Source organism: Phoca vitulina, unplaced genomic scaffold, assembly GCF_004348235.1.
Source record: "Phoca vitulina isolate PV1807 unplaced genomic scaffold, GSC_HSeal_1.0 scaffold17, whole genome shotgun sequence".
NCBI classification, from domain to species: Eukaryota; Metazoa; Chordata; class Mammalia; order Carnivora; family Phocidae; genus Phoca; species Phoca vitulina.
In genome coordinates, this window is record NW_022589720.1 from 26722348 (window position 1) to 26954545 (window position 232198).

At 43.1% G+C, this 232198-nt stretch overlaps 2 protein-coding genes, 1 non-coding gene and 2 pseudogenes across 10 annotated transcripts in view; 3 read left to right on the forward strand and 2 right to left on the reverse strand.

Annotated features, from left to right (window-relative positions):
• Positions 1-5672: 5672 nt before the first annotated feature.
• LOC116639068 lies at positions 5673-20811 on the reverse strand (annotated as a pseudogene).
• A 32050-nt stretch (positions 20812-52861) lies between these two features.
• RAI14 (retinoic acid induced 14) lies at positions 52862-191594 on the forward strand. Of its 8 annotated transcripts, none has more exons than XM_032415134.1 (18): positions 52862-53035; positions 75641-75721; positions 136747-136877; positions 156997-157085; positions 166727-166791; positions 170364-170421; positions 171155-171225; positions 172878-172984; positions 173713-173891; positions 174167-174195; positions 175262-175348; positions 176473-176559; positions 179149-179206; positions 182184-182302; positions 182971-184506; positions 185698-185847; positions 188994-189059; positions 189660-191594. In XM_032415134.1, the coding sequence occupies exons 2-18, from the start codon at positions 75686-75688 to the stop codon at positions 189735-189737; spliced, it is 2946 nt and encodes a 981-aa protein (XP_032271025.1). In that variant the 5' UTR covers positions 52862-53035; positions 75641-75685; the 3' UTR covers positions 189738-191594. The 8 variants fall into 8 exon arrangements, with proteins under 8 accessions (XP_032271025.1, XP_032271028.1, XP_032271030.1 ...); XM_032415137.1 differs by having other exon boundaries at positions 179152-179206; XM_032415135.1 differs by lacking the exon at positions 52862-53035 and adding an exon at positions 53433-53536.
• Positions 54249-55045, reverse strand: LOC116639017 (annotated as a pseudogene).
• Positions 191595-197744: 6150 nt separating the features above from the next.
• TTC23L (tetratricopeptide repeat domain 23 like) overlaps positions 197745-232198 on the forward strand; it is a 52012-nt gene continuing 17558 nt past the window's right edge. Inside the window, exons 1-8 of the mRNA XM_032415185.1 lie at positions 197745-197920; positions 198961-199061; positions 202812-202995; positions 204706-204829; positions 215556-215712; positions 217393-217518; positions 220276-220453; positions 222433-222541. Of these exons, the coding sequence (XP_032271076.1) occupies positions 198994-199061; positions 202812-202995; positions 204706-204829; positions 215556-215712; positions 217393-217518; positions 220276-220453; positions 222433-222541 (946 nt within the window). The 5' untranslated portion in view covers positions 197745-197920; positions 198961-198993. The remainder of the gene's footprint in view (positions 197921-198960; positions 199062-202811; positions 202996-204705; positions 204830-215555; positions 215713-217392; positions 217519-220275; positions 220454-222432; positions 222542-232198) is intronic.
• LOC116639285 lies at positions 216664-216766 on the forward strand. The gene has a single exon (XR_004300796.1). It is a non-coding gene; the product is annotated as a U6 spliceosomal RNA (small nuclear RNA).

Genomic DNA, 232198 nt, shown 5'->3' on the forward strand with positions numbered 1-232198 from the left:
AAAGAAAGAAAGAAAGAAAGAAAGAAAGAAAGAAAGAAAGAAAGAAAGAAAGAAAGAAAGAAAGAAAGAAAAAGAAAGAAAGAAAGAAAGATGCCCTAAATCTCCATCAGAACCCAGAAATGGGCAAGGGGAGCTTAAAGCTCTCCCCACCAGTATTTAATGAGTGCCACCCATACTAGCAATCCCCTGTTGTTGGACAATCGTGCTGCTTCTAATGCTTCACCATTATAATAATGTAACAACAAACACCTCCAAATATATAGTTATTCATCTTTGGAATTCTTTCTTAAGGTTAATCATTCTATCTGTTGGTTTTAGCCAGCATACACCTAGCTTCTGGCAGGAAAACACATTCATGTTATGGGATTTGGTTGGATACTTGGGAACCCTATGACTTGGGTGTATCACACCCTTGATTCCAAAAAGAAGAACTGTCTAGTTCCCATAGGAAATGTTAGTAATACAAGTGGTGTTTGTGAACAGATATTTAGTTAATAAGACAAGGAGAATCAATGTTGGGGGTGGGGGGCAGGATCCAGAGAACAAGACATAGTCACAAGTTGTAGAAGGTTCTGAGGTTTTATGTAAATTGGACGCTGTAATGAGGCAGATGGGCAAGGAGTTAAAATATCAGATTTGAAGATTAAAACAAGAACTTATCCTATAGATAAGGAGTCTAGTATAGTGGTTAACAAATATGGGTTTAGAGCCACATGTGTCTAGATTCAACTTCCCGCTTTACAAATTGGAAAAGTCACCTAAACTGTCTGATTTTCTTGTCTCCAAAATGGAAATTGTAAATGTTACTACACTGACAGGGTTCCTCTGCCCTTGGACTTTCTCTTGGGTTTGGCCAATGGGACACCAGCTGATGAGAAGGGAAGAGAAGAGGAGAAGTTCTCTTCTCTCCTCAACAAAACACCATTACTCTTCTCCAGGTGGCCTGCTCTACAATACTCCCTTCCCCTCCAGGTTCCAGTAACTTCTCCTTCCCCTGTCCCTTTGGCCTTATGGATGGGTACAATTCTGCTGCTGCTAGCCCCAGGATCCTTGGAAAGAGAGACAGGTAGGCAAGTAGTAGTAGGAAGCACACTGTCCCAGAGATCCTGCCAAAATGGTGGATCAGAAATCCAAACCAGTAAGCCAGGGGTGAAGGCATACACAATAGCTGCTCATTGATAGGAAGCAGTGGATTCAGAACTTGCATGGAAAACAGTGCAATGCCATACAAATGAAGGAGCCGTAAAGTGAGCATGAGACTGAGATAAGTTTGTAGTCTGGTTAGGAGCTCTTTATTCCCTTCCTGTTGAAATAAGAAGCTGCTCCACCATCCATCATGCATGCAAAATAAGAAAAGCAAATAGTAAGTCACAGGGGTGAAAGGTACAGCATAGGAATATAGTCAATGGTATTGTAATAGCGTTGTAGCGTGATAGATGGTAGCTGTTCTCGTGGTGAGTGCAGCATAACATATAGACTTGTCAATCACTATGCTGTGCTCCTGAAACTCATGTAACATAGTGTGTCAACTATACTTCAGTTAAAAAAAAGTAAGAAAGGAAAATGGCAGCATCTGGTTGGAAAAGGAGCAAAGGGGAGTACAGATGGCTAATTCTGACAGAAGAGTTAGAGCACTGGTCATGTTCCTTGAGTCCAATGACTCAGGTGCTTTCAAAAGTCCTAGTACATGGGGAAAATCCACAGCCCTCTCTTCACCATGGAGCTGAGTTTCTTTACTGCGCTATCCATGCCATCGAACCAACTAGATTCCAATCTCCTCTGGTCTTGGTGCCAGGCTCTGTCTCAGCCCAGATGAGCATGGCGTTCAGGTCAACATCCCACAGGCGGGAGGCTAGTTACCTCCCCCTTCTCCCTGGAGCTGGTAAGGACTGGGCGGGTGCTTCTCATGTTCCTGTTGTGAAATGGAATGTACAAACAGGGGATGTGATTCATGTCTGTAGACACATAGTATTCCTGACAGCTAATCAGGAAATGCCTCTTTATGTCTGGTCTTGTAAAGCCTCTTTAAAAGTTTGATAGAGACTACATGGGAGCAATCATTTTAAAGTGAGCACTTGTTATCTCTTCAAGAACTGATGTCCTGTACTCACCACATCAGGTTCTGAGAAAACTTTACGTTGCCCTCCCCTTCCTCTGCCCAATCCTGCTACCCCACCCCCACTCACCACCAACACATACACACACACACACACACACACACACACACACACACCAAAATTCTTTGGAAGAAATGTCACACAACATGAGGCATACTTCAAACTAAAATATGTTGTTTGCTTTCAAGGCAGATTAACAGTTTCCCTTAATTTGTATAAAATAGAGAGAAATATTTAAAAGGCTTGTAAGAACAAATAAATCCAGCTCTCATCTGGTGCTCAATAAATAAGGAAGGGGGGATAGGTAGGGAGAAGAGTTATTTATAAATCATGTGCATTTAACAACTTGAATTGAGGCTTCCCCCAAAGGAAATGAAAACTGCCTCCTTGTTCAGAGAAGTGAAGTTTATTATTTTATTTTATTAATTTACTTAATTATTTATTTTGCAAAGAGGCACCTACGTTAACAAAAGGACTAGACGTCAAGGAAATATAAGATCTTCATGGGAAGATCATGGCGTTTACAATTTACTGGTGGCAACAGTTTACTGGAAACGATTCTTTAGACATCTTAACAAAAACGAAAGTGTATATTTTAATGAACCTAGGCCAAGGGAAGCTATGAGTACAAATCCTTTCCAGGGTCAAAGGGGATCAAGACATTTGCTCAATGAGTAAATAGTTTTTGACTGGTTGATTAATAAGGATGAATTTTGAATTCCTCAAGATTTAACAAGACAACAAACTAGGCTTGTTTAGATTTCTCCTTTGGACCAGCAAGAACACATTGACACAACTCCCCCATGGAAAGGGGGGACCCTCCTCCTACCCATTCCCAGGCTCCTGAACCCCCAACCCAAAGGCACACACAGCTCAGGACATACAGAGGGAACCTTTAAGTTGAGAGACATTTACTCAAAGACTTTTCTAAACTCTCAGAAGGGGAGATCTAGGAGCTTTTCATAAAACTTAATATCCCCCTTCCGCAGCAAAACAAAAGGTAAATTTTGCTTCTGTGATCAGAGGGGCAGTATTTATTCCTTTTAGGGAACCTCTGTTCAGGTCGTTTAAATGCACGGGATGTACCGATGACTGTCCCCATCTGTGCCCCATCTCCTTTATTGACCATGATGGAAACAAACGAAGTCGTCCTCCTCCACTCTATTTACTCACCAAGTCCAGCTAGTCCTTCTTTGGAAGAGTGGTTCCAACTCTCTCTCTCTCTCTCTTTGTCTCAGTCCTTGGTGTTTTGCTCAAGCATGTTTTAATAGCTCTCTTCCCTTCAGTCCCTTCCTTTACTCCTGAAGTCTCCACCTTCCCAACACTCTTCCTTCATTTGCCAGTACCCTCCACAACTACCATGAGGTCCTTTGCTTCCACATTGAGTCTAAATTCCTCTTCATAGCTCTCAAGACTTCCTCTTTCTTTCTCAACCTCCTTGTTATCCACTATCCCTATTATTGACTACTTCCTAGACCTCTCTCCTCTGGTTAGATCAGTTTTCTCTTCCACTGGCTGGCCTTCTCTCTGCCTACCTTCTCTTTCTCCCTTGACCCCCTCTCCATGGACATTCCTCATCTCTCTCTGCAGAGTGCGCCTCCCCATCAAAGTCCCACTTCTCCATTACTTCTTCCTCATATTCTTCCCTTTCTCAGAGCTCCCCCAGCATGTAGAGTTTGTGATCCTCCATTTAGCACCTGGTTGGACACACCTATGGAACATTTTCAAACTGCTCCATTTGTGTGAATCTCTTCTTCCACTAATATAATAAGCTTTTCAAGGACAGAAAGTCCATTTCCTCTGCTTACATGTATTTTGTGGCTAGAAAAATCTTAGAAGAAAATGCGTGATTCAAGTGGATCCATTGACATCATTGTGTGGTGGAAAGGCCTTTGGAGTGAGACTAACCTGGATGCTGCCACCTCCTCACTGTGTAAGTGAAACCTCTGAGTCTCCGTTTCCTTACCTGCAAAATGGGGACACTAATACTTGACAGAGTTACTGTTAAGTACTAAATGTCATAAAATATGTAAGACTTCTTACATACTGTTTGGCCCATAATTAAGATATCCAATAGATGGTAGCCATGTAAATTACTATTGAGCTCTGGAGCAGGTAGGTGGCAAGATTCAATTCGGCAAGTGAGTAGGACTCACAGTGGGAGACTTTTGACCCTCAATAGCTAACTGATAAGGAGAGAGGAAGTAAGTGTAGGCTTACCATCTGGTCAGCCTCAACTGGATGGACTTGTGCTTACCTATCTGGAAGAGATTTACTTTATAAGGTGAGAAGGAAAGACTATCCAGATGGGACCAACATACCAGAGGCTCATGCCCAGTGCTCCTTGCCTCAGAGATAATGCAGGGCCCATGTGCAGAGGTACATTGTCATGTAAGAGCAATGTCCCAGAGATGAGGAGCAGGCATCTGGCCTTGGCAGAGAGATTCTCCAGGAAGCAGGAGCTAGGCTGGTGCTAGACACATAAGGAATGGCTCCATCGATTCTGCAACAAGCTGGATGCTAAGGGGAACAGAGAAATATTAGGGCTATAATAATAGTAATGGACTATTCCACAGTGTTTACTATGTGCCTGCATTGCTCTAAGAATTTCTATACCGTAACTTCTTTAATCCTCACAACAATCCTATCAGAATTGAGCTGGATAGTCTCTGTCTGCCCATCTGCCATTCTCTGCCTTTCTGTACTCTGCTTTGTACCCCAGAAGCTAGCTGTTAAGGATAGCTTCAGTCTGGCTCCCTTGCACTCTGGATCCCAGGTGGGTTCAGCCCCTGGGGACTCCAGCAGGAGGCACACACATCCAGGAAGGGCATAACAACATCAGGTCTACACAATGACAGCGACAGTGTTCCTCCACTGAAAATTCCCTGCAGACAAATCTGTACTTACTCTCCATTCTGGTGACACCCCATGGCCTAGGGGCAGCATTGGCTCCCTGGTGTTGCCAGCTCTGGGGTGCTTCACTGTCCCTTGTTGGTTTCCCCTAGTCCTGCCCACTTTGGCAAGAAGTCTCTATTAAACTTCTCAAGTTGAGAATGTATCTGTTTCTTGCTAGGAGGCTGACTGAGAGAATTATTGTCCCCCTTTTACAGATGATGGCACTGAGTCCCAGAGAAGATAAGTCATACCAAGTAGTGGTGTGGCTGGGACTCAAAGCAGGCCCCCAGTCTCCGAGTTGGGCCATACATTTTCCTGCCAACTCAGTCTATGAGATAACCAAGAGGTGATCCAGTGACGGACTCATGAGTGCAGCTTTGTACTTTCACACCCCACCAGGCCACCTCCACCCATCAGGCTGGCCCGGTCTCAGTGATCCAGGCCACAAAGCTCAGATTCTGGATGTAGTGACTCACGGACAGCTGCCTCCCACTCTAAGAAAAGTGCAAACCTCTTCCCAAGCCATTGTCAATTCAGTGTTTTGTTCTTGTTCCTCTTTGCTGACCAAAACTCTTTAATTTAAAATTTTAATGTATAATAGTAAGTCCCTAATTGCTTGAAATTCTCCCAAGACTCTTGTGAAGAGCTAAGTCAATGCCTTCAGCCTTGGTCATCTGGAAGGATACCCAGTCCTTCATCTGTTCATTGGGAAGGATCTGGATATGGAAAGTGACCCCCTACAGCATCTGAGTCATGCCCAAATGCCAGGGAATCCAGAACCACATGGTCTACTGAAGAGCTCAGCCTAGGTCACGTGGGATCTGGTCAGCTGGGGAGGCTATCTATACTGGGGCTCGATATGCACACCACTAGCAGCATGATGGACCCCACTGCCTCCAGCCACCTGTGAGCAGCTGCTTCTGAAGAAGTGGCCTTTGATACCAACAAAAAGTGCCAACCGCGTCAGAGCCGACAGACACGCCAGCCCACATCCCCACCACAGTCCCCAGGCCGAACCGCCTCCTCTTCTTCAGAGTGGTTTTTGTTTAGCCCAGTTCAGACTCCAAACTGGACTGCAAGACTTCGAAAGAGGTGGACAGAGGACAGAGGGAGGACAGAGAAGAAGAATGCCGCAGCCTCCCCGGGTCTATTTCGAGGAGGTAGGACAAGGGAGCCTTTCCTGCTTCTTCATCATCTCTTCTCCTCTCTCTGAGGCTGAAGATAATTCACAGAGATCCTAATGACACTTTGGGTGTGGAGGAAGTCAAGACTTTTGCTCTGTGTCAGAGACAACATTTCATTTGGTTGGGAGAAAAAATTAAAGAAGAAAAACAATTTTGTTTTACACATCTACCCTTTTTTTTTTTTTTTTGGAGGGGTAGGGAGTTCTACTTGGAGTGTCCTGCAATCACATTTTTTCAAATGTGAAAAAAAATAAAATGTTAAATGGATAGATTCACATCTCACTAGAAAAGAAAAGAAAGAGAAGAAAGAAAAGAGACATCCAGATGAGTGTCCACCAACTCTCCCACAGAGATGTATACCAAATGAAGTCCTATTCCATAAAAAAATCACACTTGGCCATAAGATTTTGTGAAGATAGAATTATTTGATTTGGGGACTGCTTTTAAAGATACCTGGATTCTTTTCCTCCTCTTTGGCATCTTTATATTTATGGGATAATTCTTTAATTCACATGTAATTGTTAAAGGCAAGGACTCTTGAGGCCAAACTACCAGGACTCGTATTCTGACTCAGCCACTCTGAGCTTGAGTTTGTCTGGAAGCTGACCTGAAATAAGGATTTGGGTATAAGTGGCTTATTTGAGAGCTAACATCGGGAAGCATCAGTGAGGGGTGCCTGGGTGGCTCAGTTGCTTAAGCATCTGCCTTCAGTTCAGGTCATGATCTCAGGGTCCTGGGATTGAGCCCCATGTTGGGCTTCCTGCTCAGCAGAGAATCTGCTTCTTCCCCCGCTCTTATGCTCTCTCTCTAACTCAAATAAATAAATAAAATCTTAAAAAAAAAAGGAAGTATCAGTGAGGGAGTGGGGAGGTGATGCAGGAAAGGGAAGACAGACCATGTAATGTGCTTAGGAAGCAGGCTCCCTAGGTGTGTCTGGGGTTCTCTTCTGAGACAACATGCTTCAAGGCATCCCATCTAAGAGGCAAGGAAGCTGGGTATTTATCTACCGACTCCCATCCTTCATTAGTTGAGGGCTGCCCTCTAGCCTGTGAGCTCCCTGGAATTTCTAGGCAGAGAAGCCCTTGGGCAAAAGTGGGGACGTGCTTGCCTGCCCAGGACCAGTGGGCACTGAGAGGATGTGAGTGCAGGACCAGCAGCATCTGCTATAGTCCACCCCTGTCAACACACAGATCCATTCATGCATCTGTCTTGTCACTGAGTTTTCAAGGTGGCTGGTTACAGTTTTCAGGAAAAAAAATTTCTAACAAGCATATGAGTAAGACAAGCTACAGTCCCTTCTATTGCAGTGAAGACCTAAGGCTCAAACTCTGCTATCATTATCTGGCTCCTCTACTCCTACCTTGGGTTCTGACGCTCAGCCAGTCCTTCTGCTGGTGTACGTTGTGTGCCCAGTGGGATAAGCTAGACCTTAACCCCTGAGGGGTCTAACCCACAGGTTTGCATGTCCTAATCAGGCTGTGGTTGCTGCAATTGCCAATTCATAGTACAGAAGCATCAAGGGGGGGACTCAGAATGCTCTCTGAGTCCCAGACATATTTCTTCCTGTTCCTACTGTGCAGAAGGAAGCCTGCTCCCTTGGGATCATCAGGGTCCATTATCCCTGCCAGTATAAAAACTTTGAAAATTTTTTGGCTTGCTGGACCACTGAGCCAAGAAATTTAAAATGACCAGGTGACAGACGTAACTTTGGATTTAGTGACACCCTGATTATGTTCCTCTGTTTGGACATTCCTCCCACCTCCCACTCACTTCAGGAACCAGCATCTTTAGTAGAAACTGAAGTTGCAAAATCAGGAAGCACCATCTCCCCAAGTAGGTCACTAGGAATGATGGTGAGAGGGCCACTTACTGCTTTTATTCCCTGGATCTGAGTATCCTGCCTCCCGGGGCCAAGCGCTGGATAACATCTGAAAGACCAGTGTCCCAAGTCCATGGCATGTGATTCCCAGCTAGCAACTCAGCTAAGTGTTTATGAGGCCATTCCAAAATTCTACTAAGCCAGCAGCCTCCAGATGATGCGCTGGGTGGTAGAATCAGTAGATCCGGTGGCTGCGTAACCATCATCTTGACTTCACTGTAAAGTGGCTTCTTTGGTCTGAGGTGATATTAAGTGGATTCCCATGTTGGTAAACTAGATATTCTGAGAGTCCTTGGATCAAGGTACTGGCAGAGGCTCTGTAGACAAGGAAGGTAAATCTGTCCCCAGTAAGCGTAAGTCTCTGTCTCCTTCTGAGGGAGACGGGCCAGGATAATCAACTTTCCACCACACTAAGTTGACTCCTCGAGGGACGGTACAAAACTGAGAGCTCAGCCCCAGCCTCCATCATTAGGTCAGGCACTGAGGTGCAGCAGGAGCTGGAGCGGCCTTGAAGAGAGGAAACCCGTGCTGTTGCTTCCATCCCTGTCATTCGTACAACCAAATCAGGGGTCTAGTTTTCAGCAGCCTGCCCTCCAGCTGCAGCAGATGGGAGTCTCTCTACCTGTGCCAGCATGGAGGACCCTTGACCTTCTCATTCTTCACTGACATGAACCTGTTATCTTCTTTCTTCAGAGTTACCACCGCAGTCAACGACAGACAACCAACTCCCCAATCTTTGTAGTTACTGTTGCCCCCAACTCTCTCAAGTGCTAGAACTCTCCCATGAGCCGGGGCATCCCTTTCCACCGTACCCCATCTCAGTCCTTCACAGGTGAGAGTCTATATTCTCCAGCACCAAGGGTTTTCACCATCTCACTTACTGCCAACAAAGGATTCTCGTTACCTTCTGCCCAGTGAACTCTCAGGTTCCAGATCCATTTGTGGGTCTGTTTTCTAAGACCATTTCCAGTTCAACCAACTGTCTTGGTTTGAGTCTCCAGAAATAGATCCCACGACAAAGATTCGAGTGGAAATATTTTCTGTAGGAGATGACATCAGAAAGCATCAGTTAGAGAGTGATAGATGGGTGGGAAGCAGCAAACACCTGTGAAGTGAGCATTTTAACATTATGGGCAGATGCAGTGCCATCCCAGTGGGGACCTTGGAGACCATATAAAGGGAGCATGCTACAGAATGTCCCACTCAAGGGGAAAGCTTGCTGGGGTCTTTATCCACCAGTTTCATTGGTTGAAATCTATCCGAGGGCCATTCATTCCCTGGAACTTCCAACCTGTCCTGGTGCCTGGGCCACACCTGCTCCTGTGGCCAGAGAAAGGCATCAGGTGGAGAGTCCCAAGAGCTTCCAGTAGAAAGCTGCTGTTGTAAATGGGAGCCATGAGTGCTGGGAATCTAAGGGTGGGGCAGCAATGACCTGTCTGATTTGGGTCAAATTACTTATCATCCCAATGCCTCAGTTCCCTTATCTGAGGATAATAATAGTATCTCCTATGTAGGGTCATATTGAAGCCTATATGGGAGGTTCTAAAGTGTGTAGAATAGCTTTGGCCAAAGTGAGCAGTAAGTGGTGAGTCCTCTCCTTTGGGATCTACATTCGGACCATATAAACTAATGTGGGGCTTCACATGATAGAGCCCAGGGAAAGATGATCCTTGGCTGTTTTCAAGTTCAACTAGGTTGAATGCTTCAAGTTAAGGACCAAAGCCACAACGTTATCTTCCTTTGCAACTAAAGTGACTGGCTCCCAGAGAAGAAGGGGGGAAAATTACATAGGCAAATTACTGTTTCTTTTTTAAAATATTTTATTTATTTATTTGACAGAGAGAGAGCACAAGAAGGGGGGAGCAGCAGAAGGAGAGGGAGCAGGGAGGGAACAGGGAGCCTGACACGGGGCTCAATCCCAGGACCCTGGGATCATGACCTGAGCCAAAGGCAGATGCTTGACTGACTGAGCCCCCCAGGTGCCCCCAAATTACTGTTTCTTAAGAAACGTGAATTCCCAGGGCGCCTGGGTGGCTCAGTCATTAAGTGTCTGCCTTTGGCTCAGGTCATGATCCCAGGGTCCTGGGATCAAGCCCCACATCAGGTTCCCTGCTCAGCGGAAAGCCTGCTTCTTCCTCTCGCACTCCCCCTGCTTGTGTTCCTTCTCTCGCTGTGTCTCTCTCTGTCAAATAAATTTAAAAAAAAAAAAGAAGAAGAAGAAACATGAATTCCCACTGTAGGACAAGTCCCACATCTTTGGTCTAAAGTTCCTAGACTTGTCACTGATGTTAGCTCCTTTCCATCTTCCCATGACACAGCCGTGTAGTCTGAGTCAAAACTATATAAGAGATGGAGGCTGGAAGACCTGAGTTCTGGTCCCTGTGCTGTCATGAACTCATTATCACACATTGGGTCCATTTCTCAACCTGTCTGGACCTTAATTTTCCCATCCATAAAATATGGATAAAATAATACCTCCATTCATTATCTTACTGATTAAATAAGAGAGTGTGTTTGTGTGAAGGATTTTTAAAGTTTAAGATGCTATTTAAAATGAGTTTATATTAAACATAATTGCCAACCCGGCAAGAGGTAGAACCTGGGCCTTGCATGTAGCTTTTGGAGATATGCATCTATGAGAATCACCTCTGGGCATGAGACGCTAGCTTTTGCTCTGGTCCCTGCCACCTGGCCTGGCTGAACCTCTTGTCTCCCTTCTCCCCTGTAGCTACCTCCCCCAGGCTCTGTCCGCATCTCTGTCCCCTCACTCTGGCTACTGACCCCCTTCCTACATTTGTACCTTGCATTTGGTGTATTGCCCCGGGGATGGCTTGTGTCGCATCCCCACACTGCTTCTCCCTTGAGGCTCCAACTTCATCCCCTGATTTGAGCTTGAACGTCCTGGCTCTCTTCCTGCCGGAATTCTCCTCCCTTTGTCCCACCTCCCACACTAGGACAACAACTCCGCGGTGAAGCACTTTTTTAGAACTACAGTTAAAAAATCTGAAGGAGAGAGTATGATTTTTAACCAGCTCACTTGAGCCCCAGAGTCTAATTTTCAAATTACAAAAAAGAAAATAAATCAGTTGAAAGAAGGGGGAAAGGGCGGTTTATAAGTCACATTCTGCCAGCCACAGCTACTGGGACTTCTATTTCTCTTTCAGGGCATCTGGACACATCACACGAAGGGAACCCATACTTCGAGGGAGCCAAGCCTTCAGTTACCATAAAAGCTCATGAATTAAAAATTGATTCTGAACCAGCAAACAAGAGGATCCAGTGCAAAAAGCATGAGACTGGGTGCCTGGTACATAAGGGGGCCCAATGATATTTGTTAAGTGAGAAAATGAGAATCCCAATATGTGATTTTTAGCACAACCTTCATTCATAATTATTTATAATGTGGCTCTGAATAAAGGACTTGACCTCTGGGCATCAATTTCTTTATAGAATGTGAGCATCCCTGTGGTTCATTCCAGATCTAACATTTTCTTCAGTGTAACTGGTCGACGGTACACAACCGCACAGCTAAGGACACAGAGGTTTCCTCCAGTTCTCTGCTCAAATGTCTCCTTGTTGGAGAGGGTGTTTGCGATAATTCGATATTCGATATTAGTGTCTGCCTCCCTCTCCCATCACCCTCTGTCCTTACTCTGTCCTTCGTAGCATTAGCACGTATCTATTCATTGTTTATTATCTGTCTCCTGCCACTAGAGTTGAAGTGTCTTGAGAGTAGAGATTTTAACTGTTGTGTCCATGGCTGTATCCCAGCACCTAGAACAACACCGGACACACGGGAGGCTCTTGACACATCCTCGTTGAACTAATGCATGATCTCAACAAGCTACAAAGAATATCATTTGGGGAAGAATATGCGCCCTATTTAAGAAATCGAACTTTTCAAGTGCTTTTGACTCTGTTTCAGAATTGCTTATTTGCTTTGAAGTTAATGCCATTAACAGCAAACCACTATTCTCCTTTCTTAAGACTAAATCCCCCAAAACCATTTCCCTGGCGATGCTTTGCCGCCCTCATCCTGATTATTCTTCACCTTGAAGGTAATCCAATCGCACACATTTATAATAATTAAAATTCCGTTTTATTTGTTCAGGCTGGTTTCCCCTGATTATGATGTTCCAAATTCACGAGTCTGGTAGCAGATCACTTATTGCCACGTGCGGGGGCTTCTGGACCATTCGTGGACCTGTCCTAGAACAATAGTGTCGAGTGCTTCAGTTCTGCACTGAGACTTACTGTATTTGAATCCTGGCTTTGCTACTTAGTACCTGTGTGATTTGGAGCAAGTTCCTCAGCCTCTCTGTCTCCTTTCATCATCTGTAAAATGGGGATAATTGTATCTGTATCTGCTCTATGTCTTAGGAGGCCGACCTCTAGAGACTTGAGCCCCTCGGCTCCCTTGGGTTAGGCCACAGGGAGGCCCTGGGCAGAAGATGTGAGGACACCAAGAAAGGGGGTTGGAATATCTGTCCTCCAGCCATCCCTCCTTACTGGGATTTGGACAGAGGCTGTCTGCCTTGACCATGGCCATAGCACTTAATAAGTAGTCTATCTGCCATAGCTAAAGATGTGACTCTGTCCTTTTTCCTTGCTCCTTCCAGCCTGGGACATAAACAGTTTCCTGTTCCTGCTGGTTCCAGATGTATCCCTATTCCTCGAAGGTCTCTCTAATCCTTTCTACACCTCTGACAGCAGTCCCTTCATTAAAAATCTCTTCAGTTCATCTTTGGAGTTGTGCTTTCCACTTTCTGCCAAATCCCAACCAAAGCTGCATGAATGCACTGCTGGGCATTACATGTGTAAATACATGTAAAACAACTAGAACATTGCCTGACGCATTGTGAGTTCTCAGTCCGGGTGAATGATTATTATCCACATAATTCTATGAGGGAAAATCGTACAAGACTGTATATGTGACGATATTGTTCAGAAGTGACCCTACATTCTGTCTAGTGGGAAAAAACTGGCATTGTATACGGTCTTTTGCATATGATCTTAAGCAAGTTAAGAAACCTCCCAGAAGTTCATGGTTGCTGCGAGCAGATGTATATGACAAAAAGGGATCCAGGGTCTGGTAACTATAGGCCCTCGTGCATGGTAAGCAGATGAGGATCTAGTACCTGCTTCACAGGGTCCCATCTATACAGGGAAGGGGCCCCACATTTGGTTTAATGCTCTGTACTTCCCATCTTGAAATTCTTTCTTAAAAAGATTTTATTTATTTATTTGACAGAGAGAGAGAGTGAGAGAGCACAACTGAGGGTGGGCAGAGGGAGAGGGAGAAGCGGGCTCCCCACTGAGCAGGGAGCCCCATGCGGGACTCAATCCCAGGACCTGGGATCATGACCTGAACTGTAGGCAGACGTTTAACCACCTGGGCCACCCAGGCACTCCCCATCTTGAAATTCTTAATAATTTTTGCACAAGGATTCCTGCATCTTCATTTTGTACTGGGCTCCACAAATTACGTAGCCAGTCCGTGAGGGAGGGTTCACTTTATTTTTCAAATAATTGATGGCACTCTGTAATTGACAATTTTTTTTGTATGAAACATGGATTCACCAACATCTATGGGAAGGAAAATGAGACTCTTAAAAGATGACATCTGGTGTTGAGACTGTATTAGTCAATTAACAAATACCGGCCAAAGAGCTAGCATGGGTTAGATGCCGTGCCATACCTCTTTGAACCCCAAATTCCCTGCTCTGTAGCTCCAGGCTGAGTCGGTCGACACGTGACAGGATGGAACTGCCCTAGCCATGAACCTTTCAGTCATATCTGTGGTATCTGAGTCTTGGGGGAAAAAAATAGTCTCTTATTTCATCACGGAACTGTGACTTGGATTTGGACTGTGAATCATAGAAACTCGGTTAGATGAACTGGCAGCTAAAATCCTCCAGTTAAAGAAGCTTAAAATCATACCAAATCTGGTACGACTTGAGGGATGATGCTCAGCTTCTTCAGCATCCCAATTCTACAAAACTGAAAATTCAAAGAAGCACCCAGAACTCTTATTTCCTCAAGGTAACAGTTTGCACCCACTGGGGGTGCTGTGACCTCGATGGAGGGTGGAGTAAAAACAGAACATAAATGTGTCCACTTAAGGAAAAAAATGGCTCTGCTGGGCATTAGGCAAGGCAGGACTGCTTCCAACACACCCTGATGGCACATAACATGTGCGACCCTTGGATATGCTCTTTGTTCATCCCACACGTAGAGATAGAGCCTGAATGAAAGATACCTCCCAAACAACAGCACATGCAAACATCTCCGGTGAGAGAAGAAAGGCTAAGAAATGGGTTTTATATGTTTGGCTGGAATCTGAAGGGATTAAATGGAGCAGAATCTAGGAGCATAGGTTTGTGGTAAGAGAGAGGTTTTACTTTTTTAAAAATGAACCATTAGGGGCGCCTGGGTGGCTCAGGCGTTGAGCGTCTGCCTTCAGCTCAGGTCATGATCCCAGGGTCCTGGGATTGAGCCCCGCATCGGGCTCCCTGCTCGGCGGGAGGCCTGCTTCTCCCTCTCCCACTTCCCCTGCTTGTGTTCCCTCTCTCGCTGTGTCTCTCTCTGTCCTATAAATAAATAAAGAAAATCTTTAAAAAATATAAAAATAAAAATAAAAATGAACCATTAAATCAGAACACTTCTCTCTTACATTCATATACACACGTGCGTGCGCGCGCGCACACACACGCACAGAGCCAATGTGCCTTCCTTTACAACACTAGTTAATGCCTCCTCTAAGATACAATGAAGTAAAAAATTGAGGAAAATATGGGGAGTGGGAAACAGGGAGCCGATAGAGAAGGTAGCTTTCTATTTGTATAAGTCGTTCCACAGACAAAGAAGTTAGTCTTTATCTATATGATTTATAAATTCTCCAGGTGGTTTTCCCATTAGGCTGTGGGTTACTCAAGGTCAGTGCTTGGTTCAAGAGTTGGTCTCCATATGGGTTTAGACTGGAAGAAAGACATGCAATGCAGTGATCTTTTCACCTTTCTGTGAACAGGACTGACACCGGTGTGTAACATCTTTTCCCCTTCAGATTGCCTTGGATATTCTGATAACTGAATAAAGACGTCAGAGGAGAGCTCCTAGACACAAAGCGTGATATGTCCTGGGCTTCAAACGCTGCAGTGCTGTCTCTAGATGGCAACCAGGAGATATATCTAAGCAAGCTCATGTGGTTGGTTATCTTAAACAACTCTTGGGAACAGGTACAGAGGAAAAGGACCCAAGCCCAGCTACTAATCATGGAGCATCAGCCTTGGAAAACCCCGGAGGCAGACGGGGTGGGGAAGGCTCTCATGGACAAAAGGTCAATGGTGACTCAAAAAGGCAGCCTCATGAACATGGCCATGGCTAACTGATGTTTATTGCCAGAGTTATCAGATGGTGGTTGTGGGTTTCTATAATATGCAATGAGAGACGAGTGTGACTACTTCATATGTTAGCAAACCATCTGATAATAAAGAGTGCGATAAATATTTTTTGAGTGAATGTTGTTGAGTAGGCAGGGCTATAAGAATTCACATGTTCATTATTAAAGATACTAATCTGTCACTAGAGGTTAAATCTTGTCATAAAGACTGTAATATGCCACCCTGGGTTGGAGGCTAGGGATTCTAAGTCTGCCTTCCCCTGGGGGAGGCCGTGGTTCTTGTCCTCCTTATCATCCTACTGTTCTTTATTTACTTCCCCCTCTTAACTTCTCTTCCCCTTCCCTTTCTGAGAGAGGAGCTAGTGACAGAGTCAGGGTTAAAGTTTATTTTAGCTGAAAGGCAAGGAGGAGGAAGAAAGACTCTCCACATCTCCTCATCTCTTTTCCATCCTCCCTGTCCTATCAGCGCCTATCCCTACAATCTCCATCTTCTCCAATACCTCAGTGTCCATCTTCTCTTTCACATCCTCTTGTTTTTCCATCTCTACCTCCTCTCATCTAATTGTTTTATCACACTCAATGTAGGTATCGCCGATTAAGCTAAATAAGATCATAGGAACATGCACATTTCAGGTTTTCCAACAGATTGGATGTTATTTTATTAATGGTAATACTTAAACATATGTTTGCCACTACTCTCTTGTTCTGACATATCTGACAGGGATGCAGTCCTTGGTTTCCCATATTATTTCCAAATTTGAATATTAGAGTTTCTGTCATCAAGGTGTTTCATCATATTTTTATTCATTACCATAACCTATTGTTCCATGAAAACAGAAATAACAAGCACTATGGAAGTTTAAAAGAAGGAGACATTGTTGTGAGCGGGGAAGCTTGTATAAGACTTTCCACAGAAGGGCAAACTTGAATTGACCTTTAAAAATGTGCAAGGTCCAAGTAGTCCAAGAAGAAGAAGGAGAGCATTTTAAGTAGAAGAAATGATGTGAAACAAGCAAAAATGTATAAGGTGTGAGAGGAGGAAAGAAAGGAGACTGGTGTGAATGAAGTACCATGTAGGGCGGCAGAGAAATATAGAGATGAAAACCATATAGGATGGCTAAATTGTGGATAATGTTGAATATCAAGCCAAAAGTTTAGGACTTTACCGTTACCTTGGCCCAAATGGTTTTGGATGCAAATAACAGAAAGCTTCTCAAAGTAGTGTAAGCCAAAAGGAGTGAGTTCACCTAAAAACAAAGGGACCTGGAGGAGCCCAGTGGCAGAGTGGGCAACTGGGTTTCCCCAAGGCTTGGAGCCAGGAATGAAAAGTTCTCAGGAGCTAGAGCACAGGCTTGCTAGCTTGGAGCCTACAACTCCACCCCACTCATGTCCTTGCTTCACCTTGGCTTATCTCTGCATATCCTTCTCATCCTTTCCCCTCTGCAAAAGAGATTTTTGTTTGTTTGTTTCCCCATGAATATATAAGACAGTTCAGCCCACAACTCACACATTTACATCTCCTCAGTCCAACTGGCCAGCAGAAGCTACCAGCATCTTTGACTTCCAATTCCAAATTTCTGTGAGAGAGAATCTGCATGTCCATTCCTAGTACAATGAGAGAATTGATGTCATATTGAATTAACATGACTCCCGGGGCTCACCTCTGGGATAAAGGAACTCTCAGAGAAGGACTATAGGACTGCAGCCTGGGCAGTTACACTAAAGGTTGTTTTCAATAGTTTTAGAGCCACGTGAATGTTTTGGAGGTGAGGGAAGAAATAACCAAAGTGATCCTAGGAAGCTTCACTGGGGAGCAGAATGGGTTAGAAGGGAATATTCTGGAAGCAGGAAGAACAAAGAGGAGCTATTTGAATCAAAGCACTGAAAGCTTGAAATAATGTGGCTATGGTCAACCTGACAACTACTATCTAGAAAAATAAAGTTGGTTCAACAAACACAACTCTGCATTAGTCATGAGAGAAACGTATTTCATAGCTCAGAGCTAAGCCTCAGTATATGTAAGCTGTATAATACTTACATGCTGGCAGTGGATCTGTCTTTAACCCAGTGGTTGCCCAACTTCCTGCTTTGAAGTTAGAACTTGGGTAACCTAAATTAGTAGGGGGAGACCCATAAAATGGAGTAGGTTTTATGCTCTCCTATTCTAACTACTACCTAGGACTTTATAAATTCTCATTCCCTGAAGCTGGTCAAAATTCGTTTTTCATCTGTTGCTAGTTGATTTGATAGGTTAGCTGAGGTCATAGTGATCAGTCAGTCTAAACCTCTGCATGGACAGTCAGCTTCATTCTGTCCTTTGACAACTAACCATATCCTCATGAGGCTCCATCATCAGGTCCAGTTATGAGAAGGTTGAGAGAGCAGAGACCAAAGCCCTACCCTGGCATTTGGAAAAATATTAAAATACCACCACGCCCCTGACATCTTTAGCTTCCTCCTGATTACTAATGACCTACTACTCCCTGTGTTTACGACAGTATACAAGATGATCCTCTACAGTGCTCTAGCCCTCAGTGTTTTAGCTACACCTCCCATATTCAGACTGGCTTCCACTGGCAATGGAAAAATATTGCTGCAGGGTCTTCCGCATGTGTTTTCAACAACTCTGTTAGAACAGAAAACCCCACTCAAACAAACAGAAAAATTGTACAGCCAAAGGCCAAAGGCAGGCCAAAGGAAGGGCAGTGTATTCGTTTACAAGGACTGCCATAACAAAATAGCACAGACTGGGTGGCTTAAACAACAGATGTTTTCTTTCTCCTAGTCCTGGAGGCTGCAAGTCTGAGATCAAGGTGTTGATGGTGTGGTTTCTTCTGAGGCCTCTCTCTTTGGCTTGCACTTGCATCCCTGGTGTTTCTTCTGTGTGTCCTAATCTCCTCTTCTCACATAGACACTAGTCAGATTGGATTAGGGGCCCACTCATATGACCTAATTTGACCTTAATTACCTCTTTTAAGCCCCTGTCTCCCAATGTAGTCATATTTTAAGGTACTGGTGATTAAGACTTCAACATACAAATTTTGGAGACCATTCACTCCCTCACAGGTAGCTCTGAGGTTGATTCAGTGTTTCAGGTCTAGCCTCAGACCGCAGGTCTTGTCATCTGTCTGCTCAGTCGTGCTCAACATGTGGGTTTTATCCTCAAGCTAGCTCCCCTCATGTTGTAAAATGACTGCCGCAGTTCCAGCCATCACATCCAAAGGTGATAATGCCAAGTACAATGACAAATTCTCTTTCCCTGTGTGTGTATGTCTGGACAATCCTTTTCAAAAGGACCCAGGGCAGACTTCTCTCTCTCTCTTTTCTTTTCTTTTCACTGGCCAGAATCTCTTCATGTGTGCGTGCTCACCTGCAAGAGGAAGAGACTGCCAGGACTGACCTGAGCCAATCAGAATTCATGCCCTGGGGCTGGGGCCAGCCTCCCTGGGAGTGCAGGGTTGCTTTTTTTTTTTTTTTAAGATTTTATTTATTTATTTGACAGAGAGAGACACAGCGAGAGAGGGAACACAAGCAGGGGGAGTGGAGAGGGAAAAGCAGGCTTCCGGCGGAGCAGGGAGCCCGATGTGGGGCTCCATCCCAGGACCCTGGGATCATGACCTGAGCTGAAGGCAGACGCTTAATGACTGAGCCACCCAGGCGCCCCGAGGGTTGCTTTTTAAAAAGAGAGATACCCACACAAAATCAGGGTCCTCTGAGGAAAAAGGAAAGGGATAAATGGAAACCAACAATGTCTGCTGCAACAGTTTGCCTACTTGCTTCCCATGGACTATGTTCCTGAATTTTGAGCATGACTCTAGACCCTGGTGATTGCTCGTCTAGGAGCACCAGGTAAAACTGATCTTTGTACTGCAATAAAGAGCCCTATTAATAAATATCAGTTTCCCTGGGCTGACTCACTTGCAGTGAGCAGTCTTTTCCAGCTTACGCCTTCTCCTCCCCATGCCCATGACCCCAACCCAAGTTTAGCTTTTGACACAGCCAGCATCTTCTACTCAACTAGCAATTCAGATCTCAGTTGCCCTGTACGAGTTGTAACAAATCTGGCTCTAGCCAGCCATTTGGCAAATATATATCATTGAGACGGAGAGGAACCGGCCAAGAGAATAGGGATCACTTAGCACAAACTCATCACCAATATTAAGAAAATAACTTGCAAACTACATCATGCAATGGTAGGTTACTAGTTGGGACATCGTTTACTTGTGTTGCTTAACAAAGGGCAGGTATCAATACCATTCAGAAACTACTCCTTTACTGCTGATAATTTAATTAAGCTTAGAAGGGCTTTCTACTTTCTTGTTAGTTTCATTCTTGTATTGCCTGCATCGAGAAAGAAGAATCTGGTTCTGCTCTGTTTTTCCCACAGACCGTCCAAGAACAACTTAAAAATCTAATACTTGCAATGAAAAACACACTATATTTTTTAATCTTCCATGAGTCTCCTATTCTTTTACAATTCAGCTTATTTGATCTAGAAATGGCTTTGCTTCCAAAAATGAAGATTAATTTGTTTTGGTTTTTGATGAAAAAACAGCAATGTGTAAATAAATAATACAAAAAGAAATCTTGCTATCTTCCATAATTTCTATTTAATATTAACAAATTCTTTCTACATATGAGCTTGCTGTGTCCCTGATACTAGTTTAAAATCACTTTCCCTACCCCAGCTCTCCTTCAGCATGTAAATGCTCCAGGGGACCTAGTTCTTCATGTACCTACATATATTTTTCACCCATGTCAACCAATAACAACCTTAGTCTTCTGTTTTAGGCATTTGTCTCTGATAAGCACAAGCAGAGAGATGAAAGGGGCCTTTCTTTGGAATGAATTGAGCCAGGAAATGTCAAAGAGAGTTGATCACAAGAAGCACTGGTCACTGCTGGTGAACCACGTGGCAAGAGAGAGAGAGAGAGAGAGAGAGGAGCCAGGACAGTAAAGGATCTGGGAGCCAAGTCATGAGTTTAAGCAATCAAAGAAATTAGTCTTGAGAAGAAGTGAAAGCCTTGATAACCTTGAGGTGTTTTTCATGAAGAAAAAAAAAAAGCCAATGACAATAACCACAGTAAGAGCTAAATTTTACCGAGGGCTTATTCAGATGAAGGCTCCAAAGAAGCAAATTATGCCTGATCATGAAAAACAAACATAGTCGTCGGAGACTAGAATGAATGGGCTCCCCAGTAAGCTAGTGCCCCTGGGTATTCAAATGCAAACCAGCTGCTCACAGCTCAATAATGCACTAGAAAGGACTTACCTCTTGCCGTGGGATGTTGGACTAAAGGGTTTCTGATTTTCCTTCGTGCTGAATCTATGGACCATTAACAGTTAGGAGAGCTATTTGATTCATGGCATTTTCTTAGAAAACATTTAAACCAAGCTAAGCTCCCCACCCCCCCACCCTGCACCCCTGACACCACTTTTCCCATCTTCTTGTCCTGCCCTGCGCAGCACTGACGGCGAGAAGAGAGAAGGCGGCTCAGTGGGCAGTCCTTTCCTTCATCCACACAGAGCTTTCTCCACTGCCCCAGGCACAATGCCTGGACAAATTCTGACCCGTGTAAACCTTGCTACCCCACCCCTGACAGCAACAAGATCAGACTTTGTAAACAACCACCTTAAACCTTCCTATGGGTTTTCCTGACTTTCACAGACAGGCCTCCAATCTGTTATTTCTTTGAAAAATAGACACTACTTCATCTCAGGATATCTGCTGTGCCTCTTAGGGATCTGCTCTATAGTTTTAACTATAGCCAGTTGGAACAGAAATTTGCCAAATTAATGCTCAGAGTTGTTACATGCCTAGTGATTATAAAACTAAACTGAAAGGGTGATAGAAAAAGGGCTTAGAAAAGACTCTCTTAATCTAGCTCAGAATGGCTGGGTCAGGATGATTTCATGGGTTATTTCACTCCTAATTTCTAGATTGCTGGATAATTTCAATAAAGATGATGCTGGGCAATTACTGAGTCAGCGACACACTTGAGTTACTGCCTTTACGACTTTTACAATGGAGCGGAGAAGTGAGTCACATTTTATTGCAGAGCACTTGTGTCTGATAGAGCTTCAATCCATCCCACCATGAAAAAGTCAAGTACGAAGAAAAAATATCCCCGGGAAGATACAATAGAAGGAAAATGATAGAAGGAAAATGATAGAATATCATCTCTATCTCCAAGCTCTGTTTCATCCCCAAATTATTCTTAACCTATCTATGAATGTTGTAGACAGTGAAGATGATCTCAAAATGTGAAACATGTTGTTGACCTCATTTAATGGAATACAGTAAAGCATCTCTTTCTCTTTTTTAAACTGCCAAATTGTGTTGTCTAAACCTTATGTTAGATCTCTCAGTTGTGAGCAAATACATAAAAATAGCGTTCCACTCTGTAGTTGGGCCTAAGCCAATTAATGAGAACAAGGAAATGACTCAGTGGAGAGTCTGAGATACTCTATATTTTAGAATTCACATTATCCCCCCCCAACACACACATGCTCATTTAAGAATGAACTTGAGCAAGACCTCAAAAAAGGATATGATGCTCCCTTCACATGAATACCTATGATCCAAAGAGTCTCCAAAAGACAGAAACATGTCCAGTGACAAGGACACACAAGCAGAGTGAACGCTTCCCCATGCAAACTACATCCTAACGATTCACTGTTCCAGAATTCTTTTTCAATGCCTTTTCAAGTTTATTTTATTCCACAAATGAGAGAGCCTCTTGGGGTGATAATTTGAGTTTAATACCTCTCTTTAAACATTTTTTTGGGTTCCAATTAGTGAGCTTAGGGCTACTAATTTCCCCTTTGACAAAAAGGGTGAACTCTAGCTCAAAACATCCATCAATAGCAGGAGCAGTGAGAGAAGAAAGGGGGGAAGCTGGTGATAAGGATGCTCCATCATGGGTGCCTGGGTGGCTCAGATGGTTAAGCGTCTGCCTTCGGCTCAGGTCGTGATCCCAGGGTCCTGGGATTGAGCCCCACATCAGGCTCCTGGCTCAGTGGGGAGCCTGCTTCTCCCTCTCCCTCTGCTTCTCTCCCTGCTCATGCTCTCTCTCTCTCTATCTCTGTGTCTCAAATGAATAAATAAAATCTTAAAAAAAAAAAGGATGCTCCATCATGTTTAAGAAAGCAACATTGGGAATTCAGAACAACAAATCTTGAAACTGCCTGTCCTTGGTGTGTTCTACACAGAGCACAAAGCTGTTCTTTGGTTGGGTTTATAAAGGACGGTATTGGGGATCTTATTCAAGACAGGTAGTAATCTAGGATAAGCTGAAACTATATAGCAGCACTTTCCTTTTTGAGCATGAGAAGAAAAGACTTTCTTCATCTTAATCGTGCAGCAAACCTCAATTAAATGTGACAGGCGTGGAGAGAAATCAGACCATTGGGAAGAAAATGAAAATAAACAGGGCTTGGTGGAAAAAACAAGGAAGGAAAGCTAAGCAAAAATCACAAATGTACAAAGAAATGTGTTGGAGTTGTTACAAAGAAAACTAAAAGGAGATGTGTGAGTAAGCTCTAAAAGTAAAGTAAATTAATGTAGGCGGGCAGCTGGAAACAAAACAGGGATATCAAAAGAAAGAGACAGAAGAGGTAGGATCAGGAAAATAACGTATGCTCTTATTAATGATAAATGGTCACTTCATACTAAATGCATTTTAAAAAGAATGAGCCATTGTACCATGGGAATTCAAAGACTGCCCACTCCAGAGGTTATATAATCCATTGCATTTTTGTGTAGGAAAGTAAACAAACCACACACCCAAACCACTAGTCACTGGAAAAGACTGCCTCGCATATTGGTGGGTCTTGGTTCTTCCTGACATTAAAGTATATTCTTGGAGTATCTTCCATAACCCACAGGGGAGCTTTATCTTTAAATGATGCTGCACTTTACACATCTACTTGCTAGAAAGACCCTGTGTGATCTATAATTTTTTAAGAATTTAGATTCTCTTCTGTATCTATCACCACTATAGTACAAGAATAAAATCTTTGTTGATTAAAAATAAATAAATAAATAATAAATAATAAATAAATAAGAGGGTTCCTATGAATGACTGAGCCTCTAAATTCCAGCTTCACTTCTGGTAGATTTACTTGTGTTTCCCTCATATTGATTTTTTCCAGAAGCCCAGATGCAGGCCTGCTTTGTGGAGAGGGATTATATATGGATTCCCCAAAGAGAAATCTGATACAAAAAGAGACTTGGGGATTAGGAGGCTCAGTGTTTATAAACATGAAAGAGATTTGAGCTGGACTTTTTATTTACAAAGGAGGCTGAAGTATATGGAACTCATTGTTGAACGGTCAGAACTACCACAGGACCTCTGCTTCCCCAGTGAACAAAAAAGAAAAGTCTTAAGGGTAGCTGGAAGGAGAGAGGGGCAGGGAATCCAAACTAACCAATAATTACTAATGATTGAATAAGGAACAACAACAACAAAAAACGACACAAAGGTTTGTTTTTTTGTGTTTTGTTTTTCAAATTACAGGACATGGGTTTAGTGCAATTTTTACAAACCTTTGATTCAGCACATGTGATCACGCTGTTACATATAACAAGAAGGTGCAATTATAGGCAAATAAAATATCTGGGCAACCTCTCAGCAGTAATCTCTTTACGATAATTTTCACCCCACACTAGTTGCCTAGACTACAAATCATAAAAACTACTGCCATTTACACCCCCATCTTATTGACCCTTTGCAATTCTAGAAATTCCACGAGAGTCCAGAAGGAGCCTTTGCTGGGTGTGAATCACCACCTCCCACCCAGTTACAAAACTGGGTCTCTATATGACTAAAAACACTTCCCAAACTCCTAGATACTGCTGATGGGAATGGAGATCCGTACAACAGTTCTGCAACGCAATTGGACAAGCATCTCTCAATATGTTCATGTCTTCCACGCAGATAACTCGTTTCCAGAAAATTATTCTAAAACAGTAGGCATGGATGATTACAAAAATTTAGCTACACACCTGTTCATCATAGCACTGTTTAAAATAGCAAGAAATGAGAACCAATCTAAATATCAAGCCATAGAGGTTAGTTCAATAAACTATAAAATGTGATTAAAAATAATGGTAGATTTAATGTGATATAGTAGTAAAATATTTAATGGCATGGGATCATGTTCTCAAAATATTAAATGAAAAGAAAAACAACTGTATGATTCCATATACAGTGTAATCCCTTATGTTCTTTTAAGCATATATACATACACATGTGTAGTAAAACGTTAATAATGATCACTTCTTACGAGTGGGACTATGGGTGGTTTTTAAATTTTTTTCTTCTCATCAGTAATGAAATGTGTTTCTCAATGAATATTGCTTTATAATAAGTAAAAATGTTAGAATTTTAAAAATAAAAATGGTTTCTAAAATAAAAGAGTTTTTAAAAAATCCAAAAGCTTGTAGCCTGTTGGATACTGAACCTGTTTCCCATCTGACCATGCCTGACACTCTGTTAAATAGGTTAAGGAGGTATGTGGGAAAAGGGCCCCAAACAAGAGACTAGTATTATATTCCTGGAGGAACTCCATATTTTCCTGACATTTGGGGTAGGAGCACCAGCCACCTCGCTGGCTTCAACTAAGCTGGGCCTTTCTGCGGGGGGTGGGCAGGGCCCTCTGCCCTTGCTGAGGACTAGAGGCTCTGTGGCTTCTGTGTAGTCCTGACCCCACACTTTTTTGAATCTATAAGCAGTATTTTGGCCTATCCCCAAGTTTTTTTGGGAAACCTACATTCTTGGCAGCTCTCTGACCTGTCAGGTTCACTATCTCTGAGGCTAATGTCCTGTGGCACCGAGCAGGACCAGCTGCATAATTTGAGGGGCTAAGTGCAAAATGAAAATGAAGAGCCCCTTGCTCAAAACGTAAGGATTTCAACATGGCGACTACAAAGCATTAAGCAAGAGCAGGCCTTGCTGAGCACGGGGACCCTGGGCCACTGCTCTGGTCACACACCCAAGAAGCTGTCCTGGCACCAGCCTCCTTTCTATTTCTTATCAAGTCTGTTCATCTGTAAAGTGTGGACAAGTTAGTTTGTTCTCGACTCCAAAAATGGGACCCAGGAACGAAGGCGTTTAAACAAGGCCAAGATGACTGTCAAGCTAGCATAATAAATCATTATAAGTTATTGTCTAATATCTGAGGACCAAATCCTGTATCGTCATGTTGTAATAATAGCCACACCGTTCCAGAGTGTGTCTGTTCAAATGGGGCATGGGGAGAGGGCAAAGAAAACCTCATAACTATGAAATCAGCTTCCTTTCCCCCCCATAGAATGGCCAGGCGCAGGTTTCACACATCTTTGAAATAAAAGCAGCTAACTTCCAATTATTTAGCAGCTTTTATCTAATAGGAGGATTATCTTGGCCAATTCATTAACAAGTCAATTAGAAATTTGTTACCAGGAATTTAGTGGTGATTAGGGCTCAAAAGTGATATGTAATTAGCATTTTCTCTTCCTCCAACTTGAATGTTCCAGAAAACTCTACTAAAAGGCTCTCACAATGCATGGCAGTGGTGGAAAGCACACATTGCAGAGTCTGAAATCACGGTTTGAGTTCTTCTGTTATTGAGGCACTGGGTGGTCTGGAAGAAGCTACTTAATTGCTCTGGGTCTTGGTCTCCTCAATTGTCAGCAAAGATAATGATGCTCACAGAGCTGATGGGAGAATAAAATAAAGTAATATAAAGAAGTTTGTAAACTGTTTTTTTAAAAAAGATGATACATATATCACAATTATTAGTGAGTTCTTACCCTAAATAGGGTAAGAACTCAATTATTAGTGAGTTCTTACCCTAAATACCCTAAAGGTATGTGACAGTCCTTTGAATTGGACAAGCCTAAAACCCCTCCACTTGAATGATCATTATAATAAATCATGGGTTAGAGGAAAGATTGCCTGCCCGTAGTTGTTGTAGTTCATTTATTTAAGTAATGTTTTATACTTCCAACTTCAGAAGAAGTTGGCTGAAGAAGAAGGCTTCGAAGATGGCCTTGAGATATGACTTAACTTATCCTTGGCGTTATTTTCACAGATTCATTTCCCCAGTATAGACCTACATATCACATACTCAGACCCTATGCACAAATCACCCCTGGGTCACTGAAGTGGTACTAAAGGAGGGAGTTTGTCGACATTTTGAAACCTGTGAGAGAAAACAAATGTGTGCAAGATGAGCCGACACGGATGAACTGAAGCATAAAGCTCCATTGCTTTTGGCTAGAATCTAATAAACCCCACATAAAAATGCTAGTTATCTAAAGAGCATCAAAAACTCATTGGCCTTTGGACCCTCCCTGTCTGGGGCATCCACATTGGAAAAAAGAAGAACGGAGATCTTTATGAGGAAAACCTCAGAAACCCGTTCTTGATGAAAAGAACTTGGTTCTTCAGCAGGTTGTGATCTGTACTCATACATCCGTAACTCACCATAATCAAGCCTTTTGATGGTCATGTTTTACAGAGTTACTCAGTTATACTATGAAAACTCTATTGTGATGGTGATGAGGTAAGCGCTTCACCCCAAATATCGCAACTGGGGACATAGGTTGGGGTTCCCAACCACTCTGAGCTGGTTTCCTCCTCTGTAAGAAGGGGGTCAGTTTTTCACTGACAGCTCCACAGTTTGTGAGGGTTAAATGAGATCAATAATTCAAACGTGTTTTGCAAACTGTAAAAATAGGTACACAGAGGAGGGCAGAGTCTTGTATTTGATGAATGCAATAGCCCCATGTGTGTAAAAGCAATTTAAATTCCTCTTAAGGTGAACTGTATTTCTAGAATTTAGTGTTCTAATAATAAATATCAAAAGAACATATTTTGGAATCCTAGGTTTATGTAATATCCTGTCTTAAGAACCACAAGAGAAGCCAGAAAAAGAATAGTGAGCTTGAGGCACACTTGGAGTCAATTATCTGAAACACACACACACACACACTGTGAAGAGAGATCCTGATTACGTGTTGCTCCAGTGACTTGGCTGAGCAATAACATATGGATGCTGCAACTGGACTTACAAAAGGGCAACCCTCCACAGCAATAAAATTTTCCATTGTTTCACGTTTATCGTTCGGCACTTGGAAGTTCTCATAATGTATTAGACCCTGTTAAGAACACACCCCTCTCAAAAAAAAAAAAAAAAAAAAAAGAACTGGTACAAATTATAGAAAGGAGTTATGAAGAATGGGTCTGGGAGTGGGAGGACTTCCCAGGAGGCATGGATTTCAAGTCAGCTCCTGAAGGAGAGGGAGCGAGCTTGGCTAAGGCCTGAAACACAAAGGGCCAAATAATTTAAGGGACTCAGTTGCTCAACAAGTATTTATTGACTACCTACTGCGTGCAGGCTTCATGCTAAGGCTGCTATGCTGATCAAAATAGAGTCCCTATCCTCCTCATGTCCTTACGTTCTGTTAGGGAAAATAGAGCAAAAAGCCCTGAAAACTAAATAAATGAAAGACTTGCAAACAGTCTTGGACAGAGAGGGACTGGGGAAGGGTTGCTGCATATGCCTGGGAGGTCTGGGAGGGGCCGTGCACCTCGGGCTGAGACCCGAGGGATGACACGGTGGTGACGTGGGTGGTGCTAGTCCAGGCAGAGGGGACAGCAAGTGCCCAGGACCTGAGGAGGGAAGGTGTGGCATGTTCAGGGAAGAGAGAGAGAGACAGAGAGGTCACTGGCTGGAGCCCGGTGAACTAGAAAGAGACTGGTGTGACATGTGGTGGAGGGGAAGTGAGTGGCCAGATGTTCCTGGGCCTTGCAGGCAGAGATAAGGAGTCTGAGTGTGATTCTGAGCGTGATGCGAACTATTGAAATGTCTGAAGCAGGAAATTGTTTTATGGCGCAAAGATTACTTTGGCTTTGCTGGTTGGGCAGGAGAGGTGAGTGCAGGGCAGAGAAGAGGGAGAGGCACGGTGAGTGCGCCTGCGGAGGCCCGAGTGAGCCTGGACGCGGAGGGCAAGGACTCCTCGGGAGCCAGCCGCGTGGCTGTCGCTGTCTGCAGGGCGCTGAAACCCTTAGCCTGTTGGCATCTACGATGCTCTCTCCACCGGCTGCCCAGTCTGCGACCCAAACCCTCCACCCCAGGAATACCCCCTTCCTGACGACGCCCTGAAAACTGTATCATCTGGCCACATGCATCTGGAAGAGGCCACTGGTGATCACCAAGAAAACCCGTTAACAAAAGGGGTTGTCGCGAGAGCCAGGGAGCGGCCGCCAGCTTCTCCCTGTGTCCCCGTCCATGTCACTGGCACCGTTCCGCACTGACAGAGACTCGCCTGCGACACCCACATCATGTCCAGTCGTTACTTTTACCTTCCTTTTTGAGGTTACGGATGGAAACTATTAAAGTTAGGGAATGACTGAAATAGTTTTCCCCAGTCATGAAATTAAGTCCCTACAAAAGCTCCAAGAGTGTTCAGCAGCCCTAAAGCTCCCGGGGTGGTGAGCCTGTACCTATTTGCTTTTGAAATCTAAGTGAGGAGGGTTCTTTAAATTAGTTTCTCACTGCACCCAGTAATAATAATAATAAAAAAATTCGCTCTTGTGGCCGATCTCTTACGAAATTTAGAAGGAGCTGCCTTCTTTTGTAGACAGGATTCACATAAAACAAGCCCTCATTCCTTTGTTCGTTCCATGTTTGGTTGTAATTAAGTGTTTCATTCTTGAGGTTTCTTCTACACGGAGTCTCCGTACAGAAGAAGAGTTACTAGAAACTGATTTTTCTGCCTTTTTGAAGCAGGGGAGAGGTCCCCCACCCATCTCTGTCTGAACATTAAATCACAGGCACTTCAAGTTGGATTGGGTCCCATTTTCCCATCCTTTGACATTCTTCCAATATCCCAGTGTGCAAGACACCAAAACCAGGAAAACCGTATTGTAATTTTTTGAATTGCCACTGTTTATTTGATTGGTATCTATACCTGGTATTTCTTTCTTTGACTTTCCTAATTTAGGATAGCGCTTGGAAGATAGAACAGTGTCTGGAGAAGAGTATTGTGAGAAAACCAAGTTAAGTCTCACTGACTTTTATTTCTGGAAGTTTTGGAAATAGAGAAGAGAAAGGAGAGGTACTCATGAAGGAGAGCAGGAATTAAGATCTGGAAGAGGTTGAGGATTTTTCTCATTTAAGAAAACAAGGTATCACAATGACTTGAGTTGGATTTTATGACTCTTGGCTGTGAGATCATAAGACGTGGTTGACTTAGTTCAGAGCAAGTTGGTCATGCCTCTCCTACAGGTTGGGGTGGATTACCTATGCTGGTCCCAACCTAATCCCATAAATATAGCAAGAAGACTCTCAAAGTGGGTGATTAGAGCCCAGAGATGATACAGACAATTTAAATTAGCACATCATGACCCCAAAGTAGGATAGAAAATGAACTCAGGCAATCTTTTAAGTGGTATGACTTTAAGGACTCTGAAAAGCAGCCCAGCTCAAAAATGTCCTCACATCAGCCCGAAGTTCTTTTCAAGATCCTCTTTTGTGGGTTAGCTCCTTCCTACTTCCTTATAAAAAGTCATAAACTATCTGAGATGAGTAAACATGGTGCCATTATTACTCAGTAGAATTTTAATATGACTTGGTTTTCCATATCAAGGGCATGGGGGGGGGGATGTAAACAAGAGGGACAGTGAGTTCTGACGCTTTGATATGACTAGGAGGGATGGTCAGAGAGTGGTTTTGCTGCAGGAGAGGACCTGGAACAGACAGGGATTGTCCTACTCAGAACCTTGCACACTGCTGACCTGAAAGATAAATCCTCTCCTAGGATTCACAAATCAATGATGAAGCACTTACTGAGGACCGACTATGCGCCAGACACCGTACTATGTTCTGTGGACCCAAAGAGTTATCACAGCTAACATTCCTTGCGTAAACACATAATTAGGGCCCCACACATCTTCCCAATTCTGCATTCAGGGACATCATGATGATATGCGCAGGGTGCTATCGGAACAACAGGAGGGTGCTTAGTCCAGCTCCAAAGGGGGAGTGAAAGATGGCTAGGAAAGGCTTCCCAGAGGAGGTGGTGGCTAAGCCAACTCACCGTCTGTAATAGAGTTTACCACCTTTCACTGATTCTGAAGTGTACTCTTTTCTACATCACAACATCTCTGAAACTAGGATTTCGTCTTAGAATCCGTGAAGCCATAGTAGCTATGGGCCAGGCAAGCTACTATGACATTCCTTGTCATTACCTGCACGGGAACAAACTTGCTCATTTTGACATCAGTTCATTTGAGCTATTTTCAACATTTAATGTGAAGTTTAATTGCTGTTTAAAATGTCTTCGAGAAATTACCTATGATTTAGTGTGAAAGCAAAAAGTTATTGCCTACACAGAAAAGTATGGCATACATTGGCATTAAGAAAGCAGATATCTATCACTAGAAGAATGTCTCCAGGGATGCCTGGGTGGCTCAGTCGGTTAAGTGTCTGCCTTTGGCCCAGGTCATGGTCCCAGGATCCTGGGATCGAGTCCCACATCCGGCTCCCTGCTCAGCGGGGAGTCTGCTTCTCCCTCTGCCTGCTGTTCCCCCTGCTTGTGTGCATGCTCTCTCTTTCTCTCTCTCTGGCAAATAAATAAATAAAATCTTAAAAAAAAAAAGAAGAATGTCCCCAGTTCTGTATTTTCTCACAAAGTGGCAAGTATTTTCCTCCACTCAAGAAGATACCCACAAGCAAATGAAGCTGTTACATTTTGTTGCTAAGATACCAAAGAAAGAATTGCCTCACGCACACTTAGCAACGAAGCTAAAGGCAGGATAAATTGCTAAGCCCAAAGGAATAGATACAAGGAAGTGTTAAAGGAGAGAGGCTAGTGGTACTGATCCACCATGGCAGAGGACTATCCTTAAAGCATTATGGTATAGTTTAAAAAGTAGGGTGTTTTCCTTTATTGCGATAAATAAAGTAGTCAATCAATACTGTCTTAATTTAATATAATACACTATTTGGTTGCAAGGAACAGGAACCCATTCACTTAGCTTAAGCCCAACACAGTAGTGAGCTAGAGCCAGCTCATACAGGTTCACGAAGGGCAAATGTATGTGCCTGTCTTCCCTACTCTGCATTCAGTAACATCATGATAGTTTGAAATAGGCCATGGTGGGAGTATTTATACCCTAGATACTGGCAAACACTAAAAATCTGGGCTTTGTTGTTTGTTTGAAGAGCTGGTTTACCAGAACACTACCGCCAAAGGGAGAATCTGTGAATTATACAGGATTATCTCATGGAAGCTAAGGGTTTGGAGCCACACAATGTTAAGTTATCAAGAATAAAGATAACTTCTTTTTATATTTTCCTCAGTCTCTCCAGTGCCACATGGCCTCTTATCTCTTCTTAGATCTACATATCTCTTCATTCTTCTCTGTCCAGATTTCATGGCCACCTCTGCTAAAATCAGGTCGGGTAAAGTCATATTGTGTGTAAACCCCCTCCCTTTTCTAGAACTATGACCAGGGTAGGTTTTCAATAGGGGGCATAGGGGCAGGAGGAAAACGATGAACATCTCAGGCTCATTCTTAAAAAAAAAAAAAAAGGGTAAAAAAAAAAGTAAGTTGGAAAGATGTTCCAAACAGTGGTAACTGCCTTAGAGTGGCCAAAGAGCAAAGAGTAGAAACCAGGCACAGCAAGAGGTGAGACTAAAGAGTTGGGCAAAGGACAGGCCTGAGGGCCTCATGCATCACATTGACGGGCTTAGAGTTTGTTCTGCACACCACAGTTTCAAAGTCCCAAAGTATCAAGCCTGGGAGAACTGAAGTCTAGATGGTCCTAAGAGGCATCAAGCTTCAGTGGGAAGCACACGGACAAGACAATCAAAAGCTTGGGTCATAGATGTGTCCATTGACAGACTCCTTCCATCGCTTAGGCAAAGTTCCCAAAGCCTCAATTTCTTCATCTACAAAGTGGAGATAAGTCATACCTACCTTCTGACTACCTCTAAGAAGTCGTTGGGAAGGCAAATGACATAATCTGTGTGAAAACCCTTTTAGGACTGTAAAATATGGTCCAAGCATAAGGTACTTACTCATCTGTAAAATGAGGGGGTTGGTCTCGATGGGATCTAATGTTCTTCTAGTTCTAAAGCCCTACACTTCTATTATTATCCTTATTATCTGACGATCATGCTAAAATTACGGGTTTTATGGATCTGAAACACCCTTCTCTCATCTTGCCAAGAAAACTTAATGCGAGGCTCTTAGCCTGGGAAATACTACTTCCTAGGTGGTTGTTTCCACAGAAACACCAAGAACCATAAAGTTGTGCAGGAATGTGGGCTGTCTGGGTTTGAACAGGAAGAGGAAATTGATGTATAAACCAGAAACAGAACCAAACCCCTAAAAAAGAATAGAGCTTCTTTCCGTACGTTACATGTGAATATGTAACCTAATCCCCCATCTGAAAACTCTCTGCTTTTCAAAATACTGCACGTGATACCACCACTGAAACGCGGAATGCTTTAAAAGGGGTTTCCGAATCCTGTGATATGACATAGAGGTTTAGAACGATGCGGTCTCGAGAGTGTTTCATTCCAAAATTGCCTTTCAGCCATAGTGGTCAGCTTTCAGTGACTCTGTGGTGTTTTAGAAAGAGGAGAAATAATCCTCTTCTTAGAAATATGTCATCAGCGGTGGAGCAATCACGATGGAACCGCTGCCGACAGTCACACGGGGCTGCCTACCGGCCAGACGCTAGAATGAACACTTTACTTGCATCTTATTTAATCCTCAAGAAATCACTAATGAGGCGGGTGCTCTTATTGGCCCCATTATATAGATGAGAAACCGAGGCTCAGGGAGGCGGAGACTTGCTCTAAGTCCTGCAGCCAGCAGGCGGTAGCTCTGGGGTTCAGAGCCACGGAGCCTGGCTCCACACTTCATCCTTTTCAACCCCTATGCTACTTTGGCTCCGACTACTTACTATGAGTCCCGAAAAACAGTTTTTCCAAAGCAAAAGATAACATGATATGTATTGAGGGGAGGTTGGGAAAGGATCTCCTTAGTAAGAGAGGCTCTGTGATACTTCATTTACAACAGTTAAAAATGAATAGTATGTTGAATGTTCTCCTCAGCACATAAAAATGGGCCATGTTTCCCAGAATGGCCAGCCTAAAACATCAGAGGCATCCTGTCTCAGGAAAGGCTCAGACTTTCAAAATGCCTTTTGTCCCATAAATAAATAGTAGGCCTCCTTATCCCAGCTAGCAAGTTTTTGGAGAGGAGGCAGGAATTCTCCATCACAATCTTAGTCTCTACTTAGCGGATGACGGAAGCATCAATTACTGCTCTTTCTTCCCATGGTTCAGAGTGGTCAGACCATGGAAAGTGAGTGAGACCCCGAGGAAAGGATTCTCTCCCCATTTTCCAAGCAAAATCCTTCAATCAATTTTTTTTTCTCATACATTTAAACAGACTCTAAAAATGCACTTAGAGAAAACCCAGAAATGACATTAGATTCTCCTTTCCTTTGGTTAGCCATAAATGTTTGTGAGGCGTGGAAGCCTGTGGTAGGGAGCGAAATGATAATGCAGCTCGGTAATATTCTACTTCTATTTCTAGAACATAATTACCAAGGAAAGCGATCAAATGGCATGCACTTATTGAGCATTTACTAAGTGCCTTGCTGTGTGGGATAGAGAAAAAGGGCAGTAAGGTCTTCATTAACAGACCCCTGGGAACTCAACATGGTAAAAACAAAGAAGCAAACAAAATTTCTATAAAAACTGGAAGCAAGGCTGCCTAAGGATAGGAAAAAAACATTAAGGGATGGAGAACTGTGAGGCTGTTCCTCTCTTGCCAAGTCTTTTGCAGTCTTTTCCTGCTCAGGGTGGAAATACCCTCCCTCAAATTCTCTTCACTTTCTCTCTCACTTGGCGGACGGTGTGTGGCTCGCTGCAGCCTGGGCAAGGAGCTGGAAATGCAAAGAGGGTCTGGACGCCACTGACAGGCTCCAATTCCAGCCAGGAGTCACACAGGTTCTGCCACTCTGCTCCTACCCCCACCTGGCCAGGCAGACTAGGGTACGATGACCAGTCATTCACACCCATGAATGGATTGGCCAATGACAGCTCACACAAAGCCCAGTCACACGAAAATGGAACTCTACCACGCGTTTGCACTTGAAGGCTGTTTCTTCAAGTTGAGGAAACGGAGTTTCAGATACCACTAAGCATGTTTTGGGAGGAAGGAGGGGAGCCAAGAATCACCTCAATTCCGCTTATCTAGCTGGGCCTGGAGGTCCCAGCTCAAATGTTACCTCTTCAGGGAGCTCTTCTGTGACACGGGATCTAATGTTGGTCGGCTGTTAGGTTATGCCACTTTGTTCTATTCATTGCACTTACCGTTATTGTAAATTACCTTTTTTATTTCTCTATTGTAGGTTACCCTGCACTTTTCTCTAAGTCATAGGAGAGATCCTCTCAGTTTTCTTTTCTACTCTGTCCCCAACGCCTGACACATTGGCTAGGACATAAATGGTTATCAGAATACCACGATTGAGGGATGAATGAATCAACGACTACGCAAATGAATGTATTTGGCCACCCGGTTTAGCTCCTCAGGAGTGGTTGAGAGGACATATACGGGCAGCTAGTATTTGACAAGGGAACCAAGAATACTCAATGAGGCAAGGACAGTCTCTTCAATTAAATAAATGTAGGGAAAACTTGGTAACCACATACAGAAGACCGAAATTGGACCCATATTGTATACCACTCACAAAAATTCCTTCAAAATAAATTAAAGACTTAATTCATTGTAAGACTTAATTCATTAAAGACTTAATTCATTGTAAGACTTAAAAATAAATTAAAGACTCAATTCTACCATTCTACCCAAATGGTAGAACTAGAAAAAAAAAAAACCCACAGGAAAAAAGCCTCTTGACATTGGTCTTGGTGATTCTTTTTTTGGATATGACACCAAAAGAAGAGGCAAAAGTCAAAAAGCAAAAATCGACAAGTGGGACTACCTCAGACTAAAAAGCTTCTGTGCAGCAAAATAAACAGTGAACAAAATTAGAAGACAACCTACTGAATGAAAGGAAGTATTTGCAAATTACACATCTGTAAGGGATTAATTTCCAAAATATATGAAGAACTCATACAAACTCAACACCAAAAAACCCCAAACAACCTGATTTTTAAAAAGTGGACAGAGGAACTGAATATACACGTATTGAATCATTACGTTGTACATCTGAAATTAATATAAGGTCATATGTCAATTATACCTTAATTAAAGGAAGACATAAATGGCCAACAGGTGTGTGAACAGGTGCTCAGTAGTATCATTAATCATCAGGGGAAATGCAAATCAAAGCAACAATGAGATACTGCCGAACACCTGCTAGAATGGCTATTCTCAAAAAGACAAGAAATAATAAGTGCTGGCAAAGATGTGGAGAAAACAAGAACACTTGTGCACTGCTGGTGAGACTGTAAACTGGTGCAGCCACTACCGAACACAGTATAGAGGTACTGAGGTTCCTCAAAAAATTAAAGACAGAACTACCATGTGACACAGCAATCCCAGTCCTTGGCATGTATTCAAAGGAAATGAAAACAGAATCTTGAAAAGATATCTGGATTCCCAGGTTCATTGCAGCATTTTTCACAATAGCCAAGACATATAAACAGCCTAAGTGTCCATCAAGAGATAAATGGATAAAGAAGATATGGCATATATATGCAGTGGAATATTATTCAGCCATGAGAAAGAAGGAAATCCTGCCATTTGCAACAATATGGATGAAACTCAAGGGCATTGTGCTAGGTGAAATGAGTCAGACAGAGTGAGACAAATACTGTATGTTATCACTTACTTGTGGAATCTAAAAAAGCTAAACTCACAGAAAGAGTAGTGGGGTGGGAACCAGGGGTGGGAAGGTAGGGGAATGGGGACATGTTGGTCAAAATGTATAAGTTATAAGATGAGTAAGTTCTGGAGATCTAATATACAGCATGGTGATTATAGTTAATAATACTGTATTATCTACTTGAGAGTTTATATGAGTAGATCTTGTATGTTCTCACCAGAAAAAAAAATGGTTATTATATGACATGATGGAGGTGTTAGCTAATGCTATGGTGATAATCATTTTGCAATATGTAAGTACATCAAATCACCGTGTTGTACCCCTTAAACTTACATAAAGTTACGTGTCAATTATATTCCAATAAAGCTTGGGAAAAGAGTGCTTGGCAGGGGTTTGGAGCTCTGAAGGGTCACAGGCTGGTCTCTATGCCCCAAGCCAGGGTAGACAAACTATAGGCCAGCTGTTTGTTTCAATAAATAAACTTATATTGCAACACAGCCACACCCACTAGCTTATTCATTGTCTAAGGCCACATTTGAGCTCCAACGGCAGAGCTGAGTAGTTGCAACAGAGACCATATGGATTGCAATCTAAAAATATTTACAATCTGGCCCTTTACAAAGTTTGCTGACCCCCACCTAGATCTGCCCTAGGAGAGTTGAACTGAGACGGTTGGATGCCCAATTTGTGAGCTTTTAGGGATGAAGGAGGTAGTGCCTCTTTGTTATTGATAAATCGTTGTCCCCTTTTATTAATACGCACTATCTTTCAGAATACAATTTTAAATAAAAAATGTTATTTACCTAAATTGTTTAATGTGTAATGCCTATAGACTATCTACTTCCCGCACTAATCAAGATAGGCCCTATGGTGCTACAGTTAACAAACAAGCTGAAAGCCTCAACAATTTAAAACAACCAAGTTCATCTCCCGCTCACATTACATTTCCCATGGGGGTTGGCAGGGGCTCTTCACATTGTAGACACTCAAGAACCCAAAGCTAATGGAGGCTCATCTCCACTCTACTTCCATGATTTCCAAGATGGAGGTGGGGGATGTGGGGGAGAAGAATATAGTGAATCATAAACAGGATTTTAAGGTTTCTATGTGGAAATAACACAGGCCACTTGCATTCACGTTCCACTGCCCAAAACGAGGCTTATGGCCGCATCTCAATTCATCAGGGTGAGGTTATATAATCTTCCCACAGGACCGGGCATCGAAGATTTGTGGGAACTTTAGAATTACCTCTAATTGTTCTTTAAGTACTCGAGTTAAGAGGAAAAGTAGTGGGTTAGGATTAGGACCATGGATTTTAATCCCAGGTAGAATTGGAACCACAGGAATTAACGCAAGAATGAGGGGCCCCTTTCCAGAGTCCCAGCCCCTGAGGTACCTTGAGAAACCACAGGCTCCGAGTACCATTGTTTAAAAAAAGAAACCCTGGAATTTGACCTAGGCTGCAATATTCTATTAGATACGTGATTAACTTTAACATTTAAAACTCTATTGAGACCAAAATAGTGCAGCAAATAATATCAAAACAATACGCAGGAATTTAGAACTTTTTGAGTTGCTTTACATTTGTCTATAACTCTCAAGGCTCAAAAAGCCCTATGTCTAGCTGCAGTGGGAGTGCTCTGCATTCCTTCACACACTACAGCATGCCTCTGGTGCACGGCGTAAGAAATGTTCGTCTCCCAAAGTTTCCATGTCTGGGGTGGGGAACTGTCTGGCCTGGGCTTTCAACATCTTATTCATCTCACTCCTAGGAATCATTGTAAGCCCCAAGAACCAAAAAAAGTGAGCATCTGCGGTATGGATGGTGCAGGAGGCAGAGATCATGACACAGCTGGGGAAAATCAATCTTCTGCCCCACGGGATTCCTGGGTTAGAAAAAGACTACAAGGAGGGATTCTATAGAAAGAGAGTAGGAGGAGATCTGTAGTGGTCTCACTCAGGCCCAGGACTGAACGTGGTTATAGTCAGCCAGCCAATGTGACTGACCAGTTGCTGGTGCAAAGTAGCATGTGGGCAATCTGGAGGAGTCAGAACGGGAGAACATCAGTCAATTTGGACCACGTTATATCACTTATCTGGGAGATTAATTTCAACCCAGAAAAGCGAAAGCTTTGTATTCAGTGACAAAAAGCAGAGCCTTTTGATGAGCATTGCCAATGGAGGGAAGGGGTATACCGAAAGGAGAAAAGTGGGCTGTCTTAGTTTACTAGGGCCGTCGTAACAAAATACCGTAGACCGGGTGGCTTAAACAACAGACATTTCTTTTCTCACAGTTTTGGAAGCTGGAAGTCCAAGATCCAGGGGTTGGTAGGATTGGTTTCTGCTGAGGCCCCTCTCCTTAGCATGCAGATAGTCTGTCTGCCGTTGCGCATGGTTGTCTGTCTGTGCATGCACACCCCTGGTGTTTCTCTGTGCATCCCCATCTCGTCTTATTATAAGGATAGTAGTCAGACTGGATTCGGGCCCACCCCAGTGGCCTCATTTTAACTTACTTATTTCTTTAAAGTCCTATCTCCAAAAACAGTCATATTTTGAGGTACTGGGGATTAGGGTGTCAATGTATGAATATAGGAGAGACAAAGGACAGCGCATAACATGGATTTTTAGCACATATTAGAAAACTAGAAACTTCTCGCTCTGTTCACAACAATGGATATCGAGTATGACTGCTTGAACTTCCTGCTCTTCACATATTTCTCCTCTGGCAGCTCCTCCCAACATGTGTGTGTGGGTGTGAGTGAGTGTGTGTGCGTGTGAGTGTGTGAGTGAGTGTGTGAGTGTGTGTGAGTGTGTGGGTGTGAGAGACAGACTTTCATGTACTGTTCAAAAAATGTGCCAAAAAGTGGGTGCAAAAGGAATAGCTTGATTCTAGAGATAAGCACACAGTGTCATCTACTCTGGGTTTTCCTTTTTAGGAATCCATGCACCCGAATAATTTTTAAAATGCTGCCAATGTGATAAAATGTAGGCACAGCCCTTTCTATAATTTTTATGACCATGGAGATCTGTTCACTGTAGAGATCCCCTGAAGAGGCTTACGAGTTCCCGGACTATGAGGATATCTTCCCACATTCTATTGAAAATGCCTTTGTTTTACCCCTTGTCTTGGATGATAGTTTAGCAGGGTATACAATTCCAAGGTGATTTATTTTCTCTCAGCGCTTTGAATTGTTTCTCGGGATTCTGGATTCTCTCTCTTTTTTTTTTTAAGATTTTGTTTATTTATTTGACAGAGAGAGACACAGTAAGAGCAGGAACACAAGCAGGGGGCATGGGAGAGGGAGAAACAGGCTTCCCGTGGAGCAGGGAGCCCGATGTGGGGCTCGATCCCAGGACCCTGAGATCATGACCTGATAAAGGCAGACATTTAATGACTGAGCCACCCAGGCGCCCCAGGATTCTGGATTCTCTTGTTGCTGTTGAGAAGACTGGTATCTAATTATTGTTCCCTTTTAGGTTAGGGTCTCTCCTTTCGCTCTGGTTCTTTTTTTTTTTTTTAAGATTTTATTTATTTGACAGAGAGAGACACAGCGAGAGAGGGAACACAAGCAGGGGGAGTGGGAGAGGGAGAAGCAGGCTTCCCACTGAGCAGGGAACCTGATGCAGGGCTCGATCCCAGGACCCTGGGATCATGACCTGAGCCAAAGGCAGATGCGTAATGACTGAGCCACCCAGGTGCCCCCTCTCTCTGGTTCTTCTTATGATCTCCCATCTTTAGCTTTCTAAAGTTTCATTATAATTTTTGTAGTAATTAATTTATTTTTATTTATCTTGCTTGGGATTTGGTGTATTTCTCCAATCTGAGAAATCATATCTTTCACCAATTCATGTTTTTCATTTTTGCTTCATAGATTGCCTTTACTTCCCCTCTGTCTGTTCTCTCCTTCTGGAACTCTAATTAAATATATTTTGAATATCTACATCTTCCTCCATATCTCTTAGCCTCAATTCATAGCTTCCATACTTTTATCTCTCTGTACAGCATTATAAAGTGATTCTTCAGTCTTTTTTCCCATTTATTAATTCACTCTTTAGCTGTGGTTCATCTGTCATTGAATCCATTCTTTGTATTTTAAATCTCAATTACTGTAGTTTACTGTTTGGTTGCTTTTAAAACTGCCTATTTATTCTTGATGGTCTTTTGTTAATTTCTTATGTCTAAGTTTTCTCTGTTTCGTCATAAATATTTTAAGCATACTTATTTCATACTTCTTTCCGTATTAGATGATACTATGCCCAAGGTTACTGCAGTATAATGCTATCTTTTACTATTTCTGCTGAGCCCAATTTATGGTAGCTTAATTTCTCTTGTGTTTCTAATTTTTAAAATTTTAAAAAAGATTTTGTTTATTTATTTGGGGGGGGAGGGTGGAGGGAGAGAGGGGGAGGGTTGGGGAGAAAGAATCTGAAGCAGAATCCATGAAGAGAGTAGAGCCCCATGAGAGGCTCAATCCCATGACTGAGAGATCATGACCTGAGCTGAAACTAAGTTGGACACTTAACTGACTGAGCCACCCAGGCACCCCTAATTTTTAATTTTTGGTTCATATAAGTCTCCTCTTCAATGTAGGACCCTTGAAGAGTCTGGGTTAAAGGTGCATCCCTCTATACCTGGTGCCTTGGGGTGTTATGAACTAGAAGTACTTTTAAGATCATTTTTCTACCTGGGGTTTCCCAGACCATGTAAGTAGAATAAACACTTAACCTCCATGAGGATAGACTTGGAATTATAAATTCTCAGGAAAGACTTGTTTGTTTGTTTCTGTTTTTCATACCTTTGACCCAGGCCTGAGATAAACACATTACCTTGTTGGTTTTCTTTTGCCAAAAAGACGAATTCTTTTCCTAACCCAACTTTTTCTTGAGAGTATAGATGTTTGAGACCCCTAGCTTTTTCCAGGATCCTGGTTCTCATTCCCACAGGACTTGAGCTCCCCCACGGAGAACCAAGCTCCCCGGATCAACCGATGCCTCCGAAGCAGCCTACGCTTCAGACTTGCTGACCACTCTGGTTTCAACTTTTTTCTTGCCTCCTCTGAATCGCATTTACTTTCTTACAAATTTAACTGTGCTTTTAACCAAATGTTTGGTATTATTATCCCGTGTTCTTATGTGTTTGTAGGGGAACATTCGTCAGAATTTCCAGTTGGCTCTGTTGCTGGAGGGAGAAACACATTCCCAGGCTTTGCAGGCTAGGGCTTCTTCAACCCCTGAGGCCTTCTGTTGCATGGGAGGCAGTCGGGCTCTTGCGTCAGTTTAGTGGAACAGAGAGCCTCTTCTCCTTTGTGTATCTGAGTGAGACTCCAATAATCCATAGAAATATTGTATTGTTTGCTATAAGCAATTGCATTGCAGCAAACAGATGGTGGGGCTGGGACTCAGAACACTAGGGTCCTCGTTTGGGCCCTGCCACTTAGACAAATCCCTAAAACTCTCTGTAACTTGATTTTTCAAAAATCTGCAGATAGGATAGTGATTAATGCCTTCCTTTTTTTTTTGTAACTGGGAGGTAAAACGGGATAAGTGGATATAAAAGTCCTTTGTTAACTCTAAAGAGCAGTATCAATGCAAGTCACACTGCAATGCAAGTACAGTAGTGAGCTCACCTTCTGAAGGAGAATGCACTATGTTCTCATGTGCAGCTCCTGGGGTGGCATCTGCCTAATGAGGAATCCAGACGCGTTTGCAAGGACTAAAAATACACTTTTTAAAAAGTAAACTAGTACATAATGTATAACACCGGTCTCTTCCTTCCACTTATCGACAATGCAATACCAAGTAAAAAGCAAGGGTTGAAAGAAAACAAACTCTTGAATACAAATTGTATATTCTTGCACCTCAGGAGTTGAGCTCCTCTAAACATCTGTGTTCATTTAGTCCAATTTATCTCACTCTTTGAGATTCTTCGAGCTCTTTTCATAGCACCTAAGATGCTCAAGGCCAGATTCATTAGAAAATTACATTCCCTGTTGCACCTGCTCATCTATCTCACCTTGACCTGGGAAGCCCCTCTGAACATCGCTAAGCTCCCTCTACTGCCGTCACATCGTCTTCTATTAGTGACCTTGTCTTTAGGAAAGAGTGGTGACATTCTGTGGATGGCAGTGGGTCCTCCCACCTTCACTCCCACTGTTTATATCTGCCTCCATACTTCCCAACCCCAAACAGTTTGTTCTTTCCTCCAATGTTTTAAAGCTTTGCTACTTGGTCGGCATGGTTCCTCAAACCAGCAGCATCACTGGGAACTTGCTAGAAATGCAGAATCTCAAGCCTTTCTTCACACCTACTGAATCAGAATCTGCTTTTTCTAAGAGATCCCAGGGATTCATATGCACATTAAAGCTTGAAAAGCACCATTTTAAATGTCATCATCCTGAAAGAACATTTTAAATCAGTAATTCGGTAGCTTATTGTATAGAAGAGGCACTTGGGATGTTCCTTAAACATGCAGATTTTATGACCCACCCACTGGTGATACCGAGTCATTATTTCTTTTCTTTTTTTTTTTAAGATTTTATTTATTTATTTGACAGAGAGAGACACACAGAGAGGGACCACAAGCAGGGGAAGTGGGAGCAGGAGAAGCAGGCTTCCCACTGAGCAGGGAGCCCGATGTGGGGCTCGATCCCAGGACCCTGAGACCATGACCTGAGCCAAAGGCAGACGCTTAATGACTGAGCCACCCAGGCACCCCTGAGTCATTATTTCTGTGCATGAATTCATAAACCACACTTTGAGAAACACACTTTTAAACAAAATATAGTGTCTGTACTATTCTTTACATAAAGTGGAGGCGTTTTTAGCATGTTAGGGAGATTCACCTTTGACACACTTGTCCAGGTGTTTAAGTCCAGTAAACTATTTTTTTTTTTACTTTTCAGAAACCCCCTTGAAGGATTCCTTAAACTAGTCTCCTCCATGTCAAACTTCTTCCTCAGGTTTTCCCAAGGGCAAATGTAACCGTCCAACTCTTAACCTCTGCCTCCGGTTACGTACACTTTGTGGACATTAGATCACCTGACAAAGAAGCAAGTGGGCACCCTCTTGACATAGTCCTTCTGCCTTGACTCTGACGGGCAGGGATATCACACTTTTCTCTCTTCCTCTCTAAAGAAGAGGAAGAAAGAGAATGGTATTTAAAAACATGAAGAAACCCTTTTTAAAATAGCTGTTTCATGAGATCCCTGTCACTTGATTTTCTCCCATCTCCTTGCAACCAGAATGTACTCCCAAACTGTCCAAGCCGAGCATTAGGTTGGGTTCAAGACCCTGGTGTTTTCTTACTTTGTGACCTTGGGCAAGTTCCTTAACCTTTCCTAATCTATTTCCTCACCTCTAAATAGATATAAGAGTATGTACCCCATGAGGTTGTTGTGAGAATCTTCAGAGTTAATGCTTATTTGGCTCTACATTTGTTGTAAAATAAGCACTGATTAATTTTAACATATTATCTAAAGATGCTTTGGCAGAGATGGCTAGACGCCTACCCTATGGCGGTCTGGTATTTGGTGGTTCCAATGAACTGCGATTCCTGGCATTTATGTTTTTGCATAGTTGCTTCCCACTCTGACTCTGGACTTGGCCAAGTGATCAGCTTTGGCTAATGGGACAACAGCAAGCATGGTGTAAGTGGAGACCTGATAGGCACTTGTACACTGAGGCACTTGGACACTTCTTAGGACACTCCTTCTTGGAACCAAGCCACCAGTCCATGAGGAAGCCCAAGGAACCCTGAGAAGAATTCAGGTGTCAGCCACTCCCTACCTGAACTCTAGCCAGGGACCAACACTAACTACCTGCTGTAGGAATGAGGCCATGTTATGCTTTTTGGTCATCCCGGTACCCCAGCCTATACCATATTCCTCTACCACTTGGTCAACCCACAGAATCATGAGAAACAATAAATTAAATTATATTGTTGTTGTTTTAAGACACTAGTTTTGAGGTTGTTTGTTTTACATCAATAGATAGATGCTATATCCATTTTTCCCATTTTCCTATTAGTAAAACCCCAATTTTATTTGGTATACAAAGCACCCAGCTAAAAATCTGTATTTCCTTCCCTTCCTTTCAGATGCTGGTGACCATGTGACATAGTTTGGCCAATAAAATTGAGATGTTGGGTGGGGCTTTCAGAAAAATCTCCCTATAGAGCAGAGTCTACCAGCTGTATACTCTTCCCCTTCTTTCTGCCGGAACATGGAATGGATGGTGTAAATGGGCAAGCTGTCTTCTTTTTTTTTTAATTAAAAAAATCTTTTTAAAGATTTTATTTATTTATTTGATAGAGAGAGAGAGAGACAGCGAGAGAGGGAACACAGGCAGGGGGAGTGGGAGGGGGAGAAGCAGGCTTCCTGCCAAGCAGGGAGCCCGATGTGGGGCTCGATCCCAGCACCCTGGGATCACGACCTGAGCTGAAGGCAGATGCTTAACGACTGAGCCACCCAGGCACCCTGGCAAGCTGTCTTCTAATGAGGGAAAACCTAGAGAATCACAAAGACCTCAGACCTGACCACCTTGAGCCACTGATCTAAAAGCAAGCGACTTTTCAAAATATGAGGGAAACAAGCCCCCGTTGTGTTAAAGCCACCGTTATCTGGTAATAGGCACTCTTATCACTGGAACGGGCAGCTGATTCTGATGCCGGTGGTGTTTTAATCACAACATTATTTACTAGCACGGAAGCTGCATAGCAGTCAATGTCAACTCAGGCTGCACCTTATAATAGGAATCTCTGTGGGTAGGGATGAGTTACTTATATTTTGGTTCCCATAACACACTGCGCCCTAATATTTCCACAGAATAGAAAGGCTCACATTTTCAAGGGTACTGCTTACGAGACACTGTGCCTTGGCAGAGCCACAGAATAGCATCAAAGAACTAGAAAGCAACATGAACTCATCTTGTTTTCTTTTGGTGACTCTTTGTCCTTGTATGTCTATAGACCATCTCTCCACATAGGTTGGAAGCTCCTTGAAGGTAGAAAACACCTCATATCCTCATATTTTCCTTTCTATGTGTGTTCGATCCTATACCTTATAGATTAGTTGACAAAGTTTTCATATAAGACTTAGCAAATAGAAACCTAGAAATGTTTAAATTATAGGCGATGACATTTTTAATAACGGTTGAATTGATTTTCATATACACCACTATTTTATTTTCCTCTGGGTTCTATGAATCACATATGCTTCTCTACCTTAGTAATAATTATCGATATTATTTATTTAGCTCTTGCTCTGTGCCAGGTACTGTTGTATATGCTTCATATGTATTACTTATTTCATCTCCAAAATAACCCAAGAGGCCGGTACTAACATTACCCCAAGTTAGCAAATGAAGAAACTGAGGCCAACAGAGATTAAGTGACCTGCTCCAAATCGCACTGCTTGGAAGTGGAGAAGTCAGGGTTCCAACCACTACCTGACAGAGTATTTCTTCTTTGTTTCTGTTTTTAAAATTTTTTTTAGTTCAGTCATGATTGCTGCCCAGGAACTTCCAGTTGCTTCTGGCTGGAGAAGCCTATTCTTCAGGCCATGCTGGGAGGACTCCTGCCCCCTTACAGCTCCTCTGTTCTCACTGGTTCTTCTACAGAACTGGCCTCACACACACTCTCCTAAAATTTCTCCAAGGTGCCCCTCTAACCTTGAATCATTCCTACCCCTCTGAATCAAACATGCATGTTAGAATGCCCAGACTTGGAGCAGAACGCAATGCAGTCAGGGAGGCAGAATCAGGATGAGAAGAAACACACTGAATGTCCTCATAATTTATATTTCTTAATATGAGCAAGTTATGTTGGATTGTGAATGGAGAGTCCTCTTAAGGCCACAGTTTAAATAAAAATGTTTTAAAATACTTCCCAGAAGCCCACAAAGCAAATATGAGACCCACTCAGACCTCCACCTCCCTCTCTTTGTCCCTGAGCCCTGGATCTTTTGGTGGCAAATTTCCCAGACTAATCCAGTGCCAACTCAGTCTTCTGGTTCTCTGAAATGGCCTCCAAAATTTCCTTCCTTTTTACATAATTTTAAAGAACAAACTCCCCTCTGGTTGGTCAACAGTGACCTCGATATCCTTAACACCGGGACTCTGCTGTCCTCCCTTCTATTGGTCTATTATTGTTGAGCCAATTTGTCTTCTTGGCATTTGTGCTCTAAGGGTTCTAGGAATCCAAGGGAGGAAGTCACCATGGCCTTTTTCCTGCTTTTGCCGGCTTCTGTGGATTCTGTGGACCTTCCTTGTCCTACTTCATCTCTGTTGAGAGAGTATTTACACAGTGATCTTTCTGGCTCCCCCAATTCTGTCCCTCTCCTCTCTTCTGGCCTATTACAGGACAGTCCAAAACATTTTCATGGTCTGAATCTTCTTGTTCTGAAACTCAAACAGGAAGTCTAGAACAATAAATTATAGGGCTGTCTTTGAAAAAAGAAGGCAAATGAAGAATGATAACTTTACCTGAGAAGAACCTCCATCCTGAATGTGAGAAACCTGCTTAAGGTGCATATTTGGATAGTGGAGGAATTTGTATCGAGGCAAAACAAACAAAGGACTTGTGGAATTTTGTTAAATATCTTCACAGTACTGTAGTCATATATCTTAAGCATTAACAGTCTGTTGTGGAAAATGAATCTTAAAAATGTGTTCACTTGCATAGTTGGAAGACCAATTTTGAGAACAACAAGCAATCTACTTCATGTCGCCTACTAAGGATTTTAAAGAGAACAAACAAATGGAAAAGTGAAAATGAGTAACAGAAGCTAAATGGCCACAATGCCTTTGAAGAACACAAGCAAGAAGCCATAACAGATAAAAAATAACTCATCAGCAAAAGTAGTATCCAGATTTATTATGGGTGCACCATTCAGATAAGGAAGGAACATGAATTAAAATGTCTTGTAGGCAGACGTTGAACTCAATGAACATGACAAAAATCTGGAGCTCAGGTTTAATGCCATAGCAGAAAACAAGTGTCCCAGGCCAAGAAAAACAGTGGCTTGGTTTAGAATCACTCTGTCAAGAAATCCTTCTGGAGCATTGACTTTTGCAAGGCCCATTGCAAGGGCCACCCCACCCTCTTCACCTATTCTCATTTTTGTTGGCAATGCTAAACCAAGAACTGGGTGCTCCAGAAATGGCTGCGACAGCCAATAAAGCCTGGCCCCACTTTATGATAATCTAGGGAGAGAGTAGAAAATACCAATGCCTGGGGGTGCCTGGGCGGCGCAGTCGGTTAAGCATCCGACTCTTGGTTTTGGCTCAGGTTGTGATCTCAGGGTTTGAGATGGAGCCCCGTGTCGGGCTCTGTGCTCCGTGCTCAGCGGAGTCTGCTTGAGATTCTCTCTCCTCCCTCTGCCCCTCCGTTTGTGCTCTCTCTCTAAATAAATAAATAAATAAATAAATCTTAAAAAAAAAAATACCAGTGCCTGGGCACCACACCAGACCACTTTAATCAGTATCCTAGGGTATGGGGCCCAGGCAAGTAGTGATTTTTTTAAAGGCAAATTCTAATAGGCTGCCAAGAAAGGAAGAAAATACGCACCTGGCAAACCCATGGATTTACATCCCATATTATTGCTTATGCCTGTGGAACTTCACGAACACTTTTTCTCTTAGTCTTCTGCTAATCAAGTAACTGTCTTTTCAATGTTCTTGAATTCCTCAGGATGCCCTCCTCCACTGCTTTAATGGGAGAGCATTTTCTGGAATTTCTGACATGCGTGGCAGAACAACCAACTTGGCGGCATGGATGGCTATTTGGATTATCTTAAAATGTTTCTTCTCAGAAAGGAGAGGACACCAAGATTGAGCTTTTGGTGTCTCTTGCCTGTTCTAAAGTTGATCTCACCTGGGTTCCAGTCCTCTTAAATGCAGGCCTCTGCCAGAATTGGGAGAAGTCATGAGATCAATGCATAAATGGTTTATAAATCGATGTGGCCTGAAGGCAATATGGAGTAGTGGTTAGGGGGACCACTCTGGAGTTGGGCATCCCAAACTATGATTCTTGGTGGCACTTTTTCTGGCTCTATGATTTGGGCAAGTTGCTGGATCTGTTTGAAACTCAGTTTCTGCATCTGTAAAAATAAGATAATATTCCATCCAAGTTGCTGTATTAAGAAAAACTTTGCATCTATTAAATTCTTGATCTATAGTAGGTCTTTAGCAGGCAGTATTGTACAGCAGTCAAGAATGAAGTTTCTAGAGCCGGACTGCCCTAATTTGAAACTCAACATTGTCGCTAGCTGTATGACTTTAGGCAAGTTACTTAATCCCTCTGTGCTCCAGTTCCCTTAAGTGCCCAAAAAGGATAATAATGGCACTTATAGGGTTGATATAACTATAGGGGCCAAGGACAGGCAGCCACTATGGTGTGAAGATTATTTTGAATTAAAAGCAATAAAAACCCAGCAGATTCAGGAAAATCTCTTTACCGCCCCCTCAACTGCCTGCCTGTACCAGGAAAAGAGCTATTAACAGAGATTCCTCTTTACCTAAGAAACTTATCTGCATAAGAGGGCAACCTTGTTTTCAAAACATCTCCTCTCACCTTCCTGCTAGTGGTCTTCCTCTCTTTTGTGTCCTCAGACCCCTACCCCTCTCCTTAGCTCATAGAAGCCTTGTGTTGCTTGGCTGTCTTGGAATTTTATGTCTGTGTGGATTCTCTATACGTCCAAAATTAAATGTGGTTTTTCTCCTGTTAATCTGTCTCATGTCAATTTGATTCTTAGTCTGGATAGAAGGACCTTGAAGGGCAGAGGAAATTCTTTCTCCCCAACATAAAGATTAAATGACCTAATATTAGTGTGGCCTACCATCTCAGTTTGCTCAGGACAGTTCCAGTTTATGCTTTTTATCCTAATATCCTGGCTGGTTTAGAATTTGCCTGCCCCTTTCATTCTCAAAAGTGTCAAAAGTGTCCCAGATTGAACAATTAAATATATGGCCACCGTAGTTCTGTAAATATCACTTAGAAAAATGCCTTGTATGGAGTAGAGGCTAAATGTGTCTTGGATGCTAACATTAAACTCTTTAGTAGTTTTATCCAATAGAAATATAATACAAGAGTAATTTTTAACTTTCTAGTTAACCACATTTTAAAAAGTAAAAGGAGAGGTGCCTGAGTGGCTCAGTTGGTGGAGCGGTGTGACTTGATCTCAGGGCTGTGAGTTCAAGCCCCACTTTGGGTGTGGAGATTGCTTAAAAATAAAATCTTTTAAAAAAAGTAAGAAATGAATGAAATTAGTGTTAATATATTTATCCTAATACATCCAAATTATTAGGATTTCAATATGTAATTAATATAAAAATTATTAGTGAGATACTTTTCTTTCCCCATCCTACATCTTTGAAATCTTGTATCTATTTTGCATGTATAGCACATCTCAATTTGGACTAGTGACATTTCAAGGGCTCAGTGTTTCTAGTCTACTTTATTACTGTGGTCTTATTAAATTATTAAGATGCTGTGTTAAGGTTGTTTTATTAATTTCTCCCATGTCACAATTTCCTATTTGGAAACATCCCAAAGAAAATACAAAAAGTGGTTTTTCTACGAATATTTGAGTTTTTTTTTCTCTGTAGATCATCTCCCTCCAATTCTGATTGTGTTTTTGTTCCATTCTCTGGACTGAGGCCAATATCGTCACATTCCTGTAAATCACACTGCTTCTAACAAGACCCAGAAGTGCAGTCAGATCCTGACCAAAGGCCAAATAAAGCAAAGGGTTTCTTTTTGGCTCTGGTGTGATACCTACCTCTATTTCCTCTATTAGGGACAGTTTCTTATTACTCCAACTAGTCTTAGCCTTGGTTCCCCACACTTAAGAAGTTCCTAATGTGGGGAGAAACAGAATTGATAAGAGATGGAGGAAGAAAGAAGGGATGTGATATTTTTTAATTTCAAAAATGAAAATTTGGCTCTACCAATCAATCAATTCCTTTCAATTGATCTTGCTAAATCCTGGATGACAACACTCTTAGGAATTTACAATCTTGTAGGTATGAGAAGATTGAGAATGATGCTAGAACAATTAGAGAATTATGGGTAGATGCTAAATGTGTCTTAGATGCTAGAACAATTAGAGAATGATGCTTTGTCATAGAATGTAAAGACAATACTCTTGGTGATGGCTCCTCAGATTAAGAGAATGGGCTTAGGACGTTAAAGCTGAAAAAATTCTCAGAGGCCATGTAGTTCAATGTTCTTTTTTACTGATTAGGAAAAGTGGGACCAGGAGAGGTTCAAACGCTTGGTGAAGTTCAAATGGCAAGTTAGTAAAAGAGGGAATGGGAACCATGGTCGCTTTGTTCTTATCACAGTTACCTTGATTTGACGGTAATTCACCTATTAAAATATAACATGCTGTTCCTCCCAAAAAAGGTTTTAACAACTCTCTATGCAGTTTAGATTATCATTTTATTCTTGCTGCCTTCTCTCAAACCTTTTTACATGGGCCTGGTCTCCATTAATGGGTGTGTTCAATGTATCCTGAATGAGTTAGCATTTCTAAAAGGCCTGGGGAAAAACAAACCAAACCAAACCAATGAGAAGACTGTTTCAATCTTGTACTTGACCATCAATTCCTCTGGCAGGTGGCACAACTTCAGCTGTGGTGTGAAGGAGGTGTTTGAGTTTCAGGGGAGGAGGGATCTGGAATAGAATCTTGGCACATCAGCCTAACTAACTGTAAGAGTCCTTCCCTCCACAGCAACCCCACACCCAGAGTTGGACTGAGGGTGGAATTATAAATTAAGGAGAATAAAGCACACAAGCCACCAAAAAGAGCCACAGAGCTAACTCAGGCAGGTAGGCTCAGAGGTAAGTGGCTGGGACAGGGCACAGCGGTGTAAAAGAAAAAAAAAATTATTGTTTAATGTTGCTTGATATTAAACTCCTTCAACTTGTCAACTGTTCCTACAGAATACGCACATGTTCACTTTCAAAGGTGGCATGGTGTACCCTGTGCCATGCTCCCAATCCCACCTTTTCAGCTGCCCCTGCTTGGGGACTGAGCTGCTAAAAGCCTAACAGAAAACACACAAGTGGCCAAATTTGTTCGCCCTCAACGTTACACCATTAATATGAACCATGATGAAAAACTGTGTTGTAGAAATGGCCAGCATCAAACAAACAAGAAGTTTGCCAGCTCACATTTCTTTTAGAGTGTCATTTTATTCGAGAGGGATAAAGGATAGGAAGAGGAGTGTATGGCTTGCTTGAAACGGGCTATTCATCACTTTTCAAAAGAATCTCTGACGTATGATTTAGGAAGACCATAGCGCAGTTACCTCACAGTTCATAGTAACAGAGCTTTTGCTCCCTGTTTGATAAGTTACCTGTTAAAGCTAAGACAGGCTCTTTCCTTGGGCGGGGTGGGGGGGGGGGGGGAGACAAATAAATTCTAACGTGTAGACCATCAAGATGCAGCCAAGACCTTATACATTCAATTGTTAGGGTGAATTTCACTTCCGTTGGAATTGATTTTTTTTTTTAAGTTCAAATGACTTACAGTGGATCCCACCAAAAAGGACTCATGTCATTTATTCTAGAAAGCTTCCTGCCCTGCGTGAGGATGCAGAGCTAACCCGGAGAAGGGAGGGGCTTTCTTTGGTGAATAAAGACTTTCTAAGCCAGAGCTGGTTAGCCTGACTAGAATGAATAGAAAAGCAATCCCAGATTAAATGAGTAGGTGGAGAGTTTGAAATCCTTGGAATTACAGGAGGGGTCCATTAAAATTCAAACGCCGGTTTCAGCGGGCTGGAGAAGAGTGAGAAGCCCCGGGGGTCCTGGGGGGCGGGTAATGGCCGTCCCTCCTTGCATCCCAGACGCGACTTTGGGGGGCGTCCCCCATCCGCGCTTCTCGGTTCGGGCGGTAGATTTCTCCTAACTGCTGAGCCCAGCCACGCTTCACGCCGCTAGTTTTCTCTTGCCACCTGATGAGTGTTAGCAGTCACTCGAACCAATTGGTTCAGTCCGTCCAGAGAATGAGCGGATTCTGGTTTACTTTCTGTTCAATAATTCGGGGAAAATATAACATATTTGACTGTGGTTAAGAAGTCGCTCGGATCAGTGACTTTTAAAACACCCCCACGACCACAAACGACTTTGGAAGTTGACCAGAAATGAATACTATTCGGGATCTCACCGGTTCTAAACCCTGGGGTTAGAGCACCGCTGTGTTTCCCACTAACTTCAGGTGATGATGATGATGATGAAACACAGCCGCGGGGAAGGGTCCACGAGCCCTGGAAACTAAGAGCCAGCCACGAACGCCCGAGGCGTGCGGGCCCAGGGGCGGCGGTGGCGGCGGCGGCGGGGCCGCGAGCACCTCCCGCAGGTCCCGGCCCGGACGCGGGGCCGGGTCACCTGACTCGCGGAATTTGGGGCCGCGCGGGGTGGAAGGGGAGGGGAGAAGCGAGCACCTCCCTTCTCGCTCCCGCGGGATCCAGGTCGGCGGGGGCCGGCGCCGGGCGGCCACGTGGTGGTGCTGCCGCTGCCCCCGCCCCGCCGGCCCAGCCCCGGAGCCGCGGCGCCCACTGACCCCCGCAGCGGGGGGAGGAGGAGGGACCGAGGCGCAGGAAGCCGAGCAGGAAGCGAGCCCGGCGGCCGCGTTTTCCTGGGGAAGCGGCGGGCGGAGTGGCGCAGCCGGCGGGGCCCGGGAGCCTCCGACTCGATGGGGTAAGTACGCGGCGCCGAGAGTCGGGAGGCTCCCCGGAGCGGGGTCCCGGCTCGCCGCCCCGCCTTTGTGTCTGGGGCTCGGGCGAGGGACGGCGCGCCGGGCGGAGCGGCTTAGCGGGGTGGCAGCGAGGGTCCCGCCACCACTCCCTTGTCTGCCGCCGGCCGCCAACTGTCTGCGGAGGGAGAGGAGGATGTGGGGATCCGAGTAAGAGGGAAGACCGGGCCAAGTTGGGAGCGGGCTTGTCTCCTGCCGGCCCCCCCGGCACTCGCAGGCCGGCAGCGGCAGGGCGCAGGGCAGGGGCGGCGGAGCGAGCGCGGGCGGGAATGAATGGCCAGCCCGGCGGGGCGTCCTGGGGGGCGCGGAGTCAGCACCCTGTCCTACCTGCCCGGCCCGCCCCACCCGGCTCCTGGCTTCTGGGCTCGAGCCGCCTCCGCGCACAACTTGGAGGAGCCGCGGAGGGAGGCGCAAGCGGGAGACTCCGAATGGCTCCGGCGACGAGGGTCTGCTATTGTTCCTTTTCTGACTCTAGGGAGGCCTTCGGCGGGCCCAGGGGTGCAGGCCTGCTAGTGCCCCTCGCTCTACGTGTCCTTTTCCCCGCCGCAGCTTCGAGGAGGGCGGGGAGGCGGGATGCTGGAGTTCGGGCAGACTCGGGGCAGCTGGGACTTCGGGAGAGGGGCGCCCGCCCGCCATCTACCCCAACTCTGCCCAGGTGGGTGGGTACCCTCTCCAACCCACCTTCCCTTCGCTGCCTGCTTGGGCAGGTTTGTGGCCGTGCTTTAGTTTCTGCAGTTTTTAGGGTTCATCTGCTGCCCCCTGGTACACGCTCTCCTTTGCGTTTGGACCTCACACTCCCCTTTTGTGGAGGGGGCGCTCAGAGCCCAGGGAGGCAGCAGACTGGACAGATGGAGACCAGTGTGAAATGGAGGAGTTACAAGTGACCTTCCAGCGGCTGGGGCCTGGGCTATAGGTCCAGGCTTGCGCTGCTCCAAGGAACCCAGGTCAGCGCAACTATTTCCAGCGGTCAGGGCATATCTGGGGCTCAAGGCTGCGCACCACGCCCAGCAGCTTCCCGTGGCCTCAGGCGCACAGGTGATTGGGACGGGTCTCCGTTTTCCTTCTGGGAGAGGAGAATACCAAGCTGGCTGGGGTGGGGAAACGTTGCCAGTTCCCTGGAGAATGTGATCTCAAAACTGTAAGGGCCTGACAGGGGGAGGAGCTGGTTTGTCCATCAGTCAGACGCAGCAGAAGCTCATCTTAGGAGAGCCTCACCTTGTGGTTTGAACGAAGTTGGAGAAGAGCTAGTGTATCACAGGGAGGCTGGATTTTGATTGCTCTGGCCCCCACCTGTTCACAGGTGTGGCTGGGAGTTTTATTACTGATGGGTGTAATCTGATCATCTTTTCTTAATGATGCCTAACTGGTGTCATTTTTTCGCCTTGGGCTTTTGTAAGAGCGTAGACTTTAATGTGAGGAAGTTTATCCAGTTCTTATGATTTTTAACCTAGTGCTTGCATAACATGGATTGGGAGAGGTGGTCCTGTGCTGGGGTATCCGGGTTTTTCCATCTCCATTCATTGAGATGCTTCATTAATTTTTTTTTTATTGCGATTTTATACCTTTATTTGACAACCAGAGATTAGTTCTCATCCACCTTAACTGTCTGTAGATTTTTGAAAGTGGTGACAGGTACATAGATAACCAACGTGTAGGGCTTGTTTGGTGAATCTTCATCCTCATATCGTTTTTCTGGACAACCACACATGGATGCGGTATGGAACATTCCTTCTTCCTTTGGCCTAGACAGTTTTGTGGAGCCTGGTGTCAATGCGCATATCTGGAGTTCCCATGTCCTCCATGGCAAATTTCCAGATCTCTTTGAGTGCCCAAGGGGCACACCTCTTGAAACCCACTCCGTGGATGCACTCGTGAATGTTGATGCTGTATTCTTTGGTCACCACCTCGCTGATGGCAGAATGGTCCTTCTTGCCACTCTTCTTTGAGGGAGCCATTCTGCCAGGCCCTGGTTGGAAAGGCTTCATTAATTTATTGTAGCATTTACATGCCTTAGACTTGTTTTATGGCTTTTTTTTGGTGGGGGGGGGATGGTGGTGGTGGTTGTAACCCTATTGTGAAAAATCATATTACTGTTTGTGAAATTGAATAGAATGAATGGATGCTGGGCCATGGAGACTCAGTGGGGAATGATAGGAGTGTCCCTGACATTGAAGTGCCCTCTCCAGGCCGCCACTTCCCAAAGCCTCTCTGAGGCAGGTGTTCCTAGCATTAGCCACATTTTAAAAGTGAAGAAACTGAGATGCGGAGGTCAAGGAAACTTGGCTTGCAGTTAATGGAATGTGATGGAGGCAATTTGTCTCTCTTCCTTTTTCCTTTCAGAATAAAAATAAGTATGAAATATTTCACATATACATAATAGATACTACTTGTGTTTAAAAGTTGCTAATTTAAAAAAAGTTGCTAATATCTCCATAGTTACTTCATATGTCCCCCAATAAAAGTAAACTGCAACTGAAGTGTTTTATCCATCGCTCCTCCTCTTCCTCCATCCCCAGGTGACCACTAAAGGGATGTTAGTGTACATAGTTTCCGAACGTCTTTCGGTACTTCGGTATGTTATCTATCCATAAGCACTATCGGTGAGCTTGTGTATTTAGTATTCTACATAAAAGGCAGAATTCTATATATATACTGCTTGCATTTTTAAATTTGTCACTATGTTTTGAGGCACATGTAGCTCTTATTTACTTCAGCGGCTACAGAGAATCCCAGTGTATGAATAAATCATAGTATGCTAATTCCTTTGCCAAGAGAAAATTAGAATGTTTCCAATTTTTCACTGTTACACTTTTTCTGCTAAGGGCAGTTGAGACAGTTGATCTGTGTTCCCTTTTTTAAACTTTTATTTATTTATTTAATTTTTATTTTTTTAGGATAACAATGCTTATTACAAGCATCGGAGACCTGTTTGTTATACAGCGGTCCCATTCATTGCTGGGAGATGGGGTCTAGGTCATGCTGCATTTATTGTTTCATTCCTCAACAAAAATTTAGGGTGTACATAGGGTCTCTCTTGCTTACCTGTTGCATGAAAAAAGTGGGTTTGATCCTTTTTTTTTTTTTTTTTTTAGCTCTAAGATTGTTAGTTGGATTATTTTGTTTTGTTTTTACGATTTATATTTTCATAAGAAAAGTGCCCTTTAACGATAAAGGTGAAGCATGAGGCAAACTGTGGTGCTGAGTTTGGGATACTTGTTCCAAAGTTTTTTTTTCCTCCGGCGTCACTAACAGCGTAACCTCGGCTCACCCACTCAACCTTCTCTTCCTCATTTCCTCAAGCTTGGTGAGATTAAGTAGTTAGAGCAGGAACATGCCTTTGTAAAGTCTTACTCAAAGAGTTTATGAAAATGTGTTGACATTTTGCCCGGAATTGTAACCCCTTAATCTGGAAGCAATTTAAGGCATTTAAACACTTCCGCTTCCTCGTTATACCTTCAAGTTGCCAGGCACATTCCTGCCTCAGCCCTTGGATTTGCTGTCCTACTGTCTGGACCACTCGTCCCCTAGATCATCTCTGTGGCTCTGTCCCTCAGTCCCCCCCCCCCCCCCCAGCTTTACTCAGGTGTCTGTCCCATCAGCTACCCCTTCCAGCACGCCCTGCCCCTCTTCTGTTTTTTTCCTCCATGGCACTTAACACCATCTAGCTCGGCATACATTTTGATATTAGTCTCCTTAGTAGAATAGAAGCTCAGCGAAGACAGGAATTTTGTCTCTTGTTCGCTGCTGTATTCCTAGTGCCTAGAACAATGTTGACAAACAGGAGGTACTCAAATGTATGAATGAACGAATATAATGCTCTTTGTGTGTCTTTCTACTTAGAATTTCTTTTAGTACATTTTGGATATCCTCGATGGGGCAGGTGGTTCCACAGCTGTAACTGAGTCCCCCAAGAGGTCGTATTTACAGGTTCCATCAGGATAAGAAACATAACATCTTATAAAGAAATCACTCTTTATCCTGCAAAGTACTTGTCTATTTTTTTCTGCCAACACTTGCCTCAACCTGAATTCAGAAGATACCATATATCGCACGATGCCTAGAAGCACACCCATCTTTCCTTTTCTCGATAACTTAGCTTTCCAACATTTTAAGTGTGGAAGACTGTGTCTCCATTCCACACAGCATCTGCACAGACAGCCCTGCAGTGGTCCCAAGTAACGCCAGCCACACTGAATTTCTAAGATTAGAAAGTGTATTTCTCTGAATTGTTTGCAGAGGGTATGCTCATCATGGTGAGGCTTTTTTAGGGGGGTGGGGTGGGAAGATGACCTTAATCTGAAGATCCAGAAGCAACCAGTATATAGTAGGGTCCCTAGAAATACTTTAAAAATGGTCACATCATAAAATCCTTAACTAATCTTACTAAAAACATTCGCTGTTCTAGTGTCATGTGTTATTTTGCTAGAAGCCAACTGAATTTTCTCTACTTTGCATGATGAATATAGGAGTTGACAAAACAAACCTAAATATATCAAAGGCCTCTTGAGTATATTTTAAGTGGGTGATAGGGAAAAGGAGTCTAGGTTTCTTTTCCCTAGTAACTATATGGGTATGTGATACTGATGGTATCCCTTAAAAAAAATCACTAGTGTATAAAAGTACAACCATTGCATCCTTTGTAATAAAATTATATTGAAAGAAATCAGCTTATTATGGACCCAGAGGGTTAAACTTCAAGTTGAAAACGGTAAGCATACAATTATTTATCATCAAGATGCTACATGATTTAGAAATTTCTTCTTTTTGGTTTATCACTACCCTTGAGCTGAAAAGTACAGGTGGTTTAATGAAAGAGAAGGATTGTTAATCAACGGTCAATTTCTCAACTCCAGCCATCTACAGTGAACAAAAAACTAGTCTTCGACATCAGACTCGTTGATGGGTATGAGTAAATTTAGTATTTTTTTTTTTTTTAAGATTTATATGAGAGAGAGCACGCCCGTGTGAGTGCACAGCGGCAGAGGGAGAGAGAAACCCAAGCAGGCTCCACACCAAAGGCAGGGCCCAGGTGGGGCTGGATCTCAAGCCCTTGAGATCAGAATCTGAGCGGAAACCGAGTCCACCCTTTAGTCAGTATTTTATTTTATTTTTAAGATTTTATTCATTTGACAGAGACACAGCAAGAGAGGGAACACAAGCAAGGGGGGTGGGGGAGGGAAAAGCAGGCTTCCCGCTAAGCAGGACCCTGGGATCATGACCTGAGCCGAAGGCAGACGCTTAACCGACTGAGCCACCCAGGCGCCCCTTTAGTCAGTATTTTAATAAGTAACTTTACAGACTTAACTATGTGTTTCGAAACAAATTCTTCTATTTGAATGAAGGAAGTCTGCCTCATTCTTCAATTTTGTATTCCATGTGTCCAGTAGAGTATCTGTCCCACAGGAGGTGATTAATGTTTATTGAATTACACACACGGGTCATAAAGCCTCCCATGGAGGTCTTCAGATATTTAGCTGTCCCAGTTTAGAATTTAATGATCCAAAGGCAGAGGAGTGGAGGTAGCTAGCAGCAAAATGCAGGTTGAAGTTCAGAAGATGCAGGTCTCCTCTTTCCCCAGGTAAAGACATTTCACATCTCTAAGCCTTGGTTCTTTCCCCTGTATTTGAGAAACATGTCCACCCTTCGGATAAGTCTGCACATTGTGTTTTGACTGCTTCTCCAGCAGGTTATGTGTGCTGGGTCACCTGGTCTAACCGGACCTGCTGTCTAGTTCAGTTTCTTCTGTAGTAAATGCTGTTCATTGGGTATGCAGTGTCTTGCTATGTAAATACCATGACCATTGGTCACCCCTGGAGAAGGGGAAACCTTTGGAGTTCCTCATGATTTGCTCATCTCTCCTTCTAATGGTCAGAATCTGATGGTGAGAAAAGTTGCTTGTAGTCCAAGAAGTTTACTTGTACAGTGGGAGAAAACATACTTTTTCTTTTTTTCCTTAAATTGTCATTTAGTGGACACCAAAGTTCATTACCAAGTAACCTAACATAAGCAGTTCATCCTCTACTGTATCAGTTTCCCTCACAATCATTTACTTTTTTATATTGCGACTCAACTTTTCTTATCCCTATTAGGTATTGTGATTGGCAAGGAGCAAAATCAGGCTTCTCTTTGCTTTTTTCTTTTATGGTTTCTAGATGAATTCAGTTTAATCCAGAATGTTTTATTTTTTGTAAAGTGCCAAATGACAAAAAACCAGCCACAGCAACAATCTACTAGACTCTGTTCACTACATCTGTCCAGTTCTTTTTGCTGGCTGCAGCAGTAGAAACTCAGCCAGGAAAAGAAACTCTGGCAGAGCTCACTGGTGAGGAATACAAGGCTGAGCAGCTTCCTTTCGCTCTAGGGCAGCACAGACTAAAGTGTTTTCCTCCAAGAGGAGTCCATTTTGCAAACCAGGGAAGGCCGTTTAGCAGTGATTTCTAAATGTTTTTGAATCAAAGGTGGACACTTGGAAATCTGATACAGGTTTTGGACTGTTTTTCCTGGGGAGAAATTTGCTCATATATAGGGATGCTATACATTCATAATCTTTGTCAGTTTCACGAGCATAGAACTCCCTGCGTTAAGCCCATTTATGAACCTCTTTGGACTCCCCAGGTTAAAAGCCCAAGATCTATTGAAAGGACCTAGAAAATTGTATCGGATTTATGCTGTTTACCTTTAATAGCCACCTCGTAAGGATCAGCAGTACAATTACAAGGGGCCTGTTTTCTATCATGTGCCACTATCCCCAGATCTGATAACCTGTCCTACATGGGTGAAAAGAATTTTACCCTCAATTGGAAAACCAGTCACTGGTTGCTGTGCCAACCAGTTGACATACCAATGACCATTTTTAGGAACTGTTTCTACTGGATGCAATAGAATGCTGTTGAGAAGTCATGAGTGGTTGGGTAGTATGACTATTTCACAGAGACCTGATGAATTCTAAGGATGGGTCTTGAGTTTCTCACCCCCAGGGACAAGCTATTTCTTGGTCCAGGGTTGGGCCTCCACTGTCTTCTGCTTTCCTTTTGCTTTCCTTGGCTGTTGTAGGGGGGAATGGAGATGTCCCTGGGCCCCACGTAACAATACTCTTAAGCTCACGGAATAAATCTTTAGTCCGTCCAGTAGAGGAAATATTCCCAACACGCTCTGTTCTGCTCACCTTGGCCTCCCAGCTTGATGGGGCTGCCTCCGGGAAACCTGAGGAAGACAGGGCCACGTTTCCTCGTTGGGGAGCTGACCCTCAGCTGGAAGCCTGCTCTTCCAGAGAAAATTCTCCTGTGGGAGGTAGCAGACGCTGGAAGGAGGTACTGCCATTGTTAGCCATGCACAGGGAGCTCCTTCTGTCACTGTTCACCTAAGGTGACCTCCTCAATCTCTTCAGTCAAAAATTGGGCCCGAAGGGATACGTACCTGCCTGTAACAGGGCAAGTGATGCAAGCACTCCAAGTCCGTTTAACTGAATCGAGCGCCTCCTCTGCACTGCACTGTGCTCCTGGGTCGTCTGCTTCCGGAGGTCCAGGCCAGTCTTACTCGTCGTCACATTTCCTGTGAGCAATCCCTGTTGATGGAAACAGCATTAGAAGATCCAAAAGTGAATGGTGATCCTTGCCTTCATGGAGCTTACAGTTTTAACCAGGTTAACACATTCGCATTCCACTACAGTATAAGGCAGACTGTTAGTGGTGGGGGAGCTCCTTTTACAGCTGGATTGAGGCCTAGGGAAGTGAAATGACCCCTTAGAAAGTAACCCAGTAGGAGGCAGAGCTAGATAAACCTACATTCTGGCTGCTCATAGCACAGGGCTTCTAAATGTCCTTTTCTGTCTTTCTCCGATGTAGACTGTGACCTTGGAAGTCCTATACGTAGCTAATTCCGCTTGATGTCCACGAAGAAGACTGGTATAGACTTGGACAAGCTGGGTTGGAGACCAGTGGGGAGTCCCAGATCAGGCAGATGGCATTGAGCAGGGACATGAAGGTCAGAAGGGACCAGAACCCTGTCCCTTAGCATATTGCTGAGCAAGAATCACATGAACAAATATTTGTCGAGCTTTGTCAGTGAGTTAATGTCTGTCTGAGCTGAGTCTCTTAATTGGATGAGACTGCTCATGTAATTTGACCATCTCCTATGAAAGTTGACATGTTGGTGATTGATCATTTTTCAAAAATGAAAGAGCACTAACTTGCCATGGATGATCATGACCTGTAGTCATTTGACTGCTTAGAGAGGTCTCTTCCCAGCCACCCAGAGGATGTGGGAACTTGTGAGCCAAAGACTCATGGACAATGGCTTGCCCCCCCCCCCCCGCCTTTTTTTTTTTTTTTCCTAAAAAGGCAGCCAAATTTAAAATACAAGCTGGGGCCCCGCTGCATACACATGCTGGGGCCCTGAGGTCCTCACACAGGGCTGGGTGGTGGCGAGTAGCCTCCCATTCTCTCCAATCGAATCTTATTTCAGGCCTACCCAGTCCCCATTCATCATGGGAGCAAGTTGCTTCGAATGCTCTCAGAACCTTCTTGGATATATGTTTTTGTAAACTTAGATTCTGGGCAGGGGCGAGAAGCTATATCCTTTCTCTCTCCTGATTAAAAAGTTTCACGTTTCTTTCCTGTGAGCTTTTTTTAAATTTGGAAAGTATTTAAAATATAGGCAGAGAAACTATAACCAATCTCTGTATACCATTCAGGATTTCCTAGGAGACCTTTTAAAGGAAAAACTCATTTCTGCGACTAACATCATATGTAGCTCCATTCAGCACTCTTGACCACATCCTCCCTAATTAGATTCTTTCTGTGCTGTGCCACTTTATCCCATGTTTGGTGTGCCATTTGTTTACCTTTTCTGTCCTTTTCCTCCAGAGCCTCCGGAAGCCAGAGAGAGAGATCTCCTTAAAATGCCTCCTATCCCCCGCCTGACTCCTGGCCAATCTGTTGATGGCTGTGTTACTGTTTGTGTCTTGTTTGGCGACAAGCTTGCTTTCTTCCTCTTCTTTAAACAACCCCTGATTATTTTAAGTGCATACCCCTTGGAACAAAGCGCATTTGATTCTCATTACATGGCAAGTGGGTGTTTATATCCAAGGTGGCATAGGCAAAGAGAGTGAGCGGCTCAGCCTCTCCTGGCCATATCTGCTTCAGGCTTAGGTGGCAGCCTGCTGGCCGCCTGTGTGCTCCTGGCTCGTGGCTCTCAGGACAAAGAGCACCTGCGCTGCCTGCCTCCTTCCTGTCTGGCTGGCTGATGGGTTTTAGGATTCCACTTTTATTATAATATTGGTGCAATATTTCATTTTTTATAGCTTGGCAAGAGCTGTCCTACAGGATACTAGAATAATTTCTTAAGGAGCAGAAATGACCTAATCCCAGGGAAGCATCTACGTATCTAGAAGCTCTGCTTTTCCAGATCATTGCCAAAACAGGGAAACCTCCACCCAAATCTGTAGTTCACCAGCTCAGCAGAGTATAATAATAGCTACTTCGCTGGTCTGTAATCATTTTTACATTTTGCCTGTTACTGACTTGGTAACTTTATGAGTTGTATGGAAACTGTATGGAAAAGGATTTTTTTTTTTGACTGGTGAGTTCCTTAAAGGTACTTGGCACGCATAGGCTCTGCAAATGAAAAGGACAAAGAAGTAAAAATGCTACCCTCCCCTGGAATGAGGCAGGGGTGTGTGAGTGAGGGCGAACAGCTGGAGAATGCCTTTTTCAAGGCGGTCCATTCAGACTTCTTAGAAGGAGCTTTGTGTGCCAGCAGCACATCGGAGAACTGTCCCATCTTTAAAGGCAACTACATTTTTTTTAAATAGTAAAAAGGTTGTCTGTTGGCCAGACTTTTTTTTTTAATTTGTTATTATTACAAGTATTGCATTTAATATGCAGCCCAGTGTCCCGTTTTGGGCTCAGAAGCGGAATTGAAATCCAGCCTCCATTTATAAATTGTGCCCACTTTAGCCAAATAAACTTTCTGGGCTGCAGTTTCCGGATCTGGAAACTGGCAATAATGACCACAGCATCTAATTCCAAAAGCGGTAGAAGCATTAAATGAGAAAAGACCCATTTATAGTGAAATGGTAAAAAAAAAAAAAAAAAAAAATTGCAAAGTAAAAGAAAATTTTGTAAAGTCCTCATTTAAGTAAATGGGAGTTCTTGTGGCTGTTGCTATGCTCGCTAATGTTACCACGTTCCTTATCAGCCTGCCTTTAAAGAAGTGCTGAGAGACCGGCCAGTGTGATTATAACTGCCCTTGTAACCCATAGCAAGAAAGAGGGATTTGCCTGGTCCATCACGGCAACACATCTGCCTGGCATCTTCTGTTTCATTTACAGTGTTTCCCTGTATCCTCACTCCTTCATCTCGTTCTTCTATTATTACATCACCAGGTAATGTGGACAAGGTGAAGATATGTCTCCTTTTGTAGTGGCCAGTCTTATTCCCAATTGCATTAACAAGTTCCTCAGTCTCTCCAGACAACTTGTCTGGTGTCAGTCCTAATCCAGGCACAGAGCAATAAAATTGTGGTTCCAATGAACACGGTGGCCCTCAGAATGAAGTGATGAGTGAGCTAAATCCCCTTGGTGAATGCTCTGGAAAGTCATCCAGCTGTCACTAGAGAAAAACCTAGACCTCTTTTCTGAACCGTATGGAGCAGGGTACTAGTCGAGTTTGCCTAGAAGTCCGTTAGTCTTGAGTGACCTGAAATTGTTGGCTCATCTTTCCTTCTTCTGCATGTGGCAGAGTGACTCTTTTTAAATCACAACTTTATTATGAACTTGGAGTATTTACTAGATCTGAGTTGTAGGGTTTTATGATATTAAGTGAACATTAAGTGTGACATGGTAACATACTCATTTTCTGCTTCATTTTCTGCCTGCCTTGTTTGTAGTAACACCAACGTGCTGTTATTGCTAAATGCATGCTGTCCTCACAGTCTCAATTTGAAGGGAAAACCTAAGTCCTCACTGCCTAATAGAAATATGAGCAAGCCACAGAGGTTATCTTCGGTTTTCTCATAGCAAAAGAAACAAATGAAATTAGTTGTAATGAAATATTTAATTTTACCTAGTGTATCCAGAATATTAGCAACATGTATTCAGTGTAAAACTTCTTAATGATATAGTTGACATTCTTTTTTCAGAGTCAGTCTTTGAAATCTGTTGTGTGTTCCCCACTGCATGAGTGCACACCAGTTTGCACTAGTCACATTTCAGATGCTCAGTAGCCACATGTATTGGAGGGCACTGGTCTAAACAATATGTCATTTTGTGGATCCTGTGACCCTCGCACCACCTGACACTGGGAATGCCCTCAGGAAACACGTTGAAGCTTCCCTGTGTCTTTACCCAGTTAGCTTTTAACATTTCTTTAGAGAAATAGAATAGCTTTATCAAAAACTGATTACACGTGATATTAATGGACATTTGTGTTTTGGGTTGACAAAGCTGTATCTCTGCTTTTGTGCAAGTGCATTGATCTACATAGACCTTTTTTTCCCCCCCTCTCGTAGGCGGGATTATGTATGAGCCACATTTCCACATCCCCTGTGTACTTGGCCCATAGTTGTTATTCAAAGCATATGAGCAAATAAGACAGTATAGGTTTCTTATTTTTCTCCTTAAATTGCAAGTTCTTGCATAGTCATGATATTTTCACTCTGTAAACCTTCCTAGCATCATGTACGAGGTATGTGGGTTTGTGGATGCGAGGGGCATGGGGGGAACATGTTTAATCTTTGATACTGTTAATGGAAGCAGTCCCATCTTTCATGCTAATGCTGTTTGCTTCTTATCCCTAAACACAGAAAGTGGTTGGAAATTGAAAGATAAAAGGTCCAGGGTATCGCATTCAGTTAATAGGAGTTTGTCTTCACTAGGCAGGTGGTGCTCGGGGCCCCCTATGGCACAGGCATGGAGCAGGCTGGGGCTGCTGATGGAAAAGATTGGAAAGGCTTTTCCATGTGCCCTGTCAGAGGCCCTAGTGTGGCAGCTCCAGGCTGGCACAGCCCCTGGGGGAGGGTGCCTTGGTCAAGCTACTGTGTTCGACTTCGCTTGCAGGTGTCTTGTTTAGAATAAATTAGGGTGAGTGACAGCATGTTTGCATGTCATATCTTCAGTATTCAAGGATTAACTGCCTGGAGGATTATCCTTGGGCCTTGAGGCCTCCTGGTCCAGCTGAGCCCTAGCCCTGCACCCCTTACCCCAGGGCAGCTTCCCCATTGTCTGCTCCTCTCCCCTTGTTCCCCCCTATCCTGAAGGTTTTCTTCATCCTTAGCCTCAGCTTGGTGAGCAGCTTCCTTGTCTCCCTCCCAGTTCCCCCTCAGTTCTGTGGAGCTGAGTCCCCTGGGGAGCAGAGGAGGTAAGGAAGGTCCACCTGGTTGACAGGGTGGGGTCCCTCTTGGACTTTGCTGTTACAGTGGCTTTTTATTTCATGAGGGGTTTAAAATAGTTTAATGCTATGCATTCGCAGGTCATGGTGATTCTTTGTTGGCTGGTTCCTGTAGGAGAGTCAAGGAGCAGTGCATGCTCTCAGAATGGAAATAGCCCAGAAGACCCACACTGGGCTGGCTGCAGAGGTCTTCTGGGGGTGACTGCAATGGTAGAGGTGAAGAGTGGAGGGAGTGTGTGGGGTGGGGGTGGGCCAGGGCCTGCTGCCTGAGGCAGAACAGACCAGAGAGCAGCTGAGTACCAAATGAATGATAAAAGTGCCCTTCCTCTACCTGAAGAAAAGTGCTCTTCCTTACAGAAGGGTTCCGGGGGGACATTGTAGGTCATCTGTTGTGTTCAGCCCAATTAGACTCCAAAGAGTGTATTTCACTTCTGTAGGTCCCTGAAGAGAATTTAGCTCCTGACTTCAGAAATGAGCTGATCAGACAGAAATGCAGGTCCCCACAGGGCTGTTGAAGTTCTAGGCCTAAAAGGGCATCTGGGATGACAGCCTGAGCAAGATCCAGGAGGTGAGAAGGATTTGTCAGTAGTCTTGGACGGCAAGTGACAGACACCCAGCTTGGGCTAGAAGGGGAGGGTCTTGTTCATGGGACACCAGATCCTGTGCCAGAAGGGGGTGGCCCCTGTAAGACCTCACGGATCCCTGGAATCAGGGGCCTCCTTGGTTCCTTTTCTCCAGCCAGTTCTCTGCACAGGGTTGAGGTGGCTGCCAGGCTCACGTTTCCCAGTTTCTCCACCAGGGAGGAGGGTCTTTCTCTCTCTCTCTCCTCCTTCTCTCCCTCCCCTTTCCCCTTCATCTTCCCTCCTCCTGAAAATCCCAGGGGGAGTCTCCCACTAGCCTTGCTGAAGACACATTCCCATCCCTCAGGGAACAGCTATGGCCAGAATATAGCCTGGTTGGAGGGTCGGTGTTTCTAAAGGAAGTGGGGCGCAGTTACCAGAAGAAGGCTGGGCACTGAGGATTGTAGGTCCACTGCAGCGTGCAAGGTAACACCATTATGTTGAAGGAAATGAAGAGCCCTGCCTTCAAGTGAGCAGGCATCCCTCTCTGTTGGACCGGAGATGAGAAACATGTTAATTTGTACAAAAGGTGTTTTTTTATGAAAGCACGGGAATGGGACCCATGGGCAGAAAAAGCTGACAAACCATGGGTATAGAAATTCATCAGGCCAGACAGAGCCATTGTGATCACTACAATGACATTTTCAACATTCCAGAATGTGGAGAGTCCGAGTCATCCCCATTTTGAAACCAAGTCAACGAACCAATGAAACAGGCGGTAAGCCAATGTTTGACAAGCAAGTCTTTCTAGAGTAAAAACACTAAGTATAACCATAAGTGGAACCTACCCTCTCAATTCCTCTAAGGACATTTTTCACTATTTATGTTTATAGATGGCCTTCCTTTTCTCTTTTTGTATTTGACGTCTTAAAAGACCGCTTCGTTGAGGCGTGCGTATATTTCATAAAATTGACCAATTTTGGTCCACAGTTTAATACTTTTTGGAAATGTATAGTTGTACAGTCATTACCACAATCCAGTTTAAAACCACTTTCCTCCCCCCAAAGAGATCCCTCATGTCCATCTGCAGTCTCTGTTACCACTTCCAGACCTAGACAATCACTAATCCCCTTTGTCTCTATAAAGTTGCCTTTTTTAGACACATCCTACAAATGGAATCTTACAACATGTGATCTTTTATGTCTGACCTTCACTTAGCACAACGGTTTTGAGTTTCATCCGTGTTGCAACGTGTACTGAAACGTTCCTTTTTAGTACTGGATAGTATTCCATCATGTTGGAAGGCCACATTTTGTTTACCTAGTTGATGGCTATTTCAGGAATTCCCACTTTTTTGCAAGTATGAATACTGCTGTTATCAACATTTGTGTACAACTCTTTGGACATAGGATTTCATTTCTCTTGGCGAGATCAAGTGGGAGTGGAATTGCGGGGTTGTGTGGTGAGTTTATATTTAACTTCGTAAGAAACTGCCAAACTGCTTTCCACAGTGACTTTTTGCTTTCCGTGTTTTATATTTTCGCCAGTCCTGTTTGAGGACTGGACCTGTATTTTTAAACTTGATCGGTTCTTTTGGGTTTCAAGATGGGTGAAGCCCAAGGAATGGACTGGGAGGAGGAAGCCAAGGTACATATGTGCATATGTGCCTTACCAGTTGGGGTTGATTATTAGCTAAGTGCAGGGCAGCTTTTTCTCTGGAAAGATGAACACAGTGATATGTTTAGATGGTGCTGTTGACATTAACATCAAAGATTTAGGAACGTAGAAAAGGAAGGCCATGTTAGAGATCTAAAAATAATCTCAGCATGAGGGATAATCCCATGGAGTTTCTTTGTCCTCGAATGATTTTTGTATTCCAGAAGTAGTTTGTCTTGATTAATCTGGTGCTTTTTAAATTGGATGGATTTAGGGCGTATGAGGTAACTTTGGGACTTTTCTTGGGTAGGCTTACTGGAGCATGTGAGTAGGAGATTTGACAAACCAGATAGTCATGTTGCCAGAGCCCTGGCCAATTGTGCATCAGTGCTGCTGGCCCTGACTGATCGATGCACCTAGATCGGTTCTGGTTGATGGCAGGTTTTATTTTTAATAAGAGTGATGTATTTGTGTCTCAAGAGAAATGTCATCCTCTGGATAAAGGCAAGTTGTGACTATATTGAGGGAGATTAATGCTCTCAAGAGAGTTTTACCACATGGTTATTATGATACAATATCTGAATGACATTTACAGTTCAGAAAGAATGTGGTCATTTATTTTCATGGGGAAAAAGTGAGATATTAGAGTATTTTAGAAAGGATTCAGTGCCAAAATGAAACTGTTGCTTATGCCTTTTTTCCCCCTAAACTTTTCCTTTTCTTATCTTCTGGGTAATCTTTTAACAAGCCTGCACCTTAGTTCATAAAAGAGATGACCTATATAAAAGCACCCAGCCCATAATTAATGCCCGGTAGAATTTGCTTGTTTACGCATTCATTTATTTATTGATATGTATCTGGTTTGCTGAATAAATATAAATAAGATGTAATCTTATTAATGAATAAATAAGATGTAATCATAAAGCAGCTTTCTTTAATATCCCACTCTAAATTTTATTCATTAAAGTTAATATTGTCCCTTGCCTCTGGATGAAATCTAGGACTTCAATTAAAAAAAATTCTGCAATTTCAACTGTTAAATACCCCCTTTTTTTATTGAGGTATAATTGACCTACATCATGATACTGGTTTCAGGTGTGTGGTGTAATATTTGTATACATTGCAAAATGGTCCCCACTCTAAGTCTAGTTTGCATGTGTCACCACGCATGGTTATAAGATGTTTTTTCTTGTGATGAGAACTTTTAAGATCTACTTTCTTAGCGACTTTCAAATACACAGTATGGTGTTATTAACTAGAGCCACCATGCTGTACCTTCCATCCCCACCACTTCTTTTATAACTGGAAGTTTGAGCCCAGTTTGACCTCTTGATCCCCTTTGTCCACATCACCCACCCTTCACCCCTGCTCAGTACTCTTAATTTGGAACTTAGAATGCCCAGTTTATCAAATAAGAAAAAGTTCAAATATGTTTTCAAAGAGAAGATCCCTCTCTCCTCACTTTATCCTGGCATCTTGCTGTCAGGCCTTGTGTAAAACCGGGGGTGGAGTGGGCGTGGTGGGGGGGAGATCCTCCCCAAGCTCCACACACTCTGACCGTTTCTGTTACCAGTTTTGAGCTAAATCCTTTGAAAATCTGCATCTGGTACTGGCTGCTTACTACTTTGGAATGAAATATCTTTTAAATCTTTGTGTTTCCAATTTAGCACTTAGTGCCCATTCATTCATTCATTCACCATTTGCTTCTTCAGCCACAGTGAACTTTGAGTGTTGGCTATGGAGAGGCTTGCTGAGGTTCGAGTTGAAGGGTTGGACAGATTTAGGATGGACTTTTTCCTTATTGAGCGGCTCTTTGGAAGTGGTAGAATCTCCTGCTAAGTAACACAACAGGCATGTTGATTTGGGAGAATCCTTGGCCTGCCCCTTAGTGCTCTCTTATCAGGCTGGTGAAATCTCTATCCTGAGAACTTGCCCCCGGGGTTCTATCTGATGGTCCTTGTTCTCTGCTGACTGTCACATTCCATTATTCAAAATGGGTGGTTCTTTGGGCTAAGCTCAGCGAGTGGCTGGGGAGGGGCTGCGTGAGGAGTATAGCCCAGAGAAGAAGGCAGGTAGGATGGTTTAAAAAGGGGCAACCTGATAAGATTTTACTGACCAAATGAGGTTGTTTTTTCTTTTCTTTTCTTTTCTTTTTTTTTTAAACTTAGTATTTTCGTGTGTACGTGGTGAAATCTAATCATATTGCCTTCACTCAGATCCCAGTGCAGCTAACTCAGTGCATTTGGGACCAGTGAGGGCTTTGCTGAGGTTAAAGGTGAGGTCTAATGGCTATTCCGACGCCTAACCCATATCTTTGTTCTACACATTCATTCATGAATCATTTATTGATTGTATGCTGACGGTGTATAAGCAAAATGAAAATCCTACCCTGAAAATCCTCCATCCCAAAGTAAGTAAGCAGCCTGAGATGCATATTTTCAAATTTGCTGAAAACTGATAATGGGACTCTTGAACCCTCACTCACGTCCAGGTTGTAAAACGGTCAGTGTGTGTGGAGATTGGGGGAAGATCTTTCTTTGGAAGGAACCATACAATGATTTCCACCATATCTACTCAACCCCCTGAGAGAAGCTTATAGGACTGCTTAAAGAGATTGGACCGGTATCTGGCCTTTGCAAATCTAAGATAGACATGCCCCATCTGTGGGAAAGCTTAGATAAGATGCCCTTTCCTCATCAGCTTGCCCAAATCCTGAGTTTCCTTTAAGGCCATGTTATGAAGACTTCCCTGTTTGAAGACTTCTCTGATTTTTTCCCAGCCCTCAAACACTTCCGCTTTTTGAATTCCTGCAGTGTTTGACACCTAATTATTAGATGTCATACCCTTGGTCAGTTATGAATCCTCCTCAGTGTCTGCTGAGAGTTCTCCTAACCTAAATGTGTGTCTAAAATTCTGTTTTACCGAGATAAGCACATATCTGCTGTGGATGAAATCAGGTGAGGGGGGAACAGTACTTATTGGCATCTGGTTCCCATCTGATGTTCTTTATTCCAGAAGCCATGACATAGTCACAGGCATAGGCAGGGACTTCAAGCAGCTTCTGACCCGGGGAGCAGTTTGGGTGGCATGAGGTGCTGTGTTGTCAGGGGCAACTTATTGGGAAAGTTGACCTGGAGAGAGCTGTTACAGAATGTATTTGTTTTGCCAGATGGAGACAATTGAGTGTTTATACAGCTTTTGGTTAAAATTCCATCTTTGTTGCAGAGAGATTATTGTCTGAGGAAACGAATACTTGAGGGAGAACAGGTAGGTGCTGGCGAGGAGAGAAGTATTTTAATTTTAGTTCCTTACATTTGTTCAAGGTCTTATTCAGTGCTTTGGATTTTAAGTCTGATTTTTCTCAAAAAGCCAAACCAAGCCAAACCCTGAAGCCTGTCTTGGAGGCTTAGTGTTGCAGTACTGGTGTGGAAGCGTTCCACATTCCGTGATGGAAGGATTCATTAGGCAGAGGACACTGTTTTTTATTCTCCTCTCATTGCTGCGGTGATTCGGAGGGACTGATTGTAAACCACTGCTCTTGCATCCTGTGGTCTGGTGTCCTAGATGCGAATGTGTTCTTGTGATGCAGGAAAATGGACATGTGTGTGCAGCTGCCATTTGCCTTAGTGAGTTAATATTGCTCCTAGTGGCCACGGGGAGCCAGCTAGTTGCTCTCCTAGAATTTCCAGTGTGGAGGGCTCCCTTCCCCCCTCCCCCCACCCCCCACTGCTGCATACCCCAGTGTTGTGAAAGATGCAAGCTCATCCGATGCTTGAAGATAATGATCTATCCTACCTACTTGTACAGTGTCTCTAGTGAAAGTGTCAATTATAGGTCTAATATCACTGAGTCTAGAACAGTTTTTCCCCAATCGAGCTGAGCATCCAAATCACCCGAAGAGGTTTTTTTTTTTTTTTTTTTTTTAAATTACAGATTTCCGAGCCCCACTTCTGATTACGGAATCAGAATACCTGTCTGCTCCAAGAGGACTCTCCTAGGCTGACAGAATTGGCAACATCGCCTCATGAAGTCATCCTTGGGTCCTACGTGGGGGTGGGAGTGGATGGGAGTACGCGTAACTTGAAGATAGAGGAACTTTTTTCTAACCACTTCAATTGGGTGGGTTGTGGTAGGGAAATAGCTAAAGAAAATCTAGGAGCAACCACATTTTAGTGTTAAGGGCATTGCTTGCTAACCTTTGTTCCTTTGAAGTTTTTTTTCAGTTTGGTCCAGAGATTTCTAACCTGGAATTTTCCTAACTGGAAGGATTAGAGAAGGTAGTGGAGATCGTGTATATATGCATATGTGTGTGTGTGTGTGTGTTGAAATATAGCGCTTTGTTGAAATGTAACTCATTCTTTTCAGTTTACCCACTTGAAGTGTACATTTGAATAGTTTTGATATGTTCAGGTTGTGGAGCCATCGTGACGATAGATTTAGATTTCCTCTCCCCAGAGGAAACCCCGTATTTGTTATAAGTTATTTTTAATACGCAGAGAAGTCTAACGTTCCTCATAAAGCTATACAGGCTAATATCAAGGTCTTTTGATTCAGGCTAGAATTATAGCAGATAGAGGTTAGCTCCTTCTTAGCTTTGATTGAGAGTTACATTATTTTTAAAGGGAAAATGGATTAATAAGCTTGTTTTTTGGACATGGCCTTTCAGTGAGATGGCAACAAGGACATGCATCTCTGCACTGACTGTTGTGTCCTCACTGTTTGACTTGATGTCACATGATGACTGGTGACCAGCAATGGAAGCCCTGTTTCAGTGACTTATGTCTTTTTTTTTTTTTTTTTTTAAGATTTCATTTATTTTAGAGAGAGCACACGAGCAGGGGAAGGGGCAGAGGGAGAGAATCTTCAAGCAGACTCCCTGCTGAGCATGGAGCCCAATATGGGGCTTGGTCTCACGACCCTGAGATCATGAGCTGACCTGAAATCAAGAGTTGGATGCGTAACTGAGCCACCTAGGCGCCCCCAGTGACTTCTTCTGGATCCAGCAGGCAAATATCAGTAAACTGATATTCCTGCTCAGTGGGTAGATGTGCTTTACTCTTGAAATGGGAGTCCTTACAACTTTTCCCATATATGTGTAACCCTTCCCCCTCTTTCTGTACGATCCAGTTTAGGCTGGTGCACAGCTAATTCACCTTCACTGCAGCTCTTTTGAACTAAGTCGTCTTAAGTGGCTTGTCCAAGGACTGCTGTTAGTGTAGCCTAGATTTACTGATAGATGTCACTTGTCCTCAAGATAGGCTGTAGCCCAATCTGGGCTTTGGAAGTTTAGATTTGGGAATTGGAGCTGTGAGATTCCAGCAGACCCAAAGACGGCAAGTCCCTGATTTACCTGTGGGTCATCTTGGGGAAGAGAAGATGCTGGAGCACACAGAACCCAGCATCATGTCGGGGGCAGCTTGCTCCCCATTCGGCGTGACTTCCAGGTATTAGATCCTGCTGTGAATATCAGGAAAACAGTGGCCTAGTACTAATTTTAATTACCTCCCAGTTGTAGTTCTTGTTTCTAAAATTACTACTCTGTAGGTTTCCAGAACCTCTTTACCCTTGACCCCTGTCTCTGTCATCTGGGAGTTGTACCCATGGACCACCCAGCTATCACACACCCAGACCCGTGACTCCAGGAAGACCTTCATTTCACAGCTAATATCTGCCCCTGGGAATTTTTGGAATCAAGTGCTTTATCTACTTAATCTTCTTCAAATAAGAGGTTGCATGTTCTCACTGCCATAATTAAAAAAAAAAAAAAAAAAAGACAAAACCAAAGACAAGCACACAAGAAGAAGCACAACACCCACAAAAACCCCCATGATCGCGAATAAACTTCTTACCCACCATTGCCTAAGCCGTTGTGTTCTACAATGGAAGGGATGCTTGGGTGGTTCCCTCTTGGTGGGCTACACGGTTGGTGGACTATGAAAGCCTTGGCTTCTCTTTTCTCCCTTTCCCGTTACATGGATTGGGCTGCTTTCCTTGGTTGTTGGCACTTCACCCGAAGGTGGAAGGAATTGAATTCAAAGGCTGACTGTCATTTTCATGGAGAACCGGGAACCAGTGGCAGTGTGGGATTATCTGATTATCATTATTTCTACTTGGATTCATCAAAAGGTGGTTTGCTTTGACGTGAAAAAGGGCTCTTGTATAGTCCAGCATGACTTTGACAGTTGGATTCCCCGCCTCATCTACCTCACTTCAAGATTCTCAAGCCTCAATGTGCGAAAGATCCAGCCACGGAGATGCTCCTGTTTCCTGTGGAAACAACGGATATGGGCTAGGATTTTGCATTTAGCAAACTGTCCCCAGGTCCTTCTGATTCAGATTAATAACTAGCAGCCAATGGTGAGAAGGTGTCCGGGAGTTTGCACTTCACTGTTCAGGTACCAGCCCAGCCTGTGGTTAAATACTTGGCAATTAACAAGGTCTAATTATAGCATGTGTGGTTTCCAAGGTAACACAGTCACTCCTGCCCAGGCTGGGAAGATTGAAAAGGACCCTAGTGAGGCTGCAGTAATGGTGTGGCCTCTAGATTAATGTCATCGAAGTGCTGGGTTTTTGCGCTATTTATCCCAAGCCCTGTTCAATGACAACAGCAAAAATGAAAGTAAACGTTAGAATAGAAGCCAGAAAGTCGCTGGATGACTTCTGGAGCCAGGGATGAGGACATGAGGAGGGATGAGGACAGCCATTCAGTTGCTTATATTTTTCCCCCTTTATCGTTTAGTCCAGAATAAGGTGGTGGAGGAACAGGAGATGACCTTGAAAGGCTTTTGAAAACTAATGGCCAGCTATGGTAAACATTGGAGTGCTATTCCTTAGTGTTCAAATGGATCGTACTGTTAAAGTTCATCTGTTCTCACTTTGTCAGGTGAGGATCGAAGTGACATTTATTGAGTGCTTACTGTGTGCTGGGAACTTGCACCTAGATTTTCTTGCCCTTTTGACCCAAATGCAAAGGTTCCACGCTCTGTGATTTTCCAGTTTTTAAGGGTGGAAAAGTTAGTGTGTGTATCATATTTTAGCACAGGATTCTGCTTTTTGGTTTTAGTTTTGAACCTGTAGGGCAATGGGAAAAGCAGTCAACTGAGGGCAGGTTTTCTAACCTCTTTGAGTGAGGTTCCACTGCACCTCTGGAACATGAGGGACTTAGCCTGGATCAACAGTCTTAAACTTTGAAGGGTGACAACCCTTTGCAGAATGGTGAGAACTAGGAACTATCTTACCTGAAAAAAAGTACATATGTATTTTTTTTTAAAAATTACACTCACTCTCCAGGGGACCGGAGACCTCCTCAGGGAGGTGATTTCTTAAGACTTTGCCAGCTTCAGCTCGGAATTGCTGGGTCCCACGAGGACCTTGGAGGTGGGGGAAGGGACCTTTTTTCATTGTTTAGAATGGCTTCCTGCAGATGAGGTATTTGAAGAGGGAGGTTTTTGTTGTTCCTGGCATTTTTTACTAACTGCCCTGTGCGTGCATTTAGGAGGAAAAAAAAAAGAAACCATGCTGAGAAAAATAAATAGGGAATGAATGGCATCTGGAATATGAACTGTTTTCCTTATCATTCTTTACTATTGTGGCCCTTCAAAAGGAGGCGGATGGTATAATTATAACATGAATAGCATGTATAGGAATCCATGCCCCATACAGATACTCTCTTTTGCACCGTGAAACTTGTTCTACTTTTAACATTTGGGAAGTTGGGATAAAATGTAAAGTTTTGGTTAACATGAGAGTGTCAGAAGGTTCTACGGACTATATCATAAGTGGAAATAACATGTTCTTTACCACTTCTTAGCTTCTAATTCCGAACACCTTCCTAACTCAACCCCAATGGCCCATGGCCAAAGAGTTGTAATCTCATCAGGAGGAAATATCTGTAGCGTTTATTTGGAAACCTAAATATTTAATTTTTTGTTTTCCATTCTCTGCTTAGGTGTTGAAAAATCTCTAGAGCTTTGGAAAGCTGAATGGACTAAACATGAAGAGCTTGAAAGCCAAGTTCAGGAAGAGTGACGTAAGTACGCCGTGACTCACCGTCTGTCCCCTCCACTTTCCCTCTCCTGGGGCAGCAGGACAGCTCTCCCCTCCCACCGTGATAAGGCACTGGGTTAATCAACTACAGGAACCAGAAGCACTCTGAACCTCAGCTCTGGGTGGCTTTTGTGAATGGCATGCTCTAGGTTCTTTGCTGTTCGTGTGAATAGCTTTTGAAAATGACTTCTTTAGTCCTGGGTCTGTGCCTTGTAGAGAAAGAAAGCGTCAAATCAAACATCTTAAAGAAAAGAATCGGTAAAAACCTAAGCATTTCTTAAGTCCCCCGAATCTGATTCAGAATGTCATTTTTGGAGGAAGCTAGTCTCATGAGAGTAGTTAAGGAATTACGTATTAGCTTGGTTCATCTTTGGCTTTAGGAAACTTTTTGTTTTTTAACTCTCTGTTAAGGCTTTTGTGGTAAAACAGTATCTCTTGCTGCCTGCACCTTGACTCCCCCTGAATTCCTGGGGTTCTTACTCATTTGTTATCCATCATACAAGATTTTGGATTGGAGGAACCAGTTATGATGTCGGGATTATGAAACAAAGTCTGCCAGAGGAGAAACTGGAGAAAAATAGCATAGCAGGATTATCCACGTGGTATCTTAACGCAGGGTCACCTCCTAAACCCTGCTGGGACTCTAGTCTTGTACTAGCTGCACTCCAGATGTTTTGGGCAGAATTGTTGAATGGGAGAAATTCATGGCAGGATATCAGATGGAAGCCCAGATATGTCAGCCCTCATCCAGGGCTTGCTTGGCTCTCCTTTAACATGAGGTAATTAAAGGTGAACCTGGATTTTATTGTTTTGCCATGAATTAAATGACAGGTTGACACACCCCGTTTTTAAAATAAGTGGAGGCTGCGTCTTTGCCGTATGGCGCACACCTCTTTTGGCTGAAGCTTATCTTTTGAGGCTGCATCATGACATGTAATGTACTGCCCTGATAAGGCCCAGACTAGTCGAGATGCTTGTGGGGTGGTTGCAAATTTTTGTCTCGCTTAGAGGTTAGAGCTAGAAAGGGATATTAGGAAAAAGCTGGGTTTTCACCTTCTCATTCTTGAGGTAAGTTAAGTGGAACTCAGAAAATGTGAAGTGACTTGGCCAGCCACATCCAGTTTGCCTTTGGCCACTGAGAGCCCTGGTCATCTGACTTCCTTAGCCCCTTGTCCCAGCTGCTCCCCTGAGAAACCCCCTTCAGCCTCCCCGTCTGCTGGCCCTATGAGACCCAAGCCGGCAGATCGCCTGTGCCTTTCAGTGAAGAACGAAAAGTCAAGTGGATGGAGAGCGGATATGGGTTTGTATGCCACGTGACCAGGTTAACAATGTCTTTTCCATTCAAAGGGAATTTGGGCAGCTTCCATTTATACAAGCTGAGATTATTTTAGCAAAATTTAATCAGTCTAGAGTTCCGGGATATATGAACAGGGGCAGGGGGGAAATGACAGACACATAAACTTTTGGTTTAAAAAATTAAAAACTGGCAGCAGGAGGGAGGGTGTGGCTGGAATCTAGGTTTTTAAATAAAAATGGAACTATTTCCATGATTTAAAACAACCCAATAACACTATTAAAAGCTGCTGGGATTTGGCAGCAGGAAGACTGTGCTTTCGGAAGTTGGTGCTAAGAGTAGAAATGTTAGAGGAGCAGCTTGGGCACCTGGAGCAAAGGATATTGTTATCACAGGGCCAGACAGTGTCAAATGTCTTTTGATATTTGATCAAAATATCAAATTTTGGGTCTGTTTGTCAGTTTGTTCATCAGCCATGTGATAATAACTAACCATGAGGAAGGATTTACTCTACATCAGGTACTATGTAAAACTCATCATGTGAAATTCATTGAATGTTACCAGAAAACTTACGTGGTAGGTATTACCATTAGACCCATTTTACAGATGGAGAAACGGAGACCTAGGGAGGTATGGTAACTTGTCTGGGTTCTCAGAGCTCTACTTTGTACCATCCGTTTTTCTGCCGTGACAGCCCAATTCCAGAGCACAGGTCTCCTAAAAATTTGGTTGGAGATTTGACTCTGGAAACTGTTGAATCCAGGCAGGAGCTTGGAAGAGGGACTTTGGATCTAGGTTGGTGACCTTGGACAAGTCTCTGACCTTCCTGACCCTCAGGTTCCTCACCTGAGAAGTGAAGAAAATCATGTGAACCTTACGAAGTTGTCATGGAGGTTAAACGTGCTGATGTATGTAAAACACAGCTTACTGGGCGCCTGGGTGGCTCAGTCGTTAAGCGTCTGCCTTCGGCTTGGGTCATTATCCCAGGGTTCTTGGATCGAGCCCCATATCATCGGGCTCCCTGCTAGGCAGGAAGCCTGCTTCTCCCTTTCCCATTCCCCCTGCTTGTGTTCCCTCTCTCGCTCTCTCTCTCTGTCAAATAAATAAAATCTTATAAAAATAAAACACACAGCTTAGGGCCTGGCATTCAGGAGATGCTTGGTAAATATTGATTCCTTTCTCTTAATCCAAAACCCCTGATAAAAAATAGGGTTTGAAAAGTGTCTATGGTCTGGAAGGCAAAATAATCTGGTAACGGTTGCTGCTTCTGAGGGAATCTGGGGTGGGTGGAGGAGGTAGGCTTGCTTTTCAATGTGTGTCTTTTGGTTTGAATTTTTTGGTAATGTAAGTTTAGATACATATCACTTATTATGTGAAAAACAAGTTTTAAAAGGTTTATATTTAGTTAAATGAGCTGAACTGACATTTTCTTTACCTGCAGTGAGTGGTCTCTCTCAAATAACGATCCTAAACCATCAGCCATCAAGTTTTCCTGCTTGTCTTTGTGTGAGGCTGAAGGGAGCAGAGGGAAGAAAGGATTCTTTGTATTTCTGGGAGGTAGGAAAGAAGGGAGACAGCAGATCATGTTCATGCTTTCATAAAGAGAAGGCAGGTGACCCACTGGTATGATCGCATTTCAGCCGGCCTGTTCCTGGGAGGTCTGCAGCCAGATCAGTTTGAGGCCATTGAGAGCAAAACCCAGGAGTGAGAAGGGACAAGAGTGACCCAACGGAGGCCCACGGGGACAGCCTTCAGGTCACTATGCTACTCCAGGATCATCATGTGGATAGAGATTTAATCCAAGTGTCCTTCCTGGACCACTTGACTCAGATGGCTACCAAGTCAAGAGCAGGTTTATGTGAGTATAACAGGGGGATGAGCCCAGTTCTCTGGGCTATGGTTAGATACTGTCATTGTCCAGTTGCTTTAATCCCCATGCATACTTGGGAGCCTGTAATAACCCACAGAGGCCAGAGAGAATTATGGAGCTAAACACTTGCTCTTCAGTGAATGATGTTTTTCATTTGACATGTATAACTTTATTTTGGGCATCCTTAAAGTTGGGTTAGATACTAGAGAGCATAGAGAAGAAGTGTGAGGTATGATTCTTGTCTTGAAAAAGCTCACAAACCAAGATGGGAGGAGAAAAATTACATGCAGGAAATAACCAAGGCAAAATACAAACCATATATAATATAGAGAGTAAAGGGGGCCTTCCATAATGATGATACAACCAGTTGTTAAATTGTAGGGTCTGGATGATTAAAGCTATCAGTTTTCAGAGGGGTTGAGTCAATGGAAATGGGGGAAATTGGGGGAGCTTTACAGAGGTGGAGCTTCTTCCTGGGCCTGGAGGATTTGGAACACTGGTTGGGAGCGCAGGGGAGGGTAATGCTAGGGAGCCAGCCACAGAGAACAGTGGGGAAGCTCCATTTCAAAAACTTGCCCTTGACATGCAAAACAGTCATACTTCAAGAGCCCAGGAGAGAGCCCATGGCATGGCTGAGTCTTTTAATAAAAACACTATAAATTTTCACTCTCGTTTTTAAAAATGGATATGCTTGACTTTTATGCTTATAAAATGAGCACAGTTTTAAATCCTCATTATTTATATCTTTTATGACTAGAGTTTGAAAGTGGCTTCTTTACCTCTTTAAATTTTGCAGCAACCAGTACGTGGTTCCACATGGAAAAACGAGCTGTCATCATGAGAAATGAGGCCAAGAAGGTTGGGATTTCCCTTTGTTAATAAAATGCTCAGGCTTCTGGAATTTCTTTGTAAATGCCAATTTTTAGTGCCTTGAGTGAAATGGGTGGAGGCTGAGGGATGGGAAATGGGGTTGAAAGATCTTTGTAACAAATCTTGAGAAATGCCTCTCCAACATGATTGAGGCCTTCAAAGTTTACATTGTGGGTGTGTGTTTAATTTTATGAAAGATTTGTTCCCAATTATGTTTTTCACTGTAATAGGGAAGCAGCGGACATTCCATTTAAAAAAAAAAAATCAAGGCAGCCAGTTCAAAATGGCTGGCTCCATGAGATATTAAATTGGTAGTATTTTTTTTTAGGTAGCAGCTACTAAGGATTGCAGCTTTCAGCCAAAGAAATGCACACACACCGTGAATCTTGAGGAACCAGACACATCCTGCTCAGACAGGAGTTTGAATTTGTTGCCCGTTGAGAGAACTGTTCCTATGAAGGTCGATAATCCACATCTCTGCCAAGGTTCCCCCCCCCACCCCCAGGAGTTTTTGGTCATTTATAAGGTGTTACGGATGCCCGAATCTCCTTCCCCCACCACACACACACAAAATGGGAATATTTAAAATCCAAGTCTCTCTGTTGACAGAAGAACCTTGGCCAAATCTGTTGTAAAGCTAACCCTCTTTTTTTTAGTAGACATAATGTCAAAATACATCGGAGATGACCTTTTTGGGTGGAGGTATGAGACTCTGGTAAACTTCTGGAAGAGAAATTCGGTCAAGTTTGTGTCCTACTACGTATTTTCCAGGTCTTGTCAGTCCTGAGTGGGGAATCTGCCTGCTGCCCCATTTCACCTTGTTGCCTAGGGTTGCCATAAACACACACCCAGTGGCTTGAACAACTGAAACGTATCACCTCCCAGTTCTGGAGGCTACAAGTTTGAGCTCAGGGTGTCAGCGGGGCTGGTTCCTGGGAGGGCTGTGAAGGCAAATCTGTTCCAAGCCTCTCCGGGCTTCTTGTGGTTTTCTGGCAATCACTGGCTTATAGATGCATCACCTGACCTCCACCTTCCTCTTCACATGGCGCTCGCTCTGTATGCGTGTCTCAGTGTCCAGATTTCCCCTTTTTATAAGGACGTGGTTCTGTTGGATTAGGGCCCATCCAAATGACCTCGGTTTAACTTGATTCCCTACCTCTGTAAAGACCCCATCTCCAGATCGGGTCCTATTCTGAGGTGCCTCAGATTTCAGCTTACCAGTTCTGGTGGGGAGTTAGGGAAGTGGGGGGCAATGGAACACAATTCAACCCAGAGCATACCTCCTTGCTTTTCCATCTAAGAGAAGTTTCTCCGAAGTTTTGCTGCCCCACCCCGCCTCTCCCAGCATGCATGCTCATGACTTTAGTGCCACCGTTTCTTGTGGACTATTTTCAGTGTCTGATAGAGGGAGGCCAGACTATCCCATTTTTTTGAATCTGCCTAACACAGAACATGAATTACAAGAGTAAACATGTATGGATCGCTGACCTACTACAGCAGAAATGAGAAGAGCTCTCCTTTATTGAATGCTTGCTACATGCCAGTCGCTGTGCCAAGCCCTTCACCTGCTCTTTATCGGGTGATGCTTACCAAACTTTTTCCAGTAAAGACCATTGTTGTTATAACATTTTACAGAGGAAGAAATTAAGGCGAAGGGAAGTTAAGTAGCTTGCCCAAAGTCACACATTAGATGAATGGCAAAGAGCTCTGAACCCCGGTTTTTCTTGCCGCCCACGCTAGGGCTGTCGGCCGCTGCACACACTTGCGGACCTGGGGCATTCTCCTTCCTAAATTCCAAAGCTTGAACCTGCATGAGATAAATTCTGCTCTGTTGCGCTAAGCACAAAGACCCAGGCAGTGACTTTGCATCCTACGAACGCTGTCTACAGTGGCCCAGCTCACCAACATTAGCGGCATTCCCGTGGCGGGGGAGGATCTGGGAAAATCTTGGGTTGCTTGTTTCCTGGGAGGCAAATACACTTCGGCCTTGACTTTTAAAGCAAGAGAGAACAGATGCTACTTCTGCTCTTCTACTGGAGCTGATAAAAATGTCTATATCTCAAAACAAAACAGGTCGATTTCTAAATAGAGCCTCATTGCTGGCTACCTGGCTCACAGCTTCCTTCTAGCTCCCCCAGACTATTAACTCCAGGAAATCTTGGTTAAACCTGATCCATCCCAGATGCAGCTGGAGACGATTATGAAACTCAGAACCTGGCTCCTAAACTTGGGGAAATCTGAGAGTCTACATAAGTAGGGAATCATGTAGGTTATTACTTCTTATCACTGTATTCTGAGTTAATTACCTGATCATTTGGAACTCTTGCTGACCTCGATGTTGTTTGTGTGCCGAATTCTCGTATGGAACCTCTCCTTGGGAGTGAACTAGGAATTACTTCTGGATTCATCCTGTGGTGCTTTTCAGTTGAGTTTCCACCCAAAGATCTTTGCTGTATAGAGGTGGCTATCTTCACTTATACGGCACTCGGTGTCCGCATTAGCTACAGGCCCAACATATCTGTAAAGATGAGGCCACTACCCTTGACTCTCCTTTTGTTTGAGTCCCTGCCTCCTTTTAAACAAGGAAAGTCCGCATATTGTGATCCACTTGATTGCCCAATTCTTAGGGTGGTTTTTATTGTGTTAATGAAAAATGTTTTTAACTTTTTGGGAAGTAATGTCCGAAAGGAATTGATTTTTATTTTCTTGGGAGGCCAAATGATCTGATGGTCTCCACCTCCTGCTTTTTCCCCTGGGCTGTCCCATAGGCTGGGGAACGAAGAGATTTAGAATGTGGGACAAGAACAAGAAAAAATCTGAGGAACTACATGTTCTCCTTGGATGGATTTATTCTGAGATGTATTTTCCAATGCCGACAGTGTTGCTATGGCAGCTTTTCAAACTGGGGCTACTCTTCTGGTGGGTTTTTCATAGGAGTCAGTGTGAATTCGTGGAGCTCTCCATTCTTTGAAGGGTTGTTTCATAACTGAAGCTCCAGAGTCCTTCTGTGAGATCCAGTGGACATTTACGAGGATATGGGATAAGCTGTTTTAACAAAATGCCCTGAAATCAAATGGGTTAGAAGTTGTTTTCTTAGTTTCAAGGACTGCAGGGTCAGCAGGATAACTGTGCTCCATAGATTCATCCAGGGACCCAGATCTTCCTATGATGTCCTTTTCCTACTCTCCAGAGCGACACTGTACGTTGCAGTAGTCAATGTGTGGCTCGTGACCATTTGAGAGGTGGCTAGTCCAAATTGAGATATGCTGTGACTATAAAATACACACCAGACTTCAAAGGCTTAGCACCAGAAGAAGAATGTAAAATATATCCTTAATTTTTTTCTTAATTCTACAACCAAAGTGCTAATATTCTGGACATATTGGATTAACTAAACATATTAACATTCATTTCACTTCCTTTTTATTTTTTAAATATGGCTCCCAGAAACTTGAAAAGTCTTGCATTAATAATTCTTCTGGACAGCGCTGGTCTAGGGTGTGCTGTTCATGTTGCGTATTTTTCTGGCTCCTTAAGACTTGAATAGCGTGAGAGTAGAGCGCAAGCATTTTCCTTTTTAAAGGCTGTGACCCTGAAGGGGCACAAATCCTTGCCCTCACATGGAGCCGACTGGAGCTTAGTCACATGTCCCTGCCTAGCTGCAAGGGAGACAGGGAACCTTTCCTCTAGCCGGCAGCCACAAAACCAGCTAAGTCCAGAGAGGTGAGTGGAAGGGACACTGGAGAAGATGAACTCAGTGATATGGTTGAGTTGCCTCCCCCCAACCAAAAAAAAAAAAAAAAAGATATATCAAAGTCCTACCCTCCAGTACTTCAGAATGTGACCTTTTTGGAAATAGGATCTTTACAGAGGTAATCAAATTATTTTTTAAAAAATGAGATCATTAGGGTAGGCTGTAATCCAGTATGACTGGCGTCCTTATAAAAAGCAGAAATTTGGACACAGAGACAGACATGTACAGAGGGAAAACTGGGAAGGACACCGGGAGTACACCATGTGAATATGGAGGCAGGGAGGCGGATGATGCATCTAAAAGCCAAGGAATGCTGGAGATTGGCAGCAAACCACCTGAAGTGAGGAGAGAGCATGAACAGCCCTCAGAAGGAACCAGTCCTGCTGACACCTTGATGTCTGGCCTCCAGAACACAAGACAATACATTGCTGCTGTCTCAGCCATCCAGTTTGGGGTACTCTTGTGGCAGCCCTAGAAAACAAATCTCGGCCACAGGCAGTTTCCACGGTGAACCTCGTTTGGGAGTTGGATGAGAAAGGTGTGCCAAATGTTCTTCATTTTGATTCTTTTTACCCCAGAAGGGAATAGTGGTTGCTACTTGCCAATTCCCCATTGTCCTGTCAGTGCAAGACTATTGCAACATGCGGTTTCAGTGAAATTAAATGCCTTTTCCGTGTTAGAAATGAAAACTGCCCTGAGCGTTACCAGCTGGTGACGTTAGGTTATCAATCAGACTTTTTCTTTTGAGTCAAATAGTATGTCCAGTGATCTGCCTTGGTAAGATATGGGATTAACGGGGGCCTGGTTAAGTATACTGTTTTGCAGCCTGCATTTTGGGATTGCTTACGCAGATAGGAACTGTCAAGACCTGATCCACACCTTCATAGGACAGTTTGGGAATGATGTCAGCCTACAATTACCCATCATAAGCTCAGTTTTAGGTTACACTGAGTGCATACATTCAGTCAGCATGCGGTTTATGAAACGGAAAGCTGAAGATTCTTGTATCGATCAATTTCCTCTACCCGTATATGCCACTTTGAGTCTCAAACTGTGGGGCTTAGAGTTCTGAGCAGAACCTGAGATTTGTTCCCAAAGAACTTAAAATAGTGACATTTCTATTTCCCAGGTATATAGCTTTCTTGATATAACCTAAGATAAGTTTTTTTCCTGCAGCTGCCTTCCCCTCTTGATTCCTATCTGGTTTATTTTTTTATTCTTTCCTACTACTTTTGCTTGCAAAGCCCTATCTTTCTCTTCATGGGCTTGTTCTGTTGGATATTTGAACCCAAATTCAGGGCACTATATTTATCCCATTAAATTTTATTTTGTTTGATAAATCCGTTTCTCTAGTTTTTGCATCATTTTAAACTCTGATTCTTATAATCACACTGAGTCATTTACAAACTTGGTGGGCATGCCTCTTTAAGTCATTAAAGTATTGAATGGCTCTGCCTTCAGAGATACGGATCTGTGTAGATTTATTGTTATATCGTATGTATCTGTAGGACCAGATCCCAAATAATGTGGATTAAGGCATTGTCTATTTGGAAGGATGTCAGTTTGTGTGTGTGTGTGTGTGTTTGTGTGTGTGTGAACACATACACGGTGCTGTATATCTATGTGATAACTATTGACCTCCTTCCGAATGGACAATGCCTTAATCCACATTATTTGGGTCTGGTTATAGCCGACCATTGTACTATTTCTCAGTCCTGTTTTCTATTTTGTCCCAGTTTTGTTTCTTCCTGCCTATGTGACGTTGGGCAAATTCTATAATCTCTCTGATCTTTGGTTTTCTTATCTGTAAACCAGCGTGATGCCAACTCCTCGCTGAGCATCAGCATGAGGATTAGGATAAAATCTGGCACATGGTAAATTCTCACTAAATGGTTGCTAATGTTATCAGTTACCCCAGTGCCTGGTATCAGTAAGGTCTTCAGTAGTATGTGATGAATGGTTTCAAAAGTTGACTCTCCACACAACCCTGGGACTCACGTGCATGAAACAGATACAGGGTACAGACAGGGCTTCTGTCCTTCACAGCGACATCAGGAGTGCAGGTGATAAATACCGTAGGAGTTTCACAGAGGAGGTGAATTTGGGGTTGGGCTTCTTGCTTGCCTAGGTTAGGATTACCAGAGGAAACCGGTACTGGTGGGGAGGGGGGTGCTAACTGGAGAGGGAGATGAACGTGGGCAAAGAACAGGAAATAAAGTCAGATGACAGGAGGGATAGACTGCACCGCATTGAAAGCTGGGGGTGGGTGGGTGAAACTGAAGAATGAGGCTCAATGAAGATCGCATTTTGGGCGGAAGGACAATGGGGGTTTTGAGAGACCGACCAGAGAAAAGGGCCATGACTAGGGCGAGGCTCCGGTGGGGGCTGCTGCAGGGGTGGGGAGGGATGTGGTGCTTTGTGTGGGTGTAGATGAAGAGCAGGGAGGAAATCTGGATTCCTGTTACTATACCATGGGCCACACCCTGTTCTGGGCATGCCAGCCAAGTGTAAGTGACCCTCATCTCCTGAGAAATCTGGTGTGGGCCTATTATTGTACTTGCATTTCACTGTGCAATTTGGTGGGAAGAGATGGTAGGAAACTTAAAAAAAAAACAAAACAAAACTACTTGGTTAAAAAAAAAAAGAGGAGACTATTTACTTAGCATTAAAATGCACTTCTGAGTCAGGCATTATCTAAGCAACTTAGCAAATTGTAATTTATTCCTCCGGCCATTCTTATCCCCATTGTACAGATGAGAAAACTGACCCAGTAACTTGCTGTGTTAGTTTGCAAGCACAGCCGCACCAAAGTAGTACCAGTGGAGTGTCTTAAGCAATAAAGATGCATTGTTTTCACAGGTCTGGGGGATGGACAGCTGAAATGGAGGTGTGAGGAGGTATGAGGCTTGAGGGAGAATCCATTCCATGCCCCTGCCCATGCGTCTGGTGGCTTGCTGGCAGGCTTTGGTGCTCCTCTGCCTTCATCTTCCCATGGAGTGCTCCCTGTGTGGGTCTCTCTGTCCAAATGTCCCCTTTTTAGAAGGACCGCAGTTGTATTGGGTTAGGAGCCCACCTTCCTCCAGAATGACTTCACCTTAACTAATTACATCCGCCACAACCCTGTTTCTAAACAGTTGTGAGGTGTACTGGCTGAGGGTTAAGACTTCAGCGCAAATGATGGGATTCAACCCGTAATTCCATTCCTGACACTTGTCTAAATCCCAGAGGGAAAGTAGGAGCCAGGACTTGTGCCCGGGGACTCTGGCTGCAGAAGCCACGCTCTGCCCCCCGGGGTGTGTGGCGGCTGCTGGGCATGGGGTTTGCCGGCAGAGATTTACAAAACAAAACAAAAACAAAAACCAAACCATGATCCCAGCCAGCCAGGTAAAGCCTGTGATTGGATTTCAGAGTCTCCTCTGCAATTTTCCAGTGGCAACTGACAGGTGATAATCATGGGTAAACTCTGACCAAAACCTGTTCCAGGGAAGCCAGCGAGCCAGATGCACAGGATAAGTGTGGAAGCCTTTGGTGCCAGAGATAAGAGCTGGGTGGGTTAACATGGAAAGCAAAGTGGTTAGACCTGTTTTGGGGAGGAACCCCAGGGCCATCGGAGGGGGAGGACCTCATGCAAATTGGACCCTGAGACTTAAGGAATGTTTGTATTGTTTTCTGGTGGGAAAATAACAAAGGGCACGACTTAGACTAGGGTAGTTGTGGTTGTGGAGGTCTGGGGCACCGTTGTCCCCAGTGGTGGCCCCCAGTGGTGGCTCCGTGGTTGGTCCGGGGCTGTGCTATGCCCATAGGGGGAAGGTGGGTGGTTTTGTGAGCTCTGGTGTGAGTGTTCAGCGAGTTAAGTCCCACCGTTGGGGGAGTCTGGTGCTGTAGATTCCTGCCTTTTCCAGTGTAAAGCCATCTCTCCCTTTCCCCCACAGGGAATGTGTGGCTTTTAGTGGCAGGTGGCAGTCTGGGTCATGGTAGGATGAGATCATGGTCCCTGCTTTAGTCTGCAGCATCTCGCCCAGTTCTGGACAACCAGGCACTGTGCTGAATGAGTAAGAGCAACATGAAAATACCCAGAGTTCATCGTCACCCCTCATTCCTCTGGCCCCTCTTTGCTCAGTATTTACTGCTCTCCCCATGGCATGGACCCGAAACCAAAAGGCAGGAGGGTTTTCCAGATGGGTTCCCTTTAGTATGGTCCGAATGTCCTTTCTGCTACTTTTGATTGTATTATGTGACATTAGCGAGTATTATTGGAGCGCCTGGCTTGTTACGTACAACGCATTTGTGGTTTTGTTTTGTACCCAAACTGTGAAATGATTTTGTATCCATAGCTCCTTAGCTCAAGTGCTAAGGAGACTAGTCGTGAACTTTGGTGTAGACTAATTAACTAGCCTGTGTTCCCTAGGCAAAAGTTACCCAAATTTAAACCCAATTTCCTGACTGGCATCTGTGTCTCTGGTTACAAGAGAGCCTGAGTATTATTAAGAACAGGGCTGCTTGTTACTGGAAACAGAATAGTGCTTGGGCCCTGGCTAAGATGGGGCAGCATTTCAACCTCATTTAAAGGATGCTGGGATTCTTATTCAATTTTTATGGGTCAGTGACTCAATTTATGAGTCATTTTACTAAAGTTTGTCAAAAAGATTCTGGACAGCTTACTCCTAGTTTTTAAAGAATTCTTCAGAAGGGTCAAGTAAGCCCTCAAGACAGACACAGGTCTCCTGTTTAGGCCCCCGGCAGAATGTAGTAACTGATCCTTATCTTTGAGATTCTGATACTTTCCAGCCCATTGTGAGCCCTGCTTACACATTTCACTTTACCACAAACCCGTGTTTTGTAAACAATACTATTGGGTTAGCCCTCGTGGCAGTTTTGGCCCGTTAAAGGGAAATTATGTGAAGGAAATCATCTGAAACGTGGGGTGTTTTTGTAGTATTATTTATATTAAGGAAAAAATGGAGAGTAACCCATATTTTGCAGGAGTAGGCAAATACATTATTTTACATCCATGGAGAAGAATGTTCTAGAGTCCTTAAAAGTGTTAAGCTTAAATTATGTAGCAACTGGGAAAGTGCATATGATACATTAAGTGGAGAGAGATTCAAGTTACAAAATTATATGACATTATAATTACAACAAATGAGAAACAAATGCATATGGTACATATCAACACTTCTACTTAGAGGAATACTGAGGAAATAAGAAAGCCACTGGCTGAGTGTATTTTTGGAGTACATATTACAAAACTATTAAAAAGTTGCAGAAATCTACTAATTTACATCTATAAAAACTGGAAATCTTACAAAAATTCGGGTGCAAACCGAAGATTGGGTCTACTCTGGCTCTGTTGTCAACCTCACCTATAGGACAGTCACTTTTGCAACTGTTGATCACTAGGATCCACCCTCAGGTTCTTGTCTTGTCTTACGAGAGAGAACGTTGTATCAGCACTTCAAGTGAAGGGTTTATAGATCATGGCACTTCCAATAAGAATGGAGAGGTGTGCAGATCACACTCCCATCAGTGTGCTTTGTCTGTCTTCTGACCTCTCCTAGGGAGGCAGGATCCAGAATTACTTGACTTGCTGGGCTGGGTTTTGTGAACAAAATCCAGTATCTCGTAAGAGTTAGTTTGATTCATTAGTTAAGCTCAAATTCTGTGTGCCTCACTTAACTATCCCTAACTTCCCTGAGCCTGTTTCCTATTTAGTAAAAATGGGAATTTTAGAAAAATACCTCCCTCGTAGGGTATTGTGAAGAATAAATAAGACAAAAATGTACAAGATACTCACTTCCCTTTCCCAGATAATTTCTATCCCTGGTTATAGATCTCATCTATCAAATCTGTTTTTGTTTTTGTTTTTTTTTTTAAAGATTTTATTTGTTTTTTTGACAGAGACACAGCGAGAGAGGGAACACAAGCAGGGGGAGTGGGAGAGGGAGAGAGAGAAGCAGGCTTCCTGCGGAGCAGGGAGCCCGATGCGGGGCTCGATCCCAGGACACCGGGGTCATGACCTGAGCCGAAGGCAGACGCTTAACAACTGAGCCACCCAGACGCCCCTCAAATCTGGTTTTTTAAGAGATAATATTTGTTCCTTTTCTGTATTCCATAAGCTGGAGTTCATAAAGGTATGGATAATGAGGAAATTATTTCTATCTTCCTATGGACTGACTCTGAGTTTGTTTTATTGCCTGACCTCTATTCCGTGGGAAGTTGGAAACAGAGATGACTCCTGTGAGGGTGGGACACATGAGTGTTGTCCACGCCTGTGGCCGCCTACACATACATCTGTTAAGCAATTGAAATGTAGCTTGCCTGACTAACAAAGCAAATTTTTAATTTTATTTATTTAAATAAATTTAAATTTTAGAGTACTCTCTTCAGATATTGGAACATTTGTGTTTTTTGATATTGGGAAACTTAATTATGTTTGGAACAACTTGAGTATGTGAATTTGGTTGTGTTTTTGTTTTTTTAGGATAAATCTCATGAACTGTAAATGCCATCAAGTATTTCTGATAAAAATGTAGCATCGGAATTGAGATGTACTTCCTGGAAACGTGCAAGATTTTGATGGCATGGCATGAAAAACGAATGTAAACTATCTCATTAATAGCTTTCATGTTGATTTCATGCTGATTTCATGCTGAAAGGATAACACTTTGGTTTTATTGGGTTCTATCAAATGTAATTAATTTCATCTGTTTTAATTTTTAAAAATGCGGCTATCAAAAAAATATAAAATGTGGCTTCCATTTTATTTCTCTTGGATAGTGCAGTATTCGACCCTGACAGGAGAACAAAAAATTGAAAAAGCAGCCCTCACATCTGTAGGAATGGACGTGAATGGACACTGGTCACCTGAGCTCTCTTTCCCTCAGCACTGCCAGCTCCTTGTCTTCATGCTCGGGAGCTGACCAGTCCACTTAGGTTCTGCCTTGTGGGACCAGTTTATGGCCACTTTCCTTTTTTCTTTTGATGTGTGCAAACAATCTCTGTATTTAAATAAGTGATATCCTGTCATTTGCCATCTGAACTCAAGGGACATTTGAACTGTAGCTGCTGGTTGAACCACACTCATTTCAATATGGAGCTTCTCAATGAAACGCATTTTTTTAATGTGATTTTGGCCTTTGTGTGTTTTTCTTTCTGTTCAAGTGTTCTCGTAGCATAGGAATGTAATTGTTCTGTCCCACTGTTTTTCTCTGTCCATACAAGGGAGTTACCATTCTTGGAACTCAGATTTATAACCACTTCCTTATTTTTATTATGCTTCCTAATATACTTTTTAAAAGGGACTTGACCTTCACATAATTCATACTTTTCCTTAAAATGTTGAATCGCCCACTTCAGCAGCCGTGGTTTTATATGACCCATGGAATGTGTATATCTTCCCATATTAAAAGTTACTCATTAAACTGGACACAATGAGATTTCTGATAACGTAAACATAAATAGAATGTCACTTAAGGATTTTTTTCTGCCTTTATAGGACTTTTCCCATATTTGGCGGGCCCTTACTCAAAATATCTCTGGCTCAGTAATGGATTTGAGGCTGATATTTAGACACTGTGTTGACATTTGAAAGATGATACTTGAGGCATTGAGTCCTGGATTTGTGGAAGGAATTTTTCATTTCAGAACATGGTTGCGTTGGTGTTGGGCCTATTGTCCACAATGCTATACCACAAAGTCCTGTGAAGCTCTCTACCCCTGATCTGTGTCGTACTCTTCTCCTGGCTCCTGTTACAGCGAGAGCATTTTTCTCCGCTTGAAAGGCCAGGTTACCTGTGCCATCTTACGGGCACAGAGGTTAATCCTTGTGCCCTTCTGGATGTGCCACATGTGGCTCTTTGACCTTGAACTTTGTGCTGTGGTTTGCATTGCATGAGAAGTATCCTCTTTCCACTCCAGAAAAAACTTTTCCTCTTTTTAACAAGAGGCCGTAACTCAATCTTAAGATCTCCAGCTTTCACCACCCCCCATCAATTACAGCATATTAAGACGCGATAAATATGTAAAACATGAGGCCAGAGAGGCAAAGAGGCTGGCTCCGCGTCTTACTGTTTCTCCTGGATGGCCTCAAGACTTAGCAGGTGGCGGGGCGCCTGGGTGGCTCAGTCGTTAAGCATCTGCCTTCAGCTCAGGTCATGATCCCAGGGTCCTGGAATTGAGCCCCGCATCGGGCTCTCTGCTCAGCAGGAAGCCTGTTTCTCCCTCTCCCACTCCCCCTGCTTGTGTTCCCTCTCTCACTGTGTCTCTGTCAAATAAATAAATAAAATCTTTAAAAAAAAAAAAAAAAGACTTAGCAGGTGGCTTTGTGGCCAGAACAGCGGGCTACGTTTACTGATCTCAGCTCTGCCCATACAGGTGTGAGGCTCCTGCAAGTCCGTGCCCCTCCCTTGGTTTCCATGTGGGTAAAATAAGATGCTCTCCAAAGTCTCATTAAGCTTTAAAGTTCTGTATTTCCTGTTCAGGTCTCTTTGTAACTCCCTCTGCTCCCATCCATCTCTGTGTCCACTGGTAATTGCGTCTGTAATGGAGTCCGAAAGCAGTACATTTATTTTGACTGGAGTTGTGCGAAGTCCCACGGGCATCTGGAAAAAAAGAATCTACTTCTTAATTGGAGTGTGTTCAAGGCTCCCTTGGTACCTAGTCAAAGTGTATCCTCCTCTTCCTCTTGCCCATGACATTTCTTGTAATCTCTACTCATGAAGGACAAACAGGGAGGAAAGAACATGGTCCTACTGTATATAGTGGTTCTAATGACCGTCTTTGAAATATGCAGGTCTTTTTTTCACGTTTCCTTAAGCACAAAGCGGAGCTGTAGACAGGAAATCTCTGTCTCTGACCTTCTGTCCAAGGGGAAAATCAAAGCTTTGAACAAATGTCAAGAGGAGAGAGATTGAGATAGAGGCAGGAAGAGAGGAAGAGGAAGGAAGGAAGAAAAAGGCTCTTGATGTCTTTTTTGTCTACTGTATTTGTGAATTTGTTTGGTTTCTGAAGTAGAGGAAGGAAAAGTTAGCTTGTCAAGAAATTAGGAGGTATAAAAAAGCTGCCTTCTGAGTTTTACCTACATATAATTGAATATATAATTTAATATATTCTTTAGAACCATATTTAAAGTAATAACACAGCTAAGAAATTCCAGTGTTTTTAAGAAGTCTACAGAGTTCTGACCGTATAATCATGTCAGCTGTTGAAGAACTATCAAGTAATTACCTTGCCCTTTTTACCAAAACAGAAAAACTTTTCTGAAATTTACTTAGTACCTACTTTATTGGTGGTGGGTATTTTTAGATGTCGATATTTGGATGTTTTGCCAAGTTGCAATAGTGAAAATATCAGTAGCTTTTTTTTTTAAAACAGTAAAATTTTACATTCTATTAAAACTATGGAGGGATGCCACAGATAAACTTAGATGCCTGAAAGCCTGTGTGGAGTCATTTAGTTAAAACATTGCCCATCAGGTAGTGATGGAACAATTATTCATATAGAAATTTGATTTCTACAGTCAACTTTCAAAGTCAATGGCTACTTAATGTCAATTTCACAGAGGTTGGGTTTTCCTAGTATTTCTGAGTTAGAGGGTTAGCTCTCCCCTCTATTGTTTATATAAAAAAAAAAAACCACCCCAAAAACCTTTACCCGTATAATCTTGGGCAGTTGTTCTTAACTCCCTCTGCATGTTAAAATTACCTGGGGAGTTACAAAAACGAAACCAGAAACAAAAACCTGTTACTACTCTTCATCCCACCCAGCCCCAAACCAATTAAATCCGAATTTCTGGAGAGGAGCCTGACCTGGGTATTTTTAAGACTCCTTTGACGATTGTCCTGAGCAGAAAGTGTTTAGAACTACTAATCCAGGATGCCAAGCAGTCCTGTAGTAAGGAAGCAGTGTTGTAGATCTTCCTGATCTGAGAGGCATCAGAATAATCCCCCCCCCCCAACCAAGGATGTCGAATTTGACCTTGGTGAGAAAATGCGTCCCCACTAACCAACTGTATTCATTTACTAGGGCTGAAATAACAAAGTGCCATAAGCTGGGTGACTTCCATGCAATAGAGATTTCTTGTCTCACAGATCTGGAGGCTAGAAGTCTGAAATCAAGATGTGGGCAGGGCCACGTTCCCTCTGAAGCCCGTCTTCCTCGCGTCCTCCTAGCGTCTGGTAGGAAGCAGCGATCTTCAGCAGTCTGTTCTGTAGACACCTCACTCCAGTCCTCTGTCTTCATATGGCTGTCTTCCCTCCACCCATGTCTGTCTCTGTCCAGATTTCCCCTTTAAGGACACCAGTCATTGGAATAATGCCTACCCTATTGACCTCATTTTAACTTCCTCTGCAAAGATCCTATTTACATGTAAGGTCACTTTCTCAGGTCTTGGAGGTTAGGACTTCCTATCTTTTTTTGGAGAACATAATTCAAAACATAACACCAGTAGGTGAAAAAGAATCTTTAATATCTATCATTCTTTTATTCATTACATTCTGAGGGTTTAATTCTTCATTCATAAAGAAACCTCAAACCATAAGTTTGGAATCTTTTTCTTCCATGGAAAGGTCATGCCAGATATAAGTGGTTTCTGATATAATTAACCCCTGCCCCCCACCAGATTTTCTCAGTATTAGCCTGGGTGAGAGAGCAAATGAAATCAAAATCCCCTACAGTCCTAGAGTTCATCCATCACATTTGTTCTCAGGTCCCCCTTGGTTTCAGAACTGCTAGGATGGTTGAATTACAAGTAACTAACATGTCCTCAGTATCTTTGTTTGGAGGAAAGATGTCACAAGGGACAGGGGACACAGTACAGAACGGTTGACTTCTAAATGTTACCGAGGGCACTGCACCTTTTCCATCTAGCTTTAAACTTGAATCCCCAGAGAGAAACCCTTCTACCCATAGGCTAAAGGCCTTCAGTCAACTTCAGGTGACCCTACTGGGTGCTCCCTAATGCACTGTGGGTGCTAAGGAGCCTGAGAGACATTTAACATTTGACATTTGTCAAACTCGTGTCCTAGTTGATAAAGTAAGATTGAAAAATTAGAAAACAGTCATGCCAAAAGCTTTCTGTAAGGAAATGGACTGATTTTATATGATCCAATTTGTTCATGTGACAGATCTGGCTGGTTAAAGCCCTTGGTTGCTTGATTCATAATTGCTTTTGTGATTCCTTTTTGGTGAGGCACCCTTGGTCTCTTCCCATGGAGTAGGCCCTCTGATAGAACTTGCCGCAGTATGAGAAAGAACTTCCATTATCTCTTGCTGCTCAAGGGTGGGCTGGCTGCCTCCGAGGCCCCAAGGCTCAGGAATTTGCTGAGACAGCCAAGTTGGTTGGAGATTAGATTTCATTGTTTCCCATACTTGCTTGATGATAAGGATCATTTAGGGTGCTTGCTAAAAACAGGGATCCCCAGGTCTTCTCCCTAGAGATTCTGGTTTAGTAGGTCTGGGTGGAGCCTGGGAATCTATATTTCAATGAGGATCTCTTCTCCCACCCCTTCACCACCCATCCCTTGCGGGTGATTCTTATTAATGAATGGGCTTGAGAAACACAGGGCTAAAGGACTTCTGACCAGTATTTGAAGGTAGTAGGATTCTAACACCTTTTTCCTCATGGCAGAGATTGCTAGTAGACTACCCAATTTCCTTTCTCCTGTTCTTTCTTAGTAATAGGACTCCATTAAAAACAATTGGGGATGCAGCATACTCAGCTAAAAGACCATATTTCGCAGCCTTCTCTGAACTGGTTTTGGCTGTGTGACCAGGTCCTGGTCAATGAGAAGTGACATGGAGGATTGGAGAAAGGCTCCATAAAGGGATCTTACCACTCCACTGAAAGCTATTCCATAATCTTTTTTTTTTTTTTTTTTTCCTTCTTGGGATGAGTACTTGATGGTTAGCATTCCAGCTGCCATTTTGGACCCTGAGGTGATCTTAAAGATGGAAGCCTTCCATTAGGTTGATAGATAGAGGGAACCCCAATCTCGGGTGTCCTTGGAGCTGTCATGTCAGCTCTGGGCTCCTCTCAGACTCTGTATATTTATACTCAGTTTATACTTCTATCTTGTTTAAGCCACTATTATTTTGGATTTTCTTTCATATGCAGTCAAACCTAATCCTTATTGATATAGCTCTAAGTTTGGAACTTTGAGTTTCCTTTAAGCTAAAGTCTCATTAATCAAGTGACCTCTGTGTCTGCAAGGTAGATTTCTTGACCCTAAAACCTACCTTCCTTACTCCAAGAGTACGATTTGGAGTTTATACTTAAGGACCGTCTCAGTTCCAAGAGGCTGGAACAAGTCCCTTGAAGGGGAGGATACATTGAGTCACCTTGTATCCTTAGTGTCTCACAGTAACTAAAGAAAAGGAGTTTTCAGTTGATTTCATGCATGAACAAAGGAATGTTGAGTGAGAAGTAGAGGGGATTGGAGGAAAGCAAGACAGATTTTCCCTTCTTTATATTTTCCTACTTATGAGTCTGTGTATTGAGGGAGTTCAGTTGTAATAATGTGTTGAAAGTATGCTATAAAATATAAACTATAAAATGTCTTACATATGTTATTTACTGGGCACTTAGTTATATATAGGATGTTGCTTCAAACTCTTTAGTTTGATTTCTCCAAGTGACAGTGCTGGATGTTAACAGATATATAAGCAAGAGAAGTTTCCTTGTGTGAAGTAAGTTTCGAAAATGTCCTGTTTAGGTTTCTTTAGTATAGGACTGCTCAGTCTCTTTGAGGTGTTAATGTACATTGTAAATATCTAAGAAGAGAAGATTGTATGTGGGGGGAGAGGCTGTGTGTGTGTGTGTGGGGGGGTGGTATGGAAATATTTTTTACTATAAAACCCTGGGGTGCGTACCTTGAGGAACAGAACAGCCTTGGAGAAATGCAGCTTCATTGGGGGAGATCACACAAATATTGTAAGAATACATATTTAGTACCTTTGACGCAAGGTCCTGGATCCATACATGAAAAGGGAGACGTGGTCTTTGCCTTCAGAGAACTTGTACTTTTCACTGGGGATGCGGGACATTTGCGTGTGGAAGAATTAATATTCAGGGCACAATCTTAGTGCTGCATAAATGATATAAGATACATGCTTTAAAGTTTCAGAGGAAAGCATAATCTCTGCAAAGTGGATTTTCAGATAAATCAAAGAAGCATTTTTGAGCACTTTCAGTGAGTACTCTGGAAGATGCCAAGGTGAGCAAGACCCAGTGTCTTTCTTCTGAGAGCCTATAGTGTAAGTGATGATGGGGGGGTAGGTCAGGATGAGGGAAATGATAACAGGGAATGAAATCAGAGAACAAAGGCAGTGGCGAAGAGGTTCCAAGAAGAAAACTCCTACCCAAGGGAAGGGTTAGGAAGGGGAAGGACAGACTCACTAAAGGAAGGATCTTGCCAGATGGGCAGAATTCCCAGAGAGGTGGGACTGAGGTCATTCTTTTTTTTAGATTTTTTTTTTTTTTTTTTATTTGACAGAAACAGCGAGAGAGGGAACACAAGCACGGGGAGTGGGAGAGGGAGAAGCAGGCTTTCCGCTGAGCAGGGAGCCTGACGTGGGGCTCGATCCCAGGACCCTGGGATCATGACCTGAGCCGAAGGCAGACTCTTAACGACTGAGCCACCCAGGCATCCTGGGACTGAGGTCATTCTTGATAGAGTCAACTCTAGCCTTCCCAAAGGTGTGGAGGTGGGCTGCATGAGATGTGTCACCTGTGGTCCACTCTGTCTGTAGTGAGGTGGCCTTGTGGGAAAATAGTGGGGGAGAAAATGGATTTGGGGGCATCTAGCTCCATGAGTCCTGGGGTGAAGTGATTGTGTTTCATTTCTTTAGCTAGGGAGTCATTAATGGCTTTTAAGTAATGTCCTGGGTGCTTGCCTTTAGGAAATTTAACGTGGGAGGGTAGTGTAGGTAACTTGGAGGGTATTAGGTCTGGCCATAGGGAGAATGGGTTAGCATGTGGTTACTTAGGGGAGAAAGGATAAAAGACTAAAGGAAAAGAAAGCCAAACCTGGACAGAAAGGACCAGGTAGATTCAAGAGGCTTCAAAGTAGACTTGGAAACCCTTTGGACATCCAGATGAGAAACAGATCAAAGATGATGGATAGTTCCATTCTATTAAGTGGAGGCAAATGGTAAGAAGAGGCAAGAGGAGGAAAAGTTGATTCTTTTGATAAGTTAGGGATGGCAGAATAGGGTTTGACTGTGGTTCATGCCTTAAGGAAGGGGCAGTGAGTGTAGCAATTGGAACTGATGGGTTTTGGCCGCAAGTCCTGCAGTAAACTTGGCTTTGCGACTTAACATCTCTGTGCCTGCCTTTTGGGTTATCATGCGGTTAAAGGACCTGATATGTGTATTTTGGTGCATGTGAACTCTGGCTGCTACTGCTATTTCTATACAGAAGAGAGGGGGGCTTATGTGAATGCATTGTATTCTGAAAATAACCTATGCAAAGACCCTGCAAAGAAGTACTTTCTAATACTGGTGTTAAATAAAACTTATTTTTTATTTTTTTAAAGGTTTTATTAGAGAGCATGCATGAACGGGGGGAGGAGCAGAGGGAGAGGGTCAAGCAGACTTTGTGCTGAGTGCAGAGCCTGACGTGGGGCTCGATCTCACGACCCTGAGATCATGACCTGAGCTGAAACCTGACTGAGCCACCCAGGTGCCCCCCCAAAATAAAACTTTTAAAAAGGAAGACCCTCAGGCTTGACTTCTTTTTTCATCCATGATCTGTTTAATAGGAAAGTTTAGATGTTTTCCCTGGGTATAATTTCCTGAAATGAGCCTACTCTACCAATCTATAGTGCTCTACTTGAGTTTTCTTTTTGAGTAATGAGGTATAGTTCTATTAAAACTGTGTTTGAATTCTTCAAATAGATTTCTAAGTTTCAACTATAAAGGCTCTATTATCATATTTCTCTATCATTTTTAAGCATCTATTAATGTCATTTTAAACCTCTATTTAATGGTTTCTGTTCCTCAACCCATTGTTCTTTAGAAGAGCTGTTAAGTCACATTAAACACAAATGAGATTTGCAAAATAATTTCAAATTTTTAGGGAGGAAACCATGTGCATGTGGTGTTGGGTTAATTGGGATGGGGAAAGGGAGGGAACACAATTAAGTGTATGTACCTTTTACTGGGCATTCCAGCCAAGAAGAGAAAATGATTTACTATTTGATTTTCAGGGCTGAGTGGTTTCACTTCTTGTTAGACTCAAGGTCATGTGATCTTGATCATATGTTGACATAAGCTAGAAGTATTGGCCTAACTGTAATTATTGGACAGGAAAGGAGGCAAGAACTCCCAGCTTTAAAACCCAGTAGTATATAATAATAATTACCCCTCTTTCCTTGACGACAAGAGCAGAAGTCTTGAATATGCAATTAGAAATACTATTCCAAATACCTTCCTGGCATTGTCAGAAATTCTTAGCCCCAGGATTCTGTTTTTCACTTACTGCTTCTGTCCAACTCTCTGATAAGGGGCATGGATGGTGGTTGCTGATTCTATTAAGATTAGAAGTGCAATAACCCAACCTTGAAAACAACAGCTGGGCTGAAAGGATAAACGTGTAATAATGAAAGTCAGCTCTGGTCATCAAAGAAAGGGTAGATCAAGAGAAGGGGATCTTGGGACCATGGAAACTCTCCTGACCTCTCCCTGCAAGAATTGTTTTATTGGGGTCAGAGGTTGTTTGGGTTAGAGATACAAGAGGATTTTTTTTTTTTTTTTAAGTAGTACCCAGGTATTGCAATGGGTGCTTCTCTATAGCATTTCTATACCTTTGTGGTGAAAGTGGGATTATCCCCATTTTACAGAAGAAACTGAGACTCAGAGAAGTTAACGCTTTCCCACAAGGTCACACAGCTCCGGTAGGTGGCAGAGTTGGGATTTGACTCCAGGCTTGTCTGTTTCAGATACCTACCATCTGTCACATGAGCAAAGCCTAGTAGTGTTTTCTTCGGAATAGGTCCACAAACTGTCTCTCATTGTCCTGTAAGCACCTGGTCCAGGCAACACCCATGTCTTACTGGGGATGGGGCCTCCCTGCTTCTCCTCTTGCTCCCAGTAGCTAGAGAGATCCTTTTTGTCAGTACTGTGTCCAGAGACCTTCACTGGCTTCCCATCCCAGATCCACAAGCACCCCCTCCCTGCTCAGCCCCCCACTGACCCTACAGTCCTCATGTGGTGCCTTTGCCCTCATTTGCATTTCCTTGAGCCCTTCTTAGCCGCAGGGCCTGTCCTTGCTGTTCCCAGCCTGGGCATCTTCAAGGCTCCCTTCCCCCGGACCTTTGCTCAGACCTTAGGGAGGTCTTCCTTGATGCCCCCGCTTCCCCATATAATATTGTACATTCCTGTCACTTCTTATCCCCACTTTTAAACGTGTGTCACCGTTGACATAATACTTGTTTATTTGTGATACACGTATTTGTTTAGGACCTGTTTCTTCCCCTAGAAGAGCAGCCCTGTGGGAACATAGGCTTTGGCTAGTTCACAGCCAAATCCCCGGCCTGGCACATAAGAGGTGCTCAAGAAATCTTTGTTGAATGAATGAATAAATAGATGAATGAATCAGTTACCTCAGTTAATAAATTAGGGTGTTTTCATGAGTCTTCCCAGAATGCTTACAAGGCCAGATACTTTAAAGGAAGTGAGGATTTTTTTTTAAGGGACTTCCTGGTAGAAATTTATGTATTTGTATGCAGTATTTGGGTAGTTGCAGTACCGTACAAGAAAAACAACTGTATTTCCTGTCCTCTAGGAATTTGAAGTCCATAAAGAACTCTGACCTTGGGAAGGCCTGATAACATACATCTGGACTTACTTGTGGCAGAAGATGAGACAAATAGGCAGCTCTTACAGGATGCAACCTCTGTATTACAGGAAAAGCATGGGTTTGTTGTTGTTGTTGTTTTGAGAAAGTGCATTTGTGCCTGCAAGAGGGGTTGGGTGAGGGGAGAGGGAGAATCCCTTGCAGACTCCATGCTCAGTGCCACCCGACAGGGGGCTCCATCTCAGGACCCTGAGATCATGACCTGAGCTGAAATCACAAGTCAGACGCTTAATCAACCGAGCTACCCAAGCGCGTCAGAAAGGCATAGGTTTTCAGGGATAAGTATGTGTGGATTCCCATGCCCTCCTTTGAGATAAGTGGGAATTTGGATATGATAACCCAGGTGAGGCAGAGACTCTTTGGCCCTAACCAGTTCCACTGGGGCTCTCCCCTTGTACCTCCTGGGTCAGCATTTTTTTTTTTTTTTATTTTTTTTTTTAAAGATTTTATTTATTTATTTGAGACAGAGAATGAGAGAGAGAGCACATGAGAGGGGGGAGGGTCAGAGGGAGAAGCAGGCTCCCTGCCGAGCAGGGAGCCCGATGCGGGACTCGATCCAGGGACTCCAGGATCATGACCTGAGCCGAAGGCAGTCGCTTAACCAACTGAGCCACCCAGGCGCCCTCTGCCTCCATTTGGAAAAGACTCTGAGGAAGGTCAGCAGCTTTTCTCCTGTGGATAGCTAATTTGGGGCTGATTTCTTATAATATCTGCTCTCTCACTTTTTGTGCCCTTCTACTTCCTCCTCCTGCTTTCTAGGTCCTTTTTCTTTAAAAGGAAAGAGAGAAAGCCTGGTTAGACCAGATATCCATGAGAGTTGTTCTCTTCAGCCTTCCTCCATGGTTGGCAGGTTGGGGAGGTTCTGGGGAAGGCTGGGGGACCCTCAGGCTAAAGCTTCCTCCTTCTCTTATGCCCAACCAGGTATTTCTTGTGATTGGTGCAATGCTTCCTCTCTAGGGTTGGGAAAAATGTTCTCTGACTGCCTGTGACCAATATGTGACTCCTGAAGTTGTACATTTATTGTGTGGGTGTATAATGGAGTCTACTCGTGCATTTTATAAGGTGAAAGACATTTGCTTCACTTATGAATTAAACACTTCGTTGTTGGGTCATCTTTAGACTGTATATTTTAGAGGTACCAAAAGGGGTATCTTTAGATTGTTCACATGCCTAAAATTAATAATAATAAGACTTAAGAGTTTTAAAAGCACATTTGTTTTCTTCTTTCCCCGCTTAACTGGAGCCAAAGAGCTTACAAGTAGAAATCATGGGTTTTGGAATGTAGGCACCATAGACTTAAAAAATCTAGGTACAATTCTAATGTAGTTTTAGGAGTTGGAATTTCTTCATTGTTTTAGGAGTTGGAATTTCTTCGTTGTTTTGACACAAACCAACTTCAGTAGATATTTTAATTCCCTTCTTTTTTCTCCCCCATTTGGGGAAGAAGAAAAAAAAGTCCTTGTGGAATGCAGTGATTTAAGAGCTTGGTGGTAGCAGGAGAGGAGCCTGGAGGTTGGTTACATGGGCATTCCCCAAGCAAGGCTTTCTTAAGACTGTGAGCTCTGATGAGCAGCCCTGGGAAGGGAGTTTATCCCACCTGCCCCATGCATGCCCCTTTGTTCAGGCCGGGGGAGTGGCCCTCTGTGTTTTACTAGGCTTCCCGTGTGAATGTGAGAGCAAAGGACTCTGGGTGGAGTTGTCCGCCTTTTGTTGAAGGAGGCTTTTCTAAGGAGCATTAAGTACCAGCACTCTTGCCTCGAGCACAGATCTGAACTGAGCTGGCTCCCCTGTCTCAGGGAGGGCGGTGAACTTGCTCTACATTCCTGAAGTTGTTCCCAAATCTCTCACCACCTCCTTCCAACCCTGCAAGAAGTGAATGCTTGCTTAGTAGGATATCCTGAAGGACAGAGGCAGGGCAGGGAGAGGACAGAGAGAGGCTCGTTCTTCTCTGCCCACCATCCCTGCCATGTGTGCAAAGTGGAAGGGCGGATACATCACCATCAGCTGCAGATGAACACTGGCCAGTGCCCACTGGGAAGAGCAATTAGCAAATTAATGAGTTATGGCTGAGGGGACCTCTCCACTCAAAGCCCACTATTTAAGAGCGAGCCCTTAGTAACCACCTTTATTAAATAAACACAGATGGAATGTTGGTCATTTACAACTGTTTTCCTGCGGTAACACATTATCCAATTTACCAGGCATGAATGTTAATCACACACAAGGAGGTGTATAGTAGTTGGTGGTTCCCAACATTTTTAAGCATGAAAACCCTGTTCTAATATACATCTAGAAAGTTCATGGACATTTAACTTCTAGCAACCATTTTATTATTATCTGTTGGTTGAGAAGGTGTATATATATATATATATGTATATATATATAATCAATACCAAGATCATAAAACCAAGATCAATAAGATGAATTTGAATTGTAATTATGAAATTTATTTGAAAATTGTGTGTGGCTGGGGGCATATTACACATGATGACTAGTGCTCATGGATTAATGGGATTTTCTCATTCCCCACCCGGTTGAGCACCGCCCCCCCCCCCCCCCCCCCCCCGCCCATACTAGGGTTAGAGCCCGCAGGTGGAGCTCCACTGGGAGAGTAGAAAGATTTGTCAGGCAGATCATGGGTTCAGACTTCCAACTCTACCACTTCCTGTATGATTCCCAGATCAGTTACGAAAACATTCTATGTCTCTGATTCCTCCTCTTTAAATGGACGTCACACTTAAATGTCGTAGGCTTTTGGAGGAACTGAAGTTTTCTTGTACCTCACAGCGTGTCTGGCACAGGGAAGGTGGCACTTAAATGTCAGTGTCCCCCCCCCCTCCTGCCTGCTGTTCCTTCTGTCCAGGACAGACCCAAGGCCACAAATGGATACAGTCACATGATTTTTTCTGCCTCTGGGTATTAACTTGAGCTGTACTGTACATTCCAGTCACTAGTCTGTTTAACAAGCGACAACTAATTTTAGTGGCATGAAACAAACCTTCGTTACCCTCGCGGATTCCCTGGACGGGGTCCACGGGGCGGGAGTCACCTGGCGGCTCATTCGCTCGTTGTCTGGCAGTGGATGCTCGCTCTCATCTGAGACTTTAAGCTGAGGCTTTTGGCCCAAACACTGACATCCCCTCCATGTGGCCCGGGCTTCCTCACAGTGTGGTAGCTGGGTTCCAAGAGAAGCATCCTGAGCGAGAACAGACAGAAACCAGGTCAGCTCTGCCACCTTCTATCAGTTGAAACTGTCACGAAGTCCTGCCCAGATTCAAGGGGAGGAGAAAGAGACCCTGCCTCTTGACGCAGGTGGCCAAGTTCTGGAAGAGCTGATGGGACCAGAAGTCTGGCTAAATGCCATATAATGTGCCGCAGTGTGTGAGCAATCTGTAAGTTTATAGGCAGAGGAGCTTCCAGAAGTTTCTAGCACTAGTGTTCCTTGGGTTACTGCAGTAGCCTGCCAGCAGGTGCACTTAAACCAAAAGCCAAGACCTTAACATGAAGGCCTGGAATACAGGGCTTTGAACTCTGTCCCAGGACGGGTATCACTTTCCAACTTTGAACCTGAGCCTGGGTTTTCAGCTAAAAGCCACTGAAATGTGTCCTGTTGGTAATGGAGCTCAGAGGTGCAGGTTACACACAGGAAGCCAAGGAGAGACTCCTTCCTCCTTTCAGTCTCTAACTGTAGTTCATGAGAGGAGTGATCACCTACACCTCACATACCTTGCCCCCATGAGTAAACATTCAGTTACATTTTTTCCTGAGATTTATTTTTTTTACCTCCGATCGTTCTGGAAACGTTGTAGTGTGTGGAAGGTCACCTCTGGAGAAGAAGAGCTGACTTCTGTGGGATCTGAATTCTAACGGTATTATCACTCTCATTTTTCCCAGTAAATAATCATTTCTCCACTCCTTCTGCCTGAGCTTGTTTGAAGTGAGATATTCTTAAAGCTAAACTAAACTCATAGGAGGATAAGCCAAAAAAATTTTGTAGAGAAAGAGTGAACACGGAATTTTAAAAATGCACATATATCCCATAGTTCAATTATGTGCGAACCAGAAAGTTGGAGGGATGGTGGGGTGAAAAGAAGCTGTAGTTGTTTATCATTTCTGTGCAGGAGTAGGGTTAGCCTATAAAACGTTTCATTGCTTCCAGACTCTGTAAGTCACTTTTTAATGACTGTCTCAGAGTTTTAATCTGTCAAATAAAAAGAATACTTCCATGAGGTCTCACCAAGCTGTTTGGGGTGCATGAGGGTAACAGCGTTGGAGAGTCTTTGCCCGTGTGCACATGTCATTCACATGTAAGTTCTGGCATTTTTTGTTATCGGTCAGTGGCGGGTCTCTGATGTGGTGCCGTGTCACTGAGAAAAGAGAGACCCGCTTTCCCAGCCTTTTCTTTTCTTTTTTAAGATTTTATTTATTTATTTGAGATAGAGAGACATCGCATGAATGGGTGCAGGGGGGCGGCAGAGAAGCAGACTCCCTGCTGAGTGGGGAGCCCGATGTGGGTCTCCATCCCAGGACCCTGAGATCATGACCTGAGCTGAAGGCAGGTGCTCAACCGACTGAGCCACCCAGGCGCCTCCCCTCCAACCAGCCTTTCCTTTTCTATTTCTTATCATCTTCCTCTTTTGGTCCTCTCTCTCACCTCTTTTCTATTTTCTTGTCTTCTTACTGCCTTGCCTTTTCTTCTTTCTCTGTCTTTTCTAAGGCCCGCAGTGTCCCTTGGATGCCCGCAGATAATTGCCTGTCAGATCTGGAGCCTGAACAGCTTGTGGTCAAAACTACATCTTTAATCTATATTTACAGGGATTTTACATCATGCCCCGCTCTGGACTTAGAGGTTTGGCAGCCGATTTCATTATTACCAGCAGCCTGTGCGGAGGATCATTAAGCAGGCTCAAAGACATCCCTGCTGTTTGCTACACGTGAGCAGGACACAGAATATTGTCCATGTGACAAATCAGTGTCTCAAATGAAAAATGTCTGTCTTTATGCCTTGGGTTTAGTGCTGTTATTTAAATCATCTCCTTATTTTCTCTGCCAGTCAGTGTTTAAGTATATTTGTGTGTTTTTCTTGACCGGATACTTCTGACTGCTATAGAGGAAAGCTATCCTTCCCCAAAGTGAGTTTCATGTATGCCATGGAGCATATATATTAAATCAGATTTTTCCAAATAGGCACAATGTTATGGGCTAAGTTTTAGACCCCCCTGCCAATTCATATGTTGAAGCCTTAACCCCCAGTAGTTCTGAATGTGACTGTATTAGATTGGGCCTTTGAAAAGGTGACTAGGTTAAAATGAAACCTTTAGTGCGGGCCCTAACCCAATCTGACTGGTTTCAGAAAAATGGGACGCACACAGAGACACCAGGGGTACGCAGGCATATAGAAAAGACCATGGAGAACACTGCGAAAAAGTGGCCGTTGCCAGCCGAGGTGAGAGGCCTCAGAAGCAACCAGCCCTGCTGGCTCCTTGATCTGGGACTTCCCAGCTTCCAGAACTGTGAGAAAATTTCTGTTGTGTAAGCCACCCAGTCTATGGTATTTGTGGCAGCTTTAGTAAACATGCCCTCGAATTTTACTGAACATTTGTAAAGCCAAGTTTATATAACGTGGAAATAGCCAGATAAATACAAACTTAATTTTACTATTATAGGACAGCTGTTCAGTGGTGGTGATGGTCAGTAGGAGTCAGGGCTCTCTAGAGAACCAGCATGGATAACACCTCTTCCTGTCTGTCTGCCTATCTGGATTCTGAGGGCTTGGCTAGCATAGTCATGGGGCTGGCGAGTCCAAAATCTGCAGGGCAGGCAGGCAGGCTGAAGACCCAGGGAGGAGTTGATATTACATTTTCAAGTCTGATGTTAGAATTCCTTTTTGGGGGCATCTCAGACTTTTTAATGGTCTTCAACTGATTGGACGAGGCCCACCCATATTATGGAGAATAATCTGCTTCATTCAGAGTCTACTGATTTAAATGTTGATCACATCCAAAAAATACCTTCACAGACTGGTGTTTCACCAAATATCTGCCTAGCTAAGTTGACACATAAAGTTAGCCAACACGTGGTGTTAATGCAAATGTGATAGCCTGGGCTTACTTTGTAAGAAAAGTGGGATTTCAGAAGGTGATTTAATAAAAGCTCACTTTCCCAAGGTATTACTAATAGTGATGTGCTTTTACATGGATAGCCTCACTTGATCTTTTCAACCAGCCTTTTGTTTTAATATAGTAGGAGTGAGTTGACCACGCATTCAATCCTAGTGTGCTCATTACCTCTATGTTTCTGTTGATGATACAAGAAGTAAGTGTGATGTCCAGTGTGGACTACATTGTCTTTACACCATGCTTCAAAATTTCAACACTTGCTGTATGTGTTTCATAAGTCACTTGGTCTATGCTTTTTTTGCCTTGGTATCTTAAGCAGAATATAGAAAACCGATGAGACCTGTAGCTTAGTCTTTTGGGGGGCGGGGGGGATTTTGCATCATTATCCTACTTTGCTACCGTGGGAATTCCTGCTTAAAAATCTAGGCCTGTAGTTGAGGTAATGTTTGAATTTTACTTCTGTTACATCTACTGTCCATTCGATTGAAGCTTAGAAAAGTAGCCGTCTGTTAAATTGAAGCTGCCTTTCTGAGGCAACAGGCTCTGGTAGAATGGAGAAGTGGGGGTCTCCTAGGTAACCATACTTGGGCAGCATAAATGCCCTCCTTTTAAAAGAGCCTGGGTTTATTTAACATGTGTTGGTAACTGTTAAAGAAGAAACCATTAAACCACCCCTCCCCCCACCATCTTCATTGTGATTTAAATCTATCCCTACTTTTCATTCTTGCATAAACCTAATTAACAGCCTAATTATTTAGAGTGCTTTAAAACCAGGTGACAGGGTTCCCCTTTTTCTAGAAGGGATTGACATTTTTCTTTAGGAGCAAGTGAAAATATATTTATGGGTAGTTTGCAAAAGGATTCAAATCATTTAGGAATACACCACTTTTTTAACCCCCCCCCTTTTTTTCCTAGTGTCTGCAATTTAAGGATCATGGAAGTAAATTTTGGGTTTATAAAAACCAAATAGCTTTCTAAGGATATAAGACGTGAATGTACTTAACGCAGATTACTTAGAGAAACTAGAAAAAAAATGGAATTGAATATTCATTATATCTTTGAAAGGAGGAAGGCATTCTGAGTGCAGAAGCAATAGAATCGCAAAGTACACTTAAATTAGCTTTAATTTGCCCAGTATTAGATGGATGGGAGGGCACACTGCCCTTCCCCATATCCTATTAGTAGGCAAATAACAGACCCAGAAAATATTTGTGGGGGGGTGGAAAAAACCATCAGTCTTCATTATTGTCAACCCATCAACTCAATTCAGAACAAGCAGAGGACATCAGAAGACAATTCACAGCCAGTAACTGACCACATTGAATAGTGTTCTCACTTGCCGATAATCAAACCCTGCAAATTAAAATCAGATGCCAAAAATGTGTTAATCAATGGTGAGAGAAATGTAAGACCTGATCAGATATTTGATGATATTAAGAAATTATTCTCGGGGTGCCTGGGTGGCTCAGTCGGTTAAGCGGCTGCCTTCAGCTCAGGTCATGATCCCAGGGTACTGGGATCGAGCCGCGCATCGGGCTCCCTGCTCGGCGGAGAGCCTGCTTCTCCCTCTCCCTCTGTCTGCCGCTCTGCCTACTTGTGCTCTCTATCTCTGTTAAATAAATAAAAATCTTAAAAAAAAAAAAAAGAAATTATTCTCAAAAGTCTTAGGTATCGGGTACCTGGGTGGCTGAGTTGGTTAAGCATCTGCTGTTAGCTCAGGTCATGATCTCAGGGTCCTGGGATAGAGCCCCATGTTGGGCTTCCTGCTCAGGGGGGAGCCTGCTTCTCCCTCTCCCTCTGCCCCTCCCCTCTGCTTGTGTGCAGTCTCTCTCTTTCTCAAATAATAACATCTTAAAAAAAAAAGTCTTAATGTATCATATGATCTCACTGATATGAGGAATTCTTAATCTCAGGAAACAAACTGAGGGTTGCTGGAGTGGGGGGTGGGGTGGGAGGGATGGGGTGACTGGGTGATAGACACTGGGGAGGGTATGTGCTCTGGTAAGCGCTGTGAATTGTGCAAGACTGTTGAATCTCAGATCTGTACCCCTGAAACAAATAATACGTTATATGTTAAGAAAAAAAAAAAGATAGCAGGAGGGGAAGAATGAAGGGGGGGAAATCGGAGGGGGAGATGAACCATGAGAGACGATGGACTCTGAAAAACAAACTGAGGGTTCTAGAGGGGAGGGGGGTGGGAGGATGGGTTAGCCTGGTCGTGGGTATTAAAGACGGCATGTTCTGCATGGAGCACTGGGTGTTATGCACAAACAATGAATCATGGAACACTACATCTAAAACTAATGATGTAATGTATGGTGATTAACATAACAATAAAAAAGTCTTAGGTGTAATAATGGTATTTTTTTAAAAATCCCTGTCTTTTTGTTTAAAGACTTTATTTGAGAGAAAGAGAGAAAGAGAGCGAGAACTTGTGTGCACCTGAGCAGGGAGAGGGACAGAGAGAAAGGGGGAGAGAGTCCTAAGCAGACTCTGTGCAGGGCTCGATCCCTGGACCCTGAGATCAGGACCTGAGCCAAAATCAAGATAAGGGCACACTGCTTAACCGACTTAGTCGCTTAAGCGACCGTGCCACCCAGGTGCCCCAAGAAATCACTGTCTTTTAGAGATATATGCTGAAATATTGAGAGATGAAATTATATGATGTCTGGAATTTGCTTCAGAATTGTCTAGGTTGGGAAGGAAAGGAAATGAGCGAAAGCGTGGATAAAATAAAACAAGGGGGAGGGAAGCGAGTTGATATTTGGTGAAGCTGACATGTTTACATGGGGATTCATTACATCCTTTTCTCTTTTTGGGTTCGAATTTTAAAAAAATGTTTGCAATTTTTTATAATAAAAATGTAAAAATACAAAAAAAACCCACAAAACCCAAAGACCCCTTTAGCTAACTTCGAAAAAAAAGAGGCAACCAGATATTTGGTGCTTTCTGATATAAGTACATGGCACCTCCAGGAAGTATTGATTGTTGCCTCAAAATTGAATTCAGAGGAAATCAGGACGTAGAGAAACATGTCAGATGTTTTTATGAGACTCAGCATACACTCTGTGGGACAGTGACCTCGGCTCCTCAACAAGTAAAGAAAAACAGGGTGGAACAAAATAAAAAAACAGGATGGGAAGTGAGGCGAATCTTCAGATTAAGAGACTGAAGAGACAGAACCACCATTTACAACGCAGGGAACTTGTTTGTATTCTAACAAACCAGAAAAATTTTGAGGCAATAGGGAGAATTTGGACATTGACTGGATTTTTGATGTATTTAGGCATTGTTATAATTTTCTAAGATATGATATGGTATTGTGCTCATGTTCTTAAAAAAAAGTTCTTATTGTGTAGAGACATGCTGAAATATTTATTGAAGCTGTGCTATGTGGTCTGGGATTTACTGTAGATGATCTGGAGAGGGAGGTATTTAAAATGGGAGTATAGGGGGCGCCTGGGTGGCTCAGTTGGTTAAGCGACTGCCTTCGGCTCAGGTCATGATCCCAGGGTCCTGGGATCGAGTCTCACATCGGGCTCCCTGCTCTGCGGGGAGCCTGCTTCTCCCTCTCCCACTCCCCCTGCTTGTGTTCCCTCTCTCGCTATGTCTCTCTCTGTCAAAAAAATAAATAAAATCTTTAAAAAAAAAAAAAAAAGAAAAGAAAATGGGAGTATATAGGGACGCCTGGGTGGCTCTGTCTGTTGAGGGTCGGCCTTAGGCTCAGGTCACGATCCCAGGGTCCTGGAATCGAGTCCCACATCGGGCTCCCTGCTCAGCGAGGGAACTTGCTTTTTCCTCTGCCTGCTTCTCCCCCTTCTTGTGTGCTCTCTCTCTCTGACAAATAAATTTAAAAAAAAAAAAATCTTTAAAAAATAAATAAATAAAATGGGAGTATAAATGAAAGGAGACAGCCACCAGTTGGTAGTCATTGAAGAGGATGATAAGTTACTTTCTTTACTCTTAGGTATGTTTAAATATTAACATAATAAACTGCCAGTTTTTGCCCATCGTTCTATGATTGTGAACATTGTCTACAGTGATGATAGCCAGCGCACTCATACTTTTCTACGGTCCTTTATGGAAAGCAATTTTATCTAAGGTATCTTTGAAAATGAGATGCACAGATATGTTTCTGGCTGTGTGCTTTATTTCCCTTCTTGAAAATAACCTAAATGCTAGACAACAAAAGAGTTAACTTTTTCACGATAACTTACGGAATTTTACATATAACAATTTATTATCTACAAGGTTGCTTTTTAAGTTTTGTTTTTTTTTTTTAAAGATTTTATTTATTTATTTGACAGAGAGAGACACAGCGAGAGAGGGAACACAAGCAGGGGGAGTGGGAGAGGGAGAAGCAGGCTTCCTGCTGAGCAGGGAGCCCGATGCAGGGCTTGATCCCAGGACCCTGGGATCATGACCTGAGCCAAAGGCAGATGTCTAACGACTGAGCCACCCAGGCGCCCCTAAGTTATTTTTAACTTAAGTAATCTCCACCTCCAACATGGGGCTTGAACTCACGACCCTCAGATCAAGTGTAGCATGTTCCTTCTACTGAGCCAGCCAAGTGCCCCAGGTTGCTTTTAATTATGTCAGAGTGGAAGAAAGCAGGGTAAAGTCAGTTATGCTAGAAAAGAAATACTTAGGAAAGTTGGCCAAAAGGAAATAAAGCTAAGTGTTCAACTTTATTTTTAGGAGAGTATCAAATTATGGGTGTGAATATTCCTCTGGTCTCTCTCTTTGTAGTTTTCTGTTACGTGGTTATATGTTGTTTTTAACATCTTAAACATGAAAATATGTAACGTTGCGAATTGGAAAAATACGCCCAAGTATTTTTAAACTACGTTATTTATCTTCACCTAAAACAAAGATACTTTATTTAACAAAGTAATATTTGGGGGGGTATTTTATTTTCTTAAGTGAATGGTCAGTTATTTTGCAGTTACATGCTCTAGATGGACTCTTGTGTAAGATGTTTCTTTCTTTGCACGTTTATACATTGACTTAATTATTTTAGAATAAGCGAGAGAAAGTCGCCTTGGCGCTTCTGGCCCGTGGGAGGTTTCGCCTTTTCTGACCTGGCTGCGCGGAGGCCGTTGGCAGAGCCGTCCTATGTCTTGCTTTTCTATTTCCCACTTTCTTGGCACTCAGCTACCTAAGTGCTTCCCTTCTGCAGGACTCAAGAACACGGAAGAAAGAATAAAAGAAAGAGCAAGCAGCATTTTACAAATAGTTTGGGAAAACTAAGTTAAGGAAAGGACGAGTTAAGCTGCAGATCCTCTGGTAAGCTTTCCTCGTGAACTTTGTTGTCTCCTGGCTTGACAGAAGGCAGGTGAAAGCACGGGGATCACACAGGCTGGGTGAGGTTTGCATGGATTCAAAGCAGGAAGGTTGAGGATTAACCCAAGTGATGAATGGCCTGACCTTCCAAAGTCCAGACATGGCCAGGGTGGCATGTCATGCTCTAAAGGATGAAAGACTGCGGGGGGGGGGGGGGGGGGGGACAGTGGAGTGAGAACCTCACCGACCCGCTGCTTTCTGTCTCTTAAATTTGTGGCAAGGAGAGCATCACAGGCCCCATAGCGGAGGGGCAGGTCCAGCATGGTGCTTAGGGATGGTCAGCTTAGGGATGCTCCAGCACCTGGAGATGCAGGTCCAGCATGGTGCTTAGGGATGGTCAGCTTAGGGATGCTCCAGCACCTGCAGATGCAGGTCCAGCATGGTGCTTAGGGATGGTCAGCTTAGGGATGCTCCAGCACCTGCAGATGCAGATCCAGCATGGTGCTTAGGGATGGTCAGCCTTCCAGGGATTGGCCCAGAGGCCTGTCGTCAAGGAAGGTGGCATTTGGGCATGGTGGGGGGAGGGTTGCTATCTGCTGTGCAGGGATGCTAAGCTGTAGCCTGTAGACTGGTGTCTTACTCTCCACAAGCAACCAGAAAAATTTGGCTCATGGATTTGATAATATATACAGATACAGCAGTAGTACTGGATGTGTTGAATTAACTATCCCTGACTTTACTGAGACCGTTCTTCTGGGTCTCTCTCACCTGACAAAGTACTAGCACTTACCATTAATTTTGCAAAATATTTACCCAGCTTGATATTTTAAAGTCGTTAATATAGCCTGTTCGGGTACTTAGAAGATTTTTCTCCCTGATATCTAAAAGTAGTGATAATAAGGCTATAATTGACACCCAGGCCAAGCTATTATTGACTTCGTCCGCAGTCACTTACCCTCCTCTGTTTGAGGTCCTGGAGTAACTCCTCTGTGTTTGGAAGCTTCCATGTGGTTTGTGCTTGCATTTCTGAAACACAAGCTGTTCATCTCAGTTTAGTTGTCTGAAGTATATGTTGCTTAAAAAAACAAACAAACAAAAAAAGGGAACAATAGCAACAACGCTGATTGTTTTATTATACTTAATTTCCAGGATTCTTAGAAGTCAGTTGGTGGGGGGCGGGGAGAGAATATGAGAACAAGATGCCGTAAGGAATCTGAGGCTTAAGAAGGTGAAGGAAGTTCTCCAGAATCACACAGGTACCCGGACTTTAACTTTCCAGAGCACAGGGCCTTGTCACTCTGGTTCATAGCTCTGTCCAGGGCACAGAAGGTGCTCAGTAAATATCTACTGAATGAATGAATGAATGGGCCAAGCAAGATTCTGAGCCCAGGCCTAACTCAGTACGATCACGCCCCTTTTCAACACATGCATTTAACTGCATTCAAGATGTAAGTATCGAACTGTCTCAAGTCCGTGAGGTATAACTTTGAAAAGGTTATTTCTTCAGTCTTTACCTTCAGCCGTGCTAGGCTGAATCTCCCATTCCTCCCTTGACAATGTGCAACTTCCATAAACTTCCAAAGATAAATCCAGTTTGAAAAATCAGTCTTAAAATTGATTTAAATCTTCTCCCTTTTCCCCAGTGCAACTTGACCCTGACTCACAGCCTTTGAAGTGAAGGGAGAGTTGGGGTATCTTGCTCTTTCACTCATTCTTCCCCTTGCTCATCTGGGGTCTAGCACCCCTCCCCCAGGTTGGGGACAGAAAAGAAGCACTGGGGATAAGGCAGGGAAGGTGAACATCTCTACGCTTTGCTGCATGCAGATGCTGTCCTCTCCATGCTGGTCGAGGCTGTGTCTCTGGCTGGCAGCTGGCTCAGCACGTCCCAGGTCTCCGCTCCCTGACTCAGGGGCTCTGCCTCTGGCCGGACCCTTCCTAACCCCACTCTCTCACTGACAGGGACCTCTTACCCCATAGCAGCCATCTTGGGTAGGCATCCACAAGATGGCTCAAGTTGGGCTTTATAACATGGTGTTCGTTTGAGTTCCAGGAAGCTCACTTGACCCAAACTGGGGGTGTGTTGGCTTCTTCCCTGGTGTCCCCTCCCTCCCCTTCTACCTTCCCTCCTTTCCAGTTCTCTTCTGTTCTGAAGGACACAGGGGAAATCAGCCAATCCCTTGTCTTAGTAAATGGCAACCAGTGAAAGAGAGGTTGGTCTTTCTTCTTGCAGATACCCCCAGTCTGTCTGTGTGATTCACTTGATATCCCCACAAATTGGTGGGCAGGGGAATGAGCTGGAAAGGCTGTGGAGCCTGAAAGGATACGGCCCTGCCCTCTCCTCAAGGCAGTCTTCCTCTCCCTGTCCCCAGTATTCTAAGAGAGACCAGGAAGCTGGTATTAACAGGGCTGGCTCTGTTACTTTGGAGGAGGTATAGGACCCCAATTTTATTAGAAATTGGGTCACTTAGTGGTTCTCTGTCCTCAGTGGTGGGCTTTGATCTCCAATGCTGAGGCAGTGGGAGAAATTATACCAAGATTTTATCACAGACACTTAGGTACCAAAGGCATTTTAGCAGAAGGAAAAGCATGTATGTTGAGTTACGTCGTAAGTCGTCTAAAGGGTTAAAAAGTATTGTAATCTTATGAATTGGGGAGATTAACAGGCAGGCTGGGAATATTCCAGCAGCATTTGTGCATTATCTCATTTATTCTTGAGATCAGTATATGGGCATGAATGTTCAAAGATGTTCAAGACCGAGCCATTTATAACCATGCAAACCTGGTAACAACCTTAGACGTTCATTACCATTTTAGCTGTAAAAACTTTTGATGGAGCTTTTTACTGATATGGGAAAATGTTCAGCATTTTTTACCTGGCGAGAAAAGTAGCTTATAGAGCACAACATTTGCTATATGCGGAGAAATAAATTGGGCAAATACAAAAAAATTGACAGAAAGCGATTCTATTTTATTTTTACTTTTCTGTAGTTTTTGAACTTTTTAATAAGGAATCTTTTTTTTTACATATGTAAAAATATTTTTTTAGAGATTTATTTACTCGTTTGAGAGAGCATGCACACGAGTGTGTGTGTGGGGGGGGCGGGGTGAGGGAGAGAGAGAGAGAGAGAGGATCCAAGCATTCCACGCTGAGCAAGGAACCTGATGTGGGGCTCGATCCTACAACCCCAAGATCATGACCCCAGCTGAAACCGAGAGTTGGATGCTCAGTGGACTGTGCCACCCAAGCTCCCTTGTAAAAATATTTTTGAAAGGAATTGTACAATTGATGAAAAGTTAGAATATGTACTTGTATCAGCTCTTTCGTCTTTTAGATGTCCTATGTCCTTAATTACTGATGATTTTTTTAATATTTCATAGTTTCCGAACATTAAAGCTTTTAGTTTTTTTTCTTACTTGGCCTCGTAGGTAATACTTCATTCCACAATCTGGCTTATATTTCAACAGCTGTATGTCCTAAATATTATTTGGCATTTATAAGTGCATGTGGTAATTTGGAAAAATGCCTTTATTACAATATAAATCTTCCAAGTAACTTTGAAAATCATGCTCTGGCCTTCAGTTTGAAGACTAGACAATGTGAATACTCTTAACTCGTACCAAGAGCCTCCAAATGCTATCTGTCTTATATCCTGACTATTTTGTAATTTAATGGAATCAGTAAAGTGTTTCAGGGAAATTATTTCCACAGCGCTTAAGTGCCTACAGCTTCATAAATCAGAATGGAGTTTTAGCAGGCAGAGAAATTCGTGGCATCACAGATCTGTATCTCCTAGTCTAGACAGTTGAAAATCAGCCTCTAAGCTCTGTGGGTTAGGAGCCTGCCTTGGGGTCTAATTTCCTGTAATACCTCCAGGCCTAGCAGAAAGCAAGTTGCATGATACAGGTGATTACAACGAGAAAACATTTACTTAGCACTGAATATGTGCAAGGCACATTATATGTGGTTTTCATGCATTGTCTTGTTTTAACCGCACAGTGGCTCTTTGGGACAGGTGGTTCTTAACCTCTTCTGAAGGGACAGGGACAGAGCTGGCGTATGCATAGTAATGTGTGAGGAGTCTAAGTATTTTCGATGCCAAGCTGGCCTAAAATTCCATGGTTATGGACTCACCTTGGAAAGACTTTTGATTAGGTGTATTGAAATTCAGGTTAAATTAGAGTATTTACATGAAAGTCTGTATACAGTGTGGATTTGAATAAATTGACATAGCAGTGAGAAAAGGCACAAAAGTTCCTTAGTGTTAAAAGAAAAATTTTCTAAGAATTTATTTTGGTTGGTATATTAAAAATTTTATATATATATTTGTAAAGATTTTATTTATTTGAGAGAGAGAACGCGCATGAGCAGGGGAGGGGCAGAGGGAGAAGGAGAAGCAGACTCCCCGCTGAGCAGGGAGCCCGATTTGGGGCTCAATCCCGGGACTCCGGGATCATAACCTGAGCCGAGGCAGATGCCCAACAGACTGAGCCACCCAGGTGCCCCATAAAAAAATTTTATATTTTTTTAATTTAAATTTTAACACACAGTGCAGTTTTGGTTTCTGGAGTGGAATTTAGTGATTCGTCCCTTGCATATAACACCCAGTGCTCATCACAAGTGCCCTCCTTAACACCCATCACCCATCTAGCCCATCCCCCACTCACCTCCATCCAGCAGCCCTGTTGGTTCTCTGTAGTTAAGTGTCTCTTATGGCTTGTATCCCTCTCTTTTTTTCTTTTCCCCTAAGAATTTTTTTTAATGTTTGTCACATTTTACTTTATTGTATAAAATCTGTAGAATCCCATTTATGTTCTAAGTATTGTCATTGATATAGTCAATACAAATAGAACAATACAGAGGTAGGATAAGCAGGTAAATCATTCTAATATAGTGCAGGATGTGCTGAGGGTAGAGGTAGTGGTATTTAAGCTGGGCTGGAAGGATTTTTGACAACTTCAGGAGAGTAGTACTAGCCTAAAATGTTGGAGGCAGATCCTGAGAATGGTTTGGCTTTTATAAATACTAGGGGGGAATCATGGGGTTATCTGAATTAATCCCTGTCATTCATTCCAAGAAGATTACCACCTTCTAGCAGAATGCTCTTTATGTAAGAAGAGGGTATTGGAGGAACATATGGTGGTCTTACATTTTGAAACTTCCAGTCTAAAAGTCTGGTCTAGAGTGATGGCAGTCAACCTTGCATTCCTGTTTTCAAGTTCCAAGTGTAGTTGACATCTTCATTGTTTGATAGGCATATGAACAACCTTTTTCTTTGTTATGTGACATTTATATCAACCAAAATTTCTAGATTTTTGTGTTCTTATTTTATTCATGTCTTGGTTAATTGGACCATGTCTTTGAAAAGTTTCACAGGAGCATTTAAGTAAGGGTATTCTTGTTCTTTGCGTGTTTGAGAACGTGTTTCTGCTTTCCGCATGGCTGAAGGACTGTGGGCTAGATAGAATTGCTCTATGGCGCTTTATTCCTCTCAGAACTCTGTTGGTGGTGGTCCATTGTCTTCTGGTATTCAGAGTTTTAGAGAAATCTGAGCCAGCCTGATTTGGGGAGACTTTGAAAATAAGCTGTTTTCTATCTGGATACCAATAGAGTTTTTTTTCTCTATCCTTCAAATTAAAAAAGAAAATGTCAACAAAATGTGTCTTGAGATACTGGTCTCTTCCCTCTTGCCCTCCCCTCTCACTAATGCTAGCTACTACTTAGAGACTCATTTAATTTTCTTGATAAACTTTTCTTTAGCTCAGGGTAGTTTGCTTTTATTCTCTTCTTTCTTTCTTTCTTTTTTTTTTTAATGTTTTATTTATTTATTCATGAGAGTCAGAGAGAGAGAGACAGACGCAGAGGCAGAGGGAGAAGCAGGCTCCCGTCCGAGCAGGGAGCCCAATGCGGGACTCGATCCCAGGATCCTGGGATCATGACCTGAGCCGAAAGCAGACGCTTAACCATCTGAGCCACCCAGGCGCCCTATTCTCTTATTTCTTAACTTTGCTGAGATTTCTACATCGTACATTATGTTGCCTGGATCCTTTTTATTTTTTCCTCTCCTCCTTACTGTCTTTTTTCCTTTAAGTTACATTTGTCTTTTCCTTTAATTTCAAATTTCCTAGATTCCTCTGTCTTCTCTTCACTATTTCCAACACATTTTAAATTTGGCATCTCCATGTAGTCTTCTCTGAATCCAGATTGTTCTATGGAGAAGTCTCATAGACCTATTTTTCTCCTGAATCTAGTTGAAAACACACATTAGGAAACCTCTCTGGTTTCTTAAGGACTCATTCTGTTACAGGAATAAATGTGCTCTGATTCTCAAAGACATTCTCTTCCTTTGGATTGCGGGAGCTTTTCTTAGGGCCTGTGCTGTTTCTCTCAGCTAATATTTATAGCGTGAAGGCTGTGATCATCTGGAACTGAGGGACGAAGAGATGGGTTCTATCAGATATTTTAAGATTCCTGTTCAAATATTTCAATCCAAAAAAAAAAAAAGCAGAAGGGAAACTTACAGTTGTCAGTCTACACTTTGCCGTTCAGAAGTCCGGCAGCCTGAGGAGGGTATGGGATCAGCTGATTGCAGCAGGAAGCTGTCTGTGCCAAGTTCACTGGCAGTGGCGGCTTGGAATCCACTGGGGCAGCTTCCCCTTCTTGGCTGGGCGCAGTTGCCTGCCTTAGGCACTAGCCACACATGCCTGCACTGCTGGTCCCTTGTGTTTTTTCAGTGTCCCGTTGGCACGTGCTGCACTCCGTGATGACCCACCGTCACCATCACCCTTGATCCCTCTGAGTTAGGCACCACAAGTGGAGTTTTTCTGGGATATCTTCTGGGCATGTTCCTGGAGGGCAAGTGGGCAGCTCGTCATTGTCATTCGTCCTCTTGGCCTTTCTTTAGACTTGTCACATCTGCCTAAAACTACAAGAAAGTCCCTGAAGTCTCTGGCTTGTGGATACCCTCTTTCCATAGTTTCCTGTGCAGATACAAGCCTTCCCTTCATTTTATTTTTTATTTTATTTTTTTTTTTTTTAAAGATTTTATTTATTTATTTGAGAGAGAGAATGAGATAGAGAGAGAGAGAGCGCATGAGAGGGGGGAGGGTCAGAGAGCAAAGCAGGCTCCCCGCTGAGCAGGGAGCCCGATGCAGGACTCGATCCCGGGACTCCAGGATCATGACCCGAGCTGAAGGCAGTGGCTTAACCAACTGAGCCACCCAGGCGCCCTCTTCCCTTCATTTTATATGCTGCAGTTCATTTTAATGGGACACTGAAAAACCGTTCAAGATATTTAAGGCATTGATGAATTTTCCCAGGGTCCAAACGACTTTAGTCGCTTGGCTTAGAATATAATTGCAGCTGGAACTCCTGGGCTTGCGTGCGGCCGGCAGCAGATCTCATCTGTGCTGTAGCCAGTCAGGAAATCTGGGCTTGGCCATGGGTGTAGATTGTGAATGTGAACATCAGCCAGTCCTAGAGGAAAAGAACCACGATTGAAAATAACAGAATGGGCATTCCCTGAGGAGTGTGAATAATAACCACATTAGCTAACACTTACTGAATGCTTACCATGTGCCAGACACTGTTCTAAATATTTAGCAAATACTTGATTCATTCAACTTTCACAGCAACTCTATGATAGAGGTTACTCTGATGATTTCTTATCTTACAGTCGAGGCACACAGGTAAATCACTTGCCCGAGCTCTCAGTGGTGGCACGGGGCTCTGAATGCAGGCAGTCTGGCTTCTGGGTCCAAGCATTAAAGCACTATATTAGACTGCATTTCAACAAGTGGGACTGAGATTGGCGATCTGATAGCGTAAGGAGTTTGGATTTGTTAGAATCGACAGAAGGGAGCCATCTGATGCCTAGCAGTGCAGGGAGGTGTCAAGATGAAAATGTCAAGATAACAAATTGTTGCAATGGCAAAGAGGAGAGGCTATCTTGAGGGAACCACGAGGGCTGGCTACTTCCTTAGTATTTTTACTAGCAACATTATCTTTGAAAAAGCTCCGTGCTTTGCTGGTGTCTTTTACTCAGGCAAACATTCATTCACTTGATAAACGTTTATCCATCACTGGCCACATCAGCCCTTGTGCTAGATGCCTGGGATACAGATTAAGGGCTGGGGTCCCTCCCCTTGAACTCACAGTCTATGGCACACCAGTAGATGTACACCAAGTGACTTTTAGTAGAAATTATTTCAAGTGGTAATAAGTTGTATGTAGCATATCCTGGAAAATGGAGCTTCAAAATTCAAAAGCGTCCGTGTTTTTATTTAAGATTTTATTTATTTATTTGAGCAAGAGAGTGTGTGCACAAGCAGGGGGAGCGGGAGCAGGAGAAGCAGGCTCCCTGCTAAGCAGGGAGCCTGATGCGGACCTCGATCCCAGCACCCTGGGATCATTACCTACGCTGAAGGCAGATACTTAACTGACTGAGCCACCCAGGCGCCCCATTATTTCATTGTTTTAATAATAAATGGACTAATTTATTTTCAATATATGTTCAAACTGCAGATTCTTGACCTGTATGTTAAAGTCAAAATCCATAGCCCAAGAAGACACAGTTCCAATATTGCTTGACTGAAGTTTCTCCCTTTTGGTGGTTTTTCTGTGTGTTCACTTGGCATCTAGCTCAATCATAAAATTCTAAGGCAAGACATTTTGGGGGAGTCCCTTGTGGGATCCAAAAAGGTAATGAATGAGGCTTCACAAATAGGAACATTGATGAGTTTTCCGAAGTTTTCTGTATTTGTTAGCATCCTTAGTTTTGGCTTCTCTGTTGCTCTAAGAAATGCGCAGCTCCAGAGTTAAGCGTTCTTGGGCTTTTCTTGGGGGCCCTAGGTCTTCCTGGTACTGGGGGAGATAACAGTGCAAGATGGCCATTATACACATGCTTAGGTGATGCCTCAGCAAAATCAGACTGATGATAAACATCACAGCCCCTCATCTTGTGCTCAAAAAACACTGCCCTCTGCCTTTAGATGTCAGGAAGAAATAATTTCATGGAACGAGATTTTTTCCCCTGTGGGTGGATATTGGAGTTTATTTTGGGTTCGCTATTATTGGAGTGTAGGAAGGCTGTAACAGATATGCCCTTTCTTGAGAACTATGAGTTTTGGCATAAATAAATCAGTGGTGTCTCTTACCTCAAATATATTAAAATATTCAGACTACTTAAAATTAACCTCTGATAACATTAGACAGTGTGCCTTGATGTGTATAGTATTTTGATTATTTAAGTTACTTCAGAAATTTGGAATAGTAATGATGAATTGGAACACTGGATGGTCCCCTCCGATTGGAAGAAAGTTCTATTTTAATGTATTGAGTATTTAAAAATATACAGAGATTTATTAGGGGGGTCATTTTGGAAGAAGATGAAAATTTCTGCCATCAAGTACTATCTGTTTGGGGAGTCAAATATTTTTAGATGTACTGTTATCTCCTATTTTACAAATGAGGAAACAGAGATGTACAGAGTTAAATAACTTCTCTAGGGTCACACGGCTAGTAAGTTGTAGAGCCAGAATTTGGATCCAGAAACTCAGAATGCAAGCTCTTAGCCCCTGTGCCATATTGCCTCTCTGTAACAAGACAAAAAAATGGGAAAACACCAAAAAATGGGAAAACCATATGCTTTGAATGCTAGTGTAAAACTTTGTTAGAATGAATGGCAGGGAACAACATTCGGCCTTGGTAGCAGAGAGATGGCAAGATAAAAATGAAAGAGGAAAAATTACTTGAGTAGTTACAATGTCAGAAGAGGAAAGAATATCTTAGATTCTGGAGCCAAGGGCTTGGCTAGAGCTCCAAGCTTTAGTGTGGGGTAAGGCAGGGGCTGGGGGGAGGGGGCGGAGCTGGGCAGAGTGGAATTTAAGATTTGAAACTGGATTAAGACCAGCCTTCAGTTGTGTGTGTGTGGGGGGGACACTAAAGAACATGGGCTCTCTTGTTGGCCATGGACAGCCATAGATGATTTTGTGTAGGAAAGTGAGCTAGAGTGGCAGGCAAGAGTTTTTAACCAGCAGGGAGGTTGATATGGGAGAAAGGAAGTGGGGGGTAGCTGGAAGCAGAAAGGTCAGTTAAGAGGTTATTGATTTTCTATTTAAAAAATTGTGTAGCCCCCTTTACCCATTTCTCCCACCCCCCAATGAGTAAAGAGGGTGTACATTTTTTAAAGAAAAAATAAAACCAAAGCAAAACATAGCTTACTGACTCTCACACTTCATCAGGTTAAACAAACCAACCATTAATATTCCTGTTTTCGGGATGGGAAAATGAGTCCAGCATGGCGAGCTGGCTTGCCTGCAATCACATAGTGAAAGCTGTCACCACACAGCATTTTTTTTTTTTTTTTGGTGGTTGATTACTACAGAAAGGAGGAAGAGCTGGGACTCTGAGCCACATCAGCCCTGTTCCTTCCAGTGCATCGCTTCTCCCTCCTTCACGCTCAATAACTTTACAGATGCTCTGGGCACCAGATAGTTTCTTGATTTAAACATTTTAAAACAAACATATAATGTGAATCCACTGAATATAAAAGAGCGGTGCAGATCAAAGGTGGACCTGGCTCCTGCGAGCCAGCATCCTGCTTTGGAACCTTGTCCTGTTTAGGAAAACCCCGAGGCTGCCTCTGCACTGGTGTGGGGTTCCCGGAATGGGCAACTTTGAGAGTCATGTTTGTTGGCCGGCTTTCTACATAGGAAAGAGTGCGGGAGACCAGATGGAGGGAAAAGACCTATTACACATCCTCCAACTTGCAGGAGCAGAAGTGTGGTTAAGCTTAGAACTTCAGGGAGAACTAAAGAACCAGGACAAGAGTCCAGAAGCTGTGCTAAGCATGAAACCACAGTTTTAGTACAACACAGCTTGGATGGCCTAGAAAAAGCCTTCTTCTACTCAAATTGAAAGAATGTTGGACAAAGATGATCTCAGTTATTGCTATGTCACAAATGACCTGGAAATTGATGGCATGAAACATTCTTTGTGTTATGCTCACAGGTGAAACGTCAGGCATTTGAACAGGATGCTGTAGGAACGGCAGCGAGAGTTGTCTGTACTTTAAGATGTCGGGGACTCAGATGGGAGGGTTGACGCCTGAGGGCCCCTCACAGCTCGGGGACTGGAGTCATCTGGATGGCCACTTCTTTACTCACATATATGGCAGCGGAGCTGAGATGGTCCGATGGTGCACTCAACCTGGGACACCTGCATGTGGCTTTGCACGTGGCTTTGCCTGCCTCACGCATGACGATCAGCATAGAGAGAGTGTTGATTCCCAGAAAGCCAGATGAAAGTTGCATGGCCTTCTCTGACCTATCATTGAGAGTCAAAGAGCGCCGTCTTAGCTATATTCTGTTACAAGCAAGTCAGCTCAGAGTCGAGGACTTGGGACATAGATACCACCTCAAAGGATTGACATCGGTGATCTGTTTTCCACAGGCAATTAGCAGATAAATCAACAAAATCTCCCTTGATTATCTTAAATTCAAATGTATACCTTTATTTTATTTTTATTTTTTTAAAGATTTATTTATTTATTTGACACAGAGAGAGAAAGCACAAGTAGGCAGAGAGGCAGGCAGAGAGAGAGGGAGAAGCAGGCTCTCCACTGAGCAGGGAGGCGGACGTGGGGCTCGATCCCAGGACCCAGGGATCATGACCTGAGCCGAAGGCAGCCGCTTAACCGACTGAGCCACCCAGGCGCCCATACCTTTATTTTAATACCTATAATTAGACAAATATTTTATTAAAAACACCAATAGCTAATGTTTTTAAACTGAAATTTAAGGAATTTAAGACTACTGAAAAGGGTTCATTTTCTTTTTCTAGTATTCTGCTGGAAACTTTTTCGGTAGTGACCTGGCTTCACTCCTGCTTAAACTTTGATCCAGTACTTTCTGTTACCTCGAAATCAGTGGGACCACCTCAATAGTAGGATAATCTTCTGAACTGGCTTATGAAGAGCTCTAAAGGAAAAGGGAAAAAAAAAAGGCTATTGAAATGTCTCTGATAAACAATGATTAATGTCAGAACCTCTCTCCTGGTGCTCTATACCCGTATAGAGTATCTATACCTGTCGATGTGCCCCAGGAGCTTGGTAAAGAGGAGAGCCCCATCTCAAGCGTCTAGCATGATGCCTGGCAAAAGAAAGAACCAAAAGGGTATTGAGCTGAACTGGACTGAATAAAGGCATTGGCCATAGGAATGAAAAGCAGGTCAGTGCAAGGAAACCAGGGAGACAGCCCCAGCAGCTGATGGACTGGAGAGGTGGAGGGAGAGGAGAAGAGCCGCGGCCTATGGCTCGGGTGACCGCACCACTAACCAGGGGCATCGAGGTGAGGGGCTCATCTGAAGGAGGGTGTAGGGAACTTGGTTCAGGCCCTTTTCTCTCTGGGGGGGCATCCTGATTGCCTGTTGATGCTTATTAAGAGTCTTTATGTGCAGAGAGATATGACCATTGATTCACTGTCTTGTCTAGTTCAGCATTTTAACAGATACCAACTTGGTTAATATCAGGCTGGTTTGTCATCTTCATTGTTGTCAGTAATTGTTGAAGAATCATTTTGGCTGAATAGAATCCCATAGAGCATTTTTAAATTTTGCATTCGTATTTTTTCAGAGACTTGGGGGAGTCTAATGTGCGGCCGTGTAGACATGATGCCTGGGCATGATCAGGACCAGAGACCATCCTGATCCTCTACTCTGACCGTTCAGACACTTGAAGTGCACCTAAGCATTTGACTTAAGACTTTGTGGATGAAATCATTTGATCTGTGAAGTCCATCTTGTTCCACTTGGGTAAAGAGCAAAGCTCAGGGGTTGTGGCTGCTTATCAAGCTCAAATACCTGCCAAAAGTACTTATGATGTTTGCTTGAATTCTAGCCACACATGTCTCCAAGCATCTGTGTGCAAGGAAAGCCTTGCTTGGGCCTTGAGATGGTCATTGTTATTCATGTACCTCCCTTTAAGCAGTGAATATTTCTTTCAGTCAATCAATCCCACTTACGTGTGTGTGTATAATACGTATACCTACACCCACATATATATAATTAACTAATAAACTATATTAAAATCATAAAAGAGCTTACTGCTCAAGGAAGCCTTTGTGTGAGCATGCTTGCAAAGTAAATAATCATGCTTTAAATGCTTTTGTAGGACTACAAATTTCATGTCTAATAATACCTGCTTTAGGGGTGGTTCCTGCATTTAAAATGGACTTAGAGCCTGGAATTCCCGGTCAGAGTGTCACCAGACTGCAGTCCTGCCCTCTGGCCCATGCAGCCCACCACACTGTGATCTGGGTTCTGCCTGGCCTTCCTTTGCGTGATGGGCATCTGGGGGAGTGGGGGGCTCGGGTGGGGTGGGGGACAGGACTGAAGTAGAAAGGGCACCGAAGGTCTGGGCTGTGAATTTTGACTCTTTTGCTTTCTGGCCTTATAACTTTGGGTGAGATTCTTCTATTGTCTGGGCCTCAGTTTCCTTGTCAGTTAAATGAGAATGATAATACCCACCTCCTGGGATAGTTTGTTAATTCTTAGGGCTGCTATAACCAATTGCCACACACCGAGTGGCTTTAAATAACCATGAGAAATGTGTTCTCTCACAGATCCGGAGGCTGGAAGTCCAAAATCAAGGTGGCAACAGGGCCATCCGCCCTCTAAAGGCTCCAAGAAGACTCCTTCCTTGCCTCTTTGGCCCCTGGTGGTTGCCAGCAGTCCTTGCTTAATGGCAGCAAACTCCGATTTGTGTCTCTGGCATTACTTGGCCGCCTTCTCTGTCTCCTCCATGTCTTCATCTCTCTCTGTCCTTGGAAGGACACCTTTCACCAGACTTGGGGCCCACCCTAACCCATGATGACCTCATCTTAACTTGATCACATGTGCGAAGACCCTATTTCAAAATAAGGCTACACTCTGAAGTTCAGGGTGGACATGAGTATTGTGTGAGGACACTATTCAACCCAGTGTAGGTGATTATAGTGACTTAAATCCATTCTTTACGGCACCTGGAAGGGAGGAGCACATAGTAGAAACTCAGCAAATCACAAGAAACCATTTATAAGGTGTGACCCATTCGCTCTCTGACCTCATGACTCCTTTCTCCGTTGCCAGTCACTGCTTTGTGGTTATGCTGGGTCACCCTCATCTCACGTCCTTCACCATCTTTTGGGGACCTCCAGGTTGCTTCCTGATCTTTCTCCAGGATTTCGGTTCGCAGCTCCAATTCTTCCTTTCTGCCATCATTCTGGGAACTCTAACATTCATATAAATGCCTCCTCTGCCAACCTACCTCTGATCTATGGGACTGTGTCCTAGACCTCATTCTTATCCCTGATCCCACAATCTTCCACATACCTGCTCATTGTCACCTCCCGTGCTCTTGATCCCAGACTGTTCGCTTCACCCGTCTTTCCAGTCTTCAGTCATCCAGCGGACTACCCCTTACTCCTGTCCCTCCCAGGGCTTCCAGTGGAAAATCATACAACACTACCAGTTGGTCTATGTACAGAGTTACAATTCCTGCTCTTGGCTGGACTTCCAGGAGTGCTCGAAAACCCCTTTATTCATTTCAAGTGGGTTTCCTTTCTTATCACCCGCCCCCGCAACCCTGAGCTATTGGGAACATTGTTCAAGCTTCTTAGCCCATCACGGACCCTGCACACTTTGCCTCTTGCTTCCCCAAGAAAACAGAAGCCAGAAAACAAATGGACTTCCTCTCCCATGTATCTCTGCTCATCCTCCTCTTCCTCTTTTACTCTCATCTCATGTACAAAGATCAGTCTTCTGCCTGGTTGAATCCTCACTTCCACTCCTCACCCCTTTGTTTCCCTCATTCACTGGCTCCTTTGCTAGCCTCAGGCTATAAACACTGAAATCTTGCTCATTCTCAAAAGTTCCTTCATTTTCCTTTAAATCAAACTTCTTGGGGCACCTGGGTGGCTCAGTCGTTAAGCGTCTGCCTTCAGCTCAGGTCATGATCGCAGGGTTCTGGGATCGAGCCCCGCATCGGGCTCCCTGCTCAGCGGGAAGCCTGCTTCTCCCTCTCCCACTCCCCCTGCTTGTGTTCCAGCTCTTGCTATCTCTGTCTCTGTCAAATAAATAAATAAAATCTTAAAAAAAAAAAAATCGAACTTCTTTAGCTTTCTCTTCCTGAGAGAACCAGCTATACTGTATAGGGAGTAACTGTACACGTTTCTTAACCGCTCTGTGCCTCAGTTTGCTCATCTGTAAAATGGGCTAATGGTACCTACCTCATAGGATCATTGTTTAAGGTTAAATTATAATGTAGTACGGTTCCTAAGACTATACGTTTTTAGCTATTGTTTAGTAGTAATAGTATCCTCACTGGGCTTTCATAGCACTTAGTTCCTAGCACTGATCTAGCACTGACAAGCAATAATGTAAGTACTTACTGGATGCATTTCTGCTCTCAGAAGTTGTATATTCCTGGGGTGCCTGAGTGGCTCGATCAGTTAAATGTCTGCCTTCGGCTGAGGTCATGATCTCAGGGTCCTGGGATTGAGCCCCTCTTCAGGCTCCCTGCTCAGTGGGGAGCCTGCTTCTCCCTCTCTCTCTCTCCCCCCTCCACCCTCACCAGCCCCTGCTCATGCTCTCTTGCTCTCTCTCAAATTAATAAAATCGTAAAAAAAAAAAAAAAAAGTTATGAACTCTTTTAGAGCTGATATTACTGCATATCCATCTTTTTCTGCCTGGGACTTCACAGAGTATCTGGCCCCTTGCCATCCCCCAAACACCACATAAATGAGTGCTTCAACTCCATTGAATTGGTTGGAATCATTTTTTTCCCCTGAAGGGTAAAGGTGGTTTGACCTATTCCCAGACTTACCTCTGCCCCCATGAGACTGCTTTTACCTCCTGTGGCATAATTTTTAAATACAACGTTTTAACATTGGTCAGCATATTGGAAGAAACGAATTTGGTAGGATTATGGAGACTTTCAATACATTTGTGGACTGCGACAAAGGCAGCAGTGGGAAGGGTTTAATCTATAGTGGCTCCCAAGAAGTAGGGGGAAAACAAAGCTGTTCAACGAACAGCTCTGAATTGAGCCCCTACCATCTGGCAGGCAGTGGGCAGGAGGCCAGGGGTTTAGTGGTGAACAAGACAGATGCTGGCCATTGGCCATGCCCTGGGACTCCTAGTCCGGTGGGAGGTCCGCAGACCGCTAAAGATACTTCAGAAATACTATTTAATTACAGTCGTGCTGAGTGCTGTGGAAGAGAAGGATGAGCGAGCCTAACAAGGGGAACTAACCTGGTCCAGGTGCTAGGGAGAGCTAGGGACAGCAGGAAACATGAGTAGGGTGCCTTGGTGAAGGGGGAAGGGCAGGGAGACCAGGCTGTTTCTGGATGGAGGTGTTTAGAATTATGTGTTATGTCCATGACACAGAATTTAGCGTTTCTGTGGAAAGACCTCAAGAATCACTGACGCAGTCCATTAAGGGAAAGGTGATGGACTTCAGGGTGGATAGCAGAGACGTGTAACCTGCATGTATGAATAATCTGAAGTAAAGATGTAGGGAGAGGGCAAACTCATTTTAGATGAACTTCTTAAGTATTGGTCTGAAGTAACTAACATTGGAAAGCTCTTATGAAACTGCTGGGCTCGGTAAAATGGTGCAGTGTTCATGTCATGATGTACTGGCAACTTTCTTGGTATTCCATGGACTCCAAGGCCTCTCTTGGATCAACTCACTGTTTACTGAATATATCTCGTATTTTTCAATCATTGTGTCTCGTCTTCTCTCCATTAACCTAAATATTACTCATTGCAAGGTGTAGTTCATTATCAGTCAAAAAACCTTCCCTATCTGCCTACATGAAAGTTGACCCTCCCTTCTTTTGTGCTGATTCACCACGTGGCTCACTTTATCATTCTCATATCCTGTTTTGTCTTGTTGGCATATTTCTCATATTGCTTTAGTTTATGGAAACTATATGGAAAATTCAGGAAAGACTATGCCAACTATGTAAAAAGCACAAAATAGTTATTGGGTGAATGAATGAATGTAACAGCTATGGAATTTTCTATATAGTCGATGGGAAAATATCGTTTGGGCCTGTAGCTTGCTGGTTTCTTGTCCTCTGTCCTGAAATATGAGGTGTGTGCTCTTTTTTTTTTTTCTTGGATGGTACTAATCTGAAAACTTCCCAGTGAAAACCCTGTCTCCTTTGTGTAACTTTCATCTTAGACTTACTGATTATATTGGCGAAACAGCCTGCATTTCGTAAACTAGAGGGAGAAATGCAGCATCTCCAAAGATAATCTCTCAAGTAGACTCCTCCAAATGGCTGCCGAGCCATACAACAGGAGCTATGCTAATTGAGGATGATTAGGGTTTTCGTGTCTTTCCTAACAAAAGTCAAAGAAACTCTTTCTCTTCCTAGATCGCTCTGTGCCTCTGGATTATTTTGGTTGACATATTCCAAACTCAAACCTGCCTACTAGCCAGATGTCTGTGACCACTGAGTTTCCACCGGTTTTTCAGTTCCCAGTGATTACACCAGAATAAAAGAAGGTGATGCCATGTCTGGCCAACAGCAGACGTTGCCAGTTGCCAAAGCCCCAGCGTTCATCACGCGGTTGACATGGTGTCTGGAGGCAGGCAAGTCTTTCCAAAGGCCGAGTTTCAAGGGAAAACTCGTAAGCAGGTAGAGTCATTTGGAAATGATTTGATGAATAGGAAACTTATAGGCCAGCCATTGAAAATCTCATTTGTGATAAATTAGCAGGACTGTTTGGAGCTTCCATTGAAGGTAAGGTCTGCCTTTCCCACGTGCTGCCCTTCATAGCTGACACATTACACATGTCTCCGGAGCATGACATATGGCTTCCTGAACTTGCAAATGTGGCCTAAATGTGCTCTGTTGGAAGAGCATCTGTTTAAACAGTCTCCTGGAAAACTGAGCCATGTGCAATAAAATAGTTAATTTCACGTCTGTGAATGTTTTCTCTAAGGCCCTTTAAAATGTTATTTTTAGGAACTACAGTAGAAAATTTGCAAATTTAAATTTGCATGAAGGCATTACCTGCCTCTGAAAAGGTAATGGACCATCAGTCCTAAGCTGTAAATATTAAAGGATTCATAGAGCATGAGTGATGAAGGAACAGTGCGGAAGATCTAAGTCAGTAATAACAGTCACCGTTTTCTGAGTACCTAATACGTGCCAGGCCCTTCACAGACATTACATTTAATTCTCAGAGTAACTTGCAAGGAAGTGAGATCCCTCCCATGTTACAGATAAGGAAATGCCCATAACCTGCTCAAGACCACTTAGGCAGGAGGTGGTGGTGAGCTGGAATTCCAACTCAAAAGCACTAACCTCTGAAGCCGGTCCCTCATTCTACACCAGGAGTTCTTGGCTTTGGCTTATGGATGGACTGGGGATAAGGGTTTAAGCTAGAGACCTTTATGAATTATATGCAAGCTCTTGCAAGTTTGTGCATTATTCTGAGGAGAGTCCCTAACTTCAGCAGATTCTCAAAGGGATTTGTGAGACCTCTTCCAGAAGCAGATTTTGGCTCCAGGCTGCCTTCATTTTAGACATGAGGAAATAGCAAGTGAGAACACAAAACGTCCAAAGGCACTTGGCACACTGTTGATTTGACGAGAAAGTGAACCACGAGCCTTCTTTCTAAACTGTGTGTGTGTGTGTGCGTGGGTAATAAATCACATCTAGAGATAAGTGCACTTCTGTGGAGCCACTAACCAGGTCACGAACTAGAGCCCAGGACCCTAGAATACTCCCAGGTGTCCCTCCCTCATCAAATGGCATACCCTCCCTTCCAACTACTATTCTGACTTTTAAGGTAACCTCGTCCTTGCTTTTCTTTATAGTTTTACCATCCCGACATGCGTCCCTAAATGATCTGGATTCATCTTCCCTGTTTTCATTTTTGTCTACGTGCAGCATGCTGTTGTCTTCTGTGTCTTGTTCTTTCAGCCATATTGTTTTTAGTATCTCTCCAGGTTGTGGTGTGCAGTTGTAGTTTGTTCATTCCATTGCTTGATAGATTGTAATTTATCTTCTGTTATTGGACATTTGATTATTTTTCATTTCTGCCTATTATGAGCAATGCCTTTGTTAAAATTCTCATACACATCTTAGACACAAGTTGCCCATGCAGCTTGTAGGGAAAGCACAGTATGTATTAAGCTTTTGTGGGAGACAAAATATTTAGTACTATGAGGAAAAAGAGAAGAATTCTATTCTTCTCCCACCCCCTTCCTTAATGCTTCTGTGGGTAGCCTTTGCATAGATTCCACTTGTCCCAAAACTTAGACCAAGAATCAGAGAGTGCACTTGAACCTGAGTTCAGGGCGCTGACTGAGATCTCTGGGATCAGAGTCTCTGGGATGAGGCATGAGACTCTGCACATTTAACCAGTGATTCTCGTGACTGGGAGACACTGGGTTCACCCTGATGAATTGCTAAGACCTGGCTCCTTAGTTATGAGGAGGTTCGGAGAAAGTGTACCCATGATTAAAATATTGGAAAATTGGCTTTAGAATATTTAAGGGAGTAGAAAAGTTAAGGGAGCTGGATTTATTTAGCCTATTAAAAAAAACCCAGAAACATGATTAGATAATTGTTTTCTCATGGAACACTACATCAAAAACTAATGATGTAATGTATGGTGATTAACATAATAAAATTAAAAAAATAGTTGTTTGCAAAAGAATGAAAGTTTTATAATTGAAAAAAAAAATTTGCTAAGATGAGAGATTTAGGTTAATCAAGAGGAGGAAACTCCTGCTAAAATCAGCAACAGATACTGAGCGTTTGTTAGGTACCAGAGGGGTAAGAAATAAAGGCTGTTGTCGTGCCTTCAGGGAGCTGAAGACAGGGAAACAAGCACACATCAGCTCTGGAACAAAGGCCAGGATGCAGTATTTTACTGAGTCTAGACCGTGGGCTTCAGGCAGCTGAGTAGGTGGCCCCCTGGGACACCATGGAGGAGAGAAGCAGAGAGACGTCACCACGAAAGGCGTGAAGAGCCTGCAGGGCTTGAGGTAGGCTTTAGAAGGAAGCCTTTTCGTTGGCGGATGGGATGACAGAGCATTCTAAAGCAGTGTCATCCAATGTTTTTTCTTGTGATTCCGCAGTAAAAATACATATTTTATATCACCACCCAGGATGCATACATAATCAAAAGTTTCATGAAACATTTAACTTTATTAAATATGGTGCATCTGATGTTTGCTGTTTTTTTCTAACTCATTTTTGTTAAATGTTGGATGAACCCGCTTGCAGGTTGACACCACCATTCTAAGGGGACGAGCCCAGTGTGGAGGCAGAGCTAAGCCGCCCTATGGAGGGAGTGCCATTTAGAGGAGGGGATTTCCATGGGAAGTGGTGAGGGGGGATGGGATATTTGTGTGGTGATGGTCTCTAGAAGCCTTCCCTGAGTATGAGTGAATTACATTGGGTTGTTATGGCAGAATTTCAAACCTCACCTATCATATGATCTACTTCTGACACCAAATGGTTTTCTCTATACCCACAACCAATCCTCCAACTCTTCCGGCACCAACAAGGTGTCCCAGCAATGCAATTCAGTTCTGCCACTAATGACCTCCAGGTATTGTCAGATCCCACAATTAAGGGCCCAGTCCCACAAAATTGCTCCAATTTCAGATGCCATCTACATTTGGGCCAACTGTACATCTGACCAACGAGCTATGAAGTTGGGGGGTTCCCACAGCCCATGCCTCAGGTTTGATAATTTATGAGATGGGCTTACAGAACTCAGACACTGCTTAGTATTACTAAGTTTATTATAAAGAATACAAATCAGGAACAGCCAAATGGAAGAAAGGCACAGGGCAAGATAGGGGATGTGTGTGTGGGTGCGTACACGCAACGCTTCTACTCCCTCTCCAGCATCATCCTCCCCCCCAGCGCCCCGATGTGTTCACCAACCTGGAAGCTCTCTGAACCCTGTGGTTTCAGAGTGGGTTAAGGCTTTTTATGGAGGTTTCATTATATAGGCATAATGGATTAAATCATTGGCCATTTGCTGATTGACTCAATCTCTAAACCCTCTCCTCTCCCTGGAGGTGGAGTTAGGGCTCAAAGTTCTAACCCTCTAATAATATGGTTAATTCCCTTGGCAACCAGTCCCCATCCTGAAGCTATTTAGGGGCTTCTAGCCACCAGTCATGTCATTAACTCATGTAAGAGGCTTATTATGAATAACAAAAGATACATTTCAGCCCTATCACTCAGGAAATTCATGGATTTTAGAAGCTCTAGTGCTAGGAACCAGGGACAGAACCAAATCTATAATTCTCATATCACAATATCACAACCTATTTATCTGACCAACCCTACTGTGAGTCAGTAAATTGGGCAAGATAACTTTTTAAGATTCCTTTTGATGCTTGGTTTCAAATTAGTACCACTTAGCAGAGGGATAGAGGTGGATGAGAAGAATTTGCTTCTAGATTCTCAGTAGAGCACTGACATTAAAAGTATTTATTAAACATCTGTTTTATCTCATCTTGTGGATGGCCATGGAATTTTTGGTATGGAATGTAGCACTGGGTAGAATGGTTTTATGGGAGAAAATACAAGGACGATCCCCATGAACGGGTTTAGGAGAGGAAGGTGATAGCACCTTGAAAGCCAAGCTTTCTGGAAGAAACATGGTACGGCCCGTTGTGCATATCAGAACTACTTACAAGTATCACCAGCCGCCTGACCCAGGACTAGAGAGCTCAGTCACATTAGCATCACCTCCTTATGAGCGCGGGCCAGCAGTCTGGGTAATGTCATTTCAGAATCTGGATTCCTGGGTTGGAGCAAGGACAAATTGAGATCCTTCTTGTCCCCCACTTTTAGCATACTTGGGAGAATTTTAAGAGTAAACTCTTACTTTTCTCTCATCTCCCAACCAATGGTCTATGTTCTCCCCCAGTTTCTTCCTCAGGTTTGCTCCTGCCTTCCCGATTTGTTCTGAACTGTTCTCTTGGCTCGGATTCTAAGGCCAGTGTGTATGGCACCGATCCGTTTCCCTTCCTGCTGCTGACCGGGAGCCCCATCTGCAGCGCACAGGTTGAATGGTGGTGTGGATTATTTATTAAATCTTTGTGTGTAGTGTGGTGTAGCTGTGTTCTTTCCACCTCATCCGTTCTAACAGGAGAGTAACTTTGGGCCTGCAATGAGGAGAAACTAGATGAAAGAGAAGAATTTTAGATCTCAAGGGATGTGCCATTGACCTTGTCCTCCAGAGGGGGGGGGGGGGGGGGCTCTTTCTTGCTGTGTCCTCTAGAAACTGAACTCCCTAAATATCCACATGTAACTAATTTCAGGGAATCCCTACAACCAGATTTTTCTCTACCCGAGTTCAGTGCCTTAGCGGCACTGAAAAGGAAAATCCTTTCATGTGGCCTTTCTTCGCTTAAGTACTTTCAGTCATATCCTCTGAGGTTTAATATCCTTTTGATCTTCCCAATCCGGTTTTAAGTTGGTCAGTTTAAATTAGGGAAGGACTTAAAGACAACACTAATAATGTGGCTTTGGGATAATGTAGATAGGAACCATTGGTCCTGAATGTACTTTGATGAATTTTTTGTTTTGTTTTGGCTTGTTAAATGCTGTCTGAGGGAAATAAATTTCACTCTGTTTCTTGGTGTTTGCTACGTTTCGTTCTTAGGTAAAGCTTCCCATTCTACCAACAAATGCTTGTGCTTGAGGCAGTATATGTATTGTGTTCTTCTGCAATAGGAAACATGATTTGTCATTGAAGATAAAACCTAATGTCGTCTTTGTGAGTGTATTGATAGTTGAAGAAGTGTGGGTGACATTGGCATAGACACATTCTTATTAAAAATATTTAGAGAGCTGCTTTGTTCTGTATGATAGCCTCTAGCTACTGGCTCTGGAAGTCTAAAATTAACAATTCGATTCCTTAGTCATACAAGCCACATTTCCAGTGCTCAGTAGCCGTATGTGGCTAATGTGATAATGACCATTTGGGCCAGATAATTCTTTGCTGGGGTGTGGGTGGGGGTGGGGAGCTGTCCTATGCATTGCAGAATGTTTAGCAGCACCCCTGGCCCCACCTACTAGAGGCCAGGAGCATCTAGTCATAACAATCAAAAATGTCTGTAGAGATTGCCAAATGTCCGCTGAGGAACAAAATCATCCCTGGGTGAGGATAACTTGCCTAGTTTGTCGAGTGCAGATATAAAACATTTCCATGAACAAAGACAATACTGTTCTACAATCATCTCCAGCAAAGTTTGGTTGGGGGACATTTTATAGATTAAGCATTTTTGAGCTTTAGAGGAATCAGAGTAGTCATCTGGTCCAAAGCCTCGGGAAACTGAGGCGCTTGAGAGGTTTGGGTGACTTAAGGTCCATAGCATGGAAGTATCAATCTAGACTGCTAGATTTCTGGCTCATGCAGCCTAGAGGACAGACTTCTGATTTTCATTTCAACCTATCTCCTCATTTCTGTGTTCTCGCACTCAGTGATGGCTCTGGGGAGGAGGGAGTCCTAAGAAATGGGAGTGGTCCTGTCCTGAGCCTCAAAGCAAATTTCTCACCTTAACCCTGTGCACCTCTATTTTACTCCCGCATGGCCTGTGGCTTTCTCTAAGGCCCTGCCTCTAGGCTGCAGTTGGAGGGGTGCCTGGGACATCTTGTAGACCCACCTTTGTGTATCAGAAGGTGGAGCCCTATGGGGTTTCCCAGTTCCATCAGTGCAGAGAGTTTGGGAACACGCTCCTCGGGCTGTGGAAGGTTGTAGTCCTGTAAAATTTCCCTCTTGTTAACTGTTAAATTTCCAGTGTCTCTGTCAGCTTCCATGCAGTGGTCCATGGCCAAGCCTTTAAAATGAAATGCCTGGCGGTTTTTAATCTTCAGAGGTCTCAAGGAAGCAGAGAGCCCTGCAGAAAGTTTTGGGGAGGGAGAAGGAATCTTTCTAAGGGTGTTGGTATCCACAGCGGGAGGGGCCAGAAAGTGGGCTTAGCTAGGAGAGGTCTGGAGGGTAGGCAGGCCTGCAGAGTGACCCAGGGGCCCCAGGATGTGCCCCAGGATCTTTTCTCCCTGAATTAATCCTGTATACCTCTCCATGACTCTTCTTCAATCGCTGATTTTATTCCCTTCTCTGTTCCAAAACCTTCAGTGGCTCACTGCTGCCTTTTCACATGCGAAACTTCTTGGCCTTCTACTCAAGGCCCATTTGCTCTTGCATGGAGACCTCCTCTTTTCCTTTGTAAGAGTAAAAACCAATTTTTATGCACATGAAAGCTTTATTGTGACTGTGGTTCACAGAATGATTCTGTTGGGCTGGGGGTTGGCAGTGGTGGAGGTCTTTGCTCAAAGCTGTTTGATGTTTAATAGCTCGCTCAGGAAGAAGTTTTGTTTCTGATGATACTTTGTTGAGTCGGTAGCCCAGACAACTACTTAAAATCATTATGCAGCTCAAAAATCAGGGCCCAGGGAACAGGCCAGAAAGAGTGGCCATGAAAGCAGGCGAAGAGTTGTGTGTAAATAAAACCTCAAGTCACCTTGAGCTCTGGGCCAGTTTGGTTCTGTAACACTGTGGGCCCAGTGAGCTGTGGCCCCGGGTCAAAGGCCAGTATCCTGAGGAGCCAGCTGTCAGAGTTTAGCTGGAAACAAGCTAATGTGTAAACTTGCCTCGAAGTCTTTTCAAGTGGCTTCATTTTCCCAGCTTCACTGAAAAGAAGTGACTTTATTTCAGAGTTTGCTGACCAGCTGCTGTTCCATTGAACTGTTGATGTTTTCCTTTGGGAAACCGGTCTTCTTGAGTGTCTCCATGGTGAAGGGGAAGGTATCTGATTTGGGGGCAGGTTTTGATTTTAGTGACAGGAGGGTGGAGCCCGGGAGGACCGGGGTCCTGCCGGTCAGTGTGACTGTGGCCACCGTTGTTCACTAGCTCTGCATCTCCCCTTTGCTCCACAGACCAACGAGTGGAACAAGAATGACGACCGGCTGCTACAGGCTGTGGAGAATGGAGATGCCGAGAAGGTGGCCTCCCTGCTGGGCAAGAAGGGGGCCAGTGCCACCAAGCAGGACAGCGAGGGCAAGACCGCGTAAGCTCAAAAGATTGGTTTCTAACTGGAGCGATTCTGGCTTCTCGAGAGTGTTCTCTGGAGTCCTTGGGATCCACAAGGGGAACTTCACAAATGCCTTGAAGGAGACTTTGTGAAATTACTGTCCTCCCCCATTCCTACCCCTCATGTTAAGATGTGTAAGAGGATATTTTCATCTGGTTCCTGTCTCTTCAAGTTCCAAATTGCACACTGACCTTTACCTTGGGTGGCTATATTTGTTTTTAGGTGTAAGCAAAGATTACACCAGAGACGAAATAGCACCAGGATTGCAACCAGTTGATAGGTAGGAAAGGAATTCTGTCCTACATTCGAAACAGCATAGAAGAGGGTAATTTTTTTCATAACCCTCAAACCTTACTATTTATATTGTTATTTTTTTAAAACCCCTTCCTTAATGTAGATCAGTAATTACATGAATAGCGTGAATTTTGCATTATAATTTGCCATTTGTGGTACTCTTGCCCACCATAATTAGAATTATAGATTTGAGTGTGTGTGTGTGTGTGTGTGTGTGTGTGTGTGTGTGTGTGTGTGTTTGTATCTGTATCCATCCTTACTCTGGTCATATTGTAGAGAGATCATTGACTTTGTAGCTAAATAGACTTCTAATCTGGACTTCATCACTTATGAATTATGTAGTCTTTTTTTTTTTTTCAAGATTTTATTTACGTATTTGACAGAGACAGACACAGCGAGAGAGGGAACATAAGCAGGGGGAGTGGGAGAGGGAGAAGCAGACTTCCCGCTGAGCAGGGAGCCCGATGTGGGACTCGATCCCAGGACCCTGGGATCATGACCTGAGCCGAAGGCAGACGCTTAATGACTGAGCCACCCAGTGCCCCGAATTGTGTAGTCTTTGAATCTTAATTTATTCCATTTAAATTGGAGATGATAATATTTAACCATGAGGATAGTTAGGAATATAAAACAAGATCCTGACTTTGGTTAGGCGCCTCCAGAAGCGGGTTCTGAGACAAAGATTTGAGTGTGAGCTGTTTCTCTGGCCAGTGCTCCCAGGAGCACACAGGAAAGGCCTGAACCCACGTGGTTTGTTACTGATGGGCTACTGCTGTGGGCGGCTGGAACCCAGTCTCGCTAAGACCTCTGGGAGTCTCTTTAGACTCAGAGGAGGGGTTGGCCAACTCTGGCCCGCAGTCTGTCTTTGTAAATAAAGTTTCAGTGGGATGGAGCCAAATCCATTTATTTACACTAGCCTTGGCTACTTCTGCACTGCAAAGGCAGATTTGAGGAGTTGAGGCAAAGACTATGGCTTACAAATCCTAACATATTAACTCTCTGGCCTCTTGCAGAACTAGTTTTCTTACCCCAGGTTTAAAGTATGCCTCAAAGTTATCTGACCCAAGGGGTAAGGAAACTGGGGTATCTATTCCTAATCACTTGTCCCTCCAAGGTTGAGTGCTGCTCCCAGGGCCCATAATGCTCATGGGCAGAACAGGTCCAAGAGGTTATGAAAGGGGCACCTGTAGCTATAGATAGCATAGGTAAAGAGCTCGCAGTGGCCCCCAGTAGGTACTTGATAAATCCAGTTCCCTTTCCTTCTTATCCTAAACGAGTGGTTCTTAGTCCTGGCAGCTCCTGCCTGAGAATCACCTGGGGTACTTTAAAAACATATTGATGCCATGAGCACTCCAGATGTTCAGAAACATTTTGTCTATGCAGAGGCCCAGGACTCAATATTTTTATTATCTTTTTATTTATTTATGTATTTGTTTATTTTTAGATTTTATTATTTGACACAGAGAGAGAGAGCACAAGCAGGGGGAGCAGCAGAGGGAGAGGGAGAAACAGACTCCCCGCTGAGCAAGGAACTGGATTTGGGCCTCCATCCCAGGACCCTGGGATCATGACCTGAGCCAAAGGCAGATGCTTAACCAACTGAGCCACCCAGGTGCCCTGGGAATCCATATTTTTTAAAGCATCCCATGTAGGTTTGACCAGAGAGAACCATCATCTAGAAACTGGATTGACTCTAGGTTGATTGATTGATAGATAGTGAGAATAAAGGGCAAATTTTCAGGACAAGATTGAGCATCACTCAATTTAGCAAATTCTGTCAATGAAACCCTCTTTCTGGAACCCACTGAATCCCATAGCATAGACACTAGTTCTATTGTTTGGGGAGCCACAAGATAGCCTACAGAGCTATGCTCTGTCTAGGGAGCAGGCTAGTTCATATGCAAGGGGAAGAGGGAAGTGTTCTCACTCAGATTAGAGTCTGGTCCTCTAGGGGCCGGGCTGGTCCTCTCTGCCAAAGCCCCCAGGTTGAGCTCCCCACCATCAGCCTCTTTGACATCCCAACTTTGCAGAGGCCGGTCTCTCGGGTGTGGGGTCCGGGGCCATAATCCTGGTGGATTCTGACATGGGAGGCAGATGTCTAATATCAGGTGGGCTTTAGTTGTTGCCTAATAATTGTGTTGAGTGAGTTGCCTACCCAACCTTATATAATTCTTAGTTCTTAACCGTCTTTCAGTCTAGATTGTAATTTCCTTGACAAAGGGACTGTTACCTTCTAGTTCATCCCTATAATTAAATCATCTAGCCCACTGCTCAGCTTATAGATACTCAAAAAATATTTTTCGAATGCATTAATTACCCTTTTCCCAGGATGCCGCACTTGGAGTCAGTGCTTTCTGAGCCACAGTGGCAGAGACCACGCTCCTAAACCTGCCATGAGATTTTTGGTGGGGGACTGCTTCTTGTCCCACTCTAGAGCTCTCTGGGCTCCTGCCGCTCGCAGCTCAGCTTGGCAGATGCCTGCACAAGACAGCCTTTTACAGCCCTCCCAGAGAGGTGGGAGCTAGATATTTCCGATAGTTTTGTCCAAGACAACCCTCACTAAAAAGAAGATGGAAAACTTAGGTCAGCGGCTTAGCCACAATTGTGATCACCTTAATAAATTTTTACCTTTTGTTAATAAGACATTTATTATGGGTGGAGTAGATGGCCAGGCAGTTAATGTCTCTCTCTTTTGTTGTGGGAAAATATATATAACATCAACCTTACCATTTTAACCACTTTCAAGTACACATTTCATTGACATTAAGTACATTTGCCGTGTTGCGCAACCATCATCATTTAGTTCCAGAAATTTTTCATCATCCCAAAAGGAAACCTTGTACTCCCTAAGCAGTGACCCTTCTCAGCCTACCTCCCCTCCCTCTGGCAACCACTAATCTGCTTTCTGTCTCTGTGAATTTGCCTATTCTGGATATTTAATATAAATGCAATCATACTGCTGGGCCCCTTGTCTGTGTTGTTGGTTTGTTTTTTTTTTTCACCGGGTGTAAGGTTTTTAAAGTTCATCCTTGCTGTAGCACGGATCAGTTCTTCATTCTGTTATCTTTTCATGGCAGAAATGCATACAGCAGTTATACCAAAATCAGCCCCTCCACTTGGCAGATGGTAAAACCAAGGCTCACGTGATCTAGCTCTCCCTGAATTAACTCCAGAACCAGTTCTACCCTTGCCTTCATACTTACAAGTCTGCCATTTTTTGCTTTGGTGACTCCTGTGTAGAAGGTTAGAGGAACTATGAAAAACAAGGAAGAGAAGGTCATTATTTTTTCAGGGGAAGATTTTTCATAAATAATCATCTGTTAACATTTAATTTTTCTGCTTGGAATATTCCTTATGATGATTAAAGTTATTAAGTAATAACTGTAAGGATTTAATTGTCAGAGGCACCGCGGAGTTAATCTATCTGGCTGCATAGTTTCATTCAAATCTAGTAGTTTTGGTATTCAGAATAAGGGGTGCTGTGGGGTTGGACACCATGGCCCCTGCCCCTTTGGTATCATGGAATCATGCAAGGCCCAGAGCTCTGTTGTTAACAGGAGCCCCAAGCAGTGCTGTCCCCCTGGCTCCTGTCCTCTCACTCTGGAGGTCTGCACTTCCGTATCTGGGTTAGTCTAATCTGTGCTTTCCTGCCCAAGTGTAGGTGTGTCTCCCTCCCATTTGAAGATTTTTCTCAAGCTGTGGAGACTTTTCCTTTGTCCTTTCCCATTCTCTCCACGTGCATCGGTTCGTTGCAAAGTAGTAACTTCCTCGGAGCCATCCTGAGTCCGTGACAGAGCAAGGTAGCGCATCCCCTCTGCTGAAGCTTTTGGCTACACCAGCCCCATGGAGCTTGCAGGCCCAGCATTTGTTTGTGGACTTGTACAGAGTGGTTGGCAGTTGTCTCTAAAGGGTAAGGCCAGTCACACACTCAGTTAGGTCCTTGCCTCATTCTCTGCCTACTCGTTTGGGTTTACTCTTTGACTTATCGACCTCCCTGTCAAATTAGGCTGGAGGCCTCTTTTCTAGCAAGCTCTTGTACTAACCCACTTTGTAATTTTGTTCAGTAATGGACGATGTTTCTCTCTTGCCTGACAACCTGCAGTCCTGATTTGGGCTCTCCGGGCCCTCCCACTGGCCCTGCCATTACTTCATCGAATGTTTTCTTGCCCTGCCTTCTCCTGGAGGCGGGGCTGTTGGCTCCCTGCTCTCCCCTCATGTTTGCCCAGGTTCGGTGTCCAGTCCAGAAGACCTCCTCTCTGATGTTCTCAGTCCTTTTAAAATTTTTCTTCTCTTTGAAATACCGGAATCTTGATTTACAACTTGACATGATGTTCTTGTTCCTTCAGTACAATAACAGAAAAGTCTGTATAGCTTAAAAAAACTTTTGTTTTCTGAAAGGCTTGAATCCCTTATAACACAGCAAGCTCCCTGAAGACAAGGATCACGTGATTTTTGTTGTTGTGTTGGGGTCTCCCACAGTTCCAGGCAGAGAAGAGGCATTCAGTCAGTATTTGTGGATGTGCCTTTTCGGCATGACAGTTATGGAGAAAACACTCTTTGTTAGTGATACGTCATGGGGAAATTAATTAGGAGTGGATTAACTTGGGGTTCAAGAGGAAAATAACTATCCTGGTGAACGTCACAACCTGACGCTTCTCTTTTCCCCGCTTCCAGTGCAATCTAAAGAGAGAAATACTCAGCCTTTACTACCTAGAGAACCAGATGACCCAGAAAAATCCCAAGAATGAAGTGGCAAAGGCCACCATATTGGCGGACATTCTCCAGAAGCCTCCATAACCCAAGGTCAATAACCAGAAGGGTGGTTTGGTAATTCTTCAGACTTTTAGTTTCTTTCTGCCACATTTCCTTTAGGGAAAGATGAGAAACTTTGTCTGAAAATTTTCTGCCTCTAAAACTGATCAGAGAGGGGTTAAAAAAAAATTGAAAGCAATTGAATGGAATTCATTTAGAAACAAGTAAAAGAAGGGTGCTGTCTGGGGTCAGAAGAGAACAAAATGGAGCAAGGCAGAGAATTATAGCTGCAGCCTGTGTTTATGGGGTCAAGCTTGGCTTCCCTTGACCCATCTGTTCTCTTTCCATGGTGGAGGTGAGGATGTGGAAGGATATCATTGCCCTAAAACCTCTTACCATAGAATAGTCTAATTGTTTCCAGATGCTTTCCCCTACATTTAGATGTGCATTTAATTAAAGTTATGTATGTTTGCCTTAGGAACAACCAGACTAAATAAAATCACTGCTGGGACTGTAGTATTTGAAGAAATACCACCCAGGCATGTGTGTATAGACATTTTATGTATGTGTGTATATGTATGTATGTGTGTGTGTGTATATGTATATATATATGTGTGTGTGTGTATATATATATATATATATATGGTATGCATACGTAGTCCACATTTCAGAAACCTGATCTTTTTATTTTGAAAGCAAAAACTTGTGCTACTATTTTTAGATGACTCCATGGAGCTTAAATATAAAATAGGGGAGGTAGTCTTTGAATTCTGCAAATTAGTACAATAAAGGGCTTCTGTGTCTGGAGGCTGGTTGCACTTTTTTCCTGTTTTCTCAGAGTAGGGATATAGCAGTTCCGTCTTAGAAATCAAGTCAGGCTGTCTGGGCTGCTTTCTTCAGCTCTCACAGGGCTGCCAAACCAATTTACCTAAAATTATACTATGTGCTTGATGTGTAACCACAGCCTCCTTCCTTGGGAAATTACCTTCCAGGCAGAATCACCCTACGTCTTTCATAAAACCTGTTGGTATTTGACAGAGGGATAAACTGAAGGATTTAATTGCTCTATTGCATATCCACTTTGCTTTCGGTCACATAGATTTTTGAAGGTGATAAAACACGTGTTCCTACCTTGCAACTGTGCCCAATTGTTTGTTTAATTAATCTACCAGTTGGGAGGTACTCCCTTCCCTGCATGTAAAAGGTTCCAAACTCTTGTAAGCATATACAAAAGAAGGAGGAAATAGGACCTTAGCCCACAAAATGCATAGCATCTAGCTGAGAAGACAAGACCAGTGCAAGCGTTGGAAGATGATTAAGTGCCAAACTATAAAATACTAACTGTAAGGGGTTCAAGCTGGGGAGAGATGGTGCATCACCGGAGTAGCCAAGAACTGCTTCCTGCCTGAGGTGTGATGTCAGGTGGTCTTGAAAAGTGGACGGGGCAGATTGGGGTTGGTATGGGGGGCAAGGAGGACAGTGTGGGTGTTGATCATAGCATGAATAGAGCCTATCCCACATTGGAAAAGAAAAGCAACGACACCCCAGTTACGGTTTCCTTCCCTTCTCCAAGAGCTTATTGGAGTTGCAGGTCAGTGGTTCTCAACTTCAGTCCCATTAGAATCACCTGGACAGCTTTGAAAATGCTGGTGTCACCCTCAGAGACACCTATGTAATTGGTGTGGGGTTTGGTAGGTATGGGGTTTTTCAAAGCACCCAGGTGACTTGAATGGCCGGCCAAACTGAGAACTCCTGTATTTGACATTCCACAGTGAGACCCCAGGTTCCCAACAGGCTTTACCCAGTGAGGGGTTCCAGGGACCGCAGCATACACACATGTACATATATGTATATATAATCCTTGTGCACAAAATAAAATGGCAAATTTGGGCTTAAGGTAAATTACGTTAAAGTAACATAAGACATCGGGTTTTTAAAGAGAAATAGTGTTGTATGTTAAAGCTGAGCAGATCTTATTGCAAAATTGTACTTTAGAAGGAAGACTTGAAACTATAGTCGTGCAAATTGATGAGAATAAGAAATTTTGGAATTTAGATTTGGAAATTAAGTTTGGATTTGGAAATTAAGAACTACATTGACAGGGGCGCCTGGCTGGCTCAGTTGGTGGAGAATATGACTCTTGGTGTCAGGATTTTTGAGGTCGAGCCCCATGTTGGGTGTAGAGATTACTTAACAATCTTAAAAAAACAAAAACAAAAAACCAACATTGATCAAGAATGGGTGGGATCACAGGATTTTTCAGTTTAAAACTTTTCAAAGCTGGGTTCAGGGTATTGAGAATGAAGGACTTTAGATACGCAGATGGGTCATTGTGGCTCAAGGTTGAGGCAGTCTGGCTTTACCCTTCCCTCCAGTTCTCTGGCCATGTCCTCCTTCGGCTGGACCGACCCCCACTCGCAGAGATCAGGAGAGCCTGGGAAATGTGGTTCTGTGTGATAGAGTGCAGAGCAGACGCGGATGGGCAGGGATCTCAGTGCATGCTGTGACTTCCACCCATTCTAAACCCGATGCGGGGGGGAAGGGAGGGACAGGGCACCTGGAGCAGAAGGCTCTCACGCTGATAGCAGCCTGGCAGCTTACAGGTTGAGGCCCGTAAGAGCACTTAGCATGTGTTTGGCCTTGAGAAACACTTGTGCTTTCTCACCTGGGGCCCTGAAATTCACACCTTCCAAAATTCCACCACCACCGCTCATCCACCAAAGTCTTGGTACCATTCAGGGCCCAGTTTTATGAAGCCTTTCCTGATTTCCAAAGTGGCTGAGCTTGCTCTGGCTGTTGGATTTGATGGGTCTTGGTTACCTATGTACTTAGCTTATCGCTATTATTAGACTATTAGGATTAGAGCTCGATCTTACCCAATTAATAAGAAAGGAGTTGCTATTAATCATGTTAATATTGCATGTCCCACCACCAGGCTAGGGGCTTTTACATGTGTCATTCATTCAACGAACAGTTCATTCATTCACCCATTTTAAAGACCATGTCAATTTCCCATAGATTTTTCTCCTAGGGTGCTCTCAGTCACCCTGGAGTAATTTATGAGCAGAAAGTGTGTGTCAGAAAGCTTCAGGACTTAGTGCAAATCACCCCCATTCTGTGGCTCTAGGTTCTAGAGTCTGGGGGTCTTTCATGAATACAAGAGACAGATCATTGTCCTCATGGAGATTTCATAATGCCCAAGTGCTATTTCCAGACCACGTTTATGAAACCAAACAATCCTGAAGGAAAAGAGCCAATGCTCAGCTTAAATGTCATAGGGTTTCTTAGCTCTGAGTATGTGGTCTTTCATCTCAGCATTCCCCACCGCCTCCCCGCCCTGTCCCCAGGAGAGCTCTGTCCCCGAAGTGGCACTGCTGATTGTAGGCACTTAAAGGACAGTAATCCTATTTTTACAACCTTTATTTTCTTTATGCCAATCACCTTTTATTGTATCTATCTGAAACATTTAGCGGGAGAAGGCAACCTGTATTGGCGTTCCTCAAACTTTCTGCCCCATCAGTTGCTAACAGAAGCAGTGAGCAGGTCCCTGTGGGAGCTGCTTCTGAAATGGCTGGGAGCCACGTAGCCACCGCCCCCCTCTGCCTATGGGGATTTCTCTCTGGGCCTGTAGAGTTGATCCCTGGGATCGAGTAGAATTCCAGTTTTCAAGGCTTTTATAACTAGACTCTATTAGACAGTCCTGCCTTCCTAACCCTCAGATTATAATCTGAAATGGGGATCCAGATCTTGTAGGATTAAGGATTATCCCATGGTAATATCTCGTGTGAGCTAAGCCTAGTTTGATTGTATGGACCAGATGAGTAAACTGAGGGCAGTGAATCTGAATCCGTTTGTTGTGCCATACTTGGGGATGGCAGAGTGGAGACCCAAACCAAATACTGACTTTGAGTTCATACTTCTTCCTACTGTGCAGATGTCCTAAAAATGGAATACATATCAGAATCACCTGGGAGGGGCTTGTTAAAACACATTGCTGCCTCCACCCCGGAGTCTGGACAGGATCCTAAGAATTTGTATTTCTAACAAATACATCTGGGTGATCCTGATGTTGCTGTTCTGCAGACCATGCTTTGAGAATCACAGCACGATACGATGTTAGGAAGCAAAATCAAGCTTCTATTAACATAAGTTTTAAGAACTTACAACCTGAGAAAAACACGGTCATGCCAGTTTATGTGGGTGCCTTGGTTTAGGGAAACTCAGAACTTCAGACTGGAAAAGCGAATTCAAAACTAAAGATTTGCATTATCAAAAAAAAAAAAAAATCACGTCTACATGCCAGGGAAATTGCAATAGGCAAGACAAAAGTCTCTGCCCTCGTGGAAAGTACGGTCCCCTGGGACAGACCACACATTCTTCTTTAATGTGATATCAGGTGCGTTGAAGAGAATGAAGAGGCCAGTGGCCATGTTGAGTAAACTTGGAAAAGGAGGGCCTCTCTGAGCAGACCCCTTCACTGGAGCCGATTGCTGAATGGAATGAGACGTTGAACCATGCACTTTTCTGGAACTGTTGTCCTGGGGGAGGGAACAGTAAGGCAAAGGCCCTGAGTTGGGGGAGTGCTTAATGTGCCCAGTGAACAGGGAGAGAGCTACAGGGTGAGGTCGAAATGGAAGCCAGGACTCCTCAGGTAAAGCCTGGTGGGTCAGGGGAAGGACTTGGGATGACATCCTAATTCTGAATACTTAGCTTCCTTGGTTTAATATGATTTAGTATCCTTTCTTCCCTCTCCAGAAATAAGTCTTCTCAAAAGAAAGCAAGTAAAGGATAGGCGATTTTAGGTGTTTGGGAGATGTTGAAGCTCTCTAGGGGGATAGAAAGCTGAAATGTTTCTGAACTTCACTGACCCTAGCGACCCCTCTCTGGGAAATAAAGGTTTTTTTTTTTAAGTATATTTTTAAAGATTTTATTTATTTATTTGACAGAGAGAGACACAGCCAGAGAGGGAACACAAGCAGGGGGAGTGGGAGAGGGAGAAGCAGACTCCCTGATGAGCAAGGAGCCCGATGCGGGGCAATAAAGGGTTTTAAAAGGCAAGGAGGAGATGTGGCTTTATTCGGAAGAAACTGCTCTTTGAGCCAGGGCAGTGAATTCAAGTCCTGCTCTTTTACATATTTTTACTAACCTCTCTGAGCCTCAGTGTCTTCATATGTGAAATGAGGATATTGGATCAGCCTATCCTTCTGGAACCTTCTAACACTCCGGGACTCTGGGTGTGGCTAGTGCTGGTAAGGTTTTCTGTGTGGTCGTTTCTTTGTGTGGGCATGACGGTTTGCTTGATTGGAGGAGCAGCAATTGGTTTCAGAGGCAGTGGGAGGAATCAGAGGGCTGAATGAGGTGGCCAGCCTGTTGCATTCTTGACCTGACTCTGCCAGCCCCTCGGGATCGGGAGCTGGGGTTGCAGTGAAGGGCAGCAGTTGGGTTTGAGAGAAGTTTTCTATGAATGAATATGCTGAAAAAAAATCGGAGTCTTTCTAAAAGGAGCCATGTGAGTTTGTATTTCCTCCAAATATATGTTTCAGCTGTCAGTCAGAAACCAGAAGAATTGTTTATTACTCTGGAAGATAGAAGGAACTTTCCAGGCCATCACTCATGGGCTTCTGAATAGCAACAGCTCAAATCCCCTTCGGGTTAAGAGCCTTGAGAAATATTCCAGCCTTGTTCCGAGGCATTTATTTCGGGAAGGTTTGCACAACTCGCTGAGTGCTTTTGTAGGAAATGCAACCTCCGTTGCAGGCTGTGTTTGCTTCAGCGCTGAGATCACATTCCCAGCCGTCGGAGAGCTCTCGCAACCCGAATCTGCCCCAGTGAGGAGCCTGTATTTGCTTTTTTGGCCAAATACTTCCTTTTTTTTTTTTAAGTTTCAACTTTGTTTTTTAAAGAGCAGCACAGCCGGTAAGTTGTAGTGTTTCACAGTTGGCGAGTGATTTAACAAATAGTGCGATTTCTCAGCACGGTGATTAAGGGCCGGCCTCGCAGGCAGAATGCCTCGGTTAGTTCCCCTGCCCGGTAGTGCTGGGACTTGGGGCAAGTTACTGACCTCCTCGGCGCCTCCATTTCGGTCCTGCTCTGGAAATGGGGATAATAATAGTTATCCCCCCCAGGCTGGCTGGGGTATGTAATGAGTTAAAGCAGAACTCATTGTGGAGGGCAGGGGTGCCCCAGGGAGAGAGAAAGAGAGATCGGGAGTCACAAAACTCTTAAGCACCGAAACCTTGGGAACTTTCCAAGTGACAAGCGCAGAGAAATTCCTAATATCAATAAGCAGCAAAGGGATCAAAGTGGTATTATGTAAATCTTCAGGCTGCTCTATTTGTGCTCCTTTCAGTTACTTCTCTTTGCGAGGGCCCAGCTGAGTTTTAGAAGCAACACTAAACATTCCCTATTATAATGAAACTTAAAACAACATAGATTCCTTTTTTTGTGGAACATACCCATGAGATTGGTTTTAAGGCTGAGGGGATCGTGTCCTCACAAGAACTTTGAAACAATGGGTGATGTGGTAAAAATGATGGTGTGAGGTTCTTAACTTGTCCTCCACGTAGAGCAGGGGTTCTCCAGCTTGAATGTGCTCGTGAATCAGCTGGAAAGTTGTAGAACACAGCTTTGGATTCAGGAGATGTGGGGTGGGGACCGAGAGCCTGCATTTCGAATGAGCTCCTGGTCCACGGACTTGACTCTGCGTAGCCCAGATTTAGGCTCTCGAAGAACCAACACTTCAGCTACACTAGAATCTGGAGAGCCTACCCTGCTGTGTCCCTGGGCAGTGACGAGTGTCCCTGTCCCTGGGCCGGGGGTCAGAGGAGCGGGTAGAAGATTTTTATACCCTTCCCTCGACAGAATTCTTGACCGATCTGAAGACAGAAACAAACCAACAAAATCTCTCTCCTAACATTTGTTGCTATATAGAATCTTGAATGACATTTCTTGTCTTCAAAAGGAAAGGCCACCCTTTTTTTAAATGAAGAGTAAAAGCCCATATGGAGACAAAGCCAAAGGATATTCCGAATTTGTTTTGCATTCACTCTCTTATATTCCTCTTAGGGGAAATTTCAGCTGATAATTAACTGAAATAACTACTTCAGAGGGTTCATTAAGAAAGACTTAAACGTGGCTTCTCTGGAAAATTTAGGTTGTAATTAAATTCTCATCTCTTAAATTAAAAATTGCCAGGCAATAGCAAGTCTTGGCTAGAATGTGGAAAGATTGGAGCCCTCCTGTATTGTCACTGGCATTGTGAAATGGTACTCCTGCTTTAAAACTAGCTCACAGCTCCTCAGAGAGCTCAGCATGGCTGCCACTGGCCCAGCAATTCCACTCCTAGGTGTCTGCCCACTAGAATTAAAAACTGGTGTCCACACAAAGATTTGCACAGGAATGCTCTAGCAGCATGAACCCAAATGTCCATAACCATCCAATCTATAAAGAAAATGTGACCTATCCATAAACGGAATATTTTTAAGGAAGGAATACGGATACATGCTATGACGTGGATGAACCTTGAAAACATGCCAAATGAAAGAAGCCAGACATAAAAGACCACATATTATATATGATTCTATGTTTGTGAAATGTCCAGAATAGGCAGACCCATAGAGCCAGAAAGTAGGTTAGTGATGGCCGGGCTGGCGGGGGACATGGGAATAGGAGTGACTCCTAATGGGTCTGTGGATTTTTTTAGGGCAGTAAAAACGTTCTGGAATTAGATGATGTTAGTTGCACAACTTTGTGAATATACTAAAAACAATTGAATTGTACATTCTAAAATGGTGCATTTTATGGTATATGAATTATATCTCAATAAAAAGATTAAAATCTCATGTTTTCTCAGTCTTTAATTTGTTTTAATAGAATTTTATTTTAGCATTATACATTTGTTTTTAATGGTTTATCAGAGTTTCTCAACCTGGGCACTATTGACGTTTTGACATATTGACATTATAGACATTTTGGACTAGATAATTATCTTGGGGGGCTGTCCCGTGCATTGTAGGATGTTTAGCAGCATCTCTGGCCTTCACACATTAGATGCCAGTAGAATATGCCCACCACCCACCACCCACCCCATGAATAGTCAAAAATATCTCCAGACATTGCCAGATGTCCCTTCGGTAGGGCAAAATCACCCCTAGTTAAGAACCACTGGTTTATCTTGAGACTTCCTACTAAAAGCCAAGATCCATGAGGGCTTTGTTTCATTTGCCACGTGCTTCTCAGTGCTTAGAACAGTTTCTGGCACATAAATACCCTGGTATCATAGTATAAATATGAGTGAATTGATATATTTAGCTATAGCAATACTTATAAAAATACACAACTATGGAAATATGAAAACTATCCCATACTTGGGTTAGCTCCAATGCCCGAGAGTTAACTTTGTCAAGACTGTTTTGGGGTGAGGGGGTGGCATTAATCAACCTATACTACTTTGCCTCCCCACCCACCCCCCACCTCGCCCAGATCTGCAAACTCTCTTTAGAGGTGTTTTCCTTTACTAGCCCTCCAGGACACAGGACATTAGAGGCCACCAACCATGCTCTTCATTAGTTGTGTGCTGACCGGGGGCACCGTCTGCTCCCTAAGCCTTTGGTAACCCCTAGGTGCCCACCTGCAATCCAGATGGGGTGGCCCCCAGCCCACCAGTCACCTGGATGGCCACCACCTAGGATGCCTACGTTTATCAGTCACTGCATAAGAAAAGAAACCTACTCATTGTCATTTATAAATCCGGGTTCTGCCAGTGACGAATCATGTTTTTCCACCCAACCGAACCCAACTTCCCACTTGAGTATCTTATTAAAAGTTGGCCCTGCTTTTTGTTCTCATTCAGAGGCTAAATGCTAATGACTCGCTGCAGCCAAATCCTGCTTTGAGGATTATCACTTCTGTGAAAGGTGCCAGAATGTTAGCAGCTCAAGTGTGAGCTTCAGACAAAGCTAGTCTTGGATGGCTTTTTTTGTCGTCTACAACTTTGTTCCTGAGTTTCCATTCCGTGGAGAGGCACATCGTTTTTATTCTTTCCCTTTCCTTCTTCATTTCCTAAGCAGCGGTGGTTCTGATTTAACTTCTGCTAGCCTGTCTTTTCTGAACATTGAAACAAATCCTTTTATTAAGCAACACATCCTGGACTCTCAGCCTTGCCTTCTGTTGGTGAGGCTATCACAATTGGTGGGGTTTTTTTGGCGGGGGGGCATTCACATTTTGCTAAGTGCTTTTACATGTAAGTCTTTTATTCCTCACAGCCCATTTTACAGATGTGGAAACTGGGGAGATATGGAGACCTCTTGCCCAAGATCACACACTAATAAATGGCAAAGCACAGATTAAAACCCACTTAGTCTGAGCCCTTAAATATTACATGTCTTACCTCCCCAATATCACATTTTTTGGTTATACTTTCTCATCTGACTGCATATATTTGTCGTTCCCCTAAGCTTAAGAAACGCTATAATGTTAGAGGTTTTTTTTTTTTAATTTTCAAAATCATGGCTATTAGGAATTTCTGAAGTTAAAACCTTAAAATGATTGGTTGTCCGAATTAAATACACAACAATAACAACAATGTCATTTTCCCACCTTGCCCTTGTGTACAATGGCATTTACTCCACTCCTGATTAAGAACTTCTTTCTAGGCACAGGGATGGGGGAATGAGAGAAAGAAGACAGGGCTCTATCTTCTAGCCGCTTTCTCTCTGAGGAGGATTAACACGATGACACAGCTCGCTGGTAGTTGGTTGCTGTTCAAGTGTAAGGCAACTAGTTCTTAGTGGTACCGTGTATAAGAGATGGGTTGTTGGGGGGTTGCTGACAAAGTCCTGTCATTGTCTCACCTGTGCCTTATTTCTCTTGCATTTGTACAGCTTGCATAAAAACAAGACAAAGCTAGGGGTACCTGGCTAGCTTAGTCGGTAGAGCATGTGACTGACTGTTGATCTTGGTGAAGGTGGTGAGTTCGAGCCCCGTGTTGGGCATAGAGATTACTAATAAAAATAAAAAATAAAACAAAGCTAAATCAGTACACTGATCATTTTGGTTTTCTTTTATGTGGTAGTTGGTTTAGCAAACTCACGTTATAGACCCTCTGTCCCAAGTTAGGTAGTAAAATGATTTTCTGACAAATTCTATGGCAATGACACATTAGATAAAAGATAGGTTATTTTAAGGAGTTAAAGTGATCAGTAGATACCAAAATAACTACATGTCTTGATGGTTATATTTCCTCTTTCTAAATCTAGCCCATAGATTATTTTATTGTGTAGTATAGAGTAGTATATCCAGTTAGTATATATTGTATAGAGTACTATATAGAATATATACAGAGACAGTATAGAATATGGTATTGAAGATTTTACTAAACCTTCTTTTACTTCCAATTCACTACTGAAGAACCTTGTTATTCCACAGGATATGTGCCTAGAACTTATGAAGGCTTTCCCAATTTGAGAACCTAGCTGTAGCACGTACAACTATATGTGCTCATATGTGTTGTGGATAAGGTATTGGTTATTCTTTCAAGACCAAGTCCAGGTTAAAATCTGAATTTTAACATTTCTTTATTGCATGGCGGAGTATTCTGGACTGCATGTGGCTTTCATTTAAGTCCATTGTTTCTCTGATCCTTTGAGAGGTGTATTCTTGAACCTTTTAAAACGATTCCTACTTTGGCCTAACATTATATCCGAAGACTCTTTTAAAGTCCCATATCATATTCTGCATAACTAAAGTAATTTGGCACATTCTCCCATCAAAGCATTTTAGCCAAAATGCCCAAATATCTTGAGTAGTTAATTACATGTGGGGTGAAACATTTTTTTAAAAGCCCGAATTTGCCCTTGTAAATATTTAATCAAATAATATCCAGAGGAACCTATCAGTTCGTCCTGAGGATGATCACACACAGAATACCCTGGTGTCACTGGTGTCATCCAGGCTCCCAGTAGGAGACAGCACCCTCAGATAGGATCATTGATGACCCTTTAGGAAAGGAACTATTTACAGATTTGTGGTCAGGATTAAACCAGCGGGGTTGGGAAAGCAGCCCTGGACCAGTAACAGTGGGAATCTGTTTCAACATTCTTTCCCCTTCTTCGTGCCCCTGCCCTCCCAACCTAAAGGGGCATAGAGAGAGAGTAGTTCCCAAAACCTAGAGAGAGCAGCAGCTGTAGCTTTGGGGCAACTGGCCCCCAGAGCCGTGAACTTCATAGAGGAAGTGGAGGAAGGCCGTGACGGCCACTGTGTGGCCTGGCAGGGAAGGAGTAGAGAGGATAATGCCCTGAACTCTCTCTTCTCATCCTCCTGTCTCTTGTAAGTGCCTCCCATTAGTGGAACTCAACCAGAAGGCAGAGGATAAGGCAGCCCATTGGATGCAGTCCATAAAAGGTCTGCTTCCAAGACCACTGACCCAGGGGATAAAAGTGGAAGGCAAATCTGGAGGGGCAAACAGATGATGCACAGCATTAGTAAATATTCCCTAAGAGCAAACTTACGTGTCGTGTTTCTTGGCTTTGTGTGCATTTCCTGGAAATATATAATCAGAATGATGATACATAGTGGAATTCCTTGTCTGTCTGGAAAAATGAATTAGAAACTTCTGGCTAAAATGATCAATTCTTCCCTTTTCTGCTTTTCATGCTCATCCCCTTTCTCTGAGAAACACCTTGAAATCATGATATATTTGAGTCACAATAATTAAGAATGATTTTACCAGCTAAAAACATTATGCAGTATAAAAGTATAAGCATGAATATCTGTCCTCATATAATCTGCTATTTCTAATTATTTGTACTTGGTTCATTTTATCTGTAACAGGGGTGAGTGCTGAAATTTTAGGTCAAATATACGAAGATAAAATTGTGAAAGGACTCTCATTATTCTATTTTCTCAGTAGAACCCAATATTCTGCAGGAGAAGAGATGGAGGGAAAAAGTTATTCCCTGATCCAAACTGTAGTGCGAGAGGGTAAACGAAGCCACACACACACACAACTTATTAAAGCATATGCATGAAACCTTAACTAACTGGAGCCCTCAATAAAATGTGTTATAGCCATCAGAGATGGGTTGATAGAAGGGCTTTTATTTTATTTTTTAATTTTTTTAAAAGAATTTATTTATTTGACAGACACAGCGAGAGAGGGAACACAAGCAGGGGGAGTGGGAGAGGGAGAAGCTGCGAGCAGGGTGCCCGATGTGGGACTCGATCCCAGGACCCTGGGATCATGACCTGAGCCGAAGGCAGACGCTTAACAACTGAGCCACCCACGTGCCCCGAAGGGCTTTTATTTTTAAAAGAAATGTCTAAGACAGGTTCTATCATAGGATTGGATTTTGAACCCAACTTCCTAACTCCTCAGTTCTTCTGCCTTGTTAGAATTCTTGTTGTTACAATTCTTGTTGATGTTCTAAATAAAGATCCTGAAAGCCTACATCCATAGAATAGCATTGCACATTTGTCAGACTCCATCTGTCAGTGTACAGCAGCGACTTACAATAATGCTTCCTTACCATGTGTGTCTGCAATTTCAACCCCCGGAAATACTGTGTGCAACCCAGAGACACTCCAAGAAGCCTCAGAGTAGAAAAAATACAAATAATACATGCACTGAGGGGTTAGTAACTAGAAGGGAAACCTGGAGAGCTTTCTGGAGTGCTAGCAGGAGATACAAGGAGGGTTTTTGGGTCTCTGGCCATGTTCTGTTTCCTTATACGAAGATAAAATGGGTATGTTCCATTTGTGGAAATTGAGCAGGCTATATAATTGTGATATGTGAAGTTTTCTTTATATATGTTGTACTTTAACCAGAAGTTATATATCTATATACATGTATATATATATAGTCTGTGTGTGTGTGTGCGCGCGCATGCACGCATGCTAATTACTAATCCTGGTACTTTTATCTTTGGCATAGGATAGGGCTGTCTTGTCCAGATAGTTTTGATTTAGTTCTCCCCTGGTCATAGGAGATGGCAGAGTGAACATCTTAGAAGCAAACACACATTAAGAAAAGAAGATAAATATTAATGAATATTAGGGCTTAATAATCTGGGGCATTTAGATTAATAGCCTTGAAGGCAGAGATCAATAATTGAGGCTCATAGTGGTGACTTCATGTCCTCAAGGGCAATTAAATTATGTAACATACACTGTTACTAATGCCGAAAAAATTTTAGAGACCTTCCAGCCAGATCAGTTAAAAGAAACTCTTTGGTGCTTAAAGGTGAACTTCACTTACTGTAAATTAGGTTAGCCCAACAATGCTGAAAGCAGAGGTAATATTATACTGCCTTTATGGAGGTCCTTTTAGTTGAGTTGTATTTAACCAGAAATTGCATTTAAACAAGTTACCGCGTTTCCAAGTCACTCCGTATGATCAAAGTTTGACCGTACTGTGGAATCACCCACAAAGTCAATTTGGCTGTAAGGAAACATGACACATAAATGGATGCACAAAGGCAGAAATGGTTGGTGTGATTAGAGCCAATTAAGCTAAAATAACAGAAGGTTGTTAGAGCTGGAGGAAACATCAGATATCATCTGATGCAATCCCCACACTTTACAATAAAGGAAATTTAGGCTCAGAGAGGTAAGTTGACTTCCCAAAGATACAGAGCTAAGGTATGGCTGATTTGCAACTAGACCTGACGTGTCCTCCTTTGCTGATCTGTCCACCTTCACTCAGCCTCATGCTTCAGAGCAGAGGTGTGGGGTCAAGATGACTGGGGTTTGAATTGGTGTAAGTCTTGGATTTGCTATTTGGGTGTGACCCTGGACCCCAGTTATAGGTCCTGTCCTGTGAAAAAAATATAACCTGGGTGTTAATTCGCAGGTAGGATGCCGCATGGCAAGTATCCTGAGAAAGTAACTCCCACAAATAGAACTGAGGCAGGGCAAGAAGTGGAAGGCTCATTAACCTCCCTCTATAGGAAGGAGACCTTCCCAAGGCTTTTGGCCTTCTCAGCCTCTGGGCCTGAATGCCCAGTGGAATTGTGCTTTACTTCTGTCCACAGAAGTGCCCTTCACCCTTGGGATCCCCAGGGATGATTGGTATGGCATTTGGAAGTCATCCCTTCATTTAATGGCAAGTCTATCCATGCCGAGCACGGTTTGATCTCCCAAGTGTCAGTGAATACTGGAGCCCGATTGTGGGCTTTCCTTAATGCTGTTTGCACCTGACTGGGTATGGACACCTGCCATCTAATGGAGACAGTGATAGGATTCACCTCCAAAGGCTATTATGAGAGTGAAAAGAGATGATGTATAAAAGTGAGAAGATGGTTGGCACACACTAGCCACTAACGAAAGTCGTGTACAACTGCCGTGACTCTGCTACGACACAACAGTGCCTTTGACACTGATGTTGTCCAAGAACCGTGACCGGTGTTTGACTTAGACTTCTCTTTATAGAGTAAGTTACTTAGAAATAATGGCTTTGGTGAAAGCCCTAGACAACAGAAAAAAATGGATAAACTACTTATTATTTAGGAATTGAATCTAATTTGGACACTGTTGTTTCTTTCTTTTTTTTTTTTTTTAAAGATTTTATTTGTTTATTTGACAGAGAGAGACACAGCGAGAGAGGGAACACAAGCAGGGGGAGTGGGAGAGGGAGAACAAGGCTTCCCGCGGAGCAGGGGGCCCGATACGGGGCTCGATCCCAGGACCCAGGGATCATGACCTGAGCCGAAGGCAGGCACTTAATGACTGAGCCACCCAGGCGCCCCGACACTGTTGTTTCTTAAAGAGATGAATGATGTAGTTGAATCTTACCTCTTTCAAGCCTGGTCTGTAGGTTGGAAAACCTAAGATCTAGCTCCCATATTCCACTACTTAATAAAAAGTGTCAGTGAGCAAATTATCAGACCACTTGGAGCCTCAGCTTCCTCATCTTTAAAGCGAGGTTGCTAATAATACCTCCTCAGGTCGTGGAGCTCAAGTGAGAGAAAGTGTATGTGAAAAGGCAAAAAGCATTGTTGGAGATGAACTCCAAAGAGTGGAAATCTTAAGGCGATTGTGTTTACCTCTTTTTCAGCTTTCATCTTGCTGCTACGAAAGGGCATGTGGAGTGCCTCAGGGTCATGGTAACACATGGCGTGGACGTGACTGCCCAAGATACTGCCGGTATGTGGTCTTTATTTCTTAAGTCAACAGGCCAGCACACGAGTAGGTATCACAAAGGTGAGACATATTCATTGTGGAAAATTTCCAATCTACAGATACGCCAAAAGAAGAACCTAGAATCACCGCTAATGACTAGGCTCTGCCGTGATTTCATCCTTTGTGCCTTTACAAGTGTTTTCATCATGTATGTGGTCAGTCAACTAGAAACTGTATGCTTCTTATTCCACATTTACTATTTTCTAAGACTATATGTATGGACCAGGCAATATTTCTTAATTTTTGTTTTTACGAATCATCGTATGAGGTGATGAAATGCAGTGTGTTGTTTAGGAGCTCATTTTGTCAGCCAGCTGAGATGAGCTCTGTAGACAGAAGCCGTGATCTTCATCTGGACCAGCTGCCCATGGTTCCCACCCCTTGTCGTGCTTCAGTGCATCTGAGTCACCTGGGAACTGGAGGGAGGGGGAGGGAGGGAGAGAATGGAAGGAAAAGAATAAACAGTATAGACACATACAGCCCCATACATCTGTACCACGCTCTGTCTTCTGAGATTCAGATTCCATTGTCTGAAGGTTACCAGCCAACTGGCATTTTTTATAAAGCCCCCCAGGTGATTCTAATGTGAAGCCAGTGTTGTTAGATGATGAACAAGGCAAACGGAGAGAGAAGAAAGTGTAGTCATATCTTTTATGAACATTGTTCTACAGGAAGGAGTCCCTGGGGTCTCCAGCCAGGGGTTCTGCCCCTGCTGGCCAGACCAAAGCAATTACTGATGGCTTTTCATTTCTCTATTGTACTTCAGAACCTATGCCTTCTACAAGGCTTTTGTTAGTTTTTACTGGAATATGAAATCAGTCTATTCCATAGTCTTTATCTAGGCTTTGCATTAATCCATAAAGGATCCCTTTTCCAACCCCCAACACACTGGCCACCTCAGAGTAGTTGTCTTGGACAGGGGAGGTCAGTCAGGTATTGTGAGAATGCTGTTAATACTCAAAATATGGTTGGAGGACCTTGTTTCAGAATTATTTTCAAAAAGTCTGGCATTATTTTTTTAAATCTCAGTGTTAGGGGATCTTTATCCTTTGAGAACAGATTTGATTTTTTAGGACAGGCCAAAAGCCACTTGAAGTTAAGTCAGATAACTGAGGTATCAAACTGGTAAAACCATTTTTGATCAAAAATAGAGAGTGATTGAAGTAACAGAATGCTTTTCCTGAGCAGTACCACAGAAAGCTCCAAAAAAAAAAATACTTTGAGAAATGTCAATACCTATGGAAGAATGGTTTCCTTAAGTGACTACCTTAAGGGAAATACTAATTTATGTTGCACTGATTAAAGTCATCCTTAATCCCAAGACCTAGTTATTTTGCTTGTTTTTAAAAGTTTGTCATTACCTTAAAAGTCATACCACATACAGGCAAGGGCAGTACGATTGGCTAAAGTATCCTTGATGAGAAGTATGTCATCATAAGTAGATGGAGTTTTCTGTCTAAGAAAGTCCTAATCTAAAGGAATTAGCTTAGAGTGAATAAATTAGATCTATAATACAGATTCATTTCATTGCATTTGATGTTAAGAAATAGATTAGTCAGGGTCCTGAGATCAAGCCCCATATCGGGGTCCATGCTCAGCGCAGAGTCTGCTTAAGACTCTCTCTCTCTCCCTCTCCCACCCCGTGCACGCGTTCGGTTGCGTGCACTGTCTCTCAAATAAAGAAATAAATCTTTAACAAAAGAAATAGATTAGTCAGGAGTCTAGTTATCTCTATCATAACCAAATATCTCTTCCTCTCTATCTTTTTGTTATAGGGAAAAATATGTTTCTTTAATGCTCATTGTAGAAAATTAAATACAGAAAACTATAGAGAAGCTAACCAGTGCTTCTACTTTTTTTTTTTTTTTTTAAGATTTTATTTATTTATTTGACAGAGAGAGAGAGTGCAAGCAGGAGGAGGGGCAGAGGGAGAGGGAGAGAATCCTTAAGCAGATTCCCGGCTGAGCGTGGAACCCATTGTGGGGCTCAGTCCTAGAACCCTGAGATCATGACCTGAGTCAAAACCGAGAGTCAGATGCTTAACCAACTGACTGAGCCACCCAGGCATCCCTTACCAATGCTTCTACTCTTTAAGAAGAAGAGAAAACTTTTACTATTTTGCTACATTTCCTTCCAGATTTTTCCTGGCAGAGTTTTATATAGGTGAGATCACATTACATAATAAAGTCTACAGACTGCCTTCTTTTTTTTTTTTTTTTAATGTTCCACTAGTATCATTTCGGACACTTAAAGCTCTAAGGTTTTTGTGCCACATAACACATTGGGTAGAGTCTGTATTTCCTACCAGAGCCCTAACTCCGTTTTTAAGAGTCTGATGAAGTGTTGGGCCTTGAGACCTGGACACCCCAGTGTAGCGCCCAGTGCCTTGATGACTGAGATGACACCACCCTCCAAGAAGCAACACCGGAGGGGACACTGCAGACTCATCCTAGCTGCTCTCTGTGCCGGTCTGTGAGCACTGCCACACTCCATGTTTTTTTAACCCTGATTGAAATTGGTGGACTCCACAGCGCTATGTGGGCCCAGAACATTGTCCAAACATTCAATGACGTAAAAATGTCTTAGAGCCACCGGTCACTTCCCTCCCCACTAACATTTTTTAGCAGTGAGGGTAGCACTTTGGTCTTCGGGCTTACTGTTTTACTTTTGTCTGAATGAGGCACTGACTTCTCATGATTTCTTGAAAGCATGCAAAGAGAATGTAGGAACAAAAGAAGGAAAAGGCTGCAAGGAAAATGTGCATAGAGACGTTGGTTGTGTTATTTAGAACAACAACACTCCTTAGATTTTTGTCCTTCGCAAAAAAAACAAGGGAAACGCGATGGCTTTTACTGCCCATGCCTGTGTCCTCCCAGTTGCTTTATCACCTACCCCCATCTTTCTCTCTCACAACAGCACAGCACAGGGGCATCTGGGTGGCTCAGTTGGTTAAGTGTCTCCCAGGGTCCTGGGATCAAGCCCCGGATCGGGCTCCCTGCTCAGTGGGGTACCTGCTTCTCCCTCTCATCTGTGCTCTCTCTCTCTCAAATAAATAAATAAAATCTTTAAAGAAGGAAGGAAGGAAAGAAAGAGAAAGGAAGAAAGGAAGGAAAGGAAGGAAGAAAGAAAGAAAAGCACAATCCATTAGTCACTATGCCTCAGTTGACCATCATTCATCCAAAACATCTTTTATGGTGGTTTAGGGGTGAATTAAATGGCTCAGCTCCTAGAGATGTTGTCTTTTTAGTAAACCTACTTAAATATTGCCACATTATTACTGAGAAATGGCCAACTTCAATCCAAACACCCACTGAGAACTGGTACAGAAGTCTGTTAACCGTACATCATACTGCCCTGTAGAATTTTTGGAAAAAAACTGCTTTCAAAATATACTACACTGACCCTTTTTATTAGATTTATCCACCAAGGCTATAGGATGACTGAACTGGTGTAATTTCCTATTTTTAAAACCAGTGACTAGATTTAAAAAGAGGTTTTAAGAAGCAAAGGGTTTTAACATCTATTTTTTTTTTTCACAACTATCTTTCCACATGAAATGTTTGGAAGTCTGACCAGAGAATTTTTATGGATGCTTTACAAGCACTCTTATGAGCAAATCACTGTCAGAAGATAAGGCCTTGGGTATGATTCCAGTACAACAACAGTCACTTCATTTTATTTTTTTATTTTATTTTTTAAAGATTTTATTTATTTATTTATTTGACAGAGAGAGACACAGCGAGAGAGGGAACACAAGCAGGGGGAGTGGGAGAGGGAGAAGCAGGCTTCCCACTGAGCAGGGAGCCTGATGCAGGGCTCGATCCCAGGACCCTGGGATCATGACCTGAGCCAAAGGCAGATGCTTAACAACTGAGCCACCCAGGTGCCCCGGGTCACATCATTTTAGATGAATGGCCGTTGAGGCTTCAGCGCCATGGTCAGTGTGGGCGGTCCCAGGGCCCACGATGCCATGAGGGCTCCCTGCGTGTGGCTCCTAGATGATCACGATTATTGCTACCTCACCCACAACACCTTTATTATCTTTTACACATGAGACTTTTGAAAAGGTTTCACATCTTTATGTTTTTTACAATCACCGGGCCAGCTGCTTTCATTGTACAAATCAGAAAAAGAAAACCCAAAGACTAGTAGAAGCTGATGGCTTACGTTTTTGGTTTTGGCGGTTTTCCCCCCATTCCTTACTTGCCTGTTTGCTGACCACCACCACACGGGTGTGTCGTGGTCACGTAGGAAAGCCAGCTCCTAAGCCCACGGCGCCATCTCTGAGCTGGACCTACATTATTTGTCTAGCATCTTTTATTTTGCTTGCTCTGGTTCTTCACTGACGTAGGGATTGGCATTTCTGTCTGTTTCTTTAGAAAGCACCTCTCCTGGATAAATAGTAAAATTGACTCCTAGGCTTTTTTTGAGAGTGGGGGGTGGTGGTGCCTGCATTTAGCACCCTGGAGGATGAGGCGGGATTGAACAGAAGCATTAACAGAAGATTGAAGAAGACCAAAGAATCTTCTGTTTGTTATCAGGGCTTTTCTGAAGCAATCACCTTTCAGACACCCTGTATTCATGAGTGTATACATTTGACGCAATGGGACAGGATACCAAAGTAAGAGTGGCTGAAACCAACAGAATTTTCTCTCTCTCAGTTGAAAGCCCCACATCGGTATGGCAGCTCAGCTCCACACTCTGAGGGATACACACCTCTGTTGCCCCACCATCCAGGGTGCGGCTGTGGTCCTCATAGCCCAAGGCGGCTTCCCCTGAATCTGCGCCCCAGCAGCCGCAAAGGGGAGGGGCAAGCACAGCCCACGAATGACACACTTAGATCTCATTGGACAGTGTGATCTGTGGCCACACTCGGCTTTCTGGGAAGCTGGGAACTCTGGGCAGCAACGTGTCCAGTTAAAAATATCGAAGGTTTTGTTACACAAGGAGGTAGAGACAGAGATTGGAGGATAATGTGCATTTTGTATCTCACACCCATATCTTAAATTTTTTCTGATCCCTTTGCACACTTAACCTTCAAAATAAAACGTCTTTTCTCACAGAAGAGAGACTTAGGAGAGTGAGAACTGGGATATGGAAACATCAGAATGCATAGTCCTCAGAAGGAGGAATGCTTGAGAGCCCTTACTTTTCTCTGGGGTTTCTAAGGGCTGGCTTAATTTTTGTTTTGATTTCTAGGTGAACTTCCATTCCATTATGCCCCCTAATCCCACTCAAATTTGATACCATGTAAAGACACAAAAGGTAATATCTAGCCATCTTAAAACTCAGGCACTTTAGAGAATGGGTCGTTTAAACTGTAACTACAAATTATAGCCAATAAAGTGTATTTCATATTTTCATTTAGAACAAAGAAAAATGAAAAAACGATTGTATGATTTGTCGTACTTTACTTGCTATTGACTTGTGTATGGGTGGTCAGAAAGGTCAACCATATACAACCATCAGCATAACCTGGCCATAAAAATATTTCAGATGGTATACACACACGCAAACAAGTCTTTTAATTCCATAGGGAACGCTATACAAATCTATACTGGGGGGACTAAGGGGTGATTCCATATCTAATAGTAAAAATAGTGGCTATAAATATGTCTTTCATACTCGGATCCTCTCCTGGGGATATAACAAGGTAAACGGACCTGTGCCTCAGCAATGAAAATATGGTGAAAAGATGAGGATTACTATGACTAATGATGTTTAAATATATTTAAAATTATAAATAAGGGGCGCCTGGGTGGCTCAGTCATTAAGCGTCTGCCTTCGGCTCAGGTCATGATCCCAGAGTCCTGGGATCGAGCCCCACATCAGGCTCCCTGCTCCGCGGGAAGCTTGCTTCTCCCTCTCCCACTCCCCTGCTTGTGTTCCCTCTCTCGCTGTGTCTCCCTCTGTCAAATAAATAAATAAAATCTTTAAAAATAAATGAATAAATAAAACTATAAATAAGAACCAAATTTATACTTTTATTGTTTAAATATAGTCCGCATTCTGAAACTCTAATTTTTAAGAAAATATTTTAAATCTTATCTAGTTATTATTCTCTTTATTTTTCTAAATGTTTCTATATTATCTAAAACCGTGATTTTTTCAGACTTTGGCCTTGTTAGCCCTATCTCTGTCTTCTGACTTCATTAGTTTCAAAGTTTTTCACATACACTTGAAGAGTACATCAATAATTCCTCTATTAGTTAATTCTTCTCCATTTTATAATCCTGTGATCTTAAAGAATTGAATAAAGGGTTATTGTCTGAGATAATTGGGGGCAGGGGGGAAGGTGTTCCATGGCAAGAATGGCTGGGCCATCCTTTTTACTTTTTATTTTTAATTTTTAAGTCCTCTCTCCACCTAGTGTGGGACTTGAAACTCATGGCCCCAAGATCAAGAGTCGTACTTTCTACCGACTGAGCCAGCCAGGTGCCCCTGGGCCATCCTTTTCAGACTTCCTTTCATTAATAGGATTTTTATACTACCTGTAATAGCCCATGATTCTTGACTTATAAATAACACTGGTCTTTTTACTTACAGGCAAAGTTCTGCCAGAATGTACTGAATTAGGGTTGCCATGTTATTTGCTTTTGGGAAGTTGTTTCCTGATATTCCAGACAGATCCACAGCTGAATGGGGGCCAGACTTATACACTGTCTCATTACACTGAGAGTCTGTCACTAATATAATGTATTCTCTCCAGAAAATTTTGCATTTGGAAAGAGGATTTTGTTCTAACCTTAGGAGTGAGAGACCTTTTGCTTCAGTGTAATGTCCAGGGAATGATGTATTATTTGGATTTTGAGACTATTTGAATGGGAAATACTGTCGTGCTCCTGGTTTAGGAAAACGTCGCATAGGGCCAGGGAATAAAAGAATTGTGTTTCCTTTAGAAACACAGTACTTACTTCCAGGTATGAGTAGAACACTTGGAGTGCAATGAAGCCCTGTTGTTTATTTTATGCTGAGTTGTTTAAACCTCCCTACTATCTTGTCTCTGGAGAATTGTGTCTTTTTCCGATGGGTGCTCTTTATGTAGAACAGCTTTTGTCCACCACATAGACGAAAGCTAACGCACTGCATACATGACATAAACAATCTTCTACTTACAATTGGGATGGCTTCCAAAAGTTCATCTGTAAGGCATTTGTTTAGAACTCGGAACGTGTTTGTCCTTAGAAACACTGGTACAGATGATAGTTGGGGGCGAGGCTAGCCCACCGAAGCCTATTTCATGCATACTGTAACCGAACTCATACTATGATGCAGTATACATCCTGGAAGGAGGGGTTCTCATGCAGTAAAAGGAGGATGAGGAAGAGAAGAGGTTTGTCTTCCTGCTTCCAAGGGTCTCCATTGCCAGCCTTCCTCATCCTCATCCATGTGGGAGAGGTTGGAGGGACTCCTGCCTCTCAGTGTTCTGCACCACCTGAACAGCCCCCCTCACGGATACCCTTAGAATCCTGTAGTTCAGCTGCTCTCAGAAAAGAAGGAATCTGATCTTCTGACCTCACACGTGCTTCTGTACAGCTCACTGGGGTCCTAAACCCTCTAATTTGTGACTATGTATTTCCTACTCTAATAATTAACGATTTACAGTCAGGGGGCGCCTGGGTGGCTCAGTCAGTTAAGCGTCTGCCTTTGGCTCAGGTCATGATCTCCACGTGCTGGTATGGAGCCCTGCATCGGGCTCCCTGCTTAGCGGGGAGTCTGCTTCTCCCTCTGCCCCCCCCCCCACTCATGTGAGCACATGTGTGCGCACTCTCTCTCTTAAATAAAATCTTAAAAAAAAAAAAAAAGATTTATTAATTTGACAGAGAGAGACACAGCGAGAGAGGAAACACAAGCAGGGGAAGTGGGAGAGGGAGAAGCAGGCTTCCCGAGGAGCAGGGAGCCCGATGTGGGGCTCGATCCCAGGACCCTGGGATCATGACCTGAGCTGAAGGCGGACGCTTAACGGCTGAGCCACCCAGGCGCCCCATGAAGACTATTTCAAAAAGGAGAAATGATATTTGGAGACTGGACCACCATATAAAAGAAATCGTTGTCTCTAAGCCCCATGGTTCTCCCCAGGGGTGATTTTGCCCCCAAGGAATATCTGGCAACATCTGGAGACATTTCTGGTCATCACAAATGGACATATAATGGGTAGAGGCCAGAGGTACTGCTTATTACCCTAAAATGCATAGGACAACCTCCCTCCCCTCAACACACACAGCTTAAAGAATCAATAGCGCTGAGGCTGAGAAACCATTTTTGAAGCATGTCCCAAAGTATGGGTTGTTTACAGGTGTTACATTGGACGGATCTTGGCCAAAAAGTTTGGAAAATGGAGGATTTAAGAGTTGACTATGTGTGCTGGGTTGGCTAGCAGTGGTAATTTTGGTTCCTTCCCCCCCAAACCTCCTCCCCAGACATTTGGAATGAGCTATACCTTCTAATTCAAATTAACAAGTGTGTATTGAGAACCTACTAGGCATCATCAGTGCTGGACTAGAGACACAGCAGGGAAAGAGAATTTCCCATCCTCAATGAGTTCATAGTCTAGTCGGGAAAGAAAAACAATGATTTCCATAGATGTGTGTGTTGTGTGGAGGGGCTGGGGTGGGAAGGGAGTGTGAGAAGGTGCTCAGTGCTGTGAAGAACAGAAATGAAGCAGGGAGTAAGGATTAAAAAGGTGGCCTAGGAATGGGAATTTTAAAACGGGAGGTCAGGGGATACCGCATTCCAAAGCACCCCTACAGCGGCATCTGAGATGAGCGAGTAAGCCGTGTGGTGATCCGGAGGGAGAGATTCCAGGCTCAGCGCAGAGCAGCCTTGGGTGGGAGCCTGCTGAGCTGGTAGCCAGGCCTTCTGCCTGGAGGCTGCCCCTCAGCCCCTCCTCCATAGAAATTCTGTAGGCCCATTAGGCAGTGGAGAGAGTTGGGTCCAGCACGAGCATTTCCTAAAGCTGACCGCTGAGGCATCGGAGTGCCTCCTGTTGGAGTCACATTCTATGAAGGGAACGTAAAGAAATGCCACTTAAATAGTGTATTACTGGTTTTACAACTCTTTCCCTTCTTCCACAGAAGGATTTTGAATATCTGAAAACTCAAGGTAATTTCCATGCAGGGGCTGGGGCACATTTGGAGGAGAGGGAAATGAAAGGTCCAAAACCGGGATTTAAGCATGTGGGTGTTCAGAATGTTCTCGCCTGGCCCACGGGTGGCCTCTCTTGGGTTCCTGGGCCTGTGGTAGTCGAAGCCTGGTGTGGCTGATGTGGATGCAGGGCATTTGGCATACATACTGACAGTTGCAGAGCTGAGCTGCGTGTCTTGAGTCACCTGCAAGCTTCTAGCTAAGATTTCATGGCACCCCAAGAGAAACCTACTTGGAGTAGACCCCGAATATTACCCAGCAGGCAGGATGCTCTGTGTTCTTGGCTCTTTTGTCACTGAACTTTACAGATAAGAAGCTGAGGTCTTCCCCTAAAGAGTAACAATCCCGTCTTTGTTGGAGAACAGTTTATTTCCTCATAGTTGTCTTCCTTACAGAGATAAGAAAGGGATTTAAAACGTGTGGCCTTTTTTTCCAAAACTTTTTTTTTTCACTCCATTTAGGACACAGTGCTTTACACCTCGCAGCCAAGAACAGCCACCATGAATGCATCCGGAAGCTCCTTCAGGTAACATGGAACAACCTAAAATGATGTCAAAATTTAAGAGTACCCTTATCTGTGAAAGAACAAACACACGCACGCTCCTTTAAATACCATCCCAGAAACTGCATTTCCTAAGAGGCGTCATTCTTTAAATGATAACCAAGGAGAAGATTATTTCCATAGCAGTTGCGCTGGTAAGGGAAGAGGATCCTAATCAGAATTTGGAGTGTCTTCCTGGGATCCAGCCTTTTTCTCTCCTTCATTCAGCTCCTCATTTTCTTTCCTGAAAGGCTTGTATCCTTTACGTAGTCAATTTTAAAAACTTTTTCCATGCTGTTGGAGATCCTTACGATACAGGATCTCCAGTATCCTAGTATTCTCTCCTTCTGTCATTGGGAGAACACAACTCTTACTGAGAAACAGAATTTTAACCGTTATTTCCTCATATGTAACTTTTAAGGAGCTTTTAGTTCTTGGTTTTTGTTTAGGTTCTTGGTTTTATTCTTTATAATTTCAAGCCAACTCCCGGGTTTGCTAACCTTGCCCTCTTATAATGCTCACGTAGGGGGACGACCTCTGTAAATCCTTAAAGATGAATATTTAATGAACTCCCGATAGCAGTCCATACCGTAACACCCAGCTGTTGCCAGTGGTTTTCAGGAATGGCACAGAGCAATAAAATCCGCGCTCGGCCGACCGTCTGTTCTGTTGTGCTGCTGCCTCAGCCTTCACGAGCAAGCGCTGTGTGCGACCGGCATCTTGCTTTAATTTGGCTTTGCAATTCTAATGCAGAAATGTGGTCACATTCTTCAACTTGTCGTGCTCTGTTGATCACACAGCTTCTTGTCTTCCATTACATGATGTAAGCTACCACCAATGCCAGGAATGCATAACCTTAACAGGTCTTTGAAGTGAAATTCAAGAAAAATAGATCAACATCTGTGATTATTATTATTATTTTTTTTATTATGAGGCATCTCTCTGAAAACGGTTAAAATAGAACTTCTCTGCCTTCTCTGAGACCCGGCACTCTGGATAAATGACAAATCACTGACTTGTCCCGGTATCCTGCCTCCATACCCTTGGCCTTCCCTTCATTTTTTCTTTAACTTATTTGTATTTTAAATCTCCATTCCCAGTCTGGCTTGGTTATCCAGACTTTGCATCTGGCTCTGATTTTCAGGAAGAATGAACTTGACAAGCTGGAAATCCTCATGGGCAAGGACCAGATATTCTAGCCTCTAATGTAATTTTATATCTGGTTATGCAAATGGATTGGTTTTTCTCTGGAATCTTTGAAGCCTTTAAACACTTCCTTGTGCTATTCTAAAATTAGGCCAAAGGATGGTAAGTCGTAACTTGATCTCCATTCTTCTTACCACTGACGGGCAGACAGACATTTCACTCTAACATTGCCTGTTCTTGCCTCTAACTTGCAAACTTGCTGTTCTTCTTTCTGAATAGTTGCTAAAACCTGAGGCTTTGATGTTCTACGAATGGGTTGCTTTCCTTGGGTCCTGGACCTCTCTAGCCAATTCTTCACTTGTGTCTTGGCATCCCCTGCCCTCTGTGTTGGGACTCTTGTTATCTCCTGCCTTCCCTTACCCTCTGTACTTAATCCCCTGTAGGCTCTCTAGGCCTTTGCTCTTACTGTCTGCTGGAGAGACTTCTCTTCTCCAGTGGCTACCATTTTAAAGTTCTGCCTCCTCAAGGCAATGAGCACAAAGAGTCGTGAGATTCTTCAAATTCAAATGAACTCTCTCCCTCCCCCAAGAGCCCGCTAGGCCCCCCTGCTTTTAACAGGTGCCCCGTGGGCACCATGCACTGTGTCAAGCATTGACTATATGCTCACGAACAGAGAACAGAGCAGCCCCTATCCTGATGGAGCTGGCCATCTTGTAAACAAATCCGCAAATACACATTACATATTGCGTAACATCATGAAGAAAACTAACAGAGACCTGAGAGAGAGGAGTGTGGGGTGGATGTTCAGGGAAGGCCTCCTGGAGGAGGTGATATTTAAGCTGAAAACGATGGAAAGAGCCAAGGGGAAAACATCTCAAGCAGAGAGAAGAGCAAGTTACAGAGGGCCTCCGGTAGGAAAGGCTCTAGTTAGGGAGGAAAGAAAGCCTGGGGCAAAACGAGTGAGGAGGAGAAAGAAGGACCTGGGGTGCCGGCCTATGTGGCATAATAGGCGGACTGTAACTCCTCTAAGCACAGCGTGGAACTGTGGAGGGCTTTAAAGGAAGGACTGATACTCAGTTTTACAAGATCACTCTAGTCCTAGAGAGAATAGGGGCAAAAGCAGAGCTGTGGAGACCACTGGGAGGCAGCCACAGCTTGTCTGGGTGAGAAGGTGCTGGCTTAGCTGACGGGGTGATCATGGGGAAAGAGAGAGTAGAGCAGGTGTATTTAGGACACAGAATTGACAGGACATGGTGGCGGAGGGGGAGGAGAAGAAATCAGAGATGGCGCAGTGATCTTTGGCTAGTTGGCTAGTTGGGTGATGGTTGACAAAGACAGGGAAGCGTCAGGGAGAGGAGACCAGAAGTCTGGGCTGGGCTGCGTTTGAGGTGCCTACAGGGAGCGGGACTGTGAACTAGGCAATGGGCTATCCAGCCTGGCACTCAGATGGTGTCTGTTGTGTACAGAGAAGAACATGGGCTCTAGCCCAGCACATCTGGCTTTGAATCCTGGCTCTGCCACTTCCTGTGACTTGAGTAAATTATTAACTTCTTTGTATCTCAGTTTCCTCAGATGATGGTGGGAGTGATAATAGTATCTATCTAGGGTTGTGAGGAGCCTTAAAACAATATTTTGAAGAGTGCCTGGCACGTGATAGCTAATAGGCACTATTGTGGTGGTTATTGTTAAGATTTCCATTTGAGAGTCATTAGCCTCTTGGTGGGTGTGGATGAGATTACCAAGGAAGAGAGCAGCGAGGAACCCCAAGGTTCTGTTTGGCTAACAGAGGGGGAGTGGCCAGAGCAGGGGCCAGGAAAGCGGGCTAGTGTGGAGCCGAAAGGAAGGAATGTTTGGAGAAGCGGGTGGATTGCTGTAGGGGGAGGACACAGATGTTTGTTGTTGTGGGAAACATGAAGGTTGTTGGTGACCGACTAGGGCCATCTCTGTGGAGTCTGGAGGACAGCACGCAGCTGCACTGGGTTTGGAAGTGAATGGAAAGCGAGGAAGCCTGGATTGCACATGGGCCGTTCTTGACAGAAAGTTGGTTTTGTGAAGGGAGATAGAGAATTAGGGCAGGAAATGGGGGGAAAGATGGGATCAAGGTGAGAACTCCTAGAGCATGTGTGTTAGCTGGTGGGGATGATCTGCTGGTGATGGGGTGCTAGTGTGAGAGAGAGGACAGGACAGCCAAAGCAACAAAGAGCTGACCTCTTGCCTGGGTCACCATTACTTGGAAATGAGTCCCGTCCCGTCCCCCCCCCCCACCTCCCCAGTAGGCCCCGGAGCGCAGCAATCGGGGCTTAGTCCTATTTAAACTCTTCCTAATAAGATACATCATAACCTTGCAGGAAAAGGATGAACTAAACAGAACTGAATTTGATTATGTGTATTTATTTATTTTTGTCTTCTAGTCTAAATGCCCAGCCGAAAGCGTTGACAGTTCTGGGAAAACAGCTTTACATTATGCAGGTGACTTTCAGTATCTTATTTATCTTCTGCCACAAGAAATAACTAAATTTTCCTTTTCCTCATTCAAGCCATGATCTTTCCTCATTCAAGCCATTTTATTTCTGATACTGTTGTCTGTCATCATTCCTAGAATTTCCATTTCCCTCAGTTTGCAAAACGTGTGGAGTTTTATCAAAGAACACATCTAGAATTCATCAATTGTGCCAAACAATCAGTAAAAATTGTCATGGTTATTGTATTTTAATTAATGTAAGCTTCTTATTTAAGAGGCACTCATAAGCATTTGCAGATTTCATGGGATGTTTGATACAGACTTTTTTGATTTGGGGCTCAAAAGAAACCCCGATTTTATTTATCAGTGTTCTGTTTTACTGTCTGTTTTTATCTCACACAACTCCAAGTAATAGGACGCTGACACCGAACTCAGGAATGATGAGATTTATAAATTCCCGTTAGTGCTCGTTGTGGACAAGCTAAGTCCTTACAAAATGCTAAACCAAGTATTTGTATAAGGGCAACTGGCAGCCACTGGCTTTAGGTCTGGAAACATCAAAATTTAATAGTAATTGAAAACACCTTACTTAACCTTCCTGATACCATTGCTCTTCAGTGCAACTAGAGTAACATAGGCAAACCGGGTGGGACGCGAACTTTCCGTGTCCTGAACGTGTTTGACATCCCTGCTTATGTGAACAGCGTTGTGATGGGCTGTGGTGTTTGCTTCCTTCCCCAGCGGCACAAGGCTGCCTTCCAGCCGTGCAGGCTCTTTGCGAGCACAAAAGCCCCATAAACCTCAAGGATTTGGTGAGTATCGGGCGGCTACTAGATGGACACTGGTTTCTAGAGCGCTCTGGGCTACTCCCGAAAGTCACGAAGACATTTAGAGACCTAAGCATTTGGCAAGACTAGTGATTTCCAACCTGGGTCCTCTTCTGCCAAATGGATTCAAGTATTCTCTCCACTGGTCCCTGAACCATTAACAAGACATTTTGCAACATGCGCTTCCTGATGTGTGTATTTGTTTCTGAGCTTGTCTGCCATCAACCTAAATATTAATAAGGCTGACTTTCTTGATTTTTAGCAATAAGAAATAAGTCTAAATTGAAGTTCTGTTATTTCTGTTCTTTCCCATGTATCATCTTGGGTACTCTTGGTTAGGGTTTCTCAACTTTTGAGGACTGCTTCTAGACTATTTTAACCTTGCTGGACTATTTTGAGAGTAAATGTACATGCCATTCAGTCCTGGTTTACAAAGTTAAATTTCCTGCCATAGGATGGGAATCGACATGCATACGCGTTGTACCTAACGGGGATATTGCTAAGTGAGTTTATAGAATCTGAGGACGAATTCGCACTCCCTGAATCTCAGTGCTTTATAACCAGAAAGTATTATAACTTCACAGAGATAACTTTTTAGAAATGTGTCTGAAATTCTATTTTAAATGGAGACTCAATCTTTAAGCAGTAATTATATTTTTTTAAGTCCTCATGTTAAATCATTGGCTATATTGTAATTTATTTTTTCCTTTGCCTCTGTGAATACATCTACCTTAAAAATTACTATCAACCCCATTTGTGAGGAATGTTCAAGGAAAAAGCAGAACAAAAACTTCTGTTTATGGTTTGTATCATTTGAGTTAGGACCTCTTCACCCTAAGATTGTGGAAATAGTCACCTGTATATTCTTCTGGTATTTTTTCTTGTTTTCTGTTGTAAATAATGTTTAAATTCTTAATTTCCTTACATGATTTGTATATAAGTTGGGATCTCATTTTTTTTCTCTCTCTCTCTTTTTTTTTTTTTTTGCCTTTTTAATTTTTTTAAATTTTAATTTCAGTGTAGTTAAAATACAGTGTTACATTAGTTTCAGGTATATAATACAGTGATTCAACATCATTTTCTTTTTTTTTTTAAGGAATGCCAATTGTCATCTTAAATCATTCTTTCCATTGATCTTTTATCTAGTCAGGTGTCAGGAATAGACAGACTCTTAATTTCTGTTCTGTTTTGGCACCTGTCAGGTGATGAAAGCATTCACTCTCTGAGAAGGGAATAGCAGAATGAATGGTAGGAAGCATGTGGTTCGCTTGGAAGAAGCTGCCACCACCACCTGTGGAAACAAGTCCTTCATTTCTCCAGAGCCATCTCCTCAATAAACATGATATACTTGCCTTGAGCCTTTACATACTTGGTGTTGCCCTCTCTCTCACATCATCGCCAGACTGAGTGATGGTCGCTGAAGGAACAAGTAGCCCAAGAGGCCGAGGTTCTGAGGAAAAGCTAACAGTTGGTGCAGCTCCGTAAGAAGAGCTGTGCTGAGATGTAACGGTACACAGTTGGGATGCAAACTGTCATGGTGGCAGGACGGCTCAGGAATAAATGTACAAAGAGCGAGGTCCTTTGCGATTCTGGCCATTTGGTGTCTGAGTTACAATCAATCTGAATTTGTCTCCTAGGATGGGAATATACCACTGCTGCTTGCAGTACAAAATGGCCACAGTGAGGTCTGTCGCTTTCTCCTGGACCACGGAGCAGATGTAAATTCCAGGGACAAAAATGGAAGGTACCACAGAAATAGAAATCATGGGATTTCGGCGATATCTACATTCTGGGAGTCTCAAAATAACAAAGCTATCTTTTGGATCATTTGTTATAAAGTGCTTTTAATTTTTTCATTTTTTGCCTTTTTTTTTTTTTTTTTAAGTAAACTCTGTGCCCAACATGGAGCTCAAACTCATGACCTTGAGATCAAAAGCCACATATTCTACTGACTGAGCCAGCCAGGCATCCCTCCTGCCTCTTTTGATAATCCAGAATCTGTTTTGACTTAAAATAGTTTTCCCTCAGACCTCAGTCTATGATGAGATTATTGAATACTAAAGTGACTAGGCCATTTCCAGTGGCTTCTCATGCAAAATTAAACAAGAGTAAACATATTGGCTGCTTTTAAAAATAGTCATAGTGATGTATAGGTACTTTAAAATGCTTGAGGTGAAAAGAGGACATAATTTATGCCAATCATTAAATTCCATCATATTTAGAAGATTATGTTTAGAAGATTATGTCTCTGTTATTTGACCTAATATGGTTTAATGTTTTGATTTAATCTGAAGTTTAAAAACAAAAATAACCTAATTTCATCTCGCTAGCACTACATTTCAAATTCCCTAGATTAAGTGTATATGTTTAACTGCACTTATCATCTTTTCCTTGTTTTCAAGATAAATGACTTCCCAAGAAAGTGTCTTCCCATTGTCTTAGTACTAATTTGGTGTCTCCTTTTTTCTTTAGAACTGCTCTCATGCTGGCTTGTGAGATCAGCAGCTCTAATATCGTGGAAGCCTTAATTAAAAAGGGTGCAGACCTAAACCTTGTAGATTCTCTTGGACACAATGCCTTACATTATTCCAAACTCTCAGAAAATGCAGGAATTCAAAGCCTTCTATTATCAAAAATCTCTCAGGATTCTGGTATGTGAAAGAAAATAGCCAGTGTTGTTTTAAATTTATCCACTCCATTTTCCCCAAAGGGTAAAGGAATGTGTGCAATATGATCTATTTTGTTATTCCTTTAAACATATTCTTGAAGAAAAATGAAGTGTTATATATTGTGTTTGTTGTGTTATGGGTGTGAGTGTGTGTGTGTATGTGTGTATCCGCCACCAAAAGCCCCAAAGTGGATGTGAGTCATGGTCCTTACAGTTCTGTTTTTTTTTTTTTTTTTTTTTCCATTTTTTCCTCTACAGATTTAAAGACACCAACAAAACCAAAGCAGGTATTTATCTTTGGGGGAGAGAATTTTTTTTGTCATCATAGCTTGTGGGACTTTGAAAATGTCCTGATTAAACCACTCTGTGGTCCACTAGAAAAGTGACAAAAACTATGTTGAAAATACTTAAGGAGTGAAAAATCTTTAGAATAAATGATTCATTGTTAGAAAATGGTAAAGGTTTTCTTAATGGTTTACCCTGTTGCCAAAGCATGTAACTTTAAAACTTGCTACTTATATATTCATCTTTTTCTGAAATGTACTAATATTTTCTGTTGGTGTAAAAATGTTTGGTTAACTCTGTGAACAAACAACAATATTTTAAATGCTTGTGTATCCCATGGATTATAGACCTCCATCCATGACAGTGTGAGATATTTAATGAACATAAGAGGTTTAGCTTGTCCTTTCATTTTAATTGGAACTTTTCTAAAATGTCGTTAGAGTTACAGAAATTGAGAAGATTGCCCTGTTATTTTGGAGTTTTTCCCTAAAAACATCATCAGTGTTTTTTCCTTTTTTGATGAGATGTATAGTTGACTGTTGTATTTATTTACTTATACATCCAGGTTCTTGAAAAATTGTCATAAACAGGAAATAGTCAATACTGAATTTATTAGGTACTAGCTGGGTTACTTATTTATAACCTTCAGAGATGACATTTCCCCTTGCCCCCATATCAACATTCTTTAATGAAAGGAGTGAAAATAATGCAAAGGTGGTAGAAATACCACTGCTTTGCATTAAGACAGAAGCTAAACGAGGAATGTATCCTGGGTTCTAAACGGGGGCAGACAGCTCCCCATCCTCCACTTTCCCAATTCTCCACACCAACTTAATCTGGTTTTGTCTTGTGTTTTATATTTTCTGGCTATTAAAGCATGGGCTGCTGGAAGAGCACTTGGAGCATGCATATTACTTATTTTTATGTGGGTAGCAGATGTCAGGTCTTGATAAAATAAGAAATGCATGAACAGTTGAGGTTTTTCTCATTTGGTTGATGAAGCTGTTTGTTCAGACTTTACTAACCGAACTAACCCACCTCCGTTCTTTGGACTGTGATAACTTCCAGCATGATCAAGTCTCTAAACTAAGCTCAGAAAGAAGTGGAACTCCAAAAAAACGCAAAGCTCCACCACCTCCTATCAGTCCTACCCAGGTAAAGACAAAAGCAAACCAACAGTGAACAAACATACAACATCACCAGCAAAAAACCACGATTTTGTCATTTTGTGTTCAGGCCAAAAAGAAATGTTTTAGGATTGACCCTTAAATGCACATTTTTTTTTTCACATTTATTTTTTTTTTAAAGATTTTATTTATTTATTTGACAGAGCACTAGAGAGCGAGAGCAAGCAGGAGTGGGGGGAAGAGGGAGAGGGAGAAGCAGGCTCCCTGCTGAGCAGGGGGCCCGATGTGGGCCTCGATCACAGCACCCTGGGATCATGACCTGAGCAGAAGGCAGACACTTAACTGACTGAGCCACCCAGGCGCCCATTAAATGCACATTTAAAATTTTCTTTACTGGTTTTCAATTACAGAGGGCGGTATGAAGGATTTTGATTATTAGTATGGAAATAATGTTGATTCTTATTTATTGCAAGGCTGAGGAGTTGAACAGTATCTTTTTTAAAAGCCTCAAGGAAAAAAAATAAAAATAAATAAAAGCTTCAGGGAAATTTCTCAAAATCTTATGACAGAAACTTCTTCCTTAAGTGAAGCTCAGTCTCTTTTTAGTACCTCACATTAATAGCTCACATGAAGGCAGGAAGAATGGGTGGCTGGTGAGGCAGTTAATTGAAAATGAATTTTAGTTGGTTTCTTAAAACACTGCTAAAATGTATTTGCCTTACTAATTACATTGAAGGTTGGCTAATATTAAAAGCAGCTTTCATTTCTGAGCTTATAGTGACTGTTGCCTAGAGGAGGACGCTCAGATGTCTGTGAAATCTCTCAAGTAGTTGAGAGGAATGTCTCCTCTGATAAGTTGTGTTAGCTATGTGAGCATATTCACTGATAATATTCTCAACATGCCACAGTTTTACAGGTTTTGAAAATTGCTTCTCATGACTAGAGAAACAGAGTTACTTAGTTATACTCTGCAAGGTTTCGGAAAGTATTTGAGGGGCTACATTAAGTTGAAAATACTCTTGAATTAATTGAGACTAAGGATGGTTACCATTAGATTTATTTGCATTGGTTAAGTAGGTGAATTCTTTCACTAGAGAAGAAAAGACCTTGAAGAAGCATTCTTTATCTGTGATTTTCATTTTGTCTTTTAAGTTGAGTGATGTGTCTTCCCCAAGATCAATAACTTCAACACCACTTTCGGGAAAAGAATCCGTGTTTTTTGCCGAACCACCCTTCAAGGTAATTCCTTTCCGTGTTCAATTAATTTTGAATCTTAAGATACATAATAGATATGATTTAAGTGGTACAACGTTGGGCAAAACAAAATAGACTTCCCAGTGATTGGTTCACAACCTTTTCATCATGAAGCACCCTTCAGTTATTTCTCTTGGCCTGGACTCCACACACAAAGAGTAGAATGAATAAATTACATTCATTAAGTAATAACTAATTTTCTTCCTTTTAAAAAAAGGGACAAAGATAAGAACTTAACTGATAGCCAGTCTTCTTACTAAATCGAGTTGATATAATGCCAATCAAAAAGAAAGAAATGTTGATTATTCTTTGATGTCTTACTGACAAGTAATTGTATATTTTTAATTAAGGTTTTTTGTAAACTAATATGCATTAATTTTAGAAAATCCATTCTACCTGATTCTCTAGATTTGTTGTTGGAAAGTACTTTAAGAAATGGGGGGACATTTCAATTTACTAACTGTTTACCTAACCATCGCTAGGAAATCATGCTTGGAAAGAAAATAAAAATTGTAATTGTTGAAATGAAATTGCAGTGGTATCTATATTGCTTTCCCCCATCTAAGAATTACCAAAGATAAATTTTCTTTGAACTTGGATGCACAGTGATCTGAAAAAGATTGTCAACCTGACATTTCTCCCACTTTTAACTAGATTTTATTAATAAATTTTTTTTTTTTTAAAGATTTTACTTATTTGACAGAGAGAGACACAGCGAGAGAGGGAACACAAGCAGGGGGAGCGGGAGAGGGAGAAGCAGGCTTCCCGCTGAGCAGGGAGCCCAATGCGGGGCTCAATCCCAGGACCCTGGGATCATGACCTGAGCCGAAAGCAGACACTTAATGACTGAGCCACCCAGGCGCCCCTTTATTAATAAATTCTTAAGATGAATATCTATGCAAGGAAAGGCAAGAAAGTTTTATGCTCTTACAATTAGTACCCTACTATCTTCTAATATAATCATGGCTCAAAGGATGCAATGCATTCCAAAGAATAATATCACAAATTACAGTTTTCAGAAATGGAGTGTGAAAAGACTTTCATTTCTTTACCCCCACACACACACAAAAGATAAGAAGTGACACCATTTAGAATGGCTAAAGTTTAAAAATACCAAATGTTGGTGATAATGTGGAAGAACTAGAATTGTTCCGCTCTGCTGGTAGGAATGTAAAGTGGCAAAACTACTTTGGAAAACTGACAGTTTCTTTAAAACTTCATCATACACCTAACATATGATCTAGCCATCTATTCACTGATGTTTATCCAAGAGAAATTAAAATGTATGTCTCAAAAAATTATATACACAAATGTTTATAGCAGCTTTATTCACATATCCCAAAACTAGAGACAATCCAAATGTCCGTCTGCAAGTGAATGGATGAGGATAATGAGATATGTCCATACAATTAATTATTACCCGGCTATAAAAAAGAATGCAGAGCTGTACAAGCATTATCATAGATGAATCTGAAAGTCATCATGCTGAGTGAAAGAAGCCGGACACAAATTCATACCCATGACATTCCATTTATAGGAATTCTAGATAATGCTAACAGGAGAGTGGCGGTTGCCCGGGGCTGGGGCGGGCAGGGATTGGCTGTGTTGAAGCAGGAGAAAACTTGTCGGGTTAATGGAAATATTCTGTGTCTTGATTATGGTGGTGGTTCCATGGGTGTGTATCTATCAGAGCCCCTTACACCATAAACTTTAAATGGATGCTCTTTATTGTACCTTAAGATAGTTGAAAAATTAAACATCTATTTTTATAAAGTGAAAAGACAGCTTTTTGTAAAGATGAGTACTTGCCAAAAATGAGCCACTTTATTTTTAGCATTTGGGCTTTCACAAAAGTTCCTTTGCTGAAAACTTATCCCTCTTATCAGGTCTATGGCTCATCTGGATGAAACATAGTAATTTCTGGCAACTCGTTGTATTTTGTTTTGAAATGAAAGTCTGGCTTTGAAGTTGCAAGAATTTTTGCAATGTATTTAGCAGACAGATATTCAAGGACAAAGGTTTAGAGGAAATCTTTAGAGGATTGTCAGTCCATGACCATAAAGCTTTTTAGTCCCTTATAAAATTACCTTTATCTTCCCTGACAGGTCTTATTTACTACAATTTCTCTTAGAAATATTAATAATAATACATTAATAGCAATTAATGTATAAAATAGTAAAGCTAAAAAATAGTTCTAATGTATTTTAATCAATGTATTACCCAGACAGGTAAAACTTGTATTTCACTATGAAAGTAATATTTGCCATCTCAAGTTTTAGGACAAAGACATAAAGTTATTACATTAAAAGATATTTGTATTATACTTACTACATGAAATTTCTGAAAAATATTTTGAGGTTATATGCTCTGGAACCTAACGTTTTAGAGATTATACCTCAGTAGATAATTGTCACTTTTATTCACTTATATTTTAAAATATTTTCTTTCCTGGGGATTTTCTAACTTTTTCTAGAAGGCTAACTGTTCTGTGTCAACTCAGGGGGGAAATTTGCTTGCTTCTCTTGTGGAATACTACAGTCAGGAATATTCTTTTAAGTCATTTTTGCGTTCCAGCAGGCTGAGATCAGTTCTATACGGGAAAACAAAGACAGACTAAGTGACAGCACTACAGGTAAGATGAAGGGAGAGCTGTTTTTGTCCTTTTGACAGGTCTGTAGTCCATGGCCATTTAAAGAGAGCAAAGGCCAAGCCGGGAGGGAGTGCAGGGAGGTTGGGGAGCCCTGGGGACCCCAGAGCTGCCAATACTACACAGGCTGACACTTTCCTTACTTCTGGAGGCTTTTACCTGGATTTTCAGGAGTCTGTAAGCATGGATGTGAAAAAAATATATCTCTGTTTTCATTTGTCCCTAAATGTCAGCAACTTCCTTCAACTATGAATATAGACAAATAACCCCCAATGATATTAGCAGACCGGTGACTTTGCCAATAAGAGAATTCACAGATAATGTCATGTCACCTTACTCTTATCGCGGGTATCTGGAAATATCACTCTCTGCTAGAAATATGGCAGTTACTAGACCTGCTGCCAGATCTGGTTATTTGGTGTATTACAAAATCAGCTCTTAAATTACTATAGCCTGGGTATTCTCTTTTATGCATTTTATTTTATTTTAAAGATTTATTTATTTTAGAGAGAGAGCACATTCATGCACAAGAGGAGGGAGGGGCAGAGGGAGAGAATCTTCAAGCAGACGCTCCCCTGAATGCAGAGCCCGAAGTGGGGCTCGATCCCATGACCCTGAGATCATGACCTGAGCCAAAAACCAAGTCTGTTCCTTAACTGACTGAGCCACCCAGGTGCCCCCCTTTTATGCATTTTAAATAAAACATTATTTTGCGATGAGGTCCTCTGCTGCCGTCAGCAAGCAGCAGTCCTTGCCACTGGGCAGCAAGTTATTTCCTGAAAGGAGAGCCAACTGAGCATTTCCGTGGCTGCACGATCTAACTTTCCCACTTTGGATTTTAAACAGATATATGCAAAGACAAAGTGTTAATGAAGTCACACACAGTCATACTGTCTTCACCAAGACAAAGTTTCATTCATTGCCTTAAGAGTCCATCCTGTGGGTTTACTCTCTAAGAATGTAGTATAGTACCCCCAGAGTCCATTTAAAATGTCACATAAATTATTTCTAAAGCTCCTTTTGCTTCAACATTCACTTTCTTAGCCTATTATGCATTTCATATGTTTGGAACTTTTAACTTACAGAATTTAGAAATACTAAACTTTCTAATTCCTGGCAGAGATCCATGTTAATTGAACACTTGTTACGTTGGATTCTTTAGAAACCATCCATTGTATTTTATTTTTTTTTTAATTATTTATTTTAGAGAGAGCCTGTGTGCAAGCAGGAGGAGGGGCAGGGGGAGAGAGAGCATCTCAAGCAGACTCCCCACTGAGCACAGAGCCTGATGCAAGGCTCAATCTTAGGACCCTGAGATCATGACCTGAGCTGAAACCAAGAGTCGGACACTCACCCAACCCAGGCACCCCTCCATTGTATTTGAGAAGTAATTTCTGTAGTTTAGAATTACAGTCATGCTCTCAGTCCTCTGGTTTATTCCAAACTCAGCAGACATTATGTCAAGGGGACTCTATAAAGCTGTGGTTTAGGCACCAGACATCAGAAGTAAACATTTCTATGAAGAAATGTCATTTTGTATCCTTCCAAATTAAGAGTAAAGTTTTCATCTTTGCATTAAATGCCTGTGAGAAAATAATAAAATAATGGTAAAGAATGTAGGTCAGTGCTATTCAGATTGTGGTCGTAAACTGTTGCCAGTCTACAGGAAATAAGGGGTTTGCACCAGAAAGCCATCCAGCGATACTGCTAAGCACACGGTTTTGTCCAGCACTTTTTTTTTTTTTCCATAGGAACACTGTATGAAGGAGGAGGTGTGCTGAATGACATTCTGAAACAAGGTTCTTGTCTCAGCACATTGAATAGCATTGCTTTAGATGCCATTTCAGCATGATAATCAGTAGGATGTCAAAAAGTGGTGGTTTACCGACAGTAGGATTGTGGGATCCAGAGGTGACCATTTCGTGGTGGGGTGGTCATCGGGTCATCGAATGCTGGGTCCTGAAAGATGCCTACAAGTGACCTAGCCAAAGAGATGCTGCAAGGGCAGTCGTATGCATGAAGAATTTTTTTTTTTTTTTTAAGATTTTATTTATGTATGTATTTGAGAGAGAGAGAGAGAGAGAGAGAGAAACAGCATGAGAGGGGATAGGGTCAGAGGGAGAAGCAGGCTCCCCGCCGAGCTGGGAGCCCGATGTGGGACTCGATCCCAGGACTCTGGGATCATGACCTGAGCCGAAGGCAGTCGCTTAACCAACTGAGCCACCCAGGCGCCCATGCATGAAGAATTAAAGCAGCAGCTTTGTGTTGAGAATATAGAGGGTATGATGGAAAGTTTGGATCTGAGGAAGATGTGTTACTAGAGATCAAGGGCCATACACCTGAAAAAGTACATTGGCACCAGATGATGGAAGCCTTAACCCGAGGAAGCAGTCTGGAGATTAATTTTGGAGAGAGAGTGTGATTAAAGCACTTGAACCACAGGACTGACCCTATCAAAGCATGTTTCAGGAAGATTAGCCTGAGTAAGGCGATATTTTTACTATGGAGAGAGAGAGAGAGAGTTTTGTTACAGCGCTGTTTGCAGGATTTCCAAGCCGGGTGATAAAGTTTGAACTAGAGTAACGGTGGTAGGGATAAGAAGTAAACCAGGATATTTCTAAAAGGATTCACAGAAATGAGACTTACTAGGCATGGGAGGAACAAAAAGCAACCAAGGTACGATACTTAATCAGGTGAATGGAAAATATATGAACAAATCCCATCAGTTTTCAGATGAGCTTGTATGCGTCCAGGCCTCTGGTCCTGTGCTGGGAATACCCCAGGAAGGAAACCCCAGGACCCGAGAATTGCTGTTTGTCTACCCAGCTGCTGGAGGCTTTCTTTCATAGTCAGGACCAGGAATAAGCCCTGGATTGGGTAGAAAGTGACTTGGTTAAAGGTCAGAGAAGGACTGGTTTAATTTTTTTAAATATTATTTTAAATTGCTTTTCACTTTTCCAAGGTGCTGATAGCTTATTGGATATAAGTTCTGAAGCTGACCAACAAGATCTTCTTGTCCTGTTGCAAGCGAAAGTCGCTTCTCTTACCTTACACAATAAGGAATTACAGGATAAATTACAGGTGGGTACAGAGATTGCTACCACAGACTCTTCTGTAGTGTCAGACAATGGGGTTTTTTCAGGTTAGTCAGATGATACTTTGTTTTAAACATCTCATATAGTTTCTTCTTTTTTTAATATAGTTAGCCTTGAGCATTTTACGGTTTCAAATTATCTGTTGAGAAAGGAGGTATTCATTAACTACATTTCTGTAAATTGCTAAATTGGTCAATTATACATAATTATATGCTTAGTCTATGTTATAGATGACATATATGTATATGTGTGTGTGCGTATGCATGTATAATTACCCATTCATTTAGTAGAGCTGATCATTTAGCAGATTTAAGAACTTAAATAAGAAGTAGCTGTACTAATAAGCCCATTGCCCCTTTCGGCAACTGGAATAATATAAGCAAAGGAAAAATTATGAGTCAGAGGCTTTAGGGCCAAAACAAATCTTGTGTTTTTAAAGTGGCCCACATCAGCAGTCCTAATAGAGCATACAATAAGCTCAGAGTCATTAATCTGCCTCTCATGTCCCGGACCATATTTTGTCATGGGGCAAGAGTACACATAAAGGAACCCTGTGGCTCTCCGATACAGAAGCTCTGGATTTGTTCTCTCCTTCCAGTTGCTTGCTCACCTGACCACATCTTTGGTGCCATTTCCTTCTTGCCTTTTTCCCAGGCCAAGTCACCCAAGGAGGCAGAAGCAGACCTGAGCTTTGAATCCTACCATTCCACTCAAACTGACTTGGTTCCACCCCTGGGCAAACCTAGTGACACCTCTCCCCCAGACTCCAAATCCTCTCCACCCGTCTTACCACATTCCTCGAGTAAATCCACTTGCGACAGCGATGGCCGAATTCAGCAACTACAAGAGATTTTACAAGACCTGCAGAAGAGACTTGAGAGCTCTGAAGTGGAGAAGCAGCAGCTCCGGGCCGAGCTCCAGTCCAGAAGGGCTGAATCGGTGTGCGTAAACAGTGCGGAGATTTCCGAGAACGGCTCCGACCTCAGCCAGAAACTGAAAGAAACTCAGAGCAAGTACGAGGAGGCAATGAAAGAAGTCCTCAATGTGCAGAAGCAAATGAAACTGGGCCTCGTCTCGCCCGAAAGCGTGGACAGTTATTCGCGTCTCCAAGAGCTAAGGATCACCGAGGAGGAAATAGATGTGCTAAAGCAGGACCTCCAGAATGCAGTGGAAGAAAGTGAAAGAAATAAAGAGAAGGTGAGGGAGTTAGAAGAAAAACTTGTAGAGAGGGAGAAAGGTATGGTCATCAAGCCTCCCGTGGAAGAATACGAGGAAATGAAAAGTTCGTATTGCTCTGTTATTGAGAACATGAATAAGGAGAAAGCATTTTTGTTTGAGAAGTACCAAGAGGCCCAAGAAGAAATCATGAAATTAAAAGATGCCCTAAAGAGTCAGGCGACCCAGGAGGCTGGGGACGAAGCCGGGGACATGAAAGAGGCCATGAACAGGATGATAGATGAACTCAACAAACAGGTGAGCGAGCTGTCCCAGCTGTACAAAGAAGCCCAGGCGGAGCTGGAGGATTACAGGAAGAGGAAATCTCTCGAAGACGTAACAGCTGACTATATCCATAAAGCGGAGCATGAGAAACTGCTGCAAGTGACAAACATATCCAGAGCTAAGGCAGAAGAGGCCCTGTCCGAAATGAAGTCTCAGTACTCAAAGGTGTTGCATGAGTTGACCCAGCTCAAACAGCTGGTGGATGCCCAGAAAGAGAACTCTGTCTCCATCACAGAACATTTGCAAGTGATAACCACGCTGCGGGCTACCGCCAAAGAGATGGAGGAAAAAATAAGCAGTCTCAAAGAGCACCTTGCAAGCAAGGAAGGAGAAGTGGCAAGGCTGGAGAAACAGCTCCTAGAAGAGAAGGCCGCTATGACGGACGCCATGGTGCCCAGGTCTGCCTACGCAAAGCTCCAGTCATCGTTAGAAGGTGAGATGAGTGTGTTGGCCTCAAAATTGAAGGATTCGGTAAAAGAGAAAGAGAAGGCCCATTCAGAGCTTACCCAGATAAGAAGTGAGGTGTCACAAATGAAAAGGGAAAAGGAGAATATTCAGGCTCTCTTAAAGGCCAAAGAGCAGGAAGCAAATGAACTTCGTCAACAATTCCAGGATGCTCAGGAAGAACTGGAAGACATGAAGAGACAGTCGGAGAGCTCTTCCAAACTGGAGGAGGATAAAGACAAGAAGGTTGGTGAGATCGCATTGCTGTCCCATTTCTAGCTAGCAAGCCTTTCCCACAGTTAACGTTTTTAGCGTTGGTTAGCATTGACCTGTTGTGAATGCACAAAAGCTCTGCATGTGACTCCATCTGTCCCCACGGCCACATTAAGAATAGTAGGTGGGACATTTCTGTTTAAAAAAACCCACTGATTGTCTATCAGTCCCCTTATATTAAAGCATTTTCACATGTGCACATATTTTCCCTTTTAAAATGATTTTACAGCTCTGCCAAGTGGCAGGGATCAGAAGTGAACCCACAAACTGAAAGGCATTTGTGACCCATCTTGAACTTCAACTCTTATGGAATCCAGAAAGATTCTTCCATCATATGGAAACCTAAATATTCCCAGACTTAATCCTGCTTCCCTAAGCTCCAGGAGCTTTCCCCTGAGTCAGTGGAAGAACCACCCTCCCTGGCCCTCATTGGCAAAGGTGGATAGGAGGGGAAGGCAGGGGTTGGGGGGAGCAGGTGAGTAGAGAGAGGCTGGGTATGGCTTGGAGGAAGGAGGAAAACAAAGGGGGCAACTCGGAGAAAAGTGCCGAGCCTGAATCGGCTCTGCATCCCCAGTCCCCTGGGTCAGGTGTTCCGAAGGGCGCTGGTCAGAGCACTGTTGATCATTTATTCCTTTAATATAATGAAGATTTCAAAAAGAGCTTCCAAAGCCAAGGGGGCAGGGATTCGGAAGGCAGAGGCTGGGTTGCGGGGAGTTGTGTTTACTATAAAGCAAGATGTCCAGAGAAATCAGGGTTCCTAGAACTTCTTCCTGATTGCCTGTGTCAGCGCTATTGAAGAGGGCATAGCTGTCTCCAAATAAAGGATGCCTAAAATCCTGGTTCTGATTTATTTTTTCAACAACCCCCCCTTTCAGAGTGAAAAAGGATATCAGTGCCATAGCGTTTGTTACCCTCATGCCTCAAAGCACAAGATTTAATCCGGGGCCCTTATTTGAATATAATGGCCTTAGAGGGCCATGTGGGCTTGCTGATTTTGTTACCTATTTCATTTTATGGGCTTTCTTTAAAAAATAAAAAAAGAAATTGTTCCAAAGTCTCGAGTCCCAGAGGCCAATGAGAGGCTCTGTTCAAGGCTTGGAACGCTCTGGAATTTTGCTTCTGCAGGCCCTTTCTTGCCTACTGATAGTTTTCCTTTCTCGCCAGATCAGTGAGATGTCGAAGGAAGTCACCAAGTTGAAGGAGGCCCTAAACAGCCTCTCACAGCTCTCGTACTCCGCAAGCTCATCCAAGAGGCAGAGTCAGCAGCTGGAAGCGCTGCAGCAGCAGGTCAAACAGCTCCAGAACCAGCTGGCTGTGAGTGGGCTTCTCTCCCTGCCTGCTGGGCGGTGGGCCGCGCACATTACGCACCAGCTCAGCTGGAGATGGGAGGGGTGCAGGCTGGGGTGAGAAGAGTCCCAACCTATGGGAGTGGTGCTCCGCAGAGCAAACTGACTGAAGACTTCCAGGGTGAGGGCGGGAGGAGGGCGTGGTGGCATCCCCGGGCGTCGCCTGCATCAAGATGGGTCACCCGGACCTCTGAGAAGGGAGGAATCGGCAGGACAGTGGCACAGGCTTCGTGGTTACGCATCCACTAACTGTTCACCCCCTCTCCGTCTTTCTCCCATGGTCATTACTGTCTCTGGCAGTGGCAAGAACTTTTTCTTATTAGGGGCCAGGATCTCTGATAGGTGTGTATCTGTGCATCTGAAGCTGCTTCTTGGCTCCTCTCCTTATTTGACCTGGGAAAGTCCTCTCGTGTCTGTATTTGTTTCCTATGACTATTGTAACAGACCAACACAGACTTGGTTTTAAAAAAAATCTGTGCTCTTAAAATTCTGGAGATCGGGGCGCCTGGGTGGCTCAGTTAAGTGTCTGGCTCTTAGTTTTTGGCTCAGGTAGTAATCTCAGGATCCTGGGATGGAACTGCATGGGGCTCTGTGCTCAGCGCGGAGTCCGCTTGTCCTTCTCCCCTCCCCCTCTGCTCTTTCCCCTCCCCCGCATCGCACTCGCTCACACTCTTGCTCTCTCTCAAATAAATGAATAAAAATCTTTGAGAAAACACTCTGGAGATGTTAAGTGTGAAATCAGTTTCACTAAAGGCAAGGTATCAGCAAGGCTGGTTCCTTCTAGAGGCTCTAGGGGAGAATCCATTTCCTTGCCTTCGCTAGCTTTTAGAGGCCACCCAACTTCCTTGGCTCATGGGTCCTACCTCCAGCTTCAAAGCCTATCACTCCACCCCTGGCTCTGCCCTCCCATCTCCTCCTCCTCTTGCTTCTCTCTTATAAGGACCCTTGTGATTACGTTTAAGGGATACCCAGATAGTCAGAATAAACTTTTCCTCCATCTCAAGATCCTTAACTTAATCACAACTACAAGGTCCCTGTCACCATATAGGTAACATTCCACAGGTTGTGGGGATTGGAGCGCGGACATCTTTGGAGGGTCATCATTTCACCTCCCACAACATTTGTGAAAGTTTTAGTTGACACGGGGATGTTACATTTTCCACGTGAAGCCAAGGGTTGGTCTGTCCTGGACTATCTCTAGTTTCCATTGACAAACAGGACCTAGATTGTAAGATGTCTTCAGTATAGACTTGATAGTGGTGAATTCAGGTTTCTGCAGTCCTTACGCTGGCTGGCCACAGAGTACACAACTAGCTTTTTTGTGTTACCAGCTCTAGCAGTGAAGGACTGATCAGGGGAGGAGAAGCAGCTCCCTGTTGTGTTGTGCAGGTCATTTTTCTGATGAAGTGGTTATCACACACTTATAGATAAAATGCTGGTGGTTCATACAATCATTTTTACAATTTTCAACACATTTAATGGATATTCTACAAGGCGCTAATGATCTAAAAGTGAGTAAGACACAGTCCCCACCTTCACCGAACTTATACTCAGTGACTTTCCATATTTTCAGTGTGGTCAGCCTCCATTGGTAGAGAGTTGTCCAACATGTTCCAGGCATACAGAGGAAATGTCTCGAAAGGCTTTCCTGCAGGAGGTGATGCTTGTGCTGAGTCTTGAAGGGATAGGTCGGAGGCAGCAAGGACTGGGATGTGACATTTAGATGGCCCTTGGCAGCCTCGGCAAAGACAGACCCAGTGGGGTGGTGGGGTGGAATCCGGACTGCAGTGGGCTGTCCTAGAGAAGTGACCAAGGAGCCAGTGTCTGATGGGCTGAAGAACCACAGCAGGAGGCAGGGGAAGCCTAAAGTAGATTTTCTGGAAAGAGAGGAGCTGGTGACCAGAGGGTGAGGTGCTTTCTTTTGAGATTTCAGAGGTAATGACAGAGGCAGGTGAGAGTGTATGGCTGGAAGGAGGAGGAGCAAGTCATTGAGGTGGACACTGGGGAAACTGAGACCGAGGTGTTCGTGGCTCATGCATGTGGGTATCGCCGTCATCCAAATGATGACAGATACAGGGATGGAAAGGAGGACAATGACCAGAAGATGAAGTTTTAAATAATTGAGTGGAGGTATCCAAAAGGTGAGAGGAAGCAACACAGAGGGAGGTCCTAAGCCCACCTTCTAATGGTGTGACCTTCCAAAGGACTGAGGTTTCAAGGTTGTCCTTGAATAGGAAGGACATGTCATGTTCTGACACTCATAGGAAGGAGGTGAGAAGGGTATTGATGGACTTTTGTAGACTTTGGAAGTGATCTATATATGATAGTCTCAATTTTTATCATGAAATAGGAGGAAAACCATCTCCTTAGAAAAGTTCAGAGCTGAGTGAAGATTCTTGAAATAGTTACTGAGAGGAACTGGAATAATAACTCAACAAGGAGAAACAAGCATGAACAGCTGTACTGAGGAACCAGTTGAGATTGGTGCCACCACCCTGTTCGTCTCCTGGGTACTCTGACAGCTGAATAATTGAGCTCCCTGGGGACTCGATGACTGGCCAAATAGTGAGAAACCAATAGCTCCTTTTAAAAGAATAGATTTTTTAAAATTAAATTAATATTTGGTTATTGTAGAGAAGTTGGAAAATACAGAAGACTCTGGAGAAGTTTCTGTAAATAAAAATAGTCCATCATCCAACCACTCAGAGATGGTCACTTTTAGCATTTGGTATGTTTCTTTGCACCATTTATTTTGTGAGAATGTGTCTGTGTATTTGCATAAGTAGGTATACAAACATTTTTTTGCAACAAAGGTGGGATTATGTAATAACTACTTTTTCATGAATTTTCTCCTAGAGTTGACATACCAAAAATATGAAATCGGTAGATTTTTTTTCCCCTAAGAATATCGACAAATGTTTCCCTACAAATAGTGACAAGTGTTCAGAAATATACAACCCAGTGAGCCCACACCAATTTTAAAAGCCTCATATGCTAGCATTTGCGGGAGGAAATCACTTGGGTAGCATTTGGCCACAGCTTTCTTATAGTTTTTTGGTTTTGTTCTTTAAAGGTCTCCTAAGCTCTTAACAGTGTCAAACCATCTCTTTCCAGGAATGCAAGAAACACCACCAGGAGGTCATATCTGTTTACAGAATGCACCTTCTGTACGCCGTGCAGGTACGCTAACAGCCCGTGAAGTGTCTGGGCATCCTAAGGAAATACCACGGCAGATGTCACCCAGACTCCCATCGCTGAACTAGTAGAACAAATGAAAATTCAAGGAGAATCTTTTACATTGAGAAGCTTTAAAATGCTTATTGCTTTGCTCTGGATTTTGTCAGGAGCCCTACACCATTGATGGAGGGCCGCCTCATCATTTGTTGAGAAACGAAGGAGGATGTGGCTTCCACCCCCACCAGGAGGAGGAGCCTAGGCTTTATTTTCAGGCGTGCCCATGTTCTTAGAGCAGTCAGCACGGTCTCACCGCATGACTCTTGGTGGCTTGGCTAGCTGGGCTCACATTTGCAACTGAGACCCAGAAACCCTTTGCCTGGCGGCTCTGGTAGACCCAGCCTCATCATCCTCCAGAGGGAGAAGAGCAGGGCCCTCTCTCTCAGTCCCTCATAGAAATGTGGGGATCGATAGGGCTAACATTCCTTTGGAAGATCTGGGGGAATAGCCAAGGGCTTCATCTCAGCCAGCCATCACATTCCCTAGGGGTCAGACCGCCAGGACTCAACTTGGGTTCTAATGATTGTCTTTGTTTGAATTTCCTAGGGCCAGATGGACGAAGATGTCCAGAAAGTACTGAAGCAGATCCTTACCATGTGTAAAAACCAGTCCCAGAAGAAGTAAAATGGATTCCTTGGCAGGACACTGCGCCCTTGTTGTCCATCTTTGCATTAGATCTGGAGTTGCCGGCAGCCACTGCCATTGTGTTCACTCGTGGTCTGCGCCGTGGCCTCGCAGAGCTTTTTCCCTTTCCAAAGGCAGCTTTCTGAGGACCGGGCCCTGGGGGAGACTGTCCTCAGAACCGCTTAGAGACCTCAGCAGCCGAGGTGACACACCGTGTTACCCCTTCCGACTCCGGAGCTGGGGTCAAACACACCCGGGGGTCTGGTCCTGGTGCTGGCAGTGGGCACCCTCCTCCGTGGCTGACCGGCTGAGGGGCTTCGTGGTCCCAGCGGGATATGCTGACACCTGCGCTCCACGTGGCTTTCGTTCCCACACTCAGGCCGTGCCATTCAGCACCAGAGGGCTCTTTTTGCCTTTGGTTTCCAATCCTAAAACACGATTCAACTTTTGGCCAAATTAGTCTGGCACTAGTTATGTGGTGCACGCTGAAGAGCCTTTATTGTGATATCCTGTGGATTTTAAAAACTCTCATTCCATCATTTCCCCCCATCTGCCTTATATAGCTCATCACGCTGCTCGCTCCTTGGTCCCATGGTGTGATGAGACTATTCGCTAAAATCCGAAGTTGAAAAACAAAAGCAAATTGTCCTTAGAAGTTCTTTTTAAAGCAAACTGTTGACATAGTGCAGATTTTCTATGCAAACTGGCCTCCTGCTGTTATCCGCGAAGCTCAGGAATCCAGACTTTCGTGTTCAACAAGGGACAGTAAACTGCGTGTTTACAGCCAAAAGAAATGCCTCATGGTTCTTAACCTCAATTTTTTTAAAAGTGTTTTTTTTTCTCTACAATATTTTTATTGGCTCTTAAAAGATGTTTTCGTAGCTAAACCCCTAAATAAGTGAAATCTACATTAGACTCTATTAACAAAGTATTTTTAGGTAACCGTGCTTGCGACTTTTTTTTAAAGCCTAACTTTTTCTTCAGAGTTTTCCGCTATAGCCAAGGGTAGTTATGTATTTATTCCTTTTCCAAACTCAACACGAGCTGCCACCGGTATCCCTAGACGTTCTGCCATTGTGTCCTTGGAACTGTAGCACATTTCTGAATACGGTAAATCCTCCTGTTACCCACTGAGTATTTTTGAATGCCCCAGCTCTACCAGCGCCTGTAAAAATGATCTCTGGAAGGACTGTTAGTACCGATCACTTTTCCAATGTTGAAACTAAAAATCCCAATATGGTACACATGATGGTGCATAGCAAAGGTCATGGGGGAAAGTATTTCTGTTCACTTTACTTTCAGGTTAAAAGTGTTTTTGAACTTGATCGCAGCTTCCTTATGGCATTGTTCTTAAGGAGGGATGTCAGCTGAGCATGGACCTCTCCGAGGTATATAATGGAAAGGGCCGAGGCCTGCCCTGACAGGGCCCACGTGCCGTAGGGCCGCCTGGGCACACAGGGTGCTAGGCTGTTTTGGAGGATGTGTTCATCTCTATTGGATGAGGACCAAGGACAGCAAAGCAAAAATGGCTTTCAAGCTTGGTGTTACTTTCCTTAAGTTGTGTATAGTTCAGCAGTTTCGAAAATGCTCCAAAGAAATGTGAAAGGACTTTTTGTCACAGCCCTTAATACAAGCAAACCCCTCCTCCTGCCCCCGCACAGAAATGCTGCAGAGTATAAAACTTGAGACATTTTGTAGGACGCCTGACAAAGTGTAGCCTTTTATCTTGTTTCAGGATGCATATTTATTTTAAGTACTCTGGTTAAATATTGAAAAGTTATATGCTGTAGGTTAGCATTTTTGCCTTTGTAATTTACGGAAGGTATTGCAGAAAATAAACTTTTGTTTCATTTTGCATCTCTGTTGTTGATTCTTGGTGCATTCATAAGCATATGTGTGTGGCTTCCCAAGAGCAGGTCAATAGCGCCGGGGTGTGATGGTGTTTTTCGCCCAAGTCACACGCAGTGGCAGGCAGTGGTCCACAGTCTCTCACTCTCTGTCACCTCCTTGCCATCTCGTAGCATCTGTAATCTCAGACTTTGACTCCGCCTTCCACTTTAGATGACCCCTGTGATTACATGGCGCCCACCCAGATAACCTAGGAGAACCCTTATTTAAGGTCAGCTGATTAGCACCTCAGCCCCAAGCATCAGCCCCTAGTGGGCAGCTGTACCCTGGCTCTTCAATTCAAAACTGCCCCTTGGTTGTCTGTAGTCTTTGTAACCATTTGAAAGCTTCCATTAGATAGTTTTTTCTCTTCTTTCCTTTTCCTTTTTTGAAAAGGTAATACATGCACATGCTAAAAAAAAAAAAAGTCAAATACCTTCTATCAACTATCACATTACAAGAATAATTCATTCCTAAAAAACTCTTTAGGGTGAATTCTCACAGGTTGAATCATAATTAAAACACCAAACGACGGGGCGCCTGGGTGGCTCAGTCAGTTGCATGTCTGACTCTTGGTTTTGGCTCAGGTCATGATCTCATGGGTTGTGGAATGGAGCCCTGCATCAGGCTCCTTGCTCAGCGGGGGGTCTGCTTGAGATTTTTTTCCCCCTCTGTCCCTCCCCGCCTCTAAAAATGAATAAATAAATCTTTAAAAAAACCCAAACGACAATGAAATGGGTGCAATTATTTAAGTAGCTAATATTCTTCCTCATAATACAATGGGCCATCTCCCTTCACTCACAACACGGTTCTCCCATGTCGGCCTCAGCTCATCACTACACACCGTACATGCTTAATTGGACCTTTAATGCCCCCTCACCCTGAAAACAAAAGATAAATCAATGAAAATAATGCAAATGGCATATGAAGTTATTAACTATTTTAAGTTATCAAGTGCATGCACCCTGTGAGGAGAACTTACTTCAACGGAGGCCAACCGTTCAACTCAAGATGATTTCTTGGAGAAACACCACACTCAGCTGGGCATTTAACCGAGCTACATCCAAACCAGTCTTCTTAGGTGGAAAGAAATGCTTCAGGCCGAAGCTGGGGTATGAAAAGAAACTCCCAAGACCTGATGACTAGGTATCAACTGAAATAAACTGAAAATAAATCTCTCTCCTCCCAGTCCTTAGTTTACCTCTCCAGAGGCAACAGCTGTTCAGTTTCTTGGATGACCTGAGACATTCTATGTCTATGTACCTGTAGGCATGTATTTAGCTTTCCCCTTTAAATATAGAAGCATACTTTATACACTCTTCTGGATCATACTTTTAAAGATACTTAAGGGGTACCTGGCTGGCTCAGTTGGTAGAGCATGCGACTCTTGGGGTGGTGAGTTCAAGCCCCATGTTAGGGGGAGAGCTTACGTAAAAAAAAAAAAATACTTAAAATATCTTGGAGAGATTGTTCTCCGTTGGCACACACATCTAATTCTTTTTAACTGTTGCATGGTATTTCGTAGTACAGTTGTGCTGTATTTTTAGTTCCTTATTGATGCTTCCGGTCTTTTACAGCCCTAAAGATGATGGGATGACTGTCCTTTGTATAAACGTCTCTATGTACACATGTGAAGACTACTTGAATAATTTTCAAACTGCCCGTTTTCGCAATAACGTCCATCATGTGCTACAAGAATGCAGAGAAAAAAAAGAGTAGAATAGTGCCTGCGTCATCATATTGTGTGAGAAAGAATGGCCTTTTTCTTCACATTGGTTGAATAAGACTCCTCAATTTGTTTCCCTTACATAAACTTGAAGACAGACTGCAAAGCCTTTAATAATTAAACCCACCCATCTTCAGATAAACACATGACATGCTATGTAGGGGAAATGCTCCCAGAACGTGTCAAAGCACAACCTTGTGCAACGTGGCATAACTGGAATGCGGGGTGCTGACAGCAGCAGAAACACTCTCCAGCAAAGACGGGGGTGCTGCTTTGTGAGCGAAGTTAAAAGGCCGACTGCAAGGCAAAGAGGGGGCTGGGCAAAGCAACAGACCAAGGCGCTGAGTAGCAATTTCTGCTCCGCTCAGGGCCAAGAACTCAAGCATGAGAGTTGCATATTTGTGAAAAAATCGAAGGACAAGAGCTCAACTATGATGGCTGTGTTAAGGAGGCCATTGGAGCCCATGGGTTGAGAGAGCAATCGTTGGGGCTTCCAGCAGATGGAAAGGCTCCTCGGAAGAGTAAGTCCCCAAGAGAAAGAGGTGAGTGCGAGGGAAGACACTCCCACACGTTCATTATAAACCAAGCCCCCAAATGGGAAGAAACAGTATATATTCAAGTACTGTGACTGGATGTACTGGATTACAAATGGGAGATGTGTAGGGGAGAGAGAGGAGCAAGACACCACCAAATAATGTAAGCTTTTGAACAGGAGAAGGATAGGTAGTAAGGGTTCCCTCTGTCACTTCTGGACGTTTTTAAAACCTAAGCAGATTAAGTCAGGTTAAATACACTGAGAGGCAGTGTTAACAGTGTATTTATCTGTTAAAGCAGGAGTCAAGAGTCAAAGATTTAAAGATGCTGCACTGCTGGATTCGAAGATGGAAAATGAGGCCATAAAGCAAGGAACGCAGGTGGTCTCGAAGCTGGAAAAGGCAAGAGAACAAAATTCTCCCCAAGGGCCTCTAGAAAGAATCGGCCTTGCCCACACCTTGTCTCTAGCCCAGGGACAGCCACTGCAGACTTCTGACCTCCAGACCTAGTACATAATAAACTTGTGTTGTTTTAAGCCATGAAGTTTGTGGTCATTTGTTACAGCAGCAATAGGAAACTGATACACATACTAAGGGGCCAGAATCTCTGCTACTGGAGAGTTCCTGAAGATGATTCCAAGTTTCTTAAGTGTTATTGGACATTGATAATAAGCCAGATACTGTGTTGAATGCTAAAGGCTCGATGGTGAATCATAACAGCTCTCGCCCACAAGGAGTTCACAGCTGATCAGATAGGGCCTGCCACCTAGTAGGTGTTCAGTATTCATGGGTGGGTGGGTGGATATTTAGATGAATGGATGGCCTAGAGCGCCCTGTGTGCTTTGCTCCTTTGCTGACCCATTCTTCTGTCTCATTCTTAATTGCCCTTTTGTTCTTCCTTGAACCCACTGAATTTGCTCCCGTCTCAGGGCTTTTGTACTTGCTGTTATGTTAGAATGTTCTTTAATTTGATGTTTGTATATTTGCTCCCTCATTTCCTCTGCTCAGTGCCACCTTGTCAGAGAGGCCCTCCTTAACTACACTAGGTAAGTGACATCCACATCACTTTCTAGATCCTTTATCTGGCTTTTTCTCCAGATAATTTGTTGCTCCCATGGAAGATGGTTCACCCAGCTGAGGGAGGGAGGGAGTCCTAAAATCCAGCCCACCCTCTGTTCCCCTTAGCAGGGGCCTGAGTCTGGCTGGAGGAAGAGGCTTTTTTTTTTTTTCCCCCTAATTCACACAAATTTGTTGCTTACTCCCCTGGCCCTGTGCCTTTTTCTAACTTGCAGAGACATCAGACTATTTACTAGTAACCCTGCTTTTCTTCACCTAGTAGAATAGAAGCTCCAGAAGAGCAAAATCTTTGTCTGTTTGTTCACTGTTGCTTCCCTAACGCTTAGAACAGTATTGGTCACATAGCACATATTCTTCAATATGCATTTTTTTTTTTCTGGGGGGATGGACAGATGCATGGGGAGTGTGAGAAACTCACAAAGTGCCAATATAACTGTGAGCGTCAAGATGAGACTGTGGATGGGATAGTATGGGAGCTCAGAAGTAACGTATCTAACCTTGTCTTAAGAGGACAGAAAATGTGTTTTAAGAAATTACACAGTCCAAAGGAAAGTTTATTTGATTTCCTTGTCCTTAAGTTTCACAGTTCTTGCGGTTAAAATAATTCATTTATTTGGGGATGGAAGAATCTAGAAGTACCCTGTACCCATGCTTCCTTTAGGTGATTCTGCAATAGCAGTGCTTGCCTCTTCTACCTCAGGATCAAGGGAGGGACTGTGTGAGTGAACACACACTATAAAAGCAAGCTTACTAGCATCCCATCCCAGAGTTATTGAACAAACCTAAAGCACATTTACCTGTAACTAAGGTTTATGTTTGGGGACAGGGTGAATATGGCAAGGCAAGGGAAAAAAAACAGCACACAGGTTTGGAACTCTGAGAGTTCAAACATCTTTTTAATTTGACTTCTAATTTTACAGGTGAATTGTTTCTGGTCAAAGCTAATTATTATTATTATTTAAAGCTTTTATTTATTTATTTGAGAGATAGGGAGTGAGAGAGAGAGAGAGCATGAGAGGGAGGAGGGTCTGAGGGAGAAGCAGACTCCCTGCTGAGCAAGGAGCCTGACGTGGGGCTCGATCCCAGGACTCTGGGATCATGACCTGAGTCGAAGGCAGATGCCTAACCGACTGAGCCACCCAGGTGCCCCAAGGTCAAAGCTAATTAAATGGAGGTGGAACCAGACTGTCATTTTTAGAATGGGAATTCAGTGCCTGTTCTGGTACCTCACTTCACAATGATGGGCAGAAGCTGGTGTTCAGGAACCAGAAGTTACATTTCACATACTTAGAAACAACCTCCCAGCCAATTCCTAAAATGAAAACATTAAAACTTTTCAATTTGATGAAGACCAACTTAACAAGGGTAAGGGGAATCAGTGTTAGAGAACAAGAAACCAGTTCTTCCTTTTGATCCCCATATGTGTTAAGTATTGTTCATAGAGTCACAAAAATCTGCGGTTTGCCACCACAGAATCCTGGGAATTGGGAGGGGTTGTAGAAAGCAAGTGGTAAGAAATACTCTCATTGTATGAGCAAGAAAAGTGAGACTCCACAGAGAGTCAAAACCAGAGCCCTGAAATCTTGAAGCGCAGTTCATTGCTCTCATCCTTGTTCCAGGTTGGGAGTTCTCTTAGGGAACAGAATAAAGGGGGTGGGATCCTCCTAAAATTTTGGCGCAGGATCTTGAGGGTACAGATTTAAACCTTAAGTTAAAATGCGGTTCAGGTTTCACTTAAGAGAAGCAAACTCATTTAAATAGCTCCTCCAACCTAACTGCAGAAAGTCTATCTTGGCATTCTTGGATCAATAGCAAACTTCAACCTGGAACTGGAAAGAACAAACACCAAATGTAAACACCACCTTTCAAGTTCTTAGTAAATATTTTCCTTCTCTCTCTACCGAACCTGCTTTTTTCCCCCTTCTTTAAAAAAACGAGGACATACCATCTTCAACTTGACTTGTCATAGGCCCCTTGTTCACCGTAGGGTTTGTGATAACACCCTTCCGCACGAGGCTGCGGAGCTGGCGCTGTTGGTTTGCGTACTGGCCCCAACTGCCCTGCACCTGTCAGATCTGAATTATTATCATTGTGAATTTCAGGCTCCTGAAGAGGAATGGTATAAAAATACATGCTGCATAAATTAGGGCTACGTGGTGTTTGCCAAATGTGCCCCACCCCTCGAAAATATTGTTGGAACTGCTAATCAGTAGTAGAACTAGTGGTTCATTCCTTAAAGTACTCATTTCGGGCACTCCGCTTTCCTGATCAAGCATAGCTCAAATCTTACCGGGAGAGGAAACACAGACGGTGCCGACACCATCAACAGTTACATCTGAGCCTTTCCTCTCCAGTCCGGAGAGCCAGAACACCGGGGGGGCTTCGGGGGTGCAGAGTGCGCGGAGGCGCCCATTTACTCCGGTACGCCGCAGTTTTAAGTAGGTGGGGTCCTGGAGCCCGGCGCCCTCTGCCATCCTGCGATGGGATTTCTCTCCTCTTCCAGCATCTTCATGCCTGAGAGCTCAAGTCCTTTCAGAAAAACAACAGGTGACGATGCAACCGCAGGAGAGGGAAGTTTGGGGACGAGCCCGAGGCTGAACGAGTCACGCCCGCGGAGACCGGAAAGCCCAAGGGTGCTGCAGAAGCGCCCGGGAGCGGCCCGGGGATTTTCCGGGGCCGGAAGTGCCCCGCGTCGCCATGGCTACAGGCGCCGACGCTCCCGGCTCAGTCCGCGGCGTTCCGTTCCCATGGCAACCCCATTGTCTCTCGAGCCGGAACCCGGGCTGCCCGCGCGCCAGGCCGACCGCGCAGAGAGCCTCGCTTCCGCCAGGCACCTGTGCGGCGTCCTGAACGAAGTCGGCCGAGGCCAGGACGCTGACGCCGCCCGAGGAAGCCGAGCTCTCCTGCTGAGGGAGCCAGGAAGGCTAGTTCCGGGGCGTGGCTTCTCTGCCCTCGGCCAGGTGGGCGGCCCAACCCCTACCTTGCTGCTCCCCGCCTGTGGTTTTCGAGTTGGAGCCTCTGTGGCACCACCCGCAAGAAAGAAGCCTCGGGATGCTCACTTGGGGCTCAGGATGTGGCTCAGGGTTTACGAAGTTGCGGTGAAGGGAAGAGGGAAGCGATTTGCCTTTGAGAGAGGGGCCAAAGTTTGGTATTCTAATTTATTCAGGACCGTATAGCACCTCATGGAACAGAATTTAGGAGGTTGGGAACTCAAAACTCCTCGCCCTGGCCATAGTTTTGAAAGTAGAGATTAGAAAGAGAAATAATCTCCTTCTGGTGTTTGGATTGTGGATGTTCTGGAGCCTGTGTCAGAGAGAGCTACTCAGGGCTCAGATGGGAAGGAGTGACATTCTGCAGGGTGAAATGAGGAGCGACTTGGTGGGTGTTAATGTTCAGTGCATAACTGTGCATTCGATTTAGATTTGATTTAAAGGGAGAGCCATGAGAATTGAATTTCACAAATAATTATAAATCAGATGTTTGTCATGAGGTTTCAGTCATTTCCCCCCTCAGCTAAGGACAATACCCAAACAGACGCTTGTGTGTTCCTTAACTAGTACCTCCTATTAAATAGTGGGATGGCCCTAGGGACAAAGAGAAGAATTAACCAATACGATGGCTATACTTCATTTAATGCTTAGAACTGGTTGCTTGGTTGGATCCATCTGGCAAAAACAATATCTGACTTGAGTAGGAGAAAGTTTTGATGATTCGGGAGCTGTAAATATACTGGCTTTAAGGGGGTAAAAAAAAACGTCAGGGATTTTGGAGGTACTCTGGAGTAGGAATTAGGGGAAAGAAATTTAATTCAGAGGTTTAATTTGGCAAATACCTTTAATTTCTGCCTTCTAGGTGTCTCTATACATGAGTGAGGATAGTCTATTTATGGATTTCAGATGGGTTATGTACTTGGGCAGTTTCAGTTTAATGTTAATGGCATCCAACAGAGGGAAAATAGAACAGACTTCTAAACCTTTTTTTTTTTTTTTTTTTTCCAAAGCCAACCTGACTTGTGATTCTTGGTAGGACGAAGATGCAAGCCAGCCCCATCCGCATTCCAACTGTCAGCAGTGACATCGACTGGGATTTCTGCTTCCACCTGTAAGTACCACAGAACCTTGACATCACACTCAGTCACTGGCCTGGAACACGGACCTCCCACTTAAGGCAAACCTGGGCTGCGGAGCTTTGTGTGCATATTATATAGAAGAGAAGGTTGAGCTTCTGTGGTGTGTTTTAATAACGATTCTGCTATACAGTCCATTTGTAATTGTGCAACCTGTGCGAGAAGGAACATAATTGTTTTTTCCTAACTGAAGGGAAATTTTATTTTTTATAGATAGGTTAATTATACCAAGATTGATAAAGTCATGGAGAATTAAATATAACAAAGATAATGAGTAAATTAAAATTGTTTTATGAAATAAAGAGACAATAAGTAAAACTTTCACATCATAATAGCTAATACTTATTGAGCAAATACTTTGTGCCAGGCACTGTTCTAAGTACTTACATGAAGTCATCTATTGCCCCAACATCCCTGTACTGCTAATACTATTATACTATTATAATTTTATAGCTAAGGAGTATGAATCAAAAAAAGGTTAAGTAATTGGCCCCAAATCCCACAGCTAGTGATTCAAACTGGGCGGCCGGATTGCAGAGTCAATTCTTTAACCATTTTTCTATACCAGGGTTTCCCAACCTTGGCACTGTTGACATTTTGGGTGGGCTAACTCTTTGTTGTAGAAGGCTGACCTATGCGTTGTAGGATGTTTAGCAGCATTTCTGGTCTCTACCCAGTAGCTGCCAGTAGCACCGTCCCAGTAATGACAAACCAAAATGTCTCCAGACATTGCCAGATGTCCCCTGGGGCCAATATCACCCTTGGTTGAGAACCATTGATCTATACCAATGCTATCAAACAGGAATATAATGCAGGTCACAAATGCCAGCCACATATGTAATTTAAAATTGTCCAGTAGCCATATTAAAAAATAAACAAGTGGGGAGGGGGGTGGGAGGATGGGTTAGCCTGGTGATGGGTATTGAGGAGGGCACGTTCTGCATGGAGCACTGGGTGTTATGCACAAACAATGAATCATGGAACACTATATCTAAAACTAATGATGTAATGTATGGGGATTAACATAACAATAAAAAAAATAAAAAAAAAATAAACAAGAAATAGGTAAATTGAATTTTAATACTGTATTTATCTTAATATATCTGGAATATTTTAAAAAACAAGTAGTGAAATATTTTATACTTTTTCTTCATGCTAAGTCTTTGAAATTCAGTGTGTATTTTATACTTATAGCACATCTCAATTCAGATTAGCCACATTTCATGTGCTTAATTTCAGTCGTTTTGTACCACCTCATAAAATATCCTGAAGTTAAGGGTTGTATAACTTTAAAAATTGAAGTTAAGATGTAGCGTTCACAGTAGAGTATCTTGGAAGTAATCAGATAATTCATATTTATTATTACTAGTCTGAATTCATATTTATTGATGGCAATATATAGAATAAGTTATAAACCTGGCAAGACAGACCTTTCATTCAACCTGCCTATTCTTTTTATTCTGACTGTTATTTTATCTTTCAAGAAATCTGACTGGTCAGTATTCTCCAGTCATCTTTCTCATCTTTCATGACAAGATGTTCAAAGCTAGTTTAGGTCTTTGCATTCTCAAGTCATTTGTCAAGACCTCAATGTTTCTCCTTGCTTTGAGGTCGCTGTTGTTGAAGCTTGCTGCTTTTGGTCTCAGCTTAATTTTATTGAAGGCTGAACTTAAAATATTTAGGGCTTGTAATTTTTAAGATCCATGATTGGCAATCTCTTTGGTGATCCCAGTAGGTTGAACTTCTGTTCCAGGTCTTTGAAATATGTAGCCTAAGCAAAATCTTCTATTGAGGGACTCAATTTTCTGTTAGTTTTCTTGACTTAGGATCTTTTGCCACAGATTCCCTCTACCTTCAGTATTTTTCAAGTGTCCTAAAGACTATGTTTTCTTTCAAGTGTCCTAAAGACTATGTTTCTTTTTTTCACTCATTTGTGCATCATTTAACAAGCCATTATTTATCTTTACTGTAAGCCAGGTAGCAGGGTTTCAGAAATAAATGAGATTTAGCCCTGGCCCTGGTGCAGTTTATTTGCTAGAAGGCAAAGACGACTCAGAAACAAAACAAAGGAATTTTCAAAACGTGACTATAATGTGATTTGCACTATAGTAGAAGTTTGGAGGAAATTTTTGCGAGTCCTTTGGAGGGTGTCTCTACTTGCTACTTTAGTATGGGACTCCAGCAGAGGTGACAACTCCAGCAGAGGTGACATCTGAGTTGGGTCTTGAAGGAGGAGCATTAACTCACCAGGCAGAGAGGAGGCAAGCTTAGCACCTACCTTCTGATCACCTTGCATCAGCCATGTTCTCTGGCTTTTCCACTGAGTTTGCATGTCTTCTGAAAGCACACTTCTGTTTGTGGGCAGAAAGTGATTTTGCCAGGCCTGGGCCTGAAGAAACGTTGCTGTCCTGTCCACGTGACCTGGTTTGCTCATGTGCCTCTGGGTAGGTTATTTAGAACAGGAAGTCTGGATGGATGTTAACATGTCATTTCTCAAACCTAGTGTAAAAGATTACACTTGACATTTGTTTTTCTTCTTCTTTATCATTTTTTTTTTTACAGTGAACATTTATTACTTATCTAATCAGTGGAAAAGGAAGATAAATTTTATTTTTAAAACTATGTAGTGGTTGAACTTTTAAAAGTGGTACAACTTTTAAAATTGTATATACAAAGGTGATTCCTTTGGGAGACTTGTTTATAATTAAACTTTCTGTTCTGCTCTTAAGATTTCAGAATTCTGTTTTTTCTGGATCACTTTGATTTTTCTGGCAATGTTAAGATATGGTTATGTCTTTTTTTGTGTAAGATTACCTCCTTTGACTTTTATCCTTACCATTTCCAGTTACCCATTCGTAATCATGTTCAGCATTGAAGTCAGAGATCTACATTGTGCATGTGAGACAGTAGAGGGGGCAGGAAGGAGGGGGGGCGTGAGGGGGTGGGAGGGAAAGAGGGGGCTGGGAGGGAGAGAGGAGGCAGGAGGGAGAGAAGCAAGTGGAGAGTGGGGAGGTTTTCAATCCACTCAGCTTTTTATTCAACACATTTATTTCTAATACAACTGGGAAGGCCATTTTGCTTCTGAATCTGCTCTTGACTTTGTGGAGTTCCCTCCCCTCTCCTTATTGGGACCACATCCTCTTTAGTTAGTTGGCCAATACTTTTAAGAAATATGAAAGAGGACGGTGAAGTCTGGCCTCAAACTGTTAATTCCCTTCCCATTATTTCATTGTACCGATTTTCTTTCCTGGTTTGGATCAGAATTTTAGAATGAAAAAGATCTTTGAGATCTTCCAATTCAGCACCTTCGTTTTGGAGCTAATAAAATAATAATAGCTAATATTAAAATAGTACTTACTAAATAGCAGGCGTGATGCTAAGTGATTTATGAGTATTATCTGATTTAATCCAGTCACCTCCTCTGATTGACCTCATTTTACAAAGAAACAAATTAAATAATAACTTGCTTAGGGTCATGTGGTTAGTAAGTAGCAGAGCTGGGACTCTGAGGGAGGTGGGTGGTTTAACAAATCTGTTTCATTTGAATCACCACATTGCTGTCCTGATTCTGCGCTTCAAGGGGACCGCGAGCTTATCCCCAGACTTTATTCCTTCAAGTTTCTGATAGAGTGCATATCCCTACCCCCCATTTGTTCTTCAACTTTAACTGATTTGAGATACACAGAGGTCAAATCTGAATCCACATCCCTCTCTGTTATCTACAGGTCTCAGCAAGCCAAGATCCCAGCATATCAGCGAAGAGAAGAATTGTGTTCCTCTAGTGGGTCTGGAGAGAGTGAAGAAGACACCACAGCCAAGGAGGAGAAGACCATAGGCTGCATGTCTCTTCCTAAAGAGAAATTGGCCCAATCCCAGAAGAAAATAGCTCAGCTGATTAAGAAAAAAATGGTAAAACAAAAAGCCCACAAGGTTTTAGTTTCCCTTTAAAAATATGTCCACGATGACAGAAGCTCTGCCTTCAGTGGACATTGAAGCACTCAAAGTAGGGGAAGTTGTTATATTTCTTTATAAGCAGAAGAAAACAAGGCAGAGCATAGTGGGGTAGCCACCCTGCCTTGGGGTTCCACACCAGGGTCACTGTGCGTTCTTCCATGGAGGGTTTGTGCTCCTGGCTTTAAATTGAAAATGAATGTTTTGTTCTTTGTGTTGATGTTTGATTACCTTTAATTAAAAAAAAATTTTTTTTTTTAATTTCTCCTGAAATGTTTCAGAATGAGATCCCTTGGGTAACAAGAAGGCCAGGATAGTGAGGCAGGAGGCTGAGAACAAGGGTAGCCGGGCTGAGGCCCAGGCTCAGATGCCAGTGGTTCAGTGGACTCATAAGCAAACTAAAGCACCAGAAAGGGGAGGTTGCAACAGAGGTCAGAGTCCAGAGGTGCATTTCTCAGAGCGAGAAAAGACTTGGTAACTAGGACCTCAGAGCAAGTGCTATTAATAGAATGTTCAAAATCCGGGAGCCTGAGATAGGATGACGGTGACCTTCATTATTAGAACCCAGGCACCAGCATGTTCCTGGAGCATGATTTATCCACTGAGGAATTCATACACTGACTTCCTGGCCAGGGAAAAAAATGAGCTTAAAATGTCTAGAGGAAGGGTCTGTAGACGGCTTTAGGAAAGGCCAAGAGGCACCTCACAGGCAGATGATAGAAGCTGATACCCCTACTTGGATAGATCTATAAATTTACCTCTGTAAATCATCCAGAGGACTTGCAGAGGACAATCATCTTGGCCTGTACCCATTCATATTTCACAGTCCTGGGCTAGAACCTTCGCTTTTAGAAACAGACAAGTACCATCTGCCATAGAGTACAAGTGTGGGTTTTTAAGGCTTGACAACTCCTTGGCCAGTTTGGATAACGACTAGAGTTGGAAACAGAACCTATAGATGAAAAGAGACTCAGGAGACTGATCTCAACGTATGGACAGGCAGACTGTAAAAAAAAAAAAAAAAAATTAGATTTATGAGGTAATTATTAGATTTATGAGACTAGATATTTAATATTACAGAATTATTAATATTTTGGTGAGAGTGGTTTTCTGGTTATATGTCTAAGTCTGTATCTTTGGGAGATACTTATGAGATATGAAATGATTTAATATCTGATTTTTCTTCAAAATAATAGAGAGGGTAGGTGGATGAGGGGGATAGATATGAAACAAGATTGACCATGAGTAGATACCTCATGAAACTAAGTGAGCCCTCTCCATGCTATTTTTGTATGTTGCTAAAGTTTTTCACAATAAAAGGTTAAAGGAAGTCACGCTGGCTATGATGTTGAGAGTAGACGGGGCCGGGGGGGGGGGGGGGGGGGGCCAAGAGTGGGAGCAGTTAGAAGCGGCTCGTGTGGTCAGCTGGGTGAAAGGTGAGGGTGGTTTGAATCAGGTACTCATGGCAGAACTGAGGAGCAGAGCTTAGTGTGAGGACTTAGGAATAAGGGACAGCCACCAGGCCTTGCTGGATTGGTCATGGGATGGGAAGGGGAGAGAAGAGAAAACGACGACAGGTGAATTCAGTCCTATATTCCTGTGAGAAGAGTCTGGGCTAGAGCTTTCCCTCCTTTCCAAAAAGCATAATGATATCTTTGCTCTCTGCAGAATACCCAAGCAAACAAGGAGCTGATTCGCTGTGTCATCCTTTCTCGGATTATTTTTGGGGAAGAACACTGGAAATGTGCACAGGCTGTGGCCAGCCTGGCTTACGGCTACCTGACACTGAGAGGTACATGGATTCCCCCACTGGGTCTGGGTGGGCCAGCCCGTGAGAGCCAAACTAAGCCAACCTACAAGCACGGTGGGGGTGGGGATGACAGGCGGCGGGGGGAGGGCCCTTCCTGCCCCCAACTCACACCTCAGCAAGAGGCGGGAAAGTCCATGGATGAGGCAGGCAGTGTGGCAGGGATCTTAGAAATAAAGATAATGATGATAGCTAATTTATTGAATGCTTAGCATGTACCAAGCTAGTCTCATTTAGTCCTCATAATATCCCTTGGAGGGAGATACTGTTATTGTCCATAGTTTACAGATGAGGGCAAGGAGATACAGTGGGCCAAGGACAATATGAGAAGTTCCAGCCACAGGTCCACAGGGGAAGGACGGGCAGGTATGTACACTCAGCATCAGGGTGAGGGTCCCAGGAATAGGACCTGAATTCTGTGTACAGAACTCAAGTTCCTGGAAGGTCTGGCTGAGAAAAAGACCAAGCCCTCATCCTAGAGAAATGGTGCTTTCTGGAAGGTACTCTGTACAGAAGAACAAGATCGGGAGGCATCTGCTAACACTGAAGCCCAAGTGTAAGATCCATGAGGGCAGGAACTTGGCAGTAGAGGCTCAGTAAATATTTGTTCAGATGGACTGGGGCCAGAACATATCTCTGGAACCAAGGATAGGGTCAGCTCAGGGCTTTGTGCCTGTGACCAGCTGGGCCGTCCTACACGAACTACACACACTCCTGCCACGGATCTCTTTGTGCACATTCACATGTGCTTTGTTTACATGCCTCTGTCTCTGAAACAGAAGCTCCCTGAGAGCAGGGACTAGGTCTCCCCTATAACCTAATACAGTCTCTAGGACACAGTATGGATCAGCAGATGTCGCTGCTTGATAGAACTGAGCCACTGGCCTAGGACTTCTTCAAGTACCCCTTGGACCTGGGTCTTCAGCTAGGGCCTAGCTTACCTAACAAGTAAATGATTTAAGGGCCTGAGAGGGTTTGAGGTCTACAGGGGAAGGGAACCAATATACCTGGGCCATAAGGGGCCTAGATATCAGAAGTCAGAGCTTGAGAAAGTTAAAATGGAATTCAATTTATTATTAACCTCTGTAATTTATAATTAATTCTGTTAACCTCAGAACATGTGTTCCTTCTTAGGGCTCCTTGGGGCCTTTTGAGCTCATGTTTTTAATGAAACTTTAGATTCCTCTGGCCATTGATGTGGCAAGCCCGTGAGTGGTTGATGCTGGGGACAGTGAAGCAGTGGGCCACAGTGAGGTCACAGGGGGGCTCTTCCGGGCCATAAGAACACATCTGTTGTGTTCCGAGAGAAGGCCGACGTGGCTAAGGAGAAGAGGGGGTCCTCGCTTCCTGGCAGAACAGGCAACCACTTGTCTGTGAGATTTAAGGGACATCAGGAAGGCCTTCAGCAAAAGAAAATCTTCTTCTAATGGAGCTACATTATTCGCCATTTGGAATTTCTCTGTTTCATTCAGGCTGATCTCCTCATACACTTGCTGCCTTCATAAGAGTACAAATTTAGCTTTGTGCCGTTTTAGCCCTTGGAGGGCTCACGTGAGAAGTCTGGTGGCACTGTGCTAGATGCGCGGTGTATGAATGAAGACTGCTAGTCCCTGCCCTCTGGAAACATACAGAGATCTTAGAGTAGGCAGGGGCAGATTATCATAGAGGCAGGAACACAGTTCTGGGGAAACAAATGAGGCAGATCAGGGGTTCTGCCACTGGTCAGGGAAGGCTGCAGAGAGAAGGTAACATTTGTCCTGTCTTTGAAGGACCAGGATACGTTTGCCAAGTACATTTCAAGGGGGTAGAGAACCCAGAGTTGGCCCTCCGCATGTATTGATCCGAGGAGTGGGAGGTGAGAGGGACTCTATGAAACTCCTTACACAGAACACTGTGGACCCACAGGTTAGGGTAGAACAGAAGACATCTCAGGACAGACGGGTCTTGCCTGGCAATGGGACTGGAAAGTTAATTTGGGCCCAGGTATCAAGGAATTTGGGGAGTTATTAAAAGATTTTGAGTGAGGTGGTGACATAATCGAGCTTATGTTGTGAAGTGAGAAACTCTGGAGGATGGGTTGGTCTGATAGAAAAAGTAGAGGTGCAGAGCAGTTGGGCCGTTATCCTGCCAGACAAGAGTCGCTGAAGGCATTGGCTATGGCAGTTGGAATGTGGCAGAAAGGACACACAGAATTGGTGACATGTAGTGGGCAATTACATATGGGATGAGAAGCTGAGGGAAGAGCTGGGTGGAATAGGGCTTGACCTGGATGGGTAGCTGAAATAGGGAGCTAAAGAGGAAGAGGAGGCTGATGGGGGGGCAGGGGGGAGAAGCTGCTGAGTTTGGTTTCAGACAGGCCAGATCATTGGCGGTGGGAGGTGGCCATGGAGCATCATGGTAAGATATTCGGTAGGAAAAGTGGAAAGTGGAGCCAGAGCTGGGGAAGGATGTCAGTTTGGGAGGGATCCACACATAGGGGCAAGTTGAGGCCATAAGAGTGGATGAACTTCATCAGCAAAAGTAGAGAGAGAAAGAGGGCAGAGGAGAGAAGAGGGGAGAATGAGAGCATCGGGAAGGCCATGGAAGCAGAGCCAGCAGAGGAAATAGAAGAATCAGGAGGGGCCGTGTCAGGGAAGGGAAGGGGTTTCAAAAAGAAGTGCAGTGTGGTTCCAGCAGTTTCAGAGAGAGTTCAGATGACGTGAAGGCTGAAGAGAGACCTGTGGATTTGATAGTTGGCAAATCATGGGTGCTTGGTTTGGCATCGACAAGTACACTTCTTGGGCCCCAAGAGAGCCCAAGTGAGGCTGCCTAGGAGATTTTTGCTGAACTTGAGCCTTGCAGTGATGGCAGCTTGAACTGGAGAAGGCACCGCGAGTTTTTTGGGGGTACACCGGCCTGAGCCTGGGCCGGGCCAGAGGCTGCCTCCCTGAGTGTGGAGAGATTATCGTGGTAGGTCTGTGGAAGGAAGTTGGTCCTCATCTTCTGAAATCAACCTGTTCCATGAACAATCACTAATGGACTCTGAGTTTTACTTTTCCAGTTAGATTCCAAGTTGGGTCAAGATAGGTAAACAGGTTATATCACAGAAGATGATGAGAACACCATCCTTTTTTCTCTGATTCACAGTTCTTCCTGCCACACAAGTGGAGAACCACAGTTGGGGTGCTTTGTTGGAGGGGAAAAAATGTTTTCCTTTTGCAGGAAGATTTGTTTGTTTTTTCTAGATGGGAAAAACAATGTCCTGATGAGACAAAATGCCTACGTAATAGAACAGTATCCACCCTTGATCCCAGACTTTCTTTCTTTTCTTTCTTTTTTATCTAATGATACAGACCTTGCTATTTGGGGATTATAGAGTACAAAGGTTTTTGTTTTGTTTTGTTTTGTTTTGTTTAAAGATTTTATTTATTTATTTGACAGAGAGAGCACAAATAGGGAAGCAGCAAGCAGAGGGAGAGGGAGAAGCAGACTCCCCACTGAGCAGGGAGCCCGACGTGGGGCTCGATCCCAGGACCCTGAGATCATGACCTGAGCCGAAGGCAGACGCTTAACGACTGAGGGAAGCACCCAGGCACCCTTGAAGCCAGACTTTGTGAAACCTAATGTAGCGTTTTTCCAGAGTAGATTATGATCGTGACCTTTTCTTGAGAATAACCTCTTATTTCAGCTATAGTACTTACCCAGTCTTTCCCTGTAACTTTTTTTAAAGTCTGTGGTCCATGGAATAAAACAACCTAAGCCTTGAAAAATCACAAACCTCCAAGAGGAATGAAGTGCTTGCCGAGTTCCACTTAGTTTTGTTGTCATTAATCCTCAAGTTCTTTAAAATGGGCAGAATTTATGAGCCGGCCTTCTGTGTAGGCGGGATGGATGCGTCTGTGCGCGTTCATGCCTCGCTGTGCGTGTGTGTGTTTTATAGCCATCAGACCATCTTGCCTCATTTCCCTGCGAGCCTTTTCCAGCCCTGGGGGTGGGGGTCAAGCCAAAAGGCTGATTTCTCTTAATAAACGGTCTTCCAGGGAGTATTTACTGAGGGACTTATATATTTGCAAAACCATAAAGAGCACTTTGGGAAATAAAACATACAGAAGGCACAGTGTTTGCCTTCAAAGAAGTCACAACATCGTGTGGAAGGTGAGCTACATACAGACATAGTTATGGTAGAAGGCACCATAAGGCAAACGCCATGTAATTGACTTAAATACAGGGCTTTGGGGAAGTCGGGTGGAATTATTTCTGGCTGAGGTGGTAAGTGATAGACTCAGGCGGGAAGTGCCATTCAAGAAGACCCTTAAAGAAGGGGCAGGGTTCAGGTAGACAGAAGGGGTGAGCACTTCTGGTGAAGAACAAGGCCTGGAGGGATGAGAGCACAATGGGTATCTAGAAAGCAGTGGGCAGGCTGTCTAGCCAGGGCAGACTGTTAAGAGGAACCCGAAAAGGAGGGTACGTTGGCAGACCACGGTGGGTTTTATATACAGGCTAAGGAGTTTGTGATTTATTTGGTAGACAAGGAGGATGACTGGAGATTTTCCAGCAGGCAGATGAATCCATCCAAGAGTGATTGGGCAAAGGTTAATCTAGCAATGATAGCCAGCAGGGAAGCTATCTGGTGATCTAGATGTAACACTGTGCTGGTGACAAATGGGATGAGTGAGAAGGTAAGGATTTAAGAATCTCTGAAGGACAGATACATTCATCTTTTATCTTTCTGGGAGTTTTTCTTAAGTACACACTTATAAAAGAACAAGGATAAGATCATTCTTTGCGGGGCTCCTGGGTGGCTCAGTCATTAAGCATCTGCCTTCGGCTCAGGTCATGATCCCAAGGTCCTGGGATCAAGCCCCACATCGGGCTCCCTGCTTGGCAGGAAGCCTACTTCTCCCTCTCCCACTCCCCCTGCTTGTGTTCCTGTTCTCTCTCTCTCTCTCTCTGTCAAATAAATAAATAAAATCTTAAAAAAAAAAAAAAAAGATCATTCTTTGCTGCATTGTTTATAACCAGTGTCCGCATTACCAGAGGACTAATAACCCACAGCAGGTTATATGCAGCTTTAAAAAGGGCATGAGGAAGCGCCATATACTACTAGGGGAAAAACTGCTGGATGCATCTTCAGGCAAAAGAGAATATACAACACAGTATGGTGTTTAATATGCCTCATTTTGTGTAAGAAAGAAGGGGAGAGAATCTGTGCTTATAGTCACATAAAGAAACACTGAAGGATACACAAGACAGAAGCAAAAACAAGTTACCTAGGGGGGCCTTACAGTGAAAGGGAACAAGAGTGGAAGTGAGACCCCCTCAACGTTGACCTTGTCATAGAATTTTAACTTTAGAGCCATGGAAATGTATTACCTATTCCCAAATAACCTTTTTTAAAAAAAGACTGTGAAGGAAGAATTGGCAGGACCTGATGTTCGATTTGGGGTTGAAGAAAAGTGAGGCCCAACAATGACCTTGAAGGTCAGACCCCTGTGAGCGCCATAGAAACACTGGGCAGGAAGGGGAGCGCACTGGGGAGAGGAACGGAGGGTCCAGGTTTTGGTGATTTTGAATTGCAATAGAGAAATCCACAAGCACATTTTCACTTGGTGCTTGGAAATTTGGGACTAGAACTTGGGAGGACAGGAGGAGTATCGTATGCACGGAGGAATATTTAAGAGCAGAACTGGGGAGGGGAAATGGGAAATTATAAGCATGGAGGCCAAGGTGGACGTACTAGGGATTGTTAGAACTTCTGAGAGGGAGAGAGAGAAGAAAAGGAAGAAACTGAAAGACCCTTGGAGAAGGGAACAAAGGACCCTTGGAAAGAGGTAGCAAAGAAGCAATGAGAGAAGGTTTATAAAGGAGAACTGAGTAGGTGCAGTGTCCTCAGGGCCAAGAAGAGAAGCCAAGCAGCTAAGAGCGTCTGACTGAGAAACCATGACTGGATTTATTTAGTAGGAGATCTTTGGGGGCCTCAGCAGAAGAGTTTGTGCAGGGCAGTTGGAGCAGAAGCTGGATCCAGGCGTGAAGGAAGGGAGCGGGGGAGGAGGCCAGACTTCGTGGGCTACTTACTACGTATTGAAAGGAATGAGGGAAAAGAGGTCACTGGTGAAGGTAGAAAAGTCACATGAAGATAATTTTAGAAGAGGAGACTGAGACAGAGCTTAGGCAGTGAGGAAGGAGCCCTTTTGAGAGAGAGTTTGGAGGTTTTAAGAAATAGAGCAATTGATGAAACAGGGTTCAGGAGTCAATAACACGAGAGAACACGGGGCCTTTGCAAAGCAGGGTGTAGAGGTTGCTGCTTGGCAAACCAGAGGAAGGGACGGGAAGTGGGACTCGGTGATGGTGGCCCGAATGAGCCCAGTGCTTCAGCGGCTGAGCGAGGAAAGCCACCCAACAACAGGTGCTTTGTCACCTATTGCCGGACTGCTGTCCAAGAGTCCAGGAAGGAGAATATAGTGACATGTTTCCTGATTTATTGCCTATTATTAATGAAGCAATAAATGAGTCAGCCTGTTATTACTGGGAACTTTCTAGGGATCCCGGGCTCTATTATAAGTGTTGCAAAATACAGAAAAAAGAAGCGTAAGTCATGAATCCTACCTTTCCTGTCCCATTGGTTGAAAAAACCAAAACTGTACAGAAATAACAGGGAATGATAAGAACCGGGTGAGCCGAACTGCAGCAAACCATTAATGCCTGCCAGCAATGACGTTGCATTTGAGAATGCAGCCTTTTGCAGAGATTCTGTAAGCAGCTCTATGACAAAGGTCCAGAGTAAGGACAAATATAATAAATTGCTTAGGAGAATGGCCCCTGGTGGTAGTAGTAGCAGTAGTAAAATAACGATGATGATGATGATGATGATGATGATGGCTAATATTTATTCACTCATTTCATTCCTATGTGCCAGGCACTAGTTGCTTTTTCACAAATTAATTAAATCAATCCTTACTATAACACTACAGGGTAGAAAGTATTTTCATTACCGTTTTACAGGTGAATAAACCATGGCACAGATAGATGAAGTAACTTGCTGAAGGCCACAGGTAGGAAACGGCTAAGGCAAGATCGGTATCTGGGAAGTCTGGCTCGAGGCCCTGCTCGTAATCGCTGTCCACACGAACTTGTTAAATAGAGTTGATCAAAGGTGACAGCAGCAACTCTGAAGACTGGGTATCTCCGAGCAGATTCTCTCCGGCCTGAGTCAGGGTAACAGTTGTCAGTGGTGGAATCACATCCCAAACTAAAGCAAAATGATTTGATATGTTTTCCTGGACGATACCGGGGCCCAGTTTCCGGTTCATTAGTAGTTGCCTGTAATTTCTGAATCTCAGGCTCCAGGAGCAGGTCTGATTTTTACCTCTGTGATTGCTGCACTGTTGGCGCAGGGAGAAGGATGGTGTCCTTGGCTTGGGCGAAGGGCAAATAAAGGAAAATGACTTGGCTCTCAGAGTTGACACTGGAGCTGGGGAGGTGGGGCTTGGAGTTAGGGAATGAGATCACAGCTCTACGAGCTTCCTCCAGAGACCCTTAACGTGAGACTCGTATATATACATATATGCCATGTTCTCTTTACATGAGAGAGGGTGTTCTTGAAATTAATACAGTGCAAATCTATTTCAAATTATTACTGATACTGATTCATAGTATTTTCTGTCGTCATGAATTTTCTCATGTAGGAAGTGCCATAAAAATATCACAAAATGAGGGGTTTTTTGAAACATAAAAAGAGCTCTTTCCTACTTGAAAAGGTTGGAAAACATTGTTTAGAGCAGTAATCTCTAAACCCGTGAGAATTAGCTCCCTTATCACTTCAGAAAATTTGAGCAAACTGCATATATGTGTATTTATTATGAATTAGGTACAGTGGTATTAATCTATTATGTAATATTATAAATATTCATAAAAACAAAAAACATTTAAAATAAAGAAATTTTTGTCTTTTTTTTCCCCACACCATTATGGCATCTTGCATGCTGTAGGGGCTACATGTCCCCCACTTTGGAGACAAGAGTGGATTCTGGGAACAGTAAAGGAATGGCTTTTTTCCTTTAAGGCTGACTTCAAAGTTTAATGAGCCATCTTCAATCGAGATCCTAGTTCAGTTTGCTTACGTTCAGCTTTTTCATCGGAAGGACCAAGGTGTGGGGCATGATAAAGTGGAGACAAGGAACCATATAATTCATAAGCTGCTGAGCTTAGAGGAAAAGTGTTCCTCTGGGGGTTTCACAGCCCAGCACTGGGCACTTGGTGGGGGGGAGGTGGCAGGGCAGACTGGCAAAGCCTCAGGACAGCTTTCTCATTTGTTTCCCATTCAGGAGCCCAGAAGCAGCATTGTGCTGATTCAGGGGTGGTTTTCAGTGGCTCAGCCAGATTCACTTTTTTCCTTCCTATGGACCAAGGGAAGCATCTAGATTAGATTCCTGCACTTCTTACTGACACACTCCCAAGGGCCCACCTGGTTGTGGGAAACAGCCTATGTGATAAAAAGACTTTCTCAGTTTCCTGTCTTATTTTCTTGGTCTGATGTCCTTGGCAGACTTTTCAGTTGCTGCTCCCTTCCTCAAGACCTATAAAGACTCCCCATTACCTAACAGATCAAATCCAACCTCCTCACTTGGCATCTGAGACTCCATTTTATTTTATTTTTAAAGATTTTATTTATTCATTTGAGAGACACAGAGAGAGCATGAGCCAGTGGGGGGGGGGGCGGGGCAGAAGGAGAGGGAGAAGCCGACTGCCCACTGAGCAGGGAGCCCTGCACAGGGCTTGATTCCGGGACCCCGAGATCATGACCCGAGCTGAAGGCAGACGCTTAACCGACTGAGCCACCCAGGTGCCCCCAAGATTCCATTTTACTTATCCAATTCATACCTTATGTGTCTTTACATTAAACCTCCCCTTCAGTCAGGCTGGTCTCCTTACTGCCTTGACACTCCTACATACCCCTACCCCATCCCACCAGTGTGTGTGTGTGTGTGTGTGTCACAGAATAAGCAGTTTTTGCTTATTCTGTCTTTATGGCCTCAGGCTATTTACCCCAAGTGGAAACCCCTCCTCATCCTTCTGTATCAGTCAAACTACCTACTCTTCAAAAATAAGATGAGCCTACCTCTTGTATAAAGATTTTACTAAATGCTTCTCCAAGTGTCGTCCTTAGACAGCTTGCATCAGATTATCACCTAGGATGGTTGTTATAAATGCGAATCCTCCATCCTCACCTCAGAACCCAGGAACCACAACTCCTGGAAGCAAGGCCAAGGAATCTGCATTTTAGGAAGGTGTTTATGGTACACAGTGCAGTCTAAGAGTGCTGTTACCTGGTAACTTGGGACACAGCCCTCTCTTTTGCCACAGACCCCCATTTTTCTCTTGAGCTAAGACCTATGGACAGGCATCTCTGAGTATTCTACGAGGACTTCCTGGCTCCCAGGTCACTTGTAGGCCTCCCCCAGAGAAGCTCTGTTCTCCCCTCCACCTTCCCCCCACACCCCCGCCCTTGTGGCAGCTCATTAAGGAGGTCCTGCACATCTGGAATATAGGAGGGCTGCAGGCCTCAAGTCTTCAAGTCATCTTTATGGCCACTGACTATACCTGTACTGAGAAGCCAGGTTCCAAAGGCCAAAAGTGGAGCAGACTGAGGGCTGGGGGTGTGAAGTGAGAATTAGGGGCACAGCGGGTCTACCTGACAGGAGTGAATATGTTTACCCACCTGCAGAGAGGAGAGCTGGACCGGAACACCAGCCATGGCAGTCTCCAGTAGAGTGGAGAACTCCTAGGATAAGGAGCTCTCTGCTGACCTTTCTCTTTTTTCCCCAGGGTTTCTCTTGTCCCATCAGGGATCCCTAGATATGAGCTAGGTTGGAAGATGAAGAACGAGGTCTAGAAATTGAAAGTTGCCAAGTCTACCTCTGTTAACTAACTGGACAAATAGCAGTTCCAGTGGGTGCCAGGAACTCCAGCCTTTAGTTAGAAAACAAGGAGAAACATAGTGCAAGTTCTTTCTGGATGGAGTTTGGTATTCCCTTTGTCTTCTTGGTGAGGCGCCTCACTGCATTTAGGAATTGGATTCTGTGCCTGTGTGTGTGTGTGTGTGTGTGTGTGTGTGTGACCAATTAGTATAACCAGCCTCATCTTGGATTGAAAAAAAAATCCCCAGATGGAAGTAATTGTATTCATAAGCCCTTGTATTTTTAGAATGCCTTTTCCAGAAAGCTCAAAGCATAGCGCTCTGTGGCATAACCTCGTTTGTTCCTGGACAATCTCCAGGTATTTGGTAAAGGGGCAGCTTCTATAATCATTGTCATTTTACATTTAGAGGATGGAGAAGCTTTGTGGGTTGAAAAGGTCACACGGCATTGGTGGCAGATTTGGCAACAGGATACTCAGCTTCTACTCCTGTCTCTATCAATGATTTCCAGACAGAGGCCCCCAGATTAATGCTGTGATGGCTGTGTAAGCAGCACTTGTGGAATTAATTAAAAATATAGATTCCTGGACTCCCTTTCTCTGGAGATTCCAACTCAGTAGGGCTGGGGTGGGACCCAGGAATCTATATTCTCTACAAGCATTCCAGATAATTCTGATGCGCCGCCAGCTCTGGAAACTAATACTATAGACCATATGACAACCACATGATCCACCTATTTCCTCCCAGAAATGTCTTCGACTGCAACATGACTCTTTAATGTTTTTCATCTTGCCACCCACCCTCAAACCTCCCCAGGCCTCCCGGCTCAGGCCAAGAAACATGCCGAGTCTGCCAAGAACACGCTGCTGACCTGGAAGGGAAGCAGGACCTCAAATAAAGAGAAGAAGGAAATCCTGGAAGCCCTGGTCATGCTGTACTACACCCTGGGGGTGGCCTGGCTCCTACAGAACCGATATCCTTCCCTTCCTAGTGGGGTCTGGTGATCGGGGCCTGGGGCCACCTGGGCCTGCCGGATGGACTGTCTCACACAGGAGCCGGGGAGATCTACCCAGGTTTCAAGGTTCTGTTGAGACAGACAGGCACCCCCCGCCCCCCAGCTTCTCATCTCCATTTATAAAGGTAGGAATGTTCCTCCTCTGTCTATTCATAGGAACTCTGAGTCGAGCCCTGGGAGGGATCTCACTGGTGACACATCCCCTGCCAGTTGAAGTTTTCGGCGTCTAGGGCGCCTGGGTGGCTCAGTCGGTTAAGCGACTGCCTTCGGCTCAGGTCATGATCCTAGAGTCCCAGGATCGAGTCCCACATCGGGCTCCCTGCTTAGCAGGGAGTCTGCTTCTCCCTCTGACCCTCCCCTCTTGTGCTCTCTCTCTCTCATTCTCTCTCTCTCAAATAAATAAATAAAATCTTAAAAAAAAAAAAAAAAAGAAAGGAAAAGTTTTCGGCGTCTGCCACCCTTCATCGAGCACCCCGAGAAGGTCAGCGTTAGCAGTGAGGACGCAGCCGATGTCAGGAAGAGGGAGAACGGGTGCGTGGTAATCCAAAGCACTGTCGGTCAAACGAGGCTGCACATGTAATCCCCTGGGAGCTTTAAAAATTATTGCTGTTTGGGTCCCACCCCAGAGATTTTAATTTAGGAGGTCTGGGGGTGCATCTGTTTATTGAGATTTTTAGAAAGTCCCCCAGGTGATTGTAACATGCAGCCAAAAACCTCTGATTTAATGGACTCTTGATCATTTTTGTTTTTCTGAAATGCTGTTGAGAATACTGCCCATGAAGCTGGAGGCCAAGCAAAATAGACAAAAGAAATAGTTCTCTATCGCCAGGGGGGAACTGTTACTCTGCGAAAAGCTTGTGATGTTGACAGCCTTTTGTACCATGTCTACTTGAGAACTGTTAAGGGCGTTTCATGTTCATGAATGATCATATACACAGTTGGAACGATACAGAGATTAGCATGGCCTCTGCGCAGGGGTGACACACACATGTGTAAAGCATTCCGTATTAAAAAAATTAATCATGAGTCTTCTTTGAGACCATGGGTCCCCAGTTCTCTCCTCTTTACACATCCCCCTCTCTCTACTCTTTTGATCTTGATGCTCAACTTGCAAAAACTGATCTGTGGCCTTCCTCTGTTATGCCCTTAGAAGGGGCTATTGAAAATGTGGGAAATAGAAGGCAGTTTGGGAATTAAGGGGATTTTCTTTCCTGCTGTTTGCTTCTTGCCAAAAACCTGCTCTGCTTGGACTTTCTGAATGATCCAGAAAGTCCCTTTCAGCAGACTTAGTTCCTCTCTTTTACCATTCATAGGAACCAACATGGGAAAACTGCATGGCTCTTGCCAGGCGGTGGATGCCTCCACAGGAAATGTAGCCTAGCGGGTGCAGTTTCTGTTACGCCTCCCCATGCTCACCACCCAGCCCAGCCCTGGATTCAGGCTACCGGCATGGGAAACCTGGGGCTCTTGTTCGCTTTCTAAAGAATTCTTGATGACATACATATAAGGAAAATTAAGAACACAGTAAAGTGCTCATTTTCAAATTCTGCTTCATTTTCCCAAGGGGTTTGCTTATCAACTGCTGTCCCTGGGCAATGGGGGAGTTTGTGTGCCTGGCCTTTTCCTTGACTGTTTCACTGGCAGAGAGGCTTATTTCAACCTGCAGAAGGCAGAGAGAAACATGAAGGAGCTGAAAGAATTATTTAAGGGAACTGTTCGCAAATCCCAAGTCTCGGAGAAAGACCTGACCATTGCTTTGGGCAGGTAAGATCTGGGCTTTGAGAAGCTTAGGCTTTGTGAATGAGGCCTGGAATTACATGATTGTTCTGTGTGCTCTTTATATAAGGGGAGAAAAAATACTCATGGCAAAAAAAAACCCCAAGCCTCAAATGATGGTAAAAGAGGCTTGGGTTTCCCAAACGCACACCCCATGCCTGAGCTTTGTGTGTGGTACCCTTTAATCCTAAAACACCACTGAGGTAGCTGGCACAGTTAGAGTCTCATTAGACAGAGGGCAGGGAAAGCCAGGCTGAGATTAAACAGACCGTCGACGGTGACAAGCTTTAAGGGTTGGATCCGTGGTCTGAACTCACGGACTCCTAGCCCTAAGCTGCCTCTCACACTTACTCTCAAAGTATGTCTTTTTCTGAATCGCCACCCACTTCTGTCATTAAGTATGATATCTTAAAAGACAAGGAAAGAACACTATGTGAAGACCGTTTATTGGAGGCCCATGGAAGCTATGCGCAGCACGTGCATTTTTAAGGAAAGTTCTGTTCCATATGGTAACCAATTACATGGGATTTATTCAAGCCAGAACAAGCCTTAGCTGTTTTGCAGTTGAGTTAGGTATCCTCAGAGAGAATCACGATATTTACATACAAGAGTGGGCCCATCAGATTATTGGAAGAAAAAAAGAATAATAAAACGTTTACTATTCCCTAGACTTTTATAAAATATCTTCAGATCCTTGAAAGCAATCTGTTTCCAAAACTGTAAGCACTTGACATGGTAAGAAAGGGGACTGAAGGGTAAGTAAGTGAAGTACACGAGTCATATCTGCCTGCTCTAACCATGAATCTAGAAGTCAAATGGGAAATGGTGGGGAGGTATTGGAATGCCCAGAGCTAAATCTAACGATGGATGTAAGTCCACAGGCCCATAAATTAGAGTCTAGTGAATGTCTGTTGCTGTCACATGGGTCAGTGGCTAAGGTTTTTGTGCCTTATGTGAAAGATAGCCTTGTTCCTTTTTCAGAATTAATTCTAGTATATATTTCATTCATTCATTCTTCAGTATTTATCTAGTATCTATTTTGTACATGCACTATTCTAAGTGTTGGAACATTTACTAGGTATAACTATATCCAAGACACTAGTCTAAGTGCTTCACATAATTTATTTAATTCAATCCTCTATTACAAGCCTATGAAGTAGATATTTCTATTTTCATTTCACAGATAAGAAAATTAAGGCACAGAAAGAGTAAGTGGAGGAGCCAACACGTAGATGGGGCATCTGAACTCATAGCTCACCTTCTGTACCACATCGAGTTACATTTCATAATGAACAAATATCTACTAAGGGCAAATCCCTTTTCTCGTTTTAAAGGTGGGGGGAAGATAAAGCGTGATTGTGTAGGCCAGGCAACTTGGCTGATATCTCCCTACAGGCTCTTGATGGGAGGCATTTTCATTCTGTAACCTTTACTACTATGGTCAAGGGCAATAGTGGTCTGATTGATCAAAATCTTTTGGTAAAGAATTGTCAGATAATGGGCCAGTACTCTTGATTGTTAAACTGTAACTTGTAGAATGCCTTATCTAAAATAATTTTATACACACACATTTTTTTTTTCAATTTGGGAATACAAAGATGGAAGCAAGAGGTGAGGGGGAGTGATAGTGATTGTATATCCACTGTATGTTAAGTGATTTCATGTATAAATTTTAATCGAATCTTCACAACAACCTTGTAAAGTAGGTATTCTTACCCTTGTTTTATTTGGAAGGAAATATAGGCTATTAGAATTTGACTGTAAAGCCAATAACTTGTGAGAAACAGCTTTGAACTACCATGTTCTTCTCCTTGTATCTTACTGTCTCTAGAGGGATGAACCTGAATGGGATGCTATTTTATTCTCATTTTTAAGAATTATATTTTGTTTTGGAAGATTTGAAAATACAGATATGAAGAAGAAAATAAAAGTTAGTTTTAATTTCACCCCCCAAACATAACTGCTATGGACATTTTAGTTAAATATAGATATAGATAGATAGATACACATTTTAGTTGGATAAAGATACATAGATGGATAGGAAGATCGATCTGTCGGGGTCCATTTTAAGTACATTTGTATCACTTTTTTAAGCTTAGCACACTTTTAATTTTCCCCCATATTATTTAGTCTAAAAAGGAAGCATGATTTTTAAAGTCTGAAGTATTTTATTGTATCACTTGTCATAATTTACTTAACCACTGCCTTTTGGAAGGGATATTTACATTGTTTTCTCTTTCCTCTCTCATTTTTTTTTTTTAATTTTTTTATTGTTATGTTAATCCCCATACATTACATCATTAGTTTTAGATATAACCTCTCTCATTTTTAACTGAGGAGGAATAAACTAAACTAAATCAAACAAGACAAAGCAATAACTTTGCATTGGTCTGAAAGAGAGGGATCCGGAAGTAATAAAATTTTATTTTGATTCTAGAAAGTCTGTGTTTATGGGTAAATTATCCCACCTTGTGAATTGCTGGAAGCCATTTTTTCCATTTGCTTTTTAAATAAAATTAGACTACAGCATGCTATATTAATGGAAGTAAATGGTAGTCAGTGGAATCTGGTAGGTGAAATGCAGGTTAATAGGAGCTTGTTTATAGCAAGACTGGATTTTTTAGCTAGCCACTGAGGTGATTGGCCTATGAAGGCCAAATTATTTTGTTCTTAGAATCAGTTCCTTTTCTGTCTGCACAAGTAAGGCGCCTCTCTGACTTTGCATCTTTGTCCTTCTTCTTATAGGGCCTCCTTGGCTATCCACAGATTGAACCTCGCTCTGGCATACTTTGAAAAGGCAATTGGCGATGTTATTGCTGCTAAGGGTGATAAGACTTTGGATCTGGTCAGTCTATACGAGGAAATTGCTCAGATTGAGCAGCTGAGAAGGAACCATGATCGGGCCATCCAGTACTTGCATCAGGTTGGTGAGTTGGCTGGAGCCCTAGCCTAGAGGCCATATTTGGCCCCAGGCCATATTCCCAGGGCCAGGGAGGCTTGGGGTTCTCAGAAGAATGAGGTGATAGGATGGATTTCCTGCCAGATCCACACAAGAGCCCTTCCTCAACCTTAAACAACATGGGCAGAGAACACTGACTCATGGTGGGTGTATCTGCTCTTTGACCTGATCTGAGACCAAATTTTGTGCGCCCCCGCCACAAGGCCTCCCCTTATTTCTGTGGGTGCTAGGAAGAGGTAACCAAGTGAGTCTGCTCCAGGGAAAAAAGCCATAGGGGCAACCAAACTTAAGTCTTTAGCAAACACAAAGGGCTTTTTTTTAAATGAAAAAAATCATGATATTTTGGTGTAATGCTGTCATTTGTCCTCTAGGCCAGCCTAACTGTTTGTATCAACAAGTCTAAACTTAAACTGACAAAAGGGTGTTTCACTTGGAGGTAACTAATTTGACAAATGCCCCGGGGAAGACAAAACAAAACAGGAAGGAATGTTGAGTCTATTATAATGAAAACAGTGTAGGGCACTTTTACCTATCACGTACTTGGAACTTCCCTTGAAACTGCTTGTTGAATTGACCTTTTCTCTCCTCAAATGAGAACCGTCTTGTGGCTTCAGGTATCTCCCAAAGTCAAAAGTGGATCAAAATAGCTGATTTTGTTGCTATTGCACGTGCAATGCAATTCAACAGTATATGTGAAAACAGGCTGATACTATAGCAAAGACATTGCAGATAATCCCACGATCCAAAGTTATTAGAATCATACAGTGGAAAAATGTTAGGGGATGCTGCTCTGTAAGCAGGGAGTCCACTGCTTACAGAGAAAGCTGTCTGGTTTTTGTGTCCAAGACTTTGTGCAAGCAGTGGTCAGATCGGAATAGATAAATCAATATAAAACCAGTGATTCCCAACAACAAATAATAGTTAACATTTATGGAATGCTTTTACTATGTGCACTTGAGGATGTAGTTATTTCATCCATGCAATAACCCTATGCCGTGGAGGCATTATTATTATTTTATCTCATTTTACGGGTGAGGAAACCGAAGCATAAAGAGTCACAACTAATTCAGCTGAAGTGTGTAGCTAAGAAGTAGGAGAGCAGGGATTTGAACTTAGAAAATTTGAGCCCCCAGAGCCTATACTCTTAACAACTCTGAACTGTGTTAGCTCCATAGGGTTGTCTGATAATCGCTGGAGCTCCTTGAAATACCTCATGGTGTTTGACCCGTGAACTGTGAAGCATGGGTGATTTTTTTCTTGCTGGTGGGTGTGGACCAGATGGTTTCTCTCTTTTTTCTCCTTCCATTTTAGTGCGAATGATAATAGTAATAAAATCTTCACTTCTCTCATGCTTATGACATTCTAGGTGGTATTCCAAACACTTTACATGTATTAATGCATTTAATCGTTACAGCAACTGTTTGCAACAGTCTTTTCTGAAATTCCTATTTTATATTTGAAGAAGTTAGTGACTTGCCTGATGTCATAAGTAGCTGAGCTGTGGTAGGAACCCAGGCAGTGTGGCTTTAGGATCCATGCTCAACTCCCCTGGACTTCCCTTGATAATGAACCTTTGAGGGGCTGAGCTAAAGTTGTGATTGTAATTTTGCTATGAAACTTAAAAAAAAAATAATAGCTAATATTTATTGAGGACTTACCATGTGATGGTACTATGTATGCCCAGTGCTCTGCATGTATCATCTCATTTAATCTTTTCCAAACCCTAATCAATGGAAGCTGTATATTTCTTCCACATGTGAAGGTGAAGTGACTTGCTCAAGACTCACAGCTAGGAAGTAGCTGGGACTCAAACTCATCTCTCTTGTAACTCTGTGATTAGGTACATACAGCCCTCAACCAGCAATTTCATGAGAACGATTAGAAAATCCTCAGTGAAACACTGTCATTTGGGTACTTACTTGATCTGTTTTTCTCTATTCCAGGCCTATTCTATCTGTGTTTCTTTGTTCACCGAAGTCAGCCCCCAAACTGCAGAGGCAAGCGCGTTACTAGCCAAGGCTCATGCCATGTCTGGAGAGGCCCAACACAGGGGTAGGTAGAGGGGGTAGCTTGCAGTTATCATCATTTCCCATGGGAGGGAAGCACACTGGCAATGGTCTATCAATATGGACGGATTATAATCAGCTATTCATGACTGTGATGGAAAAATTAGACTGGACGCCATTTTGTACAATATCGTTTACACATGAATTTAAGCACAATATCTCCGCAAATTAGTTGGAACATCAAAACCAATAAAATCACCTGATTTCTATTTCCTTTATTCCCTTAGAACCTCAGCAGAATTCACCTGCATAAAGAGTAGAGAGCTCATACACGCTATGAATGTGACCTGTGGTATATCGGTTGATGAGAAAATCCAGTGATAAAAGACAAAAACATTGGCTCCTCCTCCCCTCCTCCTCCATTCTCAACCTCCTTGACTTTTCCTCTGGCTGACAAGAGAGAATGTTTTTAGCAGTTAGAATTTTCATGACCTATACTCAAAAGTGAGGTACTGGGGGGTTCTGGAGGAAAACCAAGGCATGAATTAACCCATCAGCAATAGTCCTTTCTCAGGCAAGGTCATCATTTGGGAAGTGAGTAGTTTTGGGAGAGACACAAAAGAACTGGTGAGGAAGGACTGCATGCCCTGTTCAGCTGCTGGATCAGATTAATGGACGCTAATGGATTCAGTGGCCCATCAGGGGGAATTTGGGATTTGTGAAGAATATGATTTAAACATTTAAAAATGTTGATTTTCTCTGCTTATAAAAGGAATCCATTTAGGTGTACATTATTTTCTAGTCATATATGAAAAAGAGAGAGAGAAGAAGAGGAAGAGAGAATTATAGGGAAAGTTTTGCATCCTACTTTTTTCTACTCTTCTATTTCCCCATGTCATTAAACAATTTTGTTCAGTTTTCAGAAGTTATTTGATATTTTTATTATTGTTTTCTTTAGCATAAATGTTCATTGAAGACTTCCTGATTCTGTGTTTTCTAGCTAATCATCTTGCTTCTTTAAAAAATTTTCTTGTGTATATTCACAGTATTTGTACTCCATCTATATGTTTGAATTTTTTTTAAATAGTCTTCATGGTTATAACATGTTTAGTCTTTATGTGAATATGTAAAAATTTTGTTCAAATAAGAAAATTTTATGCTTCTAGAGTTGGGAGATTCTAAGGCCACCTTATTCTTTTCTTGTATACTAATTTTTAACTTTAAAGAAGATTTGGATCTTCACCTACTATCATTTGCTAAATTCCAAATGGATCACATTTTAACATCAAAACTGAAAATTATCCAGAAGGAAATTCAACACTGGAATCAAAATTCCTAAAATTAAAAATTGGAGGAAAGAAGAACTTTCTGAGCACATGAAGTTATACTAGAAAAGAAGAGGTTGATACGTTTAATTATAAAAAGATCTAAAACTTATGTCTGTCACAAAATACCATAAATAAAATGAAAAACAAACAATGTAATCCAAAATGAACAGATAACTCAAATAGGGCCTTACTTATTAAAAAAACAATTTGTAGTTAACTTTCTGAGAAAGAAATATCAACGTCCAAATGATGTCACTGGGTAATTCTACTTAACATTTAAAGAAGGATTAACACCCATCCTACATAATCTTTTCTGGAAAATTGAAGAGGAGGGAACATTTCCCAGCCCATTTTATGAGGCTAGCAGCACCCTGATACCAAAACTGGGCAAAGACACTACAAGAAAAAAACAAAACACAACTATAAAACAATGCCCTTCATGCACATAAATGCAAAAAATCCTCAAGAAAATATATAGCAATGTATAAAATTGAATAATACACCATGATCAAGGGGAGCTTTTTTCTTGAGAATATCAGGCTGGTGCAGTATTTAAAGCTGAATGAATGTACTCTACCATATTAATAGTCCAAAGATGAAAAGCACATAATCTTATCAACTGATGCAGAAGAAGCATGTGACAAAATGCAACATACTTTCATGATGGAAGGGGAACTTCCTCAATCTGATAAAAGGCATGTGCAAAAAAATACAGCTAACATCATGCTTAATGGTGAAAGAGTGAGTTTTTTGCTCTTAAGATCAGGAACAAGGCAAGGATGTTCATTCTCACTTCTTTTAGTCAACATAATACTGGAAGTCCTAGCCAGTGCACTAGGCAAGAAAAAGACATACAGCTTGATTGATCTTGTTTTTAAATTTATCTCTACACCCGATGTGGGGCTTGAATTCATGACCCCAAGATCAAGAGTCACATGCTCTACCGACTGAGCCAGGCAGGCGCCCCTGAGACATACAGCTTAAAAGAAAGAAAATGGTCCTCATTTGCAACAATACAGCCGTTTCTGTTGAAAATTCCAAGAAATCTACAAAACTCCTAGAACTAATAACTGAGTTTAAGGTTAGCAAGATCACAGAATATAAGGTCAACAGACAAAACCCAGTCATATTTCTATATATTAACAGTGTACAACTGGAAACTGAAATTTTTAGAAATACAACTTACAATAGCCACCTCTTCCCAAATGGAACAGTTAGGTGTAAATCTAACAAAATATGTACAATATCTGGGTGCTGAAAACTACAAAACCCTCATCAAAGAAATCAGAGATGGCCTAAATAAATGGAGACATAATGTATTCATAGATTGGATGACATACAGTAAAGTTGTCATTTCTATAAAAATTGATGTATTGATTTAACACAAATTAACAATCAAAATCCCAGCAGGAATTTTTGTAAATACAGACAAGCTGACTCTAAAATTTATATAGAAATGCAAAGAAATTAGAACAGCTGAAACAATTTTGAAAAATAAAATAATTGGAGAAATCATACTACCTGATTTAAGATTTATTATAAAGCAACAGTAATCAAGAGAGTTCAGTGTCACTGGAACACAATGGAGAGTCCAGAAATAGACCTGTATAAATATGGCCAATTTTTGGCAAAGATGCTAAGATAGTTCAGTGTGGAAAGAATAGTCTTTTCAACAATGGTTTTGGAACAGTTGGAACAATGGTATTCGCATGCCAAAAGAAAAAAGAATAAAAAAAACCCACTTTCATAAACATACACAAACATTAACTCAAAATGGATCATTGTCTTAAATGTAAGAGCTAAAATTTCCATTTACAATAGAAAAATAGGGAAAAAAATAAGACCGAGCATTACATAAAGAAAACAATGGCCAATAATCACATGAAAAGTTTCAATCATAGTAATAATGAAGAAATATAAAACAGCAAGGATACCAAGTTTCTATTAGATTGTCAACATTGCAAAAAAATGATAACATTTAGGATTGAGCCGGGTGGGGCCTGGTTAGTACTTGGATGGGAGAGCAGTTTGATACAAACTCTCTGAACTGTAATTTGACAGAATGTTACACATCTTAAAACTATACATACCTTTAAAATCAAGTTTTCACCCATCCTCTGTAAAAATTTTTTAAATATGAAAATCTCTAGCATTTGCCAGATTATGGGAAAACAGTTCTGCTCATTCATAGACGGTGGGTGTGATAGTATAAATTGATATGAAATTTGCAAAACAACATGATAATAGCTAGTAAAATCAAAAGGAAACATGTATAAGGATGTTCAATGTGGCACTGTTTGTAATTACAAAAAAAATTAGAAACAACCTAAATGTTTATCAATGAGTGAAAGGAATATTTGGGATATGAGTGAGAGGGAATTCTGCGGTCTTTAAAAGAATTAGACTTTATAAATAAAAAGGGTTAAAAACAATAGTATTAAGGAGAAAATACTTTGCATTTTTAGGACATAAAAAATACTCTTGTTTATAGTTACATACACTTTATATATGTGTGTATATATATATAAACATGACAAATTCGCAGAGTAGGTAAAACTGCGTCAGAATGTACATCACAATGGAAACAAAGGTAGAGACTTCCAGCTCGGCCTTTGTGAAGAGGTCTGTGGATCCTTTCAACACACACACACACACACACACACACACACACAAATTAAATAAAATGGTCAAAAACAATCATTTGAGGGCACTGGAAATAAATAAGCAGGCAACAAATTGCAAAGCATTCTTGAAAAACTGCTAGAGTCTTGGGTAAAGAGAAAGTCCTCTTGGCCTTTTGGCCTGAGGCTGCTCCTACCCACTCACGGCCCCAGCTCAGTCCACAAGAAGAGCAATTTTATCAGAATGGGGCTGAGAGAACCAGCAGCTCTGTGGCAGAGGCATCAGACTCAATTCAGAGCAATGGCAAAACCCCACAGAGGCATCAGGTAAAAGTGGCAACCTCAAAAAAAATGAGGGAAAACCTGCGTGTTTGGTAGCCTGAAGTTGCTGTGCTGGTTTGTAGGAGTTCGAAGCCGCTCAGAAATGTTAACAGGAAGAACCTGGAAATGAGAGAGCCAAGAAAAGGCCACATAAGCCCCCAGCCCGCTGGGAAACGACATACGTGTGCAGGGAAGATGTGGAAAATAATAAGCAAAGGAGACTTGAAATGCAGCAGAGTTTGAATGCACACCCCATCTACATACAGATCAATCGATAGACAATGGAAGACATACACTGTAAAGGTTTTTGAGCACAACCTCTTTCTAAGTCAGTCACTTGGGTCAACACTAAGCTATGCAGGCAGAGGGGTAATCCCAGGAATCCAGACCAAAATTTTGAAAAATAAACGTTAAAACACAAGCAAAGACTTAGGTCTCTAGTCTGGCATGTAGGAGCTTGGAAGTTGTCACTGCATCCTAACAATAAGTAAAAAGCTGAACAAACTGGAAACTCAACCGCTCTTCTTAGATCTGGCAGAGAAGTGAGGTCACAGGGCAAACCACTGCCCCCGACACTGGAGAGACAGATGAACAGTTTGCCTGAGCAGATACCTCTCTCGACAGGAACCAGTACTGGGTAGGAATACCTGACCTGTAACTGATACATTTCTGGAAGCCCAGTGTGGGCAAGACAGAGAGTTAAAAATTCCAAATACCCAGTCATAGGGGGGGTTTCCACAGTTTTATGAAATTTACCTCCAGGAACTTGACCAGGTTCTCAAAGTGAAAATGAGAAAAATGCCCCCTTGCTTCCAGCAGGGAGAGGGGGAAAATATCCAATTAAAAATATGCCAGAGCTTGCTGCTAAACAAGGTCTGTCCTCAAGACACTATTTTACCAGAGCCTAAGCTACTGGGGGTTTTTTCAGAGCCTAACCAGCCTGGGGGAAGGAAATACCCAACTTCAGCCCACTCTAGCCATCCTGTCCCACCTAAAGGAGAAAGGGACCAAGAGGCACTCATGAGGTTCACAGTGCAGAAGCACAGGCTCACTAAAACACTGAGAGCTAGTCATAGGACTATAGAATGCTTTCTCCCCCCGAACCCCACCTCTTACCACCAATTACTAGAGGCCTATTTAAAGTTTATTTTACCCAGCACATCGTGTCCACCTATCAAGAACAATTTTAAGTAAAAGGCAAAAACAAAACAAAAGAAACCCCCCAAACAAACAAAAAAACAAACCTAAAAAACCACACAGTTTTTGAAGAGACCAGACTCAGATATAGTAGGGATATTTGAATGCTCAGACTGGGAATTTAAAACAACTGTGTGATGTCCAAGGGCAGGAGATAGACGTCCCAGCTCAAGATTAGTGAAAGAGACTTCACCCTTCTTCTTCTTCTTCTTTTCTTTTAATTCGCTTTGAGCCCTCAATGGATGGAATGATGCCCACTCACACTGGTGAGGGCAGATCTTCTTTACTCGGTCTACTGATTCAGATGCTAATTTCTCTTGGAGACACCCTCACAGATACACTCCAGAAATAATGTTTTATCAGCTATTTGGGCATCCCTTAGCACGGTCAAGTTGACACAAAATTCAACATGACAAGTCCACTCCTTGTCAACTTGATCCTTACATGCATCTCCTCAAACATACTTAATCTCCAAATAGAGATATAATTGTGCCTAATATGGCATAACTACCCTGGGTACGACTGGAAATGTACTAGTCCCTTTCCTGGAAGAGATAAAGTCCTTCAGTGATGTTTACTCTTCTGATATCCCATAACTTGAAAACTAGGATGTAAAGTTAACAATACTTAAATACTGATATAACATCAATATGTCTTCTGTTACATGAAAAGGGAATAAAAGAAGAAAAATAAGATATTTGCTTAATATGTGCATATGTACACGACAAGCGTATTCATAACAAAATGAGGAGATACTCATGACAGTTACAGTCCTCAGTTCTGTAAGTGGTCATGTGGTTGTAACTGCTCTAAACTACCTTTGCCTACTACCCATTCTGGGTTCCCCTTGCCTTTAACAAACACCTCACCTGGTAATTGTTCTTTACCTTGTGGGATGACCAAAACCTTCATTCCTGAAGTTTCTGGGCCATTACTAATCCTGCCTGGATTGGGATGTTGTAATGTTCCATTGACATTAATCACAGGGCATAGTAATATATGAGACGCCATCTTAGAACTACTAGATGGAATCTCCTGTTGCAAACAGGTGTTTTCTTACCTCTGCTGCAGAGTAGTGGTTCAGTTTCCTCTTAGTAGTCAGGCTCAGTCATAGGAACTCCTTTTCCTTGATTCAGGGCATGAGGAGCCCAAAGAGGCCAGCTGGCAGTCTTCACTTCCAGTTCAGTGGAATCATTGTTGTATCTCCTGGGCAAAGCCTTCCTCCCTCTGGAACTAAGACCTCTAGGCCAGTAGAGAATCAAGTTGTGGGAACAGGAAGCAAAAATTGTGCTGGTGGGTCACTAGTAGTGAGCGGTACTACTTATATTTCCACCCCTTGATGTCTAGACCTGTGAATCCTGGCTATTGGAGGAATAACACCATATGTTGGATGCTGATCCAGAGTATATACAGCCTTCTGGAGAACTCAAGCCTTACAAAGTATCGCTCCCTAGCAGGCACTCTGTCTTCAAAAGACCATTCTATCATTCTATCAAGCCAGCTGCTTCAGTACAGTGGGGAACATGGTAAGACCAGGGAATTCCATGAGCATGCGCTCATTACTGTACTTTGGCTGTGAAGTGAGTTCCTTGATCCAAAGCAATGCTGTGTGGAATACCATGATGGTGGATGAGGCATTCCGTAGGTTATGGATGGTAGTTTTGGTAGAAGCATTGCATGCAGGGAAGGCAAATTTATATCCAGAGTAGATATCTATTCCACTTAAGGACAAAATGCTGCCTTTTCCATGAAGAAAATGGTTCAGTGTAATCAGCTTGCTACCAGGTAGCTGGCTAATCACCCCAGGTAATGGTGCCAAATCAGGGGCTCAGTGTTGCTATCTGCTGGCTGATTGGGTCCTCAGCCATGGCTCTGGCAAGTAGAAGTCCTTGTTGTCAAGCTCACTCCTGGTATCAAAATCTGTATTAGTCAGGGTTATCCAGAGCAATATAACCAATAGGAGTGAGGGGACTACTGGTAAGTCTCAGAGTCCAAAGGCCCAAGAACCAGGAGCTTCAATATTTGAGGGCAGAAGATGGATTTCCAGCTCAAGAAGAAAATTTGCCTTCCTTTGCCTTTTTTTTTTTTTTTTTTGAACTTGGTGAGGAAAGCTCTTTACTTGGTATACTGAGTCAGTTGTTCATCTTTTCCAGAAACACCCAGAAATTGTTTTAGCAGCTGTCTGGGCATCCCTTAGCCCAGTTTAGTTGACACTTAAAATTAACCATCACAAATGCTGTATGTGGACAAGGTTGTATGGGAAATCTCTGTACCTACCACTTAGTTTTTCTGTGAATACAAAACTGCCTTGAAAAATAAAGTCTAAAGAAATAAAAAACCTGAGCAAAGACATTAACATTCAGACAACATAGGAGGAGATAGACTCTGTAGTTTAAGTCTAGGCAATTCACTAAAATAAAACAAAAACTCACAAAAATATATCAGAATCTGTAGTTGCTACTATATAATGTCTAAAATATACAGTTTTCAACAAAAGAGAAACATACAAAGAAACAACCCATGGCTTTTACTCAGAAAAATAGTAGTCAATAGATATTGACGCTAAGTAGGCTACATGTTGGATTTAGCAAAGACTTCAGAGCACCGATCATAAATATCTTCACAGGATTAAAGGAAACTGTCCGAAGAATTAAAAGAAAATACAATGAAAATAGGAAGTCTCAATAGAGAAATATAAACGATTTAAGAAAAAAACAGCCAAATGCAAATTCTAGAGTTGTAATATACAGTAACTGAATGAAAATTCATTAAATGGTCTCAACATCAGATTCAAGATGGCAGAGGAGGGAATGAGATAGCTCAAAGGTACGGCACTAGAGATGAGCTCCAAAGAGCAGAGAAAAAAGGTATTGAAGAAAAATGAACAAAGCATAAGAGATCTGTGGGACAATGCCTGGTGTATCAACATACATGTAATAGGAGCTCCAGAAGGGCAGAAGACAGAATGAGGCAGCAAATTATCTAAAGAACTAATGGCCCCGAATTTCCCAAGGTTGTTATCTACAGATCCAGAATTCTCAATGCCAAGTAAGATAAGCACAAAGAGAACCACAAATAGGCACATAGTCAAATTGCTGAATAAAAAAAAGAAAATCTTGAAAGCAACAGTGGAAAAACAGCTTTGTACAGGGAAACAACAATATGATTAATGGCTGATTTTTCATCAGAATAACAGAGGCTAGAAGGTAATGGAAAAACATACTCAAAATATTGGAATAAAATTCAACTAAAAACTGTATATTCAGGAAAACTACCCTTTGAAAATGAAGGTGAGGGGCGTCTAACTGGCTCAGTCGGGAGAGCATGTGACTCTTGATCTTGGGGTTGTGAGTTCAAGCCCCACATGGGTATAGAGATTGCCTAAATAAATAATACTTTTTAAAAAAGAAAAGAAAATGAAGGTGAGATCGACATTCCCTGATAAACAAGATTTGTTGGTAGCAGTCTTGACCTAAAATAAATACTGAAGGAAGCCCTTGGGCTGAAAGAAAATGGGAGCACATGGTAACTCAAATCCACAGAAAGGAATGAAGAGAATTGGAAATGATACGTGGATAATAGACTGTATACATGAACACAAATACTCATCAACTTGTGAATGGTAAACAAAACGTGTATCTACTCAGCAGAAGGAGGAATAAAGTACTAATTCATGCAAGAACATAGATGAATCTCAAAAACAGCATGATGCATTTTGAAAGAATCACAAAAGACTACATGCTGTATGAATCCAATTATATGAAATTTCTAGAAGAGGCAAAAACAGAGAGAGAACAAAGATCAGTGATTGCCTCAGACAGGATGAGAGTAGGCATTGCTTGCAACCAGCCATGAAGAAACATTTTGGGCGTGATGGATATCTTCTAAAACTAGATCTTGATCATGATTACATAACTATAAATTTACTAAAACTTCATCAGACTGTGTAATTACAATAGTTGAATGTGTGGTATGCCAATTATACCTTAATACAGTGGTAAAAAATGTTAACAGTGCCTGTTTCTGAGTAGTGTGCGTGGAGATAATTGTCCCTTTCTTTTTGCTTCTATTGCATTTTCTAGACTGATTACATAAACATCTATTATGTTTGGAATAAAAGACAAGTTAAAAGTAAATTTTTAAATAACAACTCTATTTAAAATACTTTTGAAACTAAAACTCTCCCTCTACACACACACACACACACACACACACACACACACACACACACACACA

Bases quoted from the DNA above. Each gene is read 5' to 3' on its own strand.
- RAI14 (XM_032415134.1), top strand. From the start codon at position 75,686: ATGAAGAGCTTGAAAGCCAAGTTCAGGAAGAGTGAC. The intron at 157,086-166,726 runs GTATGTGGTCTT...CACTCCATTTAG, and splicing joins GACTGCCCAAGATACTGCCG to GACACAGTGCTTTACACCTC. The intron at 189,060-189,659 runs GTACGCTAACAG...TGAATTTCCTAG, and splicing joins ACCTTCTGTACGCCGTGCAG to GGCCAGATGGACGAAGATGT.